At 55.2% G+C, this 244,888-nt stretch overlaps 8 protein-coding genes and 2 long non-coding RNA genes across 17 annotated transcripts; 5 read left to right on the forward strand and 5 right to left on the reverse strand.

The window, feature by feature from the left end:
• The first annotated feature begins 1,943 nt into the window (after positions 1 to 1,943).
• Positions 1,944 to 23,687, forward strand: CTTNBP2NL (CTTNBP2 N-terminal like). The gene is made up of 5 exons (XM_054181550.1): positions 1,944 to 2,021; positions 7,014 to 7,121; positions 16,137 to 16,367; positions 18,696 to 18,803; positions 19,603 to 23,687. Exons 2-5 carry the CDS (start codon positions 7,023 to 7,025, stop codon positions 21,082 to 21,084), a joined length of 1,920 nt encoding a protein of 639 aa, XP_054037525.1. The 5' UTR covers positions 1,944 to 2,021; positions 7,014 to 7,022; the 3' UTR covers positions 21,085 to 23,687.
• A 10,764-nt stretch (positions 23,688 to 34,451) lies between these two features.
• LOC128900465 (uncharacterized) lies at positions 34,452 to 58,590 on the reverse strand. The gene is made up of 9 exons (XR_008463290.1): positions 55,533 to 58,590; positions 54,850 to 54,947; positions 54,257 to 54,523; positions 53,712 to 54,078; positions 45,252 to 45,355; positions 43,239 to 43,354; positions 40,600 to 40,647; positions 39,345 to 39,516; positions 34,452 to 34,538 (listed from the first exon to the last, which is right to left on the reverse strand). It is a non-coding gene; the product is annotated as an uncharacterized LOC128900465 (long non-coding RNA).
• A 1,399-nt stretch (positions 58,591 to 59,989) lies between these two features.
• WNT2B (Wnt family member 2B) lies at positions 59,990 to 77,346 on the forward strand. The gene is made up of 5 exons (XM_054181569.1): positions 59,990 to 60,297; positions 73,013 to 73,233; positions 74,789 to 75,066; positions 75,457 to 75,721; positions 76,323 to 77,346. The coding sequence occupies exons 1-5, from the start codon at positions 60,134 to 60,136 to the stop codon at positions 76,550 to 76,552; spliced, it is 1,158 nt and encodes a 385-aa protein (XP_054037544.1). The 5' UTR covers positions 59,990 to 60,133; the 3' UTR covers positions 76,553 to 77,346.
• An 8,791-nt stretch (positions 77,347 to 86,137) lies between these two features.
• ST7L (suppression of tumorigenicity 7 like) lies at positions 86,138 to 109,110 on the reverse strand. Of its 5 annotated transcripts, XM_054181028.1 has the most exons (16): positions 108,891 to 109,110; positions 107,911 to 107,993; positions 106,185 to 106,344; positions 105,166 to 105,220; positions 104,375 to 104,490; positions 102,338 to 102,416; positions 101,363 to 101,517; positions 100,742 to 100,839; positions 99,994 to 100,108; positions 98,105 to 98,177; positions 97,338 to 97,440; positions 94,074 to 94,224; positions 93,836 to 93,928; positions 90,939 to 91,078; positions 87,427 to 87,592; positions 86,138 to 86,412 (listed from the first exon to the last, which is right to left on the reverse strand). In XM_054181028.1, exons 1-16 carry the CDS (start codon positions 109,093 to 109,095, stop codon positions 86,402 to 86,404), a joined length of 1,803 nt encoding a protein of 600 aa, XP_054037003.1. In that variant the 5' UTR covers positions 109,096 to 109,110; the 3' UTR covers positions 86,138 to 86,401. The 5 variants fall into 5 exon arrangements, with proteins under 5 accessions (XP_054037003.1, XP_054037004.1, XP_054037002.1 ...); XM_054181029.1 differs by lacking the exon at positions 87,427 to 87,592; XM_054181027.1 differs by lacking the exon at positions 86,138 to 86,412 and having other exon boundaries at positions 86,419 to 87,592.
• A 280-nt stretch (positions 109,111 to 109,390) lies between these two features.
• CAPZA1 (capping actin protein of muscle Z-line subunit alpha 1) lies at positions 109,391 to 119,742 on the forward strand. Its single transcript, XM_054181032.1, has 10 exons — positions 109,391 to 109,487; positions 113,556 to 113,619; positions 113,882 to 113,933; positions 114,780 to 114,843; positions 115,687 to 115,893; positions 116,309 to 116,388; positions 116,816 to 116,894; positions 117,392 to 117,463; positions 118,088 to 118,150; positions 118,727 to 119,742. The coding sequence occupies exons 1-10, from the start codon at positions 109,449 to 109,451 to the stop codon at positions 118,865 to 118,867; spliced, it is 861 nt and encodes a 286-aa protein (XP_054037007.1). The 5' UTR covers positions 109,391 to 109,448; the 3' UTR covers positions 118,868 to 119,742.
• Positions 111,780 to 122,766, reverse strand: LOC128900205 (uncharacterized). Its single transcript, XR_008463229.1, has 3 exons — positions 122,169 to 122,766; positions 113,862 to 114,004; positions 111,780 to 112,291 (listed from the first exon to the last, which is right to left on the reverse strand). It is a non-coding gene; the product is annotated as an uncharacterized LOC128900205 (long non-coding RNA).
• Positions 122,767 to 122,900: 134 nt separating this feature from the next.
• On the forward strand, positions 122,901 to 129,605 carry MOV10 (Mov10 RISC complex RNA helicase). Of its 2 annotated transcripts, none has more exons than XM_054181024.1 (22): positions 122,901 to 123,160; positions 123,832 to 123,928; positions 124,050 to 124,183; positions 124,276 to 124,505; positions 124,585 to 124,825; positions 125,067 to 125,189; positions 125,296 to 125,449; positions 125,529 to 125,683; positions 125,816 to 125,992; positions 126,078 to 126,225; positions 126,316 to 126,477; positions 126,563 to 126,666; positions 126,882 to 126,979; positions 127,071 to 127,190; positions 127,276 to 127,378; positions 127,594 to 127,717; positions 127,797 to 127,988; positions 128,131 to 128,205; positions 128,289 to 128,414; positions 128,577 to 128,665; positions 128,837 to 128,958; positions 129,170 to 129,605. In XM_054181024.1, exons 1-21 carry the CDS (start codon positions 123,027 to 123,029, stop codon positions 128,949 to 128,951), a joined length of 2,901 nt encoding a protein of 966 aa, XP_054036999.1. In that variant the 5' UTR covers positions 122,901 to 123,026; the 3' UTR covers positions 128,952 to 128,958; positions 129,170 to 129,605. The 2 variants fall into 2 exon arrangements, with proteins under 2 accessions (XP_054036999.1, XP_054037000.1); XM_054181025.1 differs by having other exon boundaries at positions 129,405 to 129,605.
• Positions 129,606 to 130,020: 415 nt separating this feature from the next.
• Positions 130,021 to 139,431, reverse strand: RHOC (ras homolog family member C). Of its 2 annotated transcripts, none has more exons than XM_054181034.1 (5): positions 139,405 to 139,431; positions 131,822 to 131,979; positions 131,427 to 131,547; positions 131,002 to 131,132; positions 130,021 to 130,829 (listed from the first exon to the last, which is right to left on the reverse strand). In XM_054181034.1, the coding sequence occupies exons 2-5, from the start codon at positions 131,975 to 131,977 to the stop codon at positions 130,656 to 130,658; spliced, it is 582 nt and encodes a 193-aa protein (XP_054037009.1). In that variant the 5' UTR covers positions 131,978 to 131,979; positions 139,405 to 139,431; the 3' UTR covers positions 130,021 to 130,655. The 2 variants fall into 2 exon arrangements, with proteins under 2 accessions (XP_054037009.1, XP_054037008.1); XM_054181033.1 differs by lacking the exon at positions 139,405 to 139,431 and adding an exon at positions 137,774 to 138,261.
• Positions 139,432 to 141,175: 1,744 nt separating this feature from the next.
• On the reverse strand, positions 141,176 to 149,720 carry PPM1J (protein phosphatase, Mg2+/Mn2+ dependent 1J). Its single transcript, XM_054181585.1, has 10 exons — positions 149,479 to 149,720; positions 148,025 to 148,151; positions 147,228 to 147,542; positions 146,574 to 146,686; positions 145,099 to 145,183; positions 143,423 to 143,541; positions 143,141 to 143,204; positions 142,868 to 142,975; positions 142,582 to 142,733; positions 141,176 to 142,296 (listed from the first exon to the last, which is right to left on the reverse strand). The coding sequence occupies exons 1-10, from the start codon at positions 149,718 to 149,720 to the stop codon at positions 142,149 to 142,151; spliced, it is 1,473 nt and encodes a 490-aa protein (XP_054037560.1). The 3' UTR covers positions 141,176 to 142,148.
• A 6,731-nt stretch (positions 149,721 to 156,451) lies between these two features.
• On the forward strand, positions 156,452 to 175,504 carry TAFA3 (TAFA chemokine like family member 3). Of its 2 annotated transcripts, XM_054181325.1 has the most exons (6): positions 156,452 to 156,596; positions 163,268 to 163,352; positions 163,641 to 163,756; positions 171,613 to 171,762; positions 172,759 to 172,883; positions 174,192 to 175,504. In XM_054181325.1, exons 3-6 carry the CDS (start codon positions 163,642 to 163,644, stop codon positions 174,201 to 174,203), a joined length of 402 nt encoding a protein of 133 aa, XP_054037300.1. In that variant the 5' UTR covers positions 156,452 to 156,596; positions 163,268 to 163,352; position 163,641; the 3' UTR covers positions 174,204 to 175,504. The 2 variants fall into 2 exon arrangements, with proteins under 2 accessions (XP_054037300.1, XP_054037299.1); XM_054181324.1 differs by lacking the exon at positions 174,192 to 175,504 and having other exon boundaries at positions 172,759 to 173,234.
• The last annotated feature ends 69,384 nt before the right edge of the window (positions 175,505 to 244,888 follow it).

Below are 244,888 nucleotides of genomic sequence, written 5' to 3' on the forward strand. Positions count from 1 at the left end.
GGCTGCTGGGGCGTGCTCCCAAACCCACCTGCGATCCCAGGGCAGGACTCCCGGGAAGCGCTCCCCAGTCCCCCTGTGATCCCAGGGCAGGACTCCCGGGGAGCGCTCCCCAATCCCCCTGTGATCCCAGGGCAGGACTCCCGGGGAGCGCTCCCCAGTTCCCCTGTGATCCCAGGGCAGGACTCCCGGGGAGCGCTCCCCAATCCCCCTGTGATCCCAGGGCAGGACTCACGGGGAGCGCTCCCCAACCCACCCGTGATTCCAGTGCGGGGCCAGTGCTCCCATACCCACCCATGATCTCGGTGCAGGGCTCCCGGCCAGCCTGCTACTGCCCCTTGGTCACACTGGCTGCTACTATGATTCATGCAGGCGATGAAAGTGCATCTGCCCTTAAACTATGTTCCAAGGATAAAAGAAGAGATAACAGGTGAAAAGCAGAGAGCCAGGGGAGCACAGTGTAGGAGAAAGGTAATCACAATTAGAGGTCTTAACCTACCAGCTGCTTGGCAGTGCCACAGGGGCACAGCTCAGGAGAGGTAACTCACATGCTTTTTTCCCCCCAGGGCTCTGAGACTGCTAGACCAGAGGCACTGCAAAGTTCCAGTATTTACCAAGGCTGGGAAATAATGCTCAGACAACCCTGTCTAGACAAAACCATCTTCTTCTGAACATACCAGACAGGAGACTGCAATGGTTAGAGGTGAGGTTTATTGCTGGCATTGTCACTGTGTGAAGTCCTGTCACTATGTGATGCTCCTTTTTGCTGCGGATTCAGAAATTTCTCCTTCAAAAGCTGCTGGTGTCATAGCACGTGTCACCACGCGGCAGTGCAGGCCCCATGCTGCAGCAGTGTGTGAACCCAGCGCTCCCCCGCAGTCACACTCCTAACAGTGGGAAAGGCCATGAAAAGTTTCCAGCTCTTCAGAACCGAGCGCATTAGTGATGCCGAGCACATTGCGCAGGAAGGTCAGAGACAAACTATTTGCCATGTTCTCCACAGAAAGGGTTAGTTCTTGTTTCAGCGGCCACACAGCTTAGCAGACTGCTGGGTAAGCAGCGCTGACAGCAAAAAAACCTGCTGCCCTCAACAGTGTTGGCAGCCCCGCTCCGCTGAGGCACCCACAGGCCACATTCCCTCCAGCAACAGTCTCCAACTGGGCTCTTTCCTCAGCTGACAGCAGGTAAATAAATCTAAACACACTGAGCTTCCCACGGCACCTCCACGCAGGCCCTGCTTCTGCCGGCACAGCGTTGCTCGGCGCTCACGGAAGTTGTGACAGACAGTAAGGTGCCCGCAGGACGGCCTGCCCAGGTGAGTCAGTGCGCGGAACAGTACGTGTGATAGTGCTCCTTTGCCAACACAACGCAAGGGTTACACAACGCCCTTAGGCAAAACATCGGCCTGGAGAGTGAGGCCAAGCTCTGGCCGGGGCGTCGTGAGGAGGGACCCGGGAGGTGCTGTGGGGGGCGAAGGCCTGACCGGGCCCAGGCCCTGTGAGGAGCGAAGGCCTGACCCGGGCCCTGTGAGGGGGAGCCAGGCCGGACCGGGCCCTGTGAGGAATAAAGGCTGGGCCCCCTCCCAGCGCCGGGCTCCGCGGTGCCCCCCCTCGCTGCTGTCCCGATTAGAGGTGAGGGCCCCGGCCGAGGTGGGGGCACCGGGCCCCGCCCACAGTCGCGACGCCGTCGCGACGCCCCCGCCCCGCCCACCCGCGGAGGAAGTGACGCGCCAATCACGGCCGCTCGCTCGCTCTGCCGCCGCCGCCGCGAACAAAAGGGATTTTCAGCCCCCGTCCCGCCCTCCGCGGCCCGGTTCCGCCGCCTGATTGGCTGTCGCCACTGCCACCGCCCGGCCCACGCCCTCGCCCCGCCTCCCGCGCGGCGGATTGGTCCGCGGGCGCGCCAGGCGGCGGCTCTCATTGGTGGAAGCGCCGTCCCTCAGCGGGCGGGCGCGAAGGGGCGGGGCGGCTGGATGGGGAGCGGAGCGGCGCGGTAGTGGCGGCGGCGGCGGCGGCGCGGGCCAGGTTGGTGTTGGGGGGGCGCTGTGCCCGGTCCCCGGTCCGGAGGCTCAGGTGGGGCCTCCCTGTGTGTGGCCGGGCCCGGTCCGTCCCGGCACCGCCGCCGCGGGTGGGGCGCGGCAGGTGCGGGGCGGCGGGGGCTGAGAGGGGCGGTGGCGGGGCCGGGCCGGGCCCTGCTGCGGGCGGGGGCGGCCGCGGGCGGAGGCCTGGGGGGGCGTTACCGGGGGGCGCTGAGGCCGGGGGGAGCGCGGAGGCTGGGGGGGCGTTACCGGGAGCTCGGCGTCGCCGCGGCGTTGTGACCGATCGTGTGGCGGGAGGGGCCCCGGTCCGGGGCAGGTCGGTGGGTCGTTACCCCCCCCCGCCCCTGTTGGGGCCCTGCCCGTCCTCCGCCGCATTCCCCGGGCACGGCGGGTCTGACGGGTCGGGGGACGCCGGGGTTGTTTCAGTTTTCCTTCAAGGAGCGACAGTTCCCGCTCAGTGGTTGTTGAAGGACTTGAGCGATGTTTTGAACGCGAATTTTGTGTATTTGCTGCGTCCAAATACTTCAAGAAATAACGGGGTGGGCAGGTTTGGGCAGGGGGTTTGTCCTCTCCCCTTTGAGCTCTGAGATACAGGGGTGGGGATTTAAACACTGCTCCTTTCAACCTAATTTCCTACAGTCCTGACGCAATGCCAGGCAGCGTTGTGGATGCACAATTATAAAGTGTGTGTTAGCTTTTTATTATATAAACAACTCATGTAATTATTTTAACAACTCGCACGTCACGCTACACATGCAGCAGCATTTTTAAAAACTTGTCTATCAGGAGTTTTCAAACTACTAGTTTAGGTTCTCATATGAATGCAATTACGCGACTGCCCGTGCAAGCTCCTGGAAAATATCAGTTCCTCTTCAGGGACAGGAAAGAAAAATGAAGCTGATTCAGGACTATAGACATAGAGGCATTGTTGAATAGGGGTAGCTGTAACCATGGCTTATGAGAGGAAAGGAAATACCCTCCTTCAGAGGGGAAAAAGGAATGACAAGCTATGTTCTTCACTTTTTTTTTTTTAAAGTAGAAGAGTTTAGAGCCAAGTGCTTGCAGAGGATCTTGACACTTCCAGTTGACAACCTCCCCGTCTGCGCCTCGGGCTGTGTGCTCTGGCTGCTCTTGGGTCCTGCCCGCTGCAGAGTGACTCAAACCTTCGCTGGAGTCGGCGGGTGAAGTTCTCTTGGGCTGGCAGCATTGGTTAACTCGGTTTGTGCTTACATGTATGTGAGCCCAAGTGAAATGTCACCTCTAATGGTTTCATAATCATCGTAGCATGATTCAGTGCACGGAGGAGCTGCCACGCTCTAGAAGCTTATCTCTTTTTGTTCCTGAAGTGGCACATGCCGAAGATAACTTATCCGGATTTGTTAGCTTGCATGGGTGTAGATATGCTTAAACTGGTCTTGATATTTATGTTTAGTTAAGTACTGGGAAATAACTTTCAAAAGAAGAGTTTTGTCTCTTTCAAGGGTAGGTAGGTATGGGTCTGCTGAGGAGACTCTTTAGTGGTCCATAGTGTAGCTAAAAAGGAGTTTACCTTTAGGCAAGCAGTGCATAGTTATCTTTGTTTATGCTCTAAACTCTTGCTTATTGTCCAAAAATGGTGGTATATCTTAGACTCAGGGAAAATATTTATACCATCAGACTAAATAATGAGGTTCTTGCGGTTTGTGATCTGTGTGATTGGGCTGGTCAGCGAATTTCAGTGAGTATAGAGGGGTAATATATCCTGAGTATTTCTAGATCTCGTTTCTAATGCTGTGAAACTCTATCTCTTGGTTAAAGGTTTTGAAATAATAGGTCGGGTTGCCCAGCTGATGAGTACAGATCTGTTTGGCAGAATGGGACTGTTTGCAGGGGAAAGAAGTGGGTAATTGAATAGGGTTGGTGTGATCTTTTATTAAAAAGTGGAACAAGGGAAGAACAGGGACCTGTAACCAGAAAACAGCCTTGGAAAGGTCAGCTCGGGAGCCTGTGACGCTGGAGGGCCGGGCCGGGATTTGGATTTGGATAGGGGAGGAGGAGCTCAGATATATGCTTATTAGCTTTTTGATCAGAGATGCTTCTTGTTCCTGTAAAATAATAACGTAAAATTAATAGAGCTTTTTTTTTTCCCTATTTTTTCAGCTCCCTTTTATTGAGTGACACTAAAAGGGAGAGCTTGGGTTTGTTATAGATTCAGAGGTATCTGCCAGGTGTGCTCTGAGAGGCATTAAAAAGTTCCTTGTAAATCAGTGCAGAATACAAGTGTAATTTAGAGGGTTTTTTAGGGCAGTGACTTTATTTGTAGCATCTGGTCCCAGTCTGTCACCACAGCAGCATGGGATAACCTGTGCAAACAGAGCAGTTAAAGGTCTTCTGTAGCAGCAGGTTGCACAGGAGGAAGCTGAGGCTGTGCCACTTATATATCTTTAATGCTGCCTGTTGTTGTTGTATAAATGATTGCTGTGCAGACTGGCTCCTGCTCTTTATTTCTGTAAGTATTTTTACCCATATATTTTAAGACAGGGCTTGTTTATGTTATTAAGCTGATTAAAGACTATAGCCATAGAGGCGTGTTAAGAATAGCATGGCTTATTTCTATAACACTGTGAAGTACAAGTCACAATGGGAGTATTTAGAATATAGAATAGAAACGATTACTGCCCAGACTAACAGCATTAAAGTACCAAACTGCAGTCAGTAGCTGTCCTCGCTCTGAGTGTGCTGTTCAGTAGCTAATGGAGAGATGCAGCTGCACCCACGTCATCTCTTTTCCAGAGAAAAGCACAGACATGGTCACATTGAAGTCCACGTTCAAAATGCACTGTCCTGGGGTAACGGAGTTAGATGATACTCTTTGTTCTAAGATCTCAAAGAAAACTTCTCCTTTTTAGTTCTGGCTTAAAATGCCCCAAAACTAAAATAACTTGATGAGTATCCGGCAAAAAAAGTTGTTCCTATTTCCCATCAGTACTGATTCAGTCTCAGCACCCGTGAAAGTAGTCTGAGCAAGGACTGAGATGGTTTTGAAATTAAGCTATGCATCTCCTGAGCAGACGTTCGGGTGTTCCAAATCTAAATCCTTCCCAGGGAACTGATGCAGCTCAGACTTAGGTACCAGCATAAGAACATAAATGTTAAAGGCTAAAACCAGGCCCCCTCTTTTCTCATGATGTATGGCTACTTTTTTATGTTTTAGCATTAATTTGCTGCTTCTGTTGCACTCCCTCCCTTTTTGTATAACATGAACAAGTTGTAAATCACGCTCCTTCCATGCGGTCTCAGCTAGCCAGGCTGCCCATGGCGACAGGACCATCAGTGACGTACCCGAAGCTGCAGGAGATGCTCAGGTTCATGTCCTGGGCAACTCTGGGAAGTCTGTCGGCTGATCCGGCAATGTAGCTCTGGCCGATCAGTGACCAGCACTGCCCAGGCCGCTGAAATGTGATTTGAGTCTATATAGTGAGTTTCCTAAATTAGACTGTTGTGTCAAGTCTTGATCAGGCTTTTTTGAAGTTATGACAGATAAGAACGGGTTTGCCAAACACTCCGCTCGTGTATTTTCCTCTTGAAAATGTGGATCTGCAGTAGGGAACGCACAGGCAGTGCTGGCAGATCCATGGTGTCCAGCTAAATGGGTTTTGGAACGGCCGCAATACCCCGCACAGTCCTGCTCGCCTCCCCTGGAGTTTCTCTGAGCAGCCCATGCCAACGGTAGGGCTGGCCAGAAAAGTCTGTCAGAAACGTTGCTGCTTTATGGAGTTTCATGTAAAACGCTGCATGAAGTGAGAACGTGACTGCAGGATGAGAAACTCGCCTGCTAAGCAGAGGGGGCACGAAGCAGATTTCTGATTTCTCTTGCTGAGAGGCTACCTACTCCGCTCTGTAAGCAGAACTTTCTGTTCCCAGCAACTGGAAAACTACTTTGGCATAAACAAGACAGAACTTGCATTTGTGCATAATTCTCCAAGGCACAGTTATGCAAATCAGTTGTAAAGTAGCAGTGACTTCAGAAAAATTAGAGTTCAGTTGCATGTTTTAGCTGGATAGGCTTCTCTAGTAAAGGCTAAATTAACCCTTTATTACTTGCCGATGAAATGGGGTTTGATACTTCTCAGTAGCTTCTCCATGCTGTAGCGTTTTCCTCAGAAAAATATATTTGATTGTTGTGCAGAGCACAAGACTATATCATCAACGGGTATTTAGTTGACAAGGATTTAGTCTGTGAAATTATTTCCATTGTTAACAAAATAATGTAATAAAAGGGCTTATTACTGGGCAATGTTAAGTGTATCAGCAAAGATGAAGGGGGAGAAAAAGCTTTTGTTATGCACAGTCCAGATGATGGATCTTGTTCTTATGTGGGCAGTAAAATTATATTTAATAAAGATGGTGATATTGAAACAGTTTGAAAGAATAGTAATTAAATGTGTGTTTTTTGTGGCATTGATTTTTGTAAAGTGGTTTGGGCCTGCTCCATTAGTAATGCAGAATGGCATTCCGAGGAAGCTATCACAGCACTGAAATGGTAACGTGCCCGTTAAGTTTCTGTAGGTGGCCCAGTTTGGGCTGCATTCATCACAGCTCGTCACTCTCGTTTCAGTGGTGTTTGCAGCTGTGTGATCCGGAGGTGTAATTTACAGTAGTATGGTGCTTAAGTAGCCATTTTTTCCCCTCTCCTATTAATTTTGGCTACTTCGTGGTAAATATGACACTGTCATGTTAGCCCGTACGTTCTGCCCACACCATCTGGGTGTGCATGTGTTCATGGCCCCTTGGGAAAAGGTGAAAAATGCATTTTCTACAACTGGTCTTGGAAGATGAAGAGAAAATGTTTGCCTTGTGTATTCTTCCCTTTCTCCCCAGGGCAATTTGCAGTCCAAAAACCTGGAAACTGAAGTTAAATGGGGATTATATATCGTAACTTTGAATACTGATTTTAACATACAAAGAAATACCTGGTAAACTATGTTCCATTTTTCAGGTTTTCAGGATGAATCTGGAAAAACTCAGCAAACCAGAACTACTGACGCTGTTTAGCATTCTTGAGGGAGAATTAGAAGCAAGAGATCTCGTCATAGAAGCCTTAAAGGTATGTTGTAAATACCACCATAAGAGACAGAAATGACAACAGTACTACTATAGGTTCTGCAAAGCACTTGCGTCCAAGGTGAAGTTCAGAGGCAAAGATTTATTACTGGTTCAGAATCCCATCTTAATTTCAGCCGTATTAGATAATAAATGCTGTATATCATTCTGTGTCTTGGAATTCATTATCAAAGCTGGCTACAAGAAGCATTTCAGTGTTAAGTACAGTGTTATGCATGTACTTTCATCCTTTCTGGTAAAGAACCGAGTGTTTCTGCTATCATGAGAAATGTAAAAGGTCTGTCAGGCTGTTGGTTTTCTCCTTTAGCAAGGAGGGCTTCTTAAGGAAGAAATTCTCCTCGCCGGGAGGGACCACAGATTAGTCTTTTTGTCATAATAACGTCACGCTAAGGAAAAAGCACCCGTGGGTGCTGTGCTGAGGCAGTGTAAGCTGGCACTGCTGCAGAGAGCCACAGGCCTGGGCTCAACTGCTTATTCCTTCCCTTGGCTGGCACAAGCGTTAGTTTAACCCCCCATTCAGGCAGATTACAGCCAAATCTAACCCGTCAGAAAAGTGAGTTTTGACCCGTGTCAGCGCAGGTGATGTCGTGGCTGCGTGAGTGCTTGTGGTGGGACAGGCAGGGCTGGGGCAGTGGGACCTCTCTGTGCAGGGACAGCTCGTGCTGCAGGGAAGCCGTGACCAAGGTGGCATTAGCGTATGTGGTGTTCACTCTGCACTTCTGCTTCCCTTGGTAGTGTGGGCTGTGGCACTGTGGCCAGTTTGGTGTGTGCGTGTTGAGCCGAGACAGTATGTAATATGTAATACTGGTGCTTTTTGAAGGATGCGTAGTTGACGCTCAGCCTCAGTGGGAAAGGTGGGAAAAAAAGTAGTGGTATAAGTGATGAAAGGGGTGGATTTTCGAAGAAATGAGTTGTGACAGGGTTGAATATTGAAGGCTTTTTCAAGCTGACCTGTCACTGCTCATAATGTTTAAACTTTGAGCTGTTCCAGAAGAGGAGTGGCAGCTTGTGAATCTGAGCGCTGCGGGGACTTGGTTTTCCAGCAATGGCTTCTGGAGCTTGGTTCCAAATACAAACACCTTTTGTGGGGGTGGAGGGAGATCCTCCTCCAAAACAGCTGGGACACTTATCTGTTTATTGTTCATTGTTTTTTGCAGTTAGACAATCTTTTTATTTTGGAGTAGTACTGTTACCCTCTCCAAGCTATCGGTCAGGTACAAGGCTGGGCTCCTCTCTTGGAACAGACTTCAAATTTCTCCTCTGTCCTGGGATCAGTCTTCTAATTCGGTGTGGTCAGAATATGTTACCAAAATAAGCATCAGTTTAATATTGCAGTGTGAAATGCATGAAATGGAGCAGGGAGAGACCGATGGGAAGGAAGCAGCAGCTCCGTTCCAAAGGCTTTTTAACGTGTGCCTTCTAATAACAGAAAGCAATTATCTCTTCTGTTGAAATTTCACCTGCAGTTCCCTCTTGCATGAGGATATTAATGTAGTTAGAATACCCTTTGACACAATTTGTCAAGTAGTCATGACTGAGAGGAAAGTAAATGAAATTCTAACCTATACTTGATAATTACATAGTATAAAATATGAAACTAATCAAAGGTTAGTGCTTTTCCCCCCCCTTCTGTAAGGGATACACTGTAACGGTTCATCTTGAGAACACCAGGAGAGCTGAAGGTAGCAGGAAAGGGCAGTAGAAGCTTGGAATCGGATCTGGCTCTGGCCGCCTGCAGCCTTGCTCCTGAGCCCCTGCCCCACAGGAAGATGGAACACCCCCAGAGCCAGCTGTGTCCCACAGCTGGAGTGATGCTGCGGTGCCGGGCTCTGTCACACCACAGTGCCAGCCGCCGACCTGCTGGCAGAGGCTGCAATGCCCCTTCGAAACGCAAAGGGGAAAAAAGTCCTGTAACTGCTTCATCTGGTGGCTGGACAGAGTTTCAGAAGCAGAAAACTCCTAGCCTCGCTTTACCTGTTTATTGGGAATATACAGTTAGGGAAATTCTGGCCTTCCTGTGCTTTTCTTTTTGTTTACTGATAGTAACTGTGGTAACAGCTTTACAGTGCTTCGCCAGCTGAAATAGTTTTATTGTGTGTGACTGTAGTTAAAGGAAAACCCACCTTCCTAATGTGTTTACTCACGTTTGGATACATAGAAAAATGCTGCCTTTCTAAGTCTGAATGAAGGATGGAAACTCTGAGAGCGTTAGTTTGCCCTGCATGCGTTGGGTACCCCGAGTGGTGGCGTGCACTGAGACGGGGTGAGACACCCTGGGCTGGGGAAGCGTTATGTTAGACACATAGATGTCAGTGGTTAAAAATCAGGGGTTTATCTGCCTTTTTTCTTCCCATTTAGTAAGAAAAATGCATTTCCCCTCATGGGCTAATTTGACTTCTAATCCAGATTTAAATGCTTCTGAGCTCTCTGGATGTTTGAGGCAGATCCTTTGGTACATTATAGGAAAGAATAAGCACTTGCAGAGAGAAAAAGTACCTTAATTTGTAAACTTGTAATTTGATCATAGTACAGTCTGCAATAATTGATCTTCCTGCGTGCTCAGAGAAAAGCATTTAGCATCTGGCATTTAGCAGAGAGAATCCCTGCGTGCAGATGACAAAGCCTAAAATAGTTTTCTTCTCTCTCATGATACCAGGCCGCTCGTTGGCTGGCACTGTCCCCATTTCTCACTGGGCCAAAATCGAGCTTCTGAGCCTGGCTTTCCAGAGACTGCTGGCTTGATTTGCTCCTTCCCTTTCCTCCCTTTGCTTCCCCTCCCCAGATCTTTCCCCTCTCTTCCGTGCCAGGGGATTCTGCCGGGGAGTCTCTGCCCTGCCCGGAGGGAGCATCTCCCCTCTGCAGCTGGGAGAGGGGCTCTCCCTCCCCGGCTTTATTTCTCTGGGGCTCACGTTCCTATTAGAAAGAGCAATTGTTAGGTCACCTCTAATCGACGCCTCTACCATATTACGACTTGCCCTTGCTGGCTTCTCTCCTTCGCTGTGTTTTTTCTGTGGTTTACTTTTTTCTTGTGTATTGCTCTTAATTGAGTAGTGGGTGTTTGTGACAGGGACTGTCATCTCTCCCTCTGCATTTGCAGGGAACCTGGACTTGACTTTTGACGTCCATTTCAAATTGCAATGTTACTTAGATTCAAACACAAGATAGTAGTATAAAGGATTAAGTGAACAAATTCACTGTATGTCAGATTCAGTTTGCTTCCTCTATTTTAAAGCCTCTTTGAAAAAAAGTTTTTTCTTTTTTTTTTTGGCCTAAAAGTAGCTTCCTGTCCACTACATAAATCTCAGTGTTCTCAGAACAGACCTTAAGTCTCACTTCTTATTGTGCTCCTTTTCCTGTAGTTACAATGATATTTAAATCATCCAAAAAAACAGATGCTGTCAGAGAGTTGCCTAATACTGAGGGCTGGATTCTCAGTCCTTATTGCCATGTAGGAGGATTGGATGTGTGATCCACAGGTTAGTCTTCTAAAATAGCACACCATGACTGGAAACAATTCAATATTTAAATAGGTCTCTATCGCTATGTTAGAACACGCTGTTCCCTGCCCCCTGTTCTTCAAATGAGAATTTTCCATACATTAGAAATGAAATTCTGTTTACTTCTAGAAAACAGGAAGCAGCTTTCTGGCTCATTCTTTTATGTTAATAAGGCCTCAGGCAATTTACACTGGAATAGACACTATCTATTTTGTGTTAATGACTGGGAGCTGGTATTCATTGCTTTGCTTCTGAATTCGGTGATTCACTCTATAAAGCAGTATTAATGCATTGAAAAATTAAGTGTTCATTTGTCAGTGGATTTAGAAATTAAGTTTGCAGTGCAGTTTCAAAAACTAAGAGTCTACCTCTTGTTTAAATAAAAAAAGTTCAGTAATATAAAACCTTAGTGCAGATGCTAGTAAATCTTTCACAGATGGGGCAACACGGGTTTTTGCATCACTTGTAAAGCAGCTCCGCTGTAGCATTGCTCCCACGGGCGCTGGCCTGCTGGAATGCAGGCTTTTCTTACAGCTTCTATGGCAAGTTTGGGGATTTTTTCTTTATTTCTTGCCTGAAGCAGCACTGTTTGCCAGGAACTTCAGAACGACTGGTTCTCTGCACCTTCCCCATACCCCGCTGGAGGCTGGGTGAGGAGCAGAGGTGTGGGCATGGCCGTTGGGTTGTCACCAGGTTCCCTGTTTTAAGGGTTTAAAGTGCAGTCCCTCATTAGGCGCCGTCCCATCGCCACGTGTGGGGCTGTGTGCGGCCAAGCCCATAAATCCTGGGGTTTGTGCTCTCCATGCTATGGACCAAAAATTCCCAGGGAAAGAAGTTGCAGTTTGGTGCTGCCTGATGTTTCCCCAAACAATTTCTTGTATTTTTCGGGGCGCTGATAGCAGGTCTTATGTGGGCAAATCTGGGTAGCTCCCGTTTATCTGGTTTGTTCACTTGATCTAATGATGCCAATTAGGACAGATACTGTATTTGAGCAATGTAATTTCTGCTGTGTGGGTCTCTGCTAGGCGTTGCTTCGGAGCTGCGCTAAAGTCGGACTCGGAATCCCACCCCGGCATTTTGACCCTTATTTTCATGCAAAGCGAGTGGTCCCCACCTCCATTTCCCTTCTCGCTGTCAGCGATTGCTGTGACCTCAGCTTGTCTTTATTCCCAATAGCTGTGTCTGGGGAGAGAAGCTAATAAGGAAGTTCAAGGCAGTAAGAAGCTATTTAAAGATTATACCACTCTCCGCAACATAAAGGAGGAACTTCTGGGCAAATTATGACTGGCGAACTGCATACGCAGTAGCTACAGTTAATTAACAGTGTGTTTGTGTTGTGCCGAGCGTTAAAACCTAAACTCTGAAATTACAGGCAAGAGTAATATTCTATTTTGTGTCCAAAAAAATACTTGAAACAAGTCTTGGAAATTCCCTGTTTGATGTTCCAGTAAAACAAGTTGTAAAGATTATTGAAGACAGAGAGAAAATGCTGTCTCATAAACAAGGTTTCAGTAAAAGGAAATATTTTATTAAAAAGAATTACACAAATAGATTATGGGAAACACTTGTCCCAAAACAGTCTGGAAATCCCAAGAGGAAACAGTAGCTTTTCCCTTACAAAGTGAAGCCTTTGCTTTGCCTGCCTGCACAGGAAACATCTCTTCAGTCGTGTCAGATGCTGCTTCTGCTCCATAAAATCAGAATTATCTCTTTTCAAACAGCCTGGCAGTGGTCAATTGCCCTAACTTGAGCTAAGAGCCGGCCAGTATAAAGGGGTACCCTCTGCCTGCGCCTTATTCTTCTGATGGCCAGGACTTTTGTGTTTAAGAGTAGTTAACGTGCCTAGCTGCTTCCTTTTTTTAAGAGCAGCCCAGACTTTAATGTTATCTTTTTTCCTGTTGGGGGAGGGCAAATTAAGAGTCTTCAAAACCACCAAATAGTCCATTTAGTTGCTTTTGGAGTTTGAGCGTTTTGATAGGAAGTTCTTAATTCTGCATATTTGAAATGATACAGGCGGAGGTGCTAAATTAGAGGATGTTCTAATTGCAGAAGATTGCATCTTATTTCAAAGAGCAGTTGATGTTGTTGGAAGTATGTATGTCATCTCTGGTTTTACAGATTAAATTTTCCACTCCTAAGTTAACAATGCTTTTTTTGTAATCTTATTTCCTTATTATTGAAGCTTGATTTCCTGTGGATTTGTGTGTTTGAATAGGTGCTGGAATGTGAGATCTGAGTTGATTTTTTTGGGCTCATTAATAGAATATTTCTCATCCGTCATCAACTTGCGTCTGTTTTGAAAGTTGAACACAACCTGTATTTAAGGCTGAATTCCAGTTCAGACAGGACAAAATCAAAACTATTGGAGATGTTTATACATGACCTCCAGCGTTAGTGGAAGTTGTTGAGCTGAAGAGTTGAGGAGCACGAGCCGGGGGAGAGGCCGCTCGTGTATGTGACAGCTCCGTACCTGTATGAACTAACTGGCGTAGGTTATGGCGCGGTGACTTAATTTTAGAAGAGCTGTCCCCATTATTTTGGCGACAGTGGCACCCATAGCACAAGAGGTGTCACGGGCAGCAGCCTGAAAACCCATATTTGTGTTTCCAAGTGGATGGTGGCCCAAATGCCGAAGCACTGGATTTGTTTTGGTAAAGGAGATGTGGTCGTTGTAGGATGACCTGTTTAAGGCTTTTCCTAGTCTAGACAACTTTAATTAAATGTTTGTGCTCTGCTGGCTATTAAAGAAGAATAGCTGGACTTCAGAAAGCTATTAATGTTATGATAGTCTCATCTGTTTGTCATGCTAGCTCAGGAAAATACTTAATTGCTCAAAGTAGCAAGGAAGAACTTCTTGTTCTTTCCCAGACAGGAGATAAACCACCCCACTGCATTCAGCAGGGTCCAGAGCCCAGCGCTGTGGGGAGCCGAGGAAAACCTGGCTTTTGGTACACCTTCACTGTTGCAAGAAATCACAGGTTAGAGGGAGTGGGTGCGACCTGAATCCTGTGCTTTGAACTTTTATTGGAAAGGAGTTGCCCAGAAGTAAACTTGTCAAATGCCACCCCGTTTGCTTGCACTGTTAAAAGCGCTGGCAGCACCTTCCGAGGGGCTTCTCCCGCGTCTCCGTGTGGCTGCAGCGTGAGCGGCACCGGGGTGGGTTGGTTCCAGGGAAGAGCAGCTCATCTGCCAAAGCTGTTAGGGCAGCTGGATGAATATCCTGAGTTGTATTTACTGACTTTTTAATGCTTGAGTCACTTAGAAATTCCCTACACACTTGTAGTGAGGTTTGGTTGAGTCATTTTTATAAATTCTTCAGGATTACTGAAGATTCACTGTTCCTCAAAAAAAAAAAAAAAAGAAAAAAGAAAGAAAAGCCTGTAGTTTTTCCTGTGATTCATTAAACCAGGGGCAGGTCATTATCCAGGGCCGCCCTCCCATTTCCAGGGCTGATCTTTTCCTTCCTTTTTTTTTTTTTTTATGTAAAGTTAGAACAATATCTTAAGCTCTGATCAAAGGTATCCACTGTTCCTGATGGATGTTACTGATAAAGAGGGAGGGGTATTTGTGAGCGTGAGCTGTTCCTCTGTATTTGTTTACTGCAAGGGTTACAATACAACGCCAAACCAGTATCGTGGGACAAATGTCCCTAATTAGGTTCGGTCGTGGAGGAGATGGGGGGGGGGGGAAAATGTATTTTGTTTTGGTTTTTTTATGCCTCTTGTCAAGATAATGCATACACTTCTGCCTTTAAGAGCAGAGATTCACTTTTATTAATTTCTTTTTGTGCTAATCACATGGTTGCATCTTAGAATATAGGCAGGGCCAGCAAATCTCATCAGCTGTTTGAATAAAGCAAAGCTTTATTGTTTGTCTGTCGGTCCCCCGAGCTGTAAAGCGCAGTTACAGCAGTTTGCTTTCCTCTTTCGGTGTGTCTGTCCCAGCCGCGCGTGGGGTGGTGGCCAGAGCAGCACTGCGGCTCTGCTGGGCTCGAGGGGAGGGTTCACAGTTTCCATACAGTTTACCGCCACATCAGGAAACAAGCGTGCCAATAAATACTGGCTTCCAAGTTGTCTTTTCATTATAGCCAGACTCAGTCTTTCCTATGTAAAAGATGTCCTCAAGCAGTCCCGTAAGGAATGGGTGACAGCCCGTGGTCGCTGGCTGGAATGGCTGAATCTAAACATTGTAAATACAAAGCCTTGTACGTGTGAGTTTCCTTAATTCTTTCATGTCACCAAACGAAACCTAGTCATTCCTATCTTGCTGCTTGAGAAACTAAACTTTGTTTAGTCTGGATGAGAACATTAAGGATTTTATTAACAATTTACGGATTTATAGGCTATTGCAAGAATAAAACTGTAATTGCTCAACATGAAATTCTTTGATGGTGACATAGTTGAGAAAACCACACAACTACTCTTCCACCAGTAGGACAGTAAATGATTAAATCTTTAGTTGAGCAAGAATTGGTACTTACCTTCTCTCCTTTCGCACGGTTGTGGAATGTAAGTCACGGCTGTAGATAGCAGGTAGCTGGGGTATGCGGATGCCAGCAGGCTGGCGATTTTGGGGCGATGCTGTGTTTTTAAGTAAGACTTTCCTTTGTTTCTAGTTTGCTTTGTTAAAAGACACTGTTCAACTGGGGAGAGATCAGTGAGAAATTAATGGAGCACATGCTTCATATAACCCCCCCCCCCACTTTTCAGAGTGCCTGTGAACAGTACGTATGCATTTTGTGTTCCAGCTGTGGAAATACAAGTGGTTTTTGCAAATCTTTTCAAGACTCAAGTTTATCTTAGCTGGGGAGCAGGTGGCTTCTAGGAGGGGCTGTGAAGCAGGGGGGACATCCAGCTGTGCGGCGCTAATTCAGCCTGCGAGACCTGGGTTCACTTGCATATATTTGATCCTTTTACATTTTATTGTCTTTATTAGAGGGGGACTATCGACTTTTGCCCATTTTAAATGTATTAATGAGCATTTTTATTAGCGTGGAGCCTAGCTGAAACTTTAAATGTTAACTGCTTAAAAATCCCTTCTGATGATCGAAGGATTATTGTCCTCACTGTACACTTAACTTTCCATAGTTTTAACTTGATGAGAGCCTGCCATTAGAGGAGCTGTATGTGCGCCTAGCATGTGAAAAACATGGTGTTTGTCCCCTTCTGGTCGGCTTGATCAGAAGTGCCAAGGTCCAGGTGGGCTTTGGAGGTCCCGGAGGTGCTGTTGAGCAGGTAGATCGCTTGACCCATTTGTCGTATGAAGTACTGTCTCTCTTTTGTCTGTTAACCAAGGACCTTTAACATGACGCGCTTGAGTGTTTTCCTGCCTGACTACTCTTATTCTTAGCAGATAACAGGATATGAATCAGACTGTGTTAAGATCTCTCTATCTCTAAGTGGAAAACTGGGGTAGAGGAATATTAACTACAAATTACTTTCTTCTTCAGCTAGTTTTCTATTTTAAGTATATTGAAATGCAAATTTGTTTTTGTGTTGCAGGCCCAGCATAGAGACACATTCATTGAGGAACGCTATGGGAAGTACAACATCAGTGATCCATTAATGGCATTGCAGAGAGATTTTGAGACCCTGAAAGAGGGAAATCACGGTGAAAAGCAACCAGTATGCTCCAATCCCTTATCTATTTTGAAAGTGGTGATGAAACATTGCAAGAATATGCAAGAAAGAATGTTATCCCAACTAGCTGCTGCGGAAAGCAGACACAGAAAGGTAGGTTTTGCTTCAAATAAGATGTGCAGAAGTTAACGGTTGCATTTTGATAATACTTTGACTTCAGCAAAAACACTTAAAAGCCTTGAGTTTTGGTAACTGAGAGGACTTTGCATCTTTGTTTAAACTTCTCACTCAATACGGTGCAGCTGGTAAGCTTATTAATTGTAATTCCAAAATTTGAATTATATGCAAGATGTTTTTGTTAGGACACACAAAAAAGGAACTAGCTTATTCACAGCTGGGAGGTATAGTGCTTGCCAAAATGTAAGAAAGGATTTCTGGCAGACTGAATTCTGAGCAGACGCGTCGCTGTTCTGCTCGTGACTCATCTCTCTATCGAAGAGCTGGTACCAGGTACTTGTGGGAGTGCACCTCCATGTGCTTTCCTAAGAAAGTATGGCATGACCAAAACTATTTTTCATGCTATTTGGCCTCTTTATTAAAGCACCTATTACTCTTCATGTGTAGCTTTAACTGATGTTGACACCAATGAATTGCTTGGTCCACGTCTCAGACTGTCTTTCCGCGGAGGTTTGCTCCTCTGGGCAAACCAGAAAGCTGCACGCGAGTCTGAAGGCAAGAGTCCGGTGAACTCTGCTTCCTGGAGCCTTGCTGCAACGTATTCTTTTTATAAATCTAGTTAGCTTTTTAAAAAAACATGTTTACATGTTTGTTTTCTCTTGCAGTAAATTTAAACAAGTCAAAATGATTATATTATTTGTCCCTGCTATGTAGTCAGGGCAGAGGATAATTGCCCAAGAGTACATCACTGGAATCTCCAGCTGGGGGGAGCTCTCTGAAGCATCCCTGCAGTCACTTGCATTGCAGCACTTTATCTTAACCTCTCCACGTATTTCTTCTCCATCTTAAAAAATAGCTGGCATTTTTGCTTTTGCTTGCGTCAGTGGCAGACTGACGGTGATGCCATGACACTGGTGTCGAAGAAGTATCTTTTACAATGTCAGATCTAGGTGTACTTTTGGCTAGTGCCTGTTGGGCATTGGGCCAGTACCATCCTGTATTTTTTTCAGGTATGTCGCTCTTGCTTTGATTAAACTTGCTAAATCCTGTACAAAGATCTCAAGTACAAGTAGTTGCATTCTGTTCCTAATCAAAAGGTTCAAAGTTGAGCCCTCTGTTTCATTGCTCGTCAGCATGTGGGTTAAAGTTTATTTTCCCGTAATCTGTTTTGATGGGGATAAGGTAGAACAAGTTCTTTCCAGTCTGTAGACAATCCGAAGCATTTCCATCGCAGAAACCTTCATATGACATAAGCAACCAGCCGGCTTGACTCTTACATGACAGACACCGGGCTTAGGGTGGGCAGCCGGGGGTATCCCAGCTTTCGGTTTGCCCTTGAAGACACTGGAAGTAACGGCAAGGCTGTGTTTCACTGTTCGGCCAAGCATCAAGCTAAATCATGCTATTACAATCAGATATTTTTTCCCCTTCTTCTGTCCTTCCTGTGTCCTTCTGTAAAAAGGTTCCTTGTGTACTTAAAAATATTTAAGCATTGTTTGGAAGCTTAGATTTCAGGAAGACTATAAGGAGCTGCTAAATTCATGGTGAGCACGTGCTGGGAAAGCCTGGAGCTTTGGTGGTGAGATACAGCAGAGTCCCTTGGGAAGTTTGTATTCTGGCTTTTTTGTTGAGTTAATAGAATTTCAATTATTCTTGTAATTCAGTGTTAAAGCTGAAGGAGCTCCTTAACTGGGTCCTTATGGCAAGCAGTTTCATTTCAAGAGCTCATCTTGTTCTTAAGTGGAAGAACAAATTCATGTTCTTGAAAATAAACTTTGCACTGCAGTCCTCAAATCTCCTGTAAGAAACTGGGGGAGAAGCCCGTATGTGAATTACCGCTGAAACTGTCGCGAGGATCCTCTTGTAATTGTTAGTGCCCCGTGTCCCCGGGATGCACGGTCTCTGGGGCAGTGCCGCTGCTCCCGCTGGTGTTTATATTGACGGTCCTGCCAGGAAATTCTGGTGAGGGCACCATCCAACCAAGGATGGATAACGTGAAAGTCTCAAGGCTGTTCTGCGGTCTGGAGGAAAAGCATGCAATTTAGATATTTAATAATAAAATGAAGATACATCCAGTGTGAGGTTTTCCTAACTTTTTGCAAACTGACTCAACGATACCATATGATAACATAGTATCATAACTTGTCCAAAAGCTGCTTTTACCGGATTTTTGGAGTTGAATTTGGATGTCTGAGGCTGCAGTCGTTGCTCTCCCATGTCATTAGGCGTTGGACCATGTGTGAAGGCACTGATCTCTCCCTGCTTGTAGGTGTGCCTGGGCATTGACGGGTGTTTGTTTGGCAGGTGATACTGGACCTGGAGGAGGAGCGGCAGCGGCACGCCCAGGACACGGCGGAGGGGGACGATGTTACCTACATGCTGGAGAAGGAGCGGGAGCGGCTCACCCAGCAGGTGCGCTTTGGTGGCTGGTAATTACCCAGCCCACGGAAACCCCGGGCTCCTGGGTGGTGAACTCGGTAGTGATGTCTAATTGCACCTTCGTGTTGAAAGAGCAGGAAGGGACCTCCCTCCTCTGTAAGGCGCTGCTAGCTTTTTTCATTTCAATATGAAAAACAACCTTCATTTTTGGGGCTGTTTTGGTAGCTGAGCAGTGCAGAAAGCTATTAATAGGCAATACAGTGCATTGGAATCTTACTTCAGCCTGAAATCTGAGTTCTTGAGAACTGGACTGCACTTACAAATGATAGGGCTCTCTAGTACTCAAAATTCAGGATAAGTCATGAAAGGTCTCCTGGGGGGGATATTCAGAGATGATAATAAATATTTAAGCTACTGTTTTCTGTTACTCAAGCGCTGTAGACTTTATTAAACATACATAACACATCAGCATTTTAAAGTCTAAATGCCTTTAAAAGGCAAAGCGACAAAGTAGTAAATGAGGTGGAAGGAAGCTTAGCTCCAGCTCGCCCGTTCAGTCAGCGCATGGCAGACTGGGTGTGTATCTCAGGAAAGGTTAATTGAATTTCGTATAACTACTAGTAAGTAATAATTCTTAATATGTGCAACCTGAGTCATACAAGGCTGTCTTGCAGATACGTGGAGCAAGAACCTCTTTCTTAGCCATTGCCATCTTTTACTGGGAAATTTCTCCAAGATACATAGCAACCCGGTTCCCTTTTGGGGCATTATGCTTAGTTACTTTCGGGGGGTTTTGTGGTTCCCTTACAGTCTTTTTGTTCTTACCTTCCAGCTGGAGTTTGAAAAATCCCAAGTGAAAAAGTTTGAAAAAGAACAGAAGAAGCTGTCAAGCCAGCTGGAGGAGGAAAGGGCACGCCACAAGCAACTGTCTTCCATGCTTGTAGTGGAGTGCAAGAAAGCCACTGCCAAAGCAGCTGAAGAGGGGCAGAAGACAGCAGAATTGAGCTTGAAACTGGAAAAAGAGAAGAGTAAGGTGAGTAAACTGGAAGAGGAGCTGGCATCCAAGAGGAAGCGGGGTTTACAGATGGAAGCACAAGTAGAAAAGCAGCTCTCAGAGTTTGACATTGAAAGAGAACAGCTGAAAGCCAAGCTGAACAGAGAAGAAAACCGTACAAAAGCACTCAAAGAAGAGGTGGAATGTCTGAAGAAAGCCCTGCAAGAGCTGGAGGCTTCTCGCCAGGAGCACTGTCCTACTGAGCCCTTGCAGCCGAGCCCCTCGGTGATGTCCAGAGGTGTTACAACTGACAGTCCCCCAGTGAAGTCTGTGTCTTGCCAGACAGAGTGTCTGCAGGCAGACCGAGCAAATCCTGCCAGCGCAAGCAAAGCTGTGCATACCGTGCATCCCAGCCCCACTACACCTACTCATTCCTATGCAAAATCCAATGGGCATTGTGATACAGACAGGCAGACGGGCAGTGAGCTGCTGCAGACAAACGCAGCAGAGAACCAAGTTCAAAAGGAGAAATCTGCTGGAGCTGCCCCAGAAAATGCAGTTGAGAATGGAAGTTCTCCTGTAAGAACGGAGTCACCGGTGCATCCGTTGTCTCAGGTCCCTTCTAGTGGGGTCTCCCTGTCTCCCAGTGGCACGGCTGCCTCCTCTCTAACACCTTCTCCCTGCTCCTCACCAGTTCTGACTAAACGCCTAGTGGGAGCTTCAGCAAGCAGCCCTGGTTACCAGTCATCCTACCAGGTGGGGATCAATCAACGTTTCCATGCAGCTCGGCACAAGTTTCAGTCTCAAGCTGAACAGGACCATCAGTCGAGTGGTCTGCAGAGCCCGCCATCACGGGATTTGTCCCCTACCCTAGCAGATAATTCTGCCGCCAAGCAGCTGGCCCGCAATACGGTCACTCAGGTCCTCTCCAGATTTACCAGCCAGCAGGGACCTATTAAACCTGTCTCCCCTAACAGCTCACCCTTTGGCACGGACTATCGAAATCTGGCAAATGCTGTGAGTCCCAAAAACGAATCTGGTCACTCTCCAAGCCCTGGCAAGGTTTCCAGTCCACTAAGCCCGCTGTCTCCTGGAATTAAGTCACCGACCATTCCTAGAGCAGAAAGAGGGAACCCTCCACCCATTCCTCCAAAGAAACCCGGCCTCGCTCAGTCACCTGCTGCTCCTGCTCCACTAACCAAAACCTCTTCCCAGGCCTCCTCGCTGGGGGCCCCCATGGACATGGCAAGTAGCTGCTCTACCACCACCGTAGTGTCCAACGGCAAAGACATTGAGATACTCCTGCCGACCAGCAGCTAGTCTCCAGAACATGGGAATGTGACATTCCATGGCTTAGCATCCTAGGGCTAAGACACTGTTTTTCCACTCCATGTTATTTATTTCCATAGTAGCAGATTCTGTCTGTATAAAGCATTTAGTATATTTTTTTCTTTTTTAATAGGTAGGAAAATATTTTTGTTTATGAAGAAACCTTAACTACAGCTATACAGTAGCCTCAAAATGTCTCGTGGCAACAGTCAAATCATTAGAGATAACAAGAACCATAATCACGTGGTGGGACCTAACTATCAGACTCTAATGGGACTGAAATGCTACTTTTAAATTATGCAGAAATAACTTTTGCAGACTTTTTACTCCAGATGAACATTTTATAAAAAGTGCCTGAACTAAGCCTGCAATATGAATGTGATTCTCTGAAAAAGGTGAGGAGGGGGACCAGCTAGCTGCAGAAACAAATTCTTCTGTGAGTCATGAATGTTGAAACCAACACTGGTTTTAATTCTTTCCATTTGCTAAAATAAGTTAGCAAATGTGCTACAAATTCTGTAAGGTGACCACCGGGCTGACGCAGCCAGCCACGCTTAGCACATAGCTCCTAGCTACCTGAGGAAGCGTACAGAAGTTCTTGGGGTAAAATGTAGCCAAAATACAATCCAGATTACTTCTCTCTCAGTGTTCATTGCCCGTGTAGTTCTTTTTGCTTTCCTGTAACACGTTCTGCAGAGATGCCCCTGTGCTTTAAGCGGCTAAACTCTGGTTGCTGGTGGGTCACCTTGAATTTTCAAGCTCTTCAAGCATTCTACTGTTGTGTGTAGAACTTCTGAGAAAAGGATCTTGCTATTACTTGACAAAGATCTCACTATTACTTGAAAAAAATCACTAGTCCGTATGATACACGTTTTTTGCAACAGTAACATGGGATCTTCTGCTATAAACAAGAGCAATAATTTTGTTCCTCATCTGTATCGGTTGTGTCCAGCTGACCTGGATTTTACTCCCTAGTTGGCTACGGGATCTTGCTGGCTTTCCTTGGCTGCAAACACGGAACCAAATTGTTACTGCTGTGTGTAATTGAGTGTATGTGTAAGTAGTTTCACACACGTACATATTAAATACACAATGGATTAGGAAAATCTTTATCTATTCTTGATGTTCTGCCTATTATGAAGAAAATGTGGGAATTCATTGAGATTTAAAAAAGTCACTTAGAGTGAGGAATTGCCTAAGTTGGAGGCAAATCGGGCGTGTGAAAAATTATTGGGGCCCAGGAGGGGAGAAGCGACTGATTCCTGTGGGAAGCAGTGGTCACGAGAAGCGCAGTCCTGGCTGCAGCCGTACCGCGTGTGCTGCCGTGGGTCAGTGGCACCCCACGGCTGGGTTCTGAGTCACCGCCATGGGACATGCAAGACAGACCCACCGCAGACCAGCGGCAGAGGCTGAGCACACCCCGGAGTTCATTATCTCGGTGGTTGTAGGTGAACTGATCCTAAATTTAGACACCGGACTTGCTGAGTGTCAGTCAGTGTTCGGCCTTTCCCTCGGCAGCAGTGTCGCGTTTACACAGAGCTTCCCACTGCCGGACGCCTTCTCCTGCGTCCTTTCTCAATATTTAATTAGACAAAATACATCCACCGTCGTTGTCGGAGAGCTCCCCGCGCAGCTGGGGGACGCGCTGCCGTACACGCCCCGATGGCTTCCCTCTGGCCTTGAGCCTCCTCCTGCGGGACACCAGAGCTCGTGTGCTGCTTCGCGGTGGCTGTCGGCGGCGGTGCCCTGCTCCCCGTCCCCCACCGCCCTGCCCGCTGCTCAGGCTGGCACCAGAGGCTTTCACAGGCCTTTTAGCAGCCTCTTAAACTGTGGGTTTGTGTGCTGCCGTTCCTAATCCGGTGGGACGGGCCGCGCACTGACAGCAGGGAGACAGGTAGCCTAGAGATAAATGGGCAGCGACTCTTTTGGAAGCACATTTATTACTTTTTTAAGTATCCACAGCAGATTTTTCCTCTTGATGAGAGTACTTGTGAAAACTGGTGGGCAGATGGATTTTGGCCCACGTATCGCTTCGGATTCAAAAGTGAGGCTTTTGTATACACTGCTTTAACGTGTTTCTTTGCTTTTACATTAATCTAAACGGTATTATCCCCTTTCTTTATCAATAGCTCTATAGAGAGAGAGATACTATGATGAAGTCTATTAGGAAATGCACTGAGTACTGTTTCTTCTAAAGTATAATATGGGAAGGGGTATGCAAAAGAATGTATTTTTGCTAGTAGCCTATCTTCTGAGAGAAACTAAGCACAAGATACTAAAATGGATCCAACTAATTCAGTAAGACATTTAGAGTTAGTATTTAACTGTTGATGTAGATTCTGTGTGGAAGCAACTAAATATTTCTTCTATAACTCACACTTGTTATAAGCAGACGTTGTTGCAGAGTTTGTCACTGGCTAATGGAGTATAATGAAGTGCAAAATGTATACACTAGTATTAATTCATTAACACTTGTAAATTTGTAAAGCCAAATGTACCAAGCTGAAGTCTTTAATCATTTTTATAGCTGATGGCATTAAACATGTTAAACATTCATATTATCAATAAAGGATTTTATTTTTAAGATGTGCAAATTGCTTAAGAAAATGCGTGGAGTTGGGCCGGTGCGTGTGGAGCCAGGACCCAAACAGCCCGGGTGGGGATGGCCGGCGTCTGTTCCGGTGGGAACCAAAGCTTTCGGTGTCAGAAGAAAGCAGATTTCTTCGGAGTCCAAGAGGTGGGGAGCAGCTGTGGGTGGCTGCCGTCGCTCGGCGTCTGCCCCCCGCAGTGCTGTCGCGTGGAGGTTCCCCGGGGCAGCAGTGCCATCAGGTGCTGCGGCACAGCAAGCTCCGGACAACTCTGGCTTTTAGGCATTTTTAAGTAAAAACAATGTTCCTAGAGTACCTCTTTGCCACAGTGTTTGATATTAAACTGATAATACTTTGGGGGTACGATGCTAATAAACACTTCGGGGGTTTGGGGGAAGTATGTGTGCCAGTGCTGTGCGGATTTTTCAAGCAGGACACAGGATTTTTCACGTAAATCCCCTCGGCCGTGCCAGCACTCAGAGGAGCACGGTACACTGCGTCACAGGCTACGGCTGAGGCTGTCCCAGCCCAGTAAAAGCGCTGGCGACAGAAAAGCCCCCTTTGCCTGGACCGCAGCGTGTCCACGCAAGCATCAATAGGTTTGCTCCCTGGAGAGCTGCAGGCTGCTCTGGGTGCCCCCTGGCCCAACCGCGGGGAAGAGCCCCCAGCTGTTTGTGTCCCTGCTGTACACCTCAACAGTGACCTGATTTTCTTATCTTTACATCAGTTCAGTTGAACAGGTTTTGCAACAACCTGGGAGGAAGCTCTTTGTTCGTCTCTTCAGGCTCGATGACATTTCGGAGGAGTGCGGCGAGAGTGCGGTACCTCCCCTGGTGCAGCCGAGAGCAGTAGCCACCAAAACAAGCACTGCTTAGAATCACAGTTTGGGTGGGAGGGGACCTTCAAAGGCCATGGAGTCCAACCCTCTGCCCTGGGCAGGGACATCTTCAGCTAGATCCGGTTGCTCAGAGCCCCGTCCAACCTGGCCTGGGATGTCTCCAGGGATGGGGCATCCACAACTAACGTGGGCAACCTTGATGTACTTTAGGACAACCTGGGCCAGGGGCTCACCACCCTCACAGCAAACAATTTCTTCACAGTATCTCATCTCAATCTCCCCTCTTTCAGTGTAAAACCCTTCCCCCTCGTCCCATGGCTCCCCTCCCTGCTCCAGAGTCCCTCCCCAGCTTTCCTGGAGCCCCTTTAGGGACTGGAAGGGGCTCCAAGGTCTCCGCGGAGCCTTCTCTTCTCCGGGCTGAACCCCCCCAGCTCTCTCAGCCTGTCCTCCCAGCAGAGGGGCTCCAGCCCTCCCAGCATCTCCGGGGCCTCCTCTGGCCCCGCTCCAACAGCTCCGTGTGCTTCTGATACTGGGGGCTCCAGAGCTTCCTCCCTCCACCCATCGTCTCCGCTGCCACCGACGCTGCGGAGCCCTGCCCGGGCGGGAACTGGAGCGTGTCTCGGCCTCAGCCCTGCCTGCTTTTCACGGCGCGGAGGCGGCAGGTCCTTGCCCACGCCTGGAATGCCCACAGACCCTTCGGTGAACCCCGCGCTGCCGCCTGTCCCTCTCCCTGTGGCAGCCGAGCTGCGGACACGGGCCTTAACCCGGGCGCTGGGGGAGGCTGCGGCCCGCCGCCGGCTCTGTGCCCCGCACGCTCGGCACCCCTTCGCCCCCGGCGCTGCCCTGGGCCGGCTCTGCCCGGGCTGCGTGTGCCCGGACGGGGGCGGTTCCGCCGTCTCCCCCTGGGCCGGGCAGCGAGCACCGCCCGGGGGATCGCTACAAGCGGGGAGCGACGCGAAAGCACCCCCCCAGCAGCCCCGCACCCCGGCGGCCGCGTCGCCTGACCCCGGCCGCCCCCGCCGGCCCGTTCCCCGGTGCGGAGCCGAGCGGAGCCGGGCGCTGGGAGCGGCCGGGCCGCTGCTCCCCGTCCGCCGCCCTCCCGCGGAGCCCGGCAGCAGCGGCGGCGGCGGGCGGGGCGGCCCCGGGGCGGGCGGCGCCGCTAGAGGGAGCCCTGCGCCCGGGAACGGGCCGGGGGGCCGGGAGGGACCGGGGAAACACCGGGAGGGACCGAGGGGCACCGGGAGGCAGCGGGAAGGACCGGAGAGACACACCGGGAGGGACCAGGGAGATACCAGGAGGCACCGGGGGACACTGGGAGGAACCGGGAAAACACCGGGAGGGACCGAGGGGGACCGTGAGGCATCGGGAAGGACCAGGGAGATACCGGTGGGCACCGGGAGGGACCGGCGAAACACCAGGAGGGACCGAGGGGCACTGGGAGGCACTGGGAAGGACCGGAGAGACACCGGGAGGGACCAGGGAGATATCAGGAAGCACTGGGGGGGTCACCAGGGGGCACTGGGAGGGACCGGGGGGCACCAGGAGGGACCTTGAGGCACCAGGGGGGCAGGATGGCTCTGGGCGGCTTGGCCGGGAGCTGCACCGGGAGCTGCACCGGGAGCTGTGCCGCCGGCGGGGCTGCCAGGGCAGCAGAGCTGCTGTGCGTTGCTACCGGGCTCACGCCTGGCAGCTTTCCTCCGAGGAAAACGGGTGATCGCTGACCAGCTGATCCCATCAGCACTACTGTTACCAGAATGGTCACACAAGTGCCAAGAGAAACTCTAAACAAATTGGCTCAGCAAAACCAACCCAGTCCTCCCATCAAGCGCCGGGAGCTTTGCTTGCTAAATTAATTAGCAAAGCAGGGGTGGATGTGTTTGGGCCCAGCTCAAACCCGCTGGGGGCAGCTGCGCACTCACACCTCTCCCCTGGGCCGGGGCTCACGCTGCAGGGTCGGGCGGCAGCCCCCGAGCACGGCGTGCGCGCTGCCCGGCCACGCTGCGCCAGAGCATCTCGCAGGGGAGAGGCGCCATGGGGCGAGCAAAACCGTGGCACAACAGCAGGGCAATGGCCCGCACGGGCTGGGGGGGCCTGCAGTGGGGTGTTGGGGGACGCAGGGTGCTGGCGAGGCTCTGTTGGGTGCAGGGGTGAGCACATCACGTATCCGCAGCTCCCAGGAGTGTCCCTGGGGAAGCGTGGCTGTCCCCCAGACACTGTAGCCGCCAATTCCGCTGGGAGAAAGCGCTTTTGCTTTGGTGTGCAGTCACCCTGCAGCGTCGGCTTCAGGCTGTGCCGGCCGCGGTGCCTGCGGACACGGTTTGTTTGCACAATCCAGCCGCCAGCCAGACCTGGCTCTCGCCCTCCGCCGGGGCGCAGGCAGCCAAGGAAGGCTTCAAGCGCTGAGTGTTGTTGTGAAAAGTTTTCATGCTACAGGTTTAGCACAAGCAAACATGCCAAGAAGCTGAGGTCTGCTTACCCCACTTTCCTGTCCTGCTATTTCAGCCCAGGCCACCGCTGCTGATAACCCCTGGGCGCCGTCCAGGCGCCTCAGCCACCGCCATGGCCTCGTCCCCCGCCAGCCGCGGGCAGCGACCCACCACAGCAGCCGCAGCAGCAGGTTAAAGGGTCCGGGGAAATCAGTTTGGGGGCAATCATCTCTTGGGACGAGGACGGAGAAAGTAGCAGATGCAGGGCTGGGCTAGAGTCGGGCGTGGAAATGCCGCCTTCCTGGGTTTCAGTTCTCCATCCTGCTGGTGTGCATTTCCCGGTGCTGCCCGGCTCCATGCGGCTGTACCTGCTCCATCGTCGGCTCCTGCCCTGCAGCCGTGGGGTCGCAAACTGCCTTTGTAAAATCAGCGTGCGTGGCTGCAGCGGTGTTTGCAGCGATGCAATTGCTACACAAACCAGTTTGGGTTCAGCTAAGCGGGAACCAGTGGATGTCCAGCTGAAAACACACTCCCCCAGCGCTGCGCGGTTTCAGGTCCATGGGGGCCACTGTTCCCACGTACCCTCAATGCCTCGAGCTGCCCCTGGCTTGGGCTGAAGGGTGGCGAGGGGCGGCGAGGGGCCAGCGCTGCTCCCAACGAGCTGGCGCCATGGGTCAGCCTGGCTGCTGGGCCCCATGGGGACCCCCTGGGTGATGCTTTGGCAGCTGGAGCCGGTGCTGGAGCCGGGCTGGCTGCGTTGGTCCCAGCTCGCTCCCAGGCCAGGGGGGTCTCGGGCCATGCAGGGCTCGCCCCCCCACGGGCTCCAGTCTCCCGCACCGCGCTCCCACAGGGTGAGCGGGTCCCATGTGCCGCGCAGAAGAGGGAATCCAGCTGAAGAGCTGCCTCTGATGGTTTTCATCCTGCTCTGAAAGCAAAGAGGGGAATTTGTTTCCTGGGAGTCCAAGAGCTGTTTACACGCTGATGAAGCAGCTCCATGTCCTGCTCCTGAAGAGCCCGAGGAGCAGCACGTTCGCGGGGCCTGGGCACGAGCTCGCTTTGCACCCACACGTCGCCGGCAGAGACACCCTCTGGAGCCCTCCGCACTGCCCCCTGCTCCCCAGCTGCCCCCCAGCCCAGGGACGGGGCTGCGGCCGCCAGTGTCTGCAGCCAGAAATGGTGACAGGTTCTCCAGAGCGTGGGGCCGGCAGGGCCACAAGCCCCACATAAACGCTGGTGACGGGGTGGACGGAGAGTGGGGGTCCGCAGGGCATCCTGCAGCCACAGCTGCCCACGGCCACGTCTGGGGCCAAGCAGGAGCGCGGGGCTGAGGGCGGTTCGTGCAGAGCAGCGTGGTGACAAAATGGACGGAGACAGGCACACGGCCTGGCCATGAGCAAGCGGGGGGCAGGACGGGCACCCCTCCGGTGCCCAGGCGGGTTTGTGGGAGCCCCCCGGTGTGTGGTTGCCCAGGCCCTGTGGGGTCCCGGCAGCACGTCCCGGGCAGCCCGTCCTCCCCGGGCGCAGGAGCCCGGCTCTGCCACAGCTGCCTCTCGTCTGCAGGAGCCTCCCGGGCAGCCCAGCCTGGGCCGCGTGATTAATCTCTTGTCACAGAAGAATAGGGAGAACCAGCAATTAATAAACCCGGTCTTAGGCAGTAACCCGGCTCTGCCGTCCCCCCGTAAACCTCGCCCTGTTCCTGCCCGTGACTCGGGATGCGCCGGGTGCCGGGCACGGGCGCAGCCCAGATGTTATTGTAGGGGCTGCCGCGGGGAGCGGGGTCAGAGCTGTTTGACGAGGAGGAATCGCCATCGGGAGGATGTTTGTTTTTGTAGCAGCTGGATGTGTCTCGGGGAGGGATGGGAACGTCTTCTGTCACTCGTGGGCCGGGAGGAGGCTGGCAGGGCAGGGATAAAGCTCCTGACAAGTTTGGACTAGCAGGCGAGTTGATTAGCTGAGAGATGAAAATTCACAGCTCCGCTCTCGCAGGGGCCGCAAGCTGCTGGAGATGTGTTTATGCGAGGGGAGAGCACCCCCGTGCACGCTGCCTGCGGGCCCGGGGAGCCACGGCAGCGCCGGCCGGGCAAAGCGCCTGGGCCAGCACCGCGTCCCCCCGGCGAGGACGCTGCAGGGCCGGGGCTGCGCAGGGGCAGCGGGGACGGGGGGATGCGGGGCAGCGTGTCGGGGGGGTTGAGCATCCGGAGTTCTCCACGGCCCCATTGCTGGCTGCCGGAGCAGCACCGTGGCAGCCTGGACGTGCCCATGTCCCGCCGTGGCCATGGGGGTCTGGACACCCGGCGCTGCCTCGGGCGGTGCTGTGCAGCCCGGGGCAGAACAGAGACCCCGGGCGTGAGCAGGGACCCTCGTCAGCTGAGGCCGGGCTGGGTCTGATGGTGCAGATTACCCGGTGATAGACAGAGATAAATGCATACAGCTGGAGGCGGAATAAATCGATGCTATATGTTGTATAATTGTCTTGAAAATAAGGTAATGACTGGCTCTTGGAATGCTTTGATCTTATCAGAAAGACAAGGAATACACTAATGGCTTTAATTAGACTTTCGGGGATGAAATGAATTCGGCCTCCTGGGTGAGCTGGTTTCTGGAATTGACCACTGGTGGGGATAGAAAGGCTTTAATCAGATTTAGGCTCTTTAATACCCACAATGGTGTGTGTCTGCATGTGTGATACAGACCTACTGTCATGCCTGGGTTGGGGGCGGGGGGGTCTGGGCTGCTGTGCGTTTAGGAGCCTTTTCTCAATGTACTTTCCCATTCGTGTTTGAGCTCTGCAGAGTCTACTATTTTTATTTATTGACTTTTAAAGGAAAGTTGAAAACAACTTGTCAGAAAGCAGTGGAGAGCTGGTAATTGTTTAATTTCCCGACAGTGGGGTCATGGCAGCTGCTCTGGCAGTAGGGCAGCGTGCTGGCCACGCTCGAGCATCCAGAGCAAGCAATCGCCAATTACCGCAGCTTAATTATTGCAAGTAATGGCTACGGTCAAAGCAACAGAAAAGTTTCTTATCTCTCTAGGAACACATCGTCGTCGTGTTGTCCCCCGGAACACGCAGAATACACGGCATTCAGTGCGTGGGGGACGAGCGGGGTCTGACTCAGCGCCGTGACTCACCGGGTGAAGCCGTTGCTCATCAGCCGCCAGTTGTGGTCCAGGCGCTGGGCGGGGGCTGCTGCAGCCCCCCGGGGGTCCCGGCCGCGCCGCGGGGATGCTGCGGCTCTTGGGGGGTCCTGCCTCTCCTCCCCCCGGGCCCGGGGTGGCCCCAGAGGGGCCCCGTCCCCGCGTCCCCAGCGCCCGCGGGTTTGGCGGTTTTCACAGGCTGCACCTGACCCTCCCCTAGCGATTGCCCAGCGAAACCGGGCTGTTTCTGAGCAGCAGCCGCCCAGACGCTGACACTAAACACCCAGCAGTTACTCTCCCCAGGCCGTGTTTACGTCTTCCCTGTTGTAACTACAGATTTGGATCATTTTGGTAGGTTGACATTAGCTATCGTGTTTCCCTTATGTTAATTTGTTGGGCTTAGATGAGCTCCCGAAAAGGATTTAATAACAAGAGCCGTTGCCAATGAAAGCACAACCTTGTTCAGCAGTTACTGTACAGCCAAATATTTTTAAGGCCAAGCCTCCAGGCGTGGTATGAGCTCCTCGTAAGTGGCTGAGGGTTGGTGTCGGACCGGGCGGGAGCGCGGCGAGGTCAGCGCTCGTCCCGCAGGGGCAGGAGGTGGATGGGGACGGCTCCCAGCTCGGCCGGGGCACCAGCCCCCCGGGAGCACCGAAACGGAGCTGGGGATGGGGAAAGCCATGGAGCTCAAGGCAGAGAGCACCGATATTTGGAGATTCTGGCTCAAATGGCGGGGCCACAGCAGTGACCCCCAAAACTGTGAGCAAGGCTGCGCCTGCTCCTCTCCCACACCCGCCGCGATGCCCACGCTGTATCCCCCGTCCCGGAGGGGTGACCCCACACCAGCACGGTGGTGGGACCCCCCCAGTCCCCAGGGCTGCAGCCCAGACCCTCCCGCCAGCGCGGGGCCGTGGGTGCCCTCGTGGATGTCCCGCCGCCAGCACCGCGCTGGGGACAGGTGGGTGCGGGGGTGCCAGGGGACCCCAAACCGCCCCACCACCAGTGCCGCCCCACTCTCTGTGCTGCCCCCGCTTGTGACGAATCACCCGTGTGTGCGCGGAAAGCTCCTCGCCACAGCACAAACACACACACATGCTTAGTAACATAATCTCTTAAAAGCAAAATCCCAGAAATTCCTTTTTCTTCGTGGAAAATGTTGCCTGGGGGCGAAGCTCATAATGAAGGATGAAAGCTTAATCCTTGAGGTAGAGCAGGACTTGGGGGGGGAAGAGTATAAACATGACAGTTGTTGCTCAGTGAGCCGGAAAAAAAAGGTGAAGGGATAAAAGTTGTGGGGGGGCAGGATGGCGCAGGCCTGCGGGGGCCTGGCAGAGCATCCCGCCCGGCCACACCGCGTTCGGCATCTCCGCGCTGGCCATGGCAAGTGCATGGGGTTATCCCGGAACTTCGGCCACTGAAAAATGCTATTGCACTTTGGTAGGTGGAGGTGTGGGGAGAGTAGATTATGCTCCGTACCTGTGTGAGCCACCGGCGGGCACAGCCCTGGGTCACCGGTATCGGCACCAGCAAAGCTGGGAAGGGGCTTCAATCAAGATCAGGCCTTGACCATTATAAAAGAAAACACCCGTGTGTCTGCAGATTGATTTTTCATGTTTTCCAGGCTGTCAATACCGACACTGGTGGGCGATGTGACAAAGCGCGGTGGTGGGAGCAGCGTGTGCAGGCTTCCCAGGCCGGTGGGACAGAGTGGACGTCCCCGAGCGCTGGAGGAGCCTGTGGGGACGGTGTCCCGGGGCGGGCGCTGGCCCTGCGGCGCAGGAGCAGCCCCAGCATCCCTGACACACTGGGTGGGGGATGCAGGTGTTGTCCCCAGACCTGTCCTCAGAGTGTTTTTTCTCCCTGGGGAGACCTGCCGGCCCCGGGATGCTGGGCATGCTGGGCGTGCTGGGCGGTTGAGGGTGGGGGTCCCCATCTCCTGCCTGTGATTTTCTGTTCCCAGCTGCCTCTCCATCGTGGAGCACTGTCCTGTGCCACCCATGGTGGCTTTTGGGAGCCGTGGGTGCCAGCTCCCTGACTGTTGGGGAGGCCACAGCAATCGGCACCCAGACGTACCGCTGGACTAATGGCTCCCCGGCGGGTCAGCCCAGGTCATGTCAGTCAGAGCCATCGCGCGTTCCCAGGGGAAGTCACAAGACAAAAGCTCCCAACTGTCTGGGAAAGGGGATTTTGCAGCCCAGCGGTTCCTCCCCACCTGTCAGGGTGCTGCGCTCGCTCCCCGCATGGCATCCCCAAGCCATCGGCATCCAGTCCGAGAGCGACAACCAGCCGGGCTCTGCTTCTCGCGTATATTTTTCAATCGGGGAGAGGAGTGGCGGAGGTGGGGTTACACTCTCCAGAGCTCAACCTGCTCTGCCTTTGCTCACTGCGCAGTGACGCTGTTTACGCACTCGGATTCCAGCCCTCTCCTCTCTCGCGGCCATGAAGATGTATTTCCTCTTGTGCCATTTCTCCTTCTGGCAGGCAGGCTCCCAGGTGGGTCTGGAAAATGTCAAAGTGGGAAATAAAGTTGTTCGCTGCAAAAAAAAAAAAAAAAAAAAAAAAAAGAGTGAAAAAAGGGAAAGAAAAAAAAAAAAAGCCCAAGTGGCGCAGTGCTGGGAGCCGCCGGCACTTGGGCAGTTTGGGTGCTGCAGACAAGGACTGCCTCAAGAGCCCAGCTCCGCATTGTCGCTGCCACGTGCCCAGCGCCGGGCACGACGGCTCTGCCACCGCCGGCTCTGCCACCGCCAGCCCTGCACCGCGGGTGAAGTCTCTGTGGCTTTTTTGTCCCCGGAGCAAGACAAAATAACAGCGGCACAACGCACCTGTGTCACCCGCGGCCCTTGGACCTCGCGGTCAGACCGGGTTCCTGCAGTTTTCCTGCCGGGAGCGTGTGCTGCCCCCCCCGGGCTCGGCCTCATCCTGCTCAGACGGATGACTCTATTTCTCTGAAGTGACTAATGGGCGAGCGCATTCCCAGCTCCGCCATCATCTGGTTCTCCAAATGTCAGCGGTGATTAGCACTCACACACACACGCCCTGATGTTTTGGGGCGGAATTGGGACCTGCACCCCCCGTCTGCCTCTGGCTCGCTGCCCCCTGCGCCTGTCACGTGGGGAGAGGGGACGTGGCGGGGGCAGGAATCCAGCCCTGGTGCTCCTGCTGCTGCTGTCACCACACTCACCGCCACCTGCAACGGGGCCAGTGCATCCCACGGCACCGTCTCGGTTAGAGGGATGCCGAGGGATGCAAAGGCTCATGGACCTCATCCCGGCTCTGCATCCAGCACCGCACAGTTAAAAAGAAAAAAAAAAAACACCCAAAATGGATTTCTCTGGCAGGAATTTGTGCACGGTTTAGGGAGTGGAAGCCACGGGCAGGTGGCTGGGTTGTGGTGAGCTGCCCTGGTGACGGGACAGCGGCACCGCTCTCAGATGGAGCCACCGTCACCCTGTCTCCAGCCACCAGCCCAAGCCCTCGCCCGGTGGGAGCCACGGGCACAGCGGTGACAGGCGGCATGGCAGCAGCACGAGCGCCCACGGCCGCAGTGCGGCGAGACTGCCGGTGCCGGAGCCGGTGCTGGTGCCGGTGCCGGTTCCGCCGGCCGCGCTGCCTGGCAGGAGAGGCTCAACCCGCACGTGCTGGCGTGCGTGAGCTCCCGGGACAGGCCAGGCCGTGACAGCCCGCAGGAGCGCCGGGGCTGGGCACAGATGCTGCAGATTAGAAAATTAAAAGCTGGGAGGTTTCTGTTGAAGACATTTTTCCGTTCACGAAGCCATGGGGTGGAGCGGGCCGGGGAGGGGGGGGGCGGCCGCCGGCAGCAGCAACAAAAGGCAGAAGGGGGAGGGGAGCACGAGGGAGAGATTTTTGATTCATACTCAAAAATTACCCAAACTTTATTGCCAAAATGTCTACATTTTTATGTGCTTAAGCACAGTGAGTTATGGAAATCTTAAAACAATGGAATGATCTCCTTCATTGCCCTGACGCGTTCGAAGTCACCACCCCTCCTAACCAAGTGGAATCTCTTTTTCTGCTTTATTGACTTAGAAAAATGTCTCTGCTATCAACACCCTCCGTGTGCATCTCATAAATACCAGGGTGGGACACGAGGCTTTTGGCGGGTGTTTTTTATAAACCCATCTCTGCCCCGGCCCTTCCTCAAGAAGCTTTTTTATGGCATTAGGTTGATTTGGCAAATTTTCCTCTAGAACCTGCCTGAACAAGAGGGGCTGCAAATTCCTTGAATCAAGTCCAAGCATAGAGCGCTCTGGTTCCCCCGCGCTCCTCTTCGCTCTGTGGGAGTCCCTTATCTGTCAGTCACGTCCTGATCTTATAAATCTTCCGCAGCTCGACGTGAGCGCGTTACAGGGTGTGTCGTACACGCTCCATCTGCCAGGTAAGGGACCGCGGGGGCGAAAGCCAGCGCCAGCATCCAGCTGGAGCACGTGCTGCGCAGTCCTGGGCAGGCAGAATAAAGTAGGTATAATTTTTTTTTTTTTTTTTTTTTTGCATTGTGTAGCAGACCCGTTCTGAGCACAACAGGAGCAGAGATGGGACGCGTGCATCCATCCCCCTCCGCAGCCGCTGCACGCCAGGCTCCGCGCCGGCAGTGCCCGCAGCGGTGATGCTCCGCTGCAGGGAAAAACCCTTCCTGCACCGCCAGGCCTGCGTTAGGAACCGGTAACTGACCCTGCAGCGAGGGCCAACGACAAGAGCAACACGCACCGGGGCGGTTTCCTTTGCTGCTGAGATAATTCCCCTTCCAAAACTACACCTTCCTCACCCCCCCAGGCTGTGCAGAGCCCGGCCACATAGGCCTGGGCTCTGATTTACAGCCTGCTTCCGACAGAGCTACGAGCAGAGAAAGTGCTGATCGGGGAGAAAATGAGGAGCAGAGTGGGGAGAGGAGGGGGGGTTCTGCCGGGGAGGTTTCAGAGCCCCGGGGGAAGCGCAGCCCCGGCAAGGAGCCCTCCCACCCCGGCTGCGTCCACCGGCCGCGGCGAGGGATGCCCGTGGCCGAGGAGCGGGGCATAGAGCAACGGCAAGGACGAAAACCAAGAGGAGCTTTGGGAGGAATCGAGGCAGGGCCGGGCAGCCCTGACGTCTGCACAAACCCCTCCACCGGGCCCGTGTTCGCCGGGCGCGGGGCGCAGCCCGGCCGTCCTGCCCCGCTCCCAGCCTGCCCGCGGGGAAACCGGGCGAGCCGTGGGAGAGCGGCTCCAGCCCTATAAACTGACACAGTTGTTTATAATATTCCTAAGTGCCGTTGCGGGATGATAGCAATTCTCTGACAGGGAAAATTTACTTTTTTCCTTCTTTTTTTAAATAAAGTTAGAAAGCTGCAAGACCCACAAAAGATGTTTTGGCTATTATTCAGGGTTTGTTTGTTTTTCTGCTTCCTATAAGTGACACACTGAGGGCCATTTGCTGCTGGTAACGTTACAGCCTTATCCCGGTGCCGACAGCACAGCACTGCGCTCAGGCTGAACCGCGCAAGTCGTCTCCCTGCCGGCACCCGGGGCCGAGGCTTTTGCTGCTCCCCCTCCGCTGCCCCGTCCACCCACCCTCACTGCCTGGGGACGCCGGCAGCGCAGGGGACGTTGGCCGAGCAGAGAGCAGAAGCAGCACCAGCGCCGGGCTGCAGCGCCGGGGGGATGCCAGTCCTGCCGCTGCACCCACCCTGCAGCCAGCACGGGCAGCGACGGGGCTGGGAGCGATGGGGCTGCAGGGCAGCGGAGCATGGGGCATGGAGCATGGAGAATGGAGCATGGAGAATGGAGCAAGGAGGAAGGAGCAAGGAGGAAGGAGCATGGGGCATGGAGCATGGCGCATGGAGCGTGGAGCACGGAGAATGGAGCAAGGAGGAAGGAGCATGGAGAATGGAGCATGGAGCACAGAGCACGGAGCATGGAGCAAGGAGCATGGCGCAAGGAGCATGGAGCAAGGAGCATGGAGCACGGAGCAAGAAGCATGGAGCACGGAGCAAGGAGCACGGAGCAAGGAGCATGGAGCATGGAGCACGGAGCATGGAGCACAGAGCATGGAGCAAGGAGCATGGAGCACGGAGCAGGCAGCAGCCTCTTGCAGCTCCTTGGCCAAAGCGCCTGCAGCCTCCTGAGCCGCCCGCAGCTGAACTTCCTGGGAAAGCGGCTTGGATTTGAATGGCTGGAAGTTAAAAGTTGTTGACCTTCTGGATAAAACTTATCTGTGCACATTTCACATCCCGAGGAATGAAACCATTACTTTGTCATTACTTTTTGTGTGGAAAAACTCCTCCGTAGGAGTCAGGCGCTTTGCTGAAGACACTGCAACCTCCAGTTTGCTTATATTGTGCTAAAACCAAACAAACAAACCCTGGCAGACACTGGAGAGCTGCGGTAACCCTCCAAGCTACAAAAGGAGGAAGGAATTGTCAGGCCCTGGGTATGGGACACGGCACAGCTCTGGCGAGGCCGTGGGGCTGAGGGACAGGCACCCCTCCAGCAGTCGTGCCTTCGGGTGTCAGCAGCCGTGGCTGCTTCCCGTGGCCAGGGACGGGGCTGACATGTCACAGACCTGTCCTCTCCATCGGCCGAGGAACAAGGAAGACAGTCACAGCCCGGAGCAGAGAGCAGGGCTCGTGGAAACCGCAGCTGGACAGGTTGATGGAGATCAGGGCTCGTGTCCCTGCGGGGTGACACAGCATCACAGCAGCCTTTGCAGGAGGCAGGACGCGCTCGGCCCGCGAGGGATGCTTCCCGACAGCGGTGCTCTTGGAGGACACCCTGCCCCTCCATCTCGCTGTTGGCTGCATTGTCTGTCAGTGTAAGAAATCAGGCTGGAGGTGACAGTATCCCTACACCTCCTTGTCCTTGAGGAAAAAGCCCTGGAGGTGGTGACAGGATAATGCTAGCAAAGCAGCCAGGTATGACGGTGACTGCCATGGGCTGAGAGTCCCTTCTGCTCGGGGGCTTCCCAACCAAGCCCTCCTCACAGATGGACGCAGGGCACGGCTCTGCACCGCGCTCCGCAGGACGCCAGCGTTGCTCCATGGGAAGGTTTGTGAAACCCGCAGGACTGAGCCCGTGAGCACTAAGGCAGTAATTCCCTCCTCAGAGTCATTTTCTGCTGGTGATGCTGGGGAAGCGCTCGCCTGGTCCTGCCGAGCACCCCCCACACTGCTGGCCTCTCGGGGCATAGCACTCACACAACCCTCCTCCTAAAACCCTCCCGGCGGCACCACTGGGCAGAAACAATGCTGATGCCTCCGCAGCTCACAGCGGGTATTTCATCTTGGCCTGTATCTTTGGGAAACAGGAATTTAGACTTAGAGGACCTTGCGACTTTCCCATCCAAGTTCCCAAATCCCCTCCTGCCCCCGGGAAGCAGGGCTCAGCTCCGGGCTCAGCAGCGCAGCCCTTCCCACGGCCGCGGTTTGTGCTGCCCCGGGCACCGCAGCCCCGGCCTCGCAGCTCTGCGGGATCTGCCGAGAGCCAGGAAACAAGAGATGGGAAGTTTATAAACATGCCACAGATGGTTTATGGAAAGAGTTTATGAAATGCAACTAAACGTTTTATAAAGTGTCCTGATTGCACTCCTCGGTCACGGTGTGATTTTGATTGTAAATCAGAAAACGAGCCGGCGCTGGAGAACTGAAGGGCAGGGGACGGCCAGGAGGGCATGGGAGCGACACGGGTCCTGGGGGTTCCCTTCGGCACGTGTGCCCGGGGTCCTGCAGCCAGGACATCCGTGCCCCACGGATAACTAGTCCCAAGCGGGAGAGAATCGCCCCTGATGTGCCGGTGCTCCCCGTGCCCAGCAGCCCCGCGCCCTCGCCAGGGCCAGCCCCCACCCTGCCCGATTCTGCTTGTTTAAAATGCAGCCTTCGCTCTGATGATACGCACATTATGCCGCGAGGGTGAAGGGGCCGATGGGGCAGCGGGGGCTGCTGGGCTGAGGGCGTTTCAGAGGGACCCTGTGCAGTGCCAAGACCCGCGGGAACGCACCAAGCCCACGGCTCCATCGCCCGTGGCTCCATCGCCCCCGGCGGCTCCAGGGCACCGGCGCGGTGACAGCCGAATGCGCAGGTGGAACAAAGGGACAAACCCGCCGGCTGGCCCTGGGCACCTGAGGAGCGGCAGGGAATGTTGGCCAGAGAAGAGAAGCGAATATCAAGGGCTCACAATGAAACCACACTGAAGCGCGTGATTTCTGGCCGCATTCAGGGTGGCAGCACGCTGCCTCGCAAGCGCTCCCGGGAGGGAGCAGCGACGGTGGGTGTTTACTGGGGACGGGCACAGCCGCCGCAGGGCAAGTCTGAACCGTTTCCTCCCACCTGCGGCAGCCACTCTGCGTGGCCAGCGCTGGGACACTGCCTGTCACCGTCCCCGGGAAGCACAACCGACCCGCTCCGTCCCTGGCTCCCGGCGCCGCAGCAGGGAGAGTCCGTCCTTGCCCCCGGGACCGGAGCTCGTCACAGTGACCCAGCCGGGACTGATGCACAGTCAAACACCTCAAAACTTGGAAAAACTAATTAACAAAGCCCTAAAGCCCAGAGTGCAGCACAGGCATCATGTGTCTGACATTTGGCTTCTCATCCCTGAGCTGCTGGTCCAACAGCTCGCGAGCCAGAGGTTAAGCTTCCCGGTTCCTCTTTTTGATCTGCATCATTCACATTTTTCCATGTTGTTGGACACAATCAAAAAAAAAAAAAAATCCCTTTGAATTAGCAGTCAGGGCGAGACTCTAATTGCTTTCCCAGCTCCTCCCGTGTCAGGGCCGGATGCTGCCCAGGGACCTGCACACACCCGCTCAGCCCAGGAGCTCCACGGGGGAGAGAAGAACAAGGGCTGCGGTATGGGGTGGACAAACAGACAGCGAAACCCAGCTGAACAGGCTCTAATGCGAGCACCTTCGCACCAGCAGAGATGCTGCCTGGGCACCCGACATCCCCAGGGATGCTGCCTGAGCACCCAACAACCCCAGGGATGCTGCCTGGGCACCCGACATCCCCAAGGATGCTGCCTGGGCACCCGACATCCCCAGGGATGCTGCCTGAGCACTGTCCCCGAGCCCCACAGGCAGAGCAGGGCGGGGATGCTCCCGGCCACGCGTGGCTCCGCGTGCATGGGCCGACTTGGCAGCCGTCTCTCTATCCATTACCAGCTAATGCAATGGAACTGGCTGACAATGGGCTCAGCAGCTGCCAAAATCCAACATGCGGCCTGCAGATGTCCCTGGGACCGGCAAACCCTGCTGGAAGATCCGTGCGGTACGAAAGGTTACCCTCAATTTGCTTCAGATGCTGCTCGCGCCGTTCGACAGCCATCATTGGAGGAGGGGGCTCCTTCAGAGAGAAAAGCATAAATCCAGCTCTGCCGCCAGACTGTTGTTATCTTCTCTGGTTCACATTAAGTGACTGGGGTCATTTTTTTATATGTTGCAATTTGTCTTTTACCTGAGGGCATTACGGAAAGGAAAGAAAAAAAGGTGAACATAGCACGAAAGCAGGGAAGGAGCAGAGCCGTTAGTAGACAATTAGCTGAACTACCATCAGGTTCTCCCTAAAACATCAAAATGAAGATTAAACGTCGGCAGACACAGCTAATTCCTTGCCAGTGGGTCTGGCAATAAATCAGGGGCAGTGCCTGTGGCTGCAGGGCAGGAGAGGGCAGGGCTCATCCCCCCGGATGTTACAGGACGGGATTGGGACGGGAGAGACCCCCGCTGCCACCAGCACCACCAGCCTCACGTCAGCCCCCCCGGCTCTGCTTCCGAAGGCCAAGGAGCGGGGTCGATGCAAACACCCAGCACAGCAAGCAGGCAGGCAGAGGGTGATGATGGTGCCACCACCCGAAGCCACCGAGTGCTGGTGTTTCAGGCTCCGTGCGATTCAAACCCGATGCCTCATTAGAGCATCTGCGCCGTGTTTCCAGAGCCAGTGGCCACGGGCTGTGTGTGGGCTTTCATCCCGAGTGTGGGTTGACTTGGTTCAACAAGTGTTTAAAGAAATCCTGTATTTTATCAACTAGTATATTAAAGGCAAACGCACTGCTGGGAGCCCCAGGATAGGGAATGCCAGCACCACGCGGCATGGGGGGACACGGCAGGGCTGCAGCACGGGCAGGTCCCACTCGTCCCTCTCTGACGCCCGCATCATGCTGGCTCACCCGCAGCGAGCTCCGCATGGGGCTGTGTCAGTGCCCCCCAGAGACCCCCCCACAGTCTGTGCCCCGCAGCCTCCCCGGCAGCGAGGGCACGGCTTTGCTGGAGCCCAGGGAACCTTCCCACTGTTTCTCCCCACTTTAAACAAAAAAAACCTACTACTCACAGCCCTGCGGAGCCGGCAAAGCCGGCGACCCCGCTGGGCGGAGGCGCACGAGGAGAACGCTTGACTGGAAATGTTTACTGCGAAGATACACACAGAGCGCACTGGTGGGACAAGCCAGGGCGTATTGAGGTTCTGGCTTTGGAGAAGGGCACGTCCCTTGTGGAGAAACTGCTTTGGCGGGGGGGAAAATACAGGGTATCTAGCGCTTACCACAATCTCAGCTGCCCCCGAAACAGTATTTGCCCTTCCTTCATGAGCCTGTAGAAATAAACAAACTTGGATTAGTCCCAGATTCCCCTTCCCGAAGGCAGGAAGAGGCTGGGCAAGGGGCTGGGAGCCCTTCACCCTGTCCAGCCTGCCCGCCCTGCCCTGCCCGCGGCGGCGGCTGAGGATGCTCCGCGCAGCCCTCGCGCTCCCCAGGGCCGCATCCCTCCGGCCACGAGAACCCGCCGGGACTGGCAGCAACGCCCGTGGCGTCGGCCTGCGTTTGTCCGCGCCCTTCTCCCGAAGCAAAGCCCAGCCCGGGACGCGGCGGAGATTTATTTCTCCTGACAGGCACCACACACGCCGCTATTTTTCTTCATTGCTCTTGCCACGGCTCTTGCCACACTGGGCAAACTTTGGGGTTGGCCGAGAGACAGCGTCGGGGAGGGGTGAGATGTGAGTTGCTTTCAGACGGTTCATAAAATTAACATCCCCAAAGGATCCCGCTGTTTGCAGAGGTGACATCGGTGGCTGTGCCGTGTCCGTTCTGGATGATTTCATCACCGAGTGACTCCTTACGTAGCTTTTCCTTGTCTGTTAAAGCAGGAGCTTACCTGCCAGACGCCCGCAGCGCTGAGGCCCTCGCCAGCGCCGGGGGCAGCGCCTTGTTCCCAACGAGGGCTCTGGGGACTCGACACCTGCAAAACCACCCAAGCCCCAGACTGTCCTGCACCGCTCTGCCGCGAGTGCCTCGCACCGACCGAGCTCCCCGGAGACCCCTGCGGTGCCGCAGCCCCGGATCCCCTGCCATGGGGAGAAAAACCACAATCTTGTCCTGAATTTTCCATATTAAAAAAGAAAACCAAACCGCAACTTCAGTAGAGATGTAGCCCTAAAGCCTGTGCTCTGCTGTGTTCTGATCAGAACGCAAGCAGCTCCATCAAAGCAGTCTCTCTACAAGACATTTTGTGATTAATGAAAAATATTATTTGCTTTTTGTGGAAAGCAGATGCATTTTGTGTTTCCACTGAAGGAAATTACAAGCTTTTAGAAAAAAACAATCTGATGAGAACCTGTGAAACCCGCCCTGTTTGGAGCAGCCACGGAGAACTCGATCTCAACACCCAGCACCGGACCTGGCTGACCACAACCACACGCCGGCTTTGGGTCAGGCTCTTTTTTTCCAGCACTCCGATCATTTTTTCTCCTGAGGATGGGGCTGGGAAGGACTCGGCCTTCAGCGCAGTACAAATCCCCCTTTCGGTAAAGTGTAATAAACTTCTTCCCCTGACACATAGGAAAATGTTTTAAGGCAAGACTTTATAGAGAGCATCAATCACTTCAGAGGTGATGGAATTGCTGCAGAATTATAAGCAAGTCTGAAGTGTCTACAGAGGACTCTAAACACTGTCTTCTATTTATTCTCTGTGTCCTTTGTAAATGTAAACTTCAGTGGAGCCCAGAGGCCCTTCCGTCTCCACGGCTTGTCAATCCAGCACCTTTCACCACCGCTAAAATCACAATTAAAAAAAAGGGGGATTACAAAAACAAACACAGCGCTCGCGCTCACGAGTGATGGCTGCGGACTGTTGTGCCGCCGCCGGCCGCCTGCCCCGGGAGCAGCGGTGGGATCCTGCCGGTGCCGTCGTCTTCCCACCCTCGGCGTGGACCCCCGCAGCCCCCTCCTTGCCCGGGACCTGCTGTCAGAGCAGGCAGGAGGCGCGGGAGGCGCAGGGCCGGAGGAGGGCGCGTGTCCTGGACACAGCACCCGATCCGGGCACCCACCTGTGAGCCCATCCCGTCCTCCCAGAGGGGCAGGAGGCAGAGAGAAAGACCCAAACTGCACCCTGCAGCAGACGGGGACGGAGACCTGGCCGGAGGTGTGCGCGCCCACACGCGCCCTCGCTGGGCACGGGCAGGTTTTATCTCCTGCAGACATTAGACTACCAGTGAGGACCGGTTAATGGTGCGCCACTGAATAAACACAGATTATGGCTCTGAAAGGCTCCGAGAAGATCAAGCAGAGGACAGTGCACTGACAGCGGGATGGAGCTGGGTGTGGGAGAGCCGTCCCAGCTGGAACACCGCTCCGAGCACCGTGCGCAAGAGCGGGAAGTGACTTTTGCTTCCATAGAAAGAAAGAAAAAGATAAAAGCTCTTTAAAGTTTTGAAGGGAATCTATATTAAAAACCTCTCTTTGCCAAAATAGCTGGAAAAAATTATTTTATACATTGAAATGTACCACAGCTGCTCTAGCAAAAAAAAAAAAAAAAAAAAGAAAAGGAAAAAAAAAAACACAACACCAAAAAATTTGAAAAATACCTTCCACGAGAGGCTTGATCCGTCCCTTGAGCATCCTCATCCCAGCCGGGGAACAAAGCCAGCAGCAACCTCAACACAGAGCCTGCAGTGGGACGAGCTGCAATATTTTGTCCCCACCTATGATGGGGTCAAGACATGCGTGTGGAAATAAGACACTGGGACCCTTCTGGTTACTGGCATTAGCAGGTATTTTGGTAGTTACAAGCAGCTCCTTTTTCACACAGAACTGTGGACATCCACGAGCATTGTTAACTCTGGGCAGACCTTATGTTAAATGGACAAAAAAATCCCGCTTTAGGGAGTCAAACCACAATCCGTGTTACCTGCGGCTGAGGGATAATCCCAGGTCCCGCTTGTTCTGCCACCTCGCTGGGAACTGGCTTTATCAGCCGGTGTGTCGCCGGCCCTTGTCAGCGTCTCTGACCTTCTCAAAAGCCAGCTGCCCCAAAAGACAATTCACAACACAATTAGTTTGACAGTAAAGCAGCATTTTCGGGGTCCCCACCAGCTCTAAACATCCCTCACCAAGTCCCCTGCGCCTCCCGTGACCCTGCACCCCCCGCAGGGCTGGTGTCCCCTGCACCCCCCCCACAATACCGGGGTACCCCCACGTCTCCCCCGCAGCGCCGGGGTCCCCCCGCACGGTCGCCCAGCGGCTGCCGACGGGCCGGTAGCCAGCAGGTAGCGCTGCGGGTCCGTCCCCGGCCCGGCGGGCTCCGCCGTGTCCCCGCACCGCGGCCCCGGGCCCCGCCGGCCGGGAGCGCCCCGAGCTCCGGCACCGCCGGGGGGGTTCGTCCTTCCGTCCTCCCCGGGACCCCCGCGGGTCCCCCCGCCCCTTGCACCCCCAGTCCCCCCGCAGGGACCACCGCCACGAGTGACAACGACCTTCGGGACTCTTCCGGCACAACCTCTTGTCACCAGCCGCACACCGGTGTCAGGGCACGACCGAGCATCTCCCGCTTCACGCCGCCCGCCGTCCCTCGGGGTTCCCAGTGGGAGGCGGGCGGGATCCCGCGGGGACGGGTGCGGGGTGCTCCGACAGCCCAAGACAGCCGAGAGCAGGGGTCAAGTTTTCCTTTTTGCCAGTGCCACCAACTGCCAGGTGTGACCCTGGGCACAAACTCCTCTGTTCCCCCTTCTGCCAAATAGCGCTTGTGACCCCAGCTCCCATCCCCGCTGCTGCCCACGTTTAACCACAGAACTGCAAGGAAAGGGTCAGTCTCTCCGTGGGCATTATCCAGCCCCCTCTCCACAGCAAGCCCCCTCGGTGCCATCACGGGAATTAATTTTAGCATTATGAGGGACACAAGGCAAACCCTTCCTTTCTGCACTGCTCGGTTCTCCCTGTCCGCTAACAGGAACGACCCCAGGGATGCCAGGACATGGCTCCCTGCAAACTCCCGCCGTGTGCCTGGGCCCGGAGCCCCTGGGAAGAGCAGAGCGCGCTCGGCTGCAGGTGGGGTGTGAAAACAAAATCTGCCTCTTAGGCAGCTCCTTAGCGAGTTAAGAATAGCCCCACAGCCATCTTTCCTCAATTGCAGGATCAGATTCCTCCTCTTAATGAATGGGTTTGATTTGTTCTAAGTTACAAAGGAGAGGAGCAGGGGTGAGGGAAAACCAAGCCTCAAATTCGGGCAGGTCCGGTACCGCGCTGCCAGCACCGCACACACTGCTCGCCCCTGGTGGGCTGACGCCGGGCAGCAGAGCAGCTCCGGCTCCTGCGTGTGCGCTGGGGACACTGGTGCTGGGCAGCATCGTCCTCACCGTGGCTGCCACGACTGCCACGGCACCCCGGTGCTTGGCTCAGGAAAGGTTCAAGGACCCAAGGGAGGTGGCAAAGGAGGATAAGTGCTGCAGAAGGGCTGCGGGGGAAAGAGATGGCATGGGATCTTCCAGCCTCTCGTTTCATCCTACTAAGGAAAAAACTTTAGGGCCAAATTTTCCAACACTGCCCTGGGAGAACAGGTATCGCTTCCCAGTGCTGAACTGGGAATGGGGCATTTCGATCCCATTTCTGACTCTGGTATGGCCTGGGCTGTCCCACGGCCATCGAGACTGAGACCAGCCCAGTGACCTTCAGCCTTAGAAGGATGAGCCTCTGCCCTCCTGCTCCAGGGCGCGTGATTAAATGCAGCTCCTCACTGGCGAGCGCCTCCTGGGCCAGCTGTTAACGGGAATGTGATCGTGGCCCACAGGCAGTTTCAGCTTTGCCGCTGACTCGGGGCTGCGCACCCAGCCGTCTCTGGCCGTGGGCAGGGGCAGCAGGATGCAATCACGTGTCCGGGGCAGTGAGACGGGCTGGCAGCGCCTGTGTGCATGTGTGGGTATGGACTCACCCTCGGGCACAAGCCATTGTCTCCAGCGCATGTCCCCTCTGCCAGCTCGGCCCTTCTCCCTGGGACGGTGGCAGGTCACACCAGGCGTGCTGCCGGCGGGAGGTCTGTGCGGACAGGGACAGGGAATACGGTCACGTTTGCAACAGGTCCTTTTCCTGGCACCCTCCAGAACACCCAAACATCCCAGTGGCCCCGGCACTCCACGCTGCCTCCGGCCGGGATGCCAACAGCTGATCCCTGTAGGATCACACCCACAGCCCTTCCCGGGGGCTGACCCAAAGCCCCCCCACCTCCCCAGCGCGCTGCCTGGCCTCCGGGGCTCTCCGCAGGCGCTGCGTTCGCACTGAAGAGTTGCTGTAGCAAAAGTGCAATACCAGCAAAAGCTGGCAGGGAATCCAGGGGCCAAGTCCGGAGTAAAATTCTGATAATGCTGTGTTTATACCAGAAATTTCTTTGGCAGATTAATCACGTGAGTGAAAGAACAGATGGGAAGTAGCTGGAGACACTGCAAGGGGAATTTCAGCGCAGGGCCAGGTTGGCAGCTCAACCCCCGCAAACGCCGCTGCCAGGGTCGCCGCTGCCCAGAAGCAGCGAGGAGTTTAAACAGGGATCGGCACCTGAGCAGAGCAGCACCCAGAGGCCGGCTCTCCTCCAAGAGGCAGAAGCGAGAAGCCGGGGGCAGCTCCTGTCCCCTGGCACACGCCGGCCCGAGCCCCCAGCCCCGCGGCGTTTGAGCAACGACGGGCATTGCAGGCATCGCCGAAGGACGGGTCTTGTGGTCCTGCTGCTGCCACAGCCTCGGCAGGGCACCCGCAGCAGCGCAGCCGAGCGTCCTCACCTTCACCGCCCGCTGGTTTTGCCAGCTCTGGACTCACGTTGCACTCGGAGTTTAAAAACACACAAGGTCAAAATTCCCCTGGGAGCAGGCGACGGGCCCAGGGCCGCGAGGCTCTGGCTGTCAATCAGCGGGGCCAGATACCAGCCACCACCACGGCCGCATTTTATTGCCCAGTGGTTGGGACACCGAACTCCTCCTGGGCTGGGGAATTATTCCCGGACTCAGTCACTCAGGAACGCACCACACGCTTGTTTAAACAGCCGTCTGCATCAGCCCGTGGCTGTGCCTGTGTGCCCGGCGTCCCCAGGGGCTGCCCAAGGAGCGACCGGCTGCCAAGCCTGGCAAAGGGCAGGGAGCCAATGTGCCAGGAGGTGAGACCTCAGAGGAAAGTGTGGGAAACGCTTCGCTGACCGCAGACGGCTGTTTGCCAGAGGCAATGGCCTTCCCATCACGTCCTTCTGCATTTGGAGGTGAACAAGACGGATTCTGGTCTTTGAATAACTGCAACAAGCCAAAACGCACCTTAAGCAGCCACAAGCAAACGGGAGGGCGGCAGCACCCAGTCAGCGCCATGCAAAAGCAACGGGACAAATGCTTTCCCCTAGTTCAGCCCTGCCATAGCACCCGTAGCAGTAAGCACGAGCTGTGGGAAGTTACCCCAGGACTATCTCTTTATGTTGTAGGTCCTGGAAAGCCACCTGTCTGAGCTATGGGATGGCCTTACCCTGCCCCTGCCCCCCCAGAGAAGGGCTGCGCTGCTCCGGCAGCACCCACGGGCAAGTGTGGTCCCACGCAGCCGGGGACCCGGTGCCCGGGGAGGACGTGGTCTGCACCTGCTTGACTTGGGCTCTGAGCGCTCCCGGGGCTCTCGTAACGTCTCTTGCAATAAAGCTGCACACATTTTTGCCAAGCGTGATTTGTGAGAGCCGAGGGCTTATTTCCAGGACACAGCAGCTTGCTGAGGAAACCCCGCTTCCCTGCGCCTGCGTCTCCCAGGAGGCTGCAGGAGAGAGCTCCGAGCCAAGGGAACGGTCTCTTGCAGAGCAAGAGATCCAGGTTGGCCAGGGCCGATCTGTGATCTCTTCGTAAATCTATTGGACCTGTCTCAGTGCTGCCCGCAAGGCTTGCCAGCGGCACCAGCCCCAGAGCCAGGAGCACACGCGCTCCTGCTGTTCGCACGAGGTTCAGATCCCAAACTCATCCGCAGCATGGCTGCAGCTCCCGCGGCGGGCAGGACGCGTGCTCGGGTGTGAGCCCCGAGTCAGCCCAGCACCAGGAGCCCTGGGACGGGCAGGGACGGGCAGCTGCACGGTCGGGGGTCCCGCTGCCCTGCCCTGGCTCTGCCATCGCCTCTGAGCCGGGTCCGGGGCCAGCCAGGCTTCCAGCCCCCGGCCCAGCACCGCACCCCATGAGCCGCGCTCTCCTCGGGCTGCAGCGGTGGAACATATGGGACCTGTTAGCTGGAAGCATATAAAATTCAAAGCTGTATTAGTCACTGGCTCCGTCATGTTCATTCCGCCGCTGGTAGACGCTACTCTTGCAGAAGCAACCGACAACTGCTTGTGTTTCTACTGTCAGCTCCAATAAACAACTGTGTTTAATGCTGCGGGGGGGAGAGGGGGCTCAGAAACCCGATCCAAAAATAACAAGTTTTAAGCAAGATATCCTCGCCAGCTTAATGGCTCCGTCCCTCCCCCAGTTTGCTGGGCTGCACTTAGAGGGAAGCGGGGTCTAAAAGCCGAGATGACCCATCGTTACTAAATCACCGGCCCCCCGCAAGCTGTCCCAGTAGCCCTCCCGCATCAGCCCGCCACACGGCCGCCCAGTTTTCGGCACGCAGGACCCCATGAATCACGTGCCATTAACATTCTCGGAGTGACATCTCCAACATACTCCAGGGATAAATTGGTTGCTGGATGATTTGCAAAGCATTTAGGCAAAATTATTAGTAGGTGCGTTGGTGGGGAGCCAAGGGCTGGATCCCCACGGGGGACGCGCTCTCGTGGCTCTATCGGGTGGTACATGCTCACCCCATGGCCCCGGGGAGCTCGGCCCCAGTGCTCAGCCCGGCACCCAGCCGGTGCCACCGCGCAGACAGCATCACGCGCCAGCCGGTAAACACGGCATAACTCTCGCCCTCATAAAGGGCTTAAGTGCCCTGGCGCTGTTGGATAAACAGGACCGTGCTGAACGCATACAGCGGCTTGGCAGAGGCCCTTTAGGCGTCTCAGCACCTTCACAAGCCCCCCTGTGCCCCGTGAGCGGCTCACCACCAGAGAGGACCTGCCACCCAGTGCCCACCGCCTGCCCGCAGCCCTGCCGCCTGCCCCACCATGGCCAGGCACCGGCAAGCGGGATTCAGGCAGCCCGGGGGGGAATTAGACATCAAAAGAAGGCAGGCAGGAATGCGGAAAGCCCCCACCATCTGTTTCGCACAGCCGCAGCTCCTGTACCCTGCTCTGCCCGCAGATCAGAGCGGCGGCCGATGGCGCTGCTCAGCATCTCCCCGCAGCGCAGCACCAGCCCCGAGCCCTGCGCAGCCGCAACGTCGGCGGGCAGAGGCGGAGCGCGGCCGTGCCAGGAGCGAGCAGAGGAGCCGGCGTTAAGGGGAAGGGGTGCCTGGCTCATGGAGCCAGCCCTGGGGAACCCGCGGGAGACGGGAGCACGACCCTCGGGTGGGAGCACCTGCAGAAGAGGAGGAGAGCGCGCGGGGACGTGGTCCCGTCCCTCAGCAGCCCGCAGCAGCACAGCGGGCACCGCCTCAGCACACAGATTTTGGCAGAGCACTGCGAAGGTGTCTGCTGGCAGAGCTCGCAGTGAGCCCTCCCGACACCCCGCTCGTAATGAGGTTTTCCCAGAGGAAAGGCAGGGCCTGACGCCTGCCCTCCTCCCCCATGCGCCCCCCCGGCTGTGCCCCGCGGCGTGGGGACACTCGCTCCTCGGCACCAACAGGATCCCTCCTGCCATAACCCACCACCAGACCTTCAGGAAAGAAAAATGGCTCCTGGTGCAGCGGGGCCGATCCAGGTGTCACCACCCCGGCATTAAGGTCTCCACGTAAGGGATTGCCAGCGGAACCATTAGTGGGCTTTCTGAACCAGTAACGCATCTTGTCCCAGATTAATAACACATGAAAGCAAAACGCCTTGCCCTGCTGTGGGTTCTGCCCCAAAATCAGGAAGGGTTTTGCAATGCTGCCTCAGGATACTACTTTCCCACTAGCACGTTCCCAAGGCCACCAGCTGAGGACGGGCAGCGACGTTGGTACCACTACACGTAGGCTTTATCACCTTCTCTCGTACGCTGCTCTCTCATTTTCCACCGACTCTTCCAGTTGAAGCTGCAGCCCAGCCGTGTGCAGACCGCGGGTCCCCTCACGCCCTGTGTTAGCGCAAAAGAAAAATACAAAACCAGCAAACAGACGCCGACGGCGCACTCGCAGCTCCCTGCCGCAGCCGCGCAGCCGCCTCCAGCCCGTCCGGGGAAGCCGCCGGAGCCGATCCCAGCTCTCCATGTGGAAACCCAACCCGCCCCCCAGGAGCCGGGACCAGGGCACGGGGGGTGCGGAGCGAGAGGTTCCCGCGGAGCCAAACTGGAAGAGACAAGGAGAAATAAACAGGCGGCGGCGAGGCGGCCGGCGGGGGTCCCGGGGGCACCCACCCAGCCCCGGCGCAGATCCGGGCGATAGCGGGAGCCGCTGGGGAGGGACCCGCAGAGCTCAGCGCATCTGTCCCTCATCAGCGGCACCGCCAGACCCGACCGGAGCCCCCAGGTGAAAAAAGAGCCGAGGTTACTCATGCTCACTTAGTTCAAGATAAAAAAAAACAAAACATTTCACAAGAGTCTCTCTTCATTACATTTTGGAGGTGATACGGAGTTCTGAGCTGTTAGAGGGCTGGGCAGCTGCTGCTGGAAATCCTGAGTTAGGGAGAGAAATGTCACCCCAAATTTATTGTATTTACTTTCTCCAGTGTTTTCAGAATTTTTTACTCTTCAATAGTTTATATTATACACATTTATCAGCTTTGCTTCAGGCTTTTAACCCCAGATTCACTGTCTCAGGTTATAGCAGAGAGTGATGAAACAGGTATTCCCGGGGCTGAACGCTGGCATCTGCTCAGGGGACGGGTTGTAGCCAAAATTTAAATTATCAAATGGCCAAAATGAACCCAAAACAAGGGCTGCTGAGCACTGAAATCTTCTCTGCCCCCAGCACCGTGGGCTTCCCACGGATCTCCTCACCTCCTCTCCATGTGGGGCTTCACAGCGGCTAGAAGCGCCCGCGCATTTTATTACTGGTTCTATCGACAGATTCCTTATTCATCAGCACTGGCTTTTTTTCTTTCTCTTTTTTCAGCGGAGAGATGGGCAAAAGCATATTTTGTCCAAAGAGGTTTGCCACTAAACCGGCCTGTTTTGTAGAAATCTTAATTTTAAAGAGCACTTACAATTCTCCAAGAAACCAAGGCAGGCACCGGTGGAACAAACCCCACCAGCCTGCGCTGCCTGTGTGGAGCCGGCAATGCCAGAGGGTGAAACTCCCCGAGACGCGGGGAAATCACAGAAGTGAGCGAAACCAGCGTTTAAAGCCTGGCAAACGGGTAGGTAATGAGTAATAATAACTCCCTGGCTGTGAAACTATTGAAGGCGGCAGCCCCAAAAGCAGACAATGGGATCAAAGCCAGGATTTCCCCAGGCTCGGGCCAGCCTCGATGGAGCGCCCGCCGGGTGCCCGCCGTAACGCCCGGGGGCCTTAAGCTGCTCAGGACAGTTCAAAGGAGCCTTGCACAGCTCCCGGGGGGGTACACAATTCCCAGCCTTTCTCGGGGCTCGCTTCCCAAAGGGAGGGGAGCAGGGCCAGCGGCAGGGGCTCCTGGGCCGCCCGCGGGGAGGGTGAAGGGGCCAGAGACCCCCGCGGTGACCCCAGAGCCTGGAGGGGCCGGGGAACCTCCCCCGGCCATGGGATAATGCAGGCTGCTGCTGGCAGGATTAGCCGTACAGCAGGACAGCTGAATCAGACGCTCAGCCCTTAACAGGATTACGCTCTGGGGAGCGGCAGTGAAAATACAGACACCCTGCCCGCGGTGCTGCCCCCGCAGCCCCCTCGCTCGCACAGCGTCCCCGCGGGTCCCCGGGGTGGGAGTTACGCTCCTGTTTTGTTTGAAATGTCATAATAAAGTGCTGGGCTGAACTCCTCGTGCATGCAGGAGGAACGGGCTCAGCTTTCCGCCAGCTGCGCGGGATTCGGGCTCCTCCAGGGTCCATCCTGACCCTGGCTTTCCAGCCGCCCCCAGGGCACCTTGCCAGGCAGGAGCAGGAGGCTGCCGGGCTCTGGCCATCGGGGTCTGAGCTCGACCCTGTGCCACCCCAGCAGCACAGGCGGCCGTCACCTTACCCACAACACCGAGAACCTGGTGAAACCCCAGCGAGCCCCATCCCGCGGGTTACGGAGGGACAGCACGTGGCAGTGCCCTTGGAGACGGGGTCCCATCCCAGCGTCACCAGGAGGGGGTCGGAGCCCACTGGGAGCACAGGGGCCGTTCCTCGGGGCACCCAAACACTGGGCACTGGGCAGGGACAGGGGTGTCCCGTCACGCCAGAGACCGCAACCAGGCGAGCAGAGTGGAGCTGGCGAGTCTTCTGCACTTCCAGGTCTGAGCCCCCTGCCATCAAGCAGGGGGGGTCTTTCAAGATTCTCTAGTAACCCGGGATCAAACCCTCCATTTCCATGGAAACACAAACCTTCAGGTGTCCAACACAAGGGGCTTCTCCGTGTTTCTCCACCGAGCCCGGATGCTTCCCGAGCCACACTCCTCACCCACCAGGATTAACTGAATAATCAGCTCAAAAGCAAATGACGAGCGGGGCGCAGCGAGATGCTGCTCTCATTACATCCCTCTCTCCTCCAACAGCAGATTTGCACCAGTCCAGCCATTTTTAAGGCCTGGGGAAGCACCAAGCAAGACGGAGCTGCACAATTTCCAGGTTAACAATGATTTTCACCTGCTCCAGCCTGCAACCTCCACAACGGCCCCCGCTGCCTGACCCTGGCGGCGGCACAGCAGCACGCGGGTTATCAGAGCCACCGCTCTGTTCTCGGCACACCGGGGCTGAAAGCACAGCTTGCTGCCGTGACTCCTTGGTGGATTTCAGAGAGGCTGGCAACTGAAAAGCTGATCCAATTTAGCCACAGTTCATTATCCGACATAGCATGACGCTGGGACACTCGCAGACATAATCCAGCTTCCTCCCGCCTTGCAGGATGTATTGACCAAAGGCAAGAAAACAGAGCATTAATAGCTCTCTGCTGTGCGGATGAATCCGGGCAGCAGCAATGAGATTCTTTGGGCTATTTCTACCCCATCTCACACAAGACTAAATCAGAAGCTTCTACAGACTTCCATTAAATTTCTCACCATTAATACCAATATAACAGAGATCAGAATTTGTCCTCTTTTTTCACTTTTCTGATACTTTAAAAAAAATGCTAAAACTCTTCAGCTTCTAGCTGAGCTTAAGATAAAAGTTAACCTCTGAACCATACCAGCATCTTTCATGTAAGGCACAATACAGAGAGGGCTTTTTACAGCAGGTTTAGATCAGTAACATGTATTTCAGCCTGTCTCCATTTGCCCCCCCCGATCCTGATGCCGGGAGCCGGGGACAAGGGAGCCACCAACCTTCACAACCCGCTCCAGGCGGCAGGGAGAACCAGGAATGCCAGCTCTGAGCTCCGAGCCGGCCCCGTCACCAGGGCAGAGGCAGTCACACCGTGCCAAGGAGAGAGGTCCCCAGCGAGACCCACGGAACGAGACCGGGCAGGACTGGGTATATTCAAGCGGAGAAAGAGGGCCCCGTTCCCCCTGCCCCCAAGAACACCACGCAGCAACAACGAGATATTAATTAATTAAGTCTCACAGCTCTCATGCTGGAGAAGTTCTAGTACATAAGCATTTTTAAAAAATATACACGTGTGTGTGCACCCCTCTGCACAGACGCACACCAGCGCCCGAAGGATTGTTAGAGTCCTCCGTACACCGAAGCAGCCACCGCCCCGTCCATGGAGAGGGGAGCTCCGCAGTTGAGAAGGGGAATAAGGGCGCTGCTGCCTCCCAGGGGATTTGGAGGAGGGGGAGCAGACCCCAGAGGTCCGGCCGCAGGGAGCCGTGGTTTCGCAGCTCAGGGAGCCCTGGCGCGGGCTGCTCTCCCGCTCACCGCCCGCCTTCGTGGGGCAGCTCCCTGGGCAGGTCCTGCCCGCTCCAGACGGGTCTGGCACAGGAGACAGACTGGAGCAGCCACGCTGGATGCTTGGAAAAGGAGGCGGCTGAAGAAAGCATGGCCTGGCCCTGCAGTGAGGTGTGCCAGCCCCCCAGCGCCACTCTGCGGAGGGTCGGTGTCCCAAGACTGAAGGGGGACTTGGAGCAGGGGACCACGCTGTGCAGGACACCAGCAACCAGATCCCTCGCGGGAGCGGCGTGTGGGTGTGAGGGGCTCCGCCACCCCCTGCCCATCCAAACCACACGTGAGAAACCGCATTTCCTCCCTCCCCGTGGGGCCAAGCAGCCCCGGCCACCGGCCCGGCCGATGCCCCGTGCGAGGCCGCCTGCGGGCTTTGTCATAACCTGTTATCTGATCTGGAGCTCCCTGGCCTCTCCTCGCAGGCGGACAGTCCTTCAAACCCATTCAGGGACTATGAGTCACTGAAGAAGCACTTAAAATCCATCCTGGATGATAAGGTTAGCGCTGTGTGCGGTGCTTTTCCTGCCCTAGTTTGGACTTACGCTTGGACTCTCCATGCTTCCGCGCTTATTCCACCTTCTCTTTCTCCTTCCAAATTCCCCGCCATGCCGAGCTGCAACACTGCGAGCTTTTCAGCAGAGATTCATCTGGACTCGGTGACCAGACGGGGGCTGCTACAGGGAGCCTGAAGCCAGGAAAGATGAGGTCTGTGCTGTTCACCGCAGGCCTGGGGAGGCTCGGCGTTACCTACTTCCAAGGGCAGAACAAAAAACATGGCCATTTTGATGACAAAAGCTGCTGCGATGCTGCCACCAGCCCAGGGGCAGCTCCTCCACTCACCCCAGGACCTGGCAGGAGGCTCCGGGGCGGCTCGGTCCCGGAGCTGGCAGCAGAATGGGCTTACAACGTAAAAGAAAAGGCAACTCACGTCCGCTGAGCGGGCACTGGCCGTGCCGGGTGAACTGGCCGCAGTGCGCTCGGGGATGCGGTCCCAGGCTCGGCGTGCGGGTGCTGCGCAGCCCCAGGTCCACACGCCGGCAGGTCTCTCACCAAGCAAAGGTGAGCCCCCCGTCCAAGAGCCCCGGGAGCAGCCAGCACCGAGCACGGGGTCACGGAGGCACCAGTAAATCCTCATCACTGCCGGGCACCCGTCCGAACTGCATCCGCCGCTCCGCAGCATCCCCCTCGCTATCGGCTGCGTAGGATAAGAAATTTGCCTTACATTAGCGAAATGATTATTCTTAATACTTAGACACCAATCATATTCCCGAGGAAAAGGAAACATAAATCCTTCCCTGCACTGACAGCGACAACCCACATCCCTAGACAGGAGGGAACTAATTAAGCCTGGTCTTTCCAGCCAAAGCCCAGCCAGCGTGTTTGTACAAGCTTTGTGGTCAAAGTATCTGCAGGATTTGGCCCTATTTTCCCATTTTTATTAATCACAGGAAAAATTCTCCATTTAGAAACAATGCCTGAGATATACCTGATAGGCTTTTCTTTTTCCCCTTGGCCACTTACCACTTGGCAACAGAGATGAAGTTCTGTCTTTGCAAAACATTTTGAAACCTGTTTCTGTTCCAATTCAGAATCACCCACCCCAAAGCTTTCCCGGTTATCTGTAAAAGAAAACCTAGAGAAATGGATGGCTTGCCATGCTTCAACTGATAAACTCTAAATATATTATTTTAACTGTAATTTTGTTTTGCATTATAAGGTAGAATGAAAATGTTAACAACCACAGAACAAAAAGTCATTGGAAATGGAAAAGGTTGTTTTGAAAACGAAGAAACGGAACATTTTTGTGCCCTGGGGAGCAACTTCCCTTTCCCCCAAAGCTTGACAGAGTTTCACAAAACATTTCAAGTTTGATGTGCTGCGGTTTGGGGGGAGCCGACCTGGGGAGGGCCAGGGAAAACTCCAGGAGCAAAGAAAACCGCTGGAAACCCAGACAAGGGGCACCAGTGCCGCAGCGGTACCGGTCCCTCCCGCCGGGCTCCGGTGCTCCCAGTGCTCCCGGCTTGGCTTTGGTGCTTCTGAGCCCTGTTTCGGCCACTCCAGCGGTGTCCAGAGGAGACGGAGGTGTCCCCGCAGCGAGGGATCGTGGCCACTCCAGGGACGTGGGACAAGCACCCGATGCCGCTCCGCTCCCGCAAAAACCCACCTCAAAGCTCTGCCTGGCTATAAATAAAGCAGCCGCTGACCTCGGAGATGAATCGGTGGGCCGGTGTCTCTGCGTGATGTCACCCCGTGTTTTTCCACAGGCCTGTCAAATTTCAGCCTCGTCTGATCTGCCGATGACAGCCGGGGCTCGCGCCTGCCAGACAGCACCAGCACAGCCGCGGCAGAGGAGGGAGAAGCCGAGAGCGGAGGCCGGCAGGATTTATGGCGGTTTCTCCCCGGCGTGCTCTGCTGCGCACACAATACACAGATGCCTCTGGAGGATGACGGAAACCGTGGCTGCTTGGCACGGCGCGGGTATTTTTAGGTGTTATTGCACCATTTCTGGCCTTCGGTGACTTTTATGACTAACGCAGCTGGATTTGCAGCAATCAATCCCAACCTGGCTGCTCGTGCAGACCGAGCAGCGTTTCGCCGGCCGAGAGGAGCCTGTCGGGCCGGCAGGTGGGACGGGAGGGATGGAGCCAGGGCCAAACCGATGCTGGATGGGTCCCGCGATGGGAAATCGGCTCTTCCCAGGGAACCGCACCTGGCAAAGGCCTCCAGAAAGGTACAAAATCTCCTGGGGGGAAACCATCTGACATCAGGCAGGGTTTTAATTTCACTATTCAGCCTTTTCCCCTGCTTGCAGCTGGACCCGCTGCCTCATCGCCTTCCCACATGTACCGGGCAGGAGCTGCCCACCAGCAGACACGTGCGGGAGGGGACACTGTCCCCACCTTGTCGGTGCCCAGGCACCAACGGAGGCCAAAGGGTTACCAACACCACGTGGCTGCAAAGGCGGGTGCTGCATATCCACACAGCAATCTTCAATTAATCTGAGAAGGAACAAAGCAATTAACAGGGGAACCAGGGGACAGACCGACAAAGCATATGCCGTCGCGCTGCTCAGAGGGCTGGCTCCTGCCTGTTTGTTTGGCTCCTGTTTCTATGGTGGTGGAGGCTGTTACGAAGGGTCAATTCATCGTTCTGGTTATGTGTAGCTATCTAAACTGTATTCTTAGCATCTCAGACCTCGGCGAGACAGCCAGGGGCTAACCGGGGACTGCTCAGCCGTTGGGAGTTGTCCTTCTTTTGGGGGATAAACGACCTTTCTTTCATAACCAAGTACTGAAGTCATCAGGGCTCAGCGCACCCAAGGCAGCGGCTCAGCACTGACCACACCGTCTCCTTTACTGCCTCCAGCGAGCACTTGGCTCTTGTGGCCATTGTGTCTCCGTGCCACCCCCAGCCAGGAACCCCTTACCTGCCCCCAGCCAGCCTGGGACTGCTTCTCCCCGGGCATCCTCCTTGGCACGAGCTGCTGACGCGGCGGCCCAGGGCCGGCTCCGGCGGCAGCGGAGCCCCCAGCACAGAGCAGGACACCCTGCCGTGAGCAGGGCTCTCGCCTGGGGCTCCGCTGGCGCCGCTGTGCTGGGCAGTGACGATGTCCAGCACCATGTCCCCGCAGCGCCCTGGCCCTGCCGTGCTGTGGCCAGAGGAGAGGAGCATGGCAGAGGCTGTGCCCCTCTGTGGTCACTTCTGCACAAGGTCAGGAGCCTGGTTGGGCCTCACTATCCATCCCAAAGTAAGTTCCCAACAAATATGTTTATAATGGGGCTTTGTTGCCTCAGAAAATAGGTTTCCCATGAGGTCAGCAGGCCTGGCACCGAGGGTTATCCCGGGACAGTGATTTTTCCCCTTGGGGTTCCAGGTGGCTGCGCTTATGCAAGGCCCCAAGTTATTCCTGGGGCTGCCACATGAAAGGTTAGCTTCCTTGCTGTGCCCAGCACGGGCATTTTGGAGGTGCAGCAATCCCTCTGCACTCTCGACACGCTCCTGGCGCAGCCCCAGCACCTGTGCCTGCGCAGCCAATGCAGGAATCCAGCGCGGCGGGGGGGCAGCTGGGGAGGGAGCGACCTCCCCACTCGCAGCGCCGGAGCGAGCCCTGCACACGGGGCAGAGCACCCTCACCCACGGGGTGATGGCAGGGGCAGGCAGGACCACACCGCTTTCGCCTCCGTGGGGAGATGGGGAGAGTTCTGCAGAGCTGGCGCAGCTCTGGTGCACGTCCCCGGCTGGCAAACCCTGCCCGATGGTGCTCGGAGCACGCTGCGGGCTGGATGTCACCTACGGGGCAGCTCTTCAGGACAGGGAATGCCACAGAGCGTCCTCGCCTGCGCATTTCCTTACCCTGCTTTCCCTCCCCACCAACCGTGCACTGTCCCTCTGCCCCCCACCGCAGCTCCATGCCGTGCCAGGCGTGACAGTGACAGCAGGCCCTGCAGCCGCTGCCCGTCGTGAGCAGCCGCCACCTTCAGCTCCCGGAGCGAGTCTCCAGAGTGACTGACCTGCTAAGAAAATAGAGAGCTCGTTCCTTTGAAGTTAATGAATCGTGAAAGCCTTTGAAAGCAGAGCCTTGTTTATTTACCCACCGCAGCTCATGTGGACGAAGCACCCAGACACCCTGAGCGCTGCTCATTTGAATGAAAGATCAAATGTGAGTCTCTGCCCGGCCCAGCCGCCACTGGAGGAGCGAGGGCTGCCCCGGCCTCCCGCGCCGCCGAGTGCAGGCAGTGATGGGAGAGCCTGACGCAAACCCAGGGAAGCCCAGGGAACAGTCCCTGAGCTGCCACTCGGGTCTCGTGGAGGACGACATCAGAAGAAGCAACCGGGTTGACAGAGGAATTCAGCACGCTGGGTGCAAAGCTCTGTGAAACACGGCCCAACCACGCCACCGCAACGCCCAAATTCAGCTGCGACCCTCCCTGCAGACACCCATCGCCCTCCCAGGGCTGGCACCGCTGCCTGCACCCCTGCCTGCCCCGCTGCCTCATGCCCTCATCCCGCAGCCAGTTGCAGCCCAACCCAGAAGTCTCCTGCCCAGCACCATGTCACAGCCGAGACGAACATGGCACTTGTCACCTCCTCCCCTCCCTTTCCCATCAGAGCAGGATACAGAGAACTCTCTGAGAACAACCCAGTAACGGAGAAAAGCCCATGAAACGGCAACAGCAGCGACCTCAGCACACCATCCGCTATGATGGGTCTTCTAAACAAATGCACAGCCTTCCACACGAGTCTATAAATATCTGCCTTTTCGGTGCAATCGCTTTATGAATAAGCTGTAATGCAATATTCCATCTGGGCGCTCAGACAAAAGGACTGCACCCTACCAGGACCTTTCTGTCACTGCAGTTTGCCACAGTATAATTAGATTATAACCAAGTGTGAGTTTCCAGTCCCCATGTCTTTCGGGCTGGGGCAGTGGCTCTCTGATCTGCAACAACAGGAATGGGAAGGAAGGAGCAGAATGAGCTGAGCTGGGCCGAGGGGAGGGGGTGGCTGAGGGCACCCGCCACCATGCGAAAAGCACTTTGGTGGATAATGAGGTTTACAATCCCAGAAAATAATCAGGCCTATTGGGAAGCGGCAGCAATGAGAAGTTGCCCATTGCAGCCTAATGCCTGCTCACCTCCAGGGTGTGGAAGGAGCAGCCAGTCAGGAACCCCAAGGGGAAGAGGGAGCTCCCACGTAGGTTGGTCCTCACCAGCCAGCAGTTTCAGGGCGCTGAAGGAAGGAGCTCAGAGCCAAGGGCAGCTCTCAGTCCACCAGCTCTCCCTGTCCCGCCGCCACGGGCAGCAGAAGTGGGAGAGCAAACGGGCACGAGGGGCTGCGGCTGCTGCTGGGACACCGGCCGTCCCGGGGGAGGAAGGCGGTGGCCCTCGCTGGGGACATCGCCGCCCCAGGGAGTGCGTGTCCTAAAACACCGACCGTGTCCCCCCGCTCCCCGCGCAGCTGCGGGGTCCGCACAGCCCCCGCCGCCCGCCCGGCTCCCCGCCAGCCGGCAGCGCTGCCCGCTCCTGCCCGCACCGGGCGCTGCGGGGGGCGGCGGACCCGCGGGAGGCCGGCGAGGGGGGTGCGGGCGGACCCCCGGCGGGGCGCGGAGCCCCGCGCAGCCCCGCGGCCGTTTCCCACCCTGCAGTGACACCTGGCGGGGGCCAGCGCGGGAGGAGCCGGCGGCGGCCCCGGCCCCGAGCATCCCGCTGCGCCCCTTCCCCGGGCGGAGCCCGACGGGGCGGCCGCGGCCGGCGGCTCCGCGCCGCGTCCCCGCGGGTGCGGGCGCGGCGGTGGGAGCGGCGGCGGGGGCAGCCCCGGCGGCGGTGGGCAGGGGCCCGGAGGGGGCTGTCCGACCTGCCCTCGGGGAGGTGGGGGTCGGTCCGGCCGGAGCGGCGGCTCCGCGCCTCTGACTCTGCCCAATGAGAGCCCGCAGCACGGCGGGCGCTGTCAATATTTGGCCACGGCCCCCGCGCTCCCATCCCCAGAGCGTCCTCGCCCTCCGCGCAAGGACCTCCATGGCCCGGCCCGGCCCCGCCGCCCGCCCCGCGCCGCTCGGGGGGCGCCGGCCCCGCTGAGCGCCCCGGCCCGGGACCCCGCGGGGAGCCCCGCCGCCCGGCCCGGCCCTGCCCCGCCGCCCCCCGCGCGGCAGCATGCGCCTGGGAGCGGGGGCCCAGCCGGGGCTCGCTCAGCAGCGCGGAGCCGGCAGCCGCGCCGCGGGGCCGTGACGGGCAGTGCCCCCGAGGGGAGCGCGGGCAGGACCCCCCTCCCCGGTCATTTCTCCGTCTGGACCCCGCCCCGGAGAGATATGCTCAGCCCAAACCGCCTGGAAGCGTCTCCTGGGATTGCCTTGGCCCCCGGGCGTGCGGAGTGCGGAGCCTTCCCTCGGACGGCGGGCGCGGCCCCGCGGCTTTGCCTGTCGCTCGTCCTCCTCCTGCTCGCCCTGACGCCCCGCGCCGACTCCTCGTGGTGGTGAGTCCCCGCGACGGGCCCGACGGGCCCCGCGCTGCCGCCGGCGGGACGGGGATGGGGACGGGGATGGAGCCCGGCCGGGGCTGGGGCAGCGCGGCGGGAGCGCAGCGAGCTCCGCCGAGCCGGGGCCGGAGTCCCGCCCCCGACGTGCGGCCGCGGGAGCCGGCGGGGAGCGGCCGGGGCTCCCCGGCTGCCCCCGGTCCCGGCTGGGAGCCCCGCGGCAGGACGGGCTCGGGGCTCCCCCGGCTCCACCTGCGCCGCGGCGGCCCCGGCTCCCGGGGAAGCGCGGCCGGAGCGGCGGAGGGGGAGCCGCCCGCGCCCCTAGCCCGCCGCGGGGCCGGTGCCGGGGGTTTCCCCGGGGCGCTGCCACCGCCGTGCTCCAACCCCGGGCACCCCGCGCCCCGAAAGCGCCGTCGCCGCTCGGTTCCCCTGGGCCGGGACTTGCCGCGGGGACCCCCCGAGTCCCGCCGCATCTGCCGGGGAGCCCAGCCCCGCACGCCGCGACCCCCCAGAGCCACCCCGCCCCGGGCGGGGAGCAGGATCGGCCCCTCGGTGCGGTTTAGACCTGGGAACGGCGACAGCAGCGAGCAGCTCCCCCGATCCACCCTCTGCAATCCGGAGATCGCGCCGAGCTCCCGGGTCCCAGCGGGCTGCCGTCTTACCGCACGCACTTGCGTTACCGCTTCTCGCAAACTGGCAAGTTGCTGCTCTCCCTCATTTGGGTAAGATGAGGCTCTGTAACAGATAGAAATGATGCCATAGAAAATAACAGCCTTCTAGAAATTAATTTCCTCCTGTCCCGATTCCTGTAACAATCAAAATTCATGTACGCAGAATGTCAGTAATTAGGAACACAGGGAATGTGAAGTTTTCTAAGCGACCCTGTGCTGTTTCAGTAGTTCAGTAACAGCGGAGAAAAAATGGTTTGCTGCAGAAAAGTTCTCAGTGTCCTCCACCCTATAAAAGTCCTCTCTAACCTTGTGGAAAACACTGTTTTCCACGCCAAGCTCATCATCGTTAGCACATTGCAGTGGATGAGGCAGAACTTAATCAAATTCAACCCATCTGCCACCAAAAGAGGCTGATGGTTTCTGGAATTCCTCAACTACTGTGGAGCACGTTGCAAGGGCCTGGGAGCACTTAATAGTCCTGCCGATAACACAAGTATTCCTAGTGTTTGGGAGCACGTCTGGGCGTGTGGCTATCATGGCCAGGCTGGCAGCCCTGGGAGAGCCATCCCAGGAGGAGGAAGGCGAGCAGGAAAGCTGTGGGCTGGGAGGGAGCGGGGAACCTGGGGGGACGCGCCGCTCAGGCAGCGGGTTGCAACCAGGCGCAAAAGGTGGATCGCGTGAGGAGCAAATTCTTCCAGAGCAGCACAGGCTTCAGGGGCACATACGATGCAAACCAGCAATAGCAACGCTGTTCCCGGCCATGCCCGGAGGAGATCTCCTGCAGCCTGATCAGCCCACGGGGAACTGAAATCACTGAGTGAGAAAATGAGTCACCGTCGGCAAGTATCAGGTCGATGCAGGCGCTGGCCTGGCTGCCAGCCCCCAGCTCTGCCCCCACCCACCAGGGCAGGCGAAGACAGGACGGCATCTGTGCGGAAGGTGATGCTGCCGATATGCTAAAAGCTGAGGAAGGAAGAAAGAGTCTTAGGGGCAGTGGAGAAGTTGGATTACTTCATTATCCAGGAGGCAAGAGAAGGGAAGGCTTATTAGAGATGAGGAGTGGGTGCGTGGGGTAAATTACCTGGAAAAAGACCAAATACTGACCAGTAACAGCATCATCTGGCCAGAGCTGGGCAGTTCTGGTAACGCCTTTGGACGCTGGCTGAAGAGTGAAAATTCCTTCTTTAGGAAGGGTATAAAACCCACCTATTTTCGTTGCTGCTGTACCCCGCTTCTCCCCACCATGACTCTACTGCGGTGTCTGTCCTAATTCCCGATGCCCGTCTCTTCCCGACAGCGGGAGGAAAACCAGCCACATTTGCAGCCTCAGTAGCTGTGGCTTATTTGGAGGGAGCTGGATTTAGCTCCCGCAGCAGTTTGTGTTCTCGGCTCGCAGCCCGACTCCCCGGCTGGAGGCAGCTCGCTCGAGGGGGAGCGGGGGCAGCCCCGGGGGGGCCGGGGCAGGAGCCCAGCCTGGGGGGGCCGGGGCCGGGCAGCTCCCCCATGCAGCCCGGTGGCTCCTCGGCCGAGGTGCGGCCACACACAATGCCTTTGAACGGTTTCAGTAAGCAGAAATGGTCCGAGGGACCATAAGTACATGACGTTTGAAACAAAAAAAAAAAATTAGAAACCAAATATGTTAAACTCACATTTTCACGTTTTCTCACATTTTCGATCGCACTCCCTCTTCCGTAGACCAGAACATTCCTTAGAAAAGCCTTCATTGAAGCGAGCGCTCTTCTGCTGGACGTGTCAGTTCTGATAAAATAGAATGTTTAGATGAAATTGTGTTTTACTGAAAATGGTTTCAGCCAGCTGTGGTTTGGGAAAAAGTTATTCAGTGATTTACATAGGTCTCCAAGCACATCTTTAGCACTACTGATATTACAGTAAATACATTTGGTGGTGCATCATCGTTCCTTATTTTTATTATTATTGCCAAATTCTTCTAGGGATTCACACACAATAAACTTGTGGAAATAGAGGAAATGCTTCTCATTTTCAGAGTTGACTTTTAAAGTAGATTAATAGTGAGAAGTGGGTCAGTTCTGATCACAGTTACATGCAAAGAAAATATCAACCAAATGTTTCTTCTAAACAACTGCAGATTATTAATTTTCAGTGACGTCAGGCACGGCCCGTGCTGCCTCACAAAACCACCAGGAATTGGTGAACTTTGGGGCTTGAAAAAGTGCCCGTGGGTGCGTGTGCTCGGAGCACGCAGCGGGTTTGGGTGGGCAGTGGGGACAGGCTGGCGCTGGCCCTGGGCTCGCGCTGGCCCCGGGGGCTGGCGCGGCTGTGGCTGGCGCCGCTGGCCGGGCTCCGAGGCCACCGTGGCCAACCACGGGGCGGCCCTGGCTGCGGGGAGCAGCATCCACGCAGAAACACTCCCAAACTATAACGTGTTACTTAGCAACAAAATACCAGCTGAAACACAGACGGAAATTAGGAAGGAATGCACCGGGAAAATCCCTAAATCCCGTTTACACTTGGGCGCGCTGGGGCAGGAGCGGGGCATCGCCCGGGGCCGGCGGCTCTTCCCGGTGCCTGCGGGGCAGGGCTGTGCCCCCAGAGCACGGACAGCCCCGAAAGCGGCCTCCGAAATTCCTTCTGCAAGATTTGGAAGATTAGACAAATGTTGCTTATAAACATAAACTGTGCAATAAACAAACTTGGTGTAAATAACTAAGTAGAGTTTACTCGCCATTGAGAGCCCCGCTAGCTGCTCTGGTGTGGAAAGCCATTTTAAATTGGAGGTTTGGTTAAAGAAAAATGTACACAAAGCCGGATGCACACACGCCCCTGCACCCCACCCTCACACATACCCGCTCGCCTGCGAGCCCACATGAACCCCCCCAACCCCGAGGCGCACCAAATCCTCGTTAGCTAACTTGTTTATTGCTAACCACAGCCCTTGGAAACTACAAATATTTAATTTCATCTGGCATTGGAACAGATGGGAGGCATCAGGCTCCCAAAGAGATAAAACAAATCTGTGGAAGGAAGACTAGCGTGAGCTTGGGGGCGGGTTGGAGAGCGCGCGGGAGCGTGGTGGCCACATGAGGCTCCTCAACGCCTGGGTGGGTTTCGGGGGCTCTTGGGGAGCCGCTGTGCCCTGGGGCATGATGCCCGGTGAGGACTCTTGGGGATGCTCCATCTAGAGTATCCCTAAGATACTCAGCTCGGCCAGGGAGGGGGTGTGTGTCCATGGGCAGGGAGAACGCCCCGAGGCGTGAAGGAGCAGCGCCCATCGCGCTCTCCTGCTCCAGCAACCCCGGGAGCTGGCATCAAGCCCTTCCCGAGGGCTCGGCAGGGCCACCCCCGTCGCAGGTGGAGAAGGGGTCGTTCCCCCCACGGTGGGTGGAAGGAGCAGTGCTCCCGCCGCCGTCCCTCCCCGGGGCTGGCCGTGGCACCGGTGCGGGGTCCTGGCGCAGGTGCAGCGGGTGGGCACGGAGAGCGATGGAAAAATCCATCACGCGTACGCGTGGATGCAGGAGAGTGGGGCTCGTTTAAACAGGCATCCCACGGAGGTGTGTGGGAGGGGAAATAGCATCAATAGGAATGTTTGAAATTAAGCCAAGGGAAAGACAGCTGCGTGGAGGAGCTCCACCGCCCTGCAACCCTTTGGGGCGCGCGGGGGGGTCGCTGCCTCCCCTCCGTGCCAGCCCCAGCAGGACAGAGCCCCAGCGCCCCAGGGGGGCTTTACTAGCAGAGGGTCCAGCAGCTCCGAGGGACGCGTGTCCGTAGCTGCCAATGCCATCCTGCGCTGCGGACGAACCGTTCCTCCTCAGCACCCGCCCCCGCTGCAGAGCAGCCCCCCCGTCGCAGGCGAGGTAGCGGGGGGACCCACCGCCTCGAAGGGGAGCCGACGTGCGGCGCTGGGCGCGTCTGCGGGGGCTCGCAGCGGCTGGCCGCTCGCTGTTGCGGAGCACTTTGCATGGCAATAAAAGCAGGAGGTCAGCGACCGGGAAGTCTTTATCCTGAGGCGCTCCACAGCCCCGGCCGTCCAGGCAGCCGCCCTTTGAAAAATAAGTTTTAAAGTAACGTCAGAGTGATGGAGAATGAACCCTGTGGCCTTTGCAGCAGCCCTGGTGTTCGCGGTTGGGGTGTATTGAACAGATGGGTTCTCTCAGTCACTCTGCGCCATTATAATAATCCTAATTGCATTTCTTAGTTCATTTTTCATTAGGGTCACTTTCACCTATAGGAAATCTTTCTTACAAAGAAACGCAGAAGAAAAAGTCCTTTTGCTCTTCCAAACTCATTAGCTTTTACGATGACCGGTACCGATTTCCGCAGTGCCTGCAGCCCACCGCGAGGAGACCCGGGCCAGGTCCTGTGGAAAGACGCAGCGTCTGCTCCGCGCAGCTTGCACCCAGCACGCAAGATGCCACGGACCAGGGAAGAATCATCCGTCCCACGTTACCCCCAGAGGCTGTCTTACCTCCTGCCGCTGAGATTTTGGGAGGAAAAAAAAAAAGATACTTAAGGATAAAGCATGTTTTTGCTGAGCAATTTGTACTGTGTTCATACATCACCGACAATGCCGCCAAGGAATAGCTTTCACTCGGCGCTGAACGAGATTTTGGCCGTTATTGTAGAAGGTGCCGGAACCCTTTTCTCCCTGTGCTTTTCTGACCTCCCGCCCTCGCCCCTCCCCAGCTCTGCAGCATCCGGAGCACGCGGGGGCTCTGCTGCTCACCCCATAGATGTTCTGCACACACCGTATCTCACCTTCACGCCGCAGCAGGCACAACAGACCTCCGTGTCCAGGTCACGCTCCGTACAAGATGCCAACAGCAAACCCTCCCACGTCAGCCGAGGGGACGGGCGCTCATTTGGGTGCAGCTCCCTGGGACCGCAGCATCTCCAGACATTTCAGTCCTTCCCGCAGGGACCGCATCCCACCGACGGCACACGGGGGCAGGAGACCACAGAGAGGGGACGCTGACAAGGAACCCGGGGCACACAGCTGGAGAAAGGGCGACACACAAGAAACAGAAAGATCGCGGTGCAGAAAATGAAAAATATGTCCCTCGAATGGCACTGGTAGTGGCTCAGCATTATGATATTAAAAATTATTCAAGTGAGACTAACACTCTCAACATACAGAGTAGTGGCTCTAAGTGAGGAAATTAGGACCATTAATCATTCCAAGGCGTTAACAATTCCAGCAGACCAGGATGGCCCCGTTCCTAGTGGGGCTTAATAAAATACTCAGGGTTTATAATAATAAAATAATATCTCAAATGTCTGTAGCACCTTGCAACCCGAAGTGCTTTGCAGTTGGCTATAAATCGTCTGCCCAGAGCCAGGGAGAGCAGAGGAAGGAAAGCGCCGCATCCTTGGGAAGTATGCAAAGAACTCGAGGAGGTGAAATGCTGCCAGGTGCCTCGGAATTTGCTCTTTATCAGGCACAGGGGCAGGGATGTTGGATTTGATCCTATCTGAACGCGGTGTCTCCGATGGCTGCCTAGGGTTTTCCAGCCTCCCACCAAAATACAGATTTCGTGTCGGCTCAACGGGAAGGGAACAGAAGCCAAGATGGTTTGGCGCCCAGGTTGGTCTCTCAGGACGATGGAAGCGGTTACGAGAGCAATGGGGAGGGGAATGGCTCTTCCCAGGGGAAGGACTCCAGCAGCCTCGGATAGCGCAGAGGAGCCGGAGCGCGCTCACCCTCGGCACCAGCGCTCTGGGAGCGGCCGCGAGGCTCTGCAGGGCGAGACGGCGGCCGCGGGACGGGCTGCGCCAGAGGCCGCGCATCTCCCGCCCGGGGAGACGGGACCAGGGCTCCGGCAGCTGCGTAACGTGCTCGGGAACAACACCTCAGTGCTTTTCTTGCTTGCTTTTTTTATTTTGTTTGGTTGTTGTTTTAAACGTGGTCTGGGCGAGTTCAGAGCGCCCGAGCGCTGCTCTGCACATCACAGGCAGCGTGAGGCTGCTGCGTCTCTACTGCCAGGAAAAAGGGGAGCCCGGCAGCGGGCCCCCGGGAGCAGCTGGGGTGGCCGGGGCTGCGGGGATTTAAGCTGCCCGGACTGTGGTAACCGCGTTGAGAGCCCCCTGCGCTTGGTGGGGAGAGGCGGCATCACCAAAGGCAGATTCTCCAGCTGAGAACCTGTTAGATGGGATGTCAGAGCCGAGCCTGCCACCTGTGCCGGCACCCGGCTTCGGGGCGGAGGAGCAGCTCTTGGTGATTTCAAGCCATCGAGCTGTCGGAGTTCGTGGTGCCATGTCCCTTCCCCTGGGACATCCCCCCCCGTGCTTCTGTTCTGCCCGGCTCTGCCGCCGAACAGGGCATTACAGACAGTTGACAAAGTGGTTTGGGGATCCTCGGGAAGAGAGAAGCCACAGGAAGGAGACCTGTTAACCTGCCGTCGGTTGTCAGCCACGAAAAACGATAACCAGTGGCAGTGGGGACGCGGGGACGCCTCGTGCCTCGGCTCTGGGCACCCAGGGCTTCCCGCGTCACCGCAGCTGCTTGCAGGGACATCCTTCTCCCAGTGTATAATTAACCTACGACAGTCATCTGAGATAAGCTCAGCCTGCATTAATCTAATTTAAAATTGTGCCTTTAATGGTATTGGCGCAACCACAATCGCCCCGCAGTGGGAACTTGCAACACTTCAGCAGCTGTTTTAATTCTAAAGCAGAGCCCAGAAATTTCAAATTATGAGATTTGCCTGAGAATGGCAATTCCAAAAATTTCCCTTTTGAAATCAAGTAATGCTCAAATAGTTTTTCCAATGCCATATAAAAAAGGGTAAAATGAAATACCGGGTACAGCAGCGTGTCTGGTATAAATTGCATTAGAAACTTAATGACCGCACTAACATATTTCTCAGCAACACCTTGGTGTTACAGAAAAGCAACAAACAAGCAAATTCCAATTCCACTTAATTTTACCCATTCCCATTAAATCCTTTCTTCAAAACCTCATTTTCCAAGAGACGTTTTCCACCCGGTATCTCCTAGCGAGTCTCTAAATGTGGCACGACCCCGGCTAAGCCTCCCCTGCTCCAGGATCTCTGCGGGTCCCCGCGGGGCAGGATGCAGCCGTGGCAGCCGCTCTGCACGGCCAGAGCATCCCTGTGGCGCGGGGCAGCCGTGGCCAGAGCAGCCCACCCTGACACGCCAGGAGAGGCCGGCACCGTGCACCGAGACCAGCCCTGGGCTGGCACCAGGAGGAAACGGAGCTTTCCCCGGCCACCGCAACACCCGCAGCCCCGCCATGGCTGGTATTTCCCTCCGACACTCGCCCCAGCCACGCGCAAAGCAAGGGCTCGCCGCAGTGACACGAGGAGCAGGGCTTTGCCTCTGCCGGGCTGACTTACCGATCCCCGCAGCAATCCCGTCTCGCCGGTGGCTGGTGACGGCCGGAGCTGGGTGCACGCAGGGGCTTCGCTGCTGATGCCTCTCCGGGACTGGAGACCTGCCCCCAAAAAAACTGCTGGGTCAGTAGAGTCTTAGCAATTACACGAAATTACCGCCAACAGCTCTGAGCTACAAAAAAACCCCCAAACCTGGAGGTGCCCCTGGTCTGTATGGCAGAGGGCTGGTTATTTATAGTGACAGGGAAACTGAGTGCCCCTCGGCAGCATCCTCCTGCCCGGGTCTCTAGAGCTGTGGTTCCCTCTGACCGCTGGTTCGGCAGAGTCCCCCAAAGCCCCGTAAAGGCAGCCTGGGACTCCTGGCATCTGGAGAAACACCTCGGCAGCTGCACAGCCCGTCCGCTCGCCTGGCCAGGCTCTCGCTGGCACCTTCGGGCAGGCTGCCGGAGACATCTCCTTCCCCGGCAGCAGCAGTTCCCGTCTGCCTGGCGCTAAGGTGCCCCGGGCTCTGGCCATGCCCCGATCTCCCACTGCTGCACCGGGGGCTTCTCGTGAGCCTTGTGCTCTTCCCTGTCAAAGATCCCAGCAACCAGGAAGCTGCATGGACTGTGTCGGGGCCAAAAGCACGGTTTGCTGATCCAGAAAGAGATTCCAGCACAGTGAAGACTGAGAAGGAGCGAGGCGTACTGGGATCTGATCCTTGGGACAAGTCACAACAAATCCCAGGAACTCGCTGCCCACACGGGGAGATCCCCCCCCTAACCCGCAGGGAGCTGCGCCCGCAGGGGGAGAGCGGCCGCGGGCAGGAAAGCCCTGACTTTCACCAGAGCGGTCTGAGCCGAGGGCAGAGACATGACATGGGCCATGGCTCAGCGGGAGCAGCCCCAGGAGTCTGCGAGTCCGTCGGGATGCCGGGCAGGCTCTCGTGGGAAGCGCGGGAGCGGGACACATGCGGCACGGAGGGAAGCCTTGGATGGGGGCTCACACAAAATGCATGCTGCCAAGTAAATAGATGCGTCTGCCTCCGATTTGCTTGTTTATCTTAGAAGCAATTTAGGTTTCTCCTTGTTTACAAGAGTCGAAGTCAGCAGGCTCTTAGGACAAGAACAAGCACTGGGAGCCAACACGTGACAGTTGTCTCCTGTTCCCTCGCCGCTCCCGGGCTGTCGGGAAAGGGCTTCAGCTGCGTCGGTGGACGCGTCTGTGCAGGAGATTGAGTGGCAGAGAGGAGGAGGGCGCGTGGGAACCTGGAGCGTTTCACCTCCTTTACCTCCGAAAGCACTTGCCTTTGTAACACGCAGTCTCCGGCTGCCGCTGGGCAGTTGCCGCTCGCAGGGGAAGGCGGAGGTCCGGTGCCACCCATGGCGGAGGTCCGGTGCGTGGTGGCACGGCGTTTCCCGCAGCACTGCAGCTCACTCCCGCCTCCTGGCAGCTGAACTCCAGGAGCAAACGGGGAGCGCAGCGGGCTCGTGCCGGCACGCTGGTGTGCAAGGAGCAAATGCTGCAGCATCACGCAGCCAAAGGCCGTCGGAGGGACCGGCGCCAGCCCCTCCGCCTGAGCTGAGCAAACAGCGCGGCCCTTTGCAGCAGGGCGATGCGAGGGCTCTGCAGACACTATGCGAGGACCTCACAGGAGGCAGCCTCCCCTGGAACCCCATTTGACAGGGCGGGGGATCGTTATCCCCACATGCACTTAATTACCAACTCCCTTCCTCTCTCCCAGCTCTTCTCGCTGCAGGCTGCTCCTGCCTCGCTCCTCCTGGCCACGCAGAAGTCTGGGCCGGAGCAGCCTCCGGCTTCGGGAGCAGTTCCCTCTCACAGGCTTTTCTGAACTCCAGGCTTGGGGTTGTTTTCTTCTGCTGTAAAAATGCAGATTCCCCAAGAGTACAGCATTTCACATAAGTTTGCCACTTCCAGCACAACTTCATTTTTTAAAAATGCAGTTCTGATAAAGCAGCTGGGGGCTTCTCAGAACATCCATTGTCTTTCCTGTTTCAGTGTTTTTAAAATGTCAGATTTTTAGAAATAAAATCGGAAGGGATGCTTTCATCAATCCAAAACAAATGTTTGGGTTTTTTCCCCTCCCAAAATTCTGCTTGGCAGAATTTTCTGATGTTCCTCGTCTTGCTCCATTTCAGAGTAACTGAACCCAACTGGAGCATTTCTCACGAAATGGAAGATCTCGGTCCCGCCGAGATAACCACAGCCCTTCCAAGACCTATGAGGAATTTTCCCTCTTGTTGTGCCGCTTTCCAACGCCACAGCAATTGCGGGGTGGGTTTCAGTACCTCATCTCGGGTGCAGGGCTGTTGGTACCGCAGCAAACGCGCTGCTTGTGTGCGGCCAGGAGCGGGGGGAGATGCAGGCACCAACCGCGGCGGGGCTCCGGGACGCTGCACGCGAGGTGCTCCTCTGGGTCCCTGCCCTGCGCCCTGCCCTCCTTCCGCCTCCTCCTGCTGAGAGCGTTTGCTCTGATCCGGGTGTTTGGCGGGAGAATTAACGAGAAGTAATTAGCTGGCACTGTGAAAAAGGGAGTGCCTGGTGTTTGTCTCGTCTGGAGGGTTTCCCTTGATCTCAGTCTCCCCAGGGATGGTGTCAGTGCTATATCTGCCGTCCCTCGTCCTGGGGTCCCTCCGCAGCCCGCCCTGCCCCCAGTCCGCTGCCGGGGACAAAGGCCAGTGCCAGGGCTCGGCAGCGCAGGGGGCAGACAGGGGATGGGGTCCCCGAAAGGCCCCCCGTGAGGCGGCCCATCAAAGAACATTTTACCTTTCGCAGCTTTCCCAGCGTCTCTCTCCTCCAGTGAAGAGGAGCTTTGGCTGCTGCTGCCTCCGTCCTGCCACACCGCTGCCTCCGGGCCACGGCAGCCGTCCCCGTCCTGGCTGGGACTGGGCAGGGTGGCCAGAGTGAATTCAGGGCCAGGGGACCTGGCCACGCTGCCCCACTTAATCTCTGCATCCGCGCTCGAGCCCACTGGCCTGTGCCAGCCCCCGCCTGGTGGGATGCTCCTCGTCCCGCTCACCGCGGGAAGGAACCGGCCGCTCTCGCGGCCCAGCACGAGCGAGGCAATTAAACGCCCGCCATCGGCATTGCTCGATGAGCTGCTGTTGGCTTTTCTTTCCTAAACGGCTCCTGCCATCGCCCTTGTCCCCCTGCTACCAGATGAAAGGCTGACGAGCAAGCCTGCAAAAATAATGCTCACGGGCCCTTGGTGCCGGGGCTTGCAAAGCCATGGGGAGCTGGGTTTATTATCCTCAGCTCCAGCCTGAGATGACCTTGTGCTTCTGCCAGTGTTTAAACAAAATATTTTAAAAGAGGGAACAGATCCCACTGCTTTCTGTGCTCACAGGGCTTTCCTACGCCCGCAAGCTCTCTCTGGGGCTGATAGAAGCGATAGAACATCGCCAGAGAGAGGCAATGAAATATTGCCCAAGCTTATTGCTTTTTATTATTATTAAAGGGAGGTTCTTACTTCCAGTCTGGGGGGGCTGAAAAATTTGAATCCCACCCAAACCTCATCCCTTCTAGCCAGAATCACAGCTCTGTGGCAAACACCATCCTCCGGCACAAGCAGCCGCTGCCTGCCCGGGGCTGACCGGGATGGAAAATTCCACGTTGCGGCCATTGCCCGGGCTGGTGCGAGGCTGCAGGGCGCGGGACAGAGCTCGGGGTCCCTCCCCCGTGTCTGTGGAGGGCTGCCCGTGGGGCTCAGCCAGGCTCTACCAGACTGTTGTTTGTGCATTGGCTTTCTGCTTCAAGCTCCCGCCCTCCCCTGCAGGGAGGGGAGTGGGATGCAGGCAGGATACAGGATGAACGTGGGATACGGGATGCAGGCGGGATGCAGGCATGGTACAGGCAGGACAGGAGACACAGGGTAGTTCTCCTGGATACCCAGCTTCAGGGCATGATTGTGAACGTTCACCAGTGCAAGAGATGCACAGAGGGGATGAGATGGCCGGGGAGAAGGTAACAGTGTGAACAGGGACTGCAGCGACCAGAGGTGAAGCCTGCTCCTCTTTCTCCCCCAGCCGAGCATCGCACGGAGCCTGTGCCCGGGACCGTTGTCCCCGCAGTGTGCCCCAGCCGGGGCGCGGGCAGGAGGCATCGCAGAGCCAGCGCCGGCCGTGCTGGTCTCAGCCGGGCTCCATCCTGCTGCGCTCAGCAGGGCGGGCTGCGGTGGAGGGAAGAGGGTGGGAGGCTTTGCACATCAGCGAGTCCCTCCGCTGCCACCCCAGGGGCTCACAGGGAGCCCAGGGGCGCGGGTCCCGTGGTGTGCAGCCCCCACAGCTGCCGCCTCCGGGGGGGAGATGGGCTCCGCAGCCCCGCTGCTCCCTGCCCCAGCGCTGCACGCATGGGGCAGAGCTTCCCCCACCCCAGCTGGGGGTTATTTTGTTAAACACAAAGACCGAAGCCCAGCGGCTGTGATGGCTCAGCAGTGCCCTGTCCCTGCGTCCTGCCTGACTGAACCACAGCCAGTGGCACGTCCCACGTCTCCCCCGGTCCCCTGCGCCGAGGGGATGCTGCAAGGAGGGCACTCGCTGCAGGGGAACGCCGTCGGCAGAGCTCAGAGTGGCTGCGAAGAGGGAAAAGTGGGCTTCAATGTGAGACCCCCCGCAGGGTGAGGGCCTGGGGAGGCAGAGCCCACACTGTCCCCCTCCGCGGGCAGCAGATGGGGTCCCCACCTGGTTCCCAGTAACGCATCACCGCTCTCTCTCGCAGGTACATCGGGGCGCTGGGCGCGAGGGTGATCTGCGATAACATCCCCGGGCTGGTGAACAAGCAGCGGCAGCTGTGCCAGCGGTACCCCGACATCATGCAGTCGGTCGGGGAGGGAGCCAAGGAGTGGATCCGGGAGTGCCAGCACCAATTCCGGCACCACCGCTGGAACTGCAGCACCCTGGACCGGGACCACACTGTCTTTGGCCGGGTCATGCTGCGAAGTAGGTTCTGCGCCATCCCCTTCCCGCTGCCACGTGCCTTGTCTCCCCGGGAGAGTCTCTCCTCTCGCCGTGCTGCCATGCCCGGTGGCTTGGATTACTCCCTGAGGAGAGCTTTGCCTTTCCCTGTAAATTAATCAAGCAGTAATGGGAGCAGAGCACCGCGTTTGACATAACTGCACCAGATGAGATGGAGCAGGGGGAGCACAGGGGGAGAAGGGGGAAGGAGGAGACACCTCCGGAGAACAGGCTCGTATGTAAACAGTAATGGGATACATAAATATTTGGAGAGCGGGGTTGGCCGGGACTCAGCAGTTCACGTGGGAACTGGCTGTTCCCTTGCATGGCGAGGGAGGCGAGGCAGCGCCGCCACGCCAGTCCTGGCTGCGGGCTCCAAGGTGGAGGAGGACCACGGCTGCGGGGCAGCCACCAGCCCCGCACACCCGGGAGGGACCTTCCCGCACCAGGTGAGGGAGGGATACAGCGAAAGCAGGGACATGCCCGAGGAGCAAAGAGGAAGGGCGCCATGGGGACAGGGACAGGGGCAGTTCCAGAGCAGGAGCAGCATCGTGGGCTCCGGCAGCCAGCGGACACCGGGAGCACATACAGCCCCACAGCCTCCAAATCAAAGGCGGCTGGGAAGAGCCTTTCCACTGGCCAGGAGCAGCTCATATGGAGGACACGTGGGCGCCCGCGGAGGCAGGCGGGGAGCGGGGGGCTCCCGGCTGGCGGGGGGATGGGGCTGCTGCCCGGCAGGGCGGGCGAGCGCAGAGCCTGCACGCCAGACCCCGGGAGGAGCTGGCTGGAGGGAAGGGGGCTGGAAGCGCTGGGACGCAGCACTGGCCCTGCCATACTGCAGCCTGCCCCGTCGCAGGCTCTCCATCCCCGCCACGGCACCTTTATCCCACCCGCATCCTCTCCTGGCAAAGGATGGGGAATGATGAAAGCTCCTCGCCACAGCCCCATCCTGCGAGGCCCAAAGAGAGCTCTGCTCCCTTTGAAGTTGCTTTCAAAGGCTCTCAAAAATGAAGACGAACATGGTTTTGATTTGCAGCGTCTTTTACAGCATTATAAAAACAGCTGCGAACTCGAACCAGAGACATAAAATAGCAGGCGGCACGCTGTGCCGCGCGGGGAAAGCCAAGCTCAGCCAAAGCCGTGGCCAGCTCCTGCACTCGGCATCGCCCCGCAGGGAGGTGGCCCCAGCCGAAGGGCAGTGGCCAGTCCGGCCAGCTCAGCACCAACGGGCACCCGCGGGGCCCCGCGCCGTGGGTCAGCGAGGGGAGCAGTCGGGCAGCCCTGGGAGCAGCGCGACACCCCGAGCTGCTGAGCTCTGAGGCTCGGCACAAAATTCCCCTTAGTCTGAAAGGCGCCAGGGAGGCCGAGGCTGGGCTCGGCAGCCGGCAGAGGTGACTGGGCTCGGTTTACCCACGTGCAGGACAATCTGCCCCCCAGCCACAAAGGTGCCACCGCACCGTGCCCCGCTCCCGGGCGGGCTGTGGGCGCCCGGCCCAGCCCGGCACACTCACTCCCATCCCCGTTTCTCTCCCCGCGGCAGGCAGCAGGGAGGCCGCCTTCGTCTACGCCATCTCCTCGGCCGGCGTGGTGTACGCCATCACGCGGGCCTGCAGCCAGGGGGACCTGAAGGCCTGCAGCTGCGACCCGCTCAAGAGGGGCCGCTCCAAGGACGAGCGCGGGGAGTTCGACTGGGGCGGCTGCAGCGACAACATCAACTACGGGATCCGCTTTGCCAAAGCCTTCGTGGACGCCAAGGAGAAGAAAGTGAAGGACGCCCGGGCGCTGATGAACCTGCACAACAACCGCTGCGGGAGGATGGTGAGTGCAGCCCCGAGCCCCGTGCGCGGCCGGCTCACTGCGACCCCCGGCAGGGGAAGGGGCGGCGGGCGCAGATCGGGCCGTGGGCTGGGACCTGGGTGGCCGCGGGGGGCAGGTCCTGCTGCAGACGAGGGCAGGAGCCTGCCCTGCCGTCCCGGTGTCCCCCTGCACGCTCTGCCCGGGGAACAGCCCCATGGGGATGGCAGGACCCCGCTTACCCGTGCCCCCAGCACCTGTCCTTGGTCACCGTGGGAACGCGTCCTCCGCAGGCAGCAGCCCTGTCCCGCGCAGGCGAGGGCTGATGAAGCTGCCCCGGGGACGAGCAGAGCCAGGCGCGATGTCTGATGCCCAAGGTGGCCGTCGGTCCTCATGGCATCCCTCTTCCCACAGGCTGTGAAGCGTTTCCTGAAGCTGGAGTGCAAATGCCACGGCGTCAGCGGCTCCTGCACACTAAGGACTTGTTGGCTGGCAATGTCAGATTTTCGAAAAACGGGGGATTACCTAAGGAAGAAATACAACGGCGCCATCCAGGTGACGATGAACCAGGATGGCACTGGCTTCACGGTGGCCAACAAGAACTTCAGGAAGCCCACAAAAACAGATCTGGTGTATTTTGAGAACTCACCCGATTACTGTGTGATGGACAAGTCGGCAGGTAAAAACCACAGCTCCAGTCGCTGCCCAAAAGCGGCTCTGGCTCCCCTCCTGGCTGTCCAGCAGGTCCCGGCCAGCCCAGCCTGGCAGCGCTGCTCCCAACGAACCCCAGTCCCCGGTGGGGGGGGTCACGCCACGGGGGGGTCTCCCAGCCCCTCAGCGGGTGTCAGTGCTCGCCGGGGCACTGGGTCTCTACAGCCCCTCATGCCTGTGCAGACAGGACCGGGTTTGCCCCAAACCCCCAGGCTTTACACCAAAATCCAAACCCACCAGGCCTTGTGTAGTGACCGTGCTCTGGGCAGCAGCGGGCGCGGGCTCCAGCAGCGGGGACGGGGCCATGCAGAGGGTCCCCAAAGCTGTGTCCGTGGCCAGGCTCGCTGCAGCCCTTGCCCTTACCAAAGCGAGCCCAGGCTCCGCAACCAGCCCAGCCTTCGGCTGCTGGCACTACGCTGTGGCACAAACAAGGAGGTTCCACCGCCGCCAAGGCAGTGGTGTCCGAGGTCTCCATGGCAGATCCCCGTCTTAGTGGGCGGGGGGTGGAGGAAGCGTTTGACCAAGCTGGAGAAGGAGCCCCCTGAACCCGCTCTCACTTCCCTCTCCAGGCTCCCTGGGCACGGCCGGCCGCGTGTGCAACAAGATGTCGCGCGGGACGGACGGCTGCGAGGTGATGTGCTGCGGGCGGGGGTACGACACCACCCGCGTCACTCGCGTCACCAAGTGCGAGTGCAAGTTCCACTGGTGCTGCGCTGTGCGCTGCAAGGAGTGCGAGGACACTGTGGACGTGCACACGTGTAAAGCGCCAAAACGGGCCGAGTGGCTGGACCAGACCTGAGGAGACGGGAGCGCGGAGGCGGGAATCCACTGCCACCCCCCCTTGCAATTTGTTAAAAGACTGTGCCCTGCGGGCCATGACATTCTGGGAGCTGTAGTTCAACTGCATGGCTTTTATTTAATTAATTCTGCAAAGCACTAAAGAAAGGACTACATTTCCCAGGAGGTACCGTGGACCCTTCTATTTGCTCAGCAAAACTAATCCCCACCCAGGAGGAGTCCATGTCCTTGCTTAAACTGTGAAACTGCCGTTGCCCCTTGTTCTCTTTGCGAAGGGACGGTGCAACCGATACGGACCTGGGGACCGATGCTCGGGAGGCGACGGCTGAGGAACCCTGCACCTCCCCAGAGAATTCACCTTGCAGTAAAGTTTCGCTGGCAAACAACCCCACTAGTTCAGAATAACCCACTCTAGCAGAAAGCATCCTTGCTTTTGCTTTTTTGCAAGGCCAGAGGCAGGGTGCTGCGCATCCCTAAGGCAGTTCCTGATCCCCACGTTTCCCCGGAGCGGCCGCAGCCGCATCGCCGGTGCCGCAGGGCGAGAGCAGCCTCTGCACGAGGCTTCTCTCCGTCTGCCCAGGCACGGTGACGCGCGGAGCTGGGAATCGGACCTGAAAGCCGAGTGACGGCACAAAGACAGGGGCCACCCCAGGATGCTGGCAGACAGAGGGCTGGAGAAAGCAAACAGAATCTGTGAACTTACTGGTAGGTTCTGAAGTCAACGGATACAACAGCGTCTCTGTAAAACCCACTCGTATGTTGTGTATACTGCTTATTATTTTAAGTCAAAATTCATTATAAACCTATATCAGAAAATTATGTTCTTTGCTTCTTGAATTCCTACACACCCAGGTGGGCACTTCTCCAGCGCGGGAATCAGCCCACCGCATTTCTGCCACCTGCGGGAAGTCTTCCAGTCCCTGACGGGGGCTTGGGAGAGGGATGGGGACACCCTGTGCAGCAGGGCCTGTAGCAATAGGAAAAGGCATAATGGTTTTAAACTAAAAGAGGGAAGATTTAGACTAGACAAAAGGAAGAAATGTTTTATGCTGAGCGTGGTGAGGCAGTGGCCCAGGTTGCCCAGAGAAGTGGGGGATGCCCCATCCCTGGAAACATTCCAGGGCATTGGACTAGATGGACTTTAAAGGTCCCTTCCCACCCAAACCATTCCATGATTCTGTGCTTACCTGCAGCTCCCGCGGTCCCAAAGCGCAGCCCTCCCTGTCCCGGGAACCGGCTGGTTTCCCACAGAACGCATCATGGATCCAGCGTGCAAAGCCCCGGGGGAATCCTTCAGCAGCAGCAGGATGCCCCAGGACATCTGGTGCCACAGCACTGGGTCGGGCAGGAGATGCTGGGTTAGGTTTCACATCCTTCCCGTAAAAAAAAGCCAAACAAACCAAACACCCCAAACTTAAACTATGAACTAAGGCTGAAGCTGCTGCGGGGAGGGGCCGGGCTGCAGAGCTGCCCGCAGGTAGGTGACAGAGATCAGCCCCTCTCGTCTCTAGAATTCCCACAGTTCTTTTTTTCCCCAAGCTTGGTCAACGATTGCAAAGATGCTTTATTTAATGTACAGATATTTTACAGTCTGGTCAAAAGGCACCAACCCACACCAACAGGCTTACCGCCCAAGTAACACAGTTCTACCTGCAAACGCAGCCGACCCAGGTAAAACCCCTGACCTCCACCATCGCCATTCCTGAGCATCCGCTGACGCTGATGGTGCTTCGCCACGTCCCTCCCAGAGCTCCGCTGCCCATTGCCCGGGGCAGGGGATGCTTTTCTCCTGACCTGGGAAAAATGTTAGTTTTCCTAATGTTGATCCTCATCGTGCTGATGGGCAGGTGAGGATTTCACACGGTCAAAGCAAGTTTCCGTGAAAGTTATGAGGTTACAACAACAATGGGGAAGGACAAGTCAACAGCAACGTTCATCTGCAAATACTTTTAAGCGGGCCGTGCGCTGCCGGGGCAGAGGGGCCAGGGCTTCCCCCGGCAGCAGGGAGCCGCGGGGGCTGAGGGCGCGGGGAGGCTGCCGCGCGACGGCTGAAGGAAGGGCAATGCAGCAGGATGGGATTAAGGCAAAGAAGATTATTCCGGTCCTAAGCCACCCATCGGCTACCGCACGGAGAGCATCTGAACAGGGATTTCAGCCAATGGCCCTAGGAAATACTAGTATAAGTGGTGAGAGAAAAAACACTCTGAAAACTGCTTTGATGGGAACTGCTCAAAGAATTCAGAGTCTGCCATGGGCCGGATCAGAGCCCCGTGCTCCCCGCCAGACCGAGATCCTCATGCAGAAAAAGGACCTTCAGCAGAGCCACGGACAAGCAAAAAGGTGACATTTTAACAGAACTCTTAAAACAGTTACAGGAATCCCACCTCCCCGCCGCCTCACCTTACAGAACGGAACCCTCTTCCGTTGGGATGCCGGCGGGAGCAGGAAGGGCTGAGCAGCTCCTCCCGCCCTCTGCTCCCGCAGGTCGTGCCTCAGGCTGGAGTTTGCCCGGAGGCGGCCGGGTCTCGCCCCGTGCCCTGCGAAGCCCTCTGCGTCTCCCCTCTGCATCTCACGGGGAGGCGGTTTCCCTGCAGATTTTCTCCGTCTCAGCTGTGCCGAGGAATGCCGGCAGGTGAGTGGGGGCCTGAGCCAGGCCAAAGGCATTTCAAGCCTGCCGTAGCACAGCATCCGTCAGCATACCGGCTAATCTACTGGGAAGAGCTCCCTCATTTATCTTCATTACTGCTCCACCTACCATCGATTTACGACAGACTTAGAAAAAATGCTGCCCCCTCGGCAATCAATCCGAGCCTGCCCCCATCCTGCTCCCCGAGCGGGACATGCTCCGTGGGTGGGAGGGACCCCGTGCCCGGGGACCCCAGGACAGCCCACGATAGACATTTCCTCCTCTCCGGAGCACCCCCAGGAGGCATCTTCCAGCAGAAATAGCGCTCCGCAGCAGATCCCTGGGCCCACCTGATGAGTGACACCTTCATCAACGGCTGCTGCCAAATCATCCCTTCCCTCTGAATGCAGATGTTCAGCATTTCAAAGTGGAGGAGAAGGCTCCCGAGGACACGTTGGTCCTGGGTTTATCAGCTTCCCCCCTTCCCGTAGCATCGCCCTGGATGCCTTCAGCAACGCTGTAGAATAACCGCAGCCAAGAAGGCAACAAAACCTCCGTAACCCCGAGGGTCCGCTGGCCTGGTGGGCTCCAGCGCGGCTGCCTGTCCCTGTCCCCACCCTGCAGTAAATCAGAGTAAAAACCACTCGGTGCAGGGACCAGCAGCACAGAAGCCCCCAGAGGAGCCTGACAAGCTCGAGTCCACCCGACAGGAGAGGCGAGCCTTTCTTCTGCAAAGGGCCGTGCAAAACTACGCTTGCTTCTCGTTTATTAACAAGCAATTAGCTAAAGCAGAATGTCTGGGAATCCGAAATGGGCTGGTTAGCTGCAGCTCACTGCCAGGGCTTGTGCAAGACAACGTCCCGTTCCCACTGGGCTACGTGTCCCGGGGCCGAGCCCTCCGGAGCTGCCCCAGCACACTCATCCTCAGCAGATGTTTTCCATCCAGACACGTTTCTGAAGGCTGCGGCCTCGTCAGGAAACACTCAGCTCCTCTCACAAGCCCCTCTTAAGTAATCTGCCCGAAACGTGCAGGGAGCCTTTTCTGCAAGATCATCTTCTAATTATCCTCTAGTCAAAAGCACGTCTGAACTCAAGGACAAGGAGCAGAATTAATTGCTTAATGAGTTCCTGAATAAATTACCTTCTCTGAAGCAGCTGGACAGGGCACACAGGAGAAGGGAGAAGGCACTGGAAACACGGCATCCACGTAAATCCAGGGCATTTCTCTACTAAACCACGTGCGAGTGAGTGCGGGCTCGGCCCAGGTGACACCACGGTTTTTCAGGAGGGATGCAGGGATGAGACGGATGGAGTTCGGAGTCCCAGCAACGCCAGGGGCACACACTGCTCCGCCGCAGCCCCTCTCGCTGCCCTGGGCCCTTCCAAAGGCTTTGCTCCAGCCCAGGGGGGGCATCTGCTGTCACAGGTCCAGCTCTCGGGGACAGACCTATTGGGGCATTTTCACTAAATTTGCATAACCGGTCAAGACCAGAGCTTTCCCGGGGTGGGCTGGGGGGGCTGTTACTACACTGGAGCCTCAGCTGTGAGTCAACACGGGAGAACGCACCAGTCACCCACTGGGTCACAGCGCTGTCACTGGTGACAGCCTACGGCCAAATTAGAACAGAAATCAAGAGGTTCTTAAGAGAAGGGTCCGAGCTGATGAGGCCACGCTGTGATTGCACAATTCCGTGCATCCAGAGTCAAAGGAAAATGTCACTGGCCAGAAATAACCAAAGAAGATGGCCAGTGGAGACACGTACTCCCCTGGGTGGATGCAGCCCCGCTGATGCAACGAGCGCGGGTGTGTTATCCGGCTTTCCCCGATGACCAGACTCACCAGAGTCTACTGGAAAGCACAATACAGCAGTTGAAGCTGGAAATGAGGAAAATTCCAAGCACATGATTGGCATCCCTGGTTGCCCTCTTCCCCTGCAGTGCTAGGGGCCGGGGCAGGCAGAGCACACCCCGCCTGGGGGGCGCAGGGAGGGAGGGAGCCAGGGGACCATGGGGCTGGGGACCGAAGCTGCTGTTCCTCTCTATCCACATTTGTCACAAGTTGGGGGAATTCAGACCACAGAAGACAGTCCAGAGAAGCCCGCTATGATTGCTACCATCAGCGTAACCTCATGTTTAGGTTTATGACCCACGAGCAGAAGATCGGAATAGCTCATACGTCACCCACGCCGCCGTACAGCCTTAACGGCAGGAGTGAGAACGGAGGAGCGAGTCTGTCCTCCTCAGCAAAACAGCGCAAGCCGGCTACTGCCCAGAGGCTGGCAGAGCACGAGCCCCCCTGCTCTCCCCGCCCTTGCCACCAACGCTGTCCTTGCTAAGGACTCGGCACCGGGGCACATCTGGTCCCTGCTCCACAGCTGGGCCCACCCCGTGCCCCGGCGCAGCCCCCCGTGGCTCCGGCCACACACCCCATCCGTCAGGAGCAGGGAGGTGCAGCTCCCCGCAGCCGGTCCTCTCGGGCAGGGGAAGGGCAACATTAATTTATGTCCGTACGAGCCCCGTACACACGGCTCCTTTTCTCTAAGGGAGTTTGCTCTCATATTTAACCTCTTCATCCTGCTGGCACCGGTGGCGGATGATGCAGCTCGCAGAGGTGCAGGCACTTCTCTCCCCCTCCCCCTGGAATCTTCCTCTCACTTGTGGTCCTTGGGATTCACCCAATGTTTCTCAGAAAAAAAGAGGACCTCAAGACAAGTATGCATTTAATAAGTAGTGAGACAAATAAGCTCCAGTTATCCCAGCAGAATTACAACACCAGAGAACAATTTTCTGCATTCCTCCGAAGGCCTGAAGGAACCCAATTGCCTGCTCTCAGCCTAAATAGGTACCAGACACCAAGTGCTCCATAAGCAAACAGAGCCCCCAAAGTGCAAAAATGAAATAAGTAAAAAGCTTCACATTACATATAAACCAGCCGTTTGCACCTTGTTATTAATGGTCTTGACTATGACCTTTAAACCCTCCTTGCTCAGAGTCATGGATCTCCGAGCCTTGGCACCCTCACAACAATTCCAGGACGAGGAGCAGGGAATAAACAACCCTGCCCCGCACCGCAGGAGCTGCGGAGGGAACCGGCGGCGACAAACCGGACCGAGAACCGCCGCGGTGCGGCAGCCAGGGCTGAGGGTGTCCCTCCCCACGGAATCTGTCACCGTACCCTGGGTGAGCGGGGCTGCTGAGGGCACGAGAAGTCCTGCTGCCGCACAGACACGCGCACAATAGCCAGGAACGCACTCATCTATGCCCAGTTTCAAAGGACGTGGGGCTCACAGCATGGTAAATAACTGCGAGGGGGCTCATTGCCTCGAGGATAACTCCCACGTGGTTTATAAGCCCCCATGAACTGGAGTTCCTCGAGCAGGCCCTGTTACCCAGAAATATTTATTAGTCTGACCTTCCTCACCGCTGCTTGAAGAGTTTTATTAGTGTAATAGCGCCTATACCAGTGGGAAGTTTTCCCCCTTGGAAGCCGTTGGGTACAAACCACCCCCTCTGGAGGAGGTGACCCTGCAGGAGCCGGGGCTGGTGGGGGCTCTGAGACACGTGTGCTCCTGTCCTTCCCTGGGGACCAGCATTGGCCACCTCCGAGCCCCCACCACATCGGAACATCCCGGCTGGTGGGAAGGGGCCATCACAGCCTGAAGCCCTGGCACTGGCTCCTCCAAACTCAGCAATTCCCCAGCTAAAGCAGGAATACAGGAGGAGCAGACCTGATGGACATGCGTCGGGCTCACAGGATTAGTGTGTCTAAATGACAGCAAACAGCCAACAGCATTTAGGTATTACCTTTCAAATACTTCATTTGAAGTCAGCCAACATGAGAAAGTTCTGTTTCAACAACAGGATGACAAATCATGCTCGCGTGAGCTCTCCAGATGCATGTGCAATGAAAGTCCTGATCCACAAACGTCTTCTAGACGCTTTTCATTACGATCAGTGGTAAGACAGGGCAAATTCACACATGGATTTAGCTGCCTAACTGCCTCGCAGACAATAGCGCTGCTCTCTGTGACAAGACTGCCCTCTTTCCTTCCCTGTCTGCCCTTTTTGGCGATCACTTCTGGAAAAGTAAGAGGTTGGCAGGAAGAAAGGCAGCGTTCCTCTGCCTGGACATTCCGATCAGAAACCGATCTGTCATAGCACGGTGAGGCACTGAAAAACCCATCAAACGAAACCCACCCCACCCTCAAATCCTGCCTAAATGCACCAAAGACTGTAATTACCCTGTTTTACAAATACACATTAGCATCAGGTACATAAATAAATGCTGCTGTTCAAGTTCCTTGACTTTCACTGGCTGCTCTGAAGGAAATGGACTTTTGGGAAGTCACTACCATCGATACAGCCGCCCGGGAAGGCTTTTGCCAGCCCAGTGGCTGTAAGGTCACCCTAGTGCACGTCTCAGGGAAACGGCAACAATCAGCGCTTACCTGTCGTAAGCCATAATTGTTTTTTATAAATATATATATATACACACATGTATGCAGCTTAATCGCGTGTGGGCTGAGATGGCATTACTATGGTAATAGGTGGCGAGTCCCTGCTCCTAAGTGGCAAAGGCAAGTTCCTACAAAGCACGGACAATCCCGCCGGGAAGTCACAGAGAGCTCCTCCTTCCTCAGGAGTTACTGGCACTTCTAGAGTAGGGAGACGGTCATTACGCAGCCTGCTGCCAGGCAGACTGTCAGCACGAGCCCATCCCCTCTGTTACTGTTCTGTCAGGGGAGGACAGTGAGAGAAAGCAGCTCTTGGGATGATACATGGGCAGCAGCGCTTCATTTATAACCCCACACAAACGCTGGAAAATGTTCAACTTTAAAAAGCATTAGGTTGGTTACCTTATGGGCCCCTGCGGAGCGAGAAGTGAAACTGCATGAACACAACATACCTATTAATCACCACAATGATTCCACAGTGCGAAACAGCCCCAGTGGCGAACACGCAACTGGAAAGAAAGTTGAGAAAATTACCTACTAGTAGTTAGGCAACTCCAAAAATTTGGTACTACCTTTCTGTAGGGCTGCCCTCTTGAATTCCTCGGCGAATTCAAGTATTTAACTTGGATTAAAGCCCAGTCAACAGAAACATGCAGTGGAGAGTAACAATGGTATTTCTACCTAAACGCGCATGTCTCCTCCCCGCCAGTCACCAATAAGCTGCAGTGATGAGATGCACAGGTGACTGTCCGCTTCACAGTACTTTATTCATAAGGCACAGGATTTGAAAAAGGAAAAAAAAAAATCCTTCAGTCTTCTGCATCAAGATTGATTATAGGTCAATTCAAATTGAGCTGTAATCGATTGATTTAGGTATTATTTCAGAGAAGAGAACAGGCTGCAGCAAGCTTCTTCCATCCAGGATTCAGTAACTAGAATAATTTACACCACCTTTGAAAGAAGCCATCAACGTCACAGCTTACCTCAATCCTTCACAAAGATCAGTGAAGATTAAACACGTAGAATCTCCCTAGTCGTTACGGGTAAGTGTATGTGTTTATCTGTAAAAGGGAAGATGACGGACAACTTTTCACGTGCTCAGAATTAGCATTTCTCCACAAGCCTGTGCTGTTTTTATCATTTCGCTTTGAAGGAGCCTTGGCTAACATGCCTCTGCTTCCTCAGCAGCGAGCAGCAGACCCCGGCGTGAAGACGACGTTTTCTCTAATGGGGGAGAGTGGAAATGGAGGTCACACCAATTACCTCAAACCACTTGGCTGCCACAGCCATCTTTTCACCTTTGCAGTAAACAAACCCTTGTGGCTGGTCTGTACATGAAGCAATTCCTTTGAAGAGTGCTCCACATCTCAGTTCTCTTCAAGTCTTGAGATCAACAATGACAGTACTTTGGACCAACACTTGAAAGTTCACGTCTCCCCAAGACTCCCATGCAGATACCACAACCACTTTTGGCAGTTTCAGAAACCCTCTTGTTTCTTCAAGGCAAAGTGGTTTGGAAAGATAAAAGATGCACAATTAAATCTAAAGAAATAACAATATGAAATAGAGGAGCTTATACTCCAATTTCCTTGTGTAATGCAAGCTTATAGGATACAGAAGAAAATCTTTGCTGCACACTATAATCTATATTAAACAGACGCTTAAGAAGTCAACAAATTCAACGTGTTACAAAGCAACCTTTTAATAAAGAAAGCAAAACCATACTTTGCTGTTAACAAATATTTTGAAAAAGGCTTATAAAATTAAATCTAAGCCAATTATCTGGTGTATCTGCAGCTGAGAAGGAAGCGCCAATATTCCAAACATCTGCTCAGTGTGTGTCCTCTCCTTTTTACAGAGGAAGTATTAGCTTCCAGTCCTACAAGTGATTGAGAGAGCAATACGGTATTGCTCAACAAAAAACTATTTTCTTAGATGATTACAGACTAAGGCCAAAGAAGAAACTCATGTTAAGCACCTTTACCAACATGGAAGCCTGTCAAAGACACCAGTTGGACCGGCACAGCTTTCATCCTTGCCCCCCACGTCTAGGGCTGCGCTAGACAGCGGGGGCGAGGCTGGTGAGAGCAGCGAAATCGAACCATGGTGGAAAGCACCCCGGTCACACTGGAGTCTGCTGAGGCCAGAGACTGGGCAGCAGGAGGACCTCGATGTATTCCATAATGAAGCTGAAGGGTGAAAGAAGAGTCCCAAAGCACTGCAAGAAACAGAACACAACGACAAAAAATGAGATCACTTCCAAAACCACGATCCTTTTACAGGCTGGAGGTATGAACAAAAACCCACCCTGTATCTTTCCCTCAAGGCAACAGAGCTACGATCCCTCCCCTCAGTGCTGATGCCACAAAATAAACATTGGCCAAGACACACAGAAACACGGCTCCAGCCTCGTCCACTCACCCCCGGCGCCTGCGGCGTGTCCACTCAGCTGGAGGCCAGAACGCTGGGAGCACTCACCGGCCACAGCACCCGCAGCACCTGGGCAGGGGCAGAGGCATTAGGATGGCGTTTGGCTGTGCCCCAGCACCCCCGCAGAGGCAGGGGGGGTTAGGATGGCATTTCCCTGTGTCACCGCTCTTCCAGCTGCCCTGAGCACCGCGCCTTCAGCGTTGAACCGACCGGGGAGGAGGGGAGCGCATTTTCTTGGGGATTCAGGCATGGATTATTTATAGGTCATCGACTCAAACGTGTGAAAACTGAACAGACCATCCACCAAGGCTGGCCCGTGCTTCCAGACAGGATCCATATTCTAGATGGCATCTAAACAGTTCCACAAGTAAAGATTAGGCTAAAACAAATGGTGCAAACTCCCCTGCACCTTCTCAACCCATCCCCCAAGTACTCCGCTGGGACTCGGGTTATCCTCGTACAAACCCTCTTTTCACGAGGCAGCAATGACAGGACTCATTTACTTTGAGGGTTTTACTTTGGCCCTCCTGGCTTCTATCATAACCCCAAATATTACATTAAAAAGGCTTTTAAAACATAACATTCACAGCAGCGCAGGAGCTTTCCATTGCAGCCAGCTTCTTCCCCGCCTGTTTGCGTGTGGCACCTTCACATTAAGTGCATGAGTTAAGATGTAGATTAGCAAGGCAAGAAACCTTTGCCCTTGGCATCGACACTCAGCTGTGACAGGAAACTTCAGGCTTTTTTTCTCTGAAGTGTAGAACCACTCATTACACATTGGCAGGGAAGTGCACATCTCCAAACTATACACATTTTCTCTTAGATAAGCAAAAGACTCAAGTGTTTATAAATATGAAAAGTTCAGCAGCTGGCTAAAAAGTTAATTCTCCAGTCTCACTTAATGAGCTTTGGGGAAAGTGGTAGGGGGATTTGTTCAGAAAGCAAAGCAGAGTGTCACAGAAAGCAGGACTTGCCAGACGGGGCTCTGTTTAGTCCTATTTTCCGTCTCTCGATGGCTGCTATCAGCAAAATGGCAAGGAATCCGCTAACAGGGAGCAGCAGAACCACCAGAACGAGAAATGTTTTCTCCCAATCTTGCAATCGTAAAAATTAGCCAATTTTTAATTTGAGTCCCATGACTTCTTTCTTTGTTGTGAAAATATCAAGTGATCCATAGCAAAACACTCTGGAACATGGACTGTCTTAGGATTTTGTCCAGTTCCCTGAACAAGGAGCTTGTTTCCAGCAGGATTCGGCAGGATCACTGCTGCAGTATTTTTGCAATACTTTAACTAATACTGGTCTATTCCAGTAGCCTGAGGTTCAGACTTAAAATAAGGGACTGGTCTGTTGGAAGGTAAGCACCTTGGCTGTTATCAGGAACTCCTGAGGAGACCATTTGCGGTGCCTGCTCCCACTCCGCATCTCTAGTTCTCTGGAAGGCAGACCTCTCAGTGCCTTCACAAGACAGCACAGGAGTTGTGCAACATCGCTTTTGCAAGATGATACGTAGCCACCCCGTTCTCCACCTCTGGAATGGTTAAAAAATAAAAATTCATTCTGAATGGTGCAAAAATCAGACCCTATTGTCTGCGGTTTCAACAGAAGCTGTTTTATGTACCAGAGCATTTCTCAGCTTGCTCAGGGAGCTGCATAGATGACCGCCATCCCATCCCTCTCGCGTACCTCCTCCCTTCTGTCACGTACTGAGAAAATTCTGAACAGCAGCCACTTGAGAAACAGAGCTGTCTGATGACCAAGAGCAGAGTGATTCTCCACAAGATCAGAAAACTGGCTGCAACAAAGAGCAATGCTGAGCTCTTGCCCTCTGAGAGCGCCTGCACTCGTTGTGGGTCACACGGAGCGCTCTGCCACCGCCTGCTCGCTGTCCTCGCCCGCACCCACTCACACGGTAGCTCCCCTTCGGCACGGAATATCAAAAGAACGAACAAGCCACAGCTGACTAACTGCACCCGTGAGCGCAAAGCACATCTGCCAGCACCAGTCCCTGCCCTCCACCTGGGCAAGACGAGGAGAACCCTTGTGGCACCTGGTGGCAGGGCAGGACTGCCGCCATCCCAGGACTGCCACTGTCCCAGGACTGCCACTGTCCCAGGACTGCCGCCAGCGCTCAGCCTCCGTCCATGGAGCATTACACTGTATACATTGGAACCAGCAAGCGTTTCACTGTGATTTTTGGCCACTTGGAATATTTTTAGCAATTTGCCAAGGTTTACCCTGTGATTTATTATGGAGGAAACAAACTCAAGCACTAACAAATGAAAATATGTAAACTCAGACTTTTCAAGTCAATAGAAAGGTATTCAACTTCTAAAAGCCCTTTAGAGGCATGCAGTTTGCTCTAGATTCAATTGCTGGAGACTACAGTTTGATTAAGAAACAACTGAAATGTAATCTAAGGAGTCATACTTAAGACTTAGAGATTTACAGTGAAAAATTCCATAGACACGATACTCTCCAGTTGTTGTTCCTAAAACTGTGTTCTAGATTTGTTGGAAATTCAACAATCTGTTGGAAATATATTTTGTATCACTTTTTCGGTAAGGCCAAAGCACTCCACGTAGCTACCAGCTAGAACTTTATTATCTGAAATTACTATATTTAATAACTTAAAACACAGTATCATGAAAAAATACTTGAAATAATTAAATACACAGGAAAAAAAATCCTTTTAAAAGCTTAAAGCACTGGAATTACCTGCAGATATAACACTAGATACAGCAGATTATAATTGTTTTATTACAGTATTCTTGGGTGCAGAGGCAAGTGTCATTGACTAGAAGGTAAACTTCCATTTTCCATATGAAAATTCAACTAGATGCTACTGCCACATACCTCCAGAACACAAGAGAGAACGCTTTATAAAGTGTTAACGGCATTATCTATAGTTAAAATACTGAAGCCATTTATGAATAAATTCAGAAGTGTTAGTTTGATATTTAATATCATTGCCTTACAAGTTTTCTGAAAACATCAGGAATGGGATCAAGAGTACAATAACCTTAAATTAAAATAAGGGAGACTATTAGTCATCACAGTATATTGGGAGTTAACATTAATTCTATCTAAACCAGCAGAATACTGGAAGATGGTATTTCCTCCTCAGCTGTCAATCTCAAGACATTAATAAAGAATTGACGTCTGGCCTGTTCATCTCAATACCCAGTTTCCACTTTTGCCGGTACTAAACTAGCTCAGTGAGTGGCAAGGACCGCTCTCTGTCTGTGTGTGCCACCACTGGGACATGGTTGGTGGGATGATCGGGTGATACACGTGCTTCGATCATCTCTCCAGCCGAATAGCCACTATCCATCCTTTCCTATGGAAAATAAGTGAAATAAGCACACTGCCAAACGACCAAACCCTGGGAGTTTTTTCCCCACATTTGGACACGTCACTTGACATTCAAAATGCCATTATGCAAAGCCAACTAACTCGTACTAGGGCTTTTTTTGGTTCAAGAAACCCAGCAGAGAGAACTTCACCAAGCAATTCTTTGTTAGCATAACATTTGACCTTGTATCTCTTTGGAAATCATACAACTTTGCTAATGCAATCCTTACAGAATTAATCAAGCAGATAGTTAGACCCTAGTTACTATGAACCCAGCCAATTATGAGCAGCACTGAAATTTGTCACTGGCATGTCCAGATACATTTTCCAACATAAAGATCAACAGAACTGTGTGTAAGTGAGGCCCCGCTCTCGGACCTGCATGACTTGGACACCGTAGACTAGAACCGCTAGCAAAGCCAACGCTTTTAGGAACAAAGTACTCGCAAGAAAAAGGCTTAGCTCCCGAGACTCCATTACCTGCTGCATTAAGACAGCAAGAAAGCGCAATGCCTTTCACCCTGTGTTCTGACTAGCAAAGCTAGAATAAACGACTCGCTGAGAGTTCAGAGCTCTTTACGTGCCACTCTGCTCTACTGCATGAGATCCACGGCTCAGCAAAGGCCAAATACACTGCGTGGCTTAGCTTGGGGAGGGGAAGCTGCCCACGCAGTTTCTCCCTCTGTCAAAGCCAGAGAGCACAGCTTGCAGGGCCCAGGGAAAGATGACGAGGTGCCGGCAGCAGCGATGGTAAAGGAGAAGCAGGGAAAAGAAACCCTAAAAAGAGGAGGGGGGAGAGAGGGAGAAAGACGATGGGCACAGGAGGCACCCATAGGAACAAATGGCTCGAGAGCAGACACACTGAGATATATTTAAAGCAGCACACAGAAATCAGCTAAAAGCCTGATGGCCATTGTCAAGCCCCGTTTCTATCCTTGAACAGGTACTCAAATGACAGAACTGTGGTCACTGAACACGTTCTCCGTCTAGTACCTGGAGCCAGATGAGATATAAAACCATCGGTCTAGTTCCCAAAAGGGAAGTGACAGCTAACTAACTCCTGAGCCTGGCTTGGGCGTTAACAGTTCCCTTCCCATCATGCTGCCAGTTCCAATGCTCAGCAACAGACCCGTTTCCCTGCAGCCCAGCCTGCCTTCTGCTCACTGCTCAAAATCTCCAGTCAACGGACTTAGTTCCGAGGCTCTCACCCTGCAGTCTTCCACCGCTACGAGAATAAAACCCGTACTCACCACAGTGCGCTCTGGTGCCGAAATGCTACTCTCTCACAGTAAGAGTGCAAATTAAAGCCCTGCTATGTTATAGTAACAGTTCACCTCCTTGTCAAAATAGACATTTTGCCCAAATTTCAACAAGCATTTGTCACTAATTAGATTCTTACAAAGGGAGATAAAATAATTCACGCCCCACAAGCATGAGACTGCCCAGAGCCTACGTCACTGTGGACCTCAAGACTCCCCAAGATCCCCCAGTTCCTGAGCGAGCCCCGGAGAGACAATACTTACAGCTTTAGCAAAAATGACCATCAGCTCGGGGAACTGGTGCGTGAGGAGGGCGAGCATTGCCGAGAAGGAACATAGGCCTGCTGTGAAATGGATGAAAAAGGGAAGTTCCTTCTGTGGGTAAACGGAGACTTCATGAAATGCTGAAAGGAAAAAAAATGAATATTGGCATTGATAATTGAGGACAGTTTTCTGAATTATTTACACGCTCTTGTAACTCGGGCCTAGACTTTCAGCAGTAAGCATGGACTCAGGACTATTGTGCAGCACGTTAGGTCCCAGTACCTAAAGGTCTCAAAAATTTCTCCCCTAGATTAAATGCTTTTCTTCATTATTAATAGTCATTACATCTTTCTCTTCCCAATCTTCTTTTCCACTTGCACGGGCTTTATTTTTGCAGCACTTTATCAGGCTTACTTTTTGGTACCCGCTGTTCTAACAGGACAGAGGGAAGAACTGTAAAATTCACAAGCTGTTAAAATTTCCTAGACCAATTTAAACAATTCAGGCGTTTTCAACCCTCTGCAGCATTAATCCCGTTACCTGAAGAGAACAGCACATCTCCCCATCCTATAAGCAGCTCAGCAGGTACAGAACAACCATCACGATATACATACATGCAAGGTAGCTCCTTAATTCTTTTCCCAGATTTCTGGTTGGTAGGCTACAGTAAATTTTTCAGAGCAGCTGACAGAGCAGACCTCAAAGCAAACAGCGCCAGGACTAGGTTATAAATTCTGTAGGTAGCAGCTCCTTGCAATTTCCAATCTCTGGTAACAAAAGCAGAGGGCCGTGGCCAGGCGGGCTGCGGGCTGGCACGCGGGGCTTTCAGCACTCAAGACACTACTACTGGTTACTCGCCCAGGGCCCCGCTGGTGAACTGGCAATTACTTACTGGCGCTGAGTACCTGCACCTCTGACTTTTACCCAATGACTTGAAATGAAGAAAAAACCAGTTTCTATAGACATAAGTCATTATGAAAGGGCTTCACACTTCCTGACAAGTTGTTTTTAAAAATCTAACAAAAGCGTCAAAATGTAAGTTGTTTGGAAAACAAGAAGTGTAATTGTATTCATTTTTACTGATTTTTTCATCTTGTACTTGTACTTTTTTGCCTTTTGATAAGCATTAAACTGAAGGAGGAAAGAGACAGTCACCCTCTCAGTTACTGTTTCTGAATGCTGGCACAAAGAAAGATATTATAAAAACAAGCCCAGCAAAAGCAGCTCGTGCTGTTGCGACTCATTAACGGCAAAGTGTTTGGGGGTTGTTTCGCTTTGGAGCACAAGCAGGCAGACCTTTTGGAGTTCCATGTCTAGCGCCCATCAGAGATGTTTAACGCTATCCCAGGGATTATCGGTTCTCACCAAGCAAGCAGCCCTGCCAGGCCAGGACGGCACCACACTCCTCGACTGAGCAACCCGAGAAACCACCGTCTGCCACGGACCGCTGTTATCCTCTCACACTGCACAGAAACTCACCTGACTTTTACAACATCGAGCAATATAATTTAGGAAAGGCCCCAACCTAAATTAAGAAAGCGTCTAAGCAATAAAGGCAAGGATTCTTTTTGCGCTACATTTTCCTACACTGCGAAATTAAGATCAAATCCCAAATAGATAAGGACAACTAAGGATAATTCTATATGTTCAGAGCCATTTGGGAATTGTTTCTAGTTAGACCAATACAGATTTTTGAATCATTAACCTCGCCAATATTATTTTAAATTGATAAATTTTAAAAAATTAAGTGTCAAGATTTCTCGAGGAAGTACTGCAATAAAAGTGTTAAGATGATTTTATTTATGGGTAGTTTTATATTTAAAACATAACAGGAATGCGTGAGTGATCGTGTTGAAATATGTGCATGTGTTGGTGTTTAATTATGCTGGGAAGTCTACAATTTAGGGTTAGTTGCTAACCAAGGAATTCCTTGTGCAATATCCTGCATAAGTGAGAAATGAGTAATTTAAAGCAGTCTAGGGGCAAATTTAAATTGCACATTTTAAATATAACTTCAGGCTTTTAAATAGAAACACGTATGTGTAGTTTTCCTTTCCACAGCTGTGGTCTCAGTGGGTCTGACAAGGCTTTTGCAGTAGCCCTTTCCAGTCCCCCGGGACCTGCATTTCTTCATGATGCAGAAGCTCCCCCTCAAAGGAATTCTATTAACGTGTACAATTAGCAGTCCAATTCTAATCTAAATTAATGCCATTTTTCTAAATATGATGAGCATGGGCCCAAGTGGTTTAGTTTGTTTGCCTTACCTAAAGAAAAAAAATACGTAAGCTCATAATTGCATAAAGTAATGTGAAGTAATGGGCAGTTGGAGATCACTTGCTTTTCAGCATCGAGTGTCAGTATAAATCCATAAACACACCTACACGGATAAAGGTTCCAGGAAGCAGAGTGTCCAGCAGGTGAATACGCACCCACAAATGAAGGACAGAAAGGAATACACAACCTACAGATTAAGCAAGGATTCTCTGTAAGATCAGAGACAGGTTCTGCAGATACCCGACTGCAGGACTGGAACTGCGCATTTATTCCTCGCCAAAAGGAAAGAGCTTCTCTACAACAGTGGTCAAATCCATCACTTCTTTTAAGAGTAAAGAACTGGTCCATTTTGTTGTTCTCAAAGTTGGCCAAACTTAGTCTGAATGTACCACACACAGACTTCATCTTCGAAAGACTTCTGTTATTGCAGAATCAAGCTAGCGTTCAACCACACATGTCAAGTGCTTCGGGATCTTGTGGGAGGGACATCAACAAATAGCTGAACTCCCTTCGCAGGAAGCTCAAACTAAAAAAATCACAGTAAGGTAAATACAGAATACCGCAAACTGAACACGTCCTTAGCTTATGTTTTATTACCATTACTGCTTAGAAAAACCACTTACTTGGCAACAGTTCCCTGTCTGCTGTTTCTGTGCAACTCGGATAGGGATAGAAAAGATGACCTTTCTCTAACGGGTACGGGATCATCCTAAATGCTGAAAAGAGAGTGAGTGACATTAGATCTGTATCTAAACCGAGCCACCAGCTTCTCACAAAGAGAACCAATCGTGTTTGAGGTGAATAAAGGCAGCGAGATTAGTCTACTGTACAGAAAAAAATAAAACAAGTAGAGATACTTACTGCCTTCCCATGTACAGTGCAGCAGATTCAGAGCCCCTTCTATCCTCTTCCAGTGCTGGAGGTGGAAAAAAGCATATGCCACTGCCTCGCTGTCCCCTCGTTTCAGAATGTGCTCCGGAGGCAGCACTAAGCTTTTCATTTCTAGTAAATACTGAAAGTACAAATGGAAAGCACATGCGTTTACATGGAACATTCCAAAATTTGTAATTGCGGAACATCAACGATCATTTGAGGCAGAACTCATCGATCACACCGGGGCTGACTCCTACCTGCTGAAGAAACAGCCCAGCCCTGGCACAGCGCCTACGGCCTGCGCTCGCCCGGCGAGGGAAAAGCCACAAAACATCCATCTGGGTATGAGACTCTTACATTGGGATTTTCACATACAAAATACCAGGTTTAAAAAGTGCATCTTCAGTCAGCCAAAATAAAAACACATTCTTGTGGAATATACACGAAGTATAATGCTGCAGCCACAGTATCAATGAGCTACAAGTTTAGGCTAACAAAAAACAACCGCCACAGTATTTTTTGCTCATCACCGAAAGTTTCCATGTAGGAGAGCTAACAAGGACTGAGCCTCAAGTATGAGTGGCAAACCAGAAAGTGTCAGGATGCAAACCAGAGGAAGCATAATAAACCAAACCCGGGAAAATCTTGGTTTAATGTGGTTTTGCTGGACTACCACAAAGATTCTCTCATTTCAGATTTGTTCAGTTTCAGCCTTCTCCCTACATCAGCAGAATCTCTGATGCACAGAAGGGTCAAAGAACACGAGGATTAATCATTTTCCATTTCGCCTGAAACACAGGACGTGCGATTTTGTTTTCTCATGATACATTAAAAAAAGACAGGTATTCATTTTAACTTAGCTTTTAAAAACAGATGAGTAATTTTTACAAGAACAAAATGAGAGTTTCAGCTCTAGTATTCACCTGTGAGCTGCTCTCTCCTAGCACACAGTGTCTCATTCAATAACAGCCAAAGTTAATCCGCATCTTTGATCAATGTAGCTGGCAATTCCTTTGACTGTCTCCCGAAGTGTAAGAATGCAGCGAACTCACCGATTTATTTCAGCAGATGCCACAAACTATGAGATTATTTACTAATCCAGTTTGAGGACTTAACTTTTCCCATTCAGTTTCTTGAAGGAATGTAGGAGGGGTTATGCCCCGGCCAAATAAAGCACATTTACTGCCTGGCTAGGTTCTTCTCTTACCGCCTTGGGCCTACACTCCGGAGGGTAATATTCTTGCTAATCCGCTCTAATCCTCTTCAATTTTTTTTTTTTTTCAATTTTTTTTTTTTTTTAACACAGTGAAGGATCACTCACACAGGGCTGCTGTGGGAAAATGGTCTCAAATATCTGCCCCCTGACCTCCGGCAGTGCCCGCTCTTCCCCTGCGGTGACTGCGCGGCGAGCGGGAATAGTGGCGCCGCAGCGGTGAGGACGCTCCGCGGCGAGTTTCGCCCCCGCACACCAACGCTGCACCCGCGCTTTGGTGGCTCTGCACCCATCGTACCACGGGAACAGAAAAACCCCAGGCTGGTAGGTTTTCCCATCCGTGTTTAATCGTAAGAAAGGTTCGGTATCGGCACTGAAAATATCTTGGGGTCTGCAGATTTAAGAAAGTCTTTCTACACAACACAAATTTGTAAGATATTGAGAAGATGACTGGAAAAAGATGCTTTCATACGTTACCAAACGTCGTTACAGATCTCTAATTTGAAATGGCTTAAGAATTCCCATTTTCTAGCACTGTAAAATGCCTTCCTAGCTTTCCAAACAAAACCATCCTTGTAAAAGCTTTACTCGGAACAAAGAAACAAACATTATTTTCCTGATGCAAAACGATGTTATGTGCAAAGACAACCACTTTCATCAGATGCAAGAACAAAGGGATTTCTACTTTACATACTCATTTCTTTTTAGTCCATGGGAAAGAACAGGCTGAAAGTTCAGAAACCAGATGTTCTTCCCCGCTAGTCCATTGTATCCCATTGGGAAGTTCCTTCACTTGTTTGTGCCCTTCTTCACTTGTTTGCTCTGACTACGCGCCTTTCAGAGCTCGGAATAGCCAGTACCGCTGAAATCCTGCCCTGCTGTCTCATAAATTGGTGTTTCACGGCAATATTGTAATAAAAAAAAAAATGAAGACGACTGGGTAGCCATACAATTAGAAGAGAAGATCAAATTACTGAAACCTGGAATCAGTTTCCGTGATTGTCTATAGAACTACGGAACGTGTTTGGCAAACAGCCTGTTTGAAATGATATCCAACTTCTTTGAAAAGGTACATGAGGCTCCTGAAACAACTGAAGGATATACGAAATAAAAGAACTTTTAGATAATGATAATGCGTTATAATCTTCTTCCCCTAAAGGCAGAGGCTAAAGAAAAATCTGTCTGAGACTGTCTGAAATGAACTTGCTACGCTCTTGATCAGTCATGCAAACAAGCAGCAATTTCTGCCAGCAATTAGCTTTCTCAGTGCACATTCTATCGGATTGGACAGGCAGACAGAGCGGAGCGGCTGGAGAATTCAAGCCTTCACAGCAACAGTCACTCGGACTCCAGCATCATTTGCAGAGGATTAGCTCCAGGACTAAGCCAACCTTCTGCATTCAAGGTTTCAAACCGAAAGCAGCACAATGCGAGTACAGTAAAAAGTAACTGAAGAGTTTATTTTCACTCAATGCTCAGTGGAATCCACGTCTTGGCCACCTCAAGTCATGCCAGACACTAAACTACAGCCTGTGGCAATACGGACTCTTAATCTTGCTTACACTTGGATGAAGAAAATAAGTGACGGCAGATCTTGCGCTAACCCGAGTGCTGGAGCTGTGCTTGGACGCACAGCAGGAAAAAGTATTTTGAAATTCTATGAGTGGTTATTGTTTGGAGAACTTCATTTGGCTTCAGGGATTTTAAATATCTGAATTTACATTTATTAATGCTTGCCCTTGCCCACCAAAGGGCCTTCGTTAATACATTACCGGGTACTTTCCAATGAGTTAGAACATTTTGAGTTTAAATTTTTTGTAAAAAACCCAGTTTAAACATCACCTATTGCAAAGAACTAATTCTGGCCAGCAGACCTTTATCACACAAATATTAATGCGTTTAACAACCCAACAGCTGGAGTTATAACCACCTTCAAGAAAAGAGGGGGCTAGAGAGGCTCAAATACCAGATGATAACATAACACAACCTCTTTCAGAAGACAATAAAAAGTGGCCCAACAGGAAATAGAATACTCTTACCTTTGGAACATGAGGGTTAAACTCCACAGCTCTGTGAATTGCTTCCACAGCATTAATTTCTGCTGTACTGAGCCCTCTTTTGGAGGCAGTTTCTGGGGAGAACCTGAAGGGAAAAACCCACGCTAAGCAAAAGTAACTAATAAATGCTAACCAGGTGTTTATTTGCATTGTAAGCTCAGAGTTCATTAAAAACTGACTGATTTATCAAGAAAGATAAACAAACCCTTCTAGGAGACAAATGTTCGTGTTAATTTAGATACCCTGACTGTCCTCCATGCCCATACGACAAAGCTATGTTCAACTTTGTGAAACTTCATGCCAATGAGGTAACTGAGTGCCCAGGCTTCCGTAGGATTGTTACGGCATCACCTACTCGGAGGTAAAGCTGGAGTCAGCGGTACAGACAGACCCGAGCCAAAGTGAAATGCCAACATCAACTACTGCAAATCTTCTGCACCCACCCACAAAAAAAAGAACTGTTGAACATCACGAGCATGACACTGAAAACAGATTTTATACAAAAGCACATGTGCAAACATGGCCTCTTGAAAAACATCTTCACCTGCATTAATTTTACGGATGTTTAAAAGAAACTTTAAATTATGTTTAACTACACACACATGTATATATACGTATATATAAATACACTTAACTTGCTCTTAGAAATGTAACTGCTACATATTGGATTTAGACCTTTTTAGTTCCTATTCTACGGCATAAGCCAAGATGAGCAACAAACCACTGTTTTCACACAAGTGCTTGCTTACCTCTCTGAAACCGCTCTGGCTTTTAACAGGGCTGCCGTGTAACATATTGCTGCCGATTTTGGAAGACTGATATCTACAATAAAATAAAATAATTAAGGTGTAACATTCTAAGGCAAGACAAACACGTTAAGCTCACATCCTTTGAGCTTAGAGATTTTTACTTGGGCAGACACTGAAGGCAACATCTGGAATATTTCAGCTATGATTAGAAACTTTGAATTTCTTTGTATAGTCTTCTTTCTGGTCACCAGTCAGTCTCAGGTTAAAAACTCAGAGTTGTAGTTAGGTGGTAAAGAGTAAGTTTTTCTTCGAAACGTTCCAAGACACTGAAACTGAATTCAAAGAGAAATGCATGCACAAATACACACTTAAGAACAATGTAGTTCTCCTGTATTAACTCACAAAGGTTTAAAAAAAGCTTCTCATCTTTACCTGACTTTGCAGCTGTACATCAACACACTTTTACGTAATAGTGAAAGAGACTGACTAGAAGCTGACCAAAAAAATTACGTTACAGGCAGGTAGACAAATGTTAATGAAAATGCAGTTTCCATTCTTTTCCAGTTCCATGGGGAAAAATTCTATTAGTTCTAGGTTTTATAGAATATCTGAGGCCAAGTTTGAGCTGACAATTATAGATTAGAACGTTAGCACTCCACAGTACAAGTTTACTTTAAAAGCAGACAAAGTCTGGGGTCTAATTCTCAAGTACCATGCTGTGTATAGTCAGATGGCTCTTGCTTTTTTTGTAAATCCCATCCTGGGCTTGTCCATCACTTACCAGAAGTCTGGCTGTCGCGTCAAGCAAAACACAGGGGTACTACAGAGAGTTTGAAGCTCATACTCATTTCTCCAGATGCTTAGAAAAAATCAGCAACCCTTTCTTAAGAAACTGTCGCAATTCCTGATGTTAACATAAAGAAGCACCAGGAAAAGAGCAAATGGTTTTGTTAAATTAGTAAGAATCCACGCAGAGGAACGTGGACGGTGAAGTAACAGGAGCAGGCAGCTAGGGCTGCTATGCAGAAGGGGCAGAGGATTTGGGCAAGAATATTGTACTTTCGACTCCCTGAAGCAACAAAGAGAGACACGAGAGAGAACATTACCGACTTCTCAAGGGCAGGGAAGAATTGCCACAAAATACTGCTTCTGTGTCCCTCTATTCTAATGATGATTTAAGGGACAGCTTTGACAGCAGCACGTTGTACACTAATGATGTGGGCTTTATCTAGGTGGCAAAACTCTGAGGACAGTAAGAAAATAAGTATATATTTTATTAACCTTTATCGAAACTTGCACAACTCCTGGAACTTATCAGTTGAGATGGAAAGTGAAAGCAAACTACAGCCATTTAATGGCCCTAAGCTTGCATCCCACTGATCCCCAGGCAGCAGCACGCCTGCCTGGGGCTACGCTCTGGCTGTAAGCTCACCATCGCAGAACCACGAGGCCAAGCCTGGAAGATGACAGAAGGGAAACCCAGCTTTTCCAGCTTATTTACATCAATTACTTAGGGGGCTATGTGCTGACTGAAAAAGGCTGATGAATTTAGGCATAACCAGGGATGTAGAACAGATTAAAAAATTAAAATAATCCTTGAATTGAAGCAAAGCGAGCTCCAAGTTTGCTTCACAGATTAGAAGTAACTTAAAAACATAAAAAGTAATTTGTATGCAATTTAGCTTGCTCAAATTTGACCTCATCATTCAAAATAAAAAAACCCAAAACTTGACTTTCACTCCAGAAGCGCCTATTTGAGGCCGATGAGGGAAATCTAGTTGAGTAGCTGAGATCACGGTCAGACACCTGCTTTTGGACAGGCACACTGTGCCTGCTGCACCTGTGCTCTTACGCGAAAACACCAGGATTTCCCAACAGACCTCACTTACCATCGTACTTGGCTAACACTGCCTGGACATCCGCGTAAGCCTGTAACTCCAGCAGTGCCTCCAGCAGGTTTTCATGAATATTCAGCATGCTGAGAAGTGGAAACTCTTTCATCAGCTGCAAAGCAGTAAAGAGAAATAAAATGGGCACATACAGAATTGCACCCGAATCCCTGAAATACTTAACAGAAATCCCTGCAATAACGTAAGCTTTTTCTTTTTCAATATTCTGTTCTTTCAGAGTGTCAGAAACTGGCATGTAAGCAGCATGAAAAGAATTGCATCATTTCTACCTTGAAGGCATTGCTTTTTTCACCTACTAGACAACAGGCATACTGAGGTTCAGACAACGCAGCCCAAATTTGCACATCTCCCACAGTGAGTTCTTTTGGTCAGTAATATTTTCCTACATAAAAATAACTTACAATACACCTTGGGCAAAAGTGAAAGAAAAATTATGATGAAGTATCAAGCTGCTATTTTGACAAGTTAGTCGTTGAGTCAAGCATAAAGCAAACTGGATAACAGAACTGTGACCACCTGGCATTCTATAATTTAAAAATTTAAAATCTAGACATAGGAACCAAAAAAACTGTTCTCAAAAAAAAAATCATGAATAGTGATGTGGCAAATCTCATCGGAAAATAACTCAATTAGATTCATTATGATGCCTAGAAAGGAACTTCAAACCATCAATTCAGACAATGTGACTGAAAACACCAGGAGTTGCTCACTTTTTTCTTTTACTTACATCTCTCATCATTTTCACTGCTTCTCGTATTCTGCCAAGTTTTCTTGCACACATGGCTAGTCTCCTTTTCACATATACCAATACATTGGTGTCTCTTCCTGATTAAAAAGACAAAGAAAGTTAGTCTATCAGTTTCATTCCTCACCTCACTCTCCCTCTCTCACCTTCCCTCCCAAAAAAAACCCACAACCTTTTTCCTAACTGCACAAAAAGGCACAAAATCATTACTACTGCTATCCCAGCCAAGGCCCATCTGCGCTAATGCCAGCAACTTTTACCCAGGTTAAATGACAAAAATTTCTGCTTTTTTCCAAAACCTTGGGTGGAATGAAAGACAGTGCTACTGACACACACTAATTGCTTCGTTAGGCTGCTCTACCTACCCAGCCTTTCAAGACAACACCAGCCAGACACCCCACGATGGATACACAGCGTACCTGCCGCTGCTTACATTCATTCGGGTACGAGAAAAGATCATACCGCAACCACGCGGAAGCGGAGCTAAAATAGTAGGCACGGCCTCACCAAATTGGGAATCAAACTGGAATCACTAATTATAACTTTAGTTTTACATTTCTGCTCACACAAACCCAAGAGTTTATGTGATTCAAAAGCACTTACTCAGCTGTGCTTCGTGCTGAGGACTTTGGGAATGGCAGTTCTGAGACTTCCTGTAAATCATTTCTCCTGCTTTCAGAGCCTGCTTGAAATACCTCTCAGCATCCACAATCGTTGTTGCTTCTTCCTCAGCCAGGAGGACATATGCAGTGGCACAACTGTAATAAGAAAAAAACCCACTAATTATTCAGAGGGACAAAGCTTAGTATTTTTTTTAGTAAGCGTTAAAAGCATTAGAAATGGGCACTTTTCACTTACCTTTAATATCTAAGCATTGACAATATTAAAGTACCAAAATACTGACATGAGTTCAAATGGTGAGTGTCAGGAAAACAGAAACCTTTTCCATTTTACAGAAAAAATGCACATTTGGAAAAAGAACAAAAGAAAGAATCGTAACAGCAAGTCAAATTATTTTCCTTGAAATATCAGAAATGCTCTGGTAATTGTCTGGAGAGGTTTTCTTGTGTTTAGTTTGCTTTGCTTTTTTAAAACCAGGAGGCAGACATTTTACACAAAAACAATGAGACCACATAACAGAGCAGAACACAGAAGTGTGTGAAATTCTTTGGTTTGTGTTATAAGAGTATTTTTAAATCCCTTACAGGAGTGCCATCTGTGATCTCCAAATACACACAATGCCATCTCTGAAACACATGTGATCTCACGTTCAATTCAGACCGTTCCAGTCTGAGCAAGATTTCTCATTTGTTAGTGCTATGGAGACAAAGATTAAAAAGAAAAACCTTTCCCAAGAAAAAGGGAAAATAAAAGCTAATTTTTATGGACCAGTTCAATACTTCAGTGCAATTGACAGCCCCAAGTGCAATTCTCATAATAGCACAAGTCCCCTTTAAGCTATTCAGAACTTTGCTAAAAGTAAATGATTAGAACAAGAAACTGGTAGCGTGTTCAGTATCGCTCCACCTAATCTCTCACAGCAGAAATGCAGCAGCTGAACTTGTACTCCAAACTCACTCGTTGTTCAACTCCAACGCCTGATGCGCTGCTTTAATCCGGGCTTGCGGGTTCCTCTCGCGCCAGGCTTTCTGCATAACTGTGGCAAAGACAGGGAAAGGCTGGTGAGGGACAGGGACAGCGGCCAAACACTGGGGGGGCAGCGGAGGCAAGGCTGGCTGCTCACGCCTCAGCTCTACGTTAACAGTCACCTCCGCTCTGCAAATTCCGCTTTGCTCTATGATTGTTACAGGGAAGAGTAAATGAGTGTTTTAATTCCAGCATGAGTTTCTACCACAAGCAGCAGAATCTCACAACTTCTCATTACGCCCCAAATTTAATCGGAGAAAGCAACAGCAGCAGGAAGATAATTCACTGGCCATTCAAGAACTCCTACACTGAGAAGCAGAGACAGCTCACATCACCAGGCAGATGTACAATTTCTAAATTGCTACAGATTTTTGGAAGCATTTCCCAAGACTTGTTGAAAGCTTGGCAGGAGCAATTGTTAAACACAGGCTCTTGTACGGACCTGCACAGAATTTTAATTTAAGCTTTCAAACAGAACTTCAAAGAAAACAGTGACAGAATAAGCTGTGTCTTGCACAGGTGTAGTTTCATACTTAGGTACTTAGACAACCACCGGATCATAAAAGGTTAAACAACTTCCTTCTAAATTTACAAAGCACGTTGGAGTGGCATAACATGGCAAAGCCAATTCAAGATAAACCGTAGTAATTTATCACCTTATTAGAAATATAGAATGTGTTGGGTTGGAAGGGACCTCTCAAGGCCATCTAGTCCAACCCCCTGCAGTCAGCAGGGCCATCTTTAACTAGATCAAGTTGCTCAGAGCCTCATCCAGCCTGGCCTTGAATGTCTCCAGGGATGGGGCCTCCACCACCTCTCTGGGCAACCTGGGCCAGTGTCTCACCACCCTCAGTGTACAGAACTTCTTCCTAATGTCTAATCCAAACCTGCCCTGCTCTAGTTTAAAGCCATTGTCCCTCGTCCTGTCGCTAAACGCCCTTGCAAACAGCACCCCCCAGCTTTCCTGCAGGCCCCCTTCAGGGACTGGAAGGCCGCTATAAGGTCTCCCTGGAAAGTGTTCTAGGAAACAATTACAAAGCATGAAATCTATCTATTCAAAAGGGTCGATTGAATTACAACCTGAATTCAAAATTATGGTCAGATAAGGAGCAAAGAAACAGTTCAATGCAGCGAGTGTAAACCCCTCCCCACTACGTCTCCATTAGGGAAAAATGGAAATCCCACACTGAAACCCAACTTCTAGCAAAAGAAAAACAACATACTTGGAGCTACCATTTTCTATGCAGAACTAACAGCTTTCACACTAAGGAACAGTTCTGAAAGAACTCCAAAGCCTTAGGTTCATGGAGTTACATATCTGGCCTGTCTCAAGTACGATAAGAAAACTGAAGAATCTATACATGTTTCTTTTGGAACGAAACCTTCTGCTGTCCAGCAAGAATAACGTGGAAAAATGTTTGAGTTTTCTTTTGGAAACAAAATATTAGTCTTGGCTTAGTGAGTGAGACAATACACTCCCTTTGTGAAATGAAAACATATCAAGCATGTCACAGCCAGCTGACAAGTAACACTTCCGGAGCTTGACACACTGACAATAGTTCGCACCTACTCTGACAATAACCAGGTAGAGAACATTTTCTGCACTAAACATGTGGAACAGAATGAAAAAATTCTGGAGACTGCACTATTCATCACTAAGGTTTAAATGAGACCGCGTCTTTGGCTGTTGAGAATGCAATCCAGGTTTTCAGTATCGCACTGTTAATTATTTGAAAAGTGTGAGATCTTGAAATATGTCAGGATTCTGACAGCCTTGAAGTCAGCAGAGAAAGCTCAAGGTAAAAAAATATCTTTTCACTACATACACCTATTAAACCTCCTAAGCAGTAAAAAAAGGCTATCATTTCCCAAAATATTTGATATAACTTGCACTACCTCAAAATATATTACAAATACCCACTTTACACACTTTAACAGCTATACACCTTAGGCATACGACATCAGTACCTGTATCTGAAGGCCGAAGGGCATCTGTATCGCACGTGAAAAAGTTTTGATGATCTTGAGCAGACAAATTCATGTCATAGTACGTAAGAGGCTCCTTCCCAGTCACCCACATGTACCTGTAATGGGAGAAATTTCAGTAAGAGGCACTCCCAGTAAGTAGTAATGCTGATACCAAGGGGGAAATTTGATGTGCTGAACAACCGAAGCTAATGCAGAAAATTTTTACTAGCAAGAGACTGGAGCTACTAACCAGAAGTTTTCGAGTACTACAGCTCCATAACTTGCACAGGTTGCCAGAAGGCTTCCTGCAGGGGGGAGAGAGGAAGTATTTTTTGATCCTAAATTTCTAAACAACATGGGAAGTGCCTTCCTAGAAAGGATCTTTTCCTATGAAATAACACAAGGAGACTTATAACACAGCCATATCAGTCTAATAAGAGAGAATTTAGATTCAGAATCACTGTCTCAACCTCTGAATAAAGTAATAACAGCTGTAAGACCATTATTTTCACAGGGATTTTGAAAAGAGGAGGAAAGTCATTCTGGGAATATTTTTCTCCTACTTTACTCTCAAAAAAACCTGTTGTTACAGTAATATTTGCATTCTTAACATTGAAACTGCCAAAGCTTGGACAGATGCCTTTTAAACACAGGATTGGCATCAGCCACCCCTATAATCTTGCAAGTCTCAGCTGTCTCCCCATATTACTAGAGCCAGCTCTGTGAAGAAGTCATGTGTATGCTCCCAATTAATTTTAAAAATATGCAATGGAAAGTAAGATAATTGATACCTGCTATACTCTGCCCCTCTGAAAAGATTGAGAGGATTTCGCCACACTTTGCACTCTGAAAAGAAAGAAAAAGTGCTTTTTCAATTAAGAGCACAAAAAATACTACCTTTAAAACACAGTAATGCAAATGCAATTTTACTTTCACAAGCTGCTTTAATGTTATTTTTATACAACCTGACCACAATCATACGATCTTCTCCCTAAGCTTCTGCTATCCCGTAATATTTTTCCTCCCCAACATTGCTGGGGTACAAAAGCACATGGTGGAAAGATTAAACACTGTCATTTATAATTACACAATGTTTGTCTTCCACATATTTAAAATAGCAAGTATTGCATGTTACTGAAACAGTTTTAGCTGAATGTGTAATATACAGGGGCACAAAAAGGCTGGAGCCCCTCTGCTGTGGGGACAGGCTGAGAGAGCTGGGGGGGTTCAGCCTGGAGAAGAGAAGGCTCCGGGGAGACCTTCCAGTCCCTAAAGGGGCTCCAGGAAAGATGGGGAGGGACTTTTTAACAGGGGCTGTTGCGACAGGACAAGGGGTAATGGCTTTAAAGCAAAAGAGGGAAGATTCAGTCTAGATACAAGGAAGAAATTGTTTATGCTGAGGGTGGTGAGCTGGCCCAGGTTGCCCAGAGAGCTGGTGGACCCCCCATCCCTGGAAACATCCCAGGCCAGGTTGGACGGGGCTCTGAGCAACCTGATCTACTTGAAGATGTCCCTGCCCATGGCAGGGGGTTGGACTAGATGGCCTTTAAAGGTCCCTTCCCACCCGAACCATTTGATGATTCTATGTACTTTCTAAAAGATGTTTTTAATAACAAATGTTTTAGATCAAAGATACATTATTACTTACTTTATCTTTACCATTACTAAAAAAAACCCCACATTGTAAAATGTAGGTGTTTCTCCAGTTACGCCAAGCACTAATGTAAAGTCAAAGCCATTTAAAAGCCAGTTCATGTCAAGCAGCTGCCTTGAAGCTTAGGGAAAACTGCTGGGAAACATTATCAATCACCTGGCATGTTCTGCCTGCTCGTCTCATTCTCTCCAGCCGAGAACGCTGCTGGTGCTGGGGGGCTGTTTTCTACACCACCGATGAGGGGCCTCAAATGACTCACAGAAACCTGCTCAATGAACGACGTGCCATATTTTCGAAAATGCCACCACTCAAATACCTGTCACAAGAGGAAAAAAACCACCAGAAATTTCCTTAGGCAACACCCTTCCAACATAAACATCAGCAATGAATTGCCAGTTGTTCACAGCCAGGACATCCCCTTGCTAATGACTTTAGGCGGAACTTATCACTAATCCACGTACAAATCAACACTATCTATCTGTTTTGGCCTGTCTTGTCATGCAGGATCACCTACATAACATGAACGAGATTGAAAAAAAACCCAGTATAATTTTAGTCAAATATGTTCCTCCCTCCCCAAATCATTAGGATAACTTCTAAGCCCTTCCAGGAAGCGCCTGTATAGGGAAACTGCACACAGGGGCAAGAACTACAAGACAGGTGAAGGCTTTTTCATTTCACAAAAATAATCTAAGAGAATAAAGCACAAAACGGACAGTTAAACCTACGTGTTCTGCCAGTCAGAAATGCCCAAGAACAGAAGGGTGAATTAACAGCAATCAAGTTCACTTACCAGAAATTTTGTGTCAGAAGTATTACTCTCTCACTCTTTGAAGCTATTAAAAATACGCGCACATCACAGTCCTCCAGCACTACACAATACTGTCTGCCCTGGGCCAACTTATCTGAGTATTCCCAGTAGCATACAGAAAGAACTGATGTTTAGACAAACTGTATTTTTTATTAAGAAGCATTACTATAAGTAGTGGCTAACCAACAACCACTTTTTTCTCTTGAGAGCAAGCCTATGTAAAAGACACAAGCAGAATCCATCTCCTTCTATGACTTTCTTCAAATCCTTCAATCAAAACCCAAGCAACATTACTTACTGCAAACAAGTTGTTTCCAACACATAAGACACTTTTTTTTTTAAATGGTGGCTACAAAAAAAATTACTTAAGAAAGATTTTGCATATTCTTCTAAATAGGTTTAATTGATGAGAAGAGATATATTCTTTAGCTTTTAATACTGAAAATAAAGATTTGTATGTGGTGTCAACAGTGTGCATCAGGGTCAGATGATCAGCGCTGCAGAAACAGCTGTGCCAGCAGAACCGACCATGCAAGGGTGCCCCATTCATTTGGTGCAGTCAGCCACGTCTGTGCGCACTCTCGTCTGAAGATGAGCTGAATTATTGGCTCATTTTCACACCAAAGTGGTTAAGATAGTTACATGATCACACATAAAAGCCCCCTAAAAATTACTGTGGGAAGCTACATTCTTAACGACCTAGATTAGAAGAGATAAAAATCTCAGTGTTTTCTTTACCCAGAGAGGTCTGCAGAGTTTGCACGTGTATTTCACGCTTTTTAATCTATGTACACACATATACCTAGACACACACGTGGACACACCCCTCCTTGAAACAAGCCCGAGTTTCTAAAACAGGTACAGCTTATTTCCATAGACTCACCCCAAGGTACAACACACATAGCAAAAGAGTATGTATAATACATCAGAAAAGCTGCTCAACAAGTTCCTTCCTAGTACAAAGGCACCCTCTAGAGTCTGATCAAAAAAAAGCCGATCGCATTTACCCCAAATGAGAGCATTCCAGAGGTGCTAAGGTTGTTTAAAAATAATAAAAAGTGGACTACTTACAAATATCAGTCCAGATATAAAAGACGACGTCACTGTAAGGGCAAAGTAGAATTTTGGAGTCAAAGTGCTTAAGAACACAGTCACTGTTAAGAGAAACAAAAACAAAGACTTAACAAGCAGAACTGGAAAACACAAATAGTTTTTCATTAAACAATGCCAAATGAAATATATGCAACTATATAATACAATATAGTCCTAGTAACTTTACAGATAACATTACTTTGTTAGAGAACCTTTTCCATATATTATTTTCTGTCTGTAACCACCTGTGACAGTGAATTAGGTTATATCCCCAATCTAAAAAATTCAGTGTAAGCTCTTGGCCAAAGCAGCCTATGGTTTCAACCGTATCATGGCTGGTGGACAGCATCAAGCCAACTTAATGTATTATTTCATTTTAATTCAACCAGAAACGTACTGTTTTGATGCAGGTCCACGTTCAGTGTTAAGAACACAATTTCACTACGGACCTCTCCTTCCCGGTATTCACAGCACAGGGCAGGGAATGCAGATTTTTAGCGCTATCCTGACCACGGTTTTGACCCAAACCGCATATGAGTTTTGTCACCCGCCGCCAGCCGGCCCGGAGGGAGCCCCGAGGGGCTCTGGCGGCCAAGGGCGGCCGGGCCGGGGGCAGGCGAGGCGGCTCGGACCCGGTCCAGGCCTCCAGCCGGGCAAGGCACCGCCAGGGCGGGGAGCGGGGACACGGGGCAGGCTCGGCATGCCCCGGGGCAGCGGGGAGCCGTCCGCCTCCGATCCCTACGGCGGCCCCGGACACCGGGGTGTCCCCAGGCCCGGCGGCACAGCGGACGCGCCATCCCGGAGCCAAGTGGACGCGCTCGGTGTGTCGCCGCGGGAGCCCCAGGACTCAGGACCGACCCTGCCCGGCCCGACGGCCCCGCAGCCCTCCACGGGCCCCGGCGGGGACGGTCTTCCCCCGGCGAGCCCTCAGCACCCCGGCGCGGCCCGCCGCGTCTCACCGGCCGCCAGGCTGTCCCGGAGCCGCAGCGGCACCCGCAGCACCACGTAGAAGAGGCCGAGCCCGGCGGCCACGGCCAGGAGCCCGCGGGCCCACGGCGCCGGCGCCGCCTCCGCCACCCGCCGCCGCAGCTGCTCCCAGCGCCGCAGCGCCGCGGCCGCTCCGGGGCACGGCGGCCCCCGGCCGCTCCCGCCGCCCTCCGCCATGGCCGCCGCCGGGGGACGCCGGGAGAGGGGCGGGCCGCGCGGCGGGGCGGGGCCCGCTGGGCTCCGTTGGGGCGAGCAGCCCCCTCCCCGTGCCCATCACCGCTCCCCGTGCCCATCACTGCTCCCCCACAGGCGGGGCGAGGCCCAGCGTCCCCCCGGGAGCCCTGAAGGCCCCCGCCAGCCGCTGCGGCCAGCCCTGGCTCAGCCCGCCCGTTCCTACGATGGCCGCCGCACGGCGTCTGCCCACAACCAACAAGGCGCTGGCCGCGCTTCCGGCGCAGCCCGGCGGCACCGCCCCGTCGCCGCTCCCGGCATCCTCCGCGCGGGGCTGGGCCGGGCCCAGAGCTGCCAAAATGGCTGACTTCGAGGACCGGGTGTCGGATGAAGAGAAGGTAGGGAGGGGGCCGCTCTGCCGCGCTGGGCCGGCATCGCCGCCCTCGCGGGAGGGCAGCCTGCGGGGAGGCTCGCCCAGTGCCGGCGGGCCGGTCTCCCGCTGCCTCCGGGCGGGCGGGCCCCGAGGCCGGCCGGGCCGCCGCTGCCCGGGTGAGAGGCCGGCCGGGATCAGCGGTTATTTATCAGGGCAGTGCTTTGCATTTCCATTTCCTGACTGCCTGGGTGCCGCTGAGGCGCCTTGGCGCGTCTTGGTGCATGAAAATATATATTCTGCATGGAAATATATTTTTCGGCTTTCTTTTCCCAAGACAGCAAAGTTAGCGGCGGCTTTACAAGATGCCGTGAAACCTGCTCGGTTCCAAAACTCCTTCAGAGCATGTTTCCACGTTATCTGCTTGCCGCAGCCGCTGACAGTAACTTTGATGTGGATCCTCCGACTAAGTAGGAGCAAATAGAGCAATATTTATTTTAGGAAATGGCAAAATGAACAGATTGTTCCTTTTGTGTAGGAATGTGGAAAAAATGACAGTCTTACAAGCAGCACTGAGTTTCATGTAACAAATTAACAGGTAGTTAATAATCACTAGTTACCTACAAATGATAGTTTAAAAATCCACCGCTACTCCTCCTTACATCGTAAAAATACGACATGTAGCTTTTTGCTTTGTTCTTGAATGTTAGGGAGTGGGGCATTAAGGCTCATAGATCTTCAAGGATCCTAGAATTTGGTTCCTGCTTTCATTTGTCTCTTAAACTGACAATTTCAGCCTCATTACAATGACATTCATTGTGAAACAAGCAGATGCAGCTTTAAAGGTGCAATTCATCCTTTAGTTAATATTTTAGATCACATGAGCATCGTTTGAAACGAGTACTCCAGGACAGAATTCAGAATAGGCCTAGAACTTTTGTGCATATGTTTCATTTTAAGTGTGAGTTTACCAGTGCTTTAAAATAAAGCAAAGAAACAAATCAATAGAGCAACAAAATTAATTCATTCCACCTCCCCCCAAGCCTCACGGTTTTATCCTCTATAGGCATATTTTAGGTAAGCTCAGGGATTCATTTTGGTGTAAGGTCTACCCTGTTGTCTGCTTCAGTTCATTCTGCTGCTGTTTTGACAGCTTAAACTAATGGCGGAGCAGCTTCCCTCTCAGCTGCTTTCCCCATTTGAGAAAGGGGAAGTTGGTTTTGCTGGCGTGCTGCGAGCTACCTGAAATGGCAGCGATGGCCAGGAAGTAGGGCAGGTTGCAGAATGTCTTATTTTTGTGCTTCTGCAAATGAACATCCTGCCGCTGGGCCGACACCACTTTGAAACAAGTCAACTCTAAAACAGCGGTTCAAATGCTTGACATTTAGAATTACTCCGCAGCCTGTTTCCTGCACTCCACTCCTGATTTCAACAGTTTGACTTAAATGCTTTGTGTTCTATTGCTCCAGAAGTGAGCACTTTTCACTTGCAGTGTTTGCTTTATTTATTGCTGGTTTTGTGATAACGCTTGATTGAAATGCAGAGTCCATTCTGTGTTGACTTAATTTTGTTCATCCTTCCAAGTGGAAGACTGTAAAAATCTCTCCAGTAATATTTGTTTTTTTCACAAGGATCTGTTTATGAGAATCTGTTAATCTAAAAGTCAACCTATTAAAACAGTCATCCCTTTTACGAGGGTTTCATGTACAGTACAATTCTGCAGACACAACATTGTTGCATAAATTTATGAGATACTACATTTTATGGCTTTTTAGGGGCCTTATTTTCTCATATGTTGAAGCACCTTACAAAAGGGAATCTGTTCATCTGTTCAGTTAATTTGCAGGATATGTTCTAGTGCAGTCCTCCCACTGAAAGGCATCACGGCATGAAATGGTCCATATTTGTAAGCGCTTTAGCATGGTCTGATGTGCCTGTACTAGCGCTTACATTTGTGCTTTCTTGGAAAAGCACATGCTGTCATTTCAGAAGTCTTTCAGCCACGTAGAGCTGGCTGTCGGCAAAGTCCACAGAGGATATAAAGCAGCAGTGTCCCTCTTTACTGCTAGGTTATCTTCATCACCAGCCAAGTTTCTTGTAGCAAAATTGACAAGATTATAGCAGCAATGTGTCCTAATTACAGTGAACATTTTTAAACGGGAAGAGCTATGTGTTTAGCATTGCTGTACATACCAGCCTCATCTAAAAGCGGAAAATTAGGAGAAAACAGTTTGACATTCTGTATTGTGTCAACTACATGAGTGACCAACTTTTTAGTTTTTCAGTTATGTTGTATAATTACTTAAAGCATAAAGAATGTATATATATTCTTTGAAATAGATGCTAATTTGGAAAATGATCTATTTTTATCTGAAGCTCAATCCAGTTAAGGCAGAGTTGTTACTTGATACTGTTGGAATAAGGAATATACCCTTTGTTTGGGAAGGTGTTTATTTCCTTTCATGGCTTGCTTTAAATCATTATGTGACAAACAATACAAACAATAATTTCTAATTAAAACAGGCAAGGCTGTTGAGAGAAGCAAGTTATTTCCAGCTCTGGCAATAATTCAGCTGAAGTAGTTGACTGTATGCACGTTCCTTTGTTTTACTGTTCAAAATGAAGAGTAGAAAAAGTAATCAGAGTTGTAATGAGCACTGTTCTGCAGTCATCTTCAATAAATGTCTAGTTGAGCAAGAAAGGCTTATTGCACAGCTTTGTTAGCTGTGCTTATTGGAAGAACTGTGACATTTTTATTATTCTAAGGGAGAGGTTTAATTTTGTGACATTTCCTCTTTCAAGTCTTCCAAGATGATTCTATTCCCTGTGGTCCTGTAAAAAACATAAAGGATTTGATTATGAAAACCATAAAGTCTTACTAGTTTCAACAGAATCAATACCTCGACCACCTAAATTCTAACAATGCAAGACATGTATGTTGCATTTCAGAACACAGTGCAGTGTTGTTACTGTTTAGAAGAGAATGGGTTTTTCCTTTTCCAGCTTCAAAGCTTGCAGATAATCAGGTATTTTCCTTACAGTTGGCCTTTCAGTTATTTTTTGTTTCACTCACAGTTCCACATGCCTTAATTCTTCCACTACTGTGACAGTTCGTGTCTGGACTACAGTGCAGTTTCCAATAATACAGTACTTCAAGATAAGAGGAGTGACGTGCCACAGAATGGCACAGGTGGTGTGCCTGCTGCTCAGCATTAGAAGTGACCAGGGCAGCATCAGAAGACGATCAAGAAAATAAAAAATGAAAAATCACCTGCTGAAATATGGATGGTTTCATTTGGAGGCTCCGTCTGACCTCTCGAGTTCATTTTGGCACTTTCCATAACCTCCCCCATTTCTGTCAGTTCCCAGCTTTTTACTTCTCCCTACCACTTTCATCACTCTGAGCACATCAGTGGCTTTTCCAAGTCCACGAGGCTTAATTAACTCTGGAAGCAGTCCCACGGATGTTGACGTAATTGATTTACTGCTCCATTTCTAGAGGGATCAACCTTTCATCCTTCAGACGCTGTTTGCTGTGAGGGAGCGGCGTCTCCTTCAGCCAGTCATCAGCAGCAAACAAGTTGCATCACAGGAATCGCGCTGCGTGTCAGACACACCTTAGCTGTGTGGTTGTGCTGTAGGTTACCACCTAGTTAGTGTTTCTTTTACTGCAGTGTTTTCTTACTCCCTCTATACCTTGGCATTTAGGTTTCTGCTTACTAGCAAGGATCAGGAAAAAAACATTGTTTAGGAATGTCCCCAAGAAGAGTGGCTAGCCAGCATTCCTATTCTTTAAATAGGTTAGTACTGTGCAGGTTGAACAGTTCCCATTTTTGCAGGCGCCCTGTGAAGTTTGCATTTCTTCCTGAGTGCATTTGGAATTCCTCTGCTCGGTTACATTGAAAAAAATCTGGTCTTAGAGACTGACTGTTTCCATTTTGACAATGCATGTCTAGATTTCTCCCTAAATCTGGCACTTCCCATCACTGTCTGAGTTGATTTTGTTGGTGAATTGCTTCAGCGTCAGTCGCAGTGTGTATGAACTCAGTAAATTATCTTCTGTCTTTAGTTTAATGACTTTTCTCCTTTATTGTAGGTGCGTATAGCTGCAAAATTCATCACTCATGCACCCCCTGGAGAATTTAATGAAGTATTCAATGGTAAGTAAATAAGGAAAAATGATAGGTGGTGTTTTCTTCACATTTCATCTATTATAAGAGTCTAAGGCTGTGCCATGATATACTGCTTGTAAGGTTAAGAAGTGGTGAGGGAAAAGCGTGCTGTCATTCTGTGACTACATGTGCTTAATGAAGTGATTTAATCATTTTAATGTTTGCATTTGTACACTTGAAATTGAAATGCATAAAGAGAAACATTTGATCAAAAACATCCAGTAACCTACCTGAACTCTCTCTTCTCCAGATGTCCGGTTATTGCTCAACAATGACAATCTTCTCAGGGAAGGAGCAGCACAGTAAGTACTAGTATTTCAAACACATGTCAGATTACCATCAGAGATGCGTGTGTTTTCTTACACCCAAAATTCTGCAACAAAGAAAAACGTTTGTTGTATTGAGAGCAATCTTCTGCAATTCCTAATCTCCCTAAGAAAATACATAACAAAAGGCATGGATTATTCTTTTTAAAAGCCCTAAATTGGAATTTGTGCTGTAGAGGCCATATAAAACTGACAGGAAGGCACTCTGACAGAAGGTTTAACTCTGCAGCAGCAGGAATGTCTGATCTTGTTGAAGCATGATGTGTAAAGCAAGGGAGGCCTGAAATACTGAGTAATCCTTAGCCGAAGTTTAGAAAAAGGACTGCCCTCGAAAAAAAAAGCTTTCAAAATATCTCCTTTACTTGCATTGACTCATTAGAAGGTGCTTAAAGGTTATGCATACAAGCTTTTTGATATTAAGGTTTTACTTCAAGCTAGGTGACATGTCACTCAGCAGGTCTTCACATAAGAAAATTGTTGTAAATATTAGTCTGCTAATTTGTTTACCTTGCTGCTGTCTAAATTGTGGCTGTGGTGTTCCTGTTTTGCCTTGGCTTGCTCATATTCCCCCAGGCTGCCTGCTGTTCTGCTTTTGAACTCTGTACTTTCCTAATCATCACTAAATAAACCTGGCGTTAGACCTGGGTTTTTATAGCTATCATCAGTAAAAGGTATTGAAAAATCCTTTAAGACTGCTCATGTGTATTATTTGCCAAATTGAGTTGAAATTTTCTGTAATGTAAATCACACCATGTACTTATTCTTGAGTCAAAATAAATATGCACATACAGCTAAAGTTCATGTTATTTTAATTCTTAACAGTGCATTTGCACAGTATAACATGGACCAGTTCACTCCGGTGAAGATAGAAGGGTATGATGATCAGGTAAGAGAAAACTTGTTACACTTGAGGTTTGTATTACTACACTGTGCAAAAACAATAAATATGTTGTTTCTTTGAGATCTTGACTAGTTTTGTTCTACTCAGAAGTTATCACCGCTCCTCCTTTCCCCATACACCATTATATCACCAAACTTGCATTTTTATAGAAGTAGCATAGGTGAAATGTTCTCTTAAAGTATTGTCTGATACTGCCTAGTAACTCTAATTCGTTGTTCCTTGAGTAAAGCTCCTCCATGCTGTAGTAACTGGAGTTCTTCTTAGAGTATGAATGAGTAAAGATTACTGTGTATTTAAAGCTCACTTGCAACTCCTTATATTGCTGCCAGCTTACAGTTCTTGCTGACAACTGGTAGTAGACTCTTAATAGGTGATTTTTTTTATTTTCTGCATTTTTAATCCGTTCCCAGTTACTCTGAAAACATATTGTGTCATTGATTGTACCGATCCAGTCTATGCCAGCAAAAGAATAATTTTTTTGAGAACAAGCAGCAAGTCCTACAGCAGATGGAGAGCTGGCCTGACCGTCTGTTCTGAGCCGAGCACTGACCTCGCGTCCCTGGTGTCCCACATATGTTCATGGGAGGCAGGTAGTTTGAAGAGGGCTGTCCATAGAAATAGCTTTGACAAGGGAAAGTTATAGTACTTGGCCTCGCTACATCTACTCGTGGTTGAAATGATTACTGACAATCCTTGTTTATTTATGGATATTATAGCTCAATGAAAGAATCTATTGAAACATTGATATCTCTTCAATTAGTCAGGGAAAACGCAAAACGACACATTTACAGCAGCATAAGTGTATCTTCGTTTCAACTTCTTTTGCAGGTCTTAATCACGGAACATGGTGATCTGGGCAATGGCAGATTTTTAGACCCGAGAAACAAACTTTCTTTTAAGTTTGATCATTTAAGGAAAGAAGCGAGTGACCCCCAGCCTGAGGACACAGAATCAGCTTTAAAACAATGGAGAGATGCCTGCGACAGTGCATTGAGAGCTTATGTGAAAGATCATTACCCCAATGGCTTCTGTACTGTTGAGTATCCAATTGTTTCACTACAGTTCGTTGCTCCATGTCAGTCAGTCCCGTGAGCCAACTTGGTGCTGGGCAGTGCTGTTGGAGTTCTCCATCCTCACTAGCAGTTCTGCTAACTTTGGAATCACACGTTCCAAAGAGGGGGGAAATAGCTTGGCATGCACACAGGGGTAAAGATGTCTTAGAGGTTTTTTTTCTTCATAGTCCTGACTGTCAAGCACCTTAACACCTGCCGTTAATAAAAAAGAGGCATTATTTGCACATTTGTGCAAGTGGAGGTGTTGGACAATGTAATTAGTGGTACATGTCCCAGTGAGATACCACAATAGCAAGCCTCCACAATGCTGCCAAGAACAGAAATTTAGAATGGCTTTCCTGAGTTCTGGGCCTTTTTAACTCTTTTTCTAAATACAGGTTTATGGTAAATCTATAGATGGGCAGCAGACAATTATTGCCTGTATTGAGAGCCACCAGTTCCAGCCCAAAAACTTCTGGTAAGACCATTTCAACATAGTCTATTTTCTTCCTTTACTAGTCCTCAAACCAACCCATGCTCTATGTCTTCTGACACAGTCTGAAGGGCAAGCAGTCTTGGGCTTCCCCAGAAGCTCTGCTTCTCATTCTGTAGTCTCTTTTCCTTGCACCCCCCTGGGTGTGTGGCTCAGTGACCTACCCGGAGAGGAGGGCGTTAGTGGAGTTAGATACTCCCTTACACGTGCCAGAATACGAGTCCACTGCAGCTAGCCTGTACTGAAACTGCGTTGTATTCAGCTGCGCTCCCGAAATTGGATTCAATGCCACGTAAAGGACTGTAATATTGGTCATAAGACAAAAGCAGAAACAACCTCCTTTTGTTAATTTGGTTCTTTTTGTTGTTAGAGCTTTTTGAAAATACAGTTTTCAAGCTTTGATTGTTTTTAGGAACGGTCGCTGGAGATCAGAATGGAAGTTTACCATCACACCACCAACAGCTCAAGTGGCTGCAGTGCTCAAAATCCAGGTGAGTTACTTTTTCTGGCAATAACAGGAGAAGCTGCATTCTGCTTCTCTTACACTAATGCATTCAACTCAGAATGAGATGCTGAAATACAGCCGAGATGTTCTTCTCAAGTCAAGATGATATTAAACTATACAATTCAAGAAACTCATTGCTAAAACTAGTGTTTCAGGCATAGTCTACAGTCTGGCCTGTGGCTTATTATCTAGCATTACCCTATTTGCCTCCACGTCTGCTTCACTTTATAGGGCTAAAACCTATTTCATGAATTCTTTTATAATTGCTCTTATTTCAACTCTAGGCGTTTACTGCATTAACATAATCTTGAACAGTCTTGACAAAGAATGAAACCTTTTAGAAAATCCATCCTGCTTTTAGTCTCCACGTAAGCAGAGAAGACTGGCACAACGATGCTGTTGTGCCATTCTGATAGCATTTGGGGGCTCTAGGGATTATGAAATGAGTGTTAATGATAACCTGCAATTTGTCTCTTTGTTCAGGTGCATTATTATGAAGATGGCAATGTTCAACTGGTTAGTCATAAAGATATCCAGGACTCTGTACAGGTTTCAGTAAGTATGCTAAAAGATCTTTTTATGATAAAGCAACTATTTTATTCCTTAAACGTCTCATGAAGCGTACACCTCCATGACTGCGTTCTCTTGACTTTAGAGTAGTGTGATTTTAGGGCGACTCGTCAGTGGTAGTTACAGTGTTTAGAGTCACATGGGAAACCCAGATTCTCAATTGCTTAAAGCGAGACCGTATTAGAAAGTACAGTCTCTATTGGAAAGCTTATCTTAGGAGTTTCAGTTTAAGAGGGCAGAATATGCTTTTCTACCTATGTGCACGGGCAATGGGCAGTAAGAGCGGTGTACCAAGGGAAAACAAGTCCTGCAGTACAGTAGAGGGAGCAACAGTCGCCAAATCCCTAACCTACACCACGAAGCTCTACTTGCCTTCTGCTCACTAGGGTGCAGCCCTGTTTTGGTTCGGAGCGCAAGCCCTAGCCAGGACGTTCCTCTGTCCTGACCCTCGCCGAGATATCCCTAGAAAGGAACCCAGCTACAGGCATGAGGCAGAAGCTGCTGTTGTCCACTGCATCTGTACTCAGCCTACCATTTGAGAAGAAATCTATTGTATAACTTTTGTAAGTTGCTCTTAAACATATAAACATTTCTTTTTCCCCTTTGCAGAGCGATGTCCAGACGGCTAAGGAATTTATTAAGATAATAGAAAATGCAGAAAATGAGTACCAGGTAAGATTAGTGGTTGTTAAATAAATACGGTGGAATCATAGCAGTCTCCATTTACAGTGAATGGAAACATGGAAAATTGGCCTCTAATTCTGTTTCTGGCTGAGTCTAGTATTGACCGTAAGAATTACTTCGAAAAGGGCAGTAGCATTTGCTTAAAGAATATAGTCGTAAAGCTATGTGTAATTAATAATCGGGTTTACTGTATAGTTATTTTAAAGGGTTACAAATGATGCCTGGAACAAGCACGGAAGGGGAGTGGGTGAGTCTAAACGTTTTCCTCTGTGACAGTTAAAAATCCTGAAGAGGAAACGTGTGTGACAGCTTTTGACACTGTCCCAGCCCGTGCAAGGAGACTGGGCACCGCTGCGTCAGTGAAACGCTTAAGGAGACGCTGCTACATTCACAGGGGATTTTAATAGAAGCCCTTTTACTTGCACACACACACTGGTGACCACGTTATTAAATTAGTTACTAGTGTGCCTTTGCCTTGGAGAAGGGGTTTTGTGGCTTTAACGCCACCTCGCACTTTCTAGAGTGTCTTATTACTGCCGTAACCGAAGCTCCCTGCCATTGCAGACAGCGATCAGCGAGAACTACCAGACCATGTCGGACACCACTTTCAAAGCCTTGCGCCGGCAGCTGCCCGTCACCCGCACCAAGATCGACTGGAACAAAATCCTCAGCTACAAGATTGGAAAAGAAATGCAGAATGCTTAATGCAGAAATAAGGAGATTTATGAAATGTTTGTGTGCAAAAAACAAATGTGGTCCTCTGCCAAGTAGATGGTTTCTAAACCAGTGCAGCATTTTTCTAGGGCTTTCAAAGTTAACAGGTTTTCTAGCCTCAAAGAGAACTGTGGAACAAATAGCGTTGTCTTTGTGTTTTGTGTTTCCTGCCGCATAAACTTCCTATTGTGACTGCATTTACTGATCGGTCGTTTTAATTAAGCCATGTTCATGGTTCAGAAGTATAGCTGTTTTCAATCACTGATTGTACTGGTTGGAAAACTTCCTAGCTGGAAAAGCCCTATAATAAATAGAGCTGAGGGTGCAGAGCATTCCCTTCACCCCTCTACAGCACTCCAGGTACTCCAGTAAGTCTGTCAGATCTGCCAACAGCTCCGGGCGCTATGCTGCAAGGTGTAATAAATGCGAAAGACAGCAAGTCCTCGTGTATCCTTGTTACTGACCTCCACAAAGCAAAAAGGCTGCAGGTTTAGATTTTACTATATGAAGTGAGTTTACAAGATTCTTTACAGAAATCTCCACACAGCCAGCTCTTTCAGGGACATAATTTTTTTTTTTTAATCTGAAGATTTGAGCCATGTTCCCAAAAAGTGAACATTTTTGCTCTTTCCCCCGCTCATGTATGTACGGTTATCAGACATCTGCATTTTTGCAGAACTACAAGTTCCTGTGTTGAATCACTGCTGATCCACGTAGGCTGGATGGTGATTGAAAATGCAAGTGTCTGCAGAATAATAGGTATGTTGTGCTTTAATGCTTTGTGGCAGGTTCATGGAATTTGTATCACAGGTGTATGGATGGATTGTGTACAAAATAAATAAACTTGCACCAAAGTGAGAGAAAAATATCTTTCCATTTTGTCTCAATTGTGGCCGGTTCTTGTCATACTTAAAGGGGATTTGGGAATTAATCTTTTTGTTGCTTTCTAAATCCTTGCTCTGTGTTACTTTTTGTTTCTGTAGGATCAGAAGTAGCAGTCCTACGAGTGTCTCTTAAGGGGAGGCGGGAGGGGCGCGTGTGTCCCTTTCTTGGTCAGGGCACGGATTCACTGCAGGACGACTCCCTGTGATGAGCTCCCTTTGCTTTGTTCGCGCCTGGTTCTCTCTGGGCCTTCTTGCAGGTTCTGGTTTTCAAACTGGCTTTGTCTTCCTACTTTTAAACATACAAAGGGGTTGGGAAAACAGGGATGGGACTGCCTGTGCACCGCACTTCAGGTGTGTAATAAATAAAATCATGTTTGTTAATCAAATCAGGCTTTCTTAAAGGCTGGTGAAAAATTGCAGTGTTTTGACCCTTCACATACTTAAATCACAGGCATCCGCTGTGCTATCTGGTGCGCTTTGACACCTCAATACCTAAATCACAGGCATCCAGTGTGCTATCTGGTGCGCTTTGACACCTCAAGGCCTAAATCACAGGCATCTGGTGTGCTTTAACACTTCAAAGGGAAGAGCTAAGTTGTGCGATAAGCTGAAAAGAGTCACCCAAAGGACACCGATAAAGATGAGGAGCCTTCAGCCTCACGACCACCAGGAGGCGGGACAAGACCGACCCCCTAGCAACACGTCGCTCAGACACAGAATATACCAGGATTGACACATATACAGGAACCAGAAGAGTATATAATCAGCTACTTTCGGGAAGTGGGTGCGCGCCGTTGGCGGAGCAAAGACTCCCCGGCCGCCCAGCACTGTTTTGCTTGCTGCCGCTTGCTTAATAAACTAATTTGATTAATTGGACTGGTTCCTGTCAATTATTGGGCCACCATCTATAACAGGTGTTGCACAGTAACACCACAAAATAAGCGTGTCTATCCTCTGTGGGAAGTTTTGTCTAAATAAAATCTATTTGTATTTGCTGTGGAGACTGACCGTTCATCCCACAGGCATCCTGTGTACCAAACAGTCCAGTGGAAATACACCAGTCTGTTTTAACACCATTGGTGTCTGTGCTTTCACGGTCTGGCTTCTGCTAGCTCCCAAGGAGGCCCATCTGCAGGTCCCAGCCCGAGAGCAGGCACGGCATCGCCTGCCGACCCGCGGGTGATGCTCCCACCCCGGTGTGTGGGGCAGGGAACGGGAGCTCTAAGGACTTCCCAATTAAAAGAACAGCAGCCACACAGCTCTAAAGCAGCGCTTCACCCCAGGGAAAACAGCAGAGGGGTTACTGCGCTCACGGCCTGCGCCTTGCTGTAGCGCCCACCTCACCTCGTCTGCCCGGGTAGAGGCTGGTGAAGCCCCCGGGCGCTGGGCGTCTGCGCGGGGCAGAGCTGGACGGTCCGCGGGGCAATTTGCCGGCTGCGCTGCCCAGGGCTGCTCAAGGACGGTGCCGCTGCCAACCGCCGTTTGTAGAACGGGTTCCTCCCCGCCCGCAGCGCCCACGGGAGATGAAAGTGTATGTGGATGAACACCTAAAGTGCTGTGGTCTGTGGCCGTGGTCCCATCCCGACAAAGGCTGCAGCAATTCCAAGAATGCGAGGCTCAAGCAGGGCCAAGATAAGGCTGTGCGCACAAAGGGCTTTTATCTGCCTCAAGGCTAGTCTTTCCCCACTCCAGGCTAGCTGCAAGTACCTCACTGTGCTTGTTCCAGCCTTAAAACCGTTTCTATCTCTTTGTCCTTCTCCAAATCTTTAGCTAATCATCCTTTAGGCCAACTTGTTCCCTGCCTGCCTCCTCACCCTTCTCCCCCGCCAGCCTTCTCTGCAGCTGGCTGGGCTACCCCAGCCCCAGCCCCTTCCCACCTCCTCACGGGGCACTAAGCAAGTGCCAGCCCAGCGGTGACACATGCCCAGAGGCATTCAAATCCCTAAAGCCATCACCTATTGTCTGCTGGAGACCAGAGGCTTCAGTGGAGACCAGCTCCAGAAAAACGTATATCCTGGGCCAGCTCCCTGAAAGTGTGCAGAACTGGAAGCCTGACCCCAGAAGAATTACAGCGAGCAGCCGGAGCAGCTTGGCAAAGGCAAAGCCAGCACAGCCCAGCACCGCGGGACGGGTCCTGCCCACCCAGGCAGCAGCCAGGGTACCCAGCTGCCCACTAAGAAAAGCACTTTCCTACCTGTTTGCAAGATCAAAGCTTAAAGCTCCAGCTTTACACGCAATACATGATAGAACAACTTAGACACAACTTCTCCAAAGGCAACACTCCCATTTTTCAAGCCTCAGAGCCCTCACACAACCTGCCCAGGGCCCTACACCACCACAGTCTATCAGCCACCTCCAGCCATGGGGAAAAGCCACCTGAGCTCAGGTGGGGAAACCAGCAGACTTACCCCAACGTCCCCGGGCCACAGACAAGGCAAAAGCAGCACCAGGAGCTGCCGCAGGGTCTGGAGCTGTTTTACAGGAGCAGGTCAGGGATCACCACCCCAGGAGGGTGAAAGCGCAGGAAACCAAAGACAGAGACAAACACAAGAACCAGCTCTCGCTGCTGCTGCCGCCCTCTTTATAGAGCTCCCGGAGCTCATCCCCTCACCACTGGGTGCAGCGATGCAGCGCACCTGGGCTCCTCTCCGGCCCCGGCAGCAGCACGGCTGCGAGCCCGCAGCCCCCGCTCCCCCCCATGGGGACAAGCAGTGCCAGGGCTGGGGGCCTGGGGGGAACCACCCAGCCCAGACCCCCGACACCGGACAGCTCGCCCCCCCCCCCCGGCCCTGCAACCATCACCCGATGGGGGGGACGCGTCCATCCCTCCTGGGGGAGCCCTGGGGGGGACGGGGGGGAAGGGGTGTGCACCCCTCGGGGTGCCGGGCTGGGCCAGCCCCCGCCCCAACCCCTCCGCTCGCAGCCGGGGCGATTCCCCCCACCCCGGGCACGCCGCAGCCGGGACCCTCTGCGGGACGCGGGGCCAGGCGTTGCTCCCACCGGCCGATGCTGCGGGGACCCCGGGCTGCGGGGCCAGAGGCGGCGCCAGGAGCCGCGCCCCGTCCCCCCCCCAGCCCCGCGCGGGCGGGCCCGCAGGGCGCACGGCCCCTTTCGCTTTCGTTTCCCTGCGGGGCCAGCCCCGGCCCGGCACAGCCCAGCCCCGCACGGCACGGCCCGGCCCGGCACAGCCCAGCCCCGCACGGCACAGCCCGGCACAGCCCGGCCCGGCACAGCCCCGGTCCGGCGCAGCCTGCTTCGGCTCGGCCATGCCGCGGTTCAGCGTGGCGGAGGCCAGGCGGTGGGGGGATCAGTTCGTGCAGTTCCTGCGGGACACGGGCCGGGAGCAGGAGAGCCGGCGGGACACGCTGCGCAGCGTCTACACCCAGGAGTTTCGGGGCAGGTGAGAGCCCTCGGCCGAACCCGGGCAGCATCGCCTGGGACGGTCCCCCCAGCCAGCATCATCCATTCCCCTGGCCAGCACCACTGGTACCTGGCCACCATTGCCGGCCCCTGGCCGCCATTGCCGGCCCGTGGCCAGCATCACTGGGGCTTCATGTGGTGTGTCAAGCCAGCTCCGGCCAGGAGCTGGGTGTGAGGGTGGCACTGGGGAGGCACTGGGAGGTGGGGGTTTCGGGTGCTCTCCTCCGTTCCCTGCCTGGGTGGGATAGAGAGCATGTGCTTACCGAGCAGCTTGGAGACACCCGGACCAGTTAAATTCAAGTGCAGGGGCTCTGTTCTCTCCAGGCACGGAGGACACAGAGCAGCATTGCCGGGCAGCCTGTGGCCCGCTGGGCTATGGATGGAGTGAGTGGCAAAACTGCCTCTCTGGATGCCAGCCCTGTGTACCCCCAAGCCCCACCATCTCGCCACAGCCCTGCTGGGATGTTCCCTGGCTGCAGGGACCCACCCGGCAGCCGCCTGGGCGCAGCGGCGGGCGCCCGCTGTGCACCATTCTTCCTGTTTCACCCCGCTGACACCGGTCATGCTGGCCCCTGTGCAACGTCACCGCTGTTAATCATTGGCAAAGATGGGGTCCAGCCCACGTAGAACCTCTCTCTCTCGTCTGTGCAGGACTGATACAAGGATTCCCAGCTTCTCCTGCATCTTGTACGCGCTGAAGGTGACCCAGCGGGCCCACGTGCACGGGGAGTCTGTGCACTTCAAGAAGGTGAGGGGGGCCCCAGGCTGGGGCTGCGCAGGGGCTCCCGCGCCCACTGGGGCTGGCTCCATGGGAGCCCCTGACCCTGGCAGGACCCCGGGGCCACACTGATCCCGGCTGCTCCTTGCAGGAGAAGAGGCGTGTGGTAGTGGCAGACCAGTACCGGAGACCCAGAACAAATGCACAGACGACGGCGTCCGCATCTGCCTCAGGCCAGCAGCCTGGCTCCGCTCCGCGAGTGCCCCAGAGCCGTGACAAGAAGCAGTACGAGCAGCAGCACCCTGCCCACGCCTGCCCTAGCACGGCCCCGGGGACCCCAGCCCTGGCTGGGGAAGCCTGACCCTCTCTTCCCGCAGGGCTGAGCTCAAGCACGGGGTGGAGATCGTCTCGGAGCACGACCAGGGCAATGGGAAAATCCGCTTCCCAGTGGTGCCTGGCGAGCCCCAGACGGTCACCCTCCTGGTGCAGAACCACGGGGCGGAGGCCGTGACGCTGCGCCGGTGCCAGCCACGCCAGCAGCGCCGGGAGTTCTCCTTTGCGGACGAGCAAGGGGTGACGCAGGGCCAGTCCCTGCTGTTGCATCCAGGTAGGGCACCGTCCCCTGCCCTGCACCCTGCCCCGCCAGGGGAGAGGAGGGACCCAGCTCTCGCCTCATTGCATCGCAGGCGGCACGTACCCCATCCAGGTGCGGTGCCTGGCCACCTGCAACGGGTGCTTCCACACTGTGCTGCTCTTCGAGTTCACCAAGGAGCCAGACAAGCCCTTCAGCATCAGGCGCCACATCGCTGCCGTCGCCGAGAGCCAGCTGGCCAAGGACCTGGGGCCCTCGGCACCCTTCCAGCCGTACCAGGCCAGCCTCCAGCACCCCATCACCGTCATCACCGAGGACGGCATTCCCCCTGACAGGTACGTGGCAGTGTCACCTCCTGCCATCCCGCACAGAGGGCCCTGGCCTGTTCTCTGGCTGGGGCAAGGCTCAGCTTCTTGGGACCTGGCTGTCCGGCACCCTGGGACAGTTCTTCATCCCTGTGCAATGGCTGGTGACGGCAGGGTTGGGGACACTCTGCTTGCCGGGGCTGTGGGTGGTTGCAGCGCAGGGTGAGCCCAGGCCTGCAGTCCCTGTGGCACCGCTGTCCCCTCTGCCCAGGTCCCTGAAAAATGACCTGGAGAGGGAAATCCCTCTGGGCATCTACCAGTACCCGAAGAGCCTCAAGGACATGATCCTGTACGGACCCAACGCTAACACCGGCTCCCGCTGGGCTGCCATGCAGTGAGTGCCACGGGGTGGGCGCAACGCTGCCCGGCCCTGCACCTCCCACCCGCTGCCCCTTGGCCGGGGTGTCCCTGGGGCACGGTGATGTCTCTGCTGCCCGCAGGTTGCTGCTGGAGGCCCCCCTTCAGGCTGGGAACTACCAGCAGAAGTTCCAGCTGCTGCTGCACCTGGAGGAGATCCAGATGGAGGTGGCCATCCGGCGCTACGACATGCAGGACGTGCCCATGGTGCAGGACAGGGGGCTGCTGGTCCTCGACGTGCGTAGTGGGAGCTGGGGGGCGGGAGGGGTGCTGGGGCTCCCGGGGTGCCCAGTGTCATGCCGGCCGCTTGCCACAGGTGCCCGGCGTGGCCGAGAACCGCCCGTCTGTGCTGAGGGGGGACCACCTCTTCGCCCACCTGAGCAGCGAGCGGGACCACTCCCCGCTCGTCCAGTACAAGGGCTACGTGCACAGTGTGGAGCTGGAGAAGGTCAAGCTGGGCTTCTCCTCCAAGTGAGTGCTGTCTGGCCCCGGCTGGGCTGGCGGGGACCTGGCAGCCTTGCTTGGACGCGCCGAAAGCCAGGTGCGGACCAGGGAGGGCGGGGGGGAGCATCCCCGTGCTCTGCTCACACCGCTCCTTCCCAGGCTGCAGAAGAAGTTTGTCAACAACCTGAAGTTCGACGTGACCTTCACCTTCAGACGGCTGCCACTGCAGGTCCAGCACCGAGCCGCAGCCCTGGCCATGCAGCGCGGCTTGTCCAGCCTCCTCTTCCCCACCGCCTCCTGCCACAAGTCCCTCTTCCCAGGCACCTTCCAGCCCCGGTGGGTCCCCGCGCCTGCGGGATGGGAGGGGACGGGGACCTGGGAGGGGACGGGGACCCGGCGCACTCAGCTTCTGCTGCTGCAGGTGGTTCGACCGCAAGCTGCAGGCGAACGAAGAGCAGTGCAGAGCCGTGACGAACATCGTGACGGGGATGTCCAGGCCAGCCCCGTACCTCATCTTCGGCCCCCCCGGGACTGGCAAGACAGTCACCATCGTGGAAGCCATCAAGCAGGTGAGTGGCCAGGGGCCAGATCCAGCCCCGGGCATCGCTGCCCACCCTGGCCCGTGGGACTCAGCGCAGTCGCCCCCTCCTCCCACCTAGGTATGGACGTGCTTCGAGGATGCCCGGATCTTGGCTTGCGCCCCTTCTGGCAGCGCCTCAGACCTGCTGTGCCAGCGCCTCATCAAGGACATCGCTCCCCGGTACATCTACAGGCTCATCGGCAGCTCCAGGAACTACCAGGAGGTGCCTCCCGATATCAGGGTAGGTCCCTGTCCCTTTGTCCCACGGCACGGCCGGGTCGGCACCCCCAGGGAGAGCAGGATCCCACCGAAGACTTGTGTTTCAGCCCTGCTGTAACTGGGACGATGGGCAGAGCTGCTACGTGTACCCGAGCAAGGATCACCTGCGGCGCTACCGGATCCTCATCACCACGCTGGTGACCGCGGGAAGGTCAGAGGACCTGGGGGGGTCCCCACCACCCACAGTGGGTGGACCGGGGGCTGCCTTGCACCCGGACGGCGAGGGCAGCCCCGCTGGGGCGCAGCAGGGAGGGGGTACGGAGGAGGATGGGTGGCAGGGGATGAGGGAGGGTGAGGGCAAAGGCAAGGAATGACGGCCGGCCGGGGCAGGGATGCCAAGGCAGCCTCACTCCACCTCTCCCCCAGGCTGGTGTCGGCCAACTTCCCTCCAGGGTTTTTCTCACACGTCTTCATCGACGAGTGCGGTCACGCGATAGAGCCGGAGAGCGTGGTCGCCATCGCAGGTGAGTGGTGCCCGGCTGCCATCTTGGGGACCAGCATCTCTGCATGGCCCAGGGACCCCCCTGTCCCCTGCTGAGCTCTCCCTCTGCCCAGGGCTCCTGACCGTCATGGACCCGGAGACCAACCCCAACGGGGGGCAGCTGGTGCTGGCAGGAGACCCCCAGCAGCTGGGCCCTATCCTGAGGTCGCCGCTGGCTATCAAGCACGGCTTGGGTGAGTGGGGAGAGGGGTGGGAGCGCTGCCGGCGCCCGGGGGCCGAGCAGCCTTGCAGGGAGCCACAGGGTCTCGCTGGGCACAGGCACCTCGCTGCTGGAGAGGCTGATGCTGCACAACCCCCTGTACAAGAAGTCGAGCGCAGGATACGACCCGCAGTTCGTCACCAAACTGCTCTGGAACTACAGGTGGGGGATGGGGCCAGCGTGGGGACGGGCAGGGACGGGGCTGCTCTGCTGAGCGCGGCTCGGCACAGGATCCGTGCGGGCACCCCGGCTCCCCAGCACCTCGTGGTGCCCGGCTGGTGCGGGAGAGGGGAGCGCACCCCCTGTCCCGCACACGGTGCCCGGAGGGTGCTGGGGCCGCGCGGCAGCCGCCCTGGGCACTGTCCTGCCTCTGCCAGGTCCCACGAGGCCATCCTCAGGATCCCCAACGAGCTCTTCTACGACAGCGAGCTGAAGGCCTGTGAGAGCATCGAGCTCGATGTCCGGAGTCTGTATTGCGCCTGGGATGAGCTTCCCAAAAAAGTGAGGGGGGCAGCAGGGAAGGGGCCCGGGGCAGCCCCGAGCCGCAGGTGGAGCAGAGCCCAACGCTCTCCACCCCCAGGGCTTCCCCATCATCTTCCACGGGGTTTGCGGGGAAGATTGTCGAGAGGGCACGAGCCCTTCATTCTTCAACACGGCTGAGATCGAGGTGCTCGTCCACTACCTCAAGAAGCTGCTGCAGAGCCGGGGCAAGGGGGGCTGCCCCAGCGTCTCGCCCAAGGAGGTCGGCATCATCTCTCCCTACAGGAAGCAGGTGAGGGGCACGGCTCTGCGGGCAGGGGACGGGCAGAGAGCTCCCCAGGGGACAGGGGGCACTGGGACGGATGGGCAGCCCCGGGGCTGGCACACGAGGACAGCTGTGTGGTGGCTGGATCGTGCTGCGTGCCTCCCCCCAGGTGGAGAAGATCCGGAAAGCCATCACCTCCCTGGACCCTGTCCTGCGGACACTGCAGGACATCAAGCTGCTGAAGGTACGGTCCTGGGCGTGGGGGGAGAGGGGCCCACCCCAGCCCATGGGTGCTCCCCGGCCCCTCACCTGCTGTCCCCGCCCCAGGTGGGCTCCGTGGAGGAGTTCCAGGGCCAGGAGCGGCGCGTCATCCTCATCTCCACCGTGCGCAGCTGCAGTGAGTACTTCCAGCTCGACCAGACCTTCAAGCTGGGCTTCCTCAAGAACCCCAAGGTACCGTGCTGCCCCGAGCAGACCCGTCTCCCTCGGCACAGGCAGGCAGAGATTCTCCGGGTGCTGCGCACCGCACCGGAGCTGCCTGCACCCAGGTGGGGCTGGGGAGGGACCGAGAGGCGCCGCCGCAGGGTAAAGCCCTGGCTCTTGTTCTCTTTTCAGAGGCTGAACGTGGCCATCACGAGGGCCAAGGCACTGCTGATCGTGGTGGGAAACCCGGCCGTGCTCAGCAAGGACCCGCACTGGCAGAGGTCAGCTTGCCCGCCTGCGCCTGGCCCCTCCACACACGCTGCTCGCGAGCCCTTCCCTGCTGCCAGCGGATGGTGCCCGGCCATGCCAGCGCCACGCAGGCAGCGAGGCCAGTGCAGGCAGCGAGGCCAGTGCCGCCTCCCACTCACGCTGCCCTCGCTCTGCGCCCGCAGGTTCCTCAGGTACTGCAAGGAGGAGGGCGGCTACACAGGCTACCCCTACGAGGACGAAAGCGCGGCGGAGGATGGCCTCGCCACCGACCTCCACGCGCTGCGCCTCAGCGATTAGCAGCCAGGTGAGCAGGGCTGGCAGCTGCCGGCGGGGCGAGGGGCGGCAGAGCAGCCGTGCTGCAGTGGCACCGAGCCCGGCGCAGGTCCGTGTGTGCGAGGGGCACTGGGCGGCTCCTCCTGCAGCAAACGCGACAGGGCTCAGGACGGGCTCTCGCTTAAGGGCTGCCTGTCCCCTCCCGAGACAGGGGCCAGCTCTGCCATGGGGTTTCTCTGCAGGAAACCCGCCTGGGAAAGGAGGAGAAGCCCCGTGGAGTCCCAGCACCCCTTACCCTGCCCCTGGCCCGCAGCAGCTGCCTGCTCTCCCCCTCCTTGGTCCCGAGGTGCTCCGTGCATCCCTGCGGGGATGGGGTTGAGCCCACGGGGCAAGGGGGTCCTGCCCAGGGCACGCACCTCCCCTCGCAGAGCGGGGCTGTGCCGGCGCTGCACTGGGACCACTCCCCATTTTAAACAGTTTTTGATACGGCCGTGGAAAGCTGATCGCCTGTGACTGGTCTCACCGTTCAGTGAATGGCTTAAGCGAGAGTCCGGCCTCGGAAGAGCATCACTGGGTGCGCAGAGGAGCTCAGAGCCGCTGCGGTGGGTGACCGGGGTGCAGGCAGGGACCCGGCCAGGCGCTGGGTTTCTCCACCAGGCAGCTGCCTGGCCCGACAGCTGGCACACTTCACTCTGTTTCCCTGGAATAAATGTTTAGATAAAAACGGTGTATTGATGTTGTCCTGGGCCCTGCCCCGACCTGCTCCGGGCTGGTCACAGAGGAGGGATGGCTCCAGCAGTGACGGTAGCATCTGTCACACCAGGGACTGGGTACGGCTGGGAAACGCCCACCTGGCCCTTCCCACGTACGCTGCGCCCTGGGTCTTACCCAAGCACACGGTGACGAGCCCTGATCCTGCTCCGAGCCCTGATCCTGCTCCAGCAGCTGAAGTGAGAGGGGCTGGGAGCCAAGCAAGCCACCCCCACAGTGCACGGATCCGGTCCCCAGGCAGCAGCCTGGGCCAGCCCAGAGGCATGGAGGACAGCCAGAAGGATGCCACGCAAGCAGAGTTACAATTACTAAAATACCAGTTTGCATTTATTCTCCCAATTACGCAGTTCAATTTACTGGTGCTACGTCCGTGACCAGCGCAGGCTCGGGGGCGGCGTTGCCGGCAGAGCTGGGCAGAGGCGCTGCCCCAGCGCGGGTCCTGGCAGCAGAGTGCTTCTGGCAGCGGCCAAGCCTGGCTCCGCACGCAGACGGGGCTGAAACCTGCCCTGGGCAAGTCTGTACAAAACCCCGGTGTGTGCCGCCCGCACGGCCGAGGGGAGCGGGCAGAGCACCCCAGGGCCCAGCAGACCCCCCAGGCGAGCAGCGGGCAGCAGCCAGCGGCACCTCCCGCTTCTGTGGCACCTGCCCAGAGCCGGGGAGGAAGAGCAAACGCTGCGACAGTCCCCGCGGGAGAGGCTAAACCAGGGAGATCGGTACAAAATGGGGCGACACAGAGAGCTACGTAAATGCCTGGCCCGTAGAGAGCAGCAGGGACTGAAGGCACTGGCCTCTCACGGCCCCGGGGCCACGCAGGGACACCCCCCGGGCTTGGGTGGCAGCTCTCGAGCAGAGGGTTCGGGGCAGGTACTGGCACCGTGGGGTCCCGCGTCGGCCGCCTGCAGCGGTCCCTCCCCGGGCAGCGGGTACAGGCAGCTGCCTCCTGGCCGGCCGGGCTGCTCAGAGCAGCGGGCAGCCCCTGCGCTTCTTGTTCTTCCGGACCTGCAGGCCTGCACGGGTGGCCATCTCAAACACCTCCCGCACGCCCTCCTTCGTCTTGGCCGAGCACTCGAGATAGCCGAAGGCATTGATCCTGTTGGCCATGTCCCTCCCCTCCTCTGGCTTCACCGGCTCCTAGAACGCATTAAAAACATCGCCAGAAAACATCAGCAAAAGCGCAGTGACTGCCCTTGGGGCGTCCAGCCCTTAGTGCCAGGATCCGGCACAGCAAAGGGGAGTCCCAGCAAGGCGGCACGGGACGAGGGGGGCCACTGGCCGAGGCAGCGGGACCCAGGGCTGCCCCCACCTGCTTCATCTTCGCCAGCTCCCGCCGCGTGTGCTCGTCGTTCCGCAGGTCCTTCTTGTTCCCCACCAGGATGATGGGCACGTTGGGGCAGAAGTGCTTCACCTCCGGCGTCCACTTCTCAGGGATGTTCTCTGCAACGAGCATACGTGGACCCCCCTGAGCCGAGGGGCTGCTCCCCCCCTGCGCCTCTCACAGCTGTGGGAACCGGCACCGGGCTTTTCCCGTGGGGAGTGGAAAGAGCTCGCCCCGCGGCATCCTCCTCTCCCACCACCTCCACCAAGCCAGCACGTTCCCAGCATTTTCCTGGAGCACGCGCAGAGCCAGGAGATGGCGGGGAGGGGCAGCACGGGGGCTTCTCGAACCCTGGGGGGTTTAACACCCCGTCCTGGGGAGCCCCAGGTCCCCCCTCGCTCCCTGATCCCTACCGAGGCTATCCGGGCTGTCGATGGAAAAGCACATGAGGATAACATCTGTGTCCGGGTATGAGAGTGGCCGCAGCCTGTCATAGTCCTCCTGTCCCGCCGTGTCCCACAGGGCCAGCTCCACCTGGGGGGGGAGAGGACACGGCTCACAGCTGGCAGATGGCCCGGCCGGAGCCAGCAGGTTTATCTTCCTCAGTTGTAGCTACGGTCTTCCTCAAACTGGGGCAGGTTCAGGGTGACCCAGAAACGCAGGACCCGTGGGGCTCCCCCGAGCGCTGTGGATGCGTCCGAGCCCCGTCGACCAACCCACGGGGCAGCGCCAGGCGGTGGCACTGCCAGCGCGGGACCGCGGGGGCGAGGGGACGGGCACAGCTCCAGCACCCCGCGACGGTCCCTACCTGCTTCCCGTCTACCTCTATGTCGGCAATGTAGTTCTCGAACACGGTGGGTACGTAGACCTCGGGGAACTGGTCCTTGCTGAACACGATCAGCAGACATGTCTTTCCGCAGGCACCGTCTCCCACGATCACCAGCTTCTTCCTGATGGCTGCCATCGCTGCGGGGACAGGAGCGGGTGAGCGGGACAGAGCAGCCATGGGCAGCCCACGCGCCCACCCCTCCCTCTCGCTGGGCCACCACCCCAACGGCTTTTCTGACGACCTCCGAGTTGCACACACCCACCGCTTTTATTTCAGATTATAAATTCTTCAGGGCAGAAACTGTACTCCAGGTTTCACCCAGGCACGTTCGCCGGCTCCCAAATAATCTGATCAGCGGCAAGAACGTGCCAAGCCGAGCTCTCGGAGGTCCAGGCGAGCACGACCTGTGCGCTGGCACCCGGTGCCGCGCTGGCCCTGTCCCAGCCCGTTTGACAAAGGAGCCTTTGCCACACAATCGCTGAGAGCCGACGCTGGCAGCGGCAGCGGGAGGAGCTGCCAGCCATCGCTCAGCAAACAGAGCCAAAACCCCGCGGTAAAGCAGGCTGCTTTCTGCCCCGAGTGAGAAGGACGCAGTCCTGCAAGTACAGCTACGCCCTCGCACCCTGGAGCTGCAAAAGGAGATTACAGCCAAGCCTGGGAATCGCCCGGGATGATGCCATGGAATGTCTGCCACGGCGTCCGAACGAGGCATGAGAAAATCAGCCATGGTGGGATCACATCCCTCCCCGACCAAAATCTCTTGCCCATCCCCAGCTTCTCAGATGCTTCAGTCCAAAGAGCTGGACCCACTCCCCCGGCACTCGCGGCGCACGGCCAGCCCCCATCCCTGCAGAGACCCCGGGCAAGACGCAGGACGGCAGCTCAGGTCTAATCCCTGGAGAGGCGCAGGCTGCTCTGCGGGCTGGGGGACAGAGAGGTGACAGAGAACTGCTCAGAAGGCAGGGACGCTCCCGTCCTCCCACTGCGAAGGTCAGGAAGGCCCGGCCACCGCAGGCTTTGCATCGCAGCGGGGCACCAACACCGAGACCTGACAGCCGGGCGCCTGCCCCCCCCCGGGGCAACCACACCCACACCCGTCCCTGAAAAAAAAGAAGGAAAAGAGAAAAACCCGAGGAAGGCTGCATCATAATTAGCTGCAAGTGAAGGATTAAGAAATGAGACTCAGTGGCTGAGTCACATTTCAGGAGCAGCCCGGAGCGAGCTCCTCTCCTCCGCGCACTCCGCAGGTCACCACCAGGCTCCTGCCCCAAGGAACCTCCCCGGGGCTGGCACACAAACCCCCGGGGACCTCGGGGGCCTCCCCAGCTCTCGCAAACCAAACTGCCCCACTGGCCGTGGGGCTGGGGCAGAACAGAGGAAGGTTTCCCCCAAATCCGGGCCAGACCCTGCCGCAGCCCCAGGTCTCTGCAGGGTAGGAGCACTTTGGCTCACAAGCCAGAGCAGGAATGGTTGGTGGCTGCTGAGTGCTGTGGAGCCGTTAACAAAAATAGCAAAACGGCACTTGTAAGGTGAGAAGAGCGAGGACGAAGGGCCACGTCCGGCAGGATCTGGCGATCCTCAGCATTAAAGACACATCCCAGTGGAGCAGTGCGTCCATACAGAGGACGAGCACATTTGTGCAACGCTAAAGTTGAGGAAAAAACCTAAAGTGCCCAAAGGGTCCCACTGCCAGGGGCTGAGTGCGGAGGGGAAACCCCGGCACGGCTCCTGGCTCCTTTCCTTCTGCTCTCTGGCTCCTGCCTGGCCTGCCTCATCCCAAGGAGACACGGTGTTTGGGTTGTGAAGGCAGATAAAAGGGCCGGAGGAGTCTGCTGCCTCCTGACCACTTGAGGAGGGAAAGCTTTCGAGGACAGCGTATCCCTGGGGACACCAGAAACCCATCACCCCACTGCAAACCATCCTCCTCTGAGCAAAGGCTCGTCCTCTCTCCAGCCATCACCTCCACGGCACGGAGAAAGGAGAGCTCACGGGCAAAAGCGGCTGCTTACTTAGAAAGCTCCTTTGCCCACCGCAAACTGTGATTTGCTGCTTCGCGACTCTGTACCTCAAAGACGGACGGAGGAAGAAATGTGGTGTGGGACGCGCCGCTATTTGATCACAGAGCAGAGCAGGAGTCACAGCTGCAGCACAAGGAACAGCCGATGCCGGGGAGGCAAACACCCGCTCCCGGACGGACGCGGAGACCTGCCCGTGCCGTCTGCCCATCCCACCTCAAACAAAGCCAAGCGGTGTTGGGCGCACGGTGCTGCGGGAGCGCGGCCGGCACGGCGAGGAGGGCGGCAGCTGCCCGGACTCTCGCTGCAGAGGCTGGGACGGGCTGGAGGAACCCGAGATGCTCCGACCCCAGAAGAGTCGCCGCACCCAGAGCTCCTTCCCACGGCTGCCGGTGTCCACCCTGACCCGGGACGGCTCCAGGCGCCGGCAGCTCCCAAGCCCGGCGTGATGCCGAGTGGTGACTCAGCGGGCAGAGGCACTGTCCCCACCCGAAATCTCAGCACGACTCATTCCATTACTCACGACAGCGGCCCAGAAATAGCCCATTACCAACCCGGAGGCGGCGTGCAGAGGCGAGCGGGGTGAGGAGGCTGCGAGCACCGTGCTCCTCGGCGGCCAGCGGGGCTGCCCCGTCCCTGCCCTCGCCCGCGAGCCAGCGGCACCAGCACCAGATGCCGGTGGCATCTGCTCGGGGAGGGACTAGCTCCTCTGCCAGGGGAAGCCTTGTCACTCTGCAGGACGAGGCTGGTCCCTGGGACAGGGGTGCCCGATGCAAAGGGCCTTGCACTGTTCCCAGACCGCGATGGGATAACAGAGAGTGGAAAACGTGGAGCCAGCCCACATCAGACGTGGAAATTCAGATTTTAAACTCTTCCGAGTGTTACCCACCCTGAGCCACAGCCCAGGGTGCCCAGCCAAGGGCAATCCCACCCGGCCCCGACGTGGGCGTGAGCAGCCCTTTGGGTGCCTCACTGCAGATGCCTCCTGCTCATCCGCAGAGATAACGAAAGGGAGCAGCGACTTCGCACCGGCACCGCCAAACCCCGCCGGGCTCCCATGGCGGGCATGGGGGATGGGCACAGGACCGGTCCGCGCCGCCCGCGCTGACAGCACCGGCCTGACCCTGAGCCCGCAGCTCCTCCAGCACACCAAGGAATTGCAAAGTGAGACCAAATTGCTCTGCCCTACTTCCCAAGCAGCTATTCTGAAGCCACCACCATCCAACCAGGCAGCGCTCCAGGACAGCCCCTGCGTTATTGGCCTCTCCCAGCTTCGTGCCTCAAAATGTGAAGTTCCTGCTGAGCAGGAAAAGGGGAATTCCTCTGGCAGCAGGATGCGTCCATCATCCAGTGCCTGCTAGGGAACCTCAGGAAATGGCAGAGAAAGACATTAACGCTTTGAAGAAGGAATCGCACAAGGGACAGAAATCTTTCAACAGACCTCCCCGGCGAGTCTCGGGCTCCCCGAGCCAACAGAGGGGTTTTGTTCTGAAGCAGAAATTCCCAAGCGCTGCTGCCGCTGCCGGCCGCACCCCGGCCAGACCCGTCGCACCACCCGGCAGCCAAACCAGCTCCTTTCGCTGCTGCCCACAGCCCTGCCCGCAGGCACGACCCCGCAGCCCGGGTGGGGGGCACCACGCTGTGCTGGGAGCAGCCCTCTCGCCGGGACACCCCCTTTGCAGGGACACCCCCTCCCGCAGGGACACCCCCTCTCTCTCGCAGGGACACCCTCAGCGCTGCCGGCACAGCAGGGCCAGCTCCCCCCAGATGTCCCACTCCAAAACCTCTTTGTCCTGGAGCAGCGGCGGAGAGCGGGGCAAGGAGGGCCCAGCCCCCAGGCAGCACTCGAGCAGCCGCTCCCATGGCCCCGGTGATCTCCTCGCCCAGGGGTGGGAGAACAGCCCCAGGGTGTGTGTTCCTGCCCTGCTGAGCTGCCACCAAGCATCTCCTCACCGCCTGCCTGTCAGATGATTGGAAAATACATCTCTGCCCCGGCAGGTTTCCCGTCACTGCCCTCGGACTGCAGGCTCAGGGAACAACCAGCCCATTGCATGCAGCCCCGTCACCCCCAGCCCCATCACCCCCCAGCCCCATCACCCACCCGGATCCCCCGGCACCATGACACAATCACAGAAGGAAAACCACCTCTTTGAACAGACCGAGACCTTCCTGGCATTGCTGTGTCTTCAGCTCTGCTAAACTTTTCAATGCTTTAACAAACAAAAGCATCCAAGTGCTCGGTTGGACTGGTTTAACTCCGGTTTGGGAAGGAGCCGGGCTCACACGGCACAACGGGCTCAAGGTGTGTAACTGGATCTCAGAAACCCCAAAACACACCTTCAGCTCAGGCTGTGCAGCCTTGAATACAGAGGAGACCCACGGCAGCTCGCAGCATCCCGAGAGCAGGGAACTCCAGCAGGGAACACAGAAAATGTTTTCTAACCAGCGCAGCCAAGGACAAGCTGTCTCCACTTCTAAACATGGCCCTGTGTGTGCACAGGGCTGCTGCCACCGCCCCAGCACGCCAGGCGAGGGCACCTCGGGACAGGCCTCCGGAGAGGAGCCACTGGGCAAACAAGAGCCGCTTTGGGCAACCCCGCGCCACCATGGGCGCTGCCGCAGCCCGGGGGGTGCCCCCCTCCAGAGCCCCCCGAGCAGCTCTCCTCCCGCCCCGCCAACGGGTCACGGCTCCCATCAGCACAGGCTGGGACCTGTCCCCAGGTTAAAGCAATTGGAAGGGGACTGAAGGCGTTTGGGACAGTGACAGAGGCACAGGGGTCACTCGCGCGTTACCAGCAGAAAAACCCGCAGTGCTGTTTCACAACAGGAACGGCTGTAGCCGTAGGACTTGCTGGCACAGCCCGTGCAACGAAAACAGAGTAAACTTCCAAATTAAAATCTGAGAGGTGTGCCCACCGAGGGGAACTTAATTTGCCGAGACATCTAAATGATGGCCAAGCAGCACAGGAGAGGTGTCCCGGCAAGGGTCTCGGGTATCAGAGGGACTCCTACGCAGAAGCAGAAGAAAGTTCCAAAAAGGGCCTGAAGCGAAGAGCGATGCCAAAGGGAAACACAACGGCCAGGGCACAACTTTGGCCCCAAGCTCCCAGCAATCGCAGCTTCCCGACGACGGCAGCGGCGCCGGTTTTGGCACAGCAGCATCCGCAATTCCAGGCTCCCGCAGCCCCGGCCAGGCCAGGCTGGGCATTGCTGGGAGCGCAGAGACCAGCCTCCAGCCCTCGCTCACGCCAACAGCCATCGCGACACCCCCAGCATGACCCACACCCACAGGCAACGCCAGGGCCTGCGGCTCAGAGCCCCCCCGTCCCGCTGGCCACCGCTGCACCGAGCGCCGAGGAAAGCGGTGCATTTACCCCCAGGAGAGCTGCCTGAAGCCGCCTTAAAACCTAGACCTGCCATACCCAAATGCCGAGCGATCATCAAAGAAGGGGCTCAAACTCAGTGCTTGATTTTTTCCTGAAACTGAGAGCTATTTTGGGGCGTGATGAGGCAGCCTGGCTTCACCGCACGCCCAGCACGGCAGCAGGGCGCCGCTGCCCAGACCCACAGCAGGGCGGCCAGGCTGGCCTCTGCTCACTGCTAAAGCCCACAAAAACATCCACAAGCAAAACAGAGAAAGGGACTTGGAACAGAAGAATTTTAAAGCCTAAACAAAGCTTGAACCACAAGTGCTTGAGCTTTGTGGGACAACGCTGCCTGCCCTTACCTCCTTTTCCAAAGGACATCACGCCATGTTATTTTACCTCCCGCGGAAGTGACAGCCTTCCCAGGCTCACGGCAGACAAGGGTCTTGCTGAAAGCTTCAAATAACATGGCACAATCTCAGCGGACGCCTGTACTTGGGCAATGCCTGACTGCCCCGGGGCCGATCAATATTTGCTAATACATTTCTTACTTTTCATGTCAATACGCCTCTCCAGCGCAAACAGCAAGTTAGGAGGTGAGCCTGGTTAAACGCTCCCGATAACCTGTTGGAAGACAGTGACTTGGCTTATTTTCCGCTTAAAAAAACATTTCCCTGGAGAAGCTGTAGTGGTCAGGAACACGGACCCAATCTGAAGTCCATAAAATCTCACATCGTCTCTACCTACACTGCCTGTAGCTGAGAAGGAGGCGCTGAACATAAACTGAAACTGTTCGGACACCAAAAGGCACTCGGCAAAATGAAAATAAAATGCCCCTGGTCTCAGTGAGACACAGAGAGCCAAAGCCACGGCCCCCTCATCTCCGGCTGCGCACCCCGAGCACCTTGAAGCAACCCGGCATCACACTGCCGGTTTCCCGGGGGTGTCGAGAGCCTGAGGCTGGATTTAGGGGGGTTGGCAGCCGCCGGAAGACTTGGCTGCTGGATTGTTAGTGCTGGAAACGTCCGCGCAGTCATGCTTTTGGAATGCTCCCTTGCTCCTAAGACATTACACAATTGTTTCTCCTCCCCGCAAGCCCCCCTAATATAAATGTTTAAAAATGAGCTCAGCAGTAAGCAAAGGGAACTTTTTTCCTTTTTCCGAAGAAAACACAGAGCGGCTGCTCCGTGAGCAAGGCCGCGCATGGGGACGCTGCTGAAGAGGGGGGTGTGGGAGGGATGGGGGGGACGGGGCAGCAGCTCCTGGGCTCTCACCCCAGCCTGGCCTGGGTCGGTCACTGGCTGGGGGGCAGCGGGGAGCCCCGTCTGGGCGGCACCCATGAGTTGGGACCCACAGCCCAAGGCCACCCTCGAGGGACGACCTGCGGCAGCCAAACTGCTGCTGACCCATCCCTGCCCCACGCCCAGGGACCCCCACCCCATCCCAGGGACACCCATCCCGTCCATCCCCACCCAATGCCCACCGGGCCCCACCCAGCCCAGCTGGGGCACCCACACCCATGTCCTGCTCCCCCAGCAGCGCCCTGCACCCCACTCCCCACCCATAACCCCACATCCCAGTTCCCCCAGACCTCACCAGTAACCCCAGATGCCAGTTCTGACCCCACCAGTACCCCCAGACCCCAGCTGCCCAGCCCCCAGCACTGACCCCAGCCCCTCTCCCCCCCACCACAGCACTGACCCTACGCCCCACCAGTAACCCCACACCCCAGTTCCCCCAGACCTTACCAGTACCAGCAGCCCCACACCCCACCAGTAACACCACACCCCAGTTGCCCAGACCCCACCAGTAACCTCACACCCACCAGTAACACCACACCCCAGTTGCCCAGACCCCACCAGTAACCTCACACCCCACCAGTAACACCACACCCCAGTTGCCCAGACCCCATCAGTAACCTCACACCCCACCAGTAACACCGCACCCCAGTTGCCCAGACCCCACCAGTAACCTCACACCCCACCAGTAACACCGCACCCCAGTTCCCCCTGACCCCAGCTCTGACCCCACACCCACCAGTAACCCCAGGCTCCAGCTCTGACCCCACACTTTACCAGTACCCCCACACCCCAGTTTGCCCAGACCCCCCGCCCCCCCCAGCAGTGTCCCCCGCCGCTCATCCCCCCCCAGACCCCGCACCCCAGCCCAGCCCAGCCCGCACCTCTCGCCGCCGCCGCCGCCGCCGCCGCCGCCCCGCTCCCGGCCCCGGCTCCGCAGCGCGGCTCGGGCGGCACCGCCCCGTCCGGGGGCCGCCCGCGGCGGGCGGAGCGGCAGCGCCGAGCCCGGCCCAGCCGGAGGAGGGGGCCGGGGCCCTGCCCCTGTCCCAACCCGGCTCCGGGGACCCCCGAGACCCGCCGCCGGGTCCCCGCGGAGCCGCGGGCGGTGCCGGCCCCGGGCGGGGGGTGCTTCCGTCCAGCCCCGGCTCCCGGAGGGCTCCGGGCGGGGAGAGGGGCGATCCCGGCGCTGCCGCTCCCAAACCCCCTTCCAGGTGGGACCGAGAGCAAAGCTTCGCCCCTCCCCAGGCATCCCCCGCCGCCGGAGCGCCGCTCGGGGAGGCGCCTTTGCCCCGTGGCGCGGTTCTGGTGGCGCTCTGGGGGGGCAGGTCCCGGGGGGGGGGGGGGGGGGCCCAGCAGCAGAGCCCCATTGCGCCCCATCGCACCCCCTGTGCCGCCCCAAGGGCTGCTCGAGGCAGGCCCCGTTTCCCACCCAAACGAACACAGCGGGGGGTGGGGGACATGCCCTGTCCCCCAGGATCTCGAGTCCCCTCCGCAGGGGCGCTGGCAGAGGGGGGCTGTGACACCCCAGGGCTGCAGGTCTCCTTGTGCACCACGGGTTTCGGCTGCTCCCCACGATGCCCCGGCTGCAGCGCTGAGTCCCTGTGGCTCAGCCAAGGAAAGGCAGCCCCAGGGTCCTGGCCCAGACCCAGGCTCATAAACTGCTGCTATTTTAAGGGCTCGGAGACAATTTTTCTTAATTTATCAAGCCCCAGGCCAGGAGCTGGTTCCAAAGGAAATGTTTCCTTAGTAAAAAAGGGAACCACAGAGGACGCTTTAAATGCCGCCTCTGACTCCTTGCCTTATCCAGCAGCTCCCAGGCCCTGACCTGGAAAAGCAGAGCCAGTTCTCAGCCACCAGCACGAAGAGCATCGCGCAGGGGAATGGGGCTGTGCAAACAAGTTGGTGGGGGGAACTGGTGTGTGGGGGAAAACGTGTGAGCATCAGGAGCACCAGGGGGTCTGGGTGCAGTTGGTGGGGGGACGTGGGACAGCAGGGGTGCTTCCAGCAGGCAGCCCGCCCTAGAGGCAGGGGGTAACTGCTGGGGGATGCTGAACTCCCCGAGAGGGGTCCATGCAGAGCTGTGTCTCTATCCCCAGCCCACCCCCCTCCCTGAAGGAGGGACCCTGCGGGCAGGAACACCATCACCCTTCCCTCCCTGTCCGTGTCCGGACACTGCCTGCAGCAGGGAGCAGCTTGGTGGGGGGGGGCAGGCGGGTGCCTGCTGATTTTAAATCCTCATCCAAGCCCAGTGCAGCGCTTGCCAGCCAGGTCCTGGTTTGGGTCACTGACCCTCCCTGCAACCCTTCCCCGCCAGCCCGGCCATCACCGTGCCCCCCAGCCAGCCCCCGGGCAGCGAGGGAGGGACACGCCATGGGGTCCAGCCAGGGCCAAGGGCAGAGGGACAGCAGCTCACATGGCTCTGCCTGGGCCTATTTGCTCCCAAACCTGCCTACATAAATTAATCAGAGCTAATTGGCTTTTAGGTAAGTCGTCTTTGCAGGAGCTCTGCAAGAAAGACTTTGAAGTGGGATTGCGAGTGGCAGAACCTTTATTTAAACACAGGGTGCTACGCAAGGACAGGCTGCCGGCCCCAGTATCGCTCCCTGCTCCCTCCAGCACAGAAGATGTCAATAGGTTAAAATCTCACTGGGTAACTTTTGCTTGCCATTAAGTGCGCCCAGTTTATTTACCTCTCACTGATTACAAGAGACGAACAACGTTCACCAGAGGTGACACCCGATGAGCTGGCTGCACCCAGCGACAGCAGGACACCGACTACTGGCGCCACGGGGCCTTCCCAAAACAGGGGCCCATGGCCCAGCTCTGCCCATCACCACGCTGCCAGGACGGGACCATCCCTCGTGTTTTGGGAGGATGCAACGCTCTGCAGGGGTCCAGGAAATGCATCCCCCAGGTCAGAGCGATGCAAAATAAGATCCTGTGCAGAGATCAGCTGCTGCTACAGCTCTGCTCAGCACCAGCTTTGAGATTATTAAGAAAAATTGTTGTCTCCCCCCCCTGCTCACAACCAAGCTGCTTTTACTGTGGGTTTCCAGCCCCCGGCTAAGCAGATCCACGCAGCACGTTTAAGCTGTTAAGCTCGGCTGAACAGGGCTGCTCTGTCTGCAACCGCTGCTTGGCAGCGGCCAACTTCACACTGCCCAGAAGTATAGACATATCTTCATACAGACTCCCCACACCAAGACAGGATTTAGACATTTCCCAGCTCAGCTCTCCAGCTAAATAATCGGCTCCAGAGACGCAGCAGTGGTCCCGCGCATGCAGAGGGCTGGGGCAGAGCCGGTGGCACAGCCAGCGCAAGTGCAGGAGCTCATTCCCTCCCAGGGGCTCTGGGGAAGGCAGCACGAAAATCACCCCTTGATCCCTGTCCCCACTCTCTGTCCGGGACCTTCCATCTCCCCGGGGCTGGATGCAGCAGGTGGAGGGGGATGCTCTGGGCAGGGGCACGGACAGAGATTCCAGGTTTCTTACTCGCGGTCGGCTCAGGAGACACAGGCTTGGGGAAGAGGTGGCCCCGAGGCAGCGCCAGTGGCCCTGAGGCAGCCCCAGCGTCCCGCACGTCTCCATCCAGGCAAGGCCAGCCCCACTGCCCCGGGGACGTCGGGCATCACGTGTAGTTGCCCGGGCCGCCCAGAGGGATGACAAAGACAGAGATGTCGTCGCCGGAGCCCAGCTTGTCGTTGGCCAGCCGCCAGCCCCGCTCCTTCAGCACCCCCCTGGACCGCACCACCAGCTCCTGGGCCACCATGGTGTACCTGGGGGGCACAGCACAGCGCGGCTCAGCAGCCACCCCACACCCCACAGATGCAGCACCCTGTGGGCCCTGGCAAGGGAGGAGAAGCTGGAGGAGCCAGAGGTGCAGGCAAGGGTCCCCGGAGAGGAGAGATCTGCGCTCAGACACGCACATCCAGAGGAGCACCGCACGCTGCGGAGCAGCAGCACCAGCCCCGAGGCCAGAGGGACACATGGCCATGACACCGCTCCAAGGAGAGGTGTCAGAGCGCAGGGCACGCTCGTCCCCCTGCACACTCGCAGCTCACCTGCACGGGTCGTTGGGCTCGTAACTCGTCAGCACCTCCATCACCACGCCAGCTACCTCCGTGTCGTTGGTGACATCCCAGAGCCCATCAGTGCCCAAGACCAGAACATCGTCAGGGCAGTGCTCGTACTGCGTGAGGTCGTAAACCCTGACCTGGCGAGCAACGGGGCGAGACGCAAGGTGAGGGGCAGAGGAGGCTCCCGCTGCACGGGGCGCACCACGGATCTGGTCACCCCGACCGGCTCCGGCCACTGAAGGAACGCTGGGCGCAGAGCAGCCAGGCTCACCTCTGGGAAGCAGGACAGGAAAGGCTTGATGTGGATGTTGGAGCTGAACACCTTGAGGTCGTGGTCTCCCAGGCCCCGCGTGACCCCAATCGTGGCCATCACCCGAGCCTGGAGAATGGTGAAATCAAAAGAAAACTTTAAGCCACTTCATCTCCACCTCCATTCGGTGGCATTGGAGTGGTGACAGCACTAGCAAAACCAGGCTGGAACCCCCCGATTCAGTGAAGGCGGGCAGGAAGAAACCCCTGTGCAGCTCCTGCCACAGCTCTTCACCTTTTTGCCTTCCCCGTAGATGAGTGGAAACTTCAGGTCATCCTCTTCTATCTTCTTGTAAGCCCTGGTCAAAATAAGCCAGAGACAAGGTGTCAGCAGGTTGAAGGCTTCCAGCACCTCCCTGGCTCCCCGGGACATGTCATCCCCTGGGACGAGGCCCCGTCAAGCCCCGAGTGCCCCATGTGCCACAGCCCCGCCATGGGAAGGACGCTGGAGCCAGGCAGTCATGCGGAGCGGGACCCCAGCGCCACACGGACCCTGCCAGGCGGGCCGGGAAGTTACCAGCCATTCATGTTTTGGTCTCTGTACAGCATCTTCTTCCCCAGCTCCTTGGGCTGGATCCTGCGGGGGAACTCCAGGTGGGTGAACTCCTTGCCCAGCAGCTCAGGCCTCAGGAACGCCTGCGGGACAAAGCGGCTGCTCAGCTGCAGGGCTGGGAGAGCGGGATCCGCACGGCATCACCTGCCCCGCCAGCCAGCACCGCCTGCAGCACCTCACTGGGCACCGGCACCGTGGCATGGGACCCCCCAGCCTGCTGGGACCTCAGCTGCGGTGTTTCGGGGCGGGGGGGGGGGGGGTAACATCAGCAGCTTCAAGCCACCGGTCTGTGCTGCATCCCGAGGGGAGATGAGCTGGGGACGGCCATGCCAACACCCAGCAAGAAGGTGAAGCTCTTGCGTGGAGAGTTTTGGTAAATAAGGATCTCCAAAAGGGGTCAAACCCCAGCAAATTCCAGGAGAAGCTGGAATTTGCCCAGGAGGAGCCAGAGCCGCAAACCCGCCAGGACCCCAGGCTCAGCACAGGGCACGGCACTCGCCCGAGGAAAAGGATCTTTTCAGAAACCGTGTCCCGGCTGCGGCCGTGACGAGGGAGGAGAAGCAGCACAGAGCCCCTTCCCGGGGCAGCACCCGCGGCCCCAGGGCCCCCCCACAGCCCCAGGGCCCCCCGGAGCACAGCGTGCAGGGGACCGGGAACAGGGACAGCGTTGGAAAGTGCAGATGGAGGAAGAAAGAGGTGAAGGAAAGGAGGAGAGCCCTCGGGAACACGGGAGGGCTCAGTGCGGAGGCACGGAGAGCCCCGTCCTGTGCCGGGGGGGCCCTGGGCACCGTGCAGCGAGGCAAGCGTGCGCCCAGCCCCCTGCCTGCGCCCAGCCCATCACAGCTGGCTGGAGAGGATCCCGCTCGCAGCAGTTCCCTCCTCTCAGTCATTCAAAAATAGACTCAAGAGAAAAAGCCTCAGTGTTTTTCCAAGTATGTTGCAAGCCAGGAAAACGCATCCAGCAAGACCTCCTCCAGCACAGACGCCTCCTCCGCTCTGCTGCCGTCAGAGAGGCCTTTATAACCTTAAAAAGGCTCCCTGTGTGGCACAGGGGAATTTTGGCCAGGCAGGAGAGGGAGCTTTCAGGAAGAAAACTAGAAACCCGTTGGCACGTGTCAGCTCCCTCCCTCCCCAGGGAGCAGCCGGGGAAGAAACTAGGACTCAGTGCAAGCGCTGCGGCTCCTTCGACCATGCAAGAGAGCACGACGGGCGGAGGGAGCAGAGCCACACTCCCCCCGGTCACCGCACCAGCCAGCCCGGTGCTCCTGCAGCCACAGGCGGGTGCCCAGCCGGGGCAGGCGATGCTCCCCATTCCCCAGGCGGGAGCAGGACAAGATGGACCAAAGTGGCTCCGTGCAACCGCACGAAACTCGCCCCACGCCCAGCGCCCAGGACCCCCCCTCACGCTGACCCCGCAGCAAACCGTGGCTCCACCAGCCATGAGATGCCCCACACCAGTGAGCCAGGGCAGCTCCCGCATCCCAGCGCCTCTTCCCAGCCCAGTGAGCTCGCTGGGATGGACCAGTGCTGTCAACGGGTCCCAGCCATGGGGCTGCCCCCGGCAGAGGCAGCGCGGGGGGCTGGGAAGGGGCCGGGAGGTGGTTCTTCAGGAATGAGGTTAAAAGAAAGGTCTTTCTTACTAAAAACTGCAGCCTCTGCCTCTCTGTCTCTGGAGTAAACTCCCTGGACATTGGAATGATTTCCCCGTTACGGATGATAATGGCCCTGCAATGAAACATGGAGGGATGAGATTAGAGAAGAGGAGAGGAGACGTGGCGGGGGAGCTAAGCCCGGCTCTGGGGCTGATTCCCTGCCCAGCTGCCCTGGCAGGGCAGCCCCCTCCCCTCTGCTGCCTGCCCCCTTCCCAGCCCCGAGCGGGGGGCTGCCTGCTGGCGCCACTACCGCTAGCCCCCCCAGCCCCGGCGGGCACGCATCCCCCCTGTGCAGGACAGGGAGCGAAGGAAAATGGAAGAGACGCATGGGGCAGAGGGGGATGAAGCAGAGCAAACCAAAGGACAGGATATGGTTGGAAAAGGAGCAGCACAAGGGTGGTGAACCCTCCTTTAGAGGGGAGCCGCACATGGGACCGGCAGAAGTTGCCAGCAGCAGGACACGGGTGCAAGTGCCTGGCCCACACCAGCGAGCCGCAGCCGGTCCGATTCTTTGATGTGTTAAGAAAAATAAAAGTCTGATTATGAGATGTTTCTGGCGGTCATGGGGGGACTGAGGATCTCCAACACTCGTGGCCCAACTGCCCCACTGGCTGTCCTGCCTAGGGCTGGCTGAGCCCCAGGAGGGAAGGCAGACCCTCACCCAGAGGCACGGTTACAGCCTCGGCACCCTGCACACGCTGCTGTCCCGCACGGCTGGCGCCAAAAGCAGAGGCACGAAGGATCTTCTCTTCCTCTGTGCCAGAGCTGGAAGCACGTCCTCCAGCCTGGGACAATTTACAGAGCCTGTATTTGCTGGCATGACGCTGCTGGGGACAAGCTAACCCTGCAGTAAATACAGGGCTTACCAGCTTCAGCCTCAGCTTAAGGCGGACTTGCCTTCAATGCCATCACTTGGGGGGTGCGAACACACCCAGGCACAATTACAGCAACGCACCCAAGGAGATGCATGTATCAGTCAAAATCCTTGGGCCCCAAGCTCCCACGGGACTCGTCTGTGCATGGATTTGCATGTCCTTCTCCTGAAACAGTTCACTGGTATGAAGCGTGCCCTAAAATGACTTCTGAAAGCTTTGCTGAGGGCAATTTTCACTCCCCAATTCACAGCCCAGGCCAGCGCTGGCTGCAGGGGCTGGGGTGTGATCCAGAGCCATCTGGGAAGCAGCCGGGATGCTGCTGGGAAGGAAGGGAGCAAGTCCCAGATCCTGCACCTCCCTCTGTGCACCGAGCAAACGCAGAGATGACAGCAGGGCATGCTGTCCCCAGGGCGTGCAGGCAGGCAGGGGGTGGCTCTGCCTGGTCCCGCTGCCTCTGCCCTCCCCACGACAGCCCAGCGCCAGGGATGGACCGGGTGCTCCTCCCGGCCATGCCTCCGGCACGGCCCTGCCCTGCCGGGGTGCTCTCCATCACTGGGCGAGAGGCAGGGGCTGCCAGCAGGGCCGTACCTGCTGTCGCCGGCGTTGGCCACGTAGAACTTGCCCATGAGGTAGACGGCAGCCAGGGCACAGCAGCCCCCGGAGAGACGCTGGGACACTCGCTCCCGCTCGATCTGCTCGTCCTGGGGAGACAGAGAGCGGCTCCAGGCAGGGCGGGCAGGTGGCCCCAGGCCAGCAAACAAAAGCAGCCCAAAATAGTGCCCGGCTGCTCTGGCAGCACCTCGACCACTGGCGGAGCTGAGCTCCTGCTCCAGGTGGGGAGCAGCAGCCATCCGGGACCCAGGCACCTTTCCCCACGTGGCCCAGGGGCGGCTGCAGGGCTGGGGGACGCAAGGGTCCTGTGGGGCAGCCAGGGATGGGGCTTCACCAGGGCAGTGGAGAGGGCAGGGAAGAGTGAGACAGAAGGGGAGCAGCTGGGACTGCTGGAATGAAGTGCAATGGAGCCCCACACAGGTCCAGGGCCCAAAGTCTCTGTGTTCTGAACCCCCAAAATATGGCAGAGCATCGCAGTGCCCTCTCCAAGACCGTCCTGCTAGGAGCCCACAGCCCCCTCCTCGCTGCAGAGCTGCCTTTTGCCAGGGGGGACAAGTCACTGCAGCCACGGACAGCAAAGCGATGCTCGAGGCCATACCCGGGTGTCCCCGCGGGCAGGGGCTCGCTCACCATGTGCTTAAAGGCGTTCTCGATGGCACCAATCACCAGGCTCTCGTGAGAGACTGCTTTCTCCAGGTGAAACCGTGGCACGGCACTGTTGGGGACCTCCCCGTCGTCGTCTGCAAGGGGCACCCGGCTCAGCTCGGCCCTCGCGTCTTGCGGGAGGCAGATGGGAGGCGGAGAGGGGTCCTGCAGGATGTCCACCAGGTCCCGGAGCTGCTCGCAGATGTGCAGATGGAGCCTCTTGGATGCCATGACAGCAGCACCGCTGCCCGCGTGGCCATCAAACAAGGCCCAGTAGTGGAAATAAAAACCCTTCCTGCCCTGTGGGGAGAGATGGGAAGGTTTAGCGAGCCTGTGAGGAAGCAGATGGCACAGGGAATTCGGAGCAGCCAGGGTCACCAGCTGAGGACAGTGACATGGGACTTTGCCACTGGCTCGCGGGCGCCAGCCCAGCGTGGGCAGGAGCGATGTGGGCAGCTGGTCCAGGATGTCTGGACACGGCCGGTCCCTGGCTCCAGCCCAGCCCTGCGTCAGGCACCTCATGCTGCCAGCAGCACATCTCTGGCAGCCGGCTCCTCCAAAGGGGAGGCACGACAGGGCCAGCGTGGCAGCCACCCCCACAGCTAGCCCTGGTGAGGGCCAGCGAGGATGAGGGCAGGAGCTGGCAGGGAGCTGGCTTGGGACCCGAGGGAATCCCTGGGGAGGCTGCGGCGCACACACATTGCCACATGTCCCATCTCAGGTCCTGCCGCTGGGCATCCTCCCTGCCATGTCCCTGCCTGCGCACGCCACCTGGCTCTCACCCCATCCAGCTCCCCGCTGCCTTCCCTGGACGGCAGCCGGCCCCTGGGGCTGGGCCTCCGCTCCACAAACACGACCTCGCAGCACGCCTGGTCCTCGTTGTGCTGGCTCTTCCCCGCATTTATCACCCTGCCAGGAGGAAACAAGGTGTAAAGGCTCTTTCTTTCAGATCACGCTCCAGCAGATGCCACCGCGCAGCACCTCATCCCCCCTGACCGCCATTCATGCACCCACATCCCTGGGGATGCTCTCCACAGTGCTCCTGCCCTGTCTGGGGCAGCAGCAGCCAGGCGAGATGTCCCAGACCAGTTGCAGAGGTTGACCTGGAGCCAGCGGCAGCTCTCGCTCCCACCAGAGCAGCTGGGTTTGGGGCAGAGCGGCCACCCAGGCACCCACTGAGGGAGGGGACCAGGAAAAGCTGGGGTTTTGCTGCAGGTCCCTAGCACTGCCCCAGGCACAGCAATTGCCTGAAAACCTGCACCAGCCTCAAACACGCACACACCCAGCCAGGACGCACGGACACTCAGCAAAGGGATTACAGCCTCATCCGCGTCCCATCGTGCCCAGCACACTCAGAGGGAGCGGGTGCCTCAGAGGAGGAGGAGAGAAGGTGATGCAGAGGAGACCAGCAGAACTTTTGCAAAAAGATTCACGCTAACTTTTCACAGCCTATGCTGGCAAAGCACATTTCAGGTCTAGACTGCAAAACCTGCTCACAGGAGAAAGCTGTAAACACGCACAACAGAATGAGCTCTTTGGGCACAGACTTTTCAAGTGGTTTGCAGAAAGAAGTCTTAGGAGACGGAAGAGAAGCCTTGCTGCTAAGCAGAGGGTGGTTTTTGCTCTAGGTACTCCCACCCCAGTATCTCCTGGAGCAAATTAACATCCCAAAAAGCTCTTGGATATCAGGGAGATCAGCTTGAGCCAGGAATGTGAGAACTGACTGACAGCACTGAGCAGCAAAGGTGGCCTTCAATGCCTGACCTTCCCCACCTGCCTTCAGTTAAGGGTGAAACTCGCAGCAAGTAAAAGGAGAAGAGAATCAGACCCTCGAAGGGGAAGCCGAAATCAGGTCCCGCTCCCATGACAGCTTCAATCCCTCCTCCCCCCGAGCCCTGCGAGAGCCGCAGCAGTTCCTTCACCCTTCGGTGTCAGTTCCCCATCAGCGAAACCGGGGATTGCGCAGAAAACAAAAAAGACAGACGCGCCTGAAAGCCCCGGGGATGGCGAAGAGCATTCCCCGCGCTGATGGCGCTCCCGGCAGCCGGCACGTCAAGAACGACCTTCCCGTCTGCTCCGCTACGGGGCCGAGCGCCGCTCCCCGCGACCCACTTTAGCTCCCAAGGACCGAGCGCTGCCGGTTGCCCCCTTCCCGGGCTGCAAAGCCCCCGCCCGCCGCCGGCAGCCCCGAGGGCCCCCGCGCTCCCTCCCCGCTCCCGCTCCCGGCCCCGCTCACTCGGCGTAGCCGGTGCTCCAGGGCAGGCGGCGGCGGCCGTCGCGGGGGCTCTGCACCGCCCGCCCCGCATGGTCGTCGGCGCGGCGGAGCTCCTCGGCGCTCAGCTGGAGGAAGGCCGGCCGGCAGAAGGAGGGGGCCGCCGGCAATCCCCCGTCCCCGCCGCCGGGCTCGGCGGGGGGCTCCGCGCCCGCCCCCAGCCCCGCCACCAGCTGCGCCAGGGCGGCGCGGACCCGCGGCAGCATCGAGCCGGTCCCGGCCCCGCCGCCCCGCCCCGCTCCCCCCCGCCTTCCGCCGGCCCCCAGGGCGGGGGGGGGAATGGCGGAGGAGGGGGGAGTGCGGGAGCTCTCAGCGCCGCATCGCCCCGCCGTTGCTCGGTACACAGGGCGGGACGGCTCCCAGGCCGCGGGGCATCCCGGCTGCCAGCCCGGGCGGAGCGGGGCAGTTACCGGGGGGAGCTCCGAGGGGCCCCCGCCGCAGTCGGCCTCGGGGGATGCGCAGCGCGGCGGCCCCCGAGCAGCCGCTCCGGGGAAGGCCGTCACCAGCGGCAGGAGGCCGAGCGGAGCGATGGGGCTCCGGGGGGACAGGCTCACCCTGCCCCTTCCCGAGCTGTGCCGGCCGGTGGGATTCCCGGCTGGAGCTGCCCAGGGCTCCGGCAGAGCCTCCTCCTCTGAGACAACATCCCCTTCCAGCGGCAGGTGCTTTGTCACTCTCCTGCGCCCGCCGGCGAAACCCAACCCCCCCGCAGCCGCGCCAGGCTATTAATAAATAGCCGGAGCCTGCGGAGGAGCCAGGATCAGCGTGAGAGCACCGAGAGCTCTCCCCCTGCGCCCCGGCGCTGACGGGGATGCAGATTTAGCTGACCCAGAACAACACGTTCCTGCTGGCTGGGAGGGGAAGATGTGGCAGTTTAAACAGCATCACTCACAGAGCCCGACCTCAGCACCCCCCCGCCTCTGGGTTCCTATGGCAACAAAATATCTACTGAAAAAACACGGTATTTGTCTACTGTAAAGTAAAATTGAGGGTATTTCCTAAGACTCGTGTGCCCCAGTGCCCTCAGTTCCCCAGAGGAACTGTTTATTCCTTTCTAGCCAGGGCTTCTGCACTGCAAGGTCAGAGCAGAAGCAGGGCTCTCGCTGCTAGCTCTGTAAAACCCTCCAAGATTTAGCTGCTGCCTTCTTCTTTAGCCAGAGCTCTTCTAACTGTACCACGATCACCCTATAGAATTTATTCAGTACTCTCTATACTCCCATCTTCTAAGCCCTAAGCTACTCAGCAGTCTGTCTTTTTGAGACCCTCACCTACCTAAGCTCACATCCCTTTTCCCTTCTTTCTGCTGCCTACTCGCAGACCCCTATTTGAAGCTGCTGCCTCATTTCCTGCCTTGCTTTGCCCCCACTGCTCACCTGCGTGTCCCAGCTGCCGCTTGGCTCCAATTAAAGTGTTCCCTGATAAAGATGTCCCTGCTCCCCCATTCTCAGTGTTACAAGGCTGAGGGAGAGAGCTAGAAGAAGTTCTGACCTGCAGCTCTTTGCATTAGAAGCCTGGGTAAGATGCAGGCAGATTTAGTGGCGTGTATATATGTTTCTTTATTGCATCTCACGTTAGGGGGTCAGAGTGCGCAATAGCCGTTTACCGCTAATTGTGGAGATCCCTGAGCTCCTGCGTGAGCTGCTCTGCTGCTAGCGCTGAGCTGCCCGGGTAAGAACATCCCCTGCTCAGGACTTTTTGTCCCTCTGTCTCCTGGCAGGGCCCGTGTTCCCTTCCCCAGTAGGAGCTGGCCGTGTTTGCGCCCTGGGGTGGGCTGCAGCCCCCCCAGCCCTTCGCTGCTCCCCCGGTGCCGCCGCTCTCCATCACCCCCTGATTCCACCGGGGTCGGGCTCTGCCCGGGGGTGCGCAGCGCAGCTCCCCCCGCGGCTGGGAGCTGCAGGGAGCCGAGGAGGCGCTGGATGGCGACACAGGCTGCGCCACGGCTCCGGGAGCGGTCGTGTCCCCCCCAAGCTGTGCCCGGACGGTGCGGGGTGAAAACGCTGCGGGGGGGGCTGTGACTGCGGGTGAGCCCCTCAGCCACCCTCCTGCCCCGCTCTTATTGGGGGGGCGGGTTAGGGGGGGGCAAGGATTGGTGCTCCGGCTGCCTCGGAAATAGCCAAGTACAAATGGTTTTGGAATTCCCCGGCTCTTTCAGCCCAGGGCAACTCGGCACAAGCTGCTCTGGGGTGTATCGCAGCCGGGGGGGCAGGGAGCCCCGCGGGTGGCTGGGTTTGCGGCCCTGGCACACGCCCGGGTTACCCAGTTCCACCTGGCACTGCCTCCCCATCTCTTTCCTCGTGGTCCCCTGGTGCCTTCTGGCTGGGTGCGTGCCCCGGCAGCCTGCACCCCGAGGGGCTGCCCCAGCGCGGCCGGGAGCCGAGGTGGGCAGGGGAGCAGTGGCCAGGGGCCAACAGGGAGCAGCTGTGCTAGCCCAGAGGCCAGCACCCCCCCAGTCCCCCTCCTGCAGCCCTGGGTCCTCTCTCTTTGCTCCAGATGCCTCCCCCATTACAGCATCTCTGTCCTGCTGCTGGTCACACGGGGGGTCTCAAATATTATGAGTGCAATATCCTTTGTGTTATTAAGGTTGAAAATCACCGGATTCTCTGGGGAATGTGTCTCTCCTCTGTAGGGCTGCCAATCCGCCCTGTGCTGCTGAGTCACCAGGTTGCTTTCCTTGGAAAGAAGGAAATGGCAATTTCCAAAATGACTTCTGTGTACGGCTGATCCTGTTCTGTATTTGTTGTTTCCATTATGTGAAGCGCTGCACAGAAAGAATGGCCTGACATAAAAACATGCTGCAAGAATGCTCCCTGAAACAATGCAGTGCTAATAACCGTTTTCCAAGAAAGAGGGCTACATTTCCTCCTATTCATCCCGCCTGCCAGGTCAATGTGACATTTCCTCCTTGTCTTCAACTCTGGTGTTCCCCTTCACGAAGCTGCCCGGCACCGGACGCGTGTGCCGGGGGACACGGTTACAGACTGAGTCAGACCATCAGCTCTGGAGGCACATGCCAGTAAATGGCCACTTTGGATGGCACAGACTCTGCCCTTTGCCCTTCCCACCCCTCAGGGGTTCCTGCCTGGGATGCCCGTACTTTCCCTGCCTCCCCAAAGTGTCCCCCTGCCTGAGCACAGCGCCGGGCACTCGCCCTCCATGGGAATGGCCTCAGGTGAGCCTTCGGTGCTTTACCCGCAGCCCCGCTGTCCTGTGTGATTCCTACCAAAGCCACCACCTTTCTGCTTCCAAACTCAGCTCTGGAGCCACATCTTCACCCCCGGGCCGCCCCGAGCCATTTTTAGCAAAATGGTTAAATTGGAAGTACTCCTCTCCAGTGGGTGCAAAGCAGAGGAGACTTTCTCCTGCAGCCTCCAGAGCTGTTGGGGATGCTCAGGCTGATCTAAACCCCGGGTTTCTCTGTAGCTAAGCATTGTTTGAGGGTTTCTGCTGGACCTGGCAGTGGTGTTTCCCCTCTTCAGCTGGGTCCCTCCCTGCCCCACAGCTCCAGGATGAGCTCTGGGGTCCTTCCCTCCCTCCCGAATCACTGAGGGTTTGCCTATGCAGAATAGAGGGGATGTGAGGTTACGACATCATCTCTGTTTCTGGACAAAGATTAAATTATGTGATTTTGCTTAACTTCTTGTGCAACTGCTGAGCATCAGAAAAAGCCTTTTGAAGTTTCATCGTTCGCCTATGCTGCTGAGCCCCAACGGAGGTAGGATGCAGCCAGGGATATTTCTTTGTGAAAGAATGACATGTTGGTGGCATTTAAGCCAGAACAGAAGTAAATTAAACATCTAGATCATAAAAGTACCAGAGGATGTTTTAAAATAGGCTCTTTGCAGCAGTGCATTAGTTGACTGCACAGCTTTACTGTGTAATGAGCAATATATTAATTTATAATTAGTGTAATACAGTGAAGCTCAGCAAATAGCTCTGTGCACTCTGGATAATTCATCAAGAGAAGCAGCAGCTCTTAATGGTTTCCAAGGTTTGCCTGTCCCCTGTAATTGGGAAGTTCAGAATTTATTGTTATTTCTTTTAAGGGATAATTTGATTGCAACCACACATCTTTATTCCGTGCCTGTTCCCGCGTGGGTGGGGAGAAGCCTGTGGAGCGTTGCAGCTGGGGGATGTGACCCTCTGCAGGCTGTTGTGGTCGGTGTTCTGCAGACCAGATGTCCTGGTGTCCCTGCATGTTTCCTGCCGTGGGGGAGGGTCAGCAGTGTCACCCCCTTGGGTCACTCGGCTCGTCCCCCTCTGCTGCTGCCAAAACTGCTGCATCCCTCGCATCGCCCGAGGGACCCTCATGCTAAATTCTGCTCCCAGAGGCTTTGTGAGTTCTCATATAACACCACCTGAGTGCAGAAATACAGAAGGATGAGAGTAAATGTGTGGTAAAAAGGATAACTGGGACTTAGGGAGCCTTTGGGGATTTCATTTTTCAGTTTGGAAGCTCAGACCGACGTCCCAGAGGATGCAGGGACCCAGAGTGGGACCCGTCCCTGGTTGTGCCCAGGCTCCCCGGGGATCCCCCCTCCCGTTCCGCGGTGTTGTCAGGCTGGGAATCCGCACTGAAATTCCCTGCTGTCAGCAAAGTCTTCTGAAAAGAGAACAAAACCCTCAGAGCTGGGTACTCGCGCTGAGACAGCCTGGGGGCACCGGGGCCGCCTCAGAGGAAGGGGATAAAGAAGCTCGAATCTTAATTCAGTGACCCACTGAAAACGCGGTGGGACAAATTTTCCCCAGGAATACAGCATCAGGAGTTCTGCTTTTCCCAGCTTTAATAAAATAATTGGTATGCCTCTGCCTGCTAGCCGCTGCAGATGAGATCTGAAGTCGTCTGGCGTGCCCATCCGCCTGGGCGCGACCATCCAACCCAACCTGTCCCATGAACCCTGTTTCCTTCCTGCGAGCAGCAGGTTGGCCGTCCAGAGAGCGCAGGCGGGCTGCAGGTGTGACCACGGCCGTCTGCTCCAAGGGGAAATGATCTCGTACGCAGCAGCAGGAGTGTCCATCACTAAGATTTTTTCCAGTGCAGGTCCTTTCCTTGCCAAACCTGTTTGTTAGGGACACTAAGAACTTCCCCCCACCTTGTCGAACAAGATGTCAGGGGGAGGGGGGATTACTGTGCTCGCATCCAGTGGGATTCAGATGAAATCAGTTTTACTGAAGTCTTAATTCTTCCCCTGCATTGAAATGCTGTGATCTGGAAAACAGCAAGTTTGTATTTCTGTACCATTACATCAATGAAGAGCTTGATTTTTGCAGGCTTCTGTATTGAATAATCTGGCCTAATTTAATTGGAATTTGGCTGGTGCGAAAGGTAGTTTTGATGGTCTTTGCTCTTGATCATTTCCATTAAAACTTTGTGATCTGAAAAGTACTATGTTTGTATTTACTTATCATAGCAATGGAGACCTGAATTGGCAGACTCTCTGTCAAATTACCTGATGAATATAAACAGCAGATTTAATTTAGTTTCATATTGATTTTTGCCATTATTATTAAAACCCTCTAATCTAAAGAATGAGATGCTTGTATTTCCTTAATATCTTATTGCTGGGGTTTTCGTTAATCTTGTAGAGCTTTTCCCTTTTCTTTTGAGCAACCAAGTCTAATTAATTGGAATTTTACATAAGGCAATTTTCACTCTAAAAAGGGGGAACAAGAACTCAGTTCCCTCGGATAAAACAGCGAAGAAACCTGTTCTTATTGTGGGCCTTTTAAAACTAGGAGTACTTTCCCCTGGCTCCCTTTGTGCATTTTGGGGTGACTCTTCCCCTGAGGAAGGAGCAGGGTCTCAGGTCCCCCCGGAGCTGGTGGGTCACCTCAGACACCCGATGCCCCCAGGCATGCATGGAGCAAGAGGCTGCCCCGGCCACGCTCAGGGGCTTGTACAACCCTGGGGGCCAGTGGGTGCCTGGCAAGGACAGCCCAAAAGCGGCATTTTGGTGGGCTTTCAGCAGAACCCTTTCCAAGGGCTGGTGCCTGCGTGGGGAGAGGGGATGCACGGAGGCTTCGGTGATCTCATGGAAAGAAAATGGCTGGGAGATTTGCAAACTGCCCACATGTGGTTTGTCTGAGCAGCTGCCATTGATCTGTAACTCAGACTGGTCTTGGAAATCGTTCAGTGCTTCCAGCTGAGCAGTGGCTTGAAAGGTCCAGGAGCAAACCGTGATCTGTCTTCAAAAAACAAAGGCTTTCATGGATACATAGATTTGGGTAAAGCGAAGAAAACGTGCTATATGCAATTCCAGCCTCTCGTTGCAGCTGTCCTGAGGCTGTGGGACTAACTCCTGGCAGCAATTGTGAAAATTCAACCCCTGCTTCTGCTGTTTGTTGGCATTTTACAGCCTGTTGCAGCAGCAGCGGCAGAGCTGTGTGCTGGGGTGCCCTGGGCGGGGGGGGGTGCTGAGCCAGCCTCATGCTGCACTGTCCCAGGCGGGTGTCGGGGTCCCCTGCCTTGGGCTTGGCAGCCTCCTGCAGGGCTGGGTCCAAGTCGTCACCGATATTTTGGCAGTTTTTGCATTGAGGAAAACTATGGGGTTTGGTGGGTTGACACTGAAGCCAGCCTCCCGCTTTGAGTCGGAGGGTGCTGCTGGAGCGGGGCCGGCCGCCTGTCCGTCCGTCCATCCGTCCATCCGTCCGTCCGCCTGCCTGCACACCATACACCACCACCCCTTGTTCGTTGGGGCCATCACGCCTTTTTTTGGGGAGGAAATCGCGTTTCAGGTACCATTGGCTGCCTGACCAGTCCTCCCTACCGCCTACATTAACGCTAACCGGGGCGGGTGGGAGCGGAGCCGGGTGCCAGCCCGGGATGGCGGTGCCGGTGCGGGTCCCGGGGCGGCGGGCGGCAGGCGGCGCTGCGCCCCTTCTCCGCACCGGCCCCGCCGCCCCCGCCCAGCCCAGCCCCGCACCGAGCCCAGCCGAGCGCTGCCGGCGCCGCCGCCGCCCGGCGATGCCAGCGGCCCCCGGCCGCAGCGGCCCGCGGACGCGGCGCTGAGCCGGAGGACGGACGGACGGACGGACGGACAGCGGCCATGGGCAGCGGCGGCCCCGGCTCGCACGGACGGCACCGGCAGGTATGGAAAGTTTGGGGCGGGCGGGGTGGGACGGGACCCCCGGTGCCGAGCGCGGCGCAGCGGCAGCGCCCGTCCCGGTGCCGCTGCGGGCAGGGCCGGTGCCGGCGGGGCGGGGGCAGCCGCCGGGTTCGCCGTGCCCACGGGAGGCGGCGGCGGCACCGGGGGCGCCGGTCCAGGGCTCCGCAGCGGGATGCGCTCCCGGCCCGGCCGCCGCACACCGACGTGTCCCGGTGCCGCGTCGCCCCCCGGGGCGGTGGAGGCTCCCCGCGACGCGCGGTGGGGGGCTCGGGCGGGAAGTTTCTCCCTGCCCTGGGCCCGGTGACTCCGAAAGAAGCGGTCACCTCCGGCCCCTCCGCCCTGCCACGGGGGGACAGTGGCCGCGGGGGGGAGGCCGGCAGGGTCCTGCCGCGGGGGTGAGCTCTGGCCGGGGGTGCGGGGGTGAAACGGCTCTGCCAGCCCTGCCGAGCCCCTGCCGTTTCGGGGGGCGAAGCACTGCGGGGGAGCTCCGAGGCTACAGCAGCCAAAAACGCCTCTTCAGCCTGGGGGGGGAAATCACCAAGCGTCGCCTTTGGTGCAAGCTGGCCCCTCAGCCACAGCTTCAGGCAGGGTGGGGTGGGATGTGGGCTTCGACCTTCCTCTACTTTGTTCCTCTCTGCCGTAACTCCTTGGCTTGCTTCTGGCCGATGCCAGGCTGGAGTGGGGCAGCGGCGCTGGGGTCCTGCTGCCTCCTGGGGTGGCTCGAGGGGCGCAGACGGGGAGTGGCTTGCACAGGCCGGGTGTCCCCCTCGCCTGCAAGGGGAGGCTCAGCGGTCCCAAGGAGAGCATCATTCGCACCAGTCCCATTCTGTAGATGGGCAGGAGTGGATCCATGCCGTGGGGTTGGGCAGGGAGCAGGAGTCCCCTCCTCCTGCCTGATAGCCGTCCCTTTTGATGCAGTGTGAGGCCTGGGGGGCTATGCCCTGGGAGATTGTCTGTGCCAGGGCACCCACACCCCAGCAAAGAGCCTGCTCAGGTGAGGTGGTGCGTCTCCTGGGAAAACGATTTGAGCTGTCGAGTCCTCTGCTTTTCTCCACTGACAAGACTGACTGAGCTGCTGGTGACCTTGGGTTTCAACCCCCCTGATGCGTGGCCACGCTCTGCCAGGGAGAGGTTCCTTGTACTGGATGGCTCTGAGGTTCGAGCCGCCAGCAGAGCTGACCTTCAAAATGCCAGCGGCAGCGGGGCAGTGGGATTCACCGAGTGAGGGAGCAGGGACAGGCCCATGCTTGGGTGGAATTAGAGTTAAAAACTCTCCTGCTCACCTTGTCTGGGAAGGAAATGCTGCAGACACTGGAGGAATGAGCAAGGAGCTGGAAATAAATCAGCGTAGAAGAGAGAGCACACTTGGGGGAAGGAGTCTTCTGCATTTTTATGTGCTCCCCTGCCACCTCTTTGCCAGGCTGGAGGGCACATGCCTCGTGGTGCCCTCGCCAGCGCATCTGTGGGGCTGGACCGCTGTAAGCGTACCCAGAGAAAGGGCTAAAATCGAGTGTGCAAAAGGGCTCAGCTCAGCCTGGGGCTCAGGCCAGGCTCCTCTGCGGTGGGGAGGAGCAGTGCGGGGTTCGGGGCAGTACGGAGCGTGGGAGGGCGCAGGAGTTACTGCGTGAGGCTCCCATCAGTGTGGCTCCGAGTGGGCATGCCGGCCTCCCGGGTGCTGCCCCCTGCTCTGCAGCCGCGGTAGCTCTGACTTCCCAGTTTTGCCTGTAATTGAGCATCCTCAGTTCTGCGGAGGGAGGTAGGATGTAGCCAGTCTGACGACTGATGAGCCCGAAGCTGTGGGGATGGAGGTTGCTGCCGTCGCTTTGTGCTCGGGGGATGGCAGCATCTTGCTGATTGTCCTCCCCAGGGACTCCCCGCCGCGCTCAGCCCTCACAGCCCGTTCCCAGCACGGGCGGCAGTAGGGTGTCTCCAGGTCCTGGGTGCAACCCTCACTGCCCTGTCTGAGCGTTTCCTCGCCTGCCTGGGCTGGAGGATCCAGCGCTCAGCTGGTTTCCAGCCTCGGGGGAGAAGGGAGATGCCCCCTCTGCCATGCCTGCCCTGCTGCCTTTGCCCGCTCTTTGGCTGCTGGAGGCAGAGCGGTACCGGAGCCTGTGCCGTGCCTTCCCAGGGGACTGTGGGGGTGTCTCCTGGCTTGTCAGGATCTTTCAAGGAGGTGTCAGCTTCTCGGGAGGCTCGGCAGCCCCTCCCTGCTGCTGCCGTCGCCTGTTGTGCAGCCCCCGGAGCTGTGCGAGGGGAGGACACCCTCCCTCCAGGCAGCGCCTGCGGGCGCGGAGCAGACAGGGTGGTCTGGGGGTCGGCCACTGCTGTCACGAGGTTTGCCAGGTGGCCGTGTGGCACGGCAGGGATGCGCAGGGTGGTCACAGGGCTGGGTGCGCAGCCTGGACCCCACTCCTTCACGGGGGGGCGTTTGCTAAGATGGCCTGACTTTTTGCTTCAGGGAAGTATTAAAACAAAATCGCGCCCTCCAACGGGCAGCCTGACATCCCCAACGGGGATGTTTCTGTGCCAGCCGGGCTCTGGCCGGGTTTCCTTCGTGGTGTGGGGCTGCCCGGTGCTGCAGACCCCTGGATCGTGCTCTGTTGGCCAGAGCCTGCACCTCTTCCTGCACCGAACGAAGGTGCCCAAGTTCCAAGAAGTGCTGAAACAGCAGGAGTATGAAAATAGCTTTTGGAAAACCAGCGGAACTGTCGGGCCAGATGTGCGCGAAGGTTGAGAGCGTTGGAGCTGCAGCGGGAGGGCTTGTGTCACTCGGCACAGAAACCAGCCCCTGTGCCAGCCTCCCCCACCTCGCTCTGATTCTTTTTTGGGTGGAATTCTGCTAACTGTCATTACCCAGCTCACAGGGACCTTTGCAAACAGTGCTCCAGGCTGGCAGGGCTGGGAGCATAATTTGGCACGGCAGAGAGTCCCTCATTAGCACTGCGGGGCACCGGGCTGCATTCCAGCCGAGCTGCGACAGAGCGCTCCTGGCCGGAGGGCTGCAGTTCCACGTCTGGCTTTAATGAAGAAGGAGGAAAAAGTCTCTAGATCCCGTGGCCGGGGCCTGGGGGGACGGCGCGGAGCTGCTCCCGCTGTGCCCAGGTGTCTGCGTGCCGGGGGAACCTCGGGGAGGCTGCGGTGGCAGTGACGGCCCGCGGTGTGGGGAGGGACATGGGCCCGTGCAGACGAACAGCCACCTCCTGCCACACTGGCTACGACTGAGCTTCATCTTCGGAGAGATTTGGGCACTTTGCAGTTTCTTCAGGTCCCAGCTCAGGCCCAGAAGGCGGAAAGCAGCTAGCGAAAGATATTAATGAGAAATTCCACAAAATTCCAAACAGAACGTGACAGAAGAGAGAATACCGATATTTTCAATCAAAATTAAGTGCTTTGATGTGCCAGAACACCACTCTTCATTTCAAAATGACATTCCAGGCTGAAAAATTTCAAGTCAGACCAAACACTTGTAGTTGGAGTCTCACGACGGTGGAGGTTGATAACTGTCAAAATAGCAATTGCTGCGAAGCTGTTTTCTGACAGGAGTTTGCGCGGGAGTGGGAGCCCTGCGTGCCTGTGCCCGCCTGGCTCCGGGGGGGAGCACCGCTCCGATGGCCGCTGCTGGATATGGAGCCTGTCGCCTCCTGCTCCTCCGCACCCCGTCGTCTCTGCCCGGCCGCCGCTGGGCTCCTGGCGCTGTGGTTCCCTTCGGAGCGCGGCGTGGGCAGCACGGGCTGCATTATTGATAACGCTGTGATTTATTTATGCGTCCTCGGCTATAGCAAACGGCTCAGCCTTTCCGAGCTAAATATAGTTAGCACCGGGAGCGTGTCCCTGTCCCGCATGGGACGGAGGTGCGCAGCGGTGCGCCTGCTTTTTGTCCAGCTGAGAGACTCAGGAACGTCTCCTGGAGACCCCGTGTGGTCTGGAGGGTCCCTCGGGCAGGAGCTGGGGGTGGACGCCTCCAGAGGGGCTCCGGTGCCTGCTGTGGGACTTGGGGCCCCGTGCCTGGAGCCTGGCCGAGCTTCCTGCATGGAGATAGAGCCGGAGCAGCAGCTGCGAGACCAGGGATGCTCGGCACAGGCTGACCCCCCCGGGGGCTGGCTGCTGCTCTGGAAGCCGCACGGGATGTGCGTTGGCGTCGTGGGCTCGTAATGTGGAAATGTGGAGGCTGGCGACAGCCTCATGTCTGCTGTCCTCACATCTGGGCGGCCAGATGTGCCCCCTCCTGGGGCAGGACAGATGTGTGCTGTGGCACGTGTCCCAGCCCAGCTGGCGCACGGCTCCTCCCTGGCCCAGCATGGCCGGGGGGTGTGTTGGGGGGGGTGTACGTGTTGGGGTGTGTACGTGTACACACGTGCTGCCGCGCTGGGTGCTGATGCACGCACAGCCCCGGGATTTCCACGAAGGGCTGAGCAGCTCTGAGAGCGCCGTGTACTTTTTCATTGAGGAAATAGTGCGCGTTTCAAGCTGCCATCAATATTTACATGTTGGGCCGCGACATCTCTGAGGGGATGCCGGCGGTGCGGGCTGCCGTGTGAACATCCCCCTGCTGAGGAAGCCTCTTGCAGAGCAGGTCCTGCCGACAGCCCCGCCGGAGTGCCGCAGATTGCCTAAATATGGTTTACACGAGGGAGTCGGCGCGGTCTTGTCACATCGGCTCATGCCCGCTTCCCGGAGCGGGGGTTTTCTTGTCCCTGAAGCCGTCTGGGGCTGGTTCTGGCGACTGGGGGGGTCAGGGCTGCCCGGCCGGGGGCAGCGGTGCCAGGCTGCGCAGCCCCTGCCGTCCCCGCAGCACGGGGTGTACCCGGAGTCAGGGCTGTGCTGCTGCAGGATCCGTCCTCGTCACCGGGCGGGCGGGGATGGAGCCAGGAGCGTCGGGATGCCCGCGCCCTCCCCGGCCACGCTTCAGTCTGCTCCTGGCCGAGCTGACTATCCTGCAGTGTTAATTAGGAGTATTTTCTTACCTCTGAATTCTTTTCTAGCATAAAATATGTGTTTTTGTCAAGATACCTTTCCTTTTTTTTCTGGGCAAATGTCAACGTTTTTGGTGACATTTTCTGATATTTTTTTTTTCCGGCTGGGAGAATCAAAATGGAAAATATCATTTTAAATCAGCATTTTGGAATGAAACATTTTTCATTTTGAAATGTCAGTTTAAAACAGAACAATTCATTTTGAAATGCTTCAAAACAATAAATGCCCTTTTACCACCTCAAATCACTTTGTTTTGATTAAAAATGTCAGCGTTTTCGGTTCTGGCACTTCGTTATATGAGCATGTTTCACTGTCTCAGCCTGGTCCGGAGCAGAGAGAACTTTAGGAGATGGTTGGAAACTAAAGATTTCTTCTCCCAGCAGCCTGGGTCTGTCGGCTGGAATCCCGCGCCCCCTCGTTGTCCCCGGTGGGTGCGGGCGGCGGGGGCCGGTGCAGCACAGGTCACCAGGATGGGGACCGCGGGCACGAGCCTCGCGCAGGGCAGGGGCAGGGGCAGCCCGGGCACCCGCTGCCTGGTCCTGGCAGCGCTCCCGAGCCCCGGCGTCGTTGCCGCTTGTCTTCATGGCCTCTCGTTAATAAATTATGAGCCGGCACTGAAGTTTTATGGGGGACATGGTTATTTGCCCTGGACCTGGTTAGATCTCCGCAGGCGATAACGGTCGCCGGGGCCGGGAGGTTGTCACTTCACCTGGCAGCTGCCGAGCGCAGATGTCGCTGTCAAAGCTGTTATGGCTGGAGCCGCTGCCCGCGGAGCCCCGGAGCCCTTTCCACCTGCGGGGCCGCGGCTGATAAATACTGCAGAGAACGTATTTAGAGCAGTCGACAGTAAAACACTGAGTCTTTGGGGATTAAGATTTTTCCTTAGGGGCCCTGCTCCTTCCCAGCGCAGCGCTGGTGGCAGCGGTGGGGGAACATGGCCCTGGTGTGCTCGGGGGTGCCAGGAGAGGCTACTGGGGGAGCGGGTGTGCAGAGGTAGCGCACCCAGACTTGCGTCTTTGTGGTTTTATGAACTTTGCAGCTGCACTGAGGGGAGAAGCAACCCCCGAAGAAGGTGGTGCACTGGCACAGCGGGGTGCGGGTCCCAACGCTGCCGCGGGCTCTGCATGTCTGCCATCGGCTGCCCCGTTCCTCAGCTCCCTGAGCAGCGCCGGCCCCGCCGAGCGGGAGGGTGGCGGGCACTGGGAGAGCCCGTGCGGGCGGGCGGTCCGTCCGTCCGTCTGCCAGCGAGTGGTTTGAACAGTGCCAAACCCTGGGCGTCACTGCAAGGGACGTCGGTGACGCCAGGGCGATGACAGCACCTAGCTGCGCATGGAGAAGGCGATACCTGGAATGACTCACTGCTGATTTACTCTGGCTCTTCCCACACCCCCTGGGTCTGTATTTAGTGTTTGTGATCTGTGTTAATAAGGAACTATAACGGGCCGGGTTTTGTGCTCTCAGCAGTCAGAATCAGGAGCAACGCCCGCAAAGCAGCTGCAGTCCGGGGGTCGTTATGGCGGTGAGCAGGGCTCCGGGGCGGTGCTGGTGTGTGCGATGGCGGGGAGGGGGGGGTGTGGGGCCAGCTGAGCCCCGGGCTGTCCCCAGCTGCTCCTGGGGGACGCGCACCCCCAGGTACTCACGGCAGGCATCGCTGCCCGCGTTTCTCTTTCTCCTTTCAGATGCGCTGATGTCTGCCCCTCGCACAGACCTGGCCTGCCCGAGGCTGGCCGATGCGCAGGCGTTGGTGTGAAACCCCAGTAAGAGGTAACTCGCTCGTCCCTGCGGCTGCTGGTGTGATTCCTCCCTGTCCCGCTGCGGTGGCCCGTGCTGCTGGACAAGTCTGAGCCTATCCAAGGGCGGTGGGTGGGTGAATCCCGGGCATGTGTCCGGCCTCCCAGGGCCGTGTCCCCACAGCCGGGTCACCCCGGTGCCCATGGCCACGCGTGTTCGGGGGCCACAGCGCTGCGTGCAGCAGCATCAGTGCATGGGGGCTGCTCCTCCCAGCCCTCCTCAGCCCCTCACCCTTCACGTGTCTGTTCTTGTTTTTGGTAGAATGAGTGAGAGGGACGTACAAAGCCTGAGCAAATGGGTTTTCGTGCTCACTCTCTGCCTTACCACGCTGTGGGGAAGACTGACGCTGGCCTCCACCCATCACAGAAGCCATTCAGGTAGGGGAAGCGCCGTCCTCACTACACGTGTCATGCTCCTGTGCAGTCGCCTGGGACCCCTGTGACAATGGTGGCACCTTGGGGTCTCCATGGGATGCCCGGCGCGGGGGTCGTGTGGTGATGTTTGGTGAGATGGCGTGAGATGGTCGGTGAGTGTCTGTCCCTCCTTCCTGGGTGGGAGGACGAGCGCAGGAGGTCTCGGGTCACGGCATGCACCAGCTGCGGGAGTGGGCGAGCATCTCTCTGGGGATGAGAAGCTGCTGGCCCAGGGGACCTCGGTGTCCGGCCCCGTGGCTGGGGTCCGGGTGGTGAGGATGAGTGTGCCGAAGGCGGGAGACAGAATCCATCAGACAGACGCCGAGAGGCACCGCTGTTTTCTCTGCGGTGCCGCTGTGACGGCTGCGGGATTTGCACTTCGAGGGTCCGTGTGTGCAGAAAAGTCCCTGGGCACCTCGGAGACAGACAGGAACGTGGAGCCATAGAGCAGTAAAGCTGTTCCTTGGAGTTATGACTTGTAAATACTTAATATGGGGCATTTAAAAGCTGTTGCTTGGTGAGCCTAGCTGGTCTGAGGAGCTGAAAAGCGAATTTCTTCGTGTCTGTAGCAAAATCTGAGACACGTCTATGTTTTCGAGTTATTACTGAGGTTTATTACCGAGGTTTATTTGAGACACATCTATATTTTCGCGTTATTACTTGATCTGTGAGCAGCCGAGCCATAACTCTTTCCATCGAAGTCACAATGAGTGTCACAAACACACTTGTCATGGGATGGATACCCTCCATTTTAGCCTTTCATTAGAAATACAAATTTTCAGCCCTCTGGTTGTAAAGATCGTCTTGGAACATGGAACAAGTATGAGCTGCTGTAGAACTGAAAGTCTCGCTGGAGAGCGCAGCCTCGGCCCGGGGGTGTTAGTTTGTCGAGGTCCCGCTGTGTGCGTGTCTGGGAACGCGGCTCTCTGCGACCGATCTGGTGCAGGACGTGAGCCCGCGGTTGAAATGTGTCTTTTGAGAAGAGAAGCAGCTGAGGAGTCGCGCTCAGCCCTCCGTGCCCACCCTGCCTGGCGCAGGAACCTGGGAAGCCACGCCGGAGGGGGGGATATGGTCCTCCTGTGGGTGGGAGGACGGGAAGGTGGGTGGGAGGACGCCGCGGGTGGGTGGGAGGACGGGAAGGTGGGTGGGAGGACGCCGCAGGTGGGTGGGAGCTGCCGGTGCTGGCAGAGTTGTGCGGCAGAGGCGAGCGCTCGGAGTACGGAGCGACCCTGGGGCACGTGCCGCCCGCGTCTCGTGCTTGTGTTTGCAAGAGAAGGTATTTAAGGGTTGATTTGAAATTGTTCGTGCCCTTGCCTGACCCCACACCTAACCCTGTCCTCTTTCTGTCATTTTTGCCTGGCAGTTAAAGCAGTTCTAATCCTGTAATCCCCATCCTCGTTGCTTAAAACCAAACGTATCTTCCAGAGTGACTCCCTCAACCAGCTAGTCAGCAGTTACCTGCCCTACCCTCTCTCTAACCTGTGGCAGAAGAGAAAACTCCTCAGTCGTTCCTGGAATGACGTTTTGGCACCATCTGGGGACTCCCCGGGCCGGGGGCTCGGGCGCTCGCCCCGGCAGCAGCCGTTTGCCAGGAGCTGCTTCTTCGGGGAGAGTCAGACCTGGCCTTAATAAAGCAGCGACTCGCCTGCGTTTAAAGTGCAAATGCCTACGTGGGCTCGGGGGTGTGAATTATGTATGAATCTCGCTGCATACGACAGGAGACAGGCTCAGGTACTCGCGTGCTCGCAGGCAGAGCCGGGCATCCGCAGCAGAGCAGGTCTTGTACTTTTTGTTCCAGCACGTTCCCGCACAGCAAAGAGGGCGCACCAGGAGCAAATACTTAAAAGTTTGACCCCGCTCCGCGTCTGTACTAACACGGCGTCTCTCTGCGCGTCCGGGTTTCCTGGCACCGTAAGGATTTCGCGTGGCTGCGCTGGCGGCTGCCCCCTCTCCTGGGCTGGGTTTCCGTAGGCTCCAACCAGGAATTCTTCGCCTGCTTGCTGGGTTCATGGGCTTTATTTTCCTGTTGTCTGCCCCGTGCTTTTACTTCGTTTGGGACAGTTTTCGGTTAAGGTTAGGTTTGAAATGCATTTTCCTAAGGTTGCCTTCTGAGTTGCAATGACGTTTTTGTCCTGGGAAGCCCACCGTTTCCTTTCCGTGTGTGGAGTTGGTCTGCAGGCGGGAGCGGGGATAGCGGTACTGCGGCTGCCAGCCTGCCACCCCCGAGTCAGAGATGCTGAGGGATTGTGCGCATGAAAGGCCAGACACATCCAGAGTGAAAACCAGGTGTGGCACCTAAACATGAGTGATAGCAGAGGGAGACCTTTAACGGTGACAGTGTGGCCGCAAAGTTTGAGAGCCCCCGAACTCATGAATTTCTTGACCAGAGACGCCGCATGCAGACCCTCTGTCAGCTGTCCAGGGAAACGCGGCGCTGGGGACGTCTGGCTGTGGAAATCGGAACTGGCCACTTGTGCTCAGCCAGCAGCTGGGGATGCCCATGTGGCCCGGCAGAGCGGTGCTCCCGGGGATGCCTGGCTGGATTTAAATAGCCACATGCATCAAGTGCGGAGATTAAGTCATTTGGGAATGGGAAAGGAGAGACCTCGGTGAGAAAGACTCACCAGCAGTTGCACCCCCGTATAACGTGGTGGGCTCTACGTGATGCACAAGGCTTTGCTTGTCTGGATACAGCTCCCGCAAAGGTGCCCCAGCATCTTCACATAAACCCCTCTGATGCTGGTAATCAAAGTGCCATCTTTGCCTCCGTTCACATCCATCACTCAGCCCGGAGCAGAAGTGAAGACATTTAGTCAGCTGGGATTTGCTTTCGGGAAATGAGGTTCTCTGAGTGAGCGAAGAGCCCCGATTTCTGATTATCTTGTATGAGAGATTTACCGGTCGGTGCGTCGCAGCTCTGTGGCGTTTATTTGTGACATGCTTCTGCGAGATTCCCTCTTGCTTGGGTGGTGTTGGTTTCTCCATCCTGTGCAGCCTTTACACCACAATGGGATATTTTCCTAAGCCGCCTTCTCTCGACGAGGCAGGAGTCGCTCGGGGTGAAGCACCGCCGGGCACCGCGCAGGAAGGCAGGTCGTGTGCCGGGGGCCGCATCCTCTGCGTGCCGGGGGCTGCGTCCTCTATCGCAGGGTGCCCACGCAGGTACATCCGTCACCCAACGGCAGAACGCTTTCAGCCGCTCTCAGCACACTGTGGGCACTTGGTTTTCTGCTTAGCAGGTGTGAAGTGATGGGATTCGCAGGAGCAGTTCGTGGATGTGCAGACAGAAGGGGGACGGAGCAGGACGTGGAGTCTTGAGGTGACAAGGTAGTGAAAAATCCCAACTGACACGCAGCGATAATGAGCAATAAAAACAAGCCTGCTTCTCTCCAAAACCTTCTTAAATAATACATGCGCCTAAGGCTGTAGTGATTTTAAGACTTTAATTATTTAGTGGATATGAGTAGTAGGGCTGTTGCAGGGCACGGGGTACAGACCGCTCATGCCACCGGCCACCTGGGGCCCTGCTGCCCCCGGGGACGGGACCGCTGTCCCCTCCCGGGCTCTGCCCGTCCCCACGGTGCCGCTCGGCTCTTGCGGGACACCTGCACCCCTTCAGCAGCCTTTCGGTGCCCAGGAGGACGGGGTTTGATGCAGAGGTTCGGGCATCACCTGGCAGTTACGTGCGTCCATCTTCTCTTCGTTTTACCGCTCCCCACCATCAACCAGAGCGGTATTTTACACTGAACGTGCGGAGCGGTGCCCACGCCTCCCTGAGACACACAAAATGTGTCATTTCAGGTTATGCCATAAAAAACCATGTTCTGCCGCTCGCTTAAAGGTCATCCAGAGTAGGACAACGTTTTTATTTTATTTTTGCATGCAGGATTCAAAAGCCTTGTGCTCTTACAGTGCTTTTATGGTTCCATGAGATAAGGTTTTTTTTAAAAACGGGTTGCAGTGAGGAAACACCAGTTAAATGGGAGGGAGAGGCGTGCCAGGAGCTCTGGAACTTATCCCAGGCTCTCTGGGGCTTTCCTGCGCTCGGTGTTAAACACACCATCCAGCTGATCTGCATTCTCAGTTCTCTCTAGTTCGAAGCTTCCTGCTGCTCAGCAAGAGGAGCAGCGCCCGCAGGGAGCCCGTCGCTCCCCCCGCGCCCGGGCTCCAGCTCTCCTGGCTCTTCCCAGGTGTGGGACACGAAAGCCCGGCACGGCAGGGACCCCCTCGCTCCGCTCTCCTGCCAGCACCCCCCGGCACAGGACTGCTCATGCTGTCTGCAACGAGGAGACAGCAAAGCCACTTGCTGGCCTCCTGGCAGTCACCGTATCTGACGCAGAGGGAGTCGTTTGCGTCTGGTTACAACCCCCAAGCTCCCGAGCTCGCTGCGATGTCGGGGTCCGTGGTGCTCGTGTCTGGTGTGGTCGTTGCGGTCGAGGGGCAGGAGAGCGGGTCGGTCCCTGTGGTGTGTAGGGAGCCGAGACGCTTTGCAGCGGGCGGGGAGGCTCTTGCCCTGCTCCCCAGCTCTCCTGCTCGAAGGAGCCGACAGCGCTGCTGGGACCGTCCCTTAGCGAAGGGACACACAGTGCCCTGCCTCGGGCTGGGGCTGGCGCCTGGAGGGGTCTGTGCAGGAGAGAAGCGCCCGCGGCAAGTTTCCACTGTCACTGAGTCCCAGGGCAGCGTATCGGATGCTCCCAAGGCCTTCAGGCAGGCAAAAGTATTTCATGGCCCAAGAGAGGGCCCGTTCCCGGGGTTCCCTGCTGCTCCCCCCGGCTCTGCAGAGCCCTTGCTGCAGGGCTGGCGTGTCCCGGCAGGGCTGGTGCCTCCGTTTGTCCGTGAGCTGCTCACGGTTTGAGTCCCAAAGCAGGAGCAGGCGGGTGAGCTGGGACCAGCCCGGCTGCGGCGATGGCGTGTCCCCGCGCGCGGTGCTCCTGGCGCTGCAGTGTGCTGCCTGACCCCGCTGTCAGCTCTGACCGGCTCAAAGGAAAGCTCTGCGCTTTTGAAGGAAAACAAAGGCTTTCTGAACCTCTCTCTTCTGAGGCTTGCAGCTGCCCTCCGTGCTCCCTGCACAACGGCAGACCTGCACCCCTGGTACAGCTCGGCTAATTGCGGCCGGGCTGGGTCCTGCAGGGCTGGAGCACAAAGCAGCGTCTTATCAGCCGGGGCATCTCTGGTCTGCCGGGGTTCGGGGGCATCTCTGGTCTGCTGTGGGTTTTGCCTTCCCTGGGTGGCCTGCCCGGAGGGCTGGGGGTGAGGTGTGAGCTGGAGACGGACCGAGTCCGTCTGTCCTGGCGGAAGCGCCTTCCTTGTGTCTGCCGGGACGTCCAGGGCTCCTTGGTGTGACTGGCAGGGACACGGTGGGTGACACGGCTCGAAGCCGTGGGTCCGTCACCCAGCTGCCGCCGTGCTCAGCTGCAGTAAGGCAGAGGAGAGGCGAATTTCTCTTTATCTCTGTGCTGCACCTTTTTGAGCAAATTAAAAGGGCTTTGGCGTGTTAGTGAACTCTTATTGCATGGCTGTAATGAGCGATTTCTCGGTTCTGCCTGGCTGTCCCTCAGCTGAACCTTTTTAAATTAGCTGAAAATGAGAAGCCGAGGAGCAGAAGTGAGCGGGAGCAGAGGGGTCGTCCGGCCCTTCCTCCCGGGAAGAGCTCTGCTAACGAAGCTTTGCGGGGAGGCTTTCACGAAAACCAGTCAAAACCACAAATACGCACAAGGGCTGAAGGTGGAGGGGACAAAGCCCCTGTTGGGGGCAGGGGACTCTGTTGGGGTGTGCGGGGTGGGCGAGTGGCTCCTGGTGGTCCTGGACCAGAGCGTGGTGGGAGCGTGTGTTCGTAGTCAGCTAAAGCCACGGGCCTCCGCTTATTCCTCAGATTATTTGAAAAATCCCATTAACCCTGAAAACAGGGCGAAACAGTCACATTTGTTGTGTAATGAGTTGCTTTCCTTCTCATTTTCACCAAATTCTACTGTTTCTGCATACAAAAGGAATGGAAATTATCATTAAAGCTGAATTATGATGGCATTTAAAAGGGAGGATAAAATTTATGGCCAAAGATGCTATTACAAAATATTTCCAGGATAGGTAATTATTATGGGCGGAAATGAAAGTGACGGTTCATTAAAAGAAAATGACCATGAAATAACAATAAATAAAGCCAAATTAAAGCCGTGGTAATTGCGCAGCCCCTCCTGCCCGTGTTCCAGCGGATGCAGGGCACAGGGGTGCGCAGCTCCCCGACGGAGCGGGCTGTGAGGGACGAGCGGTGTTGTCACCGCCCACGGTCACTTTAGGACGTGGCCTTTCTGCACAGCAGCGGGTGTCTCTGCCTGGCCCCGGGCTGGTGGCATCGCTGGAGAGCGGGTCCCGGGGCGGCTCCTCTCGTCTCCCGGCCGGTGCTTGCAGGGGTGGGAGAAGGAGAGGGACAAGGGCTGCTGTGGCTGGAGGCCGGCACAAGCCGGAGGTTGCACTTGGATCAGCGTTTCCCAGCAGGGATGTGTGTGAAAACGCTGCTGGAAGGCAGAGGGATTTCCCCCGGTGCCTGGGGAGAGATCCCGTTGCTCTCAGCTTTCGCTTGAGGAGGTGAAGTGGCTGCTTTCCAAAAGCTCCTGGAAGGCTGGCGGTGTTTGCTGGTGAGTGTGGGGATGGGCTGCCTCTCCCCGGGGACCCACGGGAGCACTTCCCGGGATGCAGGTGTGCCCTGCATGTCCTGCTTGCACCCTCTCCCGAGCCTTTTCTGCGGTGGCTGCCGGCAGCTCCCATAGGATACCTGCCCACATCCCAGGGCATGGAAGGGGCTGAGTGCACGCTCCCAAGCTGAGGACACAGAAGACAGCTCTGACGGCGCGATGCGTGCTCGTCTGCGCGCATTTCGGGATGGCACACTGCAGAGACGCAGCTTCCCCGTCCTCCCCGCAGCCCGGCCCCGGCTCGCTGCAGAGATGAAAGCCTGTTCCCGGTGACCCAGGGGACGCCTGGGTGCGCGGTTCTGCGCTGGCTGCTCCGGTGCTCATTAAACAGGAGCTGCAGGGATCACCCGCTCTCGGGTCATGGGAATGGAGGCTATCCAGCCCCATTTGGCTCATTTGTATTGTGCTTGTGTGGGCCATTACCCAGCGAAAGTCATTGATTTGTGATGCTAACTAGCTTCTAAACCCGGATCCCAGAGGTGATAAGCCAGCACATCAGTTTTCTTTCTTCCTTAATATTTTAATGGCACTGGGAGGGGGAGCAGCAGAGCAGTCCGGATTTCTGATGAACACCGTGACATTTCTGTGTCACCGCAGGGTGCAGGCGCCGTCCTGTCCCTCCCTCCTCCAGCCAGAGGATGGTGCGTGATGGTTTTAGCCGGGGTTGGAGGTGGTGGTACTGTGTCCGAAGCCAAACGCAGCTCAAGGCACCATCCCCTCTGGTAGCAAAGTGTGCATCTCGTTATCAGCTGCAGTTAACTAACGCGCTCATCCATTTCAGCAAAGCTCTTGGCTTGGCCATGGCAAGAGGCCATTGATTTTGCTGGGCAGGACGGGTGTGAGGGTGTTAGGAGTAAGAGCTCAGATGCAGGCGGTCCAGAGCAGGACCAGTGCTTCTCCTGAGGGGTGGGCTGGGGAGACGCTGGGTTGAGCCATGTGTACATCATCATCATCATCATTACCAGCCCTGGGGCGACTGCCGAGGCCGGGACAGCGCTGCCCGTGCCGGGCTCTCCCGGTGCCTCGGTGGGGGCAGATGCTGGCAGCGCTGCCCGGGGGCGGTGAGCGGGAGGTGGCCTGGGGGCTCCGGGGCGCAGCCCTGCCTGACGGTGGCTGTTTCTCCTCCCGCAGGGGACGTAGAGCCTGGCACGTGCGAGGTCATTGCAGCTCACAGGTGCTGCAATAAGAACAAGATCGAGGAGCGCTCCCAGACGGTGAAATGCTCCTGCTTCCCGGGGCAGGTGGCAGGGACGACGCGAGCGGCTCCCTCCTGCGTGGATGGTGAGTACCCCGCAGCCGCAGGCTGGGTCCCTGCAACCCCCGACTGCGTCTTCCCCATCGGTCCGGCTGGAGCGGGGTCTCTGTGCCCCCCAGGTTAATGCAGGGACCTGCCCCAGGGCTCCTGCAGCAGAGCACAGGGCAGAGGGAGCGTTTTGGGGATGCTCTCTGTTGGTGTGGCTGCGTTACCCCACCCCGAGCAGCCCCCGGCCGTGTGCCAGGGTGGGTTACGGTGCTCCAGCCGCTCAAGCTCCTCCAGCGCGTGGCTGCCCCAGGACCAGGCGCCGCAGCATCGATCGCTGCACGTCTGCTCACCGCGCTGCTGCGTGACATGACTCCAGCCGTGCAGCACCATCACTGCAAGGGGCACTAAGCAAAGCTCCAGCCATGTATATTTTATTGAGTGGCATCACGTGGCGTCAACGAAGAGCTGTTGGGAGCGGCTGCGGCTTCTGCCAGCGTGGTATTGATTCGCTTGACAGCCGTTGTCCTGCGAGCGCGGTTGTGTGCGCCACCAAGAAATCCAGGACGGATTGTCAGGGAAGGCTTTCATTGTCCCAAACAGCTTGTGTGTGTCTTTCCCAAAGACAGGGGCGCCCGCTCTGGTTACCCAGGTTGGAGGCATCAATTAGAAGAGCCTAACAGGGTTGAGCAGTGGTACGTCGTCCCTTTGCCTCCATAAGAGGAGCCTGCAGTAGGTTGGGGAGCAGCACAGACCTCCCTGCTCTGGCTGGGAGTGAGGACGGGGCTGTGCGCAGGCTCTTTCCCCGGGGCAGGGGGAGCAGCTGGGACAAATTGAGCTGGTCCGGCGATGTGCAGGGTCGCTCCACGCTTGGACTGTGCCAGAGAGAGGGGCTGCACCTGCTGCCCGACGACGGGCAGGGCTGGCACCCTGTCCCCCGTGCGCTGCCAGCCCAGAGCAGCCCCCCGGCTGCCGCCGTGCCGTGTCCTCGTGCCCCCGCGCCACAGCCCGGCCGCTGACGCCCTGCTCTCCCCCAGCCTCCATCGTGCTGCAGAAGTGGTGGTGCCAGATGGAGCCCTGCCTCGACGGGGAGGAGTGCAAGGTGCTGCCCGACCTCTCGGGCTGGAGCTGCAGCAGCGGCAACAAAGTGAAGACGACGAAGGTGCGTCCCCTGGCAGGGTGCTGGGGGGAAGCCGGGCTGGCCTGTCCCCAGCTGGGGGCAAGCGAAGCCCAGGGAATTGTCCCCGGAGAGTTCGGAGGGGAAGGGGAGAGCCTCAGCTCCTCCAGGGCAGTGCTGTTTGTTACGGAGGCACCGAAGCCGAGAGAGGGGCCAGGCTGGGCTGTTGTCACCGGTGCTGGAGGGGGTGGCACGAACCCCGCGTGGGTCCCACGGCTTTGCTGATCGATAATTCCCGTGGTGAGGAGGGCGCTGGGTGGCTCAGCCCCTGGGCAGACATGGGGGACGTTCCCGTACCAGCCCGGGGCTGCGGGTCCTGGCTGCTCCCCAGCGTCTCCCCACTGCCCCAGGGCAGAGCGTTCCTCGTCCCAGCCGAGCGGCGCAGCCCTGAGCCCGTCACCGCTCCCCTGGCTGAGGCGATCATCTGTGACAGTGCTACATGATTATTATTTTCATGGCTTGCTGAATGCCCCAAAGAACAAGGTATAATTAAAATTTTATCAAACTCATTAGTAATTACATATATGCCATGGTTAATCAGTTGCATAATTTTGTAATCATTGTTCATACTGTTGAGCATAATTATTCCTTATGCTTTAGTTTTTCTCACCCCACATCCCCTGCCATAAAATTATCGCATTAAGTGATGCTGGGATTTTTTTCATTATTGCTATTATTTTTGTGCACTGAAAGCACTTTCACGCTCAAGTGTTTTTATGGACATCCAAGAAGGTTCCTCCGGCCCTGGGCGTCCGTCGCTGACCAGTAACTGCAGCACTACATTTAGCTCATTGTCTTTTTCCCATCTTAATGTTGTTTGTTTTTCCCCCAGCTGCTAGCTCAGCCCAAAGCCTCGGCTCTGGCGTTGCTGTGCTGGGTTCCCGCTGGAGACCAGCCCCGTCTGCAAGACCCCAGGGCTTCTGCGCTCCCCCCTCCTCCAGCAGCCCCGGCCCCCACGGCCACGCTCCTGCCACCCCTTTGGGTCCCTCGCCCTGCCCTAGGGAAGCCCTTTTGGAAATGCAGGCTTATGTTTTCTAAAGGATTTTGGGTGCCCCATTAGGATTTGCCCCTCTGCAGACAGACCCCCAGAGGAAGCTGTAGCCAGAGCACGAGGTTCACAAACAGTCCATAGGCTGAAATGATTGCAAAGAGCCAATTGTGTTTGCATCTCCTGGGGCTGTTGGGCAATTCGCGGTCGGGGGAATCAGTGGACGTGTTGGGTAACTCGCCCGCTGCGAGCAGCTCGACCGTTTCCATCCACAGGCGCCTGCCCACTCCTCTCTCTGCCCGCAGGTCACGCGATAGCCTCCGGCCAGCTCGGCAGCGGCTGACCGGCCTCGCCGTGGGTCCCGCAGCTCTGTGGAGCTGTGAGCGGCGGGACGGGGCCCGGCCGTGCCTTGCCTGTGCCGGCGGGATGCACCAGGGATGCCGTCCTGCGTCCCATGCCTGCCCAGGGCACCCTGCCAGCCACCGGACCAGAGCATCCACTGAGCCCTGGCTTCCCCGAGGCTGCAAGTACGGGACCTGGCACAGCCGTGAGACCCCTGTCACTCCGCTGTCCCCTCCTCCCCGACGGACGCACTCACTGACCAAGAAATGGGCTCCTTTTCCCATCCTCTTAAACAAAATACTCCAGTCATGTAAAAGCTGTTAACAATACAGAGACAGACAGACAGCGGTCCCCCTAAACGGACTTTATTCTGAAATAGCTGAAATCATCGCTGTGACTTGCCTTTCCCCGTCTCCCAGGAAGTTGAATCAGGGTCGCCGTCAGGCATTGGGGGGTCAGCGGCTGTGTGACACCCCGTTTGGCTCATGGCCCCTGGCCCGGTGGGGTCCCAGGAGCAGGCATTGAGCTCCAGGCCTGACCCCATGTCACCGGGGATCCAGGGGGCTGCTCTGACCCCGCAGCGATGGGCTTTCCCTGCCCCAGGATCTGGCTGCCTCGACCACGTGCGGCGGTGTGGCTGGGAGTGTCTGACCCCCGCCAGCCCCCGGAGATGGTGAAAGGTGTCCATGGAGCATGCCGCTGGTTTCTCCTTCCTTGGAAATCGCATTAATCAGGCCGCGAGTTTAATATCTGTTCTCTGCCGTGCAAGTCCCAGGCACCAAGTTACTGCTTGTGTTTGCAACCGCATTTCAGGAAGCCTCTTCTGGCTGTGGTGTGCCCCTCGCCGTGCAGATGCCCAGCTGGAGACCCAGACCCAGCCAGGCTCCATTGCATTGATTAAAAATAAAGAAAAACGTTACCATCTCCTGGCCATGAGCTCGTGACCTTCTGCGGGACGCTCCATTTCCCCTGGTGCGGCAGCAGGAGTGGGGAGGACGGGAGCCCCGTGCTCCCGACGCCGGCGGGGCTGGGGACCCCGGGGTGGCAGCACTCAGCCGGAGCGTCGCTGCGGGGAGCAGGACCAACGCCTCGGGGCACCCCCACCCCACGCGGTGGGACATGGGTGCTCAGGAGGGGCCGGGGCGGCAGCACGGTGCGTGCCGGGGGTGCTGGTGTGCGGCCGCCTGCCCTCCTGCTCCCGCTGCCACCGGCGGGACTCGTTGTTTAGGCGTTTTTGTAACGGGGTATGGAATACCTGCTCCACATGTGATGTAAATACCAGACTGTGAAATAATAAATTCATTTTAATCTCTGCAAAGGATCTTTTCATTCGGCAGTGAAGGGGGGCGCTGGGGGTGGAGGGGCTGGCGGCTCTGCCCTGGCCATTCCAATCCCAACCGCCTTGTGCAACAGCGGACGCTCTCCTTGCCCACACAACCGTCTAATTCTCTGGCTCAATAAAATCTTTTGGGTGACTTACGCTCTAATTCCACGTTGCACGAGAAGGCACACTCTTTCCTTTAGCCGAACTGCAGAGGAACACTTCGGGCGATGCTCAGCGGGCTGATTTTCGTCTCAATGTCACTGACGTTGCTGCAGGGCTGAGTCTGCCCATGTCTCCCTGTTTCCATATGCTGAGGTCTGACCGGTGACGACCTTCTTGGCTCCGGTGGCAGGTCCCCGTGCCCGGGGGCCACGGCCACTGACGTGCTGCCCGCGCTGCTGGAGTGTTGGCGCTGCCGCCGGCCCTGCATGGCTCCGCTGCTGGCTTCACCCCGCGAAGGGTTTCCTGTTTTGTCAAGTGTTTGGATACAGTTTTTTGTGATTATGGGTTGTGCTGCCCGGACTGGTTTGAGGAGCAGCAGAGGGCAAAGCCTGGCAGAGGAGGAGCCGGCGGCTGCCCCCGTGCCCGGGGCCATTGAGCTCTCCCGAGATCGGGATGTGGCGGAGCTCCTGATGGGACAGCCCTGGGTGCACGGTGGCTTTCTGTCCTGGGCCCGGGACAGCTGAATGACCGAAAATACCCTTGAGATGGCTTTCTTCCATCAAAGCAGTGAGATGAGCCTGGGCCACAAGTCATCAGGAGAAGGGATGCACGGCAGGAGCCTCCTTCCCTGGGGAGAAAAGACCAAGATGGACAAAAGATAGAGAAAAAAGGTCACCATCAGCTTCCTGTACCTTTCCCGACGCAGAGCCATATCTGGCGGGACATCTTATCAGTTAAAAACAGGAGGGAGAAAAAAAGACACAAACTCAGAATAATCAGCAAGAGATTCCTCAGCACTGAAAAACAGAGGATCTGTCCTCGCAGAGGAGCAGCAGGACTTGTCCCCCAGGACGTGGCAGCGCTTGTGAGGAGGGAGGCGGAGGGCAGGGGCCGGGCTGGGACAACTCCTGCCCAGCTCCGGGACAGGGCTGCCAGGCTGGAACAAACGGCCGGTCAAGCTCATTTCTGGAGGCACAGCGTGGACGATTTACCCCGCTGCTCTCAGAGGACGCTGGGGCGAGCAGGGGCCCCTCCCGCCTCCTCGCTCAGCCGAAGCCCACCCGGGGCAGCCCCGGCGCAGGGTCCGGCAGCAGAACCTGCTGCCCCCGGGGTGAAGACGGGGCAGGGGCCAGAGGGGCCGTGCACCCCCCGAGCCGGGGCAGGAAGGGGTTGAAGGCTGGGGTGGGGAGGCAGCTGGGGGCAATGGGCAATCTGGCCCCAGGTGCCTGAGATAAAGGAGGCAGGGGTGGGGGGGTGGTCCTGCAGGAGGAGGTACTGCTCCAGGAGGAGGTACTGCTCTTGACGTTCCTGGCTGTCCCATGCGGAAGCTGGGCTGTCCCTGGCAGCGCTCTGGGCTGGGATGAGATTCCCTCTCTGCCAGGGCGGTCGGGCCGGGAGCAGCTGGTTCTTCTGCTCCGGGGGCTGGGGTGGAGCGATGCGGTGCTGAGGGGATGCTCTTGTGTTGCGCTTTCTTAGCGACCCTCTGGTGTCTCTTTTCCCAGTTCTGGCTTGTACTGGGCTGTCGGGGGGCTCTGCAGCGCCTGCCCTTCTCTGGTGTCCTGGGCAGTGGGGGCTCAAGCAGGAATTAAGCGATGGCTGGGCTGGAGGCTGCAGCTCTGGGTTAATTCCTTCTTTCCCTCCAACACTGGCTGCAGCCCGTGTGAGCGTGCACTTGAGGGAAAGAGAAATGCCCAGCTCTGGAGCAGAGCTGGGAGCCTGTTCCGACCAGCAAAGGCTAATTAGCTTGTAGTGATCCTAGGGCAATGTGCATTAATTTCTCCAGGACTCTTTGCTGAGAGCTTCCCCTGTCCTGTCCCTTCTCCCACTGCTGCAGGGCGATGTCCCCCCACCTGCCACCCCTCCCCAGGGCCAGTCTGCGTTTGTGCCGGCCCTGCCAGGACGGCCTGTCCCGCACCGGGAGCCCCTGCTGTCGAACACGGGCTGGAAATCTGCCGTTTCTAATGACAAATGCTGGGCTGCTGCCGGGAGCATCCCTGCTTGGCTAAGCATATTTGTAGTCAGCTCATCGCGTGAAGGATCTGCTCTGCAGAACTGTTGAGCTTGACACCTACAGTGATATAAAAACATTTTATTGTCTGCATAATAGCCACCCTTAACGCTTATTTTTCACTTACCGCAACACACTGTTTAGTGAGGAAATAGCCCCTTGGTGTCTCTGCTGAGTGCTGACCTCGCCTGTTGTATACCGCGATCACGGAAAGTACACAAATATGGAAAATTGCTGCTCCCCTCCAGGCAGGTAAATGCTTTTCAGAGGGAAGTGCCGCAGCCTGCGGTAGCACTGGTTTTATCTCCCATCTCGTGGGGGGAGCCGGGGAAGGATGCTCCTGCCGTGGCTCCTGGCACTCACCCTTGCGCTCACTTTCTGTATTTCCAAGGCTTTCCTTTGGCCAAGCAGGCAGAATGTCTCTAGCGGGAGCATTAGGCCAAGGAAGAGGGTGATGGAGGTGGGAACGTCCCTGTGCTGTAGTCAGTTCCTCTGGCGAGGACTCTGTGCAATGCCCTCTATCTTTGGTCCCTCGGTGGGACGGTGCCAGACCTGTGGCCCCCGGCTGCCTCGGACACCCTGTCCCCTTCTCTCCGCACGACGCCGCGCTCTGGTCGTCCCTGGGGAGCAGAGCAGCCCCGGCGGCCGCACTGGTGGCTTGGGGACCTCGGGACGCCGGCCCAGGAGCAGCACCGTGCCCAGGTCCCCCAGCTCGGCCCGGGCACCTGAGTGCAGTAACTGGTGGGGAAGTCGCGCAGCCAAGGATCGCGAGTCAACGAAGGGGCGATTAGTCAGAGGAAACTGTCACAGTTAAGGTACTTTCAATATCGTTTCCCTGGGTATTATAATTACACCCCATTCAATTAGTCTTAAGAAAAAAAGCCTTTTGTATTAAGGTTTGGTGGAGAATTATTAGAGAGTGAATTAAAAGACAAGGATTCCATTTTACTTCACAATAATAAAGGCATAATGTATAAAATACCCAAAAATTACAAGCTGACTAAATTTAGAGCTGTGCTAGCAGGTGAAATGAAAGGTAAAATGAAACCCTTTGAACAGCTACGATGTGCAGTACAAGGGGGGGTATTATCTGAGAAATAAGATGGAAACATAATTAACCACCCGGCATTATGCTGAAAGGTGGCAAATTGAAATGGGAGACAAAATTAGGTGAAATTGCAGAGCAGACTCATTTATTTCTGCTTTGTAAATCCGTGCCACCTGTCAGCAGCACGGCAAAGCCCTTCTGGAGCGGGAGCTTTCGGGGGGATGCTGCTGGCGGGGACCTCGCCTCGTCCCAGTGGGGACCGCTGGGCACACACCGGTACCCTGGGCCCTGTGTCACCGCGGGAGGAGCTGACGTCCCCAGAGCCGAGTCCTCGGTGCCCCTGTCCCTCGCCCGCCCGCGGTACGTGCTGGCCGGGGCTGCTCTGAGCCCTCCCCCAAATCCCCTTTGCTTTCCCTGACACTTTGCTGCTGTAACTAGTGCCACCCTTGTCACTTCTGCCAGTGTCGCTCCTATGTCACCTTGCCGAGAACTTGTGTTCCGTGGGCTCTTGCAGCCCCTGTTTGGGGCTGGAGGAAGGTTTTTTTTCCACTGGCTTTAGATTTCCTCCTCTCAGGCTTAATTGGCTGCCTTCGCTGTAGCAGGAGCGGCAGAGGTAACCTCTGCCACCTCCATCCTGCTGTGGCTCAGGCGGCTCCTCTCTGCCCGTGTGGTTTATTGCTGCTTTTACAATGGATTCAAACAAGGACAACGAAAGTTTTGTCTTTTCCAGAAGCAGCAAGATTTTTGCTAGAATCACCTCAGCTGTGGGGAAAAAAATTACCACGCAGCTCCCGTGCCATATTTAGGAATGTAGAAAACCAGAACTGACTTATCAGACGAGAAGCAGAGTCCTTCTGGTGCAGCTCAGGGGATTCCAACAGGTGGAAGGCGCGTGCGGCGGGACCGGCAATAGCGTGTGTGTTTGCACGTGAGCATGCGGTTCAGTATTTCTTTAGTTTGCTGTTACCTTGCACTAAGAAACTGTATGTTTTTTCTCTCTCCGTCATGCTTGTAAGTAGATATATCCCTGTTTGACTGAGGGGCTGCAGGGGGGGAAGCCAATGGCTCCCCGCTGGGCCTGGGAGCAGGGGGCAGCCACGGCCCCACTGCCAGGACGGGGGGACACGGGGCTGTGGGGACGCGGGGCCTTGGGCACCTTCCCCGTTACCCTGCACGCGGTGGGACTCCGTTACAGTCACCAAGGTAAAAATATAACTGCACAGTGTTTGCTCTGGTTAATAAACTATGATGGGGCTGCTTGAAGCATTAGGTGGCTCTGCCAAAAAAGCGTCCTCATGTTTTATTAAAACGTGCATTTGTGGAGATGTTCTTAAGGGAGTGAATAAAATATTCAATCAGACGCTACTGTGCCATAAAAGCAGAGCCGGGGCGCAGACCACGCTGCTGGGGGTCACCTCAGACCTGTCCCCGCCGCAAGCAGCCGCTCCTGCGGTGCCCAGCAGGGTCCCTGGGGATGGGCACCCTCCAGATTTGGGTCCCTGCACGTTCGGAAAAGCTGGATGCTCCCCCCCGCCCCAGGCGAAAGGCGCAGAGGACGGGGGGTTGCGCGGGCATCGGCTCGTTCTGGGCAGGCTCTGCTTACTGACCGCATCGGGGATTAAAGCGGAGTCTCATTTTTATGAAGTGATTTCTAACCTTGTTTTCCTGCTGGGGAGGCTGCGGTGGCCGGAGCAGAGACGGTGCCATTGGCTGGGGCAAAGCAGCGGGGGAGATGGCAATTTAATTTGTGCGTTTCCCAGCTTGTTGTTAATCTCTCGATTTACTGCTGGTATTTGGGTTCTGTAGCATTGCTTCATACTAAAGGGATTAGCTAGGACCATAGGTCTTCTCTTTGATGCTCATCTGCTGGGGATTACTGGGAAATTTTGTAGTTAGTTAATGGGTCAAATAGGTAAAAATGAAAAGATGTGTATGATTTTGTTGACATTTGCAGGAACATTCGGTCTGTGATCTGGCACTTGCTCTCCCGGCCCGTTCAGCATCCGCTGCCCTCGGTGTCATGGGGGTCCCGGTCCCCTGCCGTCAGGTCCCGATCCCCAGAGCCATAAAGCGGGCGCTGCTCTCCTGGAGGGGTCTGCTGCGCCGCGGCAGGCGCTGGGGGAAGCATCGGCATGGCTCGGGGGACGGGCATGGATGTGGCAGCCAGCGGTGCCCCCGGCCAGCATCACACCCAGCGTGGTCGGGAGGCGCCTTGGGCAGCACGTAACATCCCTGCGAAGGAAGCGTGGCTTGAATTTCTCCCGTGCACATCAGTGGCAACGGAGGTTAATGTAATATTAGCAGGTTGACCTGAATATGAATAAGTCGGACATGCCTAATAAATGCCTGCGAACTGAAAACACGGACAAATCAGCACATGCTCCGTTGCCTTCTAACGATGTGCCTTCCCTGGTCTCGGCTTCCCCAGGTGTGCTGGGAGCCGGCTGTGCCCCGAGGCCCGGGGAGAAGGACCGGCCACCTCCTCGCTGTCGCCTTCTCCCCCAGACACCCCCGAGCCCGGCCAGTGCTCCCACGCCCCCGCAGCCTGGTCCTCCAACCCCCGGGAGGGGTTCTATGGGCAGGGAGATGCACAATTGATTTATTGGTGACATGGTACACTGCACGCAGCCAGGATCAAGTAATGATCCAATTAAATACTTGTGGATGCATTCATGTTAGCGAGCTCTAAGTCAATCAATTATTTAAATATAGCGGGAACCAAGTCCTGTGATTATTAAAGGGGCTGAAACCATGTTGCATTAATAACAATAATTAATATTGTGCATACTCAGTTCTTTAAGAAAATGATTCCACGAGGTGTGAAACTTGCAGGAGCTGCAAGGCCGGGAGATATGAATATGGATCAGCGGGATTATTACACATACCAGCACCAAGGGACAAAATTAAAGAGTGTTTAAAATTCTCTGCAAAGACAAAATGTAGAATATGAAAACTTTTGCAATCATTTATAATAATGAAATTTTGCTTAGAAAGCCAGGATCATGCATAAGTGATTGCACCAGCCTCCGGGCCAAGCAGCGCGTGGCAGCGGTGAATTCAGGGAAAGGTTCTGGCTGGGCAGCAGAGTGGGGTGAGAACGGGATGGGCGACGGCAGAGCGGCCTGTGACGGCGGGGGCTGGATGCACGGGGTGACCTGACCTGGAGGAGGAAGAGGAGGAGGAGGAAGAGGCAACCCCCGGGCCGGGGTGTCTTTCTGGAACACCCTCCGGCTGCTGCGGGTGGTGCGTGTACCCTGCGGAGGAAGGGAATCTTTCTTCTGCGTTTTCTGCTCTTGCATGGTGGGTAAAACAGCACATAAATTATTTAAGCTGGCAGAAGATAATTAACTCTAATCAATCTGGATTCTGCCCAGGTTATAGCTCTGCAACAGCATTAATCTTACTAATTACTTAATATTACTAACACAGTTTTCAATGAGTTCAACAATGTATTCAGTGAATCCGGCACTGAGTAATAGATGTAAAATGATCGATTCCGAGTTGAAAAGCCCTTCAGTACTGCAAATCTGACCATTTTATTAATCAAATTGTTACTCTTAGGGCATTCAAGAAGTAGCAGCTCAGTCTCACAAGGAAATTTTTTCATTACACTGATGGGTTATTGTTGGATTGCATTAGAGAGGATGTTATTTCAAGAACATCAAGAAAGAAGAATTTAGACTAAATTAGCAGTATCTCTGATAAACAGTTATTCAGATTAAAGGCTCGGTTAAAAGCCTGCTGGAACTGGAGTTAGAGCTTGTGTCCAGCTTGGTGGCGATCCACCCCACCGCAGGGTTTGGGCAGGATCCGTCCAGGCGTCCGGTCAGAAACGGAAGCCCTCAGCGATGCTTTCCGTCCCTCGGGCTGCCAGCCGGCACCGGCTCTGCCGACACGCTTTCTTCTGTCTTTTCAGGCAGAAATCCTTTGCTGTGAGGGGGGTGAGCCCCTGGCCCAGGGTGCCCAGAGAAGCTGTGGCTGCCCCATCCCTGGAGGGGTTCAAGGCCAGGTTGGACGGGGCTTGGAGCAACCTGGGCTGGTGGGAGGTGTCCCTGCCCAGGGCAGGGGGTGGCACTGGGTGGGCTTTAAGGTCCCTCCCAACCTCAACCAGTCTGTGATTCCATGTCCAGGAGCAGGGCAGGAGCCTGGCCGGGCTGAATTATCTCCCCGGCAAATGCCGGCCGCCGTTTCTAACGCCACTGGACGACTCAGTCTGTTACTTTCCAGTCATTCCGCTGTGCAAGTCACAGAAACCTAGGGAAATGAAAAGGTGAGAATGCATTATTGATTAATTACTTAGTCATCTCCAAGCGGTTATTGAACACGGCTGTGACTTTGACAAATTACCCCTCAATTTTTGTGACTGATATGCAATTTGATTAATGCAGTTTTACGATGCTCCTGTCGGAGGGTGACACGGAGTCTGATTCCAGTGCCTCACAAGAGGCAGTGATGTCATGTTTTCAGTAATTGATGGCATTTGCAAGCGGTTAGCCAAAAAAAATAATTAAGCCATGTGATATTTTGTTTGAAAGGAACATTGGGTTAATAAGTTGAGCTGAAGGGGGAATATCAACTGTGCAGTCACAGTGACGAGAGAGCTGGTGCCGTGGCCACGGGGTGTCTGAACCCGGGACCCCGACCAAGGTCCGTGTGGTCCCCACTCAGGAGACAACGCTGGCCGGGCCTGAGGAACCCCCCGGGGATTTCCCCTCGCCCTGCAGTGCCCCGGCACGGGGGGGCCGGGAGCCCCGTCTCGGGCTCTCTCCGGACTGATGCTGCTCCTGGGAAAAGGGACGCGTCGGGGCTCTGCGGTGTCTGATCAACCTTTGGTTTTGGCTGCCCCACCTGCCCTTTGAATCACAAGCCTTGCACAGCGTAAGGAGGCGCAAGCAGGGCAAACCTCCCACTGCCACGAGGAAATGCTGTTAAAATCCTTTGCAAGAAATTGGAAGATTAACCACCCATGGATGCGGCGCCCGGCAGCCCTCACCTGCAGCATCGTCGCTTCTTCTGGAGATCCTCGGGGGTCAGCGGCTGAAGAGCAGGACGGCGGGGCCGGAGCGGACAGGCTGTCTCTCTAACAAATAGCATCGGGGATAACAGGGAACATTACATGCTACAAAAGGCCATTCTCGTAGACCAGAAGGCAAGTGGCCTCATAAAGAAGGATTTCACACTATTTAAACAATAAAATCCCTGCTGGCTGCCTGGGGAAAATAGCCTTTTACCGTGAAAAACCTGTGATTTGGAAATAGCGACTGCCAGACGCCGTCCCAGTAAAGGCTCATTGCGAAGGGAAAAGCCAGATGAGCCGGTGTGATACCGGCCACTCCGTGGACACTAATTACTCTTCGGCAGTCCATCCCAGCCAAGCGCCCTGTGGCGCTGGCAGCGACCCGGGGGCAGTAAGAAGCCACAGACCAAGCCAAGGGTCTGCAGCGGCAGCCTGGGACAGGGAGGGGACACTGAGAACCGCCCCCGTGCCCCCCCCGCCCCGCTGTGTTCCCCTGCCCGGCCCCTCCTGCCCCACGTTTGCTTCTCCGCGTCCCCATCGTTGGTGGGGCTGGTGCAGGCCCCCGGTGCCGGGCACTGGCGCGGGCAGGGGGACGCTGCAGCCCATGGGTCCGTCTCTTGCGGGGCAGAGCTGATGGCTGATGCTGCAGTCACCGCTTTGAAAAGTTGCCATCTCTATTCCTAGAAACACCCATCACTCATACCCCATCCAGCGGCTCCGCTTGTTTTCTCTCCACAGTAATCAATAATCTGCTTTTTAAACAAACTGCCTTTCTGCTCCACTGAGAACCCTTTCCCTCTGGTTCCGCTCGCTGCTCCATTTAGGACGTTACGTGTTTAGCAAGCTGTGTGCTTTGCATTTTCCTCACCCCGTTCATGTGCAAAGGGCGTTTCTTGCTGCTCATGCTGATGGCGGGGCTGCTGACACCGTGCGCGTGTGGCAGCTCGCGCTGGTGGCAGCTATTCCTGCGCCTCTGACTCACTCCTGTTAGCGCCTTTCCCACCCGAGACCTCGCCGGGGGAGCTGACGCCCAGCACCCGCCCGCAGCGAGCACGCAGGGCCGGTGCGCAGGGAACGGGCACCTTAAAGGTGGCAGGACTACTGATGAATATTTTAACTGCTTTGCTGGAATAAATTCAGCTTTAATGAAATAAACTGAAACCAGTGGCCTAGTGCAGAACGTGCAGAGGGACGGAGCTTCCCTCGGCAGTGAGTTTGTAAAGAAAAGCCGCGTTTCAGGCAGAGCGAGCTCTGGCCGTCGGATGCTCTCCCCGGCATCGCTTCCAAATGCAGCGCGGCTGCCGCGAGCTGGGACCTGGCCATGTGCCACCAGATGTTGGGAATGAAAGAGAACAAGCAAATCTGCCTCTTAAAAAATAAGCCACTGTTCTTTGGGGCGGGGCCAGGGGACTTGGCACCAGGTTCCCTCTTCTATTAATCAGTATTTGTGCTGGTTTTAATTAGTTTTGATTGCAGTTTACAAATGTAAATGTGTCTCCCATGACATCTCCCTCACCTCCTGGGAATATGAAATGAGTGTTTGGTGTAACAGCATCTGAGTTATGCACGGGAAGGAAAACAAACAGAAAAGCTCCGTGTACGCACGCGGTGCCGGTGCAGCTCTGTGACCTCCAGCTCAGCCTGTGGCCGGCGCCAGCTGAACAGAAAGGGGAGAAGGTCCTCGGAAGGAGAAGGGAACCCCATCTTGGTGTCCTTCAAAGAGCATCTGATGCTCTGCGGAAAGGGCCAAGGACCGGCCCTTTGCCAAGGTGGAGTCTGCAGGAGTTACCAGTCCCGGCAGGCTCAGGAGGAGGAATGGCAACCGCACCACCCTGCGGGTGCCGGGGGAAGGTGTCCCGGGGCAGGGGAGCAGCCCGCCACTGCCACCGCCGGTGACACCAGGGCCACCAGGCTCCGCCCCTGCAGCGAGCTGGGAGATCTCTGGTCTCCGTCAGATGGAGGGAAGCTTCCTCGCTGGGAGGTTAATGTACTTGATTCACCACCCACAGGGATATCATCTTTCTTATTAGTGTTTGCCATTTTATAGTTTAATTACGGTCACCCAGCGTGCCTGTAAATGACATCTTAATTAATAACCTACGATATCTGCCATTGCCAGCCGGGCTCGCTGTAGCCGGCGCCCCAGGGAGAGAGGGAGAGCGGAGACGCGAGGCACACCTGCAGGTGTGAGCCTGGGCTCGCCCTGCGCTCCCCCGGGCACGAGCAGCACGACGGCGGCGCCGGGGCACGGCCGGCAGGCGCTGCGGGTCTGCGGGAGAGGTGCAGGGGGGCGGCTGGTGGGAGAGTGCCCCCGCTTCATGTCCTGACAGAGCAGTGGCATTTCACACCTTCAAGCCTCACCACTTTCTCCGGGGACGTTTCGCCGCTTGCCCTTTCCTGGGCGGGTGCGAAGGGCTCCCAGCGCCGCTGGCTCCTCGCCCCCGACGGCAGCACCATCCCAGATTTACACCCTGGCGTTTTCTCAAAGCATGAGATAATGCAGACGCCACCTCACCCGCCCATGAATCGGAGAGTGTGATCCGACGACACGCTTGCGACTCAGCCGCGTACCCACATCCATCTCTCCTGATTTATGGCTCAGCTTTGTGACTTATTTCAGAGTCAGTCACAGTTCAGAGCCGACCGATAACTCAGGGCCATCACGTATTCATCAGTGACACAGGACTTGGATAACTCGGGGATAACTTCAGAATTAATTGTGTTACTTATGAAGTTGCTGACATGACTTATAAATTGCCACATGGTCAATAAATCAGCGAGACACCTGAGAAATTCATCATATTTTTTTTCAGTCAGGAACTTCATATGCCTTATAAATCAGACATTGGAACAGCTTATTGTGCATCAAACCCACACTTGGAAAACAGCTTTTGGGGGAGAATATATATTTATGGAAAATCTGTCCCAAACAGCTTACCAGGGTTAAAGAAAACATAAGGGCAAGTGGAAGTGAAATGTGTGAAGGAAACGTGCGCATCGCCGTCCCGTACTGCAGCGTTTGTGCTGACGGAGCCGGCGCTGCCCCGTGTCCCCCCCGTCCCGCTCCGTGCCGCTGGCAGCCAGGGGCGTCCCCAGCAAAGCTGATGGCAGAATGTTTACCGAGACCCACCGTGGAAATCCAAGTGCAGTGTTCAACCACCTGAACCGTCACAACCGCTATCTGTGAGCAAGTGATGAACTGGAGACTCCCCGCGGCCACGGCCGAGCGGTTCGGGTGGGCGCAGGACAAGGCGCTGTGTCTGAGCCCAGGCGCATCCTCCCCGGGGACGGGCTCTCTTCCAGAGCCGGGAACACGCACATGGAGATGGCCTTTATATTTCCCAGGGCTGCACGCAAGATACATCCTTTCTCTGTTTCATGCTCGTTTATCACACGTGCGACAGGGGCACCAAGGGCTGAGGTTTCCCGGTGTAGGACGGAGGCTTTAGGGAATTGCCAGGGCTCAGAGGGACGCGGGGACCAGCAACGCTGCAGCCCGCGAGCCCAGTGGTGCTGGCTGCTGCCATCAGCCCCCTGCTCGGAAAGTGTCACAAATATGCTCTTAATGATAACAATCAATACATTTGATGAAGAATCGGATTTTATTTAATGTGCAATTCACTCAGAGCCTGACACATCTATTCAGATTTATTAAAGCAATTCTTGTACATTGACTCAGTACTGACTGATTTCCTTGAAATACATTTTAGTGGGACTTTAAAATCCCAGCAAGAGAGGCATTTTCTATATCCTGCATTTAAACTACTACAAATGCAACATGTTCTTATCAGTAGGTGTCCCTTTAGAATACAGAATCACCCTATTTTTGTTCTATATAAAATGCATGGAAGAGATTATTCAGGACATATTTAAAGGATGGGGGTTTTTAATGAATCTGTGGGCAATTTACCATAAATTACACATGGAAATGTAAAATCTAATCAACTAGTTGCATAAGCATAGCCATATGTGCAGGAGTTTCACTCCTGCAAAAAACGGCAAATTGAATGAATACATTGGAGATGATTTGAATACTTCAAGCAGATTTTTAAAGTATTTCCCTAAGAAACACAGCCTGCACAAAGCCCTGTCACTAATAGAATGGGAATAGTTGCCAGTAAATATTTACATTACGGCTTTTGATGGAAAAACAAAACTCCAGGCAAAACATGTAAGGTTTCCCCTCCGCCGTGGTCGAGACTCGCTGTCTCCTTGCTGCTCTCCCCAGTGGAGCGGGATCCTCGGGCAGCTCTGCCCGGCTCCTTGCAGAGGGACCCCTGGGACCCCCCCGGGACCCTGGTCTCTGCGCCCCACCCCGAGGCACCCGAGGAGAGAGCTTTTCCAGAAGCTTAAATACACTCGCTCCTGAGAGCTCCTCCCCTGTGGCGTGCACCCAAACTGGAGGCCTTAAACTCCTTTTCCCCGCACAAAGGGCTCAGGGAGGGGAAATCGCCTCCGTTCTCCAAGGCCCTTGGAAACCCGCGGCACTGGGGAGCTGCTACTGCCGGCCACCAAGCCTGGCCCTGGCCCTGCCCCGGGATGCTCCCGGCTGCGGTGGCTTTGGAGGGGGGCTGCCCCAGCAGGCAGCAGAGAAGCTGAATTACCCCAGTCTCTGCTGCTCCGGGAGCAGGTGCTCGGCACATGCCCTGCTGCTGGCAGCCAGCCTGCGCGGTGGTGGGACACGGCCATGCAGTGATGGGACATGGCCCTGCAGTGATGGGACGTGACCATGCGGTGATGGGACATGGCTCTGCAGCGATGGGACATAGCCCTGCAGCGATGGGACGCGGCCCTGCAGTGGTGGGACTTGGCTCTGCAGCGATGGGACATGGCCCTGCAGTGATGGGACACAGCCCTGCAGTGGTGGGACACAGCCCTGCAGTGGTGGGACACGGCCCTGCAGTGATGGGACATGGCCCCGCAGTGATGGGACACGGCCCTGCAGTGATGGGACATGGCCATGAGGTGATGGGACATGGCCCTGCAGCGATGGTACATGGCTCTGCAGTGATGGGACTTGGCTCTGCAGTGATGGGACATGGCCCTGCAGCGATGGGACGCGGCCCTGCAGTGGTGGGACTTGGCTCTGCAGCGATGGGACATGGCCCTGCAGTGATGGGACACAGCCCTGCAGTGGTGGAACACAGCCCTGCAGTGGTGGGACACAGCCCTGCAGTGGTGGGACATGGCCCCGCAGTGATGGGACACGGCCCTGCAGTGGTGGGACATGGCCCTGCAGTGGTGGGACTTGGCCCTGCAGTGGTGGGACTTGGCTCTGCAGTGGTGGGACATGGCCCTGCAGTGGTGGGACTTGGCCCTGCAGTGGTGGGACTTGGCTCTGCAGTGGTGGGACTTGGCCCTGCAGTGATGGGACATGGCCCTGCAGTGGTGGGACTTGGCTCTGCAGTGGTGGGACTTGGCCCTGCAGTGGTGGGACATGGCCCTGCAGTGGTGGGACTTGGCCCTGCAGTGATGGGACATGGCCCTGCAGTGGTGGGACTTGGCTCTGCAGTGGTGGGACACAGCCCTGCAGTGGTGGGACTTGGCCCTGCAGCGATGGGACACGGCCCCACAGCCCCCCCGCCGCACACAGTCACAGCCCCTGTGCAGGTGCCCATGGCCAGAGCTGGGTCTGGAGTTGCTCCATGTTTTCCATGGGAGCAGCACAGCGCTGCTTCTGCTCCTGCCCTGGAGAAGGGTCAAGGCTCTCTGCCGCAGGGAGTCTCAGCACCAGGAAAACATCCCATTTGGGAGCACACATCAACCAGGGAAGAAACGAATGCTTGTGGGCAGCAGATGCAAGAGACGAAGCCACAGCTGGAACGGATTCATGAGATGAAAATATTGACAGCAAACTTTTTGCAGGCTCCCGAGCTCTCCAGGTGCCGAGCATGGGAGCGGTCACAGCCGAGTCCCATTTTCTGCTGGCAGCCCAGGCGGAGCAGCTCTCCCTAATTCCAGCTATCAGCACGGCTTTCTGAGGGGTAGAATAAAGGTTTGATGATAACTTAAAAAACCCCAGAAGCCGTGACTTTGTAGTGGTGTGCTGCTTGGTTTCTATGGGAACAGGTTGAGCCGGTTGATTAGAAAAGCACGTGCAGAAGAGGCAGGAGGAGCAGTGAGTGGTGCTGCTGATGCAGAGATTAATTGGTGTGACTCAGGCTGGGCTTTCATGTAATTTGCAGCCATCCCAAAAGGTGCCTCAGCGCCCGAGTTGGGATGTAATGAGGAGATGTTCACAGGAGAACAATCTCATCGCTTGTTGCAACGACTGTAGCTCCTACTTAAAAAAAAAAAAAAAAAGGCTGGAGTGGGTGATTTATTTATTTATTTTTGTCTGTTGGCTTCTAAATCAGCTGTAACTTCACCTGCGAAGCTGACTGCTAAGGCACAGGGAGCATCTGCTGCCGCTGGGAAGGCAAGAGGCCGGTCCTCCCTTTGCCCTTGCTCGGCTTTTTCTCACCAGCGTTGGCCGCAGGTTAAAAGTGCGGTTCTGTTCCAGGCGGGAGAGTCTTCCCAGCCATGGAAAGGACCCAGAGAAGCCGCGGGACTGCTGTGTCCCTGTCCTGGCAGTGCGTCACACGCCACCAACCCACCCGTCTCTCCTAAAAAAGATCCCCGAGCTAAAAGCCTCCCTGCTGTCAGCCTGGAGCAGGGAGAGGGACCGTCTGCAGCGGAGGGGTCTGCAGCGGGGGAGGCAGCCCCGGGGCTTTAAATGTCTTCCTCGGGCGGGGGTGAAGGCTGAGCCGGTCAGTGTCGGCACCCCTCTGCCTCCACCGACCCTTCGCCAGGTCAGTGCCTTTCCCGGCCCCTTCGGCAGGTGGGTGCTGCAGGTTCGGGTGCACTTTTCGGGACGGTGCGCGGGCTGGGAGGGGGGTGGAATATTTGCCGAGTGTGCAGAATATGCTCCACTTCAGTCACTTAGAAATGGCGAGTGTGGCTGCAGCCTCATTTGAAAAGAAAACGCATCTGGAAACCAAAATTAGAGCCAAAGCTGAAAGATAAACTCTGTTGTAAGCACTTGTAAGAAAGAGTTTAAGAAAAGGATTAAAAGGGATTTGTTGTGTCTCTGAGCAGAGGAGCTCCATCAGTAAATCTGATTACCAGCTCTGCGTAGCGCTCAGCGATTGAAAATGCCAAAAGGCTGATGCTGGAAATAAAAGGGATTTCCAGATGCGCGGCCCTTGCCCTGCGGCGCTGGTGACGGCGGCTGGATGGGGCCACGGCCCCGCGCACCCCTCCCGGAGGCCGCGGTTCCTGGGGAGGGGGCACGTTCCTCCCCTCCCGCGGGACACGTCGTGCCCCAGGTCGCGGACGAGAAGCCGAAGCGGCGGCTGTTCGGTTCCCTGCCGTTAGCTGGAGGGTAGGTGGGGTTTTCGTCCTCTTCCTAATGAGCGATGCTCAACGCAAACCGGGAGACGTTACTTCCGTGTCAGTGGCTGCTGAATTATTCATTGGTGAAAAAATCACCCGGGACCAGCCAAAGGAAAGCGCAATAAGCAATTAACTGCCTTCATTGGTGCTGCCTCTCATTAGTCTGTATTCAGGGAATCAATACTGTTTCCGAGGGATGTGCGTGGCTGAGGAAGGGAGCAGAGTGAGGGAGCACAGGGTAAATCCCACTGGGATTTCCTGGAGAGTGGAGGAAGGTTTCTGTTTGGCCCTGTGTGACTCTGGCTCTTTGAAGGGTTTTTTGGGGTTTTTTTTTTGTTGGTTTGGGGTTTTGGGAGGTTTTTTTTAAAGAATTTCTGGCTGCTGCCAGCGCTGGATGGAGCCATCCCCCACACCTGCTTTCAGGTGCCCCCACCCCGGACAGACCCTGCAGGTGGGACACCCTCGTCCCAGGGACACGCGGGTGAGCGCGCACAGCCCCGGTGTCACATCCTCCCCCCCGGCCCCCGGCACCGCATCTCCCACAGCATCGCCCAGCCCTGGGGACCCCCCGCCCCGAGAGGTGACATACAGACCCTCGGGCTCAGGCTAACCAGCAGCAGCTCGTCACACCAGTGTTTCCAATGTCTGGGTGGTTTTTTTTTCCTTTTCACAAAGATAAATGCTTCTGATGAGCTGGTTAAACATTGGCGATCAACAGAAAACTGTTTTTAATTAAATTTACATACAAAAAATTGGTTGCAATTACAACAAATAGCTTGCTATGGAAATTGGGTGTGCGGAGAGGATAAAAATGTTCTTGCAAAGAAAAGGACGGAAAATTCACCATCACACTTACAGAAATAATCTCCTTAAATCTGTCACTTTGACTCCAATCCTGTACTTCCAGTGCACGCCTGACACCCCGAGGGCTGCGCTCACTCGCTGAGTGGTGCCACGTACGCCACACCGCAGGAGAAAAAAAATGCCACATTGCAGGAGAAAAAAAAAATCAAAGGTGCAGGAGGTGTTCTGAAGGCGCCGTTGGTTCGGCAGTTGCGTCTCCTGCCCTTTAACCCTCTGCTGCTCCCTCGGTGAGAGGCACCAACGGAGACCTCTTGGAGAGCTGAAATGCTCCTGGACACTTAATTACAAGAAAGCGAGGTGGTTCTTTTTATTTAAGACTAGGAAAGCAAAAGAAAAAAAAAAAATTTAACCTAAAATGCTTTTGTGTTCTTGGGCAGCACAGCTCATGTCCCAAACCAGGTCGGTTTTGACAGTGATGTTTTGCAGAGAAAAAAAACAAACGCTGCTGGGAATCCCCAGGATCGACACCGTCAGATCACAGGCAGAGGAGAAAACATTGAAAATTCTGTTTGATCTCTTCACAAATTTACATATTTTATTGATCCTAATGAGGTGTGAAAGGAAGTAATGCCGGGCGGTGGAGTAAATGGGAAGAGAGGAGACAGGAGAGGGTGAATCCACGGATGTTGCTTGGCCTGTTGACGTGAGGGAGAGCCACTATCGGTTCCTTTACCAATTTATTAACAGCTGCCTTCATCATCTGCTATTAAGACTAGGAAAATTATACATCCTCTGCTTGTTCCCATCCCCTGCTTCACCTTTCTGTATGAGACCTACAATTTGAGTTCATTTTGTACGGCGAGCAGCGTTTATTTGTAATTTGCTCAGTGGTCTTTGCTGGGGAGAACCGCAGCAGAGCCGGGACCCCGGGGAGGCAGCAGCAGCAGGAGGCGTTTCTTTTCTCCTGGCCTCCTTTGGCTGCCCTAGAATAAATCCTTTCCCCTGTTCCCAGCCCTCGGCCACGAGCTGGGCACCCCGGTGCCGAGTCCCAGCTTGCCCAGTGCCCGTTAGAGCTCCAGCCTCCCTGCCCTGCCCTTCCCATGGCTCTGAGAGCCAGAGCTGGGCAGGAGGAACGTGGGGGACATGCCAGGGGAGGTGACACCAGCCCCGCCAGCCCCTCGCAAGGGCCAACCAGCTCCACTCCGGTCACTCCTGGAGCCTGGGGGGCTTTGCCCCCTGCAGCCTCCGCCGCCCGGGGCGCACAGCACCCTTCCCTGGGCGAGCCTTATCGAGCAGGGATACTGCAGTGGATTGTAAATGAAGCGGATAACAATTACGTTTATGCCTGACATTTAATCCATTTATTTGAAGCTGTAAGCGCATCCGTCCAGTGTTTGCCACCGGCACCCGCCCCCGCTCGCTCTCACAGCCCGGCCCCGCATCGCGGGGGCTTCCCGCGGGTGAGATCCAGGTCTGCGGGACAGAGAGGGTCATACATCCCGCAGGCGTTCCTGCAGGCGCTGCCAAATCCTGGTTTAGCTGATAAGAGGAAGCTATTTAAATAAAAATCACATTTAGAGAGGCAGAGCTGCCCGAGGGGCTGTGGGGGGCACGGGGCTGCTCCCCACTGCGGCTGGGCTTGGAGGGATGGAGGGAGGGCTGGGGCCAGTGGCCGGGTCCCCGATGGCCCAGGTGGGTCCCCAATGGCTGAGTTGGGTCCCTGGTGGCTGAGGTGGGTCCCTGACGCCGGCTGTGCCGGGCTCTCGCCCCCCCCCGGGCAGCACAGCTGCACCCAGAGCCCCCCGCATCCACCGTGCGGCCTCCATGCGGTGAAACAGTGCTTAGAAGTTACATTTCACACGGAACAACTGCAGCCTGAGCAAAATTACTCTTAAAAAATGCAAATGAGCTGCAGTTTCTTTTCATTTTTCCCCTTTAACTGCAGTTCTTCCGTCGCTGGTGGATTTATGGAGTTTGGCTGCAGATTTTAATTGCTGTTTGCACACACAGCGGTGTTACATCCAAGCACTAACTAAACGTGTATTTCCATGTTACACCCAAATCTGAACCGCTGCAGAAGAATTATCAGTATGTGTGTTTTGATACCAGCTACATCTTTATCTGCCCTTAGAGCTGCTGAGGCGAAGGAACTAAGTGTATTTGCTTTATTTCAAGTACTCTGTGAAATAGCCAGTGAAGCAGAGAGGAAGCGGCTCCGGGGGCGGAGGCCGGGCAGGACGCGGAGGCTCGGGTTGACTTTGCGGCTGGAAGAAACGCAATAAAAGCGTGTGTCAGGCGGCTGGGACGAGCCGAAGGTCCCCATGCCGGAGGGCACGGGGATGTGCTGTCCCTTGGGTCCCCCCCATGCCCTGGTTTGGCCGGTGGCAATTCCAGCCCAGGGGACAGCGCGGGTGGCTCTGGGCCCCCTCCGAGTCACCCCGTCGGTGTGTCCCCAGCCCCGGCCGGCTGCCAGGGCTGGCACTGAACCCCAAACCGCGCGGTGCCTCGCCGGTGCCGCGCACCAGCCAGGTACCTTTCCTCCCTTCTTTTTTCTCTTTCCTTTTTTTCCCCTCTTCCTTACTCCCCGGTTGATCAATTATTTAATACATTTCATCCCAGTTCAGAGCTCCCTGAAGTGAGTTGTTTTAAATTAAATACATTTCTCTTTGAATCAACTTGAGTCCCTGGGAAATTTTTAGCTCTGCAAATGAGCTCATTTGAATTTTTGAGGTGTACCTGAAGCTTGCCTGTGTGGTTTTTCTTTATTTTTATTATTTCAAATCTCATTCCACTTTGTTCCAGGTTCAATCTTTTCCCTGCAGCAGTGCCCTGTGCACTGACTTATCTGAATAATTTCAAAAAGAGTGTATTAAAGGGCCCAACATGAAAATTCCTTGGAGAATTGATGTGGGTTAACCGTCTGTATCTTATTGTGCTGGCTTGTTTGGAAGGCTTCTAGCAACCATCCATTATAGTTATAAGGCTGAATGATGACTACAGTTACACCAGAAAAAAAGGGGGGGAAAAAGAAAAGAAAAGCATTTTTCTATGAATAACCGGACTGGGGTATTTAGACCACTATTGGCTGCATGCTTTTCAGGCAGCCTGTGCTGAAAGCTACATTTCTCCTCTAATAACATTTATATCTCTTGTATGATATGGGTTTTCTCTAATCCTCTAAATATGTTTGGAGGAGACAACAAAAAATACGTACATCACACTACGGATTATGGCTCCCCGTATGCGACCTGCCCCTTCATCTTCCCGTGCACGCAGACAGAAAAAGCCGGTTTTCCAGCTGCGCCGGTAGCAGGGAAGAGCCTCCCTTCGCCCCCGTCGCGGCCAGGCAGAGCCTGGGGGCCCCGGGCACAGCAGTGGCGTGGGGAGCATGGAGCCCAGCGAGGGGCGGGGGGGCCAGGGGCTACGGCCCCCAACATGGACCCGGAGCTGTTGGAGCGGGGCCAGAGGAGGCCCCGGAGATGCTGGGAGGGCTGGAGCCCCTCTGCTGTGGGGACAGGCTGAGAGAGCTGGGGGGGTTCAGCCTGGAGAAGAGAAGGCTCCGGGGAGACCTTCCAGCCCCTTCCAGTCCCTAAAGGGGCTCCAGGAAAGCTGGGGAGGGACTCTGGATCAGGGAGGGGAGCCATGGGACGAGGGGGAAGGGTTTTACACTGAAAGAGGGGAGACTGAGATGAGATCTGAGGAAGACAGAAGACATTCTTTCCTGGGAGGGAGGTGAGACACTGGCATGGAAGGAGCCTGCAGGATCGGAGACAAAAATCCTGCCAGGATGGAAAAACACCAAGAGGGCCTGGGGGGAGCTGCGGGCCCCGCGCTTCGACGGTGCGGGAGTCCAGCGAGCCCAGCAGGAGCCTCTGTTCTAACATCTGCATTTGTGTTTCGCTCCAATGGAAATTTTTCCCGGGATGACCGCGATACCTGGCGTTGGCAGGACGCACCAGCCCACGCGCTCTGCCCGAAGCTCTGCTGCTGCCCCCCTCCCTCACCAGAAGCAAGACAAGGGTTAACTGCAGCAGAGCCAGGCAGGTTTACACTGAAATCCCCCCTGCAGATCCCCAAACAAAAGCTGCGAAAACGCCATGAATAAATTTTTTCCTGTTTGGCTGCGTTTCCAGTGTTAAATGGACTATTTATGTCCTTTTGCTACCCCAGCAGGGAGAGAGGTCTGGCGTGTTTGCAGAGCGGAGGGAGTTCAGTCTGCCTTCTGCTGCCGTGTTATTTCATTTTAATCATGGCTAGTTTAAAGTCCCCGTAGTCGCGGGGAAGCCTGGCTGAGCTCTAGTTAAAGCCACCGGGCAAATAACCATCCCCGTGCTGGCCAGGGACCGGTCGGCTCAGGATCGCTCCCTCTGCCGCTTCCCACGCTCAGGAAATGCATCTTTCGATCCCCCAGCAGTCACCACGGAACCGGCCAATTGAAAATCTAGAGCAGGCTCATTTCTTTCAAACAGAATAATTTGCGGTTTGTTCAGAGTTTTTAAGCCAAGCTGTTTCCCTGCTTATTATCTGAATTTGCCATTTAGATAAAAGAACTTCACCCTTTGTTCAACAGCAGTTGTGGGCTTACTGCTGCCGCTTGTTCTTGACAGGCAGAAAGACCAAAAACCAGAAGAATATCCAAAATGTGGTTCTGCCTCCGAAGGGAACGGCACTGTCACACCTGCAGGTTTTGGTGGGTGCGTGACCTCCCCGCGCATACGAAGAGGAGCATGAAGCTATTGGGACTAAAACAAAGCACCCTGGGATGTCTGGCCTCTGCCCCACACGCTGTCAAAATTGGGAGGCGATGGGCAAGAGCCCCTTCTCGGCGATGCTGAGCTGCTTGGTTTTGCGGCACCACCAGGGTCTGCCCGGGAAGGACCATCCGCCGCTGGGAGCGAGCCCCGGGGCTCCCACCCCGCCGGGGCTCCCGCTCCCTCGGGGCTTTTCCCCCAGGAACAGGGAGCCTTATTTCGGAGGCAGCCTTGGGCCCACGGCGCAGGATCGGTCCTTTGGGAGAGGGATCAAAGGGGCTTTGTCGTTGCAGTGGCGCGTGCCGGGGTTTCCCGGTGCTCGCTGCCCGGCGAGTTTCCTCCCAAATGGCAAAAACCCCATTTCCCAAAGAATGAAATGTATGGTGCTTTCTCCACATACCTAGTAAATGGAGCATAACTCATGGATGGAAAAAAATTGCCCAGTGTGCCATTTTATGAACATACTTTGGGAGAAAGAAAGAGGTTACTCTCGAATAACGAGTTTCATATTTTGATAACAGGGGCTGTTAATTAGCTCTGGGTGCTGCCGCTGGCAGGCATCAGCTGTAACAAGCGTGTGAAAACTTACACTTCTGGAAGTCTTTTAATAGCCCCTTAAATGTGGCACTTGGGAGCAGGATTTGTGCCAGGAGCCCAGCGGCCTCACAGAGGATGGAGCCGCAGACAGGGAGGGAGGGGGGCGGGATGTGGGGCTCCTGCCGCCCGGGATGTTCTGACGCTGCGTCCTGCGCCCGCATCCGCTCTCCGGGACGGAGTCTCCTGCACCATGCAGGGGACAGGAATGTCGAGTCTAGCAAAGGGAAAACCTCGGGTGGTGTTTCCAGGCGAGTATTTAGCCCTACACCCATTTCTAGAGCATTGCTCTCCCGTGGGGCCGGGTCGGGGAGGCGGGGAGCGATCCTGCGCCACGCGCCCATCGAGCAGGGGTGGGAGCCGGCTCTTCCCTGCTCCTCATCCTCTTACTGCTGGGCTCAGAAGGAGCCAACTGCCTCATTTATTTATTTATCAGTCAGTCATGAGCGCAGAAGATGCCTTTGAAGCTCTCTTAGTTATCTCTCTGGCTGGCAAAGAAATATTGCACATCTTGGTATTTTATTCCTTTTGATCTCCCCGCCGTGATTCTCGCTACCCCTGCCAAGCCGCTTGCTCGGGCCCCCATCTTTGATGTAGGTTAACAATACCTGCCTCAGCCCTTTGATGCTGCCTCTAATATTGCTGTTACATCGTGCAGCAACAGCGAGCCCCACTCCCAGTGCGGGACCCGCCGCGTCCCCCCTTGCTGCTGCCCGCGGGCAGCGCCCGGCGCAGGAGCCCCAGCTGCACCAGGGGATGCTGCGCGCACCGCCGGGGCTCTCTGCGCCTGAGCGGTGTGATTTAGGAAACTTTGTTGAATCTTTAACTGAATTGCTGTGTTTGATTATAACAAATTGTTGATTATTGACCAAGTGTTGCTAGAAAATCGTATAGCCTACTCTTGGGATTTGTTGCAGTAGTGTTAATGAGCCTCAAACTACTGCGATGCCAAAGTCACACAAGACCCGCAATGGCACGTGGAAGCACTGCGCCGCATCTCCGCTCTCCCTTTAGACATAACCGCTGACCAAGTCTGGACCAGGAGTGGATGCAGCCGCGCTGGACTCCTCTCTGAGGAAGAGTTTAGAGATCGAGGGGGTCCTCGCTGAACCTCGTGACTCAACGGGAGGTTTTTCTTACCCCTTCGCAGACAGAAACTGTCGCCTTCCACATAGGAAGTGATAGAGTGAACTGTGCCATCGAACGCTAAGTCATGCTTTTATAAATCTATATGAAAATCACTTTTCTAGTGTCTTTGATGGTGATTCTTTGAGCAACCTGAAGTTCTCCACTCCCTCCAGGACACAAACGCAGCCCTGAAGTCCCACCACTCTGCTGGGGACGCCCTGTCCCCCCTGCCCCGGCTCATCCTCCCTCCACCCCAGGGTTTGGCTGCCGTTGCCTGAAGGCTCTCAAGAAAATCTCCTCGCGGGTGCCGGGTCCCAGGGGAGTTGCCGCAGGTGGATAACTGATAACCACCCTCCGGCTCCCCAGAGCTGCACCCCAAAAACAGGCCCATCATCATCCTTGAAAAACAAGCGCTCAGCTTTTTGCCCGGGTGCTTAAGGGGAGTGGGACCGGGAGTCCTCATTCAATGTTAAAATCGCACACACTGTGACTTGCTCTGTGCTAGTTGTTGCCACCGCTGAGCCAGGGGCCACTTCTCCTGTACAAACAGCCATTAAATGTCACCCGAGGAGCCCATAACAACCCCGCTGCCTGCTATTTAATGCAAAGCGTCTCCTGGTGTGCCAGCTGGTGATTGATTCCACTTTCTTGCGTCAATATTTTAATTAGGACCGTGTTTTCAGGGTTAGGTAAATTTGGGAGGGGGGCAGTCATGGCGTGTCTTTACTGGGGAGCTGCCATCAGCCTGTGGGGGTCTCACCTGTGGGATTCCCAGCCCACCGCACCTGGGGCAAGGTGTTAAAGGCCCCGGGGCAGGGGGGGCCGGGCTCAGGGTGTTTCTGCAGCTCCTGCTGAGCCCGGGAGGGTGAGCTGCTGCCGGCGGACCCGTGAGTACGGCTGCGGGGCGAGCAGGGTGGGAGGGAGCTGGGATCCCGCGGCTGGTGCTCGGGGGGACACTCGGGCGATGTTCTTGCCCCCGGCTTTGCAGCTCACAGCCAGCATCTTGCTTAGCTGCTGCCAGTGCGTTCACGCTTTAGCCAACGCTTGATGTTTAATCGAGCTGCGCCCCGGCAGAGGCGCTGGTGTGAGGGGTGTCCACTCACCGGGTTCCCGTAGCCCCCGCCGCGCTGCCGCAGCCCCGTCCCCAGCCCCTGTGGGGCTGTTGTGGTGCTGGCAGCTTTGGCAGCATCTGCCAAGGTCATCAACAGCTACTCGAGACAGCAAAAAAGGCTCAAATAGACCTACAAAAGCCAGAAAACATATGAGGGGGGCAAATCTTCTCTGAGCAGCCTGTGATGATGTGGCAAGAACAAAAGGGGCTAATTATGCAAAAGGGTCCCTTGGTCCCTGACCTCTTTAGGTAACCTTGGAAAGGGCAGCGCGGTGCCTGCTCTGGGGCGTCTCCTCAGACGTGCTGGTGTTGGGTCTGGGGACAGACAGAAGCTCCCTGTGGGGCAATGGAACCGTGATCACGGTTTGATTGCCAAAGGCCAGCTGGGAGGGCAGCCCTGGGAGCTGGGGGACGGAGCCCCACGCCCCCGGGCAGACCCCTGCCCTGTCCCCGGCTCTGGCCCGTGCACAGAAGCCGGCAGCAGAAGGTGCCAGCGCAGCCTGGCTCGTTTGTCACCCCCTGGCAAGCTTGTCTCCTGCCCTGCGGCGTGTGTGACAGCTGGTGCTGGAGCTGCTCACCAGGCTCCTCTCCTACGCCTTCGTGGAACTTCTTAGTCTCTGCAACCATGCAGTTACAGCCTGATTTTCAGTATTAATTAAGCTTCGTGCATTCATACAGGATGAAGCGTTTTGCTTATGAATTTATAGACCGCCAAAATAAAGCCATGGACTATTAGCATAATGTTGCAAATAAAACATAGCATAGGGTTTTTATGAGGCCCCTCCTTGGGATCCTATCACCTAAATAACAAGAAAACTCCAAGCTCACAGACAGAAAGCACACAATAAAAGTTAGGAAGTGTTCAGAGCAGCGTTGTGGGTTGGTGATGACTTTGGAATTGTTTCAGGACTTGATGCTGTAACGGGCTGGAGCGCAGCGTGATTTCGCATGGCTGCACTGCAGAGGTTTCAGCCTGTCCCAAGCCCGCTCCGAAATGCAGTGGGTCCCTCTCTGGCCGCCTCTGCCTTTGCCTGGAGACCTGGCGTGGACCCGCGGTGGTTGCTGTGTGCGCCCAGCTCCAGCGGGGTCACTGCTTGACGCAGGAGAGCTGCTGCCCGGGGGGTGACAGGACCCAGGGGACAGGAGCCTTGGAATGAGTGTTTTGGGGGCTGCAGGGGTCTCGCTCCGTGGGGTGGCTGCATGCCCGGGCTGGTGGCTGCTCGGCTGAGGAGCAGCCGCAGGGTGCCGGGCAGGACGGGCTCCTGCAGAGCTGGTGCGTGGCAGGCGGATCCCGGCAGCACCCGCTGCGCTGCCCCGCACACCAGCTCTCCCGCAAACACCCTCCTGACCGCGCCGCAGGGTGGCTGGTCTGAGCGCAGGGGTAAATAACTAACACGGGGCGGGGAGAGGGAAGGGAGGAGCGGGGGCAAAGGATGCGAGGGGCTGGAGAGCACGGCCGGCACACGCAGGATTCCAGGCTGCCTTGTGATCCGTACTGATGCCTGATCCTTCCCAGGGTCTTACCAAGCTTTTTGCAGTCTGAGGCAATGAGTTTCTTAATCTAAGATAATGCAGAGGGGGGGGAAAAAACCCCGCCATCGTGACACAGGCTTCCCATGGGGGCGGGAAGGTGGGCCGGGGGGGCGGCAGGAGAAGCAGGGCAGGAGCTGCACTACCCGCCCAGGACTTGCTCCAGCCTTCGGGCCCCCAGGTGTTCTGGGGGCTCCGCTGCAGCTGGAGCATGGAGAAAGACCAAAGCAGAGGAGTCTGGTGTATGATATTGTACGCGATAACTTCACAAAAACCACTTCCTCCCAGTGGGGAAATAACACTGAAGAGGGAGAAAGGCGGAGGGGGGAAGGTTATAAGTTATCAGAGAAAACTGCTTTGAAGAAAAGTGTAAGTTTCCCCTCCAGAGGCCGAAGAAGCATATTACATTATAACCTGATTAACACAGGCCTCCTTACAAATGCATCCGGAAACGGCTTTGAACTTTTGCATGGAGCATGATCAGCATACGCTGCGCAATGGAGAGGGACAGGAGATCACGGAGCTGGCTGGCGGGGGAGCACTTAGGCAGGAATTTAATTCCTCCGAAGGGAAGTTTAAGGCATTTCTCGGAGATGCAGGTTTGCTATCTGGCCCTTCTCCCGTGCTCTCCAGAGCTGGCTGGTGTTGCCGAGGCGTGGGAAGGGTCTGCAAGACACGTGTGCAAGTGCCCACTGGGTACCCCTTCTTTATTCTCCATGAGCTGCATTTTGACTCAAACATGCTTCCAGAGAGACGCCCTGCTACCAGCTCAGCACTACTTCCCTCCCTCCTGTTCTCTTTGTTTGTTTTGAACATCTTCCCATGAAAGCTGGAGTGAGAAACTCGCATCATCACTCAACAGCAGGGGCTGGGACCTGGGAAAAAGGAAACAACAAAACCAAGAACAGCATTTTAAAAATTGTTAACGCTGTGGCGAAGCTTGAAGAGGAGAAGTTGGAGACTTTTGCCAGTTCTCCCCTCGCCATTCCCTGCCATGGAGGAAGCCGTGGGCAGACGCCGCGCAGGGGAAGCCGAGAAGCCATTTGGGAAGGACGAGCTGGGTGCCACAGAGCGGGTTAGATGGCTGGGGGGATGGGGGTGCCAGCCCCGCCGCAACCAGGCGATAGCAGCAGCTCCTCTGACTTCTGCAGCCCCGGAGAAACGTTCCCTCCCGGGGGACGTGCCAGGGAGCTGGAGGGGCGAATCACAGGCTGCTCGAGCCTAATGAAACTGCTCAGTCAGAGCAGCGTCAGCACATCAACGGTGCTGCTGACCCTCCAAACAGGCTGTGAGCATGCTGGCATTAGTGTTACCTCTGTTATCGCTTTGCTTTCCTGGTGCTGCTCCTGTTTAAAGCCCTGAATCAACACCAGACGGTCCACGCTACGCCAAGACCCTGTGTGAATCACTGGGCTCCTGGAGCTGGGTGCTGCCGGCCTCCCCCCGGCACCCACGGCTCTGCCTGCCGCTTCACTCGCACCCCTCCCGGGGACCGGGCAGCCCGTAATTAGCTGCTGCTTAGAAAATTATTGTGCTTGATTAGGGAAGTTGGGCTGGAACTTTGCATCGGTGTTGTTTATGACCCCAAAAAGTCCCTGTTGCCTTCAGGCTGGAGAAGGCTGCCTGGGACTCGTTTGTGCAGGCTGGAAAATAAAGAAAAGCCTGGGCTGCGGTGTCTTGGGAGATGGGCGTTAGACGGAAACGGCTGACGATTGCCTGTGCTGCGCTGCTCAGGAAGACCATGCAGCAACGCCATCGCTTACGGAGGCTGCGCTTCTTGCGCAGCTCCAAAAGCAAGAAGACATTAGGGCCGTAGATCATGTAAAATTAGCAGCACGAGCCTCTGTCAGCCTGAACAGACACGGTTAATCTCGCCGAAGTGACAGATTGTTGCCTTAACAGGTCAGATGGTGGCTGTAAATCTCTGCAGGAGAGGGACTTCCCGCACGGCTCCATCGGGTGCTCGGGGGTTTGCTCAAAGGCCGGGCAGGCGGCGGCGCGGGTCTGCGATGCTCAGGCTCCGTGCGGGCACAGCGGGACAGCGGCTCTTCCCTCGCCCTGCTGCGCTGTCCCGCCACCGGAGAGGGAGGGAGAGAGGTGGGAGCAAGAGCCCGGGGCTTTTCTGCCAGGAGTGAAAGGCCCTTTGAAAGGCTGAGAGGGCAGGAAGGGGCCTCGCTTTCCTTTGGTTCAGAAGCTGCTCGTGGGCTGTGGGACGCTGCAGCCCTGGCGCTGGGCTGTTCTGCATCGCCGGGCTCCTCCAGTTATTCACAGTTTTAAAAGGAAGAACAACCGTGGAGGTGCCGGGAGCCAAAAGTGTCAGGAACAGCCCGCCTGGGCCATGGCTGCCGTCTTGAGCAGCGTCCCTGGGCTTGGGGACAGGGACCGGCATTTCTGGTGGGAGTAACCGGGATGGGATCTCGGCTCCCGAACACCCCATCCGAGCCGCTGTGTGTCCATGTCCCCTGCTCGCCGCGCTCGGCATTGGAGCACCCTGGTCTCCGCAGGGCACGCAGCGCTGTGCAGGCACCCCTGGAACGGCCTGGAGCTCCCATTTGTCATTTTAACCATTAAAAGTAGTGCTTTTCTTCAAATACAGTCTTACAAGTTATTCATTTTAATTTGCTACATCCTTGAAGGTGAATTTAATACCATTCATACATTTTCATTTATAAATTTGTCAGTAATAAGAGTTTTGGCACATGGGAGAAAGTAACTGCATAATTGCAACTTACACGCTTGTCTTACTGAAAAACTGCTGGCTCAGGCGTCGTCCGCGCCTGTGCGTCATGCATGAAATTGCAAATAGAATTTAATTTGCCCTTGTATCCTGTAGGATCAGCTTAAAATGATTAATGCAGGAGAGAATGTTGTCAAGATTTTATTCATAACAATCTCGGAGGACTGCAGTGCAAAACCATCATGTCTAACATGATAATGTCTAATATGCAGCTTTCTGAACTGCGTTCTTATAGCAAACAATCGTATTTCTGCTTTTCAGTTCCAGTGCTGAGGCAAGCGGGATTCGTCCCTCGCATGTGGCCATGATCTGGACGGCTGGGAATGTAATTTGTTTAAATTTAGAACATTTAGGGCTGGTGTCTGAGCCGTGCTGGAGCAGGTGATTCCCCAGGAACCGGTGGGGGGGGGGCGGTGTCACCCCCTTGCACGGCAGCCGAGGACAGACCCGGCTCTGAGAATGGGAGAGTCCAAAAGTTCAGCTTTTGAATTTTGCTCGGGTAAGGTGTCAAAAACACACGTGGCTTTCCTTTTCCACTGGCTGCAGACACGGTGTTTGGCCAAACCTGGGCTCGTCCTCAGCACTAGAACGCGGTAGGTGACAGGAGCGGGGCTGCAGGGCTGTCGCCATGGGGCCGACGCAGCTGACACTGGCCCCTGGCCTCCTGGCACGGCCTCACAGCGTGGCACGGCCTCCTGGCACAGCCTCGAGTCCTGGCCTCGCCGCGGGGCCGGCACCGCTCTGGCCGAGGGCGGGCAGGAAGGTTCCTGCAGCGGCAGCTTGTCCGGTGCTGCAGAATTGCAGGGAGGCGGAACAGGGAAAATGCTGGCAAAATCCAGAGTTAAATGGGAAAGCACAGCCGAGGCAGGACTGGAGAAGCAGGGCTGTGGGGCCGAGTCTCGGGAATGCGGTCGGGGAGTGATGAGCAGCGCCCGCAGCCCCGGCACCTCTTCTGTGCGCCGGTCTGCACCTGGGTCGGTGAGATGGTGCCTAAGGGACATCGCCACGCGGAGGGATGGGAGACGGGGACTCGGGAGATGGGAGACGGGACTGGACAAACCCCACCGTGTTGCACTCTGCCAGGGCAACTCCGTCAGTGCATCGTTTCTGCTGCCCAGGGCTGATTTATCCCAGCGTGTTCGTTATTTTAAACACTGCAAGTTTTTTTAAAAGTCCTCTGAAGAGGGACATGTTCTTCTGCGGATACTTCCCTTTCCACTACTGACAAGTAGCCAGTAAAAAAAAATGTCTTTCTGCTCTGTTGCCACTGGGCTAATTGGCTTAACATGGTGAGAGTAATTATTGGATTGTTCCCTTTTAAAAATCATTTTAGTGATGGGTTTGTGAGGAGGTTATGGCTTAGAAACTGTTCTAATCAGAACAGTAATTGAGGAATGAAATATGGGTTGTGATTAAGTTATTGAAATGGATTGTCTGGTAATTACATTAATACAACAGAATTACTGTAGATCCCGTGTAAACTGCACTCGAGACTGTTCCTGTCTCAGAGGAGTATCCCCTCCTGCCTCAAAGTTAATCACTGCATTACTGAAATGAGGAATGGCTTTCCCCGTCCTCTGGGTGAGGGACAAATGTCCTCTTTTCTTGGCCCCAAATCCATTTTTACCTTTTGACTTCTCGTTGGCTGATCCACCACCAGCTGTTGGAGCAAAAGCTCCAGCAAAACAGCACAAAACCTGTTGTTTCCCTCTGCCGGTGCCGCCACGTGTGGGATCCTGGGGGGGCAGGTCTGTCCCCGTCCATGGGATGGACAATTCACGCCCTGAAGCTGTGGGTTAGGGGATGCTCCTGCAGCAGGTTTTACTGATGTAATTACAGAAGCCAATTAAGGATCCGTGGCGCGGTGTGGACACCTCAAGCTGAGATGTCCAGCCTGCGCTTTGCTGCTTGCGTGGGGCAGGGACAGACCCTCGCCCGTGCCGGGGCTCGCTCTGGCGGAGCAGCACTGCTGCTCACAGCCCCCCCCACAGCCGCCCGTCCCCAGCAGAGAGACTTCCCTCTAACGGCACGTTTTTGGTGGAAGCTCAAATGCTGGCAATTAGATGGCTGCGGCGTAAGCCAGTGTCCCCTCGCCCCGGCCGTGCCTGCTTGCCCGAGGGCTCCCCTGCTCTGCCAGCCCCGCTGGGGCGGCCGCGAGCTGCAGGAACCCAGTGCTGGTGGCCCCTGCCCCGGCGAGCGAAGGCGGACGTCGGGCAGCCTGCGCCTGCCAGCACGAACGCGCCTGAAACGCGTCTCAGTTTGATGGGCTCCACTTTCGCATTTGTTTTGAAAACTGCTGCAAGTCGTTGTTCTGCCTAATCCCCTTTGCAAGCCTTATGCCAGATTTCTGTAATTAATTATTAGCAAAGAGAAACACATCAGGCTCGAAGAAGCCGACTGGACCTCCTGGAAGGAGCACGTGGACTAATGCCTTATTGGTTTAGCTGCCAGTTAGAATGAGATAAATCAATGTTAATTTCATTGTATTACAACAATATTGATTCCCTATTAAACGACAGACAAAGCAGGTTATGGCTTTAGGAAAGCTATTAGGAGTTAAAGAACGTTTTTTATCGAGAATAAATGGGAAATTAGTGTTTAATACTGCTGGGTCTGGAGAGGCAAAGGAGGAGGAAGGTATCGTGTAGGAGGTTAAGGCGAGTGACGGGGCAGAGTCACCCCAGCACTGCCACAGAATGTCCCAGCAGAAACCCATGCGGTGAAGGACGCCGCCAGGGCAGGAAAGACCCCCACTGCGGGGTGGTGGGGGACGGGGTGCCAGCACCCGGATGGGGTTCGGGCGTGGGGATGCTGCGGTCCCTCCCGGCCCCGCTGCCCCTGCGCGGGATCAGCGCCCGCATCCCGTCCCCGAGCCCTTCCCGCAGAGGGGCTGCTTGTCCTGCCGCTTACCGCGGGCTCCTGGCGGTCTCCGGGTGGGAGCGCCTGGGCTGTCGCAGCAGGAAATCACGGGGGAATTTCACTACCCAGAAAACCTCCCTGCAGGCCGGGTGCCCGGGCGGCCGCCTGGCTCCATCATGTGCCTCCTCCCAAGGGTTAAACTGGCAGCCGCTGGGGGCCAAGGGTTAAGGTAAGTAAATATTAACTGAGTCAATACTGATAGGCATCCCCAGTGAAGCTGTTAGCTTTTTGACTCCTGAAGGCACTTTTAGGGGTTCCTTACAAAGGGAAGGCCACGTAGTCCCCACCCGTGTGCGTGTGGCACAGCCCGGCAAATGCCATTATACCACGGAAATTGTTCTGCATCAGAGGACAATAGAATGAGGAATTAGAAGCAGTAATGTCTGCTGTTAATTACCAATGACAAACTAGAAATCAACTCACTGTACAGTGGCATGGAAAGGAAAACATTATTTTATTCCCCCAATCAAATGTTTATGTCCTATTTTCTATGAACATACACCAACGAAATAACATTTTAGGTACTCCTCGCTGACCGAGGCCGTGGTGGGCCAAGGGCTGGGCTGTCATCACGGTGCCACCCAGCTCAGCCCAGGGACGGGTGGTTGTCTGCCTGGAGGACGGGGTGTGAGATGCTGCAGCAGAACCACAGGCGGACCCTGACCAGCTCAGAAAGGGAAAATTCTCTTCAACCTGGTGGCATTTTCTTTGTAAGTTAGTTCCGAGTTTGGCTGAGCTCATGAGCTGGACGTGCCTAAGCTCTGCAACCCCACGGCTGGTTCAAAACTACCTGCGTGACAAGGGGAAGGAGGGGGATTCCTGCTGAGTGAGCCGGGCAGAGCATCCCCTGCGGCATCGGCTCAATCCGCTCCCTGCAAGGAGGTGGATGGACATTAACCGTAACAGGGGTCGGAGCTGAAATTTCTGCGTGTTCTGCTGAGCCGCAGCACTGCGCTGCACCAGAACAGCCTGCGGGCAGCCCAAAAGGCCTTGGATTGCAATAATAATTCCCAATTTCGGGAAATCAAAAGTATGAATCATAGAACACCAGCTACAGCAAAAGCATCCAGGTAGGAATGAATGGGAGCGGCATCGGCTGGGTGATAAAACCAGCCTGGCGGGAGCTGAAACAGGATGCTGACAACTGACCTGTCGTCTTTCTCAATTAAAAAAAATGCAGTTATAAAAGCTAGGCTTCTAGGCAAATACAGTCAGTGTGCTTGGGAGGTAATTTGATCAGAGCCTTCCCTGCACACAGCCGCCACGTGAGGGACTCTGAGTGCCCAGAGGATGGGGCTGCTCTTCTCTTTCTCTTGGTCCCTGGTCAAATTCCCCTTGGTTTCTGCATGTTGTCCATGAGCTGCGCGCCTGGGCTTCACCCCCGCTGCCGCAGAACGCACCGGGAATCACAGGCAGAGCGCGGCCTGGGAGACGCAGCAGCAGGCGGGTGCTGGGGCTGCGGAATTGGGAAGCCAAGGGAAACGTCCCCCTCAGTGGTGGCGGTTCCCGTGGGAGCGGCTGCTCCCCGCCCTCACGCCGCTTCCCTGGCTTCAGGCGCTGCCCCGAATCCCCTCGGGATTCCTGACTTTCTCCGAGCTGTTTGTCGCCCATCCAAGGTGTCAGGTCTGCGGCCGGTCTCCAGAGGACAGAGAGCCAGGGCCGGCTGCCTGCCCGGCCCCACATGCCGGGAGAGCGGGGTGATGCGTCCCCTCCCCGGGGTGTGTGGGGTTTGTGCACCCTGTGAACCCCCCGAGGCTCTGGTTTGACCCGGGTGCTGCTGGTCTGATCTTCCCCCTCTTTGCTTTAGAGCCTTCTCTGAGTGACACTCCCCGACCCGCCGTCCCCCGGCGGAGCAGCTCCGCGGGGTGCACACCAGGCGTGGGGGGGCCGAGGTCTCTGCGCAACCCCCAGGCACCACGGCCGGAGCAGGAACGTGAGAGGGACCTGCACCGCGGATCAGTCGCGTGCGCTGCCTTCGCTGGCCCGGCTGCTCGCTTGGCCAGGCCCACCAAGGCATGGGCTCTTCCCGTGGGGCTGGGGTGGACGTTACAGCCATTCCGGGGTACATCCATCCAGTTTGTGCCTCGCAGAAATGTCATGTACTGGGGATGGCAGCCGGGGCCCCTCTGCCCCCCGCTGGGGTGTCTGTGCTGGTGATGCCCCTCAAACCCAGGTGCTCGGGCTGGGGCTACGGTTTGCCTGAGGATGACACGATGCAGACGAGTTACCCGGAGTTTAACACGGGATTTAAAAAAAAAAAAATTCAAGAGGGATGAGGAGAAGACACGAAAGCTGGAAAGAGAAAGACTATAAAAGAGCAGGGAATGAAATGGGAAGACAAAAGATCTAATTGCAAATGACATTATTTGCATTCTCATCAACTTAATTCAATTTTATTTTCTTATGGCTTTAATCTTTGAGCTTAATTCAGTGGAACACAGTGCGCAAAGGAGGCGATGAGACACGCGCAGGGTTTGTTTGGGGCAGGCTGCGATGGAGGGCGCGGGCAGCCCCGGCGCTGCTTCCCTGTGGGCTCGATTTGCCTCTTCGCAGTCCTGGAGGTTTCAGCTCAAAAAAAAAAGGGGGATAAAAATTCAGCATTCCTCCCCATGCTTGTGTGAAATGGGATCTGAAATGGCTCCAGCTTTGATTGGATACTCAGTGTGACCTGACATTTAATCGAGGATGGGAAAGCACAGGTATCTTAAAGAACAGGAGGAAAATAATTCTGACATTGTGCTTTTGATGAGAAAATAGCAGTTTTCACATTACATCGTGCGTTACATTATATTACAAGTACTGAGGGCTACCCAAGTGGTGCTCAGAGATAAACACATTTGGACTTCCAGAGGGAGCGTGTGGTGCTTGGGGGATTCGCACGAATTTTAAATTACATTATTAAGCAAAAATCTGGCCCAAAGCTCAAGGACTGTGTTGCATATAAAATTTTTAAAATTCTTTGAAATTGTGCTCGCAGTAGACATGCCACCATAACGAAGTAGTAATTAGTCTGAAACAAATTAAGTGCTCTAAATAGCTAAAGCAACAAAACATGGGTAATGTTGCTCGTGGGAAATAATGAACTTGACAACCAACCCAGTCCTTGTGTCCCTGCTTCTCTCCAGCGTAAGGAGCAGCTGACCGGGGTGGGATCCGGGGGCCCTGCTGCTGCCCCCCCGCCGCGTGCTGCCGGCGAGCGATGCGTGACCTTTCCTTCCCGTGGAAGCAGGAACATTCACATCTTAAATTACAGATATTTCAACCAAATAGCCCATTTGTGCTCAGTCTTTATTATCATCTTACACTTTTTGCAAAGTAGACGCGAGTTTATTTGGGGGTATATATAACGCTGGGTACACGCAGCCAGCAGATCTCCATGCATCGATTTTTGAGCCAGCTCTGAGAAAGGCAATTCAATAGACAATTAAATTAGCAGCTAGATTTGTCATTTTTGGGCCAAATGAGATCCCGAGAAGAAATTGCCGGGCTATCGGCTCAGAGTTCGTCACTCTGCGAGGAATATTGCGTGTTAAAGCCTGGGCTGAGCATCTTCATCAGGCTGGGAGTCTGCCTGTGGACTTCATTCTCGCTGCAGATGATCCTAGAGATATACCTTGGAACAGAGTTACTGCCTATAACCAAAGTAGGAACTTGGTCCAATGCCTTCCAAGACAAATTTAGGCAAGACTTTTAATGTGAATTTCAGTATTTTCCTCCTGGTTTGTCTTACGGCTATTTCTGCACCCACTCCATGCCAGTGTAAACACTACGTGGACTCGGGGAGTCAAAGCAGAAATGGGCTCCTATTTACACTTCTGGGCATGACAGAAGCTAAGGGATTTGTGCACACCTCTGCTGAGGTGTTGTGCTGCATCAGGAAGGGCCAAATTCCACCTTGCCGAGGCTGGTTTGCACAGGTAGGTCTGCGTTTGCTGTGCTGTCTTAAGCTTTTCCTCTGCTGATCCCCACCCAAACCTCTGCCACCGAAGCCCACCTTCTCCCGCCCCTTTGGTCCGGCCTCCAGCAGCGGAGGAGAAAAAGAGCCCCCGGGGCTGCCCTGCGCCTCGCACAACCCCCGGGGCTGGGCTGAGGACGGGGGTGTCTGTGGGAGCTGCGTCCTTCTGCGGGTCCCCGCGTCCCCCCGGCACCGCCAGGGCTGGCCGGGTACCAGCTGGCGTTTGGGATGCTTTCGCCTGCGGTGATTTCGGGTGCAGGCCGTGCCAGCGTGAAAGGTTTGCCACCAGCGCAGCACCGCGCTCGTGGCACTGGGGCACAGGCAGGATTTACATCTGCCGCTGCTGGTGGGATCTGCTGCCCAGAGCCACCCTGCCCGGAGCAAACCAGCCTCGACGGGGATGGGGACAGGGACAGAGGAGCTGCTGAAACATCCCCATCCCTGGGGCTCGCAGCCAGCAGGAAAAGCACGCTCTGTGGCTCAGCAGTGCTGCATCGGCTCTTGGGCCTTAAACGTTTTATACATCGTTTTATTCCCCAGCATTTATTGACTGTGTCGAGCACAACCGTGCTCAGCAATAACACTCAGAGAACACAGATGAAAATAATGTTTCTGGTTAGTGCCAGAGCACCAGAAAGCAACAGCAAAAGGTTTTCGGCCCTCAATAAAGCAACGAATAACCAATCAAAAAAAAGTCCAAGCCCCGAAAATCCCTTGAACGCATGAGCGATTGGAAAGCTCCTTTTCTGTGCTGTTCCTTCTGCTTTCAAAGGCAAAAGTGACCGTGAGGCTCAAAAGCAGAGCTGGCCTAGGCAGAAGGGATGTAACATTAATATTTCTGCCTTAGCTGAACATTTTTCTCCAAACCACTTACCCAGGTAAGCGTATAACCCAGCCTTTCTGGCTAATTGTACAATAATACCTGCCATCTGCTACTGTATTCCAGATTTGTGGGGGCACAGCTGCACGCAGAGAGCTTAGTGAAACAACTGCAAGCTTTTATAGATACTTATAACTTCTGCAACAATGAATCTGTTCTAATTAGCACTAGAAATAAATGTTTATGATGTAGGAAATGACAAAATCTATTTATCACCAAGCTAATAATTCACCGTAGAGGAAACTTAAGGCCAAGCCATACAACGTGAGTTGAAATGATCCTTTCTCTGTTTCAGTACATACGTACAGTAATATTTGCAGGTGGCGTGCTAATTAAACCAAAATACCCAGCGTAAGGCCTCTCTCACTAGGAACAGACATTGGCCATGAGTGTCTCAGAGCGCTGTCTTTATCTCCGGTGGGTTTGGACGCGGGCAGCAGCAGGTGAGGACAAGCGGAGCCCACAGCTCACCACCGGCCCGTGAGACCCCCACCGGGAGGAGCAGCTCGGGGTGACCCCATCGACCGCGGGCAGGGGTGGCGGCAGCGTCCTGCTCACCGCGCTGCAGCGACGCCGACGGGAGGAGAAGTCAGTCCGTCCCATCGGGACCAGGCGGGCTCCGACCACCGGAGCCCTTCGGGAAGCGCCGTCACCTGAGCAAACCCCTCGGCACCTCGTGCCGTCGGTCTGACGGGGGCTCGACCGCTCGCCTGGCCTCCAGAGCTCTCCTTTCCTTCTCTCTCCTTTCCTTCCTAGCTGCTGCCCGAACCCGCTTTTGTTGTGGCCCCTGAAGGGAAAACAGGCCTGGGCAGCCCGGGATTGGCGGCACCCTGGGAGCCCGCAGCCAAGCCACCCCGCGGAGCTGCCGCAGCGCCAGGTTTTCGGGGGCTGTCGGGGTGACGGAGCAGCCGGGCAGGGACCCTGCTCCCGCGGCGATGGCGGGATGGCCAGTGCTGGCCATCGTGGGCATGGGGGACTGGGAAGAAAGCACCACCCCGCTCCACCTTCTCCATCTCAAGTAATAAACCTTTAGTTTCCTAAGAAAGCGGATCAAATAATGGGGTTTGGTTTTTACACCTCAAGAACTCATATTCTCAGTCACAAACTTGGATAAATCATCTTTATTTCAATAAATCTAATGAAAATACTTTCCACTGCTAGGAGAATTTTCTACTGTTTCCCCTTGAAAAAGAGCCTATAACATGCCTGGATTCAATATCGCCACAAAATGGAAGGGTAACATGATTTAGGGGAGCTGGACTATTCCTGGTAAGTAATATTTTCCAGATCTTGATTTCTCTTCCAATATTTCCTCTGTCAATTAGCCAAAGCAATTTCCGCTGACTAATAAAGCAGTTGGTTAAGCTTATTTTCCAATCAAAACTCACTTAATTTCAGCCAATAACGGTTGAAAAAAGAATTCATCAAAAGTATTTAAAATAGCCAGCCTCGCCACCCCTAGAAAATCAAACTGCCTGCCAGAAAACAAAGGGGCCCTTTTGGCCCAGGTCCTCCCTGCTGAGGCTTCGTGTCTGAACCAGAATCCCGGCCTGCCGGTTGTTCGAAAGGGCAGAGCGGAAAGCCAGGCCCTGGCACTCTCCTCGACGGACACAGTCGGAAGGGGTTTTTCTGTGAACTCCCCCTCCCTCGGTTTTGTTGACGTTTATAGCAATGTCATTTTTCCTAAAATACGTGGCAAAAATTACTCTGTCTCCCAAGGGACATCAGTGGTGCATGCAGAGGGAAATCACATTAGAGTCTACAGCCTGTCATCTCAGGCGAATAAATGATTTTGTGACATTTATTGGAATAAGAGAGGAATAGGGGAAAGCAAGAGACTTTAAAGAATTAGTGCTGATTATTGGCTACCAAAGAACAACCGGCTTGAAGGCACTGGGGGATTAGCGTGTTCTGAGCCCCAGCACAGTAACCCCTCTCCCAAGTACGAACTCAGGGCATTTTCCTCGCTGAGCAAACAGGAATCGCCATTTCCAGGGCTCTCTGCTGCAATGGGTGGCACGGAGACACCTGCATCTGCCGTCCCTGGTAGCCCCCGGTCACACAAGGGAAGGAAAGACTAACGGGAAGTGATGGGAAATCTCAGCAGGGATCACTTTTTCCCGTTGTTAGCAGGGAGCTGCCAGTCTGGCCCTTTCTGGCTCCTTTTCAGGAGTATCTGTGAGATCAGAATAGGAACCACAACTTTTGTACGAAAATCGCCAAACTTGGCAGTTTGGAACTATCTTCCGGCCTGAAAACATTCATCGAATTTAACAGGATGCTCTAATCATCCCCCCTGAATGTGTTGAGCGCCATATGATATACCATTATACCATATACCAGTAATGCGAGTAAAGACTGATATTTCCAAGGCACAGCGCGAGGTACATTTGTGTGGCCTGTGAAGCTCCATTTTCAAATAAACCCTATTTTCCCCTCAAAAGGAGATTGAGAAATTGTAATAATTAATCTTCAGCCAGACAGCATTAGTTACCAGGAGCAACCACATTGAATTACACTTTCCAGCGAGCAGCAGCACCAGCGGGAAGCCGGGGCTGGGGGCTGCAGGGTGGGCAGTGCAGCATTAGCGCTGTCTGTGCCACGGGACGTAGCCCGGGGAGCGTGGGTTACCCTCCTTCCCACCTTGCTGGTGATGTTTTACACTCCACAGCACGCTTGCTGTTAAGCAATTTGGTCTTTTGGCTTTGCCGAGGCTGGGCAGGCACGGTACGTGTGTGCCAAGGCTCTGCATGTGCTGGAAGAATCACTGGAAATCTTCTGGGTTCCCAGATCTTGTCTCTTCATCTTCCACGGGACCCCCGCCATGGCCCAGGCTGGTGGGAACATTCTCCCCTCCTGCCGACCACGACCCGGAGGCAGCTCAAACAGCGGCAGCACGGCAATCGGGGCAAAGTCTTTTCTTTATGTTTATTCCCCAACACACCACCCCCAAAATCCAGAACTGCGGTCCCCACCGCAGGCATCCCGACACCACCCACGTGTGTTCGTGTTAAATGAGCTCCGCTCGGCTGAGCGCTAATGAGCATCGATCCCTTCAGAAGGTTTTGCAGGAGCTGTCACTAGCAGGAGACACCTTTGTCATTAAAGCAGTTGCTTCTTAACGGGGTCTGAGGAAACGTTTAATGGTTAAAACGCGTATCTGTGGTCTCCAACACCAAGCCATGGAAACAAACGCCGTGGGCTGCTGCCGCTGGAGCAGCGTCCCGGGCTTGTCTACGGAGCAGTTCTCCCTCCCGCTGGCCCAGGGCTCACAGAGGATTTTACCGCATTTCATAATGTACCTGCGGGGCTGGGCCACGTTGTGCCCTGACAAATGTGCTTAATTACACTGTATGCTCTGGCTTTTGCTGGGCTCCACTAGCCGGAGCTGAAGAGGGCTGTTGAGCAGCAGCACCTCAGCATCCCGCCCCTTGCCAAGGTCACTGCAGCTCCAGAGCCTCCGAAAGCACTCCCCTGCTCCGGGACAGCATTGCTCCGGGAAGACGGTACAGGCAGCTGCGCTCGGGTAGTTTAAGGCAATGGCTGTGAGTAGCCTCAAGCAGTGCCAGAATCGTCTACCCTAAGGGGGGGTGGAGCAGAGTCCTGCAATCAGGGGCAGGTGGAAGTGGGAACCTCGTTACTGCAGAGGATAAATTCTGTGGGGAAAGGCTCCCTCCCCTTTTGGGAGCGTGGTCTGGTGTTCCCCGAGGTGCTTCATGTGCTGCTGGGCTCAAACGGAGAACATTTGGAATTTACAACACTAATGTAAGTGACTTCTTTGTAAATGCTTGTGTGAGCTGTTAAAGTTGCTGATATTTCTTCTTGAGGACTCAAGATCATGGGTTTGTTTCCCCGAACCTTTCTCTGATTGTTTGTGCCTCTGTTATAGTGGGGGAAAAAAGAGAAATTCTCATTGCACCTGCCGTTCAGATTAATTGTCTAATTGCCCATTTAATGCCCACGTGCTCACCTAAACTTGCTATGAGCAACTTCTATAGATGACACGGAGTTGGTTATGCCAAGTATCTCTTTCTTTTCAAGGAAAGCCTTAAAAAATATTCATACCTGTGCTAAAAGCTTGCTCTTTGGGTGTTCTTCTTGTGAATCCCAAACAAGAGAAGATTTCAGAGCAGCCCTTTTATTGCTCTGTTAGTGCTCAATCACTGAAAGAGAAACGCATGAGAGAGAAATGAGATCTCATCGTCTTCTCATGTTTCTCAATTTATTTCGTGAGGCATATTTCCTCACTCATCTCTCCAGACAGCACTTTATCTCTGCTTTTCTTCCATTACATCTCTCCCATTTTTCATTTCTTTTTTTTTCCAGTTCTTTTTAGTTTTATCCAGCACCTTCTGAAGACCATCTGATTAGAAACATAAAAGACAAACTTCTTTTTCTGGAATACTTTCTGGCGATATCTTAGGTTTCAGGCAACCACCGCGGTGCCTAGGGACCCAACTCTAAATCATTAAACAATTACAAGTTTGACTGGAAGAATATCAGAACTTGAGATGAATTTCCCCAGCACCGCTGTGCTGTGCAGTGCCTCCAGCCCAGCCCCCTGCTCGCCCGCAGCATCCCCCCGGGCAGTGCCCGGGACTGGGGGTCTCTGGGGGTGGGGGGCACCTGGTGGCTTCCCTGGCAGCTGGCTGGCTTCAGGTAGGGCTGGTTCAAAACTTGTTTTCTGGGAAAAGCGGTGTATGAAATGACTTTACTACACTTGAAACTTACAGTTAGGTAGTTTTGGAGTGAAGCGGGAGCAGTGCTGGTGGGTGTGATTCGGGGGGAGCAGCAGGGTCGTGGGACGGGACAGTGAAATGGGCAGTTTGTGCCAAGGGCAGAACGGGGGTGTGTAACCATCGCTGTAAACTTAATATCTGCAAATCTATCTGTGGGGTTTCCATTGGGTTTTTTTCTGGCTTATGGTGTATGAATATGGTCTCTCTGGTCTGTTGCTCGGTGGCTTCCACGGCGTAGGAAGGCCACCCTGCGGGACGGGCAGGCATCACTCCCTGGGTGCTGGCGGCACCCTCACACTCTCGCTGACGCTGTGCTGGAGGCTCGGTCTGTGATGGGGGTCTTGCCGCATCTCAATATTCAATTTCTCGCAGTGCCCTGGTCTGGCCGTGCAGCTCTGCACCGGCGCACGGCCGGGGTCCTGGCGCCACCCCTGCGCTCCTGCGCTTCCCAAACCAGAATCCCTGACCCCCTCGAGTGGCAGCACCCCGTTGTGTTTCAGACACGTTACACCACCAGCCTGAGCCCCTGACAAAGGACACCACGTGTTTTGTTGCTAAAGAAGATAACAGAACCTCTGTGAAATTATCTCTCGCTTCTCAGCTTATTACAATGCAGTTGCACAAATAACTTCAGATTAAATAAACACATCTGCATACAAATTGCTCCAAGTATCTTTTGATGATTCGCATGACCTGAAACAGAGGTTCAGTTTGAAGCAAATGAATAGTTTGCACTGAAGTTTATTTTGCTCAGGAGCTGGGGCTCAGATGGCGCTTCCCTGGGAGCAGCAAGGCTGGCGTGGAGCATCCACGCGGCACCGTAAGCAGCCTCCAGGAAGCACTACCCGGAGCGGCAGGAGCATGTAATCGATAATAAATATTCCGCACCTCCTCACTCCACAGATAATTTCAATGCGAGCATTTGAAATAGCATGCTAGGAACTCGAATATTTCCAGACTTTTAGTTCCTTTTGGTTCTCATTTTCCTTCCCTGCTATCACAGGACGTATCACAGTGCAAGCTGTGAGCATCTTCTCCAGTGAGACTCAGAACGCTTGGTTTATAACTTTATGTTCTCAGGATATTGTCTAATTTTACTACTTCCAGATACTTGCTCCATGACTCTTTATTCCTTGTAGCAATCTTTTTGTCACTAAATACTGGAGTTAGTTTCATGAGGATAAACTCTATCAAATTCTTATGGTGATGCCTCATACATGAACTATTTAAAAGGGGGGGGGAAGCTTCAAGAATCACTGCAAAAGCACGTGGTTGTGACTGTGGGGACACATGCTCATGCAAATCTGAGATGTGCCCAGCTAGGAACGTGAAATGATGCAGCATTTGAAACAGCAGTGGGCTTTCCGGAGCCACGTTCTAGTGACGTAGACAATAACTCAAAAATAGGTTTTTAGACGCCATAAATTAATGGAGCTATATCGGAGCCTGCTGCTAATGAATGTATTTATCCTCATGTAGAGCTGTGTCTGCCTTTGCTTAATTTAAACCACTCAGAAGTCAGCCCAGGCTTGGGAGAGGTGGGGAGCGGGGAAAGCACCATTGCACGGACAGCTGTTACCTGCTGGAGACCGTCCTGCATCTCAGAACCGACTCTGCATTCAGCCATGATTACGGTCTTCCCAAATACATCCACTTCCCATAGAGATTAGTATTGTAATTATACGTGCTGTTGCAGAGCCGTGGTTTATGACTCGGGAGTAGAGCTCAGCGGCCGTAGATCACGGCAGCTCCAGCGCCTTCGGTGCCCGCTGCGTGCCAGCGCTGCTCTGCCTTTGCTGTTTGTCTCGCTGGCTGTCAGCAGGAACCGCTTGTGTATCTTCTCGAACACTCATCCTCGTCTGGGGAGGAAAACCCGGCCGCTGTAGGACCAACACTCGCTGCTGTGGGCGCCGTTCCCCTGGCAGAGAGGAGAATCGCTGCTGCAGGCAGCGCGGGGCGGCTGCTGGCGGGGGGAATCTGTGGTCTTTGGGCTACCAGCGTCTTGCGGTGTCCTTGGGGTGGTTTGGGGTTTTTTGCTAAACAGAAATCTGTTTTGTAAATGAAGCTTCCTTTGACAGTAAATATTGTTGTTCCTCTCGGGACAGGCAAGCCCTAAGCTGGAGGAATAAGCTCGAGGGAAAGCTCAGCTCCGTGCGGGCCCCCTTCCTGGGGAAAAGCGGCTGTGTTCTTTTGAACCACGCTCCTCTGCTGCTTTAACGCGTTGTTTGTCACGTTTGTTTAATGTCTGCCTCTTATTTACTCAGGAAAGATGTGAATTGTGACGGTTTTATAGCAGGGGTTACCCAGCCTGTCCTGCTTGACGGGCTACAGGCAGCAATCGCAGCGTCTGCGGGTCCCGCTGCCAGTCACCGCTGGCATCGCTCATCTGCTGCAGCTTGTGCTGACCACGGCTCCAGCCGTCCCGCCCCATCCCACTTCACGGCTGCGGCTCGGGGTACAAACCCGTTACCAGACGGGGTGGGAGCCCCACATGTGCCACAGCACCCCCCGAGACCCATGGCCTCAGCCCCACGCCGTGCTTAAACTGCTGCTGCTCTGACACCGCCCGAACCCCGGGTCCCCGTCTGCACCCCTCGCGGGAGGGCAGGGGCTGGGCGATGGTCGGTGCCCGGGGTTTGAGCTCCTGGGGGTCTCCTGGCTGTGCCCAGACCTGGATCCAGCACCAACAAGGTTGCTAATGAGCATCTCGTTTTGATGTTCCTGGCAAAAACAACTGCCCTCTCGGGGTCCGAGGGTGCTTACCGCATGGCGTGCTGCTGGGCTGCGTTACCTACAGTCAGAGGTGAACAGGGTCCAGCCCTGCGCGAGGTGCGAAGGACGGGCTGGGGCGCACCCTCTCCATTAACGCAGGAGTGCAGCTCCAATCGCACTTGATACATCACTAGTAACAAGAAGAAATTCCTGTAAGAGTTGATAATGATCTCCCACTAATCACAGGGAAATGTTAGTCTGGGGATTCTGAAGATAATTGTCTCCGTAATTAATGGTAGATCAGATACTGGTATTACTCTCCTTGTCCGATCAATTAGAGGAGGGATGTTACTTCCATGTAGATAATGTGACAGGGAATTTATCCGAATTCCACAAAGAAGAGAAAAACCTGCATAAGCCTCTCCTAGAGAGGGGAACGTGTCTCGCAAGGGGCTCGTGTGAAGTGCTGGGGAACCCGGGGTGTTGTGGTCCCCAGGAGGACGCGGGTGCTGCTGGCACGGCTCGGGGACAGACCCCCGTCAGCCGGGTGGGCTCGTGTCGGCGGGATCCCTCCTGTGGGGCAGAGCATCACGGCACAGCCAGAATTTGGTTACTTTTCTCCTCCAAGAAATACAGCATTGCTGACAGCAATCTTAATTTCCTGCACAGAGAAATGAAAAGAAAGTGTTAATTGCAGTAGTTGGGTTTCAGAATCATTTGTGTCTTCCTTCCGCTGGCAAAGGGGCTCTGACTGCGTTATTATTTATCTAGCTTTTGATTAGGAAATATTAAAAGTGAAGCTGACAGAACCAAAAATTGTTTTGCGGCACTAATTATCATGAAAATAGCGCTCAGCGTATTTCTGCAAAAATGTTCAAGCCACCGTATTAAAATCTTAACGGTTGCAAATAAACCTGAAATTACAAATGGCCTGGGTTTAAATTAGCAAACAGCGAGTCAGTGTAAATAGAGCTGGCGTTCCACTAAATCAGGAGAAATTAATGCAGTTCGCTTTCCTCTGGAAGAGAAAAAGCTTAAAAGAGAAGGAAGGGATTACTTAAGCCCCCCTGCCCAGCACCAGTCAGTCTGTGTCTCCGTCCCCTGCTCTGTGCTGGGCAGGTACCGGGCGGCAGAGTGGGTGCCCACAGGCTCTGTGCGCTGGCAGCCTTTGAGGGACAATTCCACGTGTGCGTCCCTCTGAAATGCACCAAAACACTTTGCTAAACACCTTCGTTTGCACTTCTTAATTATTTGTTGTCCACGTGTCCGAAGCAGTTCTTGCTTTCATGGGATAGAGTGGTTTTTATCAAAAAAAATCCAAGTGTCGCTGGGGAAGCAACTTTTGCTCTGGCTTAGACTCTGTGGAGTGACTTTCCGTGAAATCACCATGGACTCGTAGGATGGTTTGTGCTGCCTTGTCCCGTGTCAGCCCAGCTGGGGGCTGCAGTCTGGAACAGCAGAACTTCTGGCTGGTTCATCACTGTTCAACAGAAGCTTTAATGACCCGAAGCAGGCAGAAATGATTTTCTGCCGCAGCATCTAAGAGTAAGCGAGATGAAATCTCTGCCCTGGTTCGGGCAGCAGCGAGCGAGCGCTGGTGCCTCCGGCCCGCACCCAGAGCGAGAGGGGTCTCGGAGGTGACGTGGCTGCCAGAAAGCCCCGATGGTGGGTGCTCGGCTCTGCCCGTCCTCCGGCGGGTTTGTGGCATCTCCGCTGCGTTGCCACGTGCGTGAGACGTGGCGGGGTACTGGGGTACCTGCTCGTGCCGAGCACTGCGATGCTCTGGGTTGGTGCGTTCTGCGGGGCTGGCTCCCGAGAGCGGTACAGGCGGAAGCGAAGCTTACAAATGCTAAGCGCTCGGTGAAGGTGGGAATGAGGGTGACAGCATGGCTCTCAGCTTCACTGCTTGTCCCTGAGCCCAGGTGGCTGTTGGTCGCACCTCGCCAGCCCCCGCTGTCGGCGCTTCACGCCCAGACGCACACCCCATGAGTGCAATATTGGGGAGCTCGGCTTGGATTTCATCCGCCAGCCGCTGGCTGAATGCGGCAGAACAAGGATTCACAAATCCTGTTTTCCCGTGATTTTAGAGTTGAGCAGAGCTGCCCAGCTTCACGCAGCTCCTCGGAAGCGCACACGGGGGCTCAGGGCCGCTCGCCCCGGCCGGCAGCGGAGCTGGAGGATGCTCGGCAGCGCGGGCTCCCTCCTGCTCGAGGGCTTGTCTCCACCGACAGCTCCAGAGCCAGCAAAGCTCCTTCTCGGGTAAAGCATTTCTCACTCTGTTTACTTCTCCTGGTGTAATTTGTTACCAAATTCTTCCCCCTCCCCTCGGCCTGCACAGTCGTTTTACATCTGGTACGTGGCAATGCACGGGGATACTGTAAATGAACACAGTGACATTCTGGTGGAGATTAAAGTGAAAAATTGAAGTTACGTTCCTAGCTTCATTTCACTGCGGTACAATTCATTGGTGCCATCTGTCTTAGTCTTTTTTAAATGGCAGCTCTTCTGGATTGATTGGCAAGTGAATAGATTTCCTGCCACAAAGTTTTGAGGTCAATCAATCACTTATGTGTATTAATTACAAAGATCTTGAAGTTGCAGTGTGCATTTTCTTTTTTTTTTTTTTACTTCAATGAGCTACATGTACGGAGTTGCTTGGGCTTTTTAAACAGCTTATTTTTTTACTGCCGGTCAGAAGTCCGGGCTGACGGACACACAAAGGGGTTGGCATCTGCAGAGAGCGCAGCGCAGGATTTCAGCAGAGCCCGCTGCCGGTGTGGGAGCGACAGCACAGAAGGACGGGTGCCTTTCTCCAGAGGAGGAGAGGACCCGGGTATTCAGGCAACCAAAGATTATAACCCCTCTTGCAAGAGTGGGGTATGTGCCATGGAAGCGAGGAAGCCACGCTCAATCCTTGCCCCAAAGCCGCCGTTTCCCGCATGGTGCCGTCCCTGCTGGATGCTGCCCAGGCTCCCCGGGAACTGGCAGTGCAATAAAGTCGCCTAATGTTCTGTACGGGTTTGTAGCGTTGCTATGCACAGTTAAACAGATAATGTCTTTCACCCAGAGAAACCTGTGTTTTACAGTCAGAGCAATGATTCTTTATACATGCAGTATTTTTCTATACGGAGTTGCTGACACACGAAATAGAAAATACAGGAGATAAGCCAGACTCTGTGTGTGTATGTATACATACATAAACTGTAGTTTGTGTATCAGTTTAACTTTGTAAAGTGGTTGGAGCTTCTGTGCGTCAAAAGGGACAACTTAAGCAGGGACACATTTGCGAGCACTTCCCTGGACATCGAATGTTTCCTGGGTTTTATACAGCACGAGTTTGTCAGTCATCAAAGTGTATCTCATGTAGCCCAGTCCCGCTGCCTGTCCTAGCGGCTCTTGGAGCCCCTCCTGCCTTTCCTCTGGCGTGCTTCTGGCGTGCTTCTGGCTTTCAAGCACCCAAAGTGCCACGCCGGAGCCTCCGCGTGGCAGTCGTGTCGCTGCCCTGGCGCAGGTTTCCGATAGCAGTTAGGGTGGCTCAGCCACCGGGGGAATCCGAGCGTAAGGTGCCTTTGGAGGGCTGGACACCCCCGTTCGGGGCTCTGTGAGCCAACACGGAGGCGGAAGGCTGGGGGTGCCCGCGGAGGTGTGCCGGGGCAATGGGGGGAAGCGGGGGGTTTGCAGGGCTAAAGCCTGGGTGGGATCCTCCCTCGGCCAGGACTGTGACAAAAGGCGCTTTCACATCATTTCTGGCTAGTTCAGATCCCGGTGGGTGGAGGGAAGGAAGTTTTTTGTAAGAGAAGGGTTAAAAAGAACCCGTTTTTAAATTGCCTGTTATGGGAATGGAATCTAACTACAATCTGATGGTGAGAAAATGTCTAACAACCTCTGCAGTGTTATAACAAGCATCAGAAAAGAAAGGATCTGGTTATTTTGGGAGATAGAGCACTGGCTTAGCTAATTGCAACTTCTGCAAATGCTGAATGGTGTGAAATTTTTAAGCGCATTTTGGGGGATGTTTAAAATGCTTTATTTTCTCTAGAATGGGGTATTAATGCTTTTGTAAATTCCCCCAGCTCCAGCTGCAGCAGGAAAGGCATTGTAATATCCACCTTGGAAATGAGCACGGTGTAATTAACACTTCTACTTAGCCTCAGACACAATGGAGGCTTCCAAGATGAACTGCACATGGAAGAAAGCTAAATGGCTTCATACAGCAATTAGTGCTTTACTCCTGCGCGGCTCCCGGCCGGCTCTGGCGCAGGGGGGCTCTGCAGGGTCCCGGTCCCACGCTGGGGGGACACCCCCGGCCCCTGTGGGAAATGGGGGGAATCTCCCCGGGAAGGGACCCCGGGCAGCGCTGGAGCGGCTCCTCCATCTCTGCCGCTTCTGCGTGAATATTGGCAGAACTTCGCCGGCTCTGGGGGGACACAGAGGGAACATCTCCCGTCCCGCAGGAGCGGCCAAGTGCCGATGCCGTTTCTAAGCACCCGCCTTCACCCGCCAGCAAAGGGAAATCTCACGGCGCGAGCCCCGCGCTGGCAGAGGGTGTGCAATCTTTGCTGCACGAGAGGGGTTTGTAAACGATGCAATTGCAATAATTTGTATGTGAAACGGCTCTTCCTTCATCTATAAATTTTGTCGAGCCGATTGAAATTCCCAATCTCTTCTTGGGGGAATAGCTTGAAAGAAAACCCGAGGCTGCCGAGCTGCCTGTGCTTGTAGGTTTCTATTTATCGCAAAATAATTTCCCACCGCTGTTTTCTAAACTGCTTTGACAGAAACAAAGCGGCAGGTCGGAGTGCTGGTTTCACTCGGCAGCAGCCGCGTGGAATTGCAGGTTTGACCTCATTTTATCCTCCGAGTATTTAGAGATTGCTTTCATGCCCGGGAACCATATGAGAAGAATATAGATTCCTTCCAGAGCACATTGAACTTGGAAACAATAAGTGACCTCTAAAGTTGAATTCTATAGCCACAAGAATAAAAAACTTCTTTCTTTAGAAATGAAAGAAACAGGTTTTATATCAACACAAGAAGAACAGCTGCTCAACTAAAAATAACCAATAAAATGGAAATAGAAAAGCTGTTTCCAAATTATATCCCTTTGAAGAAATCATTATGCCATTTCTGTGATTCCCTTATGCTTTCCGTATCTGCGTCGCTATCTAACAGCAGAGGCTACAGAAGTTAGGGGATGTGATGGTCTGTCGTGTTCTTCCTTTGCAAGCGCGTACGGGCAGAGGGAAGCTGTGCCAGATCTGTTACTCGATTCAATACCAGGAAAAATGGGTAAATTTCCACTTAAATAATGTGCTGCCCAAAGGGAGTTTTCGCAGGAGAGAAGGGAAAGAAATACCCCAGTCGCTTCAGGTGGTTATCTGCTGGAGCAGCTTTCCGCGAGGGGTGGCAATGAAAGCGCGGCCAAGTTGCTGAATCCCCCAGGTCTTTGCCCTCCCGTGGCTCCGGGATGTTGCACCCCCTCCTGCCCGTGTCCCCTTTCCCCTGGCCCGCGGGGGCTGCGGGCAGCGGGTGGCTGCTGACGTCCCTCTGCTCGGTGCTGCCAGCGGTGCGGCAGTACCAAGGTTTGTCCGCGCAGCCGCTGCCGTGTCCTGCGCGCGGCGGGGGACCTGCTGCTGGCTCCCGGTGACCCCCGGAGCAAACCAGCCTGTCCGAACAGACACCCATCGCTGCCGTGATGAGCAGGGCTGCTCTGCGCGTGGGTGCTGCCTGGCTCCCGCCGGGGGCAAAGACGGCCCAGCACCCCGTCCAGCTGGATCCTAACAGTGCCCGATGGTGGGGAATCCACTGCTTCCCCGGGGAGTTTATTCCAGTGGCCGATTGTTCTCATTGTGAAAATTGTTCCTCCTGTGTCCAATCGGAATCTCCCCTGGAGTAACTTGTACCCATCACCCCTCGTCCGTTCCATGGGACTCCTTGTAAAAAGGGAGTCTCCATCTCCTTTGCAGCCACCCTTTAAACACTGGACCGTGGTGACAAGGTCTCCCCTGAGCCTTCTTTTCTCAGGGCTGAACAAACCCAATTCTCTCTGCCTTTCCCCATGTGGCAGGTTTTCCCGTCCTTGGATCATCTTGGTGGCCCTTCTCTGCACCATCTCCAGCCTGGCCACAGCTTTTTTTGTGTAGTGGGGACCACTATCTAAAAGAAAGAGCAAAGCCATCAACTTTAAAAACTTGAAAGCTCTTTTTTTCTTGGCTCTCTACATAATACAGGCAAGAAACCCCAGAATAACCCAGCTGAAAGGCTTGCACCTGGAAAAAAACATCTTCAGAGGCTTTGGGGAGTTTGAAGGCAGAATGGCTGGTGGGTTCCCAGGGCAGTGGGGTCCCCTTGTCCCCAGCCCCGCCGGCAGCAGGGTCCCCTCACCCCGGCAGCTCCGCTCCGGTGACGGTGTGTGTTAAAGCATTCCCTGCACAGAGAGGGAGCGGTGCTTCAGCTCCCTTACTCTGTCAGAAACTTTAATCAGGTGTCCCCAGACATCCTAATTAATTTGTTCTGAGTGGAAATAAATGTCTCTAGACTTCCTTTGTCATTTTCAATCTCTTTTCAACTCCCATCTGTTTCCTTCATGGTCTGTGAACTAAAAAAAGAAAGGGGGGAAAAATGGAAAGGAGTTGATTTGAATTTTCCTTATCGAATGCAGTTACCGTAGTTAGGCTCTGGGGATCTCGGAGAAAGGTTGCACGCGCCTCTGCTGAAATATAAACAGCTGTGGGAAATGCCCTTTCACTGTAAATGTTGCATGGAAGCCATTAATAATCTGGAGTTTCATTACACACTGCCAGATGTTAACTCCAATGCTCGGTGAGAATAGCTGGAGGTCACCACCCGGCTGCGTGCCCAGCGGTGCCAGGGCTGGTTCCTCTCCCAGCGGTGCCCGGCGTGGGCGAGGGGACTGTCGCTGTGCCCGGGTCCCCTTCCTCCCGCAGCCGGGAGGGGTGAGGGGGAAGGGACGCCTGTCCCCGGCTGTCACCTGGGGCACCAGTGCTCGCCCTCTGCCTTGGAGCCATACCCTGGCTGCTGCTCGGCCTGGTGCCAGGATATGGCACGAACAGGGTGCCTGGGAGGGCAGGGAATGCTCTCTTCCTCCTCCTTCTCTGCACCGGTGTCCTGTGTTATTCCAGGAGCAGCCACTGCCCTCAACCCCGTCTCCAGGCAAGGTGGGGGCGAGGGGTGGCTGCAGAGCCATCCCTGCCACCTCTCGCTGCCGGTGACAGTTGGACCGGGGTCCCCGCTGCTTGCAGGGTGGTAGAACAACTCTTTTGGAACCGCTGTGGGACAGTGATTGTTATTTTGAAGACCTTGTTACAGAAAGATTAATTCCTGTTACTGATCTCTGTTTCAAGCTGAGCAGTTAAATGCACCAGCAGGAGCTGGGCAGTGATTAATTGTCCCAGAGCTTTGATTCGAAGAAAGCAAGAACTCACCAAAGCTAATTTTAAAGAGTAGAAATCCTTTTCTAGTGCGAGACAGGTGATTATTCAGCTAAAACCAGACACTTCAGAGCCAGCTGGGAGGAGGTCTCAGGAGAAGCCTTTCCTGGTGCCCAGAGCAAGGAGAGCTGCGAGCGAGGTCCTGGGTTTTGTGCCCAGCTCCCTCCATCCCGGTGCCACCCAGGACACCCCCCTCGGTGCCCCCACCCTGGCTGGGGATCGTCTGAGCCGACTGGCACCGGTGATGGGTGATGGATGGCGGGTTGGTGGGTACCAGGGAGCTGCAAACGCCGCTGCCCCGTGCTGCCTCTCCTGAAAGCCTCCCCCAAGGCGTTGGAGCTGTGGGAAGTGCCGGCTCTTGCAATTGGGATCTGGGGAAAGGCAACCCAGTGCTGCAAGGCACTGGAAAAGCCAATTACACGCTTTTCCCCGGGAGACTCTGTTAATACCCGGGAAAAATTGAATCTGTTCAGGTCCTGGAAGCTCAAGTTCACCTCTGATGCCATCGCCACCAGCGTTTTCTGCTCTGGAGATCACATATTAGAGGAGCTCCTCTGGCGACGGGCACCAGCCGCCTCCGCTCCCCAGCCCGTCCCTCCCAGCAGCCCAGTGGGTGACAATCCGTTGTCACCCCCCGGCAGCAGCCACATGTGGAGCCCGGAGGTGGGAGCGGGGCATGAGGCAGGGTGGGGGCAACATCCCGGCTCTGCGGCACGGAGGCCTTTTTCCTCCTCTGCTGAGAATAGTCAGGTATCGTACGGCCGAGACTCTTCAGCTGGGGAATGCGCAGGACATTATACCTAGCAGTTGATTTTCACAGCTTTTTCTATATGGTGCATTAGCGGAGTAACAAACCCTATTACAGTTTAATAAACCTTATTTCAGACTGAACAGCCTTGTTTCGGGGCTGGCTCATGTTCAAACAAGTGGCACAGCTGTCTCAGCTGCTCACTCAAGAAGCTGGGAAGTGACCTGAAAGCAAAAAGAGAACCATAAACGGAGCAAAAAGCTCTTGCAAAGCAGGACTGCCAAGGCTTGAGCTTTCTGGAGCCTTCCTCTTCCCCCTGGGCAGGAGCATGACCCCCAGCCAGAGCTGGGACTGCCCCAGCGGGGAGCTCAGGGCTGTGGGGACGGGCACCGCAGGGTGGGGGTACCGGCCCCGGGGCTGCTCCTGGAGCCTGGCAGGTCCCAGCCGGACCGTGCGGTGCCAGCGCCCTCGGTAGCGGCGGGACGGGCTGCTCCCCTTGGAGCCGGGGAGATGCCATGACACCGGGGAGCTCCAGCCCCGTGCCCACGCCTGCAGGGCTTCGGGCAGCACGCACTGCACTGGGGGCAACGGCTGCGGGGGCGGCTGGTGATGGAGCAAGAGGGGCAGCCTGGGCACCCGGCTTCTTCTGCTCACCGTGACCTTCTGTGTCGCTTTTATTCCTGGCAAAAGGAATTTACTCTCCATGTAATTATAGAAAGAAAATAGTTTTGACCTCGGCTTCATACTTTTCAGCTTAATGTGTATAATTGCTTTGCCAGCCATTTATTACTGTCAACATTTCCAGTCAGGGACAGCGGGGAGCAGCAGAGGGAGGGCATGGGGGACGGAGAGGTCGGAGGTGTGCAATAATAAAAAGCTGTTTACTATTGCTTATTAATAATGGATACGGGCCGGGACTGAAGAGACACCCCGCTGTCCTCAGGCCCCAAAGGCTCGCAGTGGGGCAGGGGAGATAAACGCGGGCAGTCACAGGGCACGGCGGGGCTGCTGGTGGCTGTCGCAGTGTTCCTGCAAGCCCTGCCCCGGCTCCCTGGCCGCTGTCCCCCCATCCCAGACTCCGAGAGGCACCGCCTGTGCTGACAGGTTGGGCCAACCTGCGACGGGCCTGAAACCACGCCAGTTTAGCAGCCGGCAGCAGCGTGCGAGAGGTTGGCCATGCTGGCAGGGACGTGTGTGCTGCTGGCGGGGACATGGGGCTGAACAGCTATTGCCCGGCAGCGTCCTCCCGTGCAGATGTACCGGGGGGAGACACGCAGCAGAGTCCAGGCTGCGTTTGCGCTCGCAGGCGGTGGTGGTATGCTGCGTAGCAAAACCCTTTAAGAGATGAGATGCAATTGCCCTTGGCTCCGCACACATATTGTCCTGTGGAAGGGGGGTTGTGTCTGGCTGGTGCAAAGCCAGTGTTGGCGAGAGCCGCCCGGGCCGCCGGGAGCTCTGCAGCGCCGGGGGTCCAACGTGGGGCTGCAGCCCCTGCCCTTGGGCTGCCTGCTGTGAGCTCCTCTCCGTACAGAGGTGCTGTGAGGCCGGTATGTCCAAGGCTAATGAGTTATCGATCAGCAGATAATAGCAGTAGCTTTATTTCTAATGACTGGATTGCTTATTGATCATGTTGACATGCAGGGGGTGGGAGAACCGAACGCACACCACACGTTATCGCCAACGTACCCTTGTATAACACTGTCTGGGCATCGCAGTGCTTGCGTCTGCAAAGGCGTGTGATGGGAAGGAGCCTGTGCCCAGGTAAATCCATCTGGGTTCAAGCGCCGTTAACAGTGAAAGTAAAACCAACTGCTTAAGGTAATCCCCGTAACTGGGGAGAGCGGAGAGAGGAAAGGGGGAACTCCCTGCGACAAACAGGCAAAGCCTGGAAATTCCTCAGTCCTGCAGCGCTCGGCATCGCTGCGAGACCCCAAGGGCCGAGGTGGGAACCAGCCGCTGCTCAGCGCTCCCTGCTCTTGCCAGGGGTTGCAAAGTACAACAGAGCTTTGCTCCTGGTCCTGCTGCGCCAGGGGATTGATGAAAATCTGCCAGGTAGAAGAAACAAGGGCTAAATACTGCCTGATAGTACAAAGCATTATAGGGAAATAGATTTTTTTCAAGTTATTACCTACCTTTTGTCCTTTAACCCTGAGAGGCACACAGACATCTAAGCTGTCGTTAGAATTTGCATTTCAAAGTAACACATGCAAAAGTAGTCATACGTTTCAGCCTTCGCAACATTAGCAGATTAAAACAAATTCACTCTGGGTCCTTGGCATTTTTATCAAATTTATTCTGCCTTCCAGCTCCCCAGTGTGGAGGGAGGGGAAGAATATCCTGAGCTGAGCCCTGCTCAGGGACAACCGGGACACGTGCCCTTTGGGACGGTGTCTTCGTGCGGGACAGGTGATGGTGAAAGGGAGCGGCGCTGGAGATGGCAGCGGCTGCTGTGGGCAGGGGTTCCTCCCTCCCGCGCTGCCCTGCAGAGCCTGGCACATCGCAGGGCCCACGGTCACCAGTGCAGCCCCAACACCCCGGTCCTGCCCCGGGCCCGCGCTCACCCCCCCACCCCGCGCTGTCCCCAGCCCCGCAGCTCCCCTCTGCCGCTGGCACAGCCTTGTTTTGGCACATGGCGCTGAGCTGTCTCCCTGCCACCGGCGCTGCGCGTAGGACGTGTCGTTTGTTTCCTTATCTGCGGCACCCGGGAGCGGCTGCTGAGCCCCTCCTAATGGCAGCCGCATTCAGAGGAGGATATTCCCTATTTGTCTGTGGATAAGCCTTGAAGCGTGGAGGGGAATGGCAAGTGGCGATCGCTCAGGACTGTCGGTTCAGCTCTTCCAGCACTGCGGCACATTGCCTTACTGACAGCCGCCTGCTCTGGGCACGGCCAGTCCGTCACCGCGGCTCGGACCCGCACAGCAGGCTCCTTCCATGGCTTCTGCAGGCGCCGCCTCTTCTAAGCCTGGCCCCCAAAGCTGCTGCCAGCCTGAGCACCCCAACACGGCCCTGCCTGCTGGAGCACCAGGGCTTAGCAAGGACGGCCGTCGGTGTACGGGCTGCAGCCCTCTGGTGCAAGGCAAATGGAAAATACACAGAGCAGTTTGCAGCAGAGTTACCCTTTATACTGTCTGCCGTATTGCTTGCTTCCACCTTGCCTTCTCCATCACAGCAGGGCTGAAAATCAGCTTCTAAACAGGGTCGTGTGTCCCGGTCTGCATACAAATCCTCAGGCTGGGCTACGTGAGGCATTTCCCAGTCGACATGATCACATCCCCTCCAATTAACGCCTGCCCTTAGCCTAACCCCTAGCGCAGAGCAGCCTGCCTGCAACTTGGCAAGTTTCAGCCGAGCGGTGCTGCGTGGTCAGACCCCCGCGCGGGGAGGAAGAGGAGGGAGCGCTGCACGAGCCCTTCCCAGGGCAGTGCTGCCGCAGGGAGCCTTGCGCCAAGCGAACGAGCGCCCAGCTGTCAGGTGTGTGCGTCTGAATGCACTGCCTGGGTTGTGCTCATCCCAGCTGGAACCGAGCCCCAGGAGCAGAGGAAGAAGCTCTGGTGTCCGCAGGGCCACACGCTGCTGGTGGCCCAAGAGCTCTGACGCAGACCAGGCACAAGCTGCGCAGGACGCGTCTCTAGCAATCCTTGTCAGCACCGAGTTCATTCAGAAAAAATACAGTTCAGTTGCTCACGTTCACTGCAGGGTAAACCACACGCCCAGGGTTTAATAATTCAAGAGCTGAGAAAAATAATCATAAATATTTAAAGCCTCTGGAGCTGTGATGCTTTTGGAATGGTGGTAGCACTTTACCCCTTTGCGTCGCCATCACTCCCTTCCTCTTCGCCAGCCTGCTCTCTGAACGCGGCTTTTACCTCACGCAGCAAGAGGAGGCATCGCTGCGCCCGGCCCTGTGCACCGCAGAGCATTTCTCTTTTGCATTAAGAAACTGAGTTACATCTGAAATGGTTTGAGACCTACGGTTTCAGCAAGGATAATGGGTTTTCACTCTGCGGGGACGCAGGCTGTACGGAAGCGTCTGTCCTGTGTTGTGACTCGGGGCCAGCACCAGGGCAGGGCTCTGCTGTTCCCTTTCCCGTGGCTCTCGTGCACCATGTGCTGCACTGGATCTGCCCAGGCTGCGGAGAGTGGGCATTCCCGGGCCTCCCTGCCTCCATCCCCGCCTGCAGGGTTCGCCCGTCAGCCCGTGGGTCCCCCCCCCAGCCAGGGTAAACCTCAGTACAGTCTTTTTTTTGTCACTGTCTTAACAGTGACATGCAGTGGCAGCATCATGCAATGGTGCTTTGGGAGAACAATACCATGGCAAACAAGGACAGCATGAGTTATTGTCACGAAGATACCAAGAGGACAAGAAGAATATTCAGTTGTTTACATTGTGAAACAGACAAAAAGGCCACTAGCCTGTAAGGGACACTGGGCTACTCCTACACTGCCCTTTCCAGCAGGGCCCAGGGGAACGATGCCGTGGAAAACCCTTCTGCTCCGGGGGAAGTTCAACGTGTGGGTGCAGGCCTGTGTTTCCCGGTTCTCAAAAATGGTTGTATCAAATGTACGTAAGGTTTGGGAAAATAGCAGCTTGGGTACAAAGTGTCGCCAGTCCTTTGCTGCAGCGGGAGATGGGAATCTCCTGTCCTTGTCCCTCAGGCTCCAGCCTGAGCCAGCGTCAGCGTGGCTGCCGTCACTCCCGCTTGCCCTTCTGCCGTCCCCATGGCCGGTGGCACGGCCAGGCCCTGATGTGCACCCCCAGGGACCAGCGAGTACTGCTGAGAACGGGAACGGATCTGGGCAGGGCTGTGGAAGGTTGAGGAGGAAGACCCTGGCAGTGGAACAGCAGCGCTGCTCAGGATCTCGGCGATGAGGTGACCTTCATCACTGCGACTCCTTCAGTCAGCTTGACAGGCCGGACTGATGGGGTTTGCGGGTGAAGCAGGAACTCCCAGGCTGACATTTCTAAGGGACTCGCAGCTGAACAAGTGCTGGCAGCTGCAAAGAGCAATCCCGGTCTCGGCAGCAGTGCCCGGTGCCACAGGACCTCCCACCGCGGGCGGCACTGGCACTGCAGGATCTCCCACCGCGGGCACAGGCTCAGCCGGGCAGCACCGGGGCACGAGGAGGAGCGCGGGCAGGAGAGATTAATTCTCTTCTGCAGTGTGGGCTGTGCGAGGATAAATGGGGACAAACTTGCTGCTCATTCAGAATTCCCCCTGCGTGTACACAGAAAGTGTCTCATGTCCTCACTTCGTGGGTGAATACGGTCCCGTCAGTGCAAACCTTGAAATGTCAGCGGTTTCTGAAATCTTTGCCGTTCCCTGGTGAAAGAAAAGCCGAGCTACTGACTGGAAAGCACACAGGAGACGACCCGAGATGTGTTTGGAAACAGAGAAAATTAATTGGCTTTAAGATGGGAAAATAAGTCTGCTAAAAGGGTACGGCACAAAGCGAAATCGTGGAGCACAAAACCTCTGCTCAAGCAACAACAACTCACTGTTCAGTGAGAAGTTTCTTCCTCTCATCAGGTCTGATTGCGTAATCCAATTAAAAGAAGTGTATTTTCTCCTTTGTGATTAGCGCTAGCCAGCCAGCATGCAAATGCCACCAGCCCCACACTTCATCATTTCCCAGTCTAATTACTGGTGAAGAAGGCTGGGGATGAGCAACAAAATTGAGTGCGTTATTGACCGCCGCGCTCTCCGCCTGCTCCACGCACAGGACAAAGATCAGTCATTAATCCTCCGGGCACTGGAGGTCTCCTTCAGCTTGTCACCAAATCAAAGGCTGTTCATATAACTGATTTAACTTGGCATTTGGTTACAGCAGCAGTGGAAAAGTGTCCAGCTAACCAAGGGTTTGGCTTGCGAAAGGGGCTTTCCATGGACAAACGGGTCGGGGAGCCAAGAGCCGGGGGGAGCAGGACTCAGGAGGGTGCAAAGGGGGAAAAATGCCCCCCAAGCCACAGCATCTCAGGTCACCGCTGACCGGTGTGTCCCGGGGTGCCTCTGCAGCCCCCCCGGCACACACGGTCCAGGCTCGTGCCCTGCGCCCAGCCCTCACCGGTGCGACGCTCGGCCTGGGGCTGCCTCCGGCCCCTTCCGAGGCAGGAGCTCTCTGCGCCCGCACCCCTCCCGCCTGCTCCTCCTGGGGCTCAGCGGGGATTAGCAGGGATCTTCCCTCTGGCTCGGGAGGATTAAACATGTTATCCCCCTGCAGTCATTATGGATTCAGCTTATACTTTTCATTGTAAAAAGCGGCTTTCATTTTTGAAACATCTCTTTTTCAGCCCTTCAGAGAAGGGTTCAGTGCATGCCCCAGGGGAAGCCAGAACTTCTGGAAACCGTCTTCTCTCTGCCCCAACACCAGCAAGGTTTTGGGTCAGGATGGGCTGATCCTGCCGGTCGGGACACCTCCTGCACAGCGTCTCTCTGCTGGGCCGTGCCCTGGCCACAGCCCCACGCGTGGCTCGTAGGCACCAGCCGGGCTGAGGAGCAGCCGTAGCATCCCCTTCCCTCCTTTGCAAAGCCTTTGGAGGAGGCAGCTTGTGGACGGCAGCCCCGAGGTGGTGGGACTCTGTCTGCACAAGACGGTGCGCTGGGGGGACGCGGAGGGGATACCTGGCGGTACCGAAGGCGTTGGTTTGACTGCCCTGGACCAGGCGGGGAGCTGAGCATTAGCTGCAGGGAAGCATCTATAAATGGAGGGAGAGCGGTTTTCCCTGCGGGTCCCGCTCTGCGGCCCAGTGGGCAGCGCGTGGGGCCGCCCCTGCCCAGGACGGGCATCGGGGCAGAGGCAGCACCGTCGCGGGCAGGGGAGGAGGGGGGAGGCGGTGGCGGAGCTTGGCAGGCATATTCCTGACTGCACAATTAGCAATGAACAACTCCCTAATGATTGTTCTAAAGTTTTAAACCAGCTAATGGGTCCTGGGAAGAAGAAGTTCATTGAAAGTACAAAGCATAAAAGAGCAAACACAAGCTGTGACATTTTAAATGAGAAGGCAGGAACCAGTCTCTCTGCAAGTGATTATGGAATTATAGTGCTGCCGCAGTTATCCGTTAGCCAGGGATGTGCCGGGAATGCAAAGCCAGGGCAGCGCGTGCAGGGGGGCACAGAGCTGACAAGGAGGGCTGCCCACGGAGTAGGGGGGTCCCTGCTGGGACCCGCAGGGTGCCCTGAGCAATGCTGGGGGTGCGGGGGGGTGGCTGCGTTGCTGCCCATCCGTGTGCCCTCTTTTCCCAGCCAGCACTAGGGAGCCAGCGACTGCCCGAGCTGTCGGTGTCCCCACCGTTCTCCGTGCCCGTGTATCGATCCTCTCACCTTCCCGGCACCCGCAGCCTTGAAGCCGTGACTGGGGATGGTGACGAGGGGACACCGTCCCCATGGGGTGGGCACTCGCCTCCCGTTGGGGCACTGCCCGCCCTGCTCCCCAGCACGGACATGGGAGCTCCCTCCTCAGCCCAGAACACACTTTGTGTCACTTTGGCCCACGAATGTTCTCTGGAGTCTGCAATTTCTGCCGCTGCCATCACAAGCCACCGTCTCATGCGCTGCCAAATCGCATCGTGCCGTGCCGTGTCAGTGTGAGCGGATTCTTGACCTTTCTTTCCTTCTCAGGCTTCGGGCGTGCGTGTTGCCTGCGGACAGGCACCCGTGTGCTCCCGCGAGGCTGCAGCCCTGATCCAGAGAGGAAACGTGGCAAAAGCTGGGGCTCCGGCAGCCTCGGGGATGAGGGATGCAGGTTGTAGCAGGACCCCACCTCCCGCCGCTCACGGGAGGTGAGAAATGCTTGGTGGTCCCTGCAGAAGCTTCCGGATCCTGCCCTGTCCCGTGCCTGTGGCAGCCGGGGGATCCAGTGCCCGCCAGCCCCACGTGGGGCCAGGGACACTCCACGGGACAAAGGAGAGATGGCGACAACCCCGCGTGTGCCAAAGCTGCTGCCGGGCCGAGGCAGGGAAGAAGGTTTAAATGCTTTCATTAGATCAATGTGCTGTGGCATTTTAAATTAGGAAATATTAATGTGGAAATAATGGGGATGTGCGTGGGTTATTTTTCATTCCCTTCAGCAGCCCGTAGGACACGAGAGGGCCCAGGCAGAGCTGCCGTGCCCCGGGTTGATCCTCCCGCGGGACGTGCAGAGGGGGAGGCACAGGCTGGCTCCGGGAGGCTCTGGATGGGACACAGCTTTGGGGGTCCGTGCCTAAGCTGTCGCTCCAGGAGATCTGAGCCCTTCTGACAGCCCCCCTGCCCACAGGGCGTCCCCTGCCCTCGGGGTCCCTGCCTGCCCCGACCCCCGGCAGCCCCCGACACGCTGCCCACCCACGGGCAAGTAAACCAAGCTTACACCTTCCTCTTTTATTTATGACTTTCATTCCACTTTCTGCTGACTCTCTGATGGCACCGCTCCAATTTAATTAAGTAAATAAATATAGTGATTAATTTAGATGCCGTGGACTCTTCTGCATGAGCCCTGATAGCGCTCACGGCTGCAGGCTGGGCAGGAGATGCCCCGGTTCCACCTGCCCCACGGTCCCCCCCGGTGTCAGACTGTGTCTCCCACGGGCTCAGTGCGGTGCCGGGCCCACGGAGCCCCACGTGCTCCCACGGCGTGGCCAGGACTGTGGGTCACGGAGAGGGGGCTCAGGACACCCCTCACGCCAGTGGCCACCCAGCGTCCCAGGCTCCCACAGGCAGAGAAGCTGGGCCCTGAGGGCAGGAGCAAGTAACGCCAGTTCGGGGCTTTCTGGATTAAAAAAAAATAAAAATAAAAAGACTAAGTGGCATTCTTCCACTTGGTTTTGATGCAGAGCATTTCTTTAATACAATTCAGAGGACAATGTGGAATAACTCTGTTAGTATCTAATTATCTTTGCTATTGACCCAGCACTCCCCAATAGTCTGGCACAGCATGGGATTTTTCCCTTAATGTGTTATTTCCAAGTAGCCATGAAATTGCACAGGATTACAAACTTCCCCGCTTTGATGGAAACTCTTCCTACTCGGAAGGTTTCTGCAGGGAATAGAGACAAAATGCTTTAGTGTGTCAGTGAATTAGGAAGAATATTCCGTAGTCCAAAGGGTAAATTCATTTATTGCCCGCTTCTCGTGGGGCTGAAGAGGGTGGTCTTTGCACACACAGCCCGGGAGTACGGCACGCGTCTCTGCGGGGCAGGAAAAGAGAGCAGGTATATGGAGATAAAGCTGATTAAATTGAGATTCATGGATTCAAAGAAAGACTGAAGAAGGTGCCTTATCTGGCGAGGAGGGCAGAGGGGAGGGACTGAGGACACCTGGCTTCTAATCTCAAACCTCCCCTTAATGTCTCCTGTAGCCTGGGGCAAGTCACTGCCTCCCCTTTTTATTGCCCTGCACCAAGATAAAGCATCCAGCTGTTCACACGCTCCGCAGCATTTCTGAAGCTTGGAAATGTCTGGAAACGTTTTGAGACCCCGTGTCATTGTACAGGCTCTGGACGGCCACCACCCCTGGGCCCCGCTCTAGGCATGTCCCGGCAGCCGAGCGCTTGTCCCCTCATCCCCTCGTCCCCAGCGCTGGGCGCAAAGAGCAGCCTCCAGCTCCCATCTCTCTGCGGTGACAGGATTTGGATGTGACTGCTGAGACATCTTGCGTTTCTGCGCCTCCTTTGCCCTTTTGGCAGCAGAACCCGCAGCAGCAGCTGCGATTTCACCCCGGGGCGGATGGAGAGGGGAATGTCCCTGGTGCCGAGCTGAGCCCAACGACGCTCGGTGCGGGCACAGGCTCGGCAGCAGGACTTCAGGGGGAGACACAATAATATTTATGATATTAAACAAACCCGAGGCCCACAGCTAGTGAAGGTAGCAAAAAGAAGATCAATATGGTGGCTAATGGATACAGAAGGGCAATTTAATTGGGTGCTGTGTTTGATAAATTATTTGTAAAGTTAAAGACACAGTGAAAGTATTGCAGGCCCGCCTGCTCAGGAGGTAAATGAGTCAGCTGGCACAAATTGAGCCCTGATGATTAATGGTTATAAGCACCATTGCTAAATTGACAAGTCACCAAGAGTGAAAACAAAGCTGGAATATTTTTAACTGGGTTTTATGTGCGTCTCCCTGTTTGGAAGCGGTTTGGGAGCAGGTCCTTATGTGAGCGGGGGATCCAGCGGGGCTGTGATCACAGACGTCCCTGCGGCAGGTCGCGCAGTGCCCAGCTCACCCGGGGAAGCTGCCTCTCCGGCGGGATGCAGCGGAGCAGGAGCAGCATCCCTCCGGCCCGCAGCACCCCGTGCTCCAGCGCCTTCCTCCTGCCGGGCCCGAGGGAGGAACAGGAGTCACTGCCCCCGCGGAGCCCAAAGCGAGAGCATTAGAGCAGATTAAGTGAACCTCCGCGGCTGGGAGCTTTATGCTCCTACAGTCGGATTAGTGCATAACGAACAACTGTGTGGATTTACATTTCAAATTAACTTTGGAAAAAGTATAGTAGTCTGTTGATTGCCTAAAATACATAACAGTTCTTTGGTCTCACATTTAAGCCCATAAAAATGCTGCTGTTACTAAAAAATGGCTATTTTGGGAATTTGAGCCCCACATAAGCCAATTAAATTTAAATACTGACACTATTTCCTTACAACTTTTCCTATTATTTAAAAATTACTCCCATTCGGTTCGCCCGACCGGTGCTGGAACAGTGGCCGCAGACGGGCCGGGGATGGGCAGTGTGTGACGGCTGGCCTCCTGCTCCTGCATATGGGCACAAGCGGGGATGAAAGTGACGTTGATTTACAAATGATTTTTAAAAAATGCAAAAGACTCTTCCTCAGTAAGGACTAGGCAGAAGACAAGCGATGGCAGCTTTCTCCACCCTGCTCCACTTATGTCCTGAGCCGGGACAGGAGTCCCTGGCCGTGCCCCCCAGCCTGTCACCCTAAGCCTGATTTATGTGAACCTGGGATGAAAGCACGTGCGATGTCGGTGCAGGACTTGAAGGCATAAGCAATGCAGCCGCCTTTTCTTTCCTCCTCTGTTCCCTGCTGCAGCCGTGCCTCCGCATCCATCACCTGGAGTTGTCTCTCCATCACCTCCGGCTGCTCTTCCTTCTCCATCCTCCTCCATCCGCCTCCATCCCTCCCCACCAGCGCCTCCCCCTCGTCCGCGCCAGCTGGGTGCGGGTCAGGAGACTGCGCCTCACCACCCCCGGGCGCAGGGTCCCGGCCGTCGTGGTTCTGAGCAAATCAAGTTGGGCAGAAAAGCGGTTTTACGTGAGCACCTTCTGCGGGTACTGGAAGGTCAGCTGCCACCCGCCTGCGACCCGGTAATTACAGCCAAAGAGTTTGGAACTAATGAAAGAAGTGACGAGGTCTCACAGTGACCAAGTCTGAATGGAGTGGTTTCTGGCACCCTTTCAAATTGATTTTAAATATGAACTCCCTTTAATCCTCCTCCCTATCTCATTCCCTACATCGCTGATTCCTCATCAAACAGTTTAAATTAATTTGAGCCTGCCGTTCTCTGCCCTGTTATCTTTTCCCCCCTCATTTATGAATTTTAAATCAACTTGTTAACAACCTACTTAGTTGCATAATTTTGCTATAATAATCCCTGCCCCTGGCCGATTGCATATTCATTCTGGAGATAACATGCTCCGCAACTGACGGCGCAGCAAGCTCACGGCGGCGCTCTCGCTGCCAGCGGTGACCGCAGCGCCAGGAAAATGCCTTTGGACAGACCAGTAGCCCAGCGGCCACCGGGACTTGAGTTACTGGTGCTTTGTCTCCCGGCCGCTGCTCCCCAGCCCAGATCCTTCCCCACCACGCTGGGGCCGCAGCCCCTGCACGGCCATCGTGGGGCTGGGGTGTCTTCACCGTCCCTTCCCTCCGAGGCGGCGGACGCCGTCTCTATTCGTCCTCACAGCCCAGAGGCTCCAGAGCAAGCTGCGATGCAGACAAGTTTCCAAGATGGAAATGGAAGATACGATCTATAAATCATTTCCTAAGGGTTATGATAGCGGCTTATTGATTAATAGCAGAGGGTAGAGAAAACATGGGAAGCACTGGAGGTCATAAATCCTGTAAATTAGGTAACCTGCGTGTGCCAAGCGATGCGAGCTCTGCGCTCGGGTCCCCGCGTGGCAGCGGCTGCATTCCCTGCCTTGGTGAAGTTTTAATTCTCCCAGCGGCAGCGGGGCCAGGCTCGGCAGGGCCAGCCCCGTCCTGCGGCCGCAGGTACGGTGGTCATGGGTCCCGCGGGTTTTCCCCTCGGCTCCGCAGGTGAAGATCCCTTCAATGAGATGCTCAGGGAGCCCTCGCCCTCGGCTCCTCTGCTCTCAGTCCCACTGGGGTTTAATTCCCTCCCACGCTCTGCTTTCATCCCTCCTCCCTTGTCCCTCTTAAGTCATCGAGAGCAGCACTTCTTTATTTGACCATGCTGTGCACTAATCCTGCTTGTTCTCCTTCCATGGAGACACGCTGAGAGTGCTAGTACTTATTTTTCCTGCTTTTTGTTGGTTTTTTGTAAATTTCATGGCTAAAGAAAAGCTGCCCGTTACCTCTAACACCACCAAATTCGCCGGAGGGCTGCAATGGGTAGTCGGTCCCAGCAGGCAAGTGCGTTACCTTAGTTATAGACCATACCTGCGCTTTCCTAAGGGCTGGTGGCCGCCGGCTGCGCCAGGGCGTGACCAGGGACCCCCAGCGCCGCTGGGCCCCGCCCAGGAGCTGCCGCTCGGCGCCGGCGCTGGCGGGGACCGGCTCGGGGGCACCGGGGGCCACCAGCCCCTGGAGCCGCGGCCGCACGGTGCCCTCTGGCGACTCGGCGGGGAAGGGCCACGGGACGGGAGCTGAGGTCGCCGGGGCCTCCCCCCCCAGCTGCGGGGGGCTGCCCCTGCTCCCCCCCCAGCTGAAAAGGGACTGTTCGCTTTGCCATTAGTGTGGTGACGTCATTAAGGAGCAATTTCGGGGGGTCTCGTGTCCTTGTTCCCGTTACCTCTCACCCCGGCGTCGGGGAGATGCTCCTCTGCCCGTCGGGGGGCATCGGCCCCCAGCGCCGTCCTGGGACCCCCTCAATAATTCGCACTCACGGGGCTGCCCGGGGCGCAGGATGGTGGGTGCCCGCCCAGAGGAGAGCAATGTGGGCTGCAGCCGCCCGCAGCGGCTCTCGGTGCCCTGTCCGGGAGATTGTAATGTGCATTCAGAAATCATTATAAATAATTAGTAAGCTGGTATTCCAGGGTGATATCCCATAATTAAACATAATGATTTCATAGTGTTTGACTGAGCGAGAACCAGACATTTCAAGACAATGGCTTGCTTTGCCTTTTATTTGGTGTGTATTAGATCCCCATATGGTCTCAAAAGCAGTTATTAGCACACCTGTACTTTATAATTAGGTTTGTTCTGGCTTGTATGCTATTCATTACATGCTTAAAGTCAGACCTGAGAAGATCTCGTTTTTACAACACGACAAAACTGTATCTTCAACTAATGGGAGATCTTACCGCTTTTGAGACAAGATGCATCGCAGAGCAGCGACGGTCCCACCAGGACCCCGTTTTCCAGCGCAGCACCGCTCCCCCCGGCCTGGGCCGGCACCAGCTCCGGGGCCCGGCTGCTGCTGAGCAAATCGCCCCATTTTACTGGTCTTTCCCTTTGTGCAGGAAGAAACTTGGACAAGAAGCTCCTAAATTGTTGTAGAGACATTTGCAAGCGTCCCGTTAGCTCCGGCGTGTGACCCGGCCAGCACCGGCTGTTCAGAGCTGCTGGCCACAGAGCCCTGGAGCTGGGGTTTGGTGAGGACGCACGTTGTAGGGTCTGGTGCACTATCAATGTGTCTGCACGTCCCGGCTGGGCCCAGCGCCGGGGTTGCCTGCGGGCCTTTGCTGCAGGCTGGGACTGCAGCCGCATGTCGCTTTTCCCCCTTTAGCTTTGCCGAGGGACAGCGGCGGTTTGGGACGGTGCCCAGCGCCGGGCCAGGGGTCGTGCTGGGACGTGGTGCCCTGACCGGCTCCTCAGCCATTTCCTAGGCTTGGGGACAACCTGACGTCCTAGCAGAAATTGTTCTGGGTGAGATCAAGTGTTTTATTTTAAAATGTTACTAACAAGTTAGTCCCTCACTGCTCTGCTCTCACCCCAGCCCGAAGCCCCGTCCCCCGCTGCGATGTCCTGCCTGGCCCCACCAGGGCCCCCCTGGCCTCGCCAGGAGCCCAGCACTGCTCTCGGCTCTGCCCGGGCCACGGTCCCGCTGCAAACAGCCCCAAGAACCCGCTGGGTGCCCCGTGAGCTGCTCCGGCCGCCCTGCCACGGGCACCAGCACCAACTGCACGTAGGTGCAGGGCAGAGCCAGGTCCCGAGGCTGGGGAGAGCTGGGGGTGATGCTCCCGCAGCGCCCGCTGACAGCGTGGGACCCAGCTCTCTGCCAGCAACTTCCCCTCCTGCCCCGGTGCGCTGGGGCGGATCCAGGGATTAACCTCCGGGACGTCTCTGGGAAGGGGATAATCGCCAGCCCGTTTGCTGCAGTCTCAGTTGAAAGCCAGGCAAATCTGCTCCCTCCATGCAGATAAAAGTGATGAAGATATCAGAGATGTGACACACCGCAGTGTGGGACTTGACTCTTCATTACTGACTCATCCGACTGCAGAATTGATTCCATTTCCACACGGTTTATTGCAGTTCAAAGCCTGGTTACCTTTACCGTCCCTTTGTCTGCGGGCCGCGGGCGCTGCAGGGACAGACATCAGAGGAAGGGGAGCGCAGAGGGGTCAGCGGGGGGCGCAGGCTCCGCACCCGCCGTGACGCCGCCGGGGTTCCCCGCAGCAGGGACGGGGCGGTGGGAGCGCAGCACGGCTGGAGGAGGGATGCAGCTCACCGCCTGACGGGGAGGAGATGAAAACGAGACACTGATCTGTAATTGCAAACAATTAAATTCACAAAAACAGGCTCATTCTTATGCACAACATGAGGCCTCTAATTAAATTTTAAACATGTTTCATTTTCTGTCTTTTCCCCCCTAATTTTCCATAGAAGGTAATTAGCTATATTTTTTTTTTCTGTGGGTACGTAATTAATTAATACTTTGTTAACCGTGGCCAGGATCAGACTGTTTTGATTTACTCCCCGGTAATCCTCCCCCGGTGCCGTTACTCTCAGCCCGCAGGCACAGGCAAGGGGCAACCCGCCGCAGCCCTGCCCGCACCCCCGGGCTCCCCCCGCACCCCCGGCCCCCCCGGGCTCCCCCCGCACCCCCGTGTCCCCCCGCTGCGGGTCGGGGTCCAGCGGCGCCGGGACGGGGCGGGGGGTTCGCCACGAGGGGGTGCTCGAGCAGCGGGATCTGCCGTCGGGATCCTGCGTGCCCGGGCGGGAGGGACTCCTGCCTGCTCCTGCCTGCTCCTGCCTGCGAGCCGCTGCCGCCTGACAGCTGCTCCTGCCCGCTCCTGCCCACTCCTGCCTGCTCCTGCCTGTGAGCTGCCAGCTCCTGCCCACTCCTGCCTGCTCCTGCCTGCTCCTGCCAGCTCCTGCCCGCTCCTGCCAGCTCCTGCCTGTGAGCTGCCAGCTCCTTCCCACTCCTGCCTGCTCCTGCCCGCTCCTGCCTGCAAGCTGCCAGCTCCTGCCCGCTCCTGCCTGCACGCCTGGCAGCAGGCCGCAGCCCCCCGCAAAGGCCACCTCCCTGCAGCAATTTGGGCGGTGGGTTTGCCCGGTCCTTGGGCTGGCTCCCGCCCCAGAGCGCTGCAGCGCGGTGCCGGAGCCTGGCTGGGTGCTGCCCGGAGCACCGGCTGCCCCATGGGCTCCCGATACCGCACTGGCCCCTGCCCCACAGCCCCATCCCTCCGTTCTGTGCCGACGGACCCACCCTGAGCCCTACCCCCCCACTTCACCACACATGGGGACGATTCCTGCTCGCTGCAGCGCTGACACTTCGCCAGTTCCCACACAAGAAGTGTTTCTCCTGGTCTCCAGGGCCGTGTCCTGAAACGGGCACATCTTGGCACCATCCATCACACGGGACGCGGGGCTGGCAGCAGCCCTGGCTCGGAGCTGCTGGAGGAGCAGGGGTTTGTGCTGCGCCGCGCTGGGACCAAGCCTTTGCCTGTGCTGTGGCAGACGATGGTCCTGTGGCAGACGATGGTCCTGTGGCAGCCGAGGCCGAAGCCGTCCCTGGTGCAGGTCACCGATGCGCTGCCCCAGCCCTAACTCTACCAGGGACCGGCTGCTCTGGCTGTAAATCTTGGTGTCTGGCCCTGCAAGCCACCAGCACAGCCCCTTCTCATGATTAATAGTAATAATTAAATTCATATTGAGCCACAGAACAATGTCACGGGGCAGCCCGGCAGTAAGAGCCACTGTTGTGACGCTGACAGGCCAAGAGGGATGAGCGGGCAATGCCCTGCGGCCTCAGGAGGCTCTGCTGATTTACAGGGTGCATCAGCTCGTCCCCGTGTGCCCGGGGAGCCGGCCTCGCCGCTCCCTCCCGCCGGGCCCAGCCGCATCCAGGGTGGCCACGAGCATCTCCTGCCCCCACCGCAGTCACAGCACACAGCGCAGAGAGGCCCTGCCCTGGGGAGACCTTCCAGCCCCTTCCAGTCCCCAAAGGGGCTCCAGGAAAGCTGGGGAGGGACTCTGGATCAGGGAGGGGAACCATGGGACAAGGGGAAGGGTTTTACACTGCAAGAGGGGAGATTGAGATGAGATCTCAGGCAGAAATTGTTTGCTGTGAGGGCGGTGAGCCCCTGGCCCAGGTTGCCCAGAGAAGCTGTGGCTGCCCCATCCCTGGAGGGGTTCAAGGCCAGGTTGGACGGGGCTTGGAGCAACCTGGGCTGGTGGGAGGTGTCCCTGCGCAGGGCGGGGGGTGGCACTGGGGGGGCTTTAAGGTCCCTCCCAACCCAAGCCACCCTGTGATTCTGTGACCAGCCTGCCCGCTGTGTGCCTCCAGACAGCTTTTCACACAAACACCTCCTGCCCCTCGTTGGCCTGGAGCCACCACGCGCACACTGCGGGGCTCCGGCTGCAGCGTCCCAGCCCTGCGCGGGCAGCACCACGTGGCTCCGCACCCCGGGGCTGTCCTCCAGGGCTGCACCTGAGCAACACAAGGACACCACAACTTCCATGAAGCAGAGCAAAGGTCTCGGGTCCACCCGGGGAAAAAGCCTGGGCAAAGTGCAGCAGAGATTGTCCTTGGCGGTGTTTGCAGTGAACACGGCCCATCCATCCCGCGGGAGCCACCCCGGGGCGTGCGCTGCGCCTGCAGCCACCTCTCCCTGCCACGCAGAGCCGAGCATCGCACACCTCCCCTGTAATGGCTCCGTGACACCGGCAAAGGGCTTTCATTAACAGAATATAACGTGCAGTGAAAATAATTGAAGATCATCTTGTAGCAATTGATTATCTGTCTCCCGTAACGCTGCTTTGCTCATACCTTAAGGGGCTGTTGCTTTTCCCCGCGCGGCAGCGCAGCCTGAGCACCCGGCCGTGCCCATGGCCGTGGCCCCGCTCCCGCCCGTCCCCCCGCTGCAGGCAGGGCTGGGGGGGCGCTGGGCCAACCTGGGCGGAACCGGGCGCTTGCTGCGTGAGGGTGCAGTGCTGGGGCACGAGCCCGGAGCCAGCCCTTCCCGCAGCCTGAAGAGGAGGAGGAGGAAGGCTCCTCGAGTGCCGTGAACTCCTGCCGCTCCCCAGCTGCGAGCCGGGGCAGGGGGGGATTGG

This window comes from Rissa tridactyla, chromosome 21, assembly GCF_028500815.1.
Source record: "Rissa tridactyla isolate bRisTri1 chromosome 21, bRisTri1.patW.cur.20221130, whole genome shotgun sequence".
NCBI classification, from domain to species: domain Eukaryota; kingdom Metazoa; phylum Chordata; class Aves; order Charadriiformes; family Laridae; genus Rissa; species Rissa tridactyla.

Excerpts from the sequence above, each read along its gene's own strand:
- CTTNBP2NL (XM_054181550.1), top strand. The coding sequence starts at position 7,023 with ATGAATCTGGAAAAACTCAGCAAACCAGAACTACTGACGCTGTTTAGC. Across the intron at positions 16,368-18,695 it reads CGGAAAGCAGACACAGAAAG|GTGATACTGGACCTGGAGGA; the intron begins GTAGGTTTTGCT and ends TTTGTTTGGCAG. Across the intron at positions 18,804-19,602 it reads GGGAGCGGCTCACCCAGCAG|CTGGAGTTTGAAAAATCCCA; the intron begins GTGCGCTTTGGT and ends CTTACCTTCCAG.
- WNT2B (XM_054181569.1), top strand. The coding sequence starts at position 60,134 with ATGCTCAGCCCAAACCGCCTGGAAGCGTCTCCTGGGATTGCCTTGGCC. Across the intron at positions 73,234-74,788 it reads TGGCCGGGTCATGCTGCGAA|GCAGCAGGGAGGCCGCCTTC; the intron begins GTAGGTTCTGCG and ends TCCCCGCGGCAG. Across the intron at positions 75,722-76,322 it reads TGTGATGGACAAGTCGGCAG|GCTCCCTGGGCACGGCCGGC; the intron begins GTAAAAACCACA and ends TTCCCTCTCCAG.
- ST7L (XM_054181027.1), bottom strand. The coding sequence starts at position 109,095 with ATGGCGGAGGGCGGCGGGAGCGGCCGGGGGCCGCCGTGCCCCGGAGCG. Across the intron at positions 102,417-104,374 it reads CCTTCGGCCTTCAGATACAG|TTATGCAGAAAGCCTGGCGC; the intron begins GTACTGATGTCG and ends TCTTTGCCACAG. Across the intron at positions 100,109-100,741 it reads CAGTGAAAATGATGAGAGAT|CTGATGAAAGAGTTTCCACT; the intron begins GTAAGTAAAAGA and ends ACTGCTTTGCAG.
- CAPZA1 (XM_054181032.1), top strand. The coding sequence starts at position 109,449 with ATGGCTGACTTCGAGGACCGGGTGTCGGATGAAGAGAAG. Across the intron at positions 115,894-116,308 it reads ACCCCAATGGCTTCTGTACT|GTTTATGGTAAATCTATAGA; the intron begins GTTGAGTATCCA and ends TTCTAAATACAG. Across the intron at positions 118,151-118,726 it reads ATGCAGAAAATGAGTACCAG|ACAGCGATCAGCGAGAACTA; the intron begins GTAAGATTAGTG and ends CTGCCATTGCAG.
- MOV10 (XM_054181024.1), top strand. The coding sequence starts at position 123,027 with ATGCCGCGGTTCAGCGTGGCGGAGGCCAGGCGGTGGGGGGATCAGTTC. Across the intron at positions 124,184-124,275 it reads CAGAGCCGTGACAAGAAGCA|GGCTGAGCTCAAGCACGGGG; the intron begins GTACGAGCAGCA and ends CTCTTCCCGCAG. Across the intron at positions 128,415-128,576 it reads GCTTCCTCAAGAACCCCAAG|AGGCTGAACGTGGCCATCAC; the intron begins GTACCGTGCTGC and ends TTCTCTTTTCAG.
- RHOC (XM_054181033.1), bottom strand. Across the intron at positions 131,548-131,821 it reads TAGAGGTAGACGGGAAGCAG|GTGGAGCTGGCCCTGTGGGA; the intron begins GTAGGGACCGTC and ends CTCCCCCCCCAG. Across the intron at positions 131,133-131,426 it reads CGACAGCCCGGATAGCCTCG|AGAACATCCCTGAGAAGTGG; the intron begins GTAGGGATCAGG and ends TGCTCGTTGCAG.
- PPM1J (XM_054181585.1), bottom strand. The coding sequence starts at position 149,720 with ATGCTGCCGCGGGTCCGCGCCGCCCTGGCGCAGCTGGTGGCGGGGCTG. Across the intron at positions 147,543-148,024 it reads GCAGCGGGGAGCTGGATGGG|GGCAGGAAGGGTTTTTATTT; the intron begins GTGAGAGCCAGG and ends CTCTCCCCACAG. Across the intron at positions 146,687-147,227 it reads AGAACGCCTTTAAGCACATG|GACGAGCAGATCGAGCGGGA; the intron begins GTGAGCGAGCCC and ends CTGTCTCCCCAG.
- TAFA3 (XM_054181324.1), top strand. The coding sequence starts at position 163,642 with ATGAGTGAGAGGGACGTACAAAGCCTGAGCAAATGGGTTTTCGTGCTC. Across the intron at positions 163,757-171,612 it reads CCATCACAGAAGCCATTCAG|GGGACGTAGAGCCTGGCACG; the intron begins GTAGGGGAAGCG and ends CTCCTCCCGCAG. Across the intron at positions 171,763-172,758 it reads GGCTCCCTCCTGCGTGGATG|CCTCCATCGTGCTGCAGAAG; the intron begins GTGAGTACCCCG and ends GCTCTCCCCCAG.